General features: G+C 50.0%; 1 protein-coding gene across 2 annotated transcripts; it reads right to left on the bottom strand.

The window, feature by feature from the left end:
• Positions 1 to 106,432: 106,432 nt before the first annotated feature.
• On the bottom strand, positions 106,433 to 279,887 carry LOC147706641 (uncharacterized). 2 transcript variants are annotated; one of them, XM_086933128.1, is made up of 8 exons: positions 279,752 to 279,887; positions 260,998 to 261,117; positions 174,480 to 175,031; positions 152,383 to 152,463; positions 147,013 to 147,174; positions 125,553 to 125,638; positions 116,436 to 116,477; positions 106,433 to 108,147 (listed from the first exon to the last, which is right to left on the bottom strand). In XM_086933128.1, the coding sequence occupies exons 2-8, from the start codon at positions 261,065 to 261,067 to the stop codon at positions 108,100 to 108,102; spliced, it is 1,041 nt and encodes a 346-aa protein (XP_086789254.1). In that variant the 5' UTR covers positions 261,068 to 261,117; positions 279,752 to 279,887; the 3' UTR covers positions 106,433 to 108,099. The 2 variants fall into 2 exon arrangements, with proteins under 2 accessions (XP_086789254.1, XP_086789253.1); XM_086933127.1 differs by having other exon boundaries at positions 107,640 to 108,147; positions 147,013 to 147,177.
• Positions 279,888 to 288,358: the final 8,471 nt, after the last annotated feature.

Genomic DNA, 288,358 nt, shown 5'->3' with positions numbered 1-288,358 from the left:
GGAACCAGGACCTTACTAGGACCACCTGTACTAAGAAAGAAGAACCACCTAAGTATCACACAGCATTTAGGGGTCTAAGAAAGAATACATTACTCATGATGCAATAAACCTACATTCAGAGGAGTAGAAAAGACAACCACCTAAGTATCACTCAGCGTTTACGGGTCTAGGAAAAGAACACATTACCCATGATGCAATAACCTACATTCAGAGGAGTAATAAAGAGAAACACATGATGCCTAAAGCATTCAGAGGTGTTAAGAATAAAGCACATGATGCAATAAAATACATTCAGGGGTGCAGCGCAAGAAGACACATGATGACTAAACATTCAGAGGTGCAGCGCATGGAAAGAAAGACACATGATGCAGTAACACATTCAGAGGTGCATAATAAATCAATAGCGCAAAAACTCACATTAGCAATAACTATTAAAAAGCATAGAAATCACATTGCGCCAACCCTACATAAGCCACTACCTGTGGCAGTCCCTAGGCCAACTGGCCTTGTGGGGCAAAGATGCCCTGAGTCCAATGTCAGAGCGCGCTGCCATGCAGCGCCAGTCACAGTGTACAAAAAGCCTAAACGTGGCAGCTGCCCACAAAGTGCTGGACAGCTGGGAGATAACAAAACTGCGCCAAGGCCCTCACTGGCCCTTAGGCGCCAACTGCTGGAGCCACACAGGCTCTGGTACTGTAAATAGCCAAACGTTGGAGCTCTCAGGCTCTAAAAACAAGGGTGCCCCCATGAGCCTCACCGGACTTTAACCCTCACACTCTGAGGCAGGAAGGGGCGGGCACCGGCAATATGCCCCGACGCCCCCTCTATCTAAGGTGGCCCTCTCTGGAGCCAAACAGGCTCTCAAACAAATTAGGGCCCCTCTGAGCCTTTCTGGGCTCATACATGTTGGGGCGACCCACTGCCAGCTGGGGCCGCCCGGGAAGCCCTCATGGCTTCAAACAAACAAGTAGCGCGAACTCGCGCTATTGGGGGGGGGGCGGACACCGACAATGTGTCCCGGCGCCCCTCCCTTCTCCTCTGCCACTCGCTCACTGGTTCAGCTGACTCCTGCGCCGGCGGACAGTGCAGCACCTGCGGGGCTCCCTCCTTCCTTACGGGAGCTCCGCGCTGCTACCAGCGGGCTCAGCCGCTATTTCCCGCACTTCACCCGGGCCGGCAGGATCCCTGGTCTCCCTCGGCACACGGGAGACCGGGAGGACGATCTCCAATCAGGGCGCGGCGCTTCAAACGAGCCCCTCGTGACGCGGCAACTTCTTCCCGGGGCCTGCCAATCCCAGCGCGGCTCTCCGGGACCCGCCTCCAACAGCGGCCCAATCAGTGCACGGCCTAACAGGGCGAGCCTCCCAGGCGCGCCAATCACAGCGCGGCACCTTCGCTCAGCTTCCCTCAGCGGCCATGCACCACAGCTCGGGCCGCGGCGGTGAACAAAGAGGCATAACGAGGGGTAAGCACCCTCGAGGAGTATCTGACAGTCAGAAGCGAGGTGGGCACTCGCCAAACAATCCAATAAACGGGGTGGCACCCGCAAAGAAAGAAATTGCGTTATCGGGCATGAAGCAGGGTGGCACCTGCAAAACCTCACGCAAAATGCGTGATAGCGACACGCTCGCTACAGGTCCAAAAATAAAGCGCTCTCAAGCGCTATGGGACAAAAATAAAGCGCTTCCATCGCACTGGGGACACTGGCAGGACCCACAGGCCCCTGGAGAGGACCCCTATAACAAGAAGGGTCCCAGCATCACAGGTTAAGGTCTCCAGGGCAGAACAAAGTCCAGCAAAAGTCCTCAAAGATGCAGCCAGGCAGGGGGACAGCCAGGAAGAGTCCCCCAGCAGTCCATCAGATGTCCAGGAGCTGGGCAGGGCCCAGGGATTCCCCTGGGCCCCAGCAGCAGCATGCCCCTGGCAGATTCAAGTTGAAAACAAGAACATTTTGGAAGGGGACACAGCCCCTTCTTATACACAGAAAAGTCTTTGAAGCCTTTGAAGTCTCAGTGTGAGAACCAGCTGGACTGGTTTAGAGGGAAGTCCCCTTCAGTATTAGGGTCAGAGGTGCCAGTCGCCCAGCGGGAGGTGGAGCCAGCTTTGTAGTCAGGCAGGCACAGCCCTTCACTATCAGGTGCCATCTCCTCCCACTTCCCTGGCAGCAGATGCTGCCTTTCATCCATGGGCTGACTTCAGACAACCTCCTGGGCTCTCCAGCCCCTGTAATCCTTAAACCAGACAGTCAATCCGCAAGCAGGCCCAGGCACTCCTGACCAGGCTCACCAGCCAATCACACGCTAGCACCAACTTACACAAATATGCCAACTTCCAAAAGTAGTACTTCTAGACTAGACACAGTCATGCCGCATACATCATTTTGCAGCATTCATTCTCACGAGTTCATTCATACCAAACTCGCCCCTGCACTCCTCACACATCAGGAACTACCATGGCATACATATTCCCCATTCATTCCTATGGGAGGGCAGGTCACTCACCACACATACAGAGAGCTCAAGCACTTTACACTGTACCACAGTGAAAAAGTGCGCAGAGGCCTAAAATCACCAACACCAGGTTCCATAAACAGGCTAGGAAAAAGCAAAAGTCTAGGGGTGAACCTGCCCAACGGGCCGGGTCCAACATTAAGCAATCACATCCGGTCTACTACGTGATGTAGCAAGACATGTCTGGCGGAAATGCACAAAATTTCACTATTGTGCACGCTCATTTGACAAGATTTAAATCAAAACTTGGACATACCTCGAATTTAGTGAAAAACGTCAGTGCACCGGAACAGACCTATAAAAAAAAACGGCAAATCCGGGACATATGTTCACACTTTAGTGAAATACATAACTGTGTCGGGCTAAAACTAGTAATGTTGCACTAGCGCAGCAAATCTGGGACTTGAGAATTATTGGAGATTCCTATCGGGCGGCAGGCCGCACGCTCGTCCTTTGAGGGTCCCGCTGTTGGGGGGGGTCTCCTCGAGCACCCGCAGCGCGAGAATGCTGAAGTGACCCTTGATAACGGTGATTGCGAGATGGTAATCGCCGCGCCTTCTGTTGGGCTGTCAATGGGCGCCAACCCAGGCTGCGAGGAGCAAATACCGCCATCAGGGGGCAGCCTGATTGGGTTTATTCAAAATGCTGCTTTACTTGTAAAGTAGAGGTGCGGTTGGAGGTCTTTGTGAAAGGTCAGGGTGCTGACCGCGATGGACAGGGTCTTTCGGACCTCGACTGACTGACATGTGATAGGCGCAACCAGGAAAGGGGCAGAGGGAAATAGAGGAAGCCAGAGAGGGGGGCAGTCATAGGAGAGATGGGGCGAGGGATAGGACCGGGGAGAGAAAAGGAGAAATGACGTGCAAGGATGGAGAATGGGAGTGAGGCTTGGGTGGTAACACACATGCAACTTAGTTATAATAGAAAGAGCGAGGGGAAAAGTAGAAAATAGAGAAACCAAGGGAATTACATGGAGGTGACCAGAGAGAGGAAAATGTGGTGGATAAAGCCAAAGAAAAGGAAAGACGGAGAACATTAATTGTGGTGAGAGAACGAGAGATGAAGATGAAAGAGTGAGGAAATCAAATAAATGAAAATGGGGTTGGGGATATGAGTATGGAAGAGGGTAAAAGAACAAAAAAATAAAAGCAATAGTGGAGGGAAGAGGAAAGGATGATTGATAAGGAGCATCGTGGGACAGGCGGGGAGAAGAGATGCGGCGTAAAGGAAAGATAAGAAATGCAAAAAAAAGAAAATAGAGAAAAGCAAAGGAAATAAAAGATAAGACAAGAAACAAGACGGAGGGAAGGCAGAGAAGGGGAGGGGGGAGGAGAAATGCGACACGGTGTGAAGCAGCAGGGGCCTTTGAAGTGAAGCTAAGCTTCACTTCAAAGGTGTGGGAGGAGTGCTGCTACGGCCTGGGGGAAGCTGGCTGGGGAGGGGGAGGAGAAATGCAAGTTTATGGCCCAAAAGCGCGTGCCTGTGGCCACGTGAACTTAATGAAAACCGCAGCAAAAAGCCTGTGGTTTCACGAGGATTTTGAGCACTTGAATTCTCGCTCCCTCAATGCGGTTGCGCGCATTGTAGGTCACGAGACCTAAAAAAAACGAAAGGTAGAGAAAAGACCTGCTAATATAGCACTTTAAGCCAAGCGCATGTATAGTCTCAGCAATGTTTTCAGCAATATAATTCAGCAGAGTAATTCAGCTCCCAGTCTATTTTTGTTTACAGCCGGCTTGCCAGAAGTAGGAAGAAAATAAACGCGAACATGTACAGCTGCCGATTAGATACAAACGCGTTTGAAGCTGCTACAATGTTTTCAGCTCGTAATCCATTTTTTTTCCCCTCGGCAGACCTGTCGTGCCTCCAAACTGCAGACCAGCGGTTCAAACGCCCTGCGTCTCCAGCATCTCGGTGCACCTTGTTCTCCCGCTCTCTCACTCCCCTACAGCCTCTGACTCCACAGCTCCACAGCTCCCGTCTCAGCGGAGCTCAGCCGAGGGAAAGCCTCTTCTCCACAGGATCGCCGCGCTGAGACTGGCACGCATAGCAATGGAAGAGGATACGGTTCCCCAGAGCAGGGCAGCGAAACAGCAAAGCCGTCCCCGCGTAGACCGTGAGCCTGGTCCAGGTTCGGGTAGGGCGCCACGTAGCTCTTCACTCGGCTGCAGTAGCGGCCGCCATCTGGCTGAAATTATACGAGCTCATCGCTTTCCCTTTAATCTAAAACGTGCGCAGGGTGGGGAAAATAAGCACCCTAGAGCCATTCTTATTTGTCTGCAAAATTATTAGCTCCGCGAGATTTTGTACGACTTATCTAGACCCTCAAAGACCAGTAAGGGATTGGGGCATGAGATTTTTGTAAGGCCCGATTTCTGCTCGGTAACAGTGCAGCAACGCTGGAGGCTTAAACAGTTAATGGCTCCAATCCAGTCCAAAGGGGGACAAGTATTCTTGTTAAATCCTGCAAAACTCAAGGTGGTACACAAGGGGAAAACCACCTTTTTTGTGTCTGAGGTTAAAGCACAGCAATTTCTAGATGAAATGTAGCAGAGGACAGGACAATGATTACATACCCTAGTCAGGTTCTTTCTTTTTGAGTCTCTGGGGGTCTCTATATTTTTCTTTTTTTATGAATGTTGGGGGTAAGATATAATAAGAGCCTCGGTGGATCAGGTAGAACCGCTTAGCTCCTTTTCACTTTCCATCAATGAGGGCTATTGCCCTTAAGCATCTGGTGGTGGGGTTCTGGGAGGAGGGTGGGGTGGGTGGGGTGGTAAATGGGGGGACTGGAGGGAAAAGGGTGTTGGGCTGGGTGCAGGAAAATGCAGCTGTAGGATGTTTAGTTTTGGTGCTTATGTATTTTGTATGGCCGAGGTTAAATGTAGGCATGTTTCGATATTGTAAATGTAAGGTCAACTGCGGTATCATATTAATACAAGATAATGGTTAAATTCTCAATTTGTTCTATCAATGTGTGTGGCCTAAATGATAAAAGAAAAAGGGGTATAACAGCTAATGTTTTTAAAGCTATGCGGGCTGATTTAATATGTATACAGGAGACTCATGTCTCTTGGTCAAATAGGGGATGGCTTAAGGACCTAGGAATGGAGGTTGTCGGGTGTTCTCGCCAAACTTCTATGATAAGGGGGGTGGCCATCTTAAAGTGATTTGGGTTGAGGGAAGTTAAGAGAGTTAAAGAAGACTCGTTGGGACAATGGGTTATTGCTGAGCTTAAACTTGGGGGATTGATTATTACTATCTGCTCAGTTTATGCCTATACTGTTGATGATCCCACAGTCTTCCATCAATTAAGTGTGGAGCTGGCTTTATGGCCACCCAGGTTAATATTTTGTGGGGATTTTAATCTCCACCTGGATGAAAATTTTAATATCTGTGGAAACACTGCATATGTGGGGAGAAAAAAGAATGTATTTAAAGCAGTCAAGGGGATCGCTCTAGAACACCGTTTGATAGATGTGGGCTATGAGAAAAGGGGAGGAACTCATGGATATACTTTTTTCTCTGCCTCCCATCAAAAACACTTTAGGTTGGATTATTTTTTTGCTGCAAGGAATTTTTTTAATGAACTGACACAAATGAAATATAGAGTGCTACCGAAAATTGTATCGGATCATAACCCTATTATTCTCAGTTTTGAATCCACTATATCTCCTATCTACCAACCCTGGTCTTTCGACCGTAAGCTCTTGTTTGATACATCCTATGTTGATCATATGAATGCTTGGATTCCCGAGTTTTTTACTAACAACAAAGGTTCTGCCCCGTCAGAGGTAGTTTGGGACGCATTCAAATGTGGGGTTCGGGGAGAAACTTTGAGCTATTCAATAAAAAAACAGAGAGAGACTCGAAATAAAGAAGAATGTGAGATGAATAAATTGAGACTATTAGATATTTCCCTTATGCAGGCCTGCAATAAAGGCTCTGCTACAGATAATATTATTAAGGAGCTATTGGTTCACAAGCTCAAGATTCATCAGGGATTTGCTTCAAAGTTTGCCCAGCAACTTGCAGCTTTTCGAGCAGAGGTTTACGAGGTCGGAGAAAATTCAGGAAAGTATCTGGCTAAGAGGGCAAGAGAGAAAGCTGTATTTGCTTGTATTGATGAAATCAACGACATTGCAGGGGCGACTGTTAACAATCCTGCAGATATACTCAAAGTGTTTTGTGATTTTTATTTAAAACTTTATACTGAGGATATTGTAGGGGACTGCACAGATCGAATAACTCACTTTACTGATCAGGCCTTGAATGGTATTTTATCTATGCAGGAGAGGGAGGAGTTGGATATGCCCATTACTTGGGAAGAGATTGAGGTGTCATTATTGTCTTTAGCCTCTGGAAAAGCTGCAGGCCCCGACTTTATTCCCCTTGAGTTCTTCAAACATTTCTGAAGTATACTAAGAGTGGAAATGCTGGATTTATTTCAAAGAGCCCAACAATTCCTGGCACGATTCTATAATAACTGTTTTTCTTAAAAAGGGCAAACCTCCCCTACTACCGTCATCCTTTCGCCCCATTTCCCTTATAAATGCTGATAGCAAAATTTTCTCCAAGATTCTTGCCTCACGCTTATCTAATATCATATCTCCACTAGTTTCTAAATACCAACATGGTTTCATACCTTCCCGAGACACTGCGGACCATATCCGACGGGTGATCACGTTCCTGGATAGGCCCCAGGCAACCCGGTCTAGTGTTGGGCTCATATTTTTAGATGCTGAAAAAGCTTTCGACCGGGTTGCCTGGGGGTATCTATTGGATGTTTTAGCTAGGAAGGGAATAGGTCCAGGGTTCTTAACGGCACTAAAAACTATGTATATCGCCCCAAAAGCATGTATTCGAATTAATGGCCAGCTTTCTCCTTTTTTTTGATTACTAGGGGCACCCGTCAGGGATGCCCCTGTTCACCTTTACTTTTTGCACTTTATATCGATCCCCTAATCAACCGCTTTATCATGGAACAAAGGATTAGCCCTATTAGCTTAGCGAATACTAACTATCGCATATTGGCTTAAGCTGGTTGTCATAACAACCACCGACATACAGACTGCTCTTCTGACAATTAACGAACTTGCTAAACAATTTGGGTCATTTTCTGGGTATAAACTTAACATAGAGAAGACGCAGATTTTATGTTCTGGCGAGAATCCACCCTCAAATATTCCTACAATTTCAGAGGTTACATATTTTGGAATCAAGATATCATTGCCCATAGAGAAAATACCTGAAGTCAATATAAATCCTGTGATATCCCATATTAATAGTTTATTACAACGTTTAGACCACTTACACTTATCACTGCATGGCAGACTTAACATTTTAAAAATGTTGATCCTTCCGAAAGTGCACTATATGTATCGTACTATACCGCTGGAATTTCCTCCCTCTTGTTTTAAAAGTTTGGAAAGGACCACCTCTAGGTTCCTATGGGGCTACAAACGTCATCACAAAGCTCGAAAAAAGATGATATTGAGTAAGGAGTGTGGGGGATGGAACGTTCCTTATTTTTTTTTCTATTATTTAGCAGCAACGCTCCAATTTATCAGACCCCTTATAATTGGCGATAGAGCACATATCCCTGCTTATCAAATCCCATCTATTTTTGAACTTACCATGGGCGAGAAAGTGCAGGGTAGCTTTCTTAAGGTTGTTGAGCCAAGCTATCATAAAAAGACAAAATTTAAGATGCTGAAGTCAGCCTTTGGAGCTTGGCAAAAAGTACGGAAGCATTTGTCTATATCTAAATTAAACGTTTATACCCCTTTAGTGTCGCCTGGGCTCCTTCCAATTATTTTTAGTGATTTAACGACTTATAGATGGGAGCAGAAAGGATTACGATATTTGGGCGATTTATTTAGCAACGGCCAAATTGCATCTTTTCATGAATTACAGAATAAATTTCTGTTGGCAAGAAACAATTTTTTTTAAATTTCTTCAGATTAGAAAGTTTCTACAGAGTCATTTGTTTATTATTTCAGCTAGAATGACAAAAATGTCTTTATTGGAACTCCTTCATAAAAAAAACCCTATAGGGTCGCTTTATTTAAGTTTGATTGAAGAATGTGGGGATGAGATGGAACAATGCCAGTCGAAATGGGTTAGTAAATTAGGACTCCCTGGTATAGATGTTTTGTCATCTGTCAAATGTGCTTCTGAATGCTTAATTACAGGGATGATGAAATCTCAGCATTTTATGTGTATACACGATCTCTACTATACACCCAGTAAGGTTGTTAAGTGGAGCACTACTACTGGAACGAACTGTAGCCGCTGTGGCTGGTATGCAGCCAACGATTTGCATATGTTCTTTCAATGTCCCAAACTCAGGAGCTTTGTTTATCAAATTGAAAGCTTTCTGGCTGCTGTCCTCAATTGTGACATTGCAGTAAACACCGAGATGGTGTTATTAGGAATGGATTTTTCTACCTCTAGATCAAAGCCAGTGACTTATTTTTTGTTTATTTGTATGGCAGTGGCCAGAGCCTGTATTACTAGGGAGTGGGTCAATTCAGACCCCCCTTCTTTTTTTACTTGGCGTAAAAAATTATTGTTTATGTATAATATTGAGTCTGCCATTTATAAGCTAAAAGGTATCAAAAGAAGAGCTCTGGGGGAGAAAATTTGGGCTCCAATTACTGATTGGATTTAATTATTTTCTGTGACTATTAATTTCTTACTTTGTATGTATTCAAGATGGATCTTTTGTTTGTTATCTGTACTGTTGTATTCCCCTGCAATAAAACAATAAAACTTTTTAAAAAAAAGAACAGCTGTGTTCAGGGGGGTGTCTGGAGCATGGCAAGGAGCAGACCTAAGGAAAGAACTCCATAGCTTGTTGCAAGCATGGTCAGGCTGGGGAATCTTTGAAGATAATGAGCTTTTTTGGTATGTTTTAAAAGAAACCTGCTGAACTAAGTGCACAAAAGAGACACTTAACGAATGTAAAATGCAACTCTTAAACCAGGAGTGGTGAAATGTTATGTTTGCAACGTACTTATGAATGCAGAAATTGCACCAGTCCGGCTGAAGTTTAGGGTTAGAGCAGGATTTTGGTCATTCCAGGGATGGGCAGCTGGAAAAGGTAGGGGAACACCCCCAAACGCGTCCTTTTAGGGGTATTCAAATCAGTGGTTCATTTGTAAACAATATGACTGTCGGAGCTCTGGTCAGGAGTCAGCTAGCACCAGCCCATTCTCCTGTTAGCTCTGCCTAAAACAGAACCAAACGACTAACCATGAAAGTGGGGAGAGGATATGGCCTAATGGCCAGAGCTACTGACTTCGATAGCTAGGGAACCAGGTTCAAGTCTCAATGTCGGCTCAACATCCTGTGATTCTGAGCAAATCAGTTGATCGCTCCGTAATTGAGTGTGTCTTTAACTGGTGCACATAAAGGCAGCTAGTGTTGATGACTAAGGGCAATGCTGAGCCCCGAACAACACTGGCTCAAATTAAGCACTGATTCACATAACCCTTCCATCTAGTTTCCCGTTTTGAAAACACACACATTTGCTACTGTCATTAGCAGGAGTAAGTTCAGTTCCAGGCTGGAAATGGTAAAGGAGCAGCACATATTTCAGGTGAGAAAAAGAAACTTACATGTCCTGATGCATGTCTGCTACAGTGATTCATATATTAAGTTCAACGACAAGAGGAACATTATTTCTTTAGTACTTTAGGAATCCTTGTTCGAGTTACACAGACAATATCCGGGGGAGCAAAATTCGGACTGTTTTACCAAGCTCTTTGTATGTGAGGCTTCAGGAAGCATTCATGTCGGCCAACATCTGGCACCGGAGATCCTCTGTGGATGCCTGGCACACTGAAGCCGCAGGTGAATGCACGACGCGTGGAAAAGTAAGTTCTGTTCTTACTAGCATTCAAGCTAAAGTGTAATGTTCTGGTCACAGTCTGCGTTTTGTGTTGAATTACTACAGATGTAAACTGAAAGCTGTGCTTATGTATGTGTATCTTTTGCTTCGCTCAACCCGTCTGCAGTGCGCCTCATGCTGCCTATGAGAGGTGACACTGCTATCATCAATTGACTCAATCACCATTAGCTCCTTAGTTGTTTTTTCAAGTAAGTCATAGAGGGCCCGATTCACAGAACTAACTTAAGACAAAATCCTAAACTTACTACCATTTCGGTATTCACAGAAGGCACTCACTCATTTCGGTATTCACAGAAGGCACTTACTCATTTCAGTATTCACAGAAGGCACTTTCTCATTTCGGTATTCACAGAAGGCACTTACTCATTTCAGTATTCACAGAAGGCACTTTCTCATTTCGGTATTCACAGAAGGCACTTACTCATTTTGGTATTCACAGAAGGCACTCACTCATTTTGGTATTCACAGAAGGCACTTACTCATTTCAGTATTCACAGAAGGCACTTTCTCATTTCGGTATTCACAGAAGGCACTTTCTCATTTCGGTATTCACAGAAGGCACTTACTCATTTCAGTATTCACAGAAGGCACTTACTCATTTCGGTATTCACAGAAGGCACTTACTCATTTCAGTATTCACAGAAGGCACTTTCTCATTTCGGTATTCACAGAAGGCACTTACTCATTTTGGTATTCATAGAAATTAGGAGTCCTTACTTTAGGACTCCTAAATGCCTTCTTGAATACCGTAAGTCTTAAAGGTAGGATTTTTCTCAGTTTAGGAGTAGTAAAGTTGACTTCTGTGAATACCGAAAAGAGTAAGTGCCTTCTGTGAATACCAAAATGATAGTAAGTTTAGGATTTTGTCTTAAGTTAGTTCTGTGAATCAGGCCTTTATTTTTTAGGAAATTGCTTTAAATGCACACTCACACACACACACACACACACACACACACACACACAGTATGTCTGTCAGTTTGCTGTTCGATTAGGCTCAGTTTTCTGAGCTGAGCTTGTCCACATGTTTTTAGGTCAAGCCTACAACTCATACATTGTCTGCAAGAACTGTTGTGGTCAATAAAGGGCTTAACTCCTGCCTTACTCCTGCCTCCCGCTCCTGACTGATTCAGTCCAGTGTCACTCCTATTTGCTGTCACCTAACTGGTTCAGACAGCGATACGTCATTTCTGGTTTTCCTAAAAGGAGTACCAGCCAGGTGCTGGTTAGTTATGCTTCCATTGCCCTTCTGTTCTTTTGGCAGAACTCTTTTGCTTTTGCGCCCATTACTTTTTGCCCGTGGTCTTGCTCACTCCATCCCTCACACAGCAGTCCCTTCAGTGTTTAGATGGTGGCGGTCCAGGCACACATGCGTTTCTGCTGTTCTTTCAGAGCATGAGCGCTCAGCTATTGGGCGTTCAATGCAGACAGCATGTGAGGCGAGGGGGCACTGTGACCAGCTCCCACTCTCCAGCCTCTTAAGGTGTTTTTACGGGTAAACCTTAAGAGGCTGGGGAGTTAAGCCCTTTATTGACCACAACATAGGTTTGCCTAACACACCTTCAGTAATCCATCATGAAATGTGCCCTCATTGGCATACACTTCAAAGCATTAGCGGACCCGAGCTATCAGTGGAGAAGTGAGAACAATCTTCCATATCACTTCCTTAATTAGAAGCTTTCACAGTTGTCTCCCGAGTGGCACAGGTGATCCTATGACATATGCGGGAGGTCAGCCCCTGCTTCCCCACACGTTGAATTAGAGATTCTCATTTATAGGGGCCAAAAGCCCTACTAATAATCGAGATAGGTAATTGCAGACATTACACTAATTATTATTTTAGATCCTCATAATGCCTAATTTATATCTTGCCTGAAAATTCACTGGTAATGTACAATGAGCTTGAGTTGAGAGCTGGTGGAGGGTGCCTTTTTAGGTCGAGCCTGGGCAGCGCATGTGCTGCTCTGCGAGGCATGCTGTATCAAAGAATGTACTTAAAGCCCTGCTCATTCTCCGCCCATATTTGTGATTGGTTTGTGTCATTGACCTTCGTAAATATTGGCTTTTGATTCATTAATAGGCTTGTTAGTCCCTCCTTCCTACCGCCTTGTCATTTGTAACCTCCCATGAGGACTGGCCCTTTTACTTCGGTTGTTACACGGTACAGCTTACTTCCTCAGTAAGCCCTTTTTTCTTGAATACATTCCTCCTACTGCAGGCAGGACATGCTTTCCTGCAACATTCAATTTGCCATTCGGGCTTTCACTTTCCAAGTAGCCCGGAACAATGGCAGCCACTACTTTAAAATAAAATCGGTCTTGCATTTACAAGAGTTTGACTGATTGGCATTGTAAATAGCAATGCCTTTTGTTTGTGTGTTAATAAAAACATTGTCATCTACAATGCCAAAAGCTTAAACTCTCGTAGATGCGAGACCTATTGCATTGCAAATGCTTGTTTTAAATTGTAGTTGTCGCCCCAAACTAAATTTATGTTAACATAAACCATGTCCTTCAGGAATGATTTGCCCAAGATGGTTTATGAGCATTGGAAGGACACAATTGATTTATAGTCCACCTGTGGTACTAACGATTGGCAAGTGCAGGGCGCAGAAGCTTTGCATCGTGAGTGTCTGATACAGCCTCAGATCTTACTTTTAAATGACTCGGTACAACAGACTGCTTGTTTTGGTTTAGCCATGGCCCAAAAACCTAATATACCCTCCATTCCATTATTGACTCCATATGATACATGGCAAACACACACTAACTACGCGATTGAAGATGATTGAAGACTCAGCTGTCTTATTTTAAAATCGCACACTTAATTCATCTAATATTGACCCTTTAGGATGGTTAGTGTGACTGACAGCTTCAACTGCATGGCAATTAAGTTTTCTTAATCCTACAAAAGGTTTTACACAAAGTAGACCTTCTCCATGCTTCCCACATTCACATACAGTTACCACATACTTTGTGGGTAAATAATGTCAGCAATGGTTGGAACATTCCACACTGTCATCTGCCAAACAACCTCTCTCATTTGTCAGGTGACACCAATTTGGCTGATTTTCTTTTAGGTCCAAAGTCCCCTCGAACAAAACATTTAATTTATTCTGCATATAATGAATTTTGGAAACTGTCACAGATGGAAGCAGCGATGCGTCTGCACCAAACTGACCAGTCTAATTTAGTAAAAATTCCTTGCAGAAGTAGATAATAGCATTAATACACTGTTTTCCGGTGTATATATACTTTAGATAATATTGTATCTTCTGACATTGACATTGTTCAACATGAAGTGTATGTTTTTTGTATCATGGTCAAAATCAGTTACGTTCTGTAATGCAATTTGCTTGGACGTTGCAAACACTCGAAAATGGAAAAGTACTAAGGGATTATTTTAATGCTTCTGGACTGTTTTTGCCGTTTAATTTGATTATAAACAGAAATTCATATCCATGAAAGATGCTACATACACATTGTTACATATTGAACAATTAGAACGGTTCAGTTCCCAACTCTGATACGGAAACTGAACATGGAGGTCCAACTGAACTCACGGCGTTTGTGATGGAACTTATCATAGCTCCTGATAAATAATAAACGAGGATTACTGCTGTCATTGCTGGTGTTTGAATAGATTGGAATATACTTTGGGTGGAGCTTCTATTAAGAGTGATTTAAACTTTCAAGCTTTGACACATACAGTGCTGATTACATTGGAAATCTGCCTTGAGGAAGCCAGCAAAGGGCGAAACGCACGTCGGCTGTGAAGAACTTTGTTTTAAAAGAAATAAAAAACCCATTTTTCTACACAACACAACTCCCTTGGATTGAGAAGGAGGAGTGTCTGTGCAAGGATACAAATTGAGGAAAAGTGCTGAGTGCACAAGGATAAAAGTGATTTGATGTGATGTGCGCTGGTGTGTTTGTCTTCAGCTGTGTAGTTAGTACGTGGGGTTGTTTCACTGCCTATCTCACTTTTTCAGTTCAGAGCATGCATGAAAAATCCTCCTGTTGGGAGATATGAGCCCCTCGGCAATAATTGTATTCACAAAGTATGGTTGTTACCTTGGTATACACCCGTTACAACGCAACTTTTACTCCGCACTACCATTACAACGCAGGCATTACAACGCATGACATTACAACGCATTGCGCTGGGGGGCGCTCTAGGATAAGAGGTAAGTTTAATTTACTATCCAACACCTTCCCTAGGGTCCACGGGGACTGGAGTTAGAATAGTAAATTATACTTACCACTATCCAGCACCTCAAAGCGCTATGCGTTGTAATGGTATGCGTTGTAAAAACCGCGTTGTAATGGTATGCGGAGTAAAAGTATGCGTTGTAACGACATACATCCTGTTACCTTTCATTTACAGATGGTAACGCACAGAAAAGGGAGTTTTTCTTACCCGGGAGGGCTGTGATTCCACAGTAAGACATTCACTACTCTGTAAACAAGTTACGCTTCCGGAGCCTGTAACATTTTGACCCCTAATCTAGCTTGTTTTTTTAAAGGTACCCCTGAGCTGGCTATTATTCCAGTATTAACTTTGCGTTCTAATGGTAGTTATCTTATTTTGAATAACCACGGTTGCTGTGGCTTGAGAGCTGGCATCCTGTATAGAGTAACGGTTTCTCAATGAGTCACATGTTGCCGCAATGTCCTATTTCAACCCTGAATAGATCCCTTCAGGCTTCTACTTCAGCTGAGGCCAGAATCAAACCTCCTGCCAGAGATGTAGTCACAACCAATCAGGCTCCTCAAGACGATCTAGGAACCCATGGCAGGGGTAGAGAGAGCACCCACCCAAGTCCCATCCGCATCAGCAAAACGCACTCTCCAGAACTATCTCGAGTGGTACAGGGATGCAAAATCTACAAAAAACTTTCAAGCCAACTAACTGAAGGAGATGCTCCGCCAATAAAAATCCCAAACTCTAAACAACGGCGAAAACAGAGGAGGAAAGGGACGAACAACACTCCTCCAATCAACACTTTCTTCCAAGCGGCAAATGAAGGTCTGAGTGAACCGAAGTCAGAACAAAGAGCATGGAGTGACCCGCCAACTCCCCAGCCCAATGCCACCACCGTCTCAGCATCAGGCTCAATAGCTCAAGATAACACAGGAACCACACACCTAATGGAACTGAAACAATCTGCGAACTCTAACACTGCAGAACTTGCAGCAAACAACTCGGCATCACCAACTAAAGGGGAAACCACCACTGCCATAGAGGCAGCCTCAATGACCGCCCACAAGCTAGGAGGTCCGTCAAAGTAAAAATTAATAATGGAAACAGTAACAAGGGGAGCCTCAGGTGGCCCAACCGCGAGTAATACAGGGTGGTGGAAGAAAGGCATAAGCACTGATTCAGGACACAGAGAGGGCCCAGCAATACAGTCATCCTGTTCCCCAGAGGAGACGAAAGCACTCCCGAACCTTGTTACCTCCACAAATAGCCTCCGACGGGTCCCTACCCAGTCAATCCTGTTCATCCCTGAATACAAATCTAAAGGTCGGGGTGACACCCTCAACAGAGGGAACATTCTTCGAATACTAATCGCCTTTAGTAATCTGGCAGGGATTGGATCGCAAGACTTAGTATCTTTTCAATTTGAAACATTCAAAAACCTCAGGAAGTAACAAAAACTATGTGGCTTAACCAGGAAATAACAGCGAACATTCTTAAGGAGGAGTCCCAAATGCAAGCTTGGGGGATTCGATTATATGCTCATCATGAAGTGGGATATCCTGAACCCCTTCTCGGACAGTTTCAAGAATATAATGTTGACAAGAGAAAAAACAAAGCCAATCCCGGTCCCTGTACCTCCGTGCTCAAAGGAGCACGAAGTTCCTCTGTTGAGGTCACACAACACAGCGGAGTAACCATTTTGAAGGGTCAGGACGAAAGAGGAAGGGAACCTTCAATCGACTGGTCTTGGATATCAAGCAGCAGACCTGAGGCTCAATGACAGAGGGAAAAAAATACAATAAGCTCCTTGAAGCTAAAATGCTGCTCCTGGAACATAAACGGCTTTGGTGCAAAAACTTCCGATAAAGGATTATTACTGTATCTTCAGCAATGTGATATAATCCTATTACAGGAAACATGGCTGGAAGAGCCTTTTCACTTACAAGGCTTCAAAACATACCATCTATCAGGGACTAGAAACTCAAAATGTGGGAATCTGAAAGGCGGCACACAACCTACACTTCAATCAAATACATAAACTCGGTGTAGGAGCTAACAAGCATAAATACCGCAACAAATGGAATAAAAACAATACAGTTTGAAATATTAAGCCGCAGAACCAAAGACTTTTGAACAATTGTCAATTCCTATATTCATCCCCACAATAAATGAACCGGTGCAAATACTTTGGTAACTGAATTGACAAATCTCATCACCGTGGAACCATCTTCAACTTATATCGTCTCTGGGGACTTTAAAATGTTCCTCACAGGAGGGATTGACCTGGACAGTCCTGCAGCAGAATGCCACGCAGCATGGGGTATCCCAAAACAGGACGACTGCAGATGGGGCAGGTCATCCAAAATCTCAAGGGGCCTTCTGACCGAACTGACAAATCTGTCTTTGGTTGCATTAAATGGGTGTTTCGCAGGAGACTGCACACAGACCGCCACCTTCCACACTGCTCAATGTACCACCGCAATCGACTACACTTTCACGTCTCTATCGATTTTCAGCCTAATAAAAGGGTCTTGGATCGGAAATCAGGATTACAGCGACCACCAGCCCCAAGAGTTTATACTCGATGTTCACGGAACAGCAACTACTCACCCAATGGAGGATACAAATTTAATGATAACAGCAAACCATCGGCGAATCAAATGCAACACCCGCGATCCAGAACAACTCCAGACCCTCGCGGAAAAAAGATGGGAGGAAAGCAAGCAGTTAAGCACCAATCAATTAATGGCATGGGTGAACTTCATGGAAAGCTTCAGCCCAACAAAGTCAAAAAACAAGTCAACAGAAGGAATAGTAAGACCAAAAAATGTCAGGCCGCCTCATGCAAGCAGGCACGAAGCGAAAGAATCCACCTCTCACGACAAATAGGACGTCAAACTAAGGGAGTTAAAAACCAACAACAACAGGGCATTGTGCAGTCTTCGTATACACGGCCCAGTTAATAACATCCAGTCCGAATTAAGGAGGCTTACGGCACGCAGGAAAAAAATAATCTTGCTCGCCAAAGAAGAAAGGGATGAATCAATATGGGCTAAACTGACATACGACACAAAAAACAACAACAGTGCCAGGTTTTGCCAGACCATCAGAATTCTAGAGAATCCATCCGCTCTAGGAATCAACTGAGGACATCTGGGCAAAGTTCCTACTGAATCACTTCAACTCACAGGCTGGCGAATTCGCGGAAGTCTCACTGGAGCTCCAAAGCGACTAACAACAATCCCGATTTGAAGGACCGGACCTTCCCATCGTCTTTACAACTAAGCAGCTTGGGGGCAGAATCAAGAAAGGTCGGAAAGACGGAGCTCCAGGCCCCAACGGTCTTCCGCCAATCATATTTAAACAGGATTCAAACTACTAGGTTGAAGCTCTCTTTCCCCTTTACAATAACATCCTGGAAAGTGAGAGAATCCATGACTCCTGGAAAGGATCAATTATTTCACTGATCCACAAAAAGGGCGCCATGACAGACCCAAAAAACTATAGGCTCATTGCTTTAATCGACATTGAAGCCAAATTCTATGCAGGGCTCTTACTTAATGAACTTACCGTTTGGGCTCAGGAAGAAACCCTAATTCCCATCAATCAAACTGGCTTTCAGGAAGGTCTGGGGACTTCAACAAATATTCTCGCCCTTTCTCTTCTGTCTGGCGCCTCCAAAAAAATCAACAAACCGCTATTCATCTGCTTTATTGACTATAAAGCAGCTTTTGACAGCGTCGATAGGGGGATACTCTGGGCCAAACTAGCAAGGTGGGGAATTCCCACAAACCTTCTAAACCAGCTAAACTTGCTTCAGTCCGAAACGTGGGTCCAGATTAAAGTCGGAGCGGGAGACACCCTGTCTAGGAAAATACCAACTACCAAAGGGTTGAAGCAGGGCTGTGTCTTCGCCCCAACCCTGTTCAACCTTTTTGTCTCAGACCTCTCCACCGAGCTGGACAAGTGCAACAATCATGCCCCGAACCTGGGGGGCTTAACTCTAATGAACCTCTTGTACGCAGATGACCTGCTACTAATCAGCTGTACCCCAATCGGCCTCCAGCATCTGATAAACACCACAAGTACCTTCGCTGATAAAAATGGGCTGACCATAAACCTGGAAAAATCTAAAGTAATGGTATTAAACCAAGGACTCAACAAACCCTACCCGCGATGGTCAATGAATAACCGACTGCTAGTGCCAACAGAGGAGTACAAGTATTTGGGAGTCATATTTGAGAGAAATGGCTCATTTTCCAAACAGAAAGCATCCATCAAAGGCAGAGGGATCGCACTGGCAGTTGCTTTAAAAAATATCAAGCAAAAAATAACCGGCCCTAGCCTTCTCCCTTTGCTAGAAGTACTTCGAGCGTGGCTGCTACCCTCTATCACTTACGGAAGTGAAGCAATGAGAGGAAGAGACAAGGCTGCCTTGGACACAGTGGTCGCCAAGGCTCTAAGAATAATATTCAATCTTCCGCAATTCACCTCATCAGCTCAAATAAGATTAGAGTTCGGACTGCAAAAGCGGCAAATCTCACGGAAAGGGGCCTACGCCAAATGCTGGTTTAAAATAAAGAGAGCCGAGCCGGGCACATTGAATTCACACCTGTGGTTGGAAATCACAAGGAGAAATGATAGCCCAGCGATGAGTTACCTTCATTCAGCAATCAAGCTACTAGCTTTACAGGACGTATGGGACTTGTGCTCATCCCAGAAAAGCTTCAAGGTCCTGGTAAACAAATCAGTAAAGATTGTATCTCTCGCAGAAGATAAAGTTGCCCTCAGCAGGAGGGCCCACAACTGGTTCGTAATCCAGAGCTACATGTCAACAAAGCCTTAATTATACTTAGGAACTGGTTTTTCAAGAATTACAAAAGAACAGTTCCCACATCTGAGGCTGGGAATCCTACCAGTAAAGCCCCACCTTCCTACGTGGAAACGAACAAACTCCTCTAACCGCTGCAGACTGTGTGGAGATCAAAATGAAGACGTAATACATTTACTTTGCATCTGCATCGGCTTGGGAGCGGAAAGGAGACACTTTCCAAATCAGCTACTGATTGCAAGTCAGGTTCGATCATGCAGGGAGGCGGTAAAGGCCTGTTTTGAGGGCAGTAATATCCGCCTGTCTTGCAGCCTTGTTCCGTTTATGAGGAAAGCAAACGCAAAGTTAAGCCTGGAAGGTCCACAAGTTACCGGTCTTTATGCTATGCCAGCTGGTTTATGAGACAAGCATAACAGCCCCGACCATTAGGGCTTTGATTAGATCCACGAATATACTTCCTTGGTCGCTAAGCTGTCAGCAGTCAGCATGGGCCGTCTTAGAGTTCTTCGACCTTTATATTCTCCATAAACATTTCTTCACGGGGTGCAACTATCCACGAGAACAAGCCTTATGCTGAACTATCTTACCTACCAGTTTTTATTCCTCCTCAATTTTATAGAATTACAACACATTTGTAATCTTTTAGCATTATTTAATGGTGAAGCTACATCGTGTGAATTTATGTTTTACTGTTTGCGAAGGTTTTAATTAATCATGCAATAACGTCATTATTATTATTACTCACCCCTGCATGGGATTGTAGAAAGTTTCCATTGGCCTTCTATTCCAACTTTGAAAACAGATTTCAACAAGCGAAGCGGACTCAAAGCGCTATTGTTTCAACAAGAAGTCGCTCTCAAATCAGCTTGAGAGACCTTCAAATTGCAGGTAGCAAGAGCCGCAAGCGAGATACACTCGCTGCTAAACAAAAATCTCCCACTCCATTTTGGAAAATCAATACACCAATTATTTAATGCATCTGATATGGAGGGCCTTGCTCACTTTTTTAAGCCTGTGGGATCCGGCCTTATTTCTTCCTTTCAGACTATTTTTGGAGTAATTCCGGCCTTTATACATTCTGTTTTTTCCAGCACCCTCAGAGGGTTTCCCCTGATGCTACGTTTTGTTTACAGTGTGCTGGTACTCCTATTATTGCTTTACAATGGATGCTCGATCAGTGGAACCGTCAACCCTGGTCCAGTTGCAACTGTACCGTGATCGAATGCGAAAGCTCTTTGGTTCTCTGCGAGTGGAGTCTTTCACCATCGACTACTGGCTGACCTTCAGTTATGACTGCTTCACCTGTGTGCAACCTGTGTTTCACTGCCTCCAGTGCCCTTTTCAATGGGCTATGGGTGTTTGCCTGTCCAATACCACACACACTGCCCTGGATTTTAATCTGTTATTTGGTCCGTTAAAAGCCCATGACCAGATGTGTGCCAGGGGTAGGCGTTTGGTGTGTGATCCTCTACTCGGACCAACAGCAGACCTGAGTACCTGTGCTGAGCTGAAAAAACGATTGGGAATGTTCACTAACAGACGTGCTGCGCAGTTCTGCACAATCGGTAATTTTTTTGTAGTACAACGTGGAGCTCCTAAGTAGAGGGCATTGGTATAGTCAAGCTGGGAGAAAATCAATGCTTGCAAAAGCAATATTCTGGCTGCAAAAAGTAACAAAGGGAGGATTTTCCTTATCATTCTTAAGATCCCATAGCAACTGGCTGCTACCTTCCTTGCTTGTACCTTAAAATCAAGGCTCCGATCAAGCCAGATGCCCAGGGTCTTAATCTGATCTTTGGGAGAGGGGGCTGGGCCAGAATGGTCCTATATTGAGGGAGGGCGAATTGCAGAGGAACATCCAATCGTCTTTGCTCCGTTACGTTTCAAATACGAACATTCCATCCATAATAAAAACCTTCTCAAGGCACCTTGTTAGACCATGTCCAGTACTATCTGGATGATTGAATGAGACAACGAGTGGACAACCTTCTTCTTAGCAAGGGGAGGGAGGTAAGGCTCTGTTGTCTTTCTATGATGACATCTCCCATCATGATTTATGGACTGACTACTATACTGGCAATATATGTAGTATGCACTTTCCTGCTTGTTGTGGCACATATACCGCTTGTTAGGGCACGTTAGTTAAAATAAATATTTTAAACAGCTTGTGTCTCCCTCAGATCTTATTGTGGACAAGTACAAGAGTGCGAGCCAAAAGGAGTGTCTTTTTACCGCGATCCCTGAGAGAACTGGGAGTGTTGTATTTTGTGGTGTCGAATCATTTGTTTCTCTGTGAGTGAGTAGGCGAGCGAGTGTAATGCTATATCTAGTTGGTCCTGGGTTTGTGGGTACTCAGGTGGTAGGAAGAGTCAGTCCATATTCACCAAGATCCCATTTCCTGCGCATAGTTCTGTATTTGTGCAGAATCCCTGCAACAGATCTCCAAAGGAACCCGGATGTGAAAGCTTATGGAATTAAATCAAAAATCTAAAAATATAATATAGCCTGCTATCGAATAAAAAGCAACACGAGTTAATCAGTGGCTAAAAGGTAACCCTTGAAAAGTAGGGGGTACCAAATATTATAGCAATACAGAAGTGATATAATATGTAGTATCCCCATAGCAGAAGACACTGGAAAACAGAGGGAAGGGTGCTATTTGGCAGGAAAATACTGTGTCCGCCCAGGCAAATGAAGGCTATGTCAAATTGAATCTTGTAAGCTCTAACCCGAGAAACATAGAGGATACCCAATATTATAGTCCACATGAGGCATTATATTTGGCATCCCCAACGAACAGGATGTGAAAGCTTGTGGAATGAAATCAAAATGTTAAAAGATACTGTAGTCTTCTATCAAATAAAAGGCATCTTGAATTGGTCTGTGGCTAAAAGGTAACCCGTGAAAAGTAGGGATACCAGATAGTACAGCAATGCATGAGCCCTAATGTATGGTTTCTTCTTAGCAAAGATGTTGGAAAACTCAAGCAAGCATTCTATTAGGCGGAAAAAACAAATTACTTTATCCAGCAAACATAAGGCCATGTCTAAATGTTTCCTGATAGGTTCTTGCCCTCGCAAAATAGGGAAATTCAAATGTTATAGGACATGTGTGCCATCACATTTGGAAGAATCCAAAGGAACCAGATCTGAAAGCTTGAGGAATATATCAAAAATGCAAAAGGAGACTGTTATAATCTAACGTATAAAAGGACATTTAAACTGGTCAGTGGCTGAAGAGAAGCCTTTGAAAAGTGGGGACTAAGATATATCAATGCATGAGCAATTTTGTTTAGTATCCCCCGACAAAAAAAGATATTTGAGAGCACAGACATTGGTGCTTACCTATTTGTGAATGTTTTCAAAATGTGAAATGCAAAATACTATAGAAGAAGGGGAGCATGTGCTGTAACCAGGGCAACCCTAGATTGGATGCTGGCACCGGGCACACTAACCTAACCATACTGAATGGTGTATCTGTTGTGACTCATAAAAACAGATGTGAGTGACCTATACCCTCCAGAGACACGGTAACATGTTTCTTTCTTGGTGGGAGAGTAAATGTATTAAGTTAATTTCAATTGACTTCCTGTGTTACCCACATTCAAAGAGACTGTCCTGGTTAGAAAGAGAGCAAGGGGGGGTAATCTGCTGGTGTTAAGATGGCTATGCTTCCCAGGATCATGTACCAACTACAAAATTATGTATATACAATTATAGCAAGTTTCTTTGTGGAGACCCTCTTAAAGCTGAGGGACTTTCTTTAGGATGGGAGGGCAATGACTAGTTTTTACAAAGTGGCGTATGATGGGGGTTGGGGCGGTGTATCTGGAGTTATACTACTGTACTGCACACTTGGTAATTGTTATCGATTACCTCCATGAGCTGCAAACTGATTCGACATAAGCCACTGAGAGATGGATTATGGAAGGGGCACATGATCTACATTTCTTAAATGATGGTGGGGTGAATCTGATCCATTTTTCATACAATAGATCACACTTAACTACCTCAAGGTCCAGTCAGTGCTTTAGTTTATGAAAAGAAAAGAATGTTTATAAACATGCAAATACTACTCGTAAAATCACAACGACAAACAAAAACCAAAAACTGCTAGCACCTTGGGACCTGATTGCAACTCAAAATGTCTATGTAGCCCCACTGTGCCAGGTCCCAGGTTTTCCCTTAGCATTGAGCCAGGGGTCCAAAATGACCCCATGGGTAGGATGCTTGAGTGGACTGTTAACGTAAGAAATGTTCACGGTCTCTAATTCACAAGGACGTCTACTGATTGGATATAGCTGCTGATAATAAACAACAGCTTTACTTTGTTGCACAGACCTGGGACCCACAGGATGCTCAAAATCAAAAAGCATTAACAATGTAAAATACCTAAAAAAAAAATAAGAAAAAAAAACAACAACACGATTTCTAAGGGATCGATTTTTTTTACAATAGTGGTCTCCCTGTTGCTTCTGGAACGACTCCATACATCACTGCCTTAGTTGCTTAACAGCTCTATTGATCCTGGGTCGGTTCCCTGTAGCACACTCTTGGTTGCTTACCAGTGCTTGCAATCGTTTGGGTTTTGATGCCCTATACCATGGGTACTCACAAACATTTGCCCAGGGGCCACAAACTACGGGCTGTGGTGTGACCGAGGGCCGCACGCATTCCAGCAGGGTTGTGGCAGAGGGTCTGGGTGGGTCAGGTATTGTGTAAGGAAGTCTAACGAAAAATTAAATAAACGGGCAAGCATTTATTTGCAGGTTAATAAATGCCCATTTATTTAACATGTTCTTTCTGAATATTAGTGCACAGCAACTAGACAGTAGCTAGAGCTGCTGTTCACCAGGGTAAAGGTCTAGAGGGCCGCAAGCAGCCCTGGGACCATACGTTGAGTATCACTGCCCTATACCCTATTTACCCTCCTGGCACACATCAACAGTAAGTTCCACCTTGATATGGTTCACAGTAAGTACCTGCATGTGTGCATCTACACTCTCTGCTGACCCCCATGCTTATTCACAACATTAGGTGCACGATGCTTCCACCACGTTGTTCGATCCATATTCAATATGTCCCCTTTAGGACGATTACAAACCATGCAGTCTAACTGGCACGCTGGAATCCAATACACACCAGAGGACTGCACAACCTCACCAGAGGTATTGAAAGAGCAACAAAAATAATACAAAAAATAAGGTGCACTCATTACCATACTGACACCATACCTCAACAAATGAACCCAGAATCCAAAACTTGATGGGAATATCAGACCTGCTTAGAAACCAAATACCTGGACTTCCAGATCTGTTGTGATGCCATGCTAACTGCAACAGGGGGCTATAGGCCACAAGATAAATGCAGATTTGCCTACCAGAAGGGATTCTTTACTTCCACCACCGACACCACAATTTCCCAACCAGGTGTCCCACGGCTTTGGCAGAAAGGCAGTAGGTAGACCCCAAAATCACCGCCACTAAATTTGAACATAGTGTAGTGTGGGAAAGAGCTATGATCAAGAATGCGCCAACATAGAATTGTAACTGTCTGCAGAGAAGATGAAATGGAAGCTTGGCCTACACGCCAAAGTCCTGCACATGGAGGTATGGGGGCCATTTTACCTGCAGAAAGATGTTTTCTGGTAATTTCAACAGCCCAAAAGAGTTTTGTATTTTTTCTCTCCTACATGAGCAATATTGTGTGCAATTTTTTCTCATCTTTTTCACAAAGCTGGTGAAGCTAACAATTCTCACCTAAATGAAACTTTTTATAGGTCTTTCTTTTTTCAACAAGACAAATGCACCCTTGTCTGTCACTGAAGCAAGAATGCAGTTCAGATGCTGAGCATCTGATCAACTTACCTGCAATAATTCCAATAAGATGCATTTTTCACCGTTAATATTGCCAAACACCTTGGTGTGTAATGTACTTTGAAGACGACTTTGTGTTATAGGAGCATCCCAAAAAAACAAATTGTGTGTTCGCCAATAGGACTGGAGACACAAGCAGCAGTTAGTTAACAGATACACAATTAAAACTCATGTGTAGAACTTCAGACAAGGTGTATGACATGCAGTTATGTTATAGCCAGACATATATAACAAATCGGCTGCTTGAGTGAAGTCCATGGTATTTATTGTCGTTGGTGTGGGCTAGAGAAGTCAAGGCGGGGGGGGGGGGGGGGGGGGGGACTTATGCTTTCTGAAAAAATCTCAATTAATTGTGCCGATGTGATGCTGTGCACTTACCATGTAAAATGGTTATTTAGTTTACTTTAATATTTGAGAAAAGGGGGCGGTCTCCGAAAGCAGCAAATGCAAGAGTCGGGCAAGTCATGCAGCATGTACATTTAATAAGTGTATAGATTTGAAATGTGAGAAAATACGTGTTGAATCTTGCTTAATAGCGTATTTATGCGCATAACCTATACCTCACCGAATAGTCACAGAGGTGCCTTGGATACTGTGTTTTTTTAAAGGTGATATAATTCCAAAATACACGCACTATTTGAGAGCTCTTCCTCGCTCAGCTCGTTTCCCCTCGGTCCCAGCGTTACTGCAGCTCAAACAAGCACTGAGGGGCGAACTGCCACATTGTCCCGGCTGCTCTAAAGTGAAAGCAGGCGTGGCCCACTAACTGTAAGCACAGCACTTCGTCCTGCTTGAGGCGGTAGGAGAAACACGTACGTCACAGGCAGCACTTTATAAGCTAGCATTGAAAATGCAATAGGACTCGCATTTACGCAAGACCTATTGCATTAGAATGTTATGTTATGTTATGTTAAATTAATTTATTGAGCGCGCTAACACCATTAGGTTTCTTGGCGCTATGCAGAAGGAGCAGGGAGGAGAGACAAACAATAACCCAGCTGAAAATGAAGGCTAGTGATAGGCTATGGTAAACAGATACGTTTTAAGAGAAGATCTGAACATAGGATAAAGGGAGGACAACCTAAGAGAGAGGGGTAAAGAGTTCCAGAAAGACGGGGCTAAAAAGGAAAACCTAAGGCCACCGTGTTTGTTACGCTTGAATCTGGGGATGGAAAGTAAAGCCAATTGGGATGACCGAAGGGTGCGAGAGGGAACATAAGGATGAAGCAAAGAAGAAATGAAAGAGGGGCCCTGACCAGTGAGGGATTTGAAAATAATGCAACCAAGCTTAAAGTTACAACGGGCAGATACCGGAAGCCAGTGAAGACTTTTTAGGAGAAGTTGGACGTGCTGATCTCTAGGTTGATGGTAGATCAAGCGGGCAGCTTGATTTTGGATCAGCTGGAGTCTCCTAAGTTGGTATGCAGGAATGCCTACGTATAGTGCATTTGCGTAGTCAAGCCGAGACATGACTAACGCAAGCAAGGCCACGGTAAGGGCATCGGGGGTGAGTAGGCGGGAGATCTTACGTATTTTCCTGAGCTAGAAATGGCTGGAGGAAACTACCGCGCTGATCTGGGGTGTCATAGATAGGTCGTTACTTATGACAACTCCCAGACTTTTTGCTGAGTTGACAGGGCAAGGAGGGTTGCCAAGACTGACAGGCCAAAAAGATGAGTGCCAGGGATTGGAGGGCCCCCCGACAAGAACCAGCTCTGTCTTGTCGGGGTTGAGTTTCAGATGGTTTGTGCCCATCCAATCACTGATAAAACAGAGGGTATTTTGAAAAGTGGAAATGGATTGATCACCGGAGTCAATGGTGAAAACCAGTTGAATGTCATCTGCGTAGTTGAACGCAGAGACATTGAATCGACGGAGGGAGCGGATTAACGGGGCCAGGTATAAATTAAAAAGGAGGGGGGATAAAGAGGAGCCCTGCGGGACACCACAAGTCAGTTCGACTTGAGAGGCAGAGAACTGGGACAGCCTGACAGCTTGATGGCGATGGGTCAGGAAAGAGCGCACCCAGTCCAGAGCAGTGCCCTGGATGCCAGCCTCTCTGACACTGTCGACCAAAATAGCATGGTCGACCGTGTCAAAGGCGGCCGACAGATCCAGGAGAACCAGGGCCTGACAGATGTTGGAGTCGGCGCCCCTGCGAAGTTCGTCCATCACAGAGAGGATGACTGCTTCTGTGGAATGCGCAGGTCTGAACCCAGCCTGCTGGGGGTCCAAAACACAGGAGTCCTCTATAAAGGAAGTGAGGGTTTGAGTAACGTGAGACTCCAGAACTTTACTGAGGAAGGGAAGGAGGGAAATGGGACGATAGTTGCTCATGGTGGACGGGTCAGCCGTGGGTTTTTTCAAGATAGCCACCACCTCTGCCCGTTTGAAGGAAGCCGGGACCACCCCTGAGGTTAAGGAGTTGTTTAAGAGAGCCAAAGGGGGGTCCGGACAAGAAGTAAAAGCTCCTCGCAGGGCAGAGGGGGGGCAACAATCGCTAGGAGAACCAGAAGAGACTTTGAGCAGGAGGGAAAGAAAAATCTCTAATGAAATGGATGGGAACTGGGAGAGGGTGTGGGTGATGTGGTAAGGGAGAGTGTTGACGGGGGGAGGGTCGGATGGGGCAAGAGTGAGAATGCTGGTCTTGATTTTAACAATTTTATCCACGAAAAACTGGTTCAAGGAGTCACATAGGGGCTGGGAGGGAAGCGGGGCGATAGTGACTCTAGCTGGATTGGACAGTTCCTCAACAATTGCGAAAATATCCTTGGATTTATTGGTGGAATTCAAAATCTTGTTGGAAAAATAGCTAGATTTAGCCCGGGCTATAGCAAATTTATATTCCCTCATCTGAGAAGAAAAGACAGCCTTTGTCTCGGGGTATATCCTCGACGCCAGCGCCTTTCGGCCTGGCGGAGACTAAGTTTCAGTGCCTTAAGTTCCTCGGTGAACCACCTCTGGGCGTCGTGACTACGCCGTGTTTTAACAGGTTTTAAGGGTGCCACCGAGTCGGCAGCTGAAACAAGCCATTGAGTAAGATGATCAGACTGAGAGTCAATGGAAGTAATGGATCCCGTGATGGAAGGGGCTGACGAGCTCAGGAGGGAAGTACATTTGTTAAGATCAGCCTTGTTCCAGTTACGTGCCAGAAAGTTGGATTCTCGAGTGACATTGGCCAGGGGAGGCTTGGCAAGAGAGAAGGTGATAAGTAGATGGTCTGACCAGGAACAGGGAAGGACAAGGGGAGTGGAAATAACTAAAGAGGAGGTCCATACCTGGTCCAAAATATGACCTTTTATGTGGGTGGGTGTGTGTATATGTTGGGTACAATTGAGACCCAACATGAGGTCGGAGAAAGCAAGGGAATCAGGAGTTTCGTGGGGGTCAGAGGGCCAGTAATTAAAGTCGCCTAAAACTAAAACATTGGTGTTATTGATGGTTAGCTGGGAGATGAGTTCCCCAAAGTGGATTGAAAAGTTAGGCATGGGTTGGGGAGGGCGGTAAACTAAGACACATACAAGAGAGGACCCAGGTTGCTCTAGCCTAAGAGTGAGGCAGTCAGTCATGGGGATGCTGGGGGTAGAAACAGGGGAAAACCTAATAGAGTGACTAATGATGGCAGAATGGGTGGGAAGAAGGCACAAACGGGAGTGAAGGGAGGGGCTGGTGTGGTCTGAGAAGTCCCGGACTGTAGGAGGGGAGGGGGGAAGGCAGGGGAACAAAAATACTGTTATAAGTAAAGGGGCCGGTAGACGTGGAAGGATACAAATGATGAATGAGGAGGGACTAACAAGCCTCAAACCAATGGTAAGGCAGCATTTAAGGCAAAAGCCAATGGGCAGAGAGTGGGTGTAGCTTCCACAAAGCTTCCATGCTACAGTATATACTGCATGCCTCACATAGCGTTGTCAACGCATTCGCGCAGCAACGCTAGGCGAGACCTAAAAAGTGGACTCCAAGTGTCAGTTGGCTGCCCTGTGTAGCTACAGGGCCACTAAAAGCTGAACACTGCAAGAAGACTTTTCCTTGAAGTGCCCAGCTGACCAGTTAGAACTGGATCTGACTTGGAGTCTGCTGATGGCCTCTGCTGGAGTGAGTCTTGACTCCCAAGTGCTGTTTTCTTAATTCCTGGAAACCCGGGCTGTGTCTAATTGCACTTGGCATGCCCCCTCTGAAAATCTGTAACTTACAACCTTTTTTGATTTCAAGACTTCTGGAGTCCAGAACAAACAAAACCAGTCTATCTACCCGAGGCTCGGCCTCTCTTATTTGAAGAAGGACGTTTCTCCCAATCGTCACTTCCCCACAGCAGCAAATGGGTGGTGCCCGTGCAATAGGTGCCCCGCCTCACGGATGACGTCATCACATACAGCCTGGCCGCTCGACTCACTGAAGGATTTTGACTTCAGTTTTACAGACTGAGTCCCAAGGTGGAACTCTATTGTGCTCACTGACTATCATTGGCCGTAATCGTTTTTTGTGATATTATCAATATATTCTTTAAAAATTCATATGTTTAGTATCCCTTAATGGATTATTCTTGTTTTGGTTTTATTTTACGTACTTAATTTTACTCAATTTTTCGAATTCAGTTTGGTATTTTTATTGTCCAGGGTTTTGACTTCATCACTCTTCTGATACTGCACAACTATTTCACACACTGCCCTAGGTTAGGCTTATCTGCTCCGCCCCATTGCTATCAGGGGGTGGAGCTGAGGTTCATTTCATGACTCCGAGGGTTCACCCTGACTCTGGTTGTGATGGATGGATGACGTTACAACGCATACATTCACAACGCAAACCATTACAACAAAACTTTTACAACGCAGGATCCATTATAACGCATGCCATTACAACGCATGCCATTACACCGCTATTCCAATTTTAAAAAAAAATACTTACCCATACTTACGTTGTAATGTCATGCATTGTAATAGCAGCTGCATTGTAATGGCATGCGTTGTAATGGCATGCATTGTAATTAATCCTGCGTTTTAAAAGTTTAGTTTTAAATGGTAGTGCGTTGTTTTAGTTGCGTTGTAATGGCTGTTTCCCGTTGTGATTATTCCATGAGATGGGCAGTTGTCCACTCCAAAGAATAATCTAATTTCTTACAATCATTGAAAAAATTTACATTTTAAATGATTTTTTGTGTGTTTTGTGTATTAGGTGTATATGTCAATAGGAAAACACACATAATTGTATTGCTTTTTAGGTTGAGCATTCAAGACCTCTTGAATATATTTTAGTTGCCAGGAGCTGGCTGGGACCCCATACATTGTTGCAATGCCAGCCTGCCATTGCCTGCCCATAGGTAGAGTGGGGAAGCTCCTGGAACCTTCCAGAAGAAAGGCGGAGCCTATTTTTGCAGCCTTGAAGAGTGGTCACCTAACCTGGGCATATATAAGTAAGGGAGGGAACTTTTTTTAGTCAGTTGGGGCATCACTGACCTGGGGGACCCACGCAGGAGATTTAGGCAGTAGGGCCTAGTCAGGGACGTGTGCCACTGGGAGTGACAGGACTTAGGTGCTGCCTCTTAAGTTGAGTGAGGTATCCTAGGCTAGCCCACTGATCTGGCCCGGCGGTAGGGGAACCCAGGGACCATCTTCAGTGACCTGAGGAAACTTGCCAAGCCTCCAACTCAAGCCCCCCCCCTCTTCAAGAAACCATCTCATAAGGGCGCAGAACCAACTAAGCGCCGAGAAGACTACTTGCCCTACAACCAGAGACTACTGGGGGATCGACCAGGTACTGGACTGTGCTGCCCCTGCGCACTCCCTGCCTCCACCTGGGCCTATGCTGTCCTGCCTGCCTCCCCCTGACTGTATTTCTTTGATTCCTGTCCTGCCTGCATCCCCTGGCCGAATTGCCTGAGAAGCGCTGTAATCTGCTGTCCTGATAAGCGCTGTGACTTGAATCTCCTTAGCACACACTTTTTATAAGATAATGCACGTATATACATGTGTTTCCACCATACATTTGACACATAAAACTGAATTTCAGTCCTTTTATTCAGGGTGGTTGAAGTTTTATTTCAGGAGACGTCACAGCCGACACGTGTTTCGTCGTTGTGGGGAATGTAACCCCCGACTTTTTCAAGGCTGTTAAAAAAGGGGTGATGTTGTAATACAATACTTCCAGTTTTGACATTTTTTGACAACATTCTATAACTTTTTCAGGTCTAGGCTGGTGGTGTGCTTAGACTTACAACAATTAGTGCATGGTCGTATTTATAGTGCTTAGATTATTTTCATTCATTAGGAATTTTTATTTATTTTAACATTTTAAGAAGTATGAGCCCATTAAGAGAAATGGAGAGACCTGTGATCGTGTATTATTACCTTTATTTTACGGGGTGGCATGCAAGTGATTTAACCGCGATATCTGTGAATAATAACTGTGTTTCTGTGAGCGTTAACAGTATTTTTAGATTCGTGAGTTCATGCATATATATGAACCATGCTTTCGGTACCTATTCTCCAATGTGTCATATTGTTCTGTATAGAAGGAATGCGGAAACATAATTTAATTCCTTGTAGTCCTTGCATTAGTACTTAATTTGTATGATCCTTATTTTAGTTTAATAGCTACTTACATTTTCCGAGGTGATGTGGGGAAGAGCCAATGTGTGTGTAGTAGCTTACAGGTTTGCTAACAGTTTTGAGCATGGAGAGAAATGGGAAGAGACAGGGAAAGAAATCCAGCATTTTATAATGACATGCCAAGAAACATCATTACATTCAGAAATTCATACAGATACTTTGAAGAAGTACATAGATATGAGATATCAATTATAGGTAGATGGTAAGTCCTCATAAGAGTCATAGCTCATTCATGGTAAGTAAATCTTACACCATGGAAGGCAGAGTAACTGCCAGTCAAAGGCATGTGAGGGTTTATACATAAATAACATATCACATGCGAACGTTTTTCTATTAAAATATAACCTTTTGATCCAACTCACTGAAATTTCACATCGGATAACTAACTCTGCATAACTAACTCTGTTGTTTGTTTTGAGAAACGTATACATCTTGGGTTATGATAGCTCCCGTCTAATATCCCGTGAACACATCTACAACAGCTCCACTCTCTTTACAATTATCCATTCCCCACTTAAAAAGGTTAACTTAATCGATTTTAAAGAGGAAACAATTATATTCACCTTACTTAGGGTGAACATATATATATATAAATACCTCTGCAGTGTTGTGATTCCAGGTGAACACCTAGTCATGCATGGGGGCGTTGTCTGGGCAAGTGGATTTGGGCAGAAAGAGGTAAACAGAAAGTGGTACTTGTTCACCTTTCAATGCACGCTTACCTTTTTCATTTTGTTTTCTATGCCAATATTCTTTGCGAAGCCAGAGGGTGCTTCTCTCCTCTAAGGTGAGGCCAGGATCAGGGAGTGCCCCCAAACTTCTAAAACTTTTAAAACAAGCATTGGCATAACCAATAGGTCTCGCCTTTGGGACCTTATAAGTGTTTAGTTATCCAGCACAATATCCTTGGTGCAACAACATCAAGTGTTGCATTGCTAAACACTTATAAGGTCCCAAAGGCAAGACCCATTGGCTATGCCAAAGCTTGTTTGTGGTTGTTATTACCATGTGGTCAATGGGGTTGGACTCCAAATTTGCGGTCCAGTGCCTTTATTTGCTATTGCTGTAATGTTTTGAAAATAAACTAAATATATATTTTTTAGAAAAAGAAATTACAGAAGTGAGGTATAAAGCTGCAAATTATGAAGCTGCAAATAAAACACTGGTTATTATAATTATTATCTGTTACCGCTCTGCATCTTTGAGTACCCTAGGTTTTTCGAGACTTCTGAATGAACACAAAAAAGGTGCAACTTTACTCTATATGTCAGAATAAGCATATGGAAGTACATATGGCTAGGGATGTGTGTAACTCGCATAATTAATTGTCAGTAGCAAAATCATGCATATTAAGCAAGGGGTGTAACTCAGCATTTAGCGCTATTTTGGTACTGCAAAATGCACCCTCACATCCAAAATGAAAGGGTGCATTGTGCACGAAGACAGTAGCACTAAAAGCAACAAAACATGAACAGCAGCAGCCACTTGCTCTCTGTTCCTGTGCTCTTGTATTACACATTTTTGCTCCATATTACTCTAAATTAAGCACGCAGGTGTGATTTTCGGTAATTCCGAATCCCTTGGGTAACGCAAATTTACACGGATAATAAAACTTCGCTCCGGCATCCATACAACTTAAAAAAAGAAAAATAAAGTTTTGTTAGTCAGGTCCTGTGGCCTTATTCACTTACAGGTAAGGAAAAGATTTCTCCCAATTCCAAAATTTCTAGCACATGGAAATAGACTCACAACATAGGGCGAAGTGCTCAAGGTGCCTGTACTTATGCAAAAATACCAGAGCGCTTCAAGGCTGTGAAAGTGAATGTAGATGGTAATCTCTGATGCCTCTAATAGAAGGAAAGACAGAGGCAGCATTCAATGAGTGTCCAGCAGCAATATTTTTCTATGCAAGCTGCCCATTCTGCTAAGAGTCACAGGGTGAGATCTGCAGAAGCAAAGGTTAGAGGCGGACCCGCTCATTTATACGCAGCCATGTTCTTCAGACGTATGAATGGGACCTCTGTTGGGTTTTAGCAGGAAAAACAAGGATGTGGGAGATCATGTTTGTAAAAGGGAAACGCACGGCTGTCTCCTGAACTCTACCATTAGCAGGCCATTATTTAAAGTCCGACTCCATACTCTCTTAAGGCCGCATTTATCGAGGGACGCGGAGCACTTTGCAGGACGTCATCATTAACTTTGGTGAGTTTTCGGCATGGGACTGAGTAGGGATTTCTTTCCCCCCTTTTAACTTGGTCAGTTACTTAATAGGCATTGGGCTGTTTTTAACACCGTACGATGCCGCAACCAATAGTAAGCATGTTATTACTCTCTCTGTGTAACATTTTGTGACTGTCATGTGGCTTTTCCATAGGCCAGCAAGAGGCGGGTCAATTAATGATCTGATATGTCTTGCACACGAGATGGCATCAGCTCACAATTGCTTACAAACATATGGGTGGGAGAGAGGAGGGGGCCTGCGCGATTCATTTGCGGGAGCAGCGATAATTTATACCATATGGCGCCGCGCGCTCCCATAAGTGAATCGCCACACGTGCACGTGTTGCCATTGAAGGCAATGGAACGCGTGCACGTTTTTGGCTGAAAAGCCATGGCGATAGCAAAAGGTCTTTTTGCCTATGCTGCGCAAGCGTGCTGCGTATGCGAGACCTAAAAACCTTGGGCATATTAGCAAGGAGTAGTGATAATTATCGCTAAATGAGCTTAGCGCATTTTTTTTTTATCGCCGGATATTATCGCAGAGATAACGTGCTATTAGCAACGTTTATCTCCAAAGCAAAAAAATATCTGGCGATAGCGGCACAATGCGTGAATATCGCTGGAAATCCATAGATATTCAAGCATTATCGCTAATGGGGACTTAACCTGAATATCCACCTCCCATTGGATATACAGGTTAAGAAGTTGGCTGAGCAGGCGTTACTTTCTAACGATATTCGATCTTAGCGCAAAGTTTTTTATCGCTTCGCCTCTCTTGCTAATAGGCGATAGCTGTGTTAGCGACTGAAAGTCAGTCGCTAACAGGTTGGGTACGCCCACTTTGCATGTAATTAGCGTTAAATATCGCTGACATGCAAAGCGGGCCCCAAACCTGTAGCTATCGCCTACAAGCTGTCGCTAACTGCTGTTAGTCACAGCTTACTAATAGGGCGATGAAAATATCGCCGCTTTTGCGGGAAAAAGTCCAGCTAAAGTGGCGATATCGCCCTTGCTAATATGCGCCCTTGTCCTTGCAACCTCTCCTTTCATCTAACTCTGTAAGTTGGTGAAACAAAGGATATAACCCATCAGGCTACCTACTGCAAAATCACCAACAAGATTTAGATGTGTAGACCTCTTCTGTAAGCTAACTACATTCACATGCTACCACTAATCCGCACCCAGTGTGAACTTCTTGGAACCAGCAGGGCACTATCATCCTGTTCACAATTCAGCGGTAATGAGATCAATCTTTCCATGTACAGTTGGTGCTGTTGTATAAAGTTAATGAACTAATGCACTTAAATAATTGGCACAGATCTGAATCCATACATTACAGTCCTGTTCTTTCATTGTTGTGCCTAAATGTTGAACGCCTGCACCCTGATATTCAGGCGGTGGGGGTTGTCCCCCAGACTCCAACTACAAGAAGAGATTCACTGCAAACCCTCCAGTGCTCTTTAGTCTGGCTGCATACCACCACCTTCCCTGGAGAACAAAAGTCCAATTTTACAGGGGGTGAAGGGGCGCCCAAGGTATGGTATTTGCATTGATGCTCCATCCCTCGTATTTGATAACCCACTTGAGCTTTTGAGCTACGTCACTGGCTTGTTTCTAGAATGCTTTGAAGCGTTGGAGGGGGTATTGGACTGGCGATTTCTTTGCCCTTGTTTTTTTCTTTTTTTGCCACACCCGAAAACTCTTTGTACCATGAGTGGGAATGTATTTAAAAAGGGTGTTCTCACACGATAAATTAATCGTGGACAGCGATGGTGCCCCTTAAATATGTTCTACAACTTGTACCTGCACTGAAATACTTGGGAAAGTATAAAAAAGTTTGCGGTTCTTCTATGTTTAAGGGGGCTAGAAGGAGTTGTGTGGCGTAATGTATAACACTTAGAGACACAGGCCCTGTCCTTCTCCTGTACGGATGACCTTGGGCGGTGGAACCGAGGCCCGTGCGTCCTGCAGCAGTCCTTGTTGGATACAGCCCCCGCTTCTGGGTCGGGAAACCTCCAATGTGCACGTACGACTACATCAGGGAAACACCTCTCAAGATGGCGATTCTTTGTGTGGTTATTACCCCTTCTTTCCCTAGCTCCTTGAGGCACTTGCAGCGGTTTTATGCTACCTCACTTTTCATTCCTCGTGGGCGGACTTTCAATACAAAACACACACTTCTTTTTTTTGTTTTAAGTAAAATAAATGCAATCTCTTACACTTGGCATTACATTACACCATGTGAGCGTGCAATGTTGCCACAATGCCCCACCAGCCTATGTGGGGTGGGGTGTAAGAGTTGGGGACAGGTCCTTGGGTGAGGTGTGGAGGCTGTGGGTGAGGCCTTACATGTGGGGGTGGGTGGTCGTTCCCTTGACAATCAAAATTACTGGTCCTGTTTCGGAAAATGCAGCTTTCAAGGTTATTTAAAAAATGTATTCATTTTCTGCAGCTGAGGTTTGAGTGAAACATTAGCGCATCCTCGGTGGCTACCAAAGAAATGAGGAAACTGCAGAAAGAGGAGCTGCGCACGTGTGTGTGTTGACTCATTCGCATTGGGGTTAGTGGATAGTGCTGTAGCGCTTGAGGCTGCCTCAACGCGCACCAAGGCTCAGAAGAAATGGACGCGAGCAACCGGTAAGGCAGGGGTATTGACATGGGAAGGCTTTCCATGTGGGTAGGGGAGTCTTCGCTCAAAGCTAGTCTCACGGACCCGGCAGACATCAGTAGACTCCAGGCCACAGATTGTACAGGCTAAAGCCTCAGAAGCAGGTGACGCTATTTTTGGTAGCCCACGCCTTAGACTGCAGTGCTATCTCTCAGGTTGCAGACGGTGCAGCAAATCACAACAGTCGCTGATTCATGCGATTTGTATCTGCAAGACTTTAATTCCATTGAGGAAATGCAGGCTACGACCAATGTTCTGTATTTTAAACACTGGATCATACAGGAGCGGCATTATCTGCTCTCTAAGAGATAAATCGAGCCAGGCTCCAAGGCGCCTTGTTCGGTACATGAGAGCGGAGACAGAGGAGCAGAAGCACAAGCCTTGTGCGACAGCAGGGGGAGGGGGCCTGCGTGATTCCCTTGCGGGAGCGTGCAGCAGGCGCGATGATTGCGACCATATGGCATCACCATATGGCGCCACGCGCTCCCACAAGGGAATTGCCAGACGTGCACGCGTTTACCATTGCAAGCAATGCAACGCGTGCTTGTTTTTGCCCCCAAAGCTGTGCCGATGGCTAAAGGTCTCGCTCCTATGCAGCGCATGTGCGCTGCGTAGGCGAGACCTAAAAAAGATGAAAGTCCACCATCCCGGTTCACCAGTGCACCAGTGTTCTCCTGAAGCGTTGCTAAAGGTAAGCACAGCTCTCAGGGCATCTGCAGAACAGAGGGGATATCATCAAGGGGCCGCGATACAAATATCGCCGCTTTAGCATCCATTTTCAGGCAAAAAGCAGTGATAATTGTATTGCTCAATCAGCATGGACACGCTATTGCGTGTATCCATGCCTCTGCGCCCTTTCCCTTAACGCCCAGTTTTGCATCTCTAATGATATGCAAAGTGGGCGTTACTCACCAAAATAGCATGAGAAATGTCCCTAACCGACATTTCTCCTATCAGCAAGCTGCTCGCTAACATGTGTAGCGATATAAAAAGTAGCGCTTACCGCGCTTATCGCTCCTTTCCTACGCCTGCTTTCTTTTTGACTTCGCCATGATACCCTATGTGAGGTGGATTGTGTGGATAAATCCACCCTGCCCTATCATCAACGGATCGCCTATCGGTGTGCGAGTATCACTGGATTTCCAGCGATAATCGCACATTTTGCAACTATCGCTGGATTATATATCGCATTGGAGATAAGCGTTGCTGATAGCACGCTATCTCTGCGATATGAACCAGCGATAGCCGGCGATAATTATCCTTGCGCTAAGCGTGCTTAGCGATAATTATCGCTGGCTGATGCTGATATGCCCCCTGGCTTGTTTGTTGAGTTTAGCGCAACACTTAAAACTGGTTTTCAGACTGTTTCTACGGTTGCGGCAGACGAGGAAACTCCGCCACAGGGACGGGGAGTCAGTTGTCCAAGATCATACAATGCGACCAAGCGGGAAAACCGTGATTAAACCTCAATTCTCACCGCTTAACACTAATAATTCATAAAGTGCTTGCGCTCCGAACTCTTTTGTAGCAGATATTACTGTGATCCTACTCGGTGCTACTCATTGACTTAGATAGGGTTGTACCAGCTTGTGCGCCTCTGGATCTATTTTACAGGTAAGGTGCACTTCACAATAGGAAAAAAGTGGACTAATGCCAGATTTGCTTTTACACAATTTTGCATAATCTACAGATAATGAATTTTACGTAGTTACTCAAACAGAAATTAAAATTGTGCACGCCGCTTTTCAGAAGTGCATCGTCTTTAAAAAGTAAATACAGTTAAGGAATGGAAGAAGCCAAACTTGACATAAAGAGCAACTGAATCGCAGAGACGCATTGTCGTAAGGATTTTAAGTCATTGTTGGCAAACCCAACAGTGGGCCGTATTATCAAGAACCTTAAAAACACACAGTGCCCACACCACAGTTACTAAATCAATGCTTAGAAAGGGTAAGAAACCAATTTATTGTAACTTCCCTAAGACAACCTTATTTTGTGTCCATTATTTTTTACTTTTTGTCTTTTTCAAAAAAATCGTAACAGAACAAAGGACAATACATTCACAATATTTACAAGACTAAATGCACTTTGTACAAGCTTTAAACACAGACATTATTTACAAAATCTAAAACATTTTTGCATCAAACATTAATACACAGACAAGAAAATACAAAACATGAGAAAACAAATTTTGAGGGGGAATATAAACAACTTAAAGACTTGTAAGCATTTAAATACTGGACCAGCCGGTCCTAGTGTGTTTCGAGATGGCAATTTATTCCACCCAAACAAAACTGCCGACGCGTTTCTAGACCAGGCGTGGCGTCACTTCATCAGGTCTTTCATCAGGGCTGTGGATTCTTAATCTTAATTTCTTTTAAGGGAGGTCGAGGCGATAACTCTTCAAATAGTCCAGTTCACTATTTATTGTGGTGGCCCAATTAGGATGTCTTGATAATACTGAAGTGCCGAAGCACGGCGGGTCCGCTCGTACAACGTAACCATCAAGATCGGTTTCTTATTGGAATATCGTAGTCTTAAAGCTGTAGAATAGAGGGCCGAAGTCTCCGTCCTGCTCCTTTGCCACCGCACGCCGTTACTGGGATATGTTTCCTCTCAATGACTCAAAGTGCATTTAGTCTTGTAAATATTGTGAATGTATTGTCCTTTGTTCTGTTACGATTTTTTTGAAAAAGACAAAAAGTAAAAAATAATGGACACAAAATAAGGTTGTCTTAGGGAAGTTACAATAAATTTGTTTCTTACCCTTTCTAAGCATTGATTTAGTAACTGTGGTGTGGGCACTGTGTGTTTTTATGATTTAAAAGAAGGTCTAGCCCTCACTGCAAGTTCACGGACCTATCCCCTGTTGTTCTCACGTATTATCAAGAACAGCATTAAAATGATCGCCGCTTTGGCGGCAGGAAACTGCAGCTAAAGCGGCGATAAGGGGCTTGATATTATGCCCTTGAGAATTCCCATAGAAGCCCAGTTTCACACCAGAACCTGGGTTTCTATGGGAATTCACAAGGGCGTATTATCAAGCCCTTTATCGCCGCTTTAGCGGCAGTTTCCTGCCGATAAAGCGGCGATATTCTTATCATCGTTCTTGATATGGCCTAGTGTTTTTTGCCTGTGACGTTGAGGATGTAAATTACTGGGTACTTTGCTCGGGAGGGCCCCGTTTCGCAATCAGTTTGTAATCACTGCCAGGTGTGAGGCCTCAGCATGTCCTTTCGCCTCCGTTTGTTTATGAAGGGCGCTGCATTCACTTTAAGCGCACCTTTATTTATATATGAACGGCGCCACTTTTATTGTCATTTCTTTCAGACTGGCAAGGCAATGTATTTGTCACCCCTCCCCCAATCGCCCCCTCCTGTCCTGTCGGAGCCTCTCTTCTCCCACCCCTCCTCCATGAACCCATCCCCTTGTTGCCATCTCACTGTAAGCTGCCTTTAATTCTGTATGTAGGGCGCCGCTTTTACTTTTATTTCGTTCTAGACTTCCAGTCTAATGGTTTCTGAGGAGCTGCAGTTTTTGTGGTGAGTGGGCATCATACCATGTAAATAAAATGATTGCAGCAAGTGGCCACAGCTGACTGTTTCAAAGCGCTTTTTAAATTCATCCTGTTTGCGCCCCTCCGCGTTAGCCACCTCCACCCAAATGGCAGAAACCATTGACGAGACCTATTGGCTTTGCCAATGCTTGTTTCCCATGTATTCCTCTTTGTGGTTAGCGCTTTGTTTACGTTAATGCGCGGGAGTGTAGGGCAGGGTTTTCGGGGTGGTGGTCGTGGCCCCCCGAGTGTTGAGTCTGAGGAGGCTGGCAGGTGTGATCCACTTCGAGGCGCCCTCCAGTGTGCAGTGGGTGTGGCCCCCCCGAGTGTTGAGTCTGAGGAGGCTGGCAGGTGTGATCCACTTCGAGGCGCCCTCCAGTGTGCAGTGGGTGTGGGCCCCCCTAGAGTTGAGTCTGAGGAGGCTGGCAGGTGTGATCCACTTCGAGGCGCCCTCCAGTGGCCACGGGTGTGAATCATGGCCGCCTTGTTGTTGTGTTTCCATTCTTAATTGTACTGGGACAGTTGTTCCTGTTATGCTGAACTTATTCGATGACAAGTACTGAGCTCAATTAAAGGATTACTTCATTCCAATCTTGAATTTATTCTTCATTTCACTTGTGCGCATCTATTTCTGGATTCTGTTGGGCGCTGAGGCGCATTGCAAGGCGTGGATGGGTGAGGGTGGCTATAAGGACAGCCATGTGCAGCCTCCTGTACTCAGCAGTCCCAGCATGAGCTGTCTGCTTCACTTCCGGGTTGCTGATGACGCAATCCCGCTCAGATGCAGGGCAGGGTGTGACTGAGGTAAACAGGCCTCCATGCTTGCCACGTGGGCCTTTGGAGGTCAAACAAGGAACTCCTCAGGCGGAGGCGCAGCTGCAAAGCAGGAGAAGGGATTGCTTCATTTCAGTAACGAGGTTGAAATGGATGGGGTCCACGGACAATACAGGGGGCTTGAGAAAGCACAGCTCAAACCTGTCTGAAGCATGGAGCCCGAAGGCTGGGGCAGCTTGGGGCTGTCTGGAGTCCACTGCCTCTGACGGGCTGGCCACCGGAGTCGAAGAGCGGGCCGGGCTGGGGCAGCGGACCTCAAGGGCGGAGGCCAAAGCGCCAGAAAGGCTTGGAGCCAACGTGGACAGATCGCCGGGGTACCAAGGGACTCTGGATCTCAGGAGAGAACCAAGATGGAATCCTCCTTTTGCCCCCCTCCGTTCAACCGGGTTCTCACCAGAGGAAGGGGAGGCGGTCTTTGGATTTAGTCAGGAGGGCAGGCAGGGGAGCCTGCTTAGCCAAGGCAGACATCGAGTCTACATTTCGGTTATTACCAGTGCATCCAAGCAGCCAACACCTGCTAGGTTTCAAGCAAGAGGGCAGTTACTTCTATGACCAATGCATGCCCATGGGTTGTGCAGTTTCATGTGCGTACTTTGAGGCTTTCAGCAGCTTCCTGCAGTGGGCTCTTCAGTCGAGCTATGGGGTCAGAGGGGTGTCCCACTACCTGGACGATTTCCTTTTCATTGGGAGTGATGGGTCACAGGAATGTATTGATGCTCTTCCGGATTTCGAGTTGCTGGCCACGCCTCTAGGGGTCCCTCTGGTGCCTGGCAAGACTGAGGGTCCGGCGCAAGTGTTGATGTTTTTAGGGATTGAAATTGACACTTTGGCAGGAGAATCCAGACTCCCGGCAGACAAGGTTCAGGACCTTGCTCAGCACATCCAGGCAGCCATTGGTCAGGAGAAGGTGACACTAGGTTTCTTGCAAAGCTTACTCAGCAAACTTAACTTCGCCACCAGAATCATACCGGCAGGGAGGGTCTTTGCACGCAGAATTGCCAGGGCTACAGCGAAGGCCACCAGGAAGTACCACCTAGTCAGGCTAAGCAGGGGGATGAAGGAGGACTTAAGCATGTGGGCGAACTTCTTAGAAGACTTCAATGGTGCAGTGGTTTGGAGGGCGCCTTCGGTGGGGTCTCCGGAACTCGCTTCGTTCACGGATGCGTCAGGCAGAGAGGGTTTCGGGGTCATCTTGGACACAGAGTGGTGCGCACAGAGATGGCCCAATGTGTGGCATAAGAAGAAGATCACAGCAAACATTACTGTCCTGGAACTTTTCCCGATAGTAGTGGCGTTCCACCTGTGGCCCTCGGTGCTGCCGGCATGTAAGGTCCTTTTCTGGTCAGACAATCTGGCGGTGGTGCAAGCCATCAATTCACAGTCAGCGTCCTGCCCTCCTGTTTTGTGCCTACGTAGGGAGCTGGTGAGGGTGTGCCTAGTTAACAACTTTGAGTGTAGAGCGCGATATATACAAGGGGTACAAAACACGGCTTGCTTTCAGTGGCACAGTTTTCGGGAGACGTGGCCGAGAGCAAGGGAGGGGATGAACTCTTTTTCAGCGCATCTGTGGTTCCTACTAGTCTGAAAGGCGTTTGAGGGGGCTGGGTGAGCTGTCCTTGTCACCTAGGACCATCAAGTGGTACTGGGCGTGTGTGGAAAAGTTCTGCACAATAACCGGTGCTTGGGAACAAGTAATGTAAAATGTAATGTAAAAATTACTTGTAAAGCGCGGCATACACCGGACGGTTTCTTGGCGCTGTTCACTTTATTCGGTGAGAGGCAGGAGACAGGGAGAGAAGAGTGTTATGTGTAAATGCTGCGGAAGAGGTGGGTTTTTAGAAGAGACCTGAAGTGAAGGTGAGAGGAGGAGAGTCTTAGTTCCAGCGGCAGAGAGTTCCAGAATGAGGGTGCCAAGAAGGAGAATCTAAGACCTCCATGTTTTTTGCGCCTAAAACGGGGTGTCTGAAGGAGCGCAAGATGAGAGGAGCGGAGGTGCCTGGAGGGAGTATAAGGGTGCAGAAGAGAGGAAATAAAGGAAGGGCCGGTGCCGGCCAAAGATTTATGAGTCAGGCAGCCCAATTTGAACTTGCAGCGCTCCGAGATAGGAAGCCAGTGTAGGGCCCTAAGAAGAGGACGAACATGGTGATGTTTTGGTTGATGGTAGATGAGGCGGGCTGCCTGATTCAAGGGAGGCCATACCTGGAGAGCAGGACTCAGGACTCCATTATGTGGGCCAAGGACCAGGGGAAGACGCAACCGTGGATAGCAGGACACTTGTCAGCAATCAGCCACCATGCTAGATTAAGAGGGCAGTTAGATCCTACCAAGTCTTTCTTGATAAGGTCTGCGCTGAAGGGCTAGGCCAGGAGTGAGCCGCGAGCACCCGACACCAGGTCAGCCATAGACTTCGAAACACTACAGGAGATGCTGGATTGGGTGGACAGGGCCACTCACTCAGTTTTTGAAGCAGCTCTTTTTTCGGCAACTTTTGGGCTGGCATTTTTCGGGGCCTTTAGAATGGGGGAGCTGGTTGCAAAATCAAAGTAGGACACATCGGGGTGACATTGTCCAGACAGGATGCAGCGCTGACAGGGGAGGCCCTCGCCATAAGGCTACATAGATCTAAAACAGACCAGGCGGGGGCGGGGAAAGTGATTGTGCTGAACAAACTGGAGATCTCCAAGTATTGTCCAGTGCGCCTAGTCTCAACTTACCTGGCGCTGCGCCCCGCAACTGAAGGTTACCTCCTTATGCATGCAGACGGTACACCCGTAACTAAATATCAGGTACAGCGCATAATGGATGTGTGTTTAGAGCTATCAGGCAATAAGGTCCAAGGCGAGCGATTTTGCAGCCACTCCTTCAGAATAGGGGCAGCGACCACTGCTTTCCAGGCGGGCTTGCCAGTGGAACGCATCAAACAGGTGGGGCGTTGGGAGTCCAACTGTTACAAGAAATATATACGATCGTGAGGGACCTAGAGCAAACACGGGTCCAGGAACTAAAAGTAGTGGTGTAAAATATCGTGCAACATAAGAAGTCAGTGTATTGGTTTGATGTTAATTTTGTCTGAAGAATTGGGTTGTTGTGTAATGATAATAAACAGTGTTTCAAACTTCTGCATCCTTATTTACCAGGTAAAACGGTCTGGGTGATGGGACATTCTGGAGTCCAGAGGGTATCTCAGTGGGCGGTTAGCAGAAAATGGAAGCACAGGTTCATGTCAACGAGGATTATTTGTCTGGGGACACCCGACATGCGTTGGAATAGCTTGAAGAGGAAAGTTCTACAGAGACTGGGCGGGGGGGACTCGCCACCCGATGTATTGGTAATACACCTAGGAGGAAATTATCTAGTTCCCCTGGGGCGAATGGACCTGCTTCATGAGATGAGGGGTACCTTGTGCGAGTTGAGTAACATGCTAGGGACCTGCGAGTTATGGTGGTCCAAAATCACGCCAAGGCGAGTATGGCCGGGCGCACAGTCAGGGGAAGCCATGGAGACCTCATGCAGGAGGGTGGACAGCGCAATGCGTAAATTCACGGAGCAAAGAGGTTTTGGTTTTGTCAGGCATGGAATGCTACATGCGAAATGCACTGGGTGCTTTGATGACGATGGAATACACCTGTCCAAAGTGGGTATGGACTTATTTCTGCTGGACTTGGGTGAGGCATTGGAAGCAGCAGGGTGTAAGTGAAATAGTGGTATAAGGTGGGGGGCCCTGGGGTGGCTGGTGCCACACCCAGGGCTGTGGCGGAGTTACAGGGCCATCCAAAGGCTGTATGGTACAGAATTCTACCCTCTACAGGAGCACAGTAAGGGTGCTAAAGCCAATTATCCCCAGGGAGGTCCTCGTGTGGGATCCTGGAGGAGCGACAGCGCCCCGTAAGTCCTACGGCGGTTGTGGACTTGAGCAACCGGGGGTTGCCCACAACTCTCCACCCCCCGGAGCGGGGAGGGGCGTGAGTAAGGGGTGGACTGGCGGTCCGCTGGAGGGAGGGGAAATCCCTTCCCCCAAAATGACAACACCCCTTGGTTAATACCACCCGGCTTTTATGGCTCATCAGGTGGGCAGGTGGGCAGGCGGGGAGGGGCTGCCTGCCCGTGGATCGCCCGTAAGTTAACCCACCATGTTGGCATATTGTTATGCAAATAAACCTGCAGCTAATTTCTCCACCAAAATCGTGTTGTGTCTGTTATTTAGTTAATTGCTGTGGGAGGGCTGAGGAATGTGCCGATATTGGCACTATGCTTGTGACCAGCTCCTTCTGCGATCTGCAGTCCCTGCCAGTGTCTGTTTCCTGCACGCGGACATGCATTCTGTGAGTTCCCTCCAGCAAGACTGGCTGCTTTGTTCTGCAGAGTGATGCACACTAACATATTCTTGCACCCAGTCCCAGTGCCTATAAACACCCAAACCTTAACCCCCACATTCAGCTGGTTAGACACATTAAGAGCAGTTGTCAGGTTCGCATTCTGCAATATTCTTGTAGTTTTGTTCGCCCCTCTTCCTTAGAAGAATGTATGATGTTTCTAGTTTGTTGAATATGTGTGAGTCCAAAAACAAAGCACGTTACATGACATCATTCCAGTGAATATGTTTTTGTTTGGTTGGCTTGCCAAGGCGTGTGACATTAGGTTTACAAACTCAGATTAGAAACTTTTCTTCATGTCTTTTTATTGTTTCATAAAGTCACAGCGTGATTTTAGGAATGTGAGTCTGGAAATGGTTTGTCGGACTTCTTTACCTAGTTTCAGTTCAGTTGTTTTTGGTTTCATGTAACACTGCAATCCACAGGAATCATTGCAAATCACTGGTATTGGTATGTTACATTAGTAGGTGCCTTCTTGTCGGCAATTGTAGGCTCATTAAGCAAAAGCAGATTGAACATCTCCCTCCTTCTCATGTTTCCACATCACACACTATGGGGCCGATTCACAGAACTAACTTCCAACAAAATCCTAAACGTACTAATCTTGGTATTCACAGAAGGCATTTAGTAGTCTTAAGTTAGGATTTTGTCTTAAATTAGGATTTTGTCTTAAATTAGGATTTTGTCCTAAATTAGGATTTTGTCTTAAATTAGGATGTTGTCCTAAATTAGGATTTTGTCTTAAATTAGGATTTTGTCTTAAATTGGGATTTTGTCTTAAATTAAACTTAAGACAAACTTAAGTTAAACTTAAGTTTAATTTAAGACAAAATCCTAATTTAAGACAAAATCCTAATTTAGGACGAAATTCTTACTTAGGACAAAATCCGACCTTAAAACAAAATCCTAATTTAAGACAAAATCCTAATTTAAGACAAAATCCTAATTTAAGACTCCTAAATGCCTTCTGTGAATACCAAAAGTAGTACGTTTAGGCTTTTGTCGTAAGTTAGTTCTGTGAATCGGGCCCTATGTTGGGTATCTCAGATACTGGATTCACGCAATGTGCCCAATGCTGCAAGCCCTGGGGTTGCTCTAGGCCTTCTTTTTATTGCTTCACTGTTAGAAGGCGACCTCAGGGGAGGGCAGGAAGTGTACCTGACCACCCTGGGACCCACCTCCCTAGGTACGAAGACGAGCACTGGAGAGCGACTTCTCAGGGGGAGAGACTCGATTCTAGGATCGTACACACTACACAAGCACCACACGACAAAGAGACACCACACCGTAGCTTCTTAAGAACGTTTCTATATCTCGTAATTCAAGGGAACTTGATGATCAGAAAAGCTGGTAATTACAAGTAGAGCAGAGCTTCAAGAGTCTTGTTCAGGGTAGGGGTAGCGGACAGTCTTATAGGATCAGTGTCAATGTTGTTGCGTATCCGGCACACAGCTCTCAATCCTCGAGCCGGGGGATACGGGGCGATCTTTCAGGGTCCAGCCAGACCAGGAGAGTCAGGGAGCCGCGAGTCACTCAGCAGGGCTCAAGCAAGATGTCGGAGGTCTTACGATCTTCAGGGGAGCCGCGAGTCAACTCAGATGGTTCAAGGTTTCAGGGGAGCCGCGAACCAATGCCCTGCTCCGAGGCATCAGTTTGTACCACAAATTCCTTGGAAAAGTCAGGGGCCTGTATCACAGGGGCAGTACACATGGCAATTACCGCCTCATTGCACTCATAGATGTCGAGGCCAAAATCTATGCCTCGAATCTTCTGAGGGACCTGGAAGATTGGGTGAGTGCGAATAAGATTCTGCCGATCACACAGACAGGATTCAGGCCAGGAAGCAGTACATCATGCAACCTGCTGGCGCTAAATCTCATGCTGGAAAAAAGTAGGGAAAACTCAGCGAAACTGTACACATGCTTTGTAGACCTCAAAGCAGCGTTCGACACAGTTCCGAGGGAGGCATTATGGCGAAAGATGGCGAACTGGGGAATAACAACAAACCTGCTGTTGACCATTATAAACCTATACTCGAATACCTGGGTTAGAATAAAACTAGCCAACGGCGATAGAACGACAGGTAAAATCTTCACCCATGTTGGCCTCAAACAGGGCTGTGTATTGGCACTTTAATATTTTCACAGCAGACCTGGACAAGTGAATTGCGGAAACAGAAAGTGATCCACCAAAGCTAGCCAACCACAAAATCAGGAGCATGCAGTACGCAGATGACATCGTACTCTGCAGTCAGACCCCGTTGGGCCTTCAACGTTCTATCACAAAGCTCAACGATTACATCTGTGCACAAGGGATCCAAATTAATTATAAAAAATGAAGATTGTCTGTTTTGCCGCTCGGCCAGGGAGGAAATCCTTTAAATGGCAAATTGCAGGCAACACATTAGAGCAGACCTCCACGTACAAATACTTGGGAGTTGTAGTCAATGCTAGGTGGTCGCTGAAAGATCATCAGTCTTACAGAAAGGCACAGGCTATCAAACTACGCTTCGCCCTAAACTTGTTAAAAAGAAAAATGAATTGTCCATCCGAATCGCATTTGTTGAAGATAATATCTGCAAAATTTCTCCCATCTCTCACGTATGGATCGGAGTTGTACAATGGAAAAGGTGCTAACTTTTAAACACACAACAATCAGAGTTGTTCAAATACATCTTTCATATTCCAAAGTTCATATCTCAATCCCAGATCCGCTTGGAATTCGGTCTACTAAACCAGCACCAAATCAGACAAGCAGCCATAATAAAAACATGCTGGAAACTAAGAGCTGCTGAAGAGGACACCCTTATGGGCCATTGCTGGACTGAGATAAATAATCAGAAAAAGACAAAAAACTCATGGAAAATGGTATGGGAGAACGCTGTCTCAAACCTTAATATGGAAAAGGCATGGAACACAAATCAATCATTTGTGGCGTTTAAAAAAGAGACTAACGCAGCAGCAAAGCAAATATCATGGACAACAGATAAAGCTGCCACAGCTAATAAAAAACATGGATGGACTGTGTTGGCCACATATGGGAAGCCGGAGCCACAACCATATTTAGTCAACCATATATCCCCAGCTGCTCAAAAAATACTTTTAAAATTACTGCTGGGAACCACTATATTAAAAAATCACACACCTGCATGGAAGCAAACATGGCCGACACCCTTCTGTAGACTATGTGGGGAAATGGAAGAATCCTTGATGCACATATTGTGTATTTGCCCATATTTAACAAATTTGAGACGTTATTACCTACTTCATGTTTTTCGACTTTCTCAAATTAGATCATGCCGCCCGGCTGTCATGCTGGCCCTGAACAGCTACAAACTGCAGACAGCTTGTAGGGCCGCTAGATTTTGCCAAAAGGCACTTCAGCTAATCATGAACACCGAGGTAAAGGACGGCAAAGGTCCGAATCCGACTGTGCGAAGTGCAAGTACAACTGAAAAATCACAATGTACACAGACATTTTAGAAAGTTTCTCTATTTTAATGTATCTCTAGTTTGTACACTTTAATTTTAAAGTACAAGTTTTTTTTTAAAATGAACAATATTGTAAAGGTTTTAAATAACTATATACAATAAAAATGTACTTACTTACTTACATGGCTCTCTTGAGGGCGTCGAACGCCTCCTGGCAGGCGGGGGTCCACTGCACTTTCTGGGGATGCTTCTTGGATGTTAACTCCGTGAGGGCACCTATGAGGCTGCCGTACCCTCGGATGAACCTCCGGTAGTAACCGGTGAGGCCCAGGAAGGCCCGAATCTCTGTTTGGGTGGTGGGGGGTTCCCAGGCTTGGATGGCATCGATTTTAGGCTGCAGGGGGGCGACCTGCCCACTTCCGACCTGGCGCCCCAGATAGACCACCGATCCTTGCCCGATTTCGCATTTGCTGGCCTTTACCGTGAGGTCTGCCTGGCGCAGGTCCATTAGCACTCTCCCGAGTTGCCGGAGGTGCTCGCTCCATTCTGAGCTGAAAACCGCGATATCGTCCAGATATGCGGCACTGAACTCTTCCAGCCCGGCCAGGACCTTGTTTACTAGTCTCTGAGAAGTGGCGGGGGCATTTTTCATCCCGAAGGGTATCCCGCGAAAGCGATAATGCCCGTCCGGGGTGAAGGCGGACCGCTCCTTGGCTCCCTCTGTGAGCGCAATTTGCCAGTATCCGCAGGTCAAGTCAAAGGTGCTGAGGAAGCGAGCCGACCCAAGACGGTCAATGAGCTCGTCTGCATTAGGAATGGGTTGGGCGTCGGCTCGGGTGACTGCATTGAGCCCCCGGTAGTCCATGCAAAACCTCAGTTCAGGGGCGACACCAGGGACAGCGGCTTTCGGGACCAGCACCACTGGGCTGGCCCAGGGGCTGTCTGAGCGTTCAACCACGCCCAAGGACAACATCTTCGAGACCTCGGCCTGAATGCAGGACCGGACTCGATCGGGGGCTCGGTAGGCTCTGTGTCGCACCGGCGGGCTGTCTCCGGTGTCCACGTCGTGGACACACCAGTCGGTGACCTTGGGGACGAGAGAGAACAGGTCTGAGAACTGCCCCAGGAGCTGGCGGCAGTCCTTGCGTTGCAGGGGAGTTAGGGAGGGAGAGAGGTTCACTCCTTCCACGGAGCCATCTTTCTCTTTGGTGCACAGGAGGTCAGGGAGAGGCTCCGTCTCCTCTTCCGCCCCGTCATCTGTGGCCAGTAGCAGGCTCACGTTCGCACGAAGTGAGGCTTGAGGCGGTTCAAGTGCAGGACCCGCAGGGGATTCCTGGGGGACTGGACGTCCACCAAGTATGAGCTTTTCCGCTCGATCACCTTGAAGGGCCCTGTCCACTTATCTTGAAGGGTGCACGGTTTTACTGGGGCCATGACCCATATCTGCTGGCCCGGCTGGAACTCGACCAGAGTGGCATTCTGGTCGTACCAGTGCTTAATTTCTCCCTGACTCGCCTCCAGGTTGGCTTCGGCCAGTTCTCGGAACTTCCTAGTCTGATTTCGGAGGGTCAGAATGTACCAGAACACCTCCTGAGGAGGGTCGCGGGGGGCCGTCTCCCAACCCTCTCGGACCAGGCTGAGGGGCCCCCGGACAGGGTGTTCGTACAGGAGTTCGAACGGGCTAAACCCCAAGGATTTCTGGGGAACTTCCCGGTATGCGAACAAGAGGCAGGGGAGCAGGACGTCCCACTTACGCCGGAGGGGCTCTTCTAAGCCCATGATCATCCCCTTGAGAGTCCGGTTAAACCGCTCTACTAGGCCATTTCCTTGGGGGTGGTACGGAGTGGTGAACCGATATGACACTCCACATTGCTGCCAAAGGGACCTCATGTACCGGGAGATAAAGTTTGTCCCGCGGTCGCTCACGACTTTGCTGGAAAATCCTACACGGGAAAAGATTCCCATCAGCGCCCGGCCCACCATGGGGGCCATGACGGTGCGTAGGGGTATGGCTTCCGGGTATCGAGTGGCATGGTCCACTAGGATGAGGATGAAGCGGTGACCTTGAGAGGTCTTGGGGTCCAGTGGCCCCACAATTTCAATTTCAACCCGTTCAAAGGGTGTACTGACAACGGGGAAGGGTTGGAGGGGAGCCTTGCGCTTTCCTCCACTTTTCCCACTAGCCTGGCACGTGGGGCAGGACTTGCAGTGGGCTTCTACGTCTGTTTTCATCTTGGGCCAATAGAAGTGCGTAACCAGGCGGATGTAGGTTTTGTCGAGGCCCAGGTGGCCTGCTAGGGGTACATCGTGGGCCAAGTTCAGGAGGAAGTCGCGGAAGCGTAGGGGTACCACCAGCACTCGGGCTGACCCTGGCTCTGCTGACTTCTGTTCGCTGTAAAGGAGGTCATTTTCCCAGTACAGCCAGTGCGTACCCGATTGGTCGCCTGCCGCCTGGGCTGCGGCCTGTTGCCGTGGTCCGTCCAGGGAAGGACATGCAGCTTGTTCTTGGCAGAACTCCTCTTGGGAGGGGCCCCCCTCGTGGCGCCACTGCGCCAATTCGGGCAGATCACCCAGCTCGGTGATCTGTGCGGGATCTGGGTGTATGGCTTCGTCATTATTGTCCCCCTCTCCTCGTGGGGCGAGGTCGGAGGCCTCGGCTAGATCGGCATGGTCGCCATCCACAGGGGGAAGGCTGGCCGGGTCTTCCTCGATTTCTCTGTCGGGGGCAAGCTCCTGGCCCGTGATTGCTGCATCCAAAGCCACCCAAGCCCAGGGAGATATATGGGAAAGAGGAATCTCAGAGAAGAAATCCTGAGGAACCAGTGATGGGAGTGCATAGCGCCTTGAGACCGTCACGCGTGAGTAGCTGTGCTTTACAAGCCTTTGATTTTTGGATTGATTCATAGAGCGATATGTCATCGTCATAGAAAGCTGCTTTAATGGAATATGGAGTGTGGGCGCGCTCACCGGACCCGTGGCAGATAAGTAGTAGAGTAGATTCACAATAACAGGGAAAGATCCACTGGGCTTTTTAAAATGTCTTTTTATTTTTGAGAGTTTTATGTAGCACAAACTTGACTGGAAGGTATCAGAGAGCTTTACATGAACACCAGTTACCTTACACAAGGAGACATTCATTGTTGTTAAGCACCGGGAGATGAAGGGATTTGCCCAGAATCACAGGATGTTCAGCGTCATTATTGAGACTCGAACCTCGTTCCCCAGATTTGAGATCGACCGCCCTAGCCGTTAGTCCACATCCTCTCCCCAATAATAATATTAAGTAACTAGATTTGTACCTTTCTTTATGTGTTCTTGAAACATATGTGGCATGGTCATGACAGCAAAGCAATTCAAGTTGATGATAGGTATCAGCACTCTCCGCCTTAAAGGATCCAGTGACCCCACATCCGCAGCCCCCCCAGGGTAGTCTCCGCCTCCTGAACACCCTGTGCCAGAGCCCCGCACACTCCAACCGTGGTCTTATTACAAATAGGAACCACTTTAAGGGCCATATGTATGAAGCTCAAATGGGTTCACAAATGCCGAAATTCGCACTTGCGAACTCATTTTCGCTAAATGGTATGTATGAAAGAAATCTGCTTGCAAAATAAGGAATCACAAATCTTGTGATTCCTTATTTGGTGATTGCATTTAAGGAATCGCAAATTTTGCGATTCCTTAAATGCAATGTAAGAAGCATTAAAAAATGCAAATTGGCCTTAAGGAATCGCAAATTACCACCAACTTCAAGTTGGCGGTAATTTGAGAATTCCTTGAAAAAATCACTTTTTTGCATTTTTCAAAGTGCAATGTGAAGCACATACATGCCCTTAGGGCATGTATGTGCACCACATGTGCACCCATGCTTTTTTCAGGGGTGCCACCGGGTGTCCTTTGGACACCCCTGCACCCTTGAAAATATTCTCAATTTGCGATTCTTAAATTGCGAATCGCAAATTGAGGATAACTTCCCATTCATTCCTATGGGCCTCCTGGCTCATATAAATGAATGGGAAATTATTCCTTAATTGCGATTCGCAATTTGCCAATCGCAATTAAGGAATTTTGAGAAATCGCAAAAAAAATGCGATTTTCTACATACATACCAATTTGCAAATCTCAAATAGCGATTCCTAAAAAATCGCTATTTAAGATTCACAAATCTGGATGTTGATACATATAGCCCTAAATGCTTCCCAATCAATCAACATCGAAAAGGTATTCCCAGTATTATCCAAGAACAAGGAATCTAAATGCTTGAGTAGTGTATAACAGAAAAGCATGTCTTCCAACATCATGACTGACAGTCGCCCTGTAGGGATCAGAGAGGGGGGAACTCAAAGCCAATCCCATACCTAAGGGATGGTCAGAGGGAAGCCGGGCACGGTAACAGACGGACAGTACCACCACGGGGATGGACACCGAATACACAAAATGGTTGAGACGAGAATGTAATTTATGAAACAGAGAGTAGAAAGAAAATTCACAGTGTGTCTGGTATTTAATGCGTCAAATGTCAGGTAGGGACCAAGGATTTATTGGCGGACGGGAGGAGCGGTGACATTGAACAATCTACAGAGACAGGGCTGGTTCGAGGATTTTGGGGGCTTTGGGCAGAAAGCGAATGTGCGAGGCCCCTCTAAATTGCATAGACGAGTCACATTTAGGGCTGATTGCATCTCAATAGAAGCCCCTGCTCCTGAAGCTGCCGCCCCTCCCTCTCAGCCACCTACAAGCACCTCTTAACAGCTCGTCAAGGGCTGGAGGTGTGAGGGTTGCTTATCTCCAGAGAGAGTTAAGAGTGCCAGGGAGCTAACCAGCTGAGCAATAGTCTTCCCGCTGTGCCTCTGCGCGGGTGGAGGTTGGAGTCCTAAGGACAACTCTTCTTGCAACTGGCAATGGGGTCCCATCTCCTCGGGGTCCCCTTGCTATACTATAGCAGTGAGGCCAGCGGAGGGGCGCCTCCTAAGTTGGCGCACTTGCAAGGTGTCACCTTTCATGCCGTGGTCTGACTCTGTCGCATTGAAGCAGGGCCCCAAGTTGGAGGGCTGACTGCGGGGCGCTGGCCAGCGGCCCACACTGCGCATGCCTAGCACTGGCCCTGTTCAGAAACATCAAGAATCAAATTAAAGCCCCGCCCCCCCCATCCTCCACCTATGACCCAGGGCGCATTGGGACAGTCAGCCATAGCAAAGGTAACACAGAACCTAAAGGGCAGATGGTCTGAGTGAGGCGCATACACCGCCCTGCAGGTCACTGGCTGAAGGGCCCCTATTATCATAAACCATCCGCCATTGGCCACATGCATTCTGTCCACCTTAAATGGCATCGCCGCCCGGATCCAGACCAGCACTCCCTGGGGGAGGACGAGTAACCCGCGCCAAACCCTGACGCCTCCACTTGGACTGCAGCGTAACACCTCTGTTTCAAACAAAAGCGTTCGGGAGCAAGGCCGCATGAGCCTGTGCACAAAGAACAATCCCCGGATATTGCAAGTGAGGAACCTACAGGCATTAACAGTCATGTTGTGAGAAGGAATGCAGAGATGGTTGCACCTGCTGAGAGACAGGCAGCCCCTGAAACATGGAAAGTCCGGGAGGAAGGGAAAACCACAGGTGAATGATCAAAAGGGCACCACTTGTATGTACGTATGGGATTTGTAGAGCGCAGGAATCGCCCCCTTAGGGGTATCTCCGCGCTATCATAGCAGGAAAGTCAGATGAACATGGGCAGACAGGTTTAAGCTCTGTAGAATACTGTTTTCAGGAGTTTCCTGAAGCGGAGCAGATTGGAGCATTTGCCCAGGTCCTTGGGCAAGGTGTTCCAAAATTTCGAGGCTAGATGGACAACGGTTTTGCCTCCTGTTCTAAACTTCTTAAAGCGGGAAACCACCACCAACCCTTTACCTTCCGATCTAAGATGGCGATTCAGACAGTAAACTTTGAATTTATCTGCCAGGTAGCTGGGGCTTGCACCATAAAGAGCTTTATGGATGAGACAGCAAAGCTTAAAATTAAATCTCTGGCGGATGGGGAGCCATTGGAGTTTTTGTAGCAATGGTCCTGAAGAGGGGTGAGGTGTTTTTTTTTAGTGCCAGGCGTGGAGCCTCTTTTTGTACAATCTGCAGTCTGCTGAGAAGGGATTCATTTCCAGATGCCAGTAGAGCATTGCAATAGCATAAACGGCCAATAATCAAAGCCTGAATTGGGGTTCTACGTACCATGAGAGGTAACCACTGGAACACTTTGTACAAAAGGCTTAGGGTATGGTAGCAGGCCCATGCCGTAGTCAGCACTTGGTCCTTCCTAGATACCAATACGTCTAAGCGTACCCCCAAGTTGTTTGCCACTGTAGTAGGAGAGGGCGCCGGACCCAATTCTGCCGGCCACCACCTATGGGACCAGGAAGTCTGAGCTGAACCAAACAGCAAGATTTCTGTCTTAGACGCATTTAGCTGGAGACAGTGTTCCATCATCCACTCTGACATGGCTAACATACCTTTTGCAAAGCGCTGATCAATAAACTCAGTGTCCTTATCAAAGGACAAGAGTAGTTGGGTATCGTCAGCGAAGGAAAAAGGAGTAAAACCATACTCCCTAATGACCTTGGCAAGGGGGGTCACATAGATAGTAAACAAAGTTGGGCTCAGACAAGAGCCCTGGGGCACCCCCTTAGTAAGTTTCAAGGTTTGGGAACGGAATGGACCAAGGTTGATGGACTGAGTGCATTGGTCTAGGAAACTGACCAGCCAATTTAGTGCCTGTCCCTGCAGACTGACCTCACTCAGTTGAAAAATCAATTTCTGATGAGAGACCGTGTTGAAGGCTGCTGTCAGGTCCAATAAGACCAGTATCACTGCTTTATTAGCATCCAGTGCCATTTTAATATGATCTGTAACCCCGATAAGGGTTGTCTCTGTGGAGTGGTTGGGTCTAAACCCAGACTGGGAGGGATCAAGAATGGCGGGTTTGTCGAGGTAGTCCATTATCTGAGTGTTAATATAACTCTCCACCATTTTACTCATCAACAGGAGGAGTGAAATGGGGCAGTCATTTGAGAGCACATCAACAGGCAGTAAATCTTTCTTCTTAATAGGTAGTACTTGAGTGGACTTCCAGTCAAGCGGCAGAATACCTTCGCTAAAAGAGGTGTTCAAAATCTCAGTAATTTGGGCGGCTGGAAGAGGAGCAAGCGGAGCATATCTGTGTGCTGGCAACACACCCAGAGGAGACCCTGATTTCGCCGTAATAAGCATGGCTTCCACCTGAGAAATCTGAATACCTTTAAAACAATCCAGGCCTACAGCTAAGTCCTTATTTGTTTGAGAACTAGAGTTAGTGGGCTCACCGTGACAGGGGTTTTGTGGAAATTGATTATAAATCAAATTTATTTTATCCTCAAGGTGCACAGCTATGTTGCCACACAGTTCCTGAGAGGGGACAGTCTTTGAGCCCCAAATGGGTGTGAAAGGCACCCTTAGGACAGCTATCTTTGCAACTGTTCAAAAACATGGAACACCACTGTGGCCCCTAACAGGGGTCGCAGGAAGGGAAGGGGCACAAAAACTCTCATAACTCCACATCCAGAGGGATGACGCAGTAATCAAAGGGATGCGGCGGCTAAACCAATATGCCCCCTGCCGCATAGATGAAGACATAGAATAAGGGGAGGATAGAGACCCCATCAATGATCGACAGCTCAACAAGGGTCATAACACAGAGTACAAGTGGAAAGCCAAAATTACCAGCGGCAATGGGCTGAAAAAGAAAGCTTTGGTGGGGAGATACAGGTGAGGCCCTGCAGAGCCCAAGTCTGTGCCAGATCTTCAATGGATTGACCTGTGAAAACCGAGGGGATGTGTGTGTCTTATCCAGAGCCGTCGGGCAGCTTCTTGTCCTTTGAGTCAGCCTAGTCAGATATAAATAAACATGGTGTCAACAACGGACCCAGAGAGTCAGCCGAGTCACATATAAATAAACATGGTGTCAACAACGGAACCTGAGAGTCAGCAGTCAACTATGAGCAAACGTGGTGTCAACAAAAGCCCCAGAAAGGACGCCGCAACAGCATACGCTGCTCTCACCTTCATTGCCCCCGGATCACTTGCGGCGCAGCCGGTGTACAATGTCAATGATCTGAGCCAACCTTGGCCGCACACATACTTTACACATTCCTTCTAAATTAAGCCTGACTGCTCTGTGCCACGCTACTAGGGGGAGAGCACAGGTTAATTTGGAGGTTGCTTGTGCCCAGTGGCATCACTAGGGGGGTGCGGGGGGTGCGGCCCGCACCGGGTGACGCCATCAGATGGGGTGACACCAATCTGGTAACCAACTCGTTCCTACTGCGGCGCAGCCGCAGCCCTCTGAGCAGGCCTGAAATAACTCTACATAGATATGAAAACAAAAGTGCTGCACGCTTACGAGCGCCGGGCGGGGTCCCCCCTCTGTCTGAACGTCAAATCTATTGACGTCTGGACGTCACGTCTATTGACGTCCAGTGTTGCAGCAGCAGGGGGGCGGACTGTCTCTTCAGCACAACGAGGCCCTGTTCCCGCGCTCAGAGTCTCGTGACCCAGCTGTGTGAGTCGAGTTTTTGCTGATGTCCTCAGGTCAGTCGCCAGTGGCCCTGGGTGCGGAATTACAGGGAAGGTGGGAGGGAACTGCAGAGATTTTGATTTAAACATTCCCACACAGAGGAAGGCATGGGGGCGAGTGGTTTAGTCATTTGCACTGGTAGCACTTAACCAGAGCTTACTACTCCTGCTCAGATGTCAGATCCTGTCCAGTGATCTCTTGCACTCTAGCATTATAGATGCATTTTAACAGCATCTGACATATCGTAGCTCTATGTGCTAAGTATTTTTGATTGATGCCTACATCACATTCCTTGTACGGCAATAAGGTACTAACAGTGCAGTCCCCCTCGTAAATGTGTAGTAAGTAATCTTATGTATATTAGAAACTGCAGTTTTACATTGAAGTGGGATTTTATTTGCCCTCGAAGACGTTCAAAACCCACCCAGTCTGCTTTTCAAAAGTGTACATAGCGCGGAGGGTCTCCCTTTTAGGAACAGGGCATGGCATTGTTGATGTTGCCCTTTGCCTTTTGACCCTTCTGGGGGTTAGGAGGATGGATGGTCGCAGGGTGCAGTAGGGGCCGTTGGTAGTTGGTAGTTTGGCAGACGGCCCTGTCGATGCCAACAATGTCATTCTAGCTCAAGGGCTTTGTTTCACAAACTCCTATGAGCGTTTATTATTGCACACTGCTTTTAAAGCTTACATGGTATAGTAAGCGTTTTTATTATTGTTGTAGGGTTCTATCTTCATATAATGAACAGGTCATAGATGTATTAAAAGCGGACCCTCTAAACATGAGCTAGGCAAGGTGATAAAGTGCCTCATCCCAGCGAGTTAGGGCTCCCTCACAGAGGATAGGGTTGAAAGTCTGAGGTCTCTAGGAGCTAAGGATGTCCTAATCTGATGGAAATATACCTTTGCTCTTTCCCAGTCTTTGTGCCAGGAGGAATCTGTTACGGGGAGCATTTTTTCTGCTTGAAGGGCACCCATGCGAGTTGGCAATTTCTATTCACAATGTGCAAAGCAAAAGAGTGCACCTTTTGGCTGTTTGGTCGATGTGATCTTCACATTAAGCAATTAAGGTGCGCCACTAGAAAAACAAATGGGTGTAGCTTCCGTCTCACAATTTGCTTACTCACATTTCCATAATAGGTCACAAATGTGCCTCTAACAGAGTATGCACACTGCTATGATGATTAAGGCATATTATTATTGCATACCAGAACAGATCGGATATCTGGCATTTGCCAGTTAGAGAGTTCATTGTTTAGGAGTGGAAAATGCGTCTGCGGCTAGTATTATTCTCCACAGAGTCCTTCTCTACAGCCCACAGGGTGGAAAAAGATGGGTCTAAGGCTATACATTGTAAAGGACTTGGACCAGTTGCCAATTACTATCTCACTAATGGATGCTTGTGGGTGGCTTTGGGTTCTCGAACAAAGCCATTCTCAAAAAGTGTCTGTCTTCTAGCCAATAAGGGAGAGGGCCTAAGTTTTTAAGCACACTCAGGCACTGATGTATTCTTAAAAATTCAGTCCACTGTTCTGTAGAGGAGCCGTAATAATTTGTAAACACAAAAAAGACCTGCCCCAAGACAAAATTGTGTTAAGTGATTGAGTTGTGACAGGTGAAACTAACAGTGAGGCACAAGAATGAGATTGAATATATCGCACAAGTGTTTTTCTTAAGGTCTCAGGTTTTTTTAATTTTACCTCTTCATCAAATTATAAAGAATGAATGTACACTCGGATATTTCCACACAAATTCTCTTGGGGGATCCTATGGCAATGGCACAGTTAACGAACGCAAGTCAGACCTATAGACGCCATACTCCATAGGAACTGGGATTAATGTATTGAATCTCTCTCCTTTTGGACGGGGCCTCGTAAAATCAAGTTAAAAGGCCATTGGGAAGAGTTGCTGTAGACTTGTAGTAGTTCCAGCTCTGTTTTTCATCTTGCACTGCTAACTACGTTCTGTGATCTTAAAATAGGAAAAGATGAGCTACGCTGGGCTGGTAAATGCTGTTAAAAATACCTATAAAGCAGAGTGAAATTTGAAAGCATAAAAATGTCAATATTAGTGTTAATGGAGGAGCATTGCAAATGGTTTATCATGGACCTAAATTTACAAACTTTACTAAGGATTCTGTATGGTCCCGTTATTTGGCAACTGAGTCCACTGGGGGGAACAGCGTTTACACCGCAACTTTAACAACGCAGTACTTTTACGACGCAACCATTACAACGCAAGTCATTACAACGACTTGCGCTGGGGGGCGCTCTAGGATAGGGAATAGTTTTAATTTACTATCCAACACCTTCCCTACTATCCATGGGGACTGGAGTTGGAATAGTAAATTAAACTATTCACTATCCAGTGCGCCCCAAGGCAAGTCGTTGTAACGACTTGCGTTGTAAAAGTTGCGTCGGAAAGGCAAGCGTTAAAGCATGCGTTGTAACGACGTACATCCGTCCACTGGCGGACTCTGAGCAGAGGAGGACTATGCGGTAAGTCGTGAGGGGGTGACACCATGAGTTACCCGCACCGGGTGACACCAACCCTAGTGATGCCACTGCCAAACACACCCTTCTGCGCTGCAGGCGGAACTGACCGGGACCTGACCAATGTACCCGAACCCATGCAAAGTGTGTGACAGACCCTGCACAAGACCTTCTTCTTCCTCCTGTCTATCTTTCCTTTCTCACCACCGAGGAGGATACAGACAGCGGCTGCCATGTTTACAAAAAAAGCCCGCATGTAACCAAACCGGCCCAGGAGTTCTTGTTGTACTTCGCTATGCCAGCCTCCCCCTCCCCCCCCCCCGCCCCCCAAACCCCGGGGCTTTTGCTAACTGTACCCCTGTACGCTGTGCCCTGTATATATAAATCTCTTTTTCAATAAAATATTACTGAAATTAAAAAAAAGGAAACGCAAAACCATTGGTACCTAAGGGCCATTATCTCAATGGGAGAGAGAAGATTCTGTGACGGAGCTTTGCTACCCCCTGCTGCCCAATGCGCGTACTGTCCTATAAATTTTGCTAATTTTAGGAGCAACAAGCAGAACATTCATCCTACTGCCTTATAAATAGCAGATGCTGCTGTTACCTTACGTAGTCACGCTCATATTATCAACAGAAAAACATGAATGGCTCAGCAGGCCCGGCAAGGATGGACTGCAATCCTGTACCTTTCATCTAAACCTAGATTCTGAGGGTAATGTGCACATTCAAAAGTAAACACTTGCTCGGCTATCTTTTTAGCTTGCTTATAACTAGAGTCAGGGCTTTAAGTGGGCCGGGTCCTCCCAGTGCTGGGAGCTGACAGTTTTAAAAAGGGACAGGGAAACGGGTCGCATTCGGGCTCCATTTTTATGCCCTGACGTGGCAGTACAAACTGGTGGACAGGTGTTGCATGAAGGAACATTCTCTTACAATGAAATAACAAATAGAAGTACTACAAGGCCTTTCTAACTTGTTCTTATTAGGTGAGTCTCGTGTAAGACCTGTCAGTTCTACCTTCACCTCCGTCACAAAACGCGAGAATGAAATGTGACTGGAAGAGGGCAGGCACAATTATGGTGCGGTACATGGCCGGCTGATTACAAAGAGCCATATGTATCATTCCAAATTGCGATCGCAAACTCCGAAATTCACAGAATTTCGGCATTTGCCATCACAATTTGGCTCAGTGGTATGTATGAAAGAAAAACTGCCTCGCAAAATAAGGAATCGCAAAATCTCCCATTACTGAATCTGGATTAAGTGACTTAAGGACAGAGTTCCTCTTCTCCATCCGTGCTGACAATTGATCTCCTAATTTGGCAGACCCTTTGAGTCTTTGAAAAACCATGTGGTGCTCTTCTCCTGTTGTTAACATGATCGCTGGAACTGTTTTTGCAGCGCGGGCCACTGGCTGTAAGGTAGCGCGCAGGGGCCTGTGGTTGTAAGGTAGCGTGCAGGGGCCTGTGGTTTTAAGGTAGCGCGCAAGGGCCTGTGGTGGTAAGGAAGCGTGCAGAGGGCCTGTGGTTGTAAGGTAGAGCGCAGGGGGCCTGTTGGTGTCAGGTAGCGCGCAGGGGCCTGTGGTTGTAAGGTAGCACGCAGTGGACTGTGGTTGTGAGGCGATGCGCTTGGACCTGTGGTTGTAAGGTAGCGCGCAAGGGTACTGTAGTTGTAAGGTAGCGCGCAGAGGCCTGTGGTTGTAAGGTAGCGCACAGGGCCTGTGGTTGTAAGGTAGCACGCAAGGGTCTGTGGTTGTAAAGTAGCACACAGGGGTCTGTGGTTGTAAGGTAGCGCGCAGGGGCCTGTGATTTTAAGGTAGCGTGCAGAGGGCTGTGGTTGTAAGGTAGCGCGCAGGGGCCTGTGATTTTAAGGTAGCGCGCAGGGGCCTGTGGTTGTAAGGTAGCACGCAGATGCCTGTGGTTGTAAGGTAGGCTGCAGGGGTCTGTGGTTGTAAGGTAGCGCGCAGTGGCTTGTGGTTGTAAGGTAGAACTCAGGGGCCTGTGGTTGTAAGGTAGCGTGCAGGGGCTTGTGGTTGTAAGGTAGCGCACAGGGGTCTGTGGTTGTAAGGCGGCGCGTATGGGCCTGTGGTTGTAAGGCAGCGCGCATGGGCCTGTAGTTGTAAGGCGGCACGCATAGGCCTGTGGTTGTAAGGTGGCGCGCATGGGCCTGTGGTTGTAAGATAGCGCACAGAGGCCTGTGGTTGTAAGGTAGCGCACAGTGGCCTGTGATTGTAAGGTAGCGCGCAGAGGCCTGTGGTTGTAAGGTAGCACTCAGGGGCCTGTGGTTGTAAGGTAGCGCGCATTGGCCTGTGGTTGTAAGGTAGCGCTCAGGGGCCTGTGGTTGTAAGGTAGCGCACAGGGGCCTGTGGTTGCAAGGCAGTGCGCATGGGCCTGTGGTTGTAAGGTGGCGCACATGGGCCTGTGGTTGTAAGGTGGCGCGCATGGGCCTGTGGTTGTAAGGCGGCACGCATGGGCTTGTGGTTGTAGGATAGCGCGCAGAGGCCTGTGGTTGTAAGGTAGCGCACAGTGGCCTGTGGTTTTAAGGTAGCGCGCAGAGGCCTGTGGTTGTAAGGTAGCTCGCAGGGGTCTGTGGTTGAAAGGTAGCATGCAGAGGCCTGTGGTTGTAATGTAGTGCGCATATGCCTGTGGTTGTAAGGTAGCGCGCATGGGCCTGTGGTTGTAAGGTAGCGCACAGTGGCCTGTGGTTGTAAGGTAGCGCGCAGAGGCCTGTGGTTGTAAGGTAGCACTCAGGGGCCTGTGGTTGTAAGGTAGCGCGCATTAGCCTGTGGTTGTAAGGTAGCACTCAGGGGCCTGTGGTTGTAAGGCAGTGCATATGGGCCTGTGGTTGTAAGGCAGTGCGCATTGGCCTGTGGTTGTAAGGTAGCGCACAGGGGCCTGTGGTTGTAAGGCAGTGCGCATGGGCCTGTGGTTGTGAGGCGGCGCACATGGGCCTGTGGTTGTAAGTTGGCGCGCATGGGCCTGTGGTTGTAAGGCGGCACGCATGGGCTTGTGGTTGTAGGATAGCGCGCAGAGGCCTGTGGTTGTAAGGTAGCTCGCAGGGGTCTGTGGTTGTAAGGTAGCGTGCAGAGGCCTGTGGTTGTAATGTAGTGCGCATATGCCTGTGGTTGTAAGGTAGCTTGCAGGGGCTTTTGGTTGTAAGGCAGCGCACAGGGGCCTGTGGCTGTAAGGCAGCCCTGCTTGGGCCTGTGGTTGTAAGGCGGCGCACATGGGCCTGTGGTTGTAAGGTAGTGAGCAGGGGCTTGTGGTTGTAAAGTAGCGTGCAGGGGCCTGTGGTTGTATGGCGGCGCGCATGGGCCTGTGGTTGTAAGGCGGCGCGCATGGGCCTGTTGTTGTAAGGTGGTGCGCATGGGCCTGTGGTTGTAAGGTAGCGTGCAGAAGCATGTGGTTGTAAGGTAGCGTGCAGGGGCATGTGGTTGTAAGGCAGCGCGCATAAGCCTGCCGTTGTAAGGTAGCGCTCAGGGGCCTGTGGTTGTAAGGTAGCGTGCAGGGGCCTGTAGTTGTAAGGTGGCGCGCATGGGCCTGTAGTTGTAATGAGGCGCGCCTGGGCCTGTTGTTGTAAGGTAGCGCATAGGGGCCTGTGGTTGTAAGGTAGTGAAGAAATATAAAATCAATATCGTATAATATTGGCCTAATGTATCCAATATATTAGCATACCATTTTAGGTTAACCCCTCCATTAGGAATATACTCGAATCATGTATACATTAAGAATCGGGCCTTTTCTAAAGAAACACCATGTTTGTTTCATTGCCCCGTACCCCTTGCTCTTGCTAAGAAAACATGTGACCTGCTACTGTGTAGAGAGCGAGCCTGAAAGGTCGGCCTAAGTTATGAACAGACCATTGATTCTAACTTAGGAAACTCAAGGTCGCATCTGTCTTTATTGTAGGATGAGCACATTCTTGCAGGCGCCATGCCTGTACTCCCGTATACCAGAATAAAAGGGAGGCACCTTTACTGACCTACCCCCGGAATAACTTGAGCTGAATTTCGAATTAATCAGTATTGCCTTGTATGGGTTTTCCTGTTGGTTTCTTGAGAACTGGTACTTTTCCATGTACGGGGTTTCAATGAGGTATGCCGAAAGTATATATGCACTGCTTTCAATGTAATCCAGCAGTCTGCTCTGCACACCTTTGAGAGCTGTGGCAAGTGGGAGGCTCCCCTATATAGGGCGCTATTGCAAAATAAACGATTGATCCTTCTCCATTGCCGACTGACTTATTCTTGGTAAATAAGGTATATGGGCTATTGGTAAGTATAGCTCTATGGTATATTTTTTTAGTACTTCAGTTGGCGACTCCGCTAGGACTCTGCGAAAGGCTTGTCCCCCTCCTGTAAACAGGCGAAGAGGGACGGGGAGGGGTTCCGGTCGAGGGGGTGGACTGAAAAAGGATCCTAATTGAGAAACCAGTTTGTGGTAGAAAAGGAAAATTCCACTCTTCGACCCAGTGACTTTCCCAGCTGCTAAATAACCCTTCGCCGGAGTCCTTCGGGCTTAACCCGGGAACAGCTGACGGTGTTGGTCTATAAAAGAAGTTGGCAGTGGAGAATGGGCAATCAGACCTGAGTGCACCAGGTGAGTGAATTGTATTGTAAATCCTTTGTTGATTATGAGCACTTTGGAGACGTGGCTCAGAAGAACAGTTAACTGCGTATGGATTGGAATGTAGTGGTTAGTGAACAACAGGGAATCTGGGGGTCTGACGTGGCAGAGGTGTGACTGCATGGGCAGATGCCCCACAGACTTGCTTGGTGATTAGTTGGGACAACGTCGGAGGCCTTAGTGTTGCACGGTGGGTACTCACTCGGCCGAATCCTCTTCGGAAAAGCCCCCAGGAGCAACTGGTTAAGCGCAGGTACTGGGGTTTCGCCCATAACGCCCGGCCCAACCAGCACAGGACTGGGGGATAGTCTGTAAGAGGGTTCGTGGTGCGCCTGTCTGATGATCCCAGGGCAGTCTCTGGACTGTCTCTTTTGAGAATTTTTTTGTGGTCTGGAATCCAGGGTTATCGATTCCCCGATCAGGAGTCGACTGGCTCTTTCGAGTATGAGACATGTCGTATGAAATTGTAAAGTCATGACCGGAGTACTCTTACTGATCAAAATGTATGCACTTTCAGTATGGTATGTAAATTGACTTGTTGTGGGTTGAAAAGTGAAAGAAGTATGTTTTGAGTGGATGCGTTCATGAGTGTAACTGCAGTTGGAATGGTATGATTTGTTGAATACATAAAGATGTCTTTTTTTTTTTATCCTCATCCTGCGGATTTTTAGATAAGGAGGTTTCGGGAGTCTGATGGTTCTTCGTTCTAGTCCTTCACTGCCTCGCTGTTATCGGTTGTACTTGGGGAGGATACCCTTGTTTGTTATGACCAATCAATTTACTCCTCTTACCCTTTATCATACTCAATAATTTCGGAGTTTGGGGGAGGAGCTAGCCTGATAGGCTACTCAGCAAGAATCATTCCTGCCTAGAAATTATTGTCTCCGCATTAATCATTGGATTTTTTATTCCGATGTCTTAAAAAGGAGTTAATGATTTGTCTGGAAATGCTGTTCCCAAATTTCCCAGAATCTTGTTCTCTTGGAGTTTTTCCCTTTCCTGTCAAGTTTGTGAAATTTTATTATCGAGTTTAACCAATTATTATGTGTAGGCGGTGCTGGTTTAACCCAGTTAATGCAGATCTCCCTTCGTGCTAGCAAAATTAGCATGAACATCAAATTTTCCTGATTTTTGCTTAAATTACCCATGACAGTTTCACTGTTGTTATATATCCCAAAAATAATAAGAGGGGTACTTACAGTTATACCGGTTCCCATTAGCATGGTTAGTGTCTTACCAATCTCGATCCAGTAGAGAGAGAGTGCTGGGCATTTCTGGAACATGTGGATGTCATCTGCTTTTGCCTCTCCGCACTTAGGACATGATTTTACATTTGTATCTTTAAATTTAGACAGTCTTTTTGGGGTCCAATATGCTCCGTGTAATGAAAATAAGTGATTCCTTTTTAGAAAGGCTGGTTTTACACAGGACCAACATTTTTCCGTAGATTTCCTCCAGATAAATTAAGTCTAGATCTTGATCAGGCATATCTCTTCTCCATATTGATTCCGGTATTAAAAAGTTTTTTTCTCCTGATTCGATGAAGGTCCAGTACCATTTTGATATTTCTTTCTTTATTGGTGTTATTTTTGTCATTTCAAGTTGAAGATCTTCGTTGTCGTTTTTTCCTTTTGGTAGGGAATTAGCCCAGCTACTCAGTTGGTAGAAATTGAATTTTGATAGTTTGCCTTCGGTAATCGTGAATAAATCATTCCACGAAATTAGAGCGTTTTCTACCAGCAGTTGTCCCCATCTCTCAATTCCTGCTTTTTTGAGCGGTATCGCCAAAGAGTCTTTCAGGCAGTCTGGAGTCCCAGGAGAGTCCCATATTGGGGCTATGTTGCTATAATACGGCATATTTACTATGTTTCTGATTTGACTCCAGAGTTTTGCTGCATTATGTAGGATCTTTAGCTTTACTTTTTTGAAATATTTTGGATGGCCAAATTTGAAAAGATAATGGTCTATTCCATTCGTCATAATCTGTAGGAAATTTGGGTATGATTGATGTTTTCTTAGAAGGGATCTAAAGTTCTTAAATTGAAATGATCTGTAGTACTCGTGTACATCCGGGCTTGCTATTCCGCCTTGCTCTTACCTTCTTCTGCATTTATTCCAAGCTATCCTTGTACTTTTTGATGCCCAGATGAAGCTGGATATTTCTCCTTGGATCTTTTTCAGGGATTCTTTTCTAAATTCTAGCGGGATAGTGTTAAAAAGGTATGTAAATTTAGAAACAGTTGTCATTTTTACTGCATTGGATCTTCCCAAGAAGCTTAGTGGAATTCCTGACCAGACTTTAAGAAGTCTTCTCATTTCTTTGGCTACTATATTGAGATTCAGTTGAGGGATGTTTTCGAGATCTTTTACCAATGTGATTCCCAGATATTTTATTTTATCCCTTCTGAATGGGGTGTTAGGGCTCGTGTTCCAGCTCATCGACTCAGTTTTATCCTTATTTGTTAAATATCCTGAGACTTTACCAAACGTGTTCATCATATCTTCTATTGGTTGGTTGGAATTTTCATAGTTGTCTGTAAACACCATTAGGTCATCTGCGTATAATGCCACTTTATTTGACCAGTTTTGATGTTTGAAAGGTGTTATTGAAGGATGGTTTCTGATCGAGCAGGCCAGTGGCTCAATATATAGATTGAAGAGTAACGGCGACAGTGGGCAGCCTTGCCTGGTGTCCCTTTGTATTTTGATGTTGCCAGTCAAATTCCCATTGACTATTATTTTTGCTCTTGGGTTCTTATATACTTCCCTAACCATATGGCCAAAGCTTTCCCCTAGTTTGTTTTTCTCAATAATTTCATTTAGGAATGCCCAGTTGACTCGATCAAACGCCTTGGCCGCGTCATAGGTAATTATAGTTAGGGGGAGTTTTTCGCTAGTGGCAACATCCACTGCTGCGAACAATTCATGAGTTATCTCATGTATTTGTCGTCCTTTTATGAAGCCCTTTTGATCCGGATTGATCAGCTTTGGCATTACCTTGGCCAGCCTTTTAGAAATAACTTGCATGAATAGCTTGTAGTCACAGTTAAGTAACAAAATAGGTCTATATGATTCACATAGTTTTGGATTTTTTCCAGGTTTCAGAATAATACTAATTGTCGCATCGTTCCAGGAGTCTGGTATTTTTTTGTGATCTAGGTATACATTATTCATAATTTCTGCTAACTGATTAACTAAGGATTCTTTTAATGCCATGTAGAATTCATTTGGTAGGGCATCAGGGCCTGCCGCTTTTCCTTTTTTCAAATCCCTTATAGCCGCTCTGACTTCCTCGGGTTTTAATTCGCTGTTTAATAGTTCTTCTTCTGTTAAGGTGGGAAGTGATATGGCGTCAAGATATTTCCTGATCTCTTCTTTTGTTGGGTTTATGTCTTCTTTGTATATACTAGAGAAGAACTTTGTGAACTCCTGTCTTATAGTGGCATCGTTAGAACTTTGTGATATTTGGTCTTGGAACTGAGTCTGGATGCATGGTATGTTATTCCTTGATTGGTCCGTTTTAATTTTCCATGGCAACATTTTCCCGCACCCTTCCCCGTATTCATAGTTTGATAATTTTCTGTTTTCCCATTTTTCTTGTACTATGTTATCCAAATATCTGGCTAGGGACTCTTTAAGTTTGTGGCTCTTCTCAACTAGATCCTCCTTTGGTTCTAGAAGGTTTCCGGTCTCTTATTGTATCTCTATTGCCTTAATTTCTGTTTCCATATTCATAATGTCCTGTTTTTTGGTCTTTGTTTTATGAGCGCCTAAACTTAGTAGTTTCCCTCTGATCACGGCCTTGTAAGCATCCCATCTATTCCGTTTCGAGGTGCCGATTGCATTATCCTCAAAATAGTTTGTAGAGACAGTTTCAAGATGGTTCACACTTTGTGAGTCTTTAAATATAGATCGTTCTACAGTCCATCTGGGGAGGGTTTTGTTCTTTGATAGTGAGAGAATTCATTGTACTGCCGAGTGGTCTGAAAGGTGAGCTTGAAGATGTTCAATACTCTTAACTCTATCTTGGAGACTCCTGCTTGCTAGAAAGAACTCTATTCTTGACCTTTGGTCTAGTTTTTTATTATGGAATGTGTAAGGATGCGTTTTCTCTCCTTTTTGTTTCCACATGTCCTCCAGGTCTAGATTTTTTTTATAGTTTCCTAACCATTCTCTCATTTTGGCTAAGTTCATATGTTTGTTTGGAGGTAGTCTGTCAACTCTGGGATCGGGTATAATGTTATAATCTCCCCCTATTATTGTGGGGGCGTTGGTAGTAAGGAGTTCTAAGTAATGTTTTTGGAGAGGAGCAGAGTCATCCAAGTTCGGTCCCTAGTATCCAGCTATATTTAAGGTGTTGTCTTCTATCCTAATTTTAGCCACTACCCATCTGCCTTTGTTATCTACTACTTTAGACTCTACCTTGGCTTTTAGCGATTTTTTTAATGATAATTGCCACCCCCTTTATGTTACAGTTTTGCGTAGTGTATATGCAAGCATCTACCCAATTTAGCTTTTTTACTATTTGGTTCCACTCAGCGCTTACTAGATGAGTCTCTTGGAGGATAATAATCTCACTTTCCGCTTCCTTTATGTATTCCAAGATTCTTTGTCTTCTATTACGGGTTCTGAGCCCGTTAACATTCCATGAGAGGACTTTGATTTTTTTTTCCTTCATTTCTTTTAGTCTGGTACTATGTCTTCATGAACAGGGCTAAGGCAAATGTTATATAGTCTAGATGACTCCCTCTTACTCCTTTTTTTGTTTTGTTTTATGAGGACATTTTTTATAATTTTTTTCCCTAGTTTGCTCCCCACCCGTGTCTTATCATAACTTGCTGTATTAACCCCTTCGAGGCTATTGACGAGCTGGGCTCGTCATCGCGCTTACCTGTCCTGCGCGGATGACAAGGCCAGCTCGTCACGTAACGCAGTAATTTCGAATTTGCCGCGCACAGCGGGAAAAGCCGCCGCAGCGATGCGGTTAAGTGAATGTGTGGTTTGGTTTTCCCACCCTGAGGAAGCCTCCCTTTTTCTTCTTTTGGGTAGTATCTCCACCCAATTTGTGCTCCGATTTCACCAGTTCATTTAATTTGTCTGGTTATGTAATCACTTTCCTTCTTTGGATTCTATATTACAAATTCACTTTAGAGCCTCTTACGCTATCGTATCGTGTTTCAGTACCATTTTTTTTTCTTTTTATTTTAGCGTTTTTCTCTAATCAGATTTCTCAGTTTGGATCTGGTCTTTTATCAGTTGTATGAGGTTCTCTACCTCTTGTGGCTCCCTTATGTTGTGCATTTTATTGCGCCACATAATTTTCAGTGCTGCCGGGAACTTCATTTGCACAGTCGCCCCTAAGCTTTTCAGTTCTTGCATATGGTGTCCCAATTCCCATTGCCTGTCCTGCGTGGCTTTACATATATCTGACCTAATCCTAAATGACCAGTTATCTCCATTAGGGCCAGCTATAGCCACTCCTGCAGGGTCTGGGGGCTCGCTCTCCACGGGGGCCAGCTATAGCCACTCCTGCAGGGTCCGGGACTCGCTCTCCATGGGTACCAGCTATAGTCACTCCTGCGGGTCTGGGGGCTCGCTCTCCACGGGGGCCAGCTATAGCCGCCCCTGCAGGGTCCGGGGGCTCGCTCTCCACGGGGGCCAGCCTTAGCCACTCCTGCAGGGTCCGGGGGCTCGCTCTCCATTAGGGCCAGCTATAGCCACTCCTGCAGGGTCTGGGGGCTCGCTCTCCACGGGGGCCAGCTATAGCCACTCCTGCAGGGTCCGGGACTCGCTCTCCATGGGTACCAGCTATAGTCACTCCTGCGGGTCTGGGGGCTCGCTCTCCATGGGGGCCAGCTATAGCCACTCCTGCAGGGTCCTCGGGCTCCCTCTCCAAGGGGGCCAGCCTTAGCCACTCCTGCAGGGTCCGGGGGCTCGCTCTCCATTAGGGCCAGCTATAGCCACTCCTGCAGGGTCCGGGGGCTCGCTCTCCATTAGGGCCAGCTATAGCCACTCCTGCAGGGTCCAGCGGCTCGCTCTCCATGGGTACCAGCCTTAGCCACTCCTGCAGGGTCCGGGGGCTCGCTCTCCATTAGGGCCAGCTATAGCCACTCCTGCAGGGTCTGGGGGCTCGCTCTCCACGGGGGCCAGCTATAGCCACTCCGGCAGGGTCCGGGACTCGCTCTCCATCGGTACCAGCTATAGTCACTCCTGCGGGTCTGGGGGCTCGCTCTCCATGGGGGCCAGCTATAGCCACTCCTGCAGGGTCCTCGTGCTCCTTCTCCACGGGGGCCAGCTTTAGCCACTCCTGCAGGGTCTGGGGGCTCGCTCTCCATGGGGGCCAGCTATAGCCACTCCTGCAGGGTCCTCGGGCTCCCTCTCCACGGGGGCCAGCCTTAGCCACTCCTGCAGGGTCCGGGGGCTCGCTCTCCATTAGGGCCAGCTATAGCCACTCCTGCAGGGTCTGGGGGCTCGCTCTCCACGGGGGCCAGCTATAGCCACTCCTGCAGGGTCCGGGACTCGCTCTCCCTGGGTACCAGCTTTAGTCACTCCTGCGGGTCTGGGGGCTCGCTCTCCATGGGGGCCAGCTATAGCCACTCCTGCAGGGTCCTCGGGCTCCCTCTCCACGGGGGCCAGCCTTAGCCACTCCTGCAGGGTCCGGGGGCTCGCTCTCCATTAGGGCCAGCTATAGCCACTCCTGCAGGGTCTGGGGGCTCGCTCTCCACGGGGGCCAGCTTTAGCTGCTCCTGCAGGGTCCAGCGGCTCGCTCTCCATAGGGACCAGCTTTAGCTGCCCCTGCAGGGTCCGGGGGCTCGCTCTCCACGGGGGCCAGCTATAGCCACTCCTGCAGGGTCCGGGGGCTCGCTCTCCATTAGGGCCAGCTATAGCCACTCCTGCAGGGTCTGGGGGCTCGCTCTCCACGGGGGCCAGCTATAGCCACTCCTGCAGGGTCCTGGACTCGCTCTCCCTGGGTACCAGCTTTAGTCACTCCTGCGGGTCCGGGGGCTCGCTCTCCATTAGGGCCAGCTATAGCCACTCCTGCAGGGTCCGGGGTCTAGCTCTCCACGGGGGCCAGCTTTAGCTGCTCCTGCCGGGTCCGGGGTCTCGCTCTCCACGGGGGCCAGCTATAGCCACTCCTGAAGGGTCCGGGGGCTCGCTCTCCATTAGGGCCAGCTATAGCCATTCCTGCAGGGTCTGGGGTCTCGCTCTCCACGGGGGCCAGCTGTAGCCGCTCCTGCAGGGTTCGGGGGCTCGCTCTCCACGGGGGCCAGCTATATCCGGTCCTGCAGGGTCCAGGGACTTGCTCTCCACGTGGGCCAGCTTTAGCCACTGCAGTTGCTTCTACACTTGCTGTACTGAATGTCCTGAGCTCAGGAAACCCCGAGTCTAGTGGGATGGTTTTTGGCCTTCTGGGTTCTTCAGCTGTTCTTCAACTACTGCTGCTGTTTCGAGGCGTCTGTTGGAGAGGTCACCCCCTACCCCACTGACCCTAGAGCTTAAGGCATTTACTGCCAAGAAGGGGGGGGGTCAGAGGCATTGGGGGTTGGGTGGGGCACTCTCCAGCTTGACACTCTGTAGTTCCACCCTCGGCGGCACTTCCGGTTTCTCACTCCACTGGTGATTGGGTGAATTTCACTTATGTCCTATATTCATTTATTTGGCATGGAAGAGAGACAGGTCTGTGGGCATTCAATGTCAATTGTTCCTGTTCACTCATTGATTGGCTGGCACTGCCGATGCCGAAAGGAGGGCCTCGACATTCAACAATGAGATGGAGGCGAGCCTTCAGCACACCGACACATGACACATGTGCTATTTAAGCAGTTACTCAAGATGTAAAGTAAATATGCAGGTTTAAAGCACCACAGCTGGCTAAGCTTGCACCCCCCCTCCCCACCTCGTCATCTCAATGCGTGTATTGCGTCCTCCAAGGACGATGTACACTTGGGGGCAGATTTACAAGAAAGTGACTCAGTGTGAGCTGTAAGCCACTTTCAAAGCACAGGGATGAGACATATTTACAACAATATGTCATATTCCTGTGCTCTCTCCTGCACTGGCGCACACGCTGCTGCTATGCGCTGGGGCAGACACCCCTGCACCATGGTGCAAGGATGCCTTTGACGTGATGAGATTGTTTATGTAGAGAAAGGTGTCCCTTCCTGCACAAAAACAATCTAAAATGCTGTTTTTCAACTTCTGTGTGTGCTGCATTAGCACACTTAAAAGTTGAAAAACGTCATTGTTTCATTGATTGTTTATGTGCAGGAAAGGACACCTTCTTGCACATAAACAATCATTAAAGGTGATTTCCTCTTTCTATGTGTGGTGCAGAATGCAGCAGGCACAGAAAGAGGAAAAACAAGCATTTGCAATGCAATGGTCTCGGCATCATTAAAGGTAGAGCTATTGGCATTGCTCATGACATTTCTTTTTTTTTCTTTAAATCAAAAATAAATGGCCATTGTCATTAACATTGCCAATACACAGCACTCTGCACTCAACAGCACACAATGCTCTGCACACTCACTCTGCACTCACTGCTCTGCACACCTCACTCTGCACTCACTGCTCTGCACACTCACTCTGCACTCACTGCTCTGCACACTCACTCTGAACTCACTGCTCTGCACACTCACTCTGCACTCACTGCTCTGCACACTCACTCTGCACTCACTGCTCTGCACACTCACTCTGCACTCACTGCTCTGCACACTCACTCTGCACTCACTACTCTGCACACTCACTCTGCACTCACTACTCTGCACACTCTCTCTGCACTCACTACTCTGCACACTCACTACTCACTACTCACTACTCTGCACTCACTACTCAGCACTCACTACTCACTACTCTGCACTCACTACTCTGCACTCAGCACTCTGCACTCACTACTCACTACTCTGCACTCACTACTCTGCACTCAGTACTCTGCACTCAGTACTCTGCACTCAGTACTCTGCACTCACTACTCTGCACTCAGTACTCTGCACTCAGTACTCTGCACTCAGTACTCTGCACTCACTACTCACTACTCTGCACTCACTACTCACTACTCTGCACTCACTACTCTGCACTCACTACTCTGCACTCACTACTCTTCACTCACTACTCTGCACTCACTACTCACTACTCTGCACTCACCACTCTGCACTCACTACTCACTACTCTGCACACTCACTACTCTGCACTCACTACTCTGCACACTCTCTCTGCACTCACTACTCTGCACACTCACTACTCACTACTCTGCACTCACTACTCACTACTCTGCACTCACTACTCAGCACTCACTACTCACTACTCTGCACTCACTACTCTGCACTCAGCACTCTGCACTCACTACTCACTACTCTGCACTCACTACTCTGCACTCAGTACTCTGCACTCAGTACTCTGCACTCAGTACTCTGCACTCACTACTCTGCACTCAGTACTCTGCACTCAGTACTCTGCACTCAGTACTCTGCACTCACTACTCACTACTCTGCACTCACTACTCTGCACTCACTACTCTGCACTCAGCACTCACTACTCACTACTCTGCACTCACTACTCTGCACTCAGCACTCACTACTCACCACTCACTACTCTGCACTCACTACTCTGCACTCACTACTCTGCACTCACTACTCTGCACTCACTACTCACTACTCTGCATTACTACTCTGCACTCACTATGCACTCACTACTCTGCACTCACTACTCTGCATACTCACTACTCTGCATTACTACTCTGCACTCACTATGCACTCACTACTCTGCACTCACTACTCTGCACTCACTACTCACTACTCTGCACTCACTACTCACTACTCTGCATTACTACTCTGCACTCACTATGCACTCACTACTCTGCACTCACTACTCTGCACTCACTACTCTGCACTCACCACTCACTACTCAGCACTCACTACTCACTACTCTGCATTACTACTCTGCACTCACTATGCACTCACTACTCTGCACTCACTACTCTGCACTCACTACTCACTACTCTGCGTTACTACTCTGCACTCACTACTCTGCACTCACTACTCTGCACTCACTACTCTGCACTCACTACTCTGCACTCTGCACTCAGCACTCTGCACTCAGCACTCACTACTCAGCACTCACTACTCACTACTCTGCATTACTACTCTGCACTCACTACTCTGCACTCACTACTCTGCACTCACTACTCTGCACTCACTACTCTGCACTCAGCACTCACTACTCACTACTCTGCACTCACTACTCTGCACTCAGCACTCACTACTCACTACTCTGCACTCACTACTCTGCACTCACTACTCTGCACTCACTACTCTGCACTCACTACTCTGCACTCAGCACTCACTACTCTGCATTACTACTCTGCACTCACTACTCTGCACTCACTACTCTGCACTCACTACTCTGCACTCTGCACTCTGCACTCTGCACTCACTACTCTGCACTCACTACTCTGCACTCACTACTCTGCACTCACTACTCTGCACTCACCACTCACTACTCAGCACTCACTACTCACTACTCTGCATTACTACTCTGCACTCACTATGCACTCACTACTCTGCACTCACTACTCTGCACTCACTACTCACTACTCTGCATTACTACTCTGCACTCACTACTCTGCACTCACTACTCTGCACTCACTACTCTGCACTCACTACTCTGCACTCTGCACTCACTACTCTGCACTCACTACTCTGCACTCACTACTCTGCACTCACTACTCTGCACTCTGCACTCTGCACTCACTACTCTGCACTCACTACTCTGCACTCACTACTCTGCACTCACTACTCTGCACTCAGCACTCTGCACAATATTGTGGGATACAAAAGCTCATTTAGTTCTTGGCTAATATACGTACTCAACAAACAAAATGTATTTCTTTGCACTAATTCCATCGACTGTTTATAAGGTGGATATGAGCTTGATTAAGGGTTTAAAGTGCATAGAGCGTAATAAACGGCAGAAAGTCCATAAATGCATGACTCAGTATCACAGTTCGATTCGTGAATCATGTATCAGTGTATTCCTAACTTGATAAAAGGCAGCATTTGTATTCCTCAATCGATATAGAAACTATGCTGAACCAAGAAGCTGTTTATTAACAATTTTATCAGAAATAACAACTTCACTTGGATAATCATGAGATGCAATATACATATTTAAAAATAAGCATTCTTTGATAGTGTAGAACGCAAAGTTGCAAATAATTATAGGGAACCATTTGAATCAGTCATATTGTAAATTGCTTGGAAAACGAAATAACCAAAAGAGCATATCGGTTTTAAATCGATAGATTTAAAGACATTAGGCCCTTGAGGAAATTCGACGTGTAAAAACTAAAACAGTAATGCTCAAATTCCGCAATTCCGTGTTGGATGTCGTTTCAGTCTCGCTTCATGTGATCTCTGTGGCAGGGCATCCATTAAGTCGAACGGGTGGAATGTCTTTCGCACTATGCAGGCGATGTCAAAACACATCACTTGCACTTTCAACACGTGAGATTGCAGCTAATAACGTGGGAAGGGTTGACAATGCCCCCGGAATCCCGCTGCGGCCGCCCCGGAAGTCAGGCACGGTCGCCTGTGACAGGGGCGGGGCCACATCCAGACCGGAAGAGGAGGCAGGCGGAGTCAAATGCGTCTCGCGCCCGGGGCTCCTCTGAGAGGTGTGGAGCCCCGGGCCGCGCCAGCAGGAGGTTAGGCGCCGCGTGCTGAGAGCAGAGTCCCCGACATTGGCCAGGTAAGTTCCAAAAGGCTGGGGGGGCTTGGTGCACTTGTGTGTGTGCGTGTATGCTTGTGTGTGTATGCATGTGTGCGACGGCGGGGGAGGGAGGGAGGGAGGGGGGGCCTCGGTACACTTGTGTGTGTGCGCGTGTGTGTGTATGTGTCAGGGGGGTGTCTCTGTATGTATGTATGTGCGTGCGTGCATGGGCGCTTGTGTGTGTGTATGCGCATGCGTGTGTGGTGCTTGAGCTTCCCAGGAGACAGCGTCTGGCCACAGCGCGCGTTCCCGTTTCAAAACGGCTCCAAGGATGCGCGCGGCCAAAACTGTCTCCTGGGAAGCACACTCACTAACAAAAGATCTCGGCGAGACGCGCTTCCGCGCGTTTAGCCGAGACCTAAAAAGGAGGAGAAATTAATACATTTCTCCTTGTTGCGCCTCCCTACACCTCCCTGTAGCAGTCACACGTATTCCAGATTTATGATTTCTCTTTAATCTGGAAATGTGTCTGGTTTCATGGGTGTTGCGTGGGAACACCCGCAGCAACACCCATGGAATGCCCCTTTCACGCAAAGTGCTGTGTGCAAAGGGGCCATATTTACAAGGACAGTAAAAGTCACGTAAGGTGGGTTTTCCTGTCCTTGTAAATATGGAGCTGTAAAATGTGCCACGGGTACGTCACAAAAAGTGACACACCAGTGGCGCAGGGGGCTTGTAAATCTGCCCTTGGGTGTCTGCCCGTCCAGAGGTGTCAGGGAACAACACCCAAAGACCCCGGAGTTCCACCTGCCTTGGTGCGCGAATGAACAGAAACACGGGCTTCTCGATGGTGGCGTCAAAGACCAAAGGTTTATTACTGCAGGGACACAGAAGTCACAGAAACTACACATGGGCAGTGTCTAGGAGCCTGTTCGATTTGTACATAGAGGGTTGCTCCTTATATACTAAAAATTGTGCTCCAGGCAAATATTTCACATGTTAGTACATTCCCAAACCTTTGTGTCCTAAAACAATAAATATTTGGCGTTACACAGGAACTGTCGATAATATCTGATGCCAAACATCACGAAGAGGGGTTCCCACTAGTTCATCACAATCCCTTGTCAATATTGCATTCAAGAGCCGGACCGCCTCATCGTAAATTTCGTTACCTCCCCCTAATAAAGGCCCAGAAGGAAAGGAGCAGAGCCAGGTGCAGAAGATAGGAAAGCGGGATAAGAGATGTTTGTGGTTCGTAAATGGGCAAGGCTACCGGCTTCGGCCGCCTAATCATGATCGGGACAATGGACACGAGAACCAGTTCAGGTGGGCTGGCCTCGGGCAGAGGAGGCAGCCTTTGTCGAGTCATGCAGCTACAGCGTGATCTGGTTTAAGGTGCACGTGTCATGAAAGAGGTGAATCTCCGGCTAAGGCTACGTGTCCTTAATCGAAATGAAGTGATCAGAGGTTATTGCGTATGTGAGGGCAAGAAACACAAAATGGCGGCCATGATCTAAGATGGATGCCGTGGGTAGATCAGAAATGTGTTCATAACAGGAGTGCTCTTGCTCGTAGTATAGCGAAAACACCAGGATATGCTAAATGGATCATTTGCGGTTCGCTGATACCAATATTATGTATTTCCGACAATATTGAAAACACGGGTTCAAATCGTCACGGAACCTCAGACCCTCCTTTTGCCCTTACATAGGCAATTACTCAGTCTATGTCAGAGTCTAGTTCTATACTCATCAGATCAGTGACATGCTGTTGTATCATCATCCTTTCTCGCGCCTTTTCTCCAACTGCAGGTGGTTTTCTAAAACAGGTTGCAGCACAAAGGCTACACAAAGCGGGGCCACACTGGATAATCAGGCAGCATGAGAATAGGAATACTAAGATGACACCAATGACCATTAGAACCTTCCATCCCCACGCTGAGATCAGAGTCCAAAACCACTCCATAAAGGACCAGTTTCCCTTATCTACGTGTATAGAGTCGGAGATCTTGTGTAGCTTAGAGATCGCCTCATAGACTGTTGGAGCATTATTAGGAATAAAGACACAGCAGCTCGATTGAATCATTCTGCATACCCCACCTCGATCTGCAAGTATAACATCTAGAACCATACGGTTCTGCAACGTCATGAGTCTATCCGCCTGAAGCTCAGCTGTCAGATTGCTAAGGGCACCAGCAGTTTCGGTAATAGTAGATTCAACTACCCGTGTTAGCTGACGTATGTTTCTACTATTGGCCATAGGCCCCCAGAACGGAAGGAAGCCTTTGAAGAAGTCTCCAGCTTCCTGACCAGCTGTATCTTCCTTGCTGAAGACACCTCTCGCTACTCTGGTTCTGTGGTAATCAGATGAAGCAGTGTATGTTGGAGGCAACAATCGAGCAAAATAGCATGAACCTGAAAAGTCAGCAGGTAACCATGTATATGCCCGGTCTCGACAAATGAAGTAGGTACCCCTAGCAGTAAGGAAGGCAGGGGAAGAGTTAGCCGGAAACACATAAGTTTCAACGCACTTGCTCCTCCCTAGCTGAGCTCTCGGATTTCTCCCATTACCTTGCAAACAGACCTGACCTCGGTGTGGTACGACCCAGATTGGAGTTGAGCTTTTACGCTTGCTTTCTCCTAAACTAAGGCGATATTCTGAAGTATTCCAACTTAAATACACTCGCAGTTCGTCTCTAGGGTATGATGGAGTATTATTGACATCCTTGATCATGTCAATAATTCCCTGGACTAAGGCTTTGTTGGCAGAGTTATATTTAGTGGAACGTGGTGGACGTGGAGGATAGGTTTCAAGGGCCTAAGCAAAGATGGTTTGAAGGGCCTGAAATGATCCATTGTAGCTGAAAGGCAAAACCAGATAAGGAATACCTTTATCCATAGTGTGGGGTATCAAGCCACACACCCAGCAGTCTGTAGTGTTAACTACCAGTTGGTGTTGGTGCAAGAGCTGTACAAAAGTGTTGTTAATGAACTCTGAGCGTCGGGCTTGCTCATGTTCCGGAAACGAGTGAAAAGAGTGTATAGAAGAAACAGTAGAAATAGCAGGATCAAGGGGAGGTACTGTAGTAACTGGCACAAAAATCAAATTTATACTAAAAACAGTTCCACCCACCAATGTTGCTAAAATAATCAAGAAGGTAATGACACATTGCATCAAAAAGCATTTGTTATGAAAAATTCTATAAAGTCTGTTTCTGCGAACGTAAATCACATTTTCTCATTGCAGCGCAGGAAGCTCCATCTTCTACAATCCGCTCGCGACCACTGATGATGTGTACGTAGATGAAAATGCCTCTATCAGCCCTGGGAGTTCCCAGAACCAACAGAAAGATCGACCTTGTGTCAGACCCCTGCAAATCCAACTAGGCACACAGCCACGACCCTACGGCTACCCAGACGGCAAGGCAATTTTTAAAACAATAAAAACAAATAGCAAACTTCCTGGCTGAATGCAAAAGTTCAAAATTTCAAAACATCACAGTATGCAGTTGCCTGCTTTTATTTGTCCATATTACGGCTTCTCAAGTTATATCTCTGCTTCGCAGGTACTGTCTGATCAGCAAAAAGTGTTTCACTGGTAGTTGTTGCAGTGTTCAGGTTCGCAGATGACAGAGTTTCTTCTGATGCTGGAGATAAATGTTCAGTGTTTAAAAGAGTCTTTTCTGAAGGAGAATCAGAGCTTGGAGTGTCAGTTATTAATTCGGCATCGCTGAAAGGGATGAACTTCGGAGTGCTTTCAAATTCGGAGGAACCAATTCCCTTCTTCACCCAGTCGTCGTAAGGAAGAGGCAAAGGGACACGCTTAACATGGGACGCGTGCACCCAGTGCTTGCGTCCAGCCACACGAACTGCTGTCCTCGTTGAAAGTAGGACCTGGAAAGGACCGACGTAGCGTGGCTGAAGGTTCTTCGTCCTCGCGAAGTTCTTGATGACGAAGAGGTCTCCCGGTTTCAGCTGATGCCCTGGACTCTCCGGAGGTTTTGGCAAAGCATCGAAAACCTGTTGATGAATAAGACTCAATTTAGCAGTCAAGTCGTAAAGGTAGTCTATCAACATAGGATATTCTAGAGAACTAAACTCCTTAGGCCTTGGCACACCCCAGATATTTGCCGGGCGGCCAAAGACTATTTCATAAGGGCTAAGCCCCACTCTAGAATGTACAGTTGCTCTCGTTGATAACAAAGCCAAAGGGAGTGCGTCTGGCCAGGCTAAACCTGTGGATGCCTGTATTTTAGCTATCTTTAGCTTGAGGGTGCCATTGTAACCCTCTACTAAACCAGCAGACTGGGGATGGTTCGCACTGTGGAATTTTTGTTTCAGTCCTAGGCCGACACACACACTCTGCATAACTTTCCCTATAAACTCACTTCCGTTATCTGACCATACAATCCGTGGCATTCCAAATCTAGGGAAATATTCCTTGAGAAGAATTTTGGCAGTTGATAGGGCAGTATTGTCCTTCAGTGGGTATGCTTCTATCCACCTGGAAAAAGCACAAACCACCACTAGGACGTATTTTAAATTATTACATCGGTCCATGTGAATAAAGTCTAATTGAATCACTTCAAAAGGGCAGGAAGGAGGAGCAAAATGACCAGCAGGAGTTGGAGTTCCCTTGCCAGGATTATGCATCAGGCATACCATACAATTTTTCACCACTCTCTCTGCACACTTACTGATTCCATCATTCTTCCAGACTGGGGCCAACATCTTACAGATACCTTTAGAACTTATGTGCGCTACTCCATGCGCCATTGTCACCACTGCAAGCACATACGCATCAGGCAACATCCAACGCTGCTGTTCGGTCAAATCAATCCAACACCCATTTGAATCTAACTTGCCCGTACTCTCTCTCCATACTCGTTTCTCTTCCTCAGTTGCTTCTTTCTGAATCTCTTTCACACTTTCCATTGTGTCCTCACACATTCCAGACTCAGCGATCCATCTTGCAGACGTTGCAACATACATTCTGCTCATCATGTCTCTAGCTGTCTGTTTAGCAATTTCGATAGCAGAAGCATTTCCTCGACCAACATCATCCGTGATTGCTTTATGAGCACTGCACTTAATAATCGCAACTTTAGTCGGCAAGGTTAGAGATTCCAACAAGTCGTTAACTAGCTGACCATGTTGAATCTTAGTCCCATGGGACGTAATGAAACCTCTTTCTCTCCACAAACGGCCAAAACTATGGGCCACGCCAAATGCGTACTGACTGTCTGTGAAGACATTCACTCTCTTTCCCTTAGCTAAATCACACGCTCTCGTTAGAGCTATTAATTCTGCAGCTTGGGCAGAATTCTGACTCACTCTTGCAGTTTCCACAATCGTCTTCAAAGTCGTTACTGCATAGGCAGCAGTCACATCACCATTCTCCAATTTAAAACATGACCCGTCCACATACAGCGTACCATCTGGATCTGATAATGGAGTATCCCTCAAGTCAATGCGTCCTTTTGTCTCTTCCTCCGTTTTAAAACAGCAATCATGTGGCTCGGAATCACTCGACTCTTGATTAGCCGGCAACAACGTTGCTGGATTCAATACATTACATCTTTTAATCTGAATATGACTCGCTAGTAATGTCAGCTCGTAACCAGATAGTCTCGCAATAGTAAGGTGTTGTGTCTTCGTTCGGTTCATGAGTGTATCCACTGCATGAGGAACCATAACCACTAGCATGTTGTTCATCACCAGACCAGCAGATTGTCGAATGGAAGCCGCAGCTGCCGCTGTAGCTCTCAAACAACTGGGTAACGCTCTAGCTACCGGATCTAATGTTGATGAAAAATACGCACAAGGGCGTTGTTTATCACCAAATTTCTGTGTCAGGACACTCAACGCGCAACCTTCTCTCTCGTGAACGTAGAGCGTGAATGGCTTACTGTAATCGGGTGTGCCCAATACAGGAGCTGAACACAGTGCTTTTCGTAACTCAGAAAAACTCTCTTGACATTCATCAGACCATGGCACCGGACTCGGAACATTTTTCCCAGTCAAAGCTACCAATGGTTTCGCTAAAAGAGAAAAATTCGGAATCCACTGCCTACAGTAAGAGGTAATACCTAGAAAGGCACGTACTTCTCTCTGTGTGCGTGGAACACTCATTTGCGTAATTGCTTTTATTCTCTCTGGGGTCAACTTCCTTCCCTCCTTTGACAAGAGATGACCTAGGTAGGTAACTTCTTGGCAGCAGTATTGCATCTTGGAAGGTGATACCTTGTGATTCAGATTAGACAAATGATGCAATAACGAAACTGTAGCTGCTTTGCAAGTTTCCTTGTCATCGGCAGCCACTAGAAGATCATCTACGTACTGTACTAGGGCAGAACTTGGAGGAAGGACAAAAGAATCTAACTGGCTTTTTAATGCTTGACTATAAATAGATGGGCTCTCACAGTAGCCCTGTGGAGCGCGTTTAAATCTGAAACTTCGACCTCCTAGACAGAAGCCAAAAATATCTCTGCTTTCCTCAGCTATCGGAATGCTGAAAAAGGCATTCTTCAAGTCGATGACTGAGAACCAAGTGGCCGTAGCAGGAATCAATGTTAACAAGGCAGTAATGTCGGGAACCACAGGAAACTGCGGAACCACAATCTTATTAACTTCTCTAAGGTCAATGACAAACCTGTACACTGGAGGTTTTGTAGGATCAGTTCGTTTCAGAATCGGTAGTACAGGACTATTACAAACATTTCCTCTAGTTTCTTCAACCACACCTTTCTTGATCAAATCTTGCACAATCAATAAAAGTGCACGTTCTCCTTCACTAGATATTTTATATTGAGGAATTCTTGGAAATTTTACATTTGCTTTCAAAGTGACTACATATGGTGGTATTTCTAAAAGGCCTACATCATTAGGACCAGTCGCCCAAAGAGAATCAGGGAGTGAACGCAGCTCTGGCGGGAGTGCATCCATTGACAAGTACATCGGAGAAGTGATATTTTTACCCAACGTAAGCTGTACCCCTTCCGGAGAGCAGTACAATGTCGCATATAGTCGTTTTAACAAGTCTAAACCAAGCAGATTTTCATTACAACCCGTCGTCAAAATCAAGGGTGCTCTCAATTGACACGGTCCAACAGAAATAGACAAAGGGCCAGATATAGGGTTGTAAACAGGGGCGCCTGAAAAACCTACAGAAACATTTGTTGAGCCGGACAAAGGTGCGCCAGGGAGTTTCGCATGAATGATAGAACTTTTTGCGGCACCAGTATCCAACAGAAACGGTTCGACTACACCTGATGTTGCTACTGCGACATAAGGCCCACTCTGATCCACTGGAACTGATACTACTCCCTCTCTCTGTCCATGGCTGTCCTAGTACCCATTTTGCTGAAATCCCTCATCCGCTTCACAACAGTCTTCAACAAGATATTGCTGAGATCTATTTTTCTGGGCTGACTGTCCATTTCTCTGATCAAAGTGATTAGAAGGGCGATCATTCGTCTGTGGAGGCATAGCACCTCGCCCTCGACCTCTAGAATTCTGTACAAAACCACCACGACCTCTCTGAGCTGCTGCTGCATTATTTTGCGCTAAGATCGGACATTCATTTTTGTAGTGACCCTCTTTCTTACAGTACGCACATTGGTTCCACTGATATTGAGGCCTCGTTGAACTATAATCTGTCCTCTGATAGGAACCCTGTTGCATATTAGTCTGATTCGTGCGAGGCGGATACGCCTGCTGCAACAGAACTTTAGTCTTTAAATCTTTCGTTTTCTTCTCTGATTTCTCCTTTTCCTCTTTATCCCTATTTTCATAATATTGTGCAGTTGCAAGTATTTGCGCAGTTGTAGAAACAGCCCACGCACTCTCTGAATCTTTTAACTTATTGCATAATTCAGGTAACAAATTATGCACAAATTTATCGACAAACAGTCTCTGTCCTCCTTCTGTGCTCATGTCCTGACCACTATGATCTACAAAAGTCTCTTCGAACCTCGTAAAGAAGTCGGAGACACTTTCATCTTTCTTTTGCTTGCATGCGGATAATTTATCCCAATTAACACGCAATGCGGGCATCAGAGTCTTCATTAAGTCAATTATTCTACCTGGAAGATTAGCAATTAGGGGTTCGGGTTTTGCACCACCTACTTGCTGACCATCCGCTGCAGTGATGGCTGCCCAATCACCACCTAAGGCAATTTGATGATCTTCTCTACGAATTTTAGCCCACACTGGTTGAGGAACTACATTTCCAAATAACATATCGATGTCGGCTACATTCATTATACAAGCTTCAACCGTCTGTGTTAATTCCTTGTAATATCCAGCAGGATTTTTACGCGGATCTGGCAAGGCTTGTTTCACTGCTAGCACTTCAGCTCGCTTCCACGGAATGTGTATCCACACTCTCTGGAATTGCGCTGGAGCGGCCGCAATACCAGCAACAGCATCAGCTTGCACAGCATCGCGCCAAATCGGAGGAACCTCCCTCATTGGATATTGGCGACTCAGTTTCGTCTTACCTTTCTCTAAATCTCTCGGTGAACGAAGAGATGGATCATTCCTAAAACTTAAAACAAGTTCCATCGCTTCTTCTATATTTTCACCCACTATCATTCCAGCAGCAAACTCTTTCTGAACCGTAATTAAGTCTTCTAAATTCGATTCAACATCATCTTCCTCTATTTCATCACGTAACAACGAGCACATCTCGTCAAAGACGTACCGCTGCGTTGGTTCCTTCCACTGCATAAATGTTTCTAGTACATCTCTCGTACTATATCTTCTACTCTTCGAAATCCATCTGAGAGCCGTGGAATCTAAAATTCCCCGTTCCTCAGTACTTGGATGCTGACTCCGTCTCTGAACAGAGTCAGAAGTAGGAGTCTTAATTAAAGTTTTATAGAAAGGAGACAGTATATTAGTAACAGAATCAGTGATTCTTCGACGTACAGAAAGTGGAGTTAACACACTCGCAGACGTAGAAAACACAGTAGAAGTAGGAACAGATAGCGAAGCAGTAGGAGTATCGAGAAAAATAGTTTGTGAAGTAGTAGGTGTAAGCGAGACAGATACAGGTATAGGAGTCGGCAACCCAGGAAGAGGAGGAGCCGTAGGAACATTCACATTCACTACAGGAGGTACAGGAACTTGATTCTGAGGGGCAGGAGCAGGAATGCCAGGTTGTCCAGCAACCGGCAATTGAACATTCGGTACAGGTGGAGCCGTAGCACCTTGTGCATACGGTGGAGGTGACCGTAACAAATAAGACAACAGAGGATCATTTTCGGGATCCTCTAGTATCCTAGCTGTTTTCGATGGCAAGGCAGGATAGCACTTGTCGATCGCTAAATTATGCTCTCTAATGGCCACCTCTATAGCCTTCTCGCACTCGCTATCTTGCAGCTGTTTAGTTGCTTGCTCTAGAGTCAACTCTTCTTTCTCTTTCTGTTCTTTCTTAAATTTCTTCATTTCTCTCTGTTTGGATTCTTTTCGCCAGTAACGGAAAGAATCAAACATTGCCGGCCGGGCTTTCTTCCTAAACAATTTCGCTTCTAAATTATCAAGAATTTCGGGCTCAAAACTACCATGCAGTGGCCAACTAAGGACACCGTCTTTCTTGGTGTAGCGGACCCACACCTCATTATAGGATATAGGACCCACACCATGTTTACAATATAAGTCATAAAGGGGAGTCCCAATCGGAGGAACCAGACAGGAATCCTCCAACCGTGAGTCACTGTTGCAACTGAAGCACGACAACATACAATTTCTCCGACTTACCATTTTCAGTCCGGAACACGAAACAAACAAAACACAAAACAAATATGTGCACCTGAACCAAGAACTTAGGCCTACCAAAACCAAACTAATGTATCGATACCCAAACTGAACCAAATAGATTATCGTGACCAGAACAACTAGTGATAATCTTACGAAACCAAACCAAACTAAGAACCAATCAAGGATTTTTAACAATCCTCACAAAGTAACCAGCTAGCTATCACTAAATACTTAACTGAGGCACTGAAGACGTCACCAAGGAGAAACCCGTCACGTTTCGCTGTACTAAGGGCTGCACCTCGGGTCCAAGACAGGGCGACGGTCAAGGCAACGGCCCACTGCAGCCGTCCTGAACGGGAACCCTCGTGGAAGAGAACTTCGGGCCACTTTTGCGATATGCCGGGATCGATGAAGTGGGGCGCCTCCCTCAGGAATCTTCACACGAAGCTTCTCGAACTCTTCAGGCTTTTGGACCGGTACCGAATGACGTCGCCCCACGTTGGGCGCCAATTGGAGTTCTGGACTTTTTGGTTCCGTCCAGAGGTGTCAGGGAACAACACCCAAAGACCCCGGAGTTCCACCTGCCTTGGTGCGCGAATGAACAGAAACACGGGCTTCTCGATGGTGGCGTCAAAGACCAAAGGTTTATTACTGCAGGGACACAGAAGTCACAGAAACTACACATGGGCAGTGTCTAGGAGCCTGTTCGATTTGTACATAGAGGGTTGCTCCTTATATACTAAAAATTGTGCTCCAGGCAAATATTTCACATGTTAGTACATTCCCAAACCTTTGTGTCCTAAAACAATAAATATTTGGCGTTACACAGGAACTGTCGATAATATCTGATGCCAAACATCACGAAGAGGGGTTCCCACTAGTTCATCACAATCCCTTGTCAATATTGCATTCAAGAGCCGGACCGCCTCATCGTAAATTTCGTTACCTCCCCCTAATAAAGGCCCAGAAGGAAAGGAGCAGAGACAGGTGCAGAAGATAGGAAAGCGGGATAAGAGATGTTTGTGGGTCGTAAATGGGCAAGGCTACCGGCTTCGGCCGCCTAATCATGATCGGGACAATGGACACGAGAACCAGTTCAGGTGGGCTGGCCTCGGGCAGAGGAGGCAGCCTTTGTCGAGTCATGCAGCTACAGCGTGATCTGGTTTAAGGTGCACGTGTCATGAAAGAGGTGAATCTCCGGCTAAGGCTACGTGTCCTTAATCGAAATGAAGTGATCAGAGGTTATTGCGTATGTGAGGGCAAGAAACACAAAATGGCGGCCATGATTTAAGATGGATGCCGTGGGTAGATCAGAAATGTGTTCATAACAGGAGTGCTCTTGCTCGTAGTATAGCGAAAACACCAGGATATGCTAAATGGATCATTTGCGGTTCGCTGATACCAATATTATGTATTTCCGACAATATTGAAAACACGGGTTCAAATCGTCACGGAACCTCACACTACTCACTACTCTGCGTTACTACTCTGCACTCACTACTCTGCACTCACTACTCTGCACTCACTACTCTGCACTCACTACTCTGCACTCTGCACTCAGCACTCTGCACTCAGCACTCACTACTCAGCACTCACTACTCACTACTCTGCATTACTACTCTGCACTCACTACTCTGCACTCACTACTCTGCACTCACTACTCTGCACTCACTACTCTGCACTCAGCACTCACTACTCACTACTCTGCACTCACTACTCTGCACTCACTACTCTGCACTCAGCACTCACTACTCACTACTCTGCACTCACTACTCTGCACTCACTACTCTGCACTCACTACTCTGCACTCAGCACTCACTACTCTGCATTACTACTCTGCACTCACTACTCTGCACTCACTACTCTGCACTCACTACTCTGCACTCTGCACTCTGCACTCACTACTCTGCACTCACTACTCTGCACTCACTACTCTGCACTCACCACTCACTACTCAGCACTCACTACTCACTACTCTGCATTACTACTCTGCACTCACTATGCACTCACTACTCTGCACTCACTACTCTGCACTCACTACTCACTACTCTGCATTACTACTCTGCACTCACTACTCTGCACTCACTACTCTGCACTCACTACTCTGCACTCACTACTCTGCACTCTGCACTCACTACTCTGCACTCACTACTCTGCACTCACTACTCTGCACTCTGCACTCTGCACTCACTACTCTGCACTCACTACTCTGCACTCACTACTCTGCACTCTGCACTCTGCACTCACTACTCTGCACTCACTACTCTGCACTCACTACTCTGCACTCATTACTCTGCACTCACTACTCTGCACTCAGCACTCTGCACAATATTGTGGGATACAAAAGCTCATTTAGTTCTTGGCTAATATACGTACTCAACAAACAAAATGTATTTCTTTGCACTAATTCCATCGACTGTTTATAAGGTGGATATGAGCTTGATTAAGGGTTTAAAGTGCATAGAGCGTAATAAACGGCAGAAAGTCCATAAATGCATGACTCAATATCACAGTTCGATTCGTGAATCATGTATCAGTGTATTTCTAACTTGATAAAAGGCAGCATTTGTATTCCTCAATCGATATAGAAACTATGCTGAACCAAGAAGCTGTTTATTAACAATTTTATCAGAAATAACAACTTCACTTGGATAATCATGAGATGCAATATACATATTTAAAAATAAGCATTCTTTGATAGTGTAGAACGCAAAGTTGCAAATAATTATAGGGAACCATTTGAATCAGTCATATCGTAAATTGCTTGGAAAACGAAATAACCAAAAGAGCACATCGGTTTTAAATCGATAGATTTAAAGACATTAGGCCCTCGAGGAAATTCGACGTGTAAAAACTAAAACAGTAATGCTCAAATTCCGCAATTCCGTGTTGGATGTCGTTTCAGTCTCGCTTCATGTGATCTCTGTGGCAGGGCATCCATTAAGTCGAACGGGTGGAATGTCTTTCGCACTATGCAGGCGATGTCAAAACACATCACTTGCACTTTCAACACGTGAGATTGCAGCTAATAACGTGGGAAGGGTTGACAATGCCCCCGGAATCCCGCTGCGGCCGCCCCGGAAGTCAGGCACGGTCGCCTGTGACAGGGGCGGGGCCACATCCAGACCGGAAGAGGAGGCAGGCGGAGTCAAATGCGTCTCGCGCCCGGGGCTCCTCTGAGAGGTGTGGAGCCCCGGGCCGCGCCAGCAGGAGGTTAGGCGCCGCGTGCTGAGAGCAGAGTCCCCGACATTGGCCAGGTAAGTTCCAAAAGGCTGGGGGGGCTTGGTGCACTTGTGTGTGTGCGTGTATGCTTGTGTGTGTATGCATGTGTGCGACGGCGGGGGAGGGAGGGAGGGAGGGGGGGCCTCGGTACACTTGTGTGTGTGCGCGTGTGTGTGTATGTGTCAGGGGGGTGTCTCTGTATGTATGTATGTGCGTGCGTGCATGGGCGCTTGTGTGTGTGTATGCGCATGCGTGTGTGGTGCTTGAGCTTCCCAGGAGACAGCGTCTGGCCACAGCGCGCGTTCCCGTTTCAAAACGGCTCCAAGGATGCGCGCGGCCAAAACTGTCTCCTGGGAAGCACACTCACTAACAAAAGATCTCGGCGAGACGCGCTTCCGCGCGTTTAGCCGAGACCTAAAAAGGAGGAGAAATTAATACATTTCTCCTTGTTGCGCCTCCCTACACCTCCCTGTAGCAGTCACACGTATTCCAGATTTATGATTTCTCTTTAATCTGGAAATGTGTCTGGTTTCATGGGTGTTGCGTGGGAACACCCACAGCAACACCCATGGAATGCCCCTTTCACGCAAAGTGCTGTGTGCAAAGGGGCCATATTTACAAGGACAGTAAAAGTCACGTAAGGTGGGTTTTCCTGTCCTTGTAAATATGGAGCTGTAAAATGTGCCACGGGTACGTCACAAAAAGTGACGCACCAGTGGCGCAGGGGGCTTGTAAATCTGCCCTTGGGTGTCTGCCTGGCCTGTATCGGAATTTAGATCTACATAGTGAAACAACCATCATGTTTGAATTTGTTGCTTTCTCCAAAATGTTTAAAAAGTGTATTTCTTTCAGGCAGAGTAGCGTTCTACCTTAGTGCATCGCATTACATCACTGCATTGAGAGCTGTTTATGAAAAGTGAGAGTTTTCAAAGATGCACTGACAAACATTCCTACTCCGTCCTGATAACAGTAATGTCAGTGAACTAAGAGGCCTGTAAGTGTGCCTTATTTTAAGCATGTTATTACCAAGGAGCAACGTCATTGGCTTTGAAAACAAACACAAGAGGTTTTTGCACAGCGTGCACTCTGATGTAGGCCACGCCCATAATAGTGTAAGCCACGCCTCTGTAATGTTTGCCACACCCCTTATGGAGACCCCCAGGTTTTCCATCCCCCTAACGCCCTGGGTACTGCCCCCCTCTACCGATGCTGATATCGCTGTCACAAAATATAAAAAAATATTAAAGATATAAGTTTTACATCTCTGCCTGCATTTATTGAAGGGAGAAAGTGCAAAGCCATTGGGCACTAAGGATACTCGCCCGAGCACTCGAGATGGGGGAATCCAGTCTGGACCTCCCAGCCCCTGCCCGGAAGGGGGCGTGTCTTCAGGTCGACACAAAACGATTAGCTCCTCCTTGAACCGACTCCTTGGAAACACCTGAACAATGCAAGCCACGCCCCTCTCTGGCAGAGAGAGCCCTGGCCTGCTGCGGAAAGCAGCCATCCTCATCACAGACCGCGACAAACCCAGGGCTCCATCAATCCGCCAATACGGCCTCTTTCCCTTCTCGCCGCCTAAATATTGACCATGGTCAGATTGGGAGGTGGCCACTGAGGCAAAGGGCGATGGGCCGGTATCTGAGTTGCCGCTTTGGGATCCTTTTTGGCCAGCATGGATGCCGATATGGGCTGTACCTGTCCTGTCCAGATGTCGCCAGCGGCCCCTGGGGGACCGAGCGCCTGTTCCGGGGGCAGATGGGCCTCTATTACCTCCCTTTTACCAACAGGTGGAGGGGTCATTCCCAGTCTCTGGCTGGGCTGACCCATTAATGTATGCATTTTGAGCAGGGGGGAGGGGGTCGGGGCAAAAGTGTCCAAACTTATATTCAGGCGTGGTTCAGGTGTAGTTCAGGTGTGGTTCACCATTGTGCACAAAGAGTCTTGGCAACATTTGCATGTTTCTGCATCTCAGTCAAGTTAAGAAGCCTCAGGAGTCAATGGGGCATATTAGCAAGAACCTCGTTAAAATTATCGCCGTTTTAGTGGCAGTGTGCGATAACGGGCTTGCTAATATGCGTTCTAGAATTCCAATAGAAGACCAGGTTAGATGCCCTGCATATCTAACCTGGGCTTATGTTGGAATTTTATACAGCATATTGGCAAACCCATTATCGGCGTTTTAGCAGCAGTTTCCAGCCGCTAAAACGGCGATAATTTTAACAAGGTCATTGCTAATATGCCCCAATATTCCTGTCTAGCCAAACGACACAGACAGGAACCCACGGGAACCCCAAACAGGTTATGTCTCACCTCTTTAAAGGACTCCCCCAGAACCACTAGAACCTCAATCACAGAATAGCCATCGCTCGGCGTGACTTTAAATTCATAGAAAATCTAAAGACGGCCGAGAAGTGGCCCAATGCCTCCCGATGCCGCACTACCAAAGTCAGCCTGGAGGGGGTCGAGCCACTGAAGTGAAGGCTCGAGCCGGAAGCCGGGCTCTGGCTCAGCTTGAGGTCGAGTTGGAACCTCAAGCCCATAACAAGCTGAGCTTTCATGTGGCTTTTGCCTGCCTCCCTTCCGCGACCCAGGATGTGGCGTTATTGTCAGAGCTGCTGACTTGGGAAACAGGTTCGAATCTCGGTGTCGGCTCAAGATCTTGTGACTATGGACACATCACCTAATCTCCCCATGCCTGTAGGCTATAAACCAAGCATGCAACCGTACATAATGTAACTGGTGCTCAAGCGCAATGCTCAGCCTTTGGGTCGAGCTTGCGCTGTATTAAAAAATTGCAGAAAATGAACTAGGAGGTAAAAAAGCCTTAACATAAGGAATGACAAAAAAAATCCTGGCGGACTCGTACAAAGTGAAACCAGAAAACTTGAATAAATCATGGCTTTTTTTATTTCACTAAAACTCTTTTTTCCACATTATTGTGGTTGAAACCTCTGGTTTGGCTCTGGCTCGGCTCATGCACGGGCTCGAAGATCCGAGCCAGACCCATGGTTCGACTCCGGCTCGACTCATGCACGGGCTCGAAGATCCGAGGCTGACCCATGGTTCAGCTCAGGCTCGGCTCATGCACGGGCTCTAAGATCCGAGGCTGACCCATGGTTCGGCTCTGGCTGGGCTCATGCACGGGCTCGAAGATCCGAGGCAGAACCATGGTTCGACTCCGGCTCGACTCATGCACGGGCTCGAAGATCCGAGGCAGAACCATGGTTTGGCTCTGGCTCGGCTCATGCACGGGCTCTAAGATCCGAGACAGACCCATGGTTCGGCTCTGGCTGGGCTCATGCACGGGCTCGAAGATCCGAGGCTGACCCATGGTTCAGCTCAGGCTCAGCTAATGCACGGGCTCTAAGATCCGAGGCTGACCCATGGTTCGGCTCTGGCTGGGCTCATGCACAAACTCTAAGATCCGAGGCAGACCCATGGTTCGGCTATGGCTCGGCTCTCTAAGTTAATTTATTTTTCGCCCACCTCTAAGTCATTCACTACCTAGAAGCAGGTCTCTGTTCCTGAACCCGACCACCAACACAGTGACCAACGTCCTATAAGTCAAACCTGGCTCCCACCTGACTGAACCAGTAGCAACAAGTCTCTCCCCTGATGTTGAGCCTGGTCACCACAACAGAAACCACCACCTACAAGCAAATTTTCCAAAGCCAAGCCTAGCAAACACCAGAGTGGACCACTACCTACAACCATAACTCCCGATGATGAACCAGGCCACCAAAACAGTCACCCAGTACCCTTACCATTACTCCTGATGCCACGCCCAACCACCACCAGGGTGAATCACTAGCAACAAGCATGTCTCCCAATTGTGATCCTGGCCACCATTAGACTGAATCACTACCTAAAAAGCCCTCATCGCCAGCCACCTCAATTACAGCAATGCACTCTACCCCGGTACCACCAAACATCGACTCACACACCTCCAGACCACCCAGAACTCCGCTTCAAGACTCATCCTCAACCTCCCCAGAAGAACCTGCACCTCACCCAGCCTCCGAACCCTCCACTGGCTCCCTGTACACAAAGTCTGCTCAAGCTCCTCACCTCCACCTTCAAAGCGCTCCACAACATCGGTACTGCATACATCAACCACAGCCTGACCTTACACGTCCCAACAGAGAGATCCGTTCCACCTCCCTCGCCCTGGCCCACAGCCCCGCAACCACCGAACCCGCTGTGGAGGTCGCTCCTTCTCCTAGATAGCCGCCAAGTTCTGGATTGACCTCCACCTGCACACTTGCCCTCCCTCACGGAATTCAGGAAAAGGCTCAAGATATGGCAGATAACCCAGCACCTGGAGACCCCCGGGGTGAATAGTCACGCCTTACTAGAACCACATGATTGATTGATTTGTTGATTGATAAGCGCGTCTCCCGATGCCATGCCCGGATACCTCTAGAATAAACAACTACCTACAAACAGTCCTTATAAAATGCCCCTCTGCCTCTGCTCACCATACTCAACTCCAAAATCTGCATAATTCACCCAGAGAAAAGGCCATAGTCTGTACCCAAACATAGCAGACAAGAAAATGTGATCAGTGTTCACAGACCACTGCTCAATGACAGGTCTGACCAGAATAGGATCTCTTTCTCCGTAAACTGTAAGTTGTCAACTTCTCCACCAAGAAATGAAGAACTTTGGACCAGGAAGGTCAACCAATTTACGCAGAAAAGGTGAGGATCTTAAACACTGTCCCATAAACTCCGACGAATGGCAAACCTACCTTGATTGCTAAATACTGTGGGGCAGATTTACAAGCCCCTTGTGCCTCTTTCACGCCGCCGTTGCGTCACTTTTGTGACACAGCGGTGGTGCAAAAGATGCGCCATGGTGTGGGGTATTTACAACGTGACGCATCTCGTCACGTTGAAAAGCCATAAGGAGGCGTTCCGGCGCAGGGAGGGGCGTTCCGGTGCAGGAACGCCTCCTAAAAGTGGCTGAGTGAAATCTACAAGATTTCACTCAGTGACTTTAAGGCCAATGCTGCGTCAGAACCCTGCGCCTGCTTGAAGCAGGCGTAAGGATTGACGCAACATTGGACAGATAGGGCCCCCCAGAGCATTGCTGGAGTTGCGTCACGCTTGCGACGCAACTCCAGCAATGCGCCACTTTTACGGCACAGATGTGTCACGCATCTGTGCCGTTTTTGCCCCATGGTGCGCCGCATTGCAAATGCGGCGCACCATGGGTGGCGGAGCTGCGGTGCACAGTAACTGGCCCATTCCTGGGGATGCGCCAGTTATTGTAAATCTGCCCCTGTGAGACAAAATGGGACTTTGGAGATATAAATAGGTAAAAAGGCCATAGGTACGAATGTTTTTGCATTTCAAAATCTGCGATTTTCTATTAGGAAATTGCAACTTTTGAATTGCAAAACCCTTTGTACCTACGGGCCTAATGCCCTCCTTAAATGTCCTGAAAAATCAAGTGGCGCTCTTGTACAGCGCTCTGAAGCCCTCTGGGCGAGTGTGCGCTCCATGGCACTGCAAAAACTGCATTTATCGTGCCTTTTCAAATTTTGACCCTGGTAACCTTCAGATTGGATTAGATGGTAATAGCATTTCCTGAATGCCCAATTCGCATTTAGGAAAAGGTATGTACATGTAGTTAGGAAATCGGAAATAGGAAATCCCGACTTGCGATTTTGTAATTTGGGATTTGCAAAATGCGATCTCTACTGTTTCGAAATTGCATTTTGCGGCAGCATATATGCCTTTGTACATTAGAAAAGGCTATTTTGCATTACTTAACAGCCCAAAATTGCAATACAGTTCATTAAGAAATGCTATTTACTTTTGTACATATGGCCTTAAATCACTTACCTTACTACAATGGAGCCTTGTTCGTACCTACAAAATCCATGAAAGAAAAGCTCTATATGTCAAGATCATATATTATTGTCCACTGGCTGGACTTAAAGGAATCCATAAAACTACAGATCTAAATAAACATGACTTCTGAGGGATACATGTGCATATTCAGCATTATGGAACAAAGTGTGAAATCTCTGCTGGAGGAAAGCCCAGTATACATCCCCCTCAAGTGCGCCTACACCCTTTGCCGTTAGCCCCTCACCCATGGCAGACCGTATCGATGGCCTTTACCAAAGACATAGCACAGTGGTGGATCAGTCAAATTAAATCAAATCAAAAAGAGCTTTATTTCATTTAATATTTTAAAATCACAAAAGCATACACATAAAAACATTATCACCTAGGATTCCAGTAACAATAACAGATCACGGGGACCCTGCATATTTACCATATCAAGCAATACAGGTATAAAGTGCAAGTGCCATTTGTAGGAAGGTGGATATCTGACTATGGATACCCCCAAACTTTTTGCCTGGTGTTTAGCTGGTTTTTGACATAGTTGGCCTGGGATCCTGCTATTCAGGGCCCCAGGCTGATTGCTCTCTCCTTAAAATGGACTCCATGTACCTTAGGTGCATACACAATTGGAACTGTAACAGTGTACCATAGGTACCCAGGGCATAGGTGTTTCCAAGGCCTACCTTGGCCTACTCGTCGATGCGAGCTGGAATGGGCAGCCCATTCCAGGCCGCATCGACGAGTAGGAGACAATACCGACTGACCCGGTACCCCCTGGTGACAGCATAACCGGCCCATTCCAGCTCGCATCGACGAGTAGGAGACAATACCGACTGACCTGGTACCCCCTGGTGACAGCATAACCGGACTCTCGATTCCCGCCCATCGGTCCCCACTTGGGTGACCCCCGCCTACCTACCCCATCGCCCGGAACCAAGCCATGCTTACTACATGGTTTGAGAGGCTTGTTATTATTAGGCATTTATGAAGTGTCCTGATGATGATCCCTGAGAATTAAATGTGGGATCGAAACGTCGTCGACCATATTCATGTGCCATATACAGTCTGTATACTTTGTGCGATGTTTATGTAATGGCGCATCTGATAATATTTGTTCAATCTGTGATTTAAAAGAACAATTTAGCTTTTTGCCTAGAAGCCCTTTCTGTTCACTTTGAGTGTACTAAAGTGTCAATGTGGATTTGAGGTACAGGCTTGTGCCCCACACTGTGATTCTGTTGAAGGATAATCTTTCAAATATTCTGTTATGAAAAATACATGCTGACCACTGTCCGGCTGGACAAGTCACCAAAATCGGAATCCATTGTGTCTGTATTTATTTACCTGGTTTATCTTGTGTTGCATGGGACCACTGTTGTTTTCATAAGATTGTTCCCTGAGGTCCTTTGCTGATTGACTTGGGGCCCCTTGTTGTTTTGAAACAACACAGTTTAAGACAGAGCAAGACTACCCGTGACTGTTCTATGTTGTAAAACAGAACTTAAGTCACCACCCACATAATAGAAGATCAAAAGACAAGGCAGTGCTTGTAAAAACAGGTACGCAGGACGACATTGCTTAAAATTCAGATCCCGCAAGATCAGTAATAAAAAATGTTTTCCTAAACCCTTAAAATAGATACAGAAAAACAAGGCATGAGCCATGAGCAGGTACATTATCAGACGGGCACCAAGAAATATTGTCTGACCAGTTATTAACAGTAGGGAAAGTTTCCAAATGATGAAATCTGTTAAACCAAAAGCATGTCAGAATGAGCTTGTGGTAGCGGTTGTAAACAAACTTTAGATAGGGTTGGACAAACTTTAGGGAGGGTTGTTCAGTCAACACAAAGTTAGAGCTCATGGTATTCCACGCATGGTTATTTCTGATAGAGGATTCCAGTTAGTTCCTTTTACATTTTTGGAGGGCTTTCATGCTGCAATTGGGAATTAAATTAGACATTCAAACAGCATCCTAAAATAGTCAAAACCAGAACTAGAACAATATTTAAGATTGTTTCTGTTAGATCAGGAAGATTTTTTGTCAGAACTATTATGTGCCACAGGGTTTGTACAGAACAATGTGAAACATGTTTCCATGGGTTTCTTGCCCTTCATCCTAAATTATGGGAGACGCCCTATCCTATTCCCTTTATTGGTCAAAGGAGTTTGGACGTTTCAGCAGTTTAAAATTTGATGCAACATGTAAATGTTACCCATCAATCAGCTGAGAAGAACTTAGAAAAGGTTAAGGAAGTTTTAAGAACACAGGCAGGCGGAAAAAGAAAAGAACCCCTAGAGTACAGGGTAAGAGATAGAGTTTGGATGTTCTCTTATAATTTACATTTAAAGGAAACAAAACATTTCAACCATGATTTGAAGGACTTTACCCAGTAGAGAAACTGATGGGCCCAGAGACTGTGCATTTGAAATTGCCTCCCAACTTTAGAATTCACAAGTTTATCATGTTTTCTTTTTTAAATAATGTTCGCCCAAAATCAGATTGATAAAACCACCCCTCCTATGTATTGATGGTAATACTGCGTATGAAGCTGTAAGAATTTTTGACTCTTGAAAGTCAAAGGAGGAGCTTTTCACCCTAACAAATTGGAAAGGTTTTGGGCCAGAGGAGATATCCTGGGAACCTTCTGAAAATGTCCATGCACCTAGAGTGAAACTGTCTTTTTATCAGCTGGATCCATCAACACCAAGGCCGGTCGACCGGCTGTGGGAAACTGTACTGTCAGGAAAAAGGTTTGCATAGCAGTAGTTCTTGCTAAAAGAAGAGTCATTGTCTAAGTTACAAGTTAAGATTCAACTATCCAGCTGCAAACCAATGGAAACATCTTTGGGGACCTTCAAAGATGGTCCCTGAGCGCTCTGTAGAGACCGCGGGCTTCAGGAGTAACGTCTCACGGTTCTTGAGAGGAATGTCTTGGAGGTGCAAGTCTTTCTGTGCTCACTTCAATTGACTGAGTTTCCTGAGTGAGCAGTGTCTCACTCTTTGCTCAATCTTCTCAGAATTGAAGAGGTTGTTCCTCATGTTCCTCATTTCTCCAGTAAGTAGATCATCATTTAAGGCTCCCTCCCCTTTTTTTCCTCAGTGTCTTGCTCAGAGTTCATGTTTTCATTCATCCTCTGAGCTCAAGTGTGGGAGAAGCAGAGCTGGTGTCTGGCTTCAAGATCCCGTCTCAGGGCTACCTTGTCTCACTTCTCTTCAACCTTAGGCAAAGGTGACCCTCCTTGTGATGTCTCTAGGAGCAGCGTCTGGCTCCTCTGGGACATTGTTCAAGGAACTATATCCAGTGAACTTGTTAAGATTTTCTTTTTCAATTGACGATTGACTACAACATTGAAGAGGGGATAATGGCTCCTGATTATAAAATATGTGTTTTAATTGTTAAATTTTTACTTTGAAACAGCATGTGATGAATGTATAGAGATTAGAATAAGTAATGATATATGTTAGAATTGTTTTAACCTAAAAAAGAATATAAGCAAGTAACAGAGATAAACTGAAAATTGAAGAAAAGTATAGAGCCAAGATGAGCAAACATTAAGTCAGATGAGAGAAGCCCAACTGAAGAGAAGATCAATTTCTTGTGGAGCCCCTCCCCCTTCGCTTCCCCCATGGAGGCTCATGTTGATTGGTTCAGATTAGAAAAGCGGAGCGGTGCCCTTGAGTAGGGATGGCACAAGGAGCTGGCATCAACCTGCTCCTGGGGAAATCATTGGCACCTTCGACAGTCCTACGCAGTGTATGGGGGTGCAAGGTATAGTTCGCTTGCGGAATCTTAACTGGCACATTTCAGTGCTTTTTGGGGTGGTTACAATTTTAGGTTATGACTGACCATCTAACCATATAACGTCCCTTTAAACCTTTCATTTAAATACTTAATCATAATGCCTCTTTAGCCTTTGTCTTTGTCTTTTAGAGAGAATGTCAGAGAATTTTTTAACGTAAAGTGAGATATTATTAGCAAACCTGATTTTAAAGCCACTTTAACATTGAACTTTTTCAGTGAATTTCTTTTTATACATAACTGTGAGGAAAAGAGGTGTATTATATGGTGTGGTAGTGCTACCTCAACATGTAATACATTTGCCAACCCTGTTAGGATCTTCAGGTTGTGTGTGCGAAACCCTTACGGCAACCCTGTATAGATGTGGCTCTGAGCAGTGACGCTCACACAAAGGGACACATGTTAAGCATTCACTCAGCACTAAAACAATTGCAGAAGAAATAGAAGAGACACTCAAGAATTCTGACAATAATTGATAAAAAAGACTGCATTTCTATATATTTTTAAACATCAGAAAAAAAAGATTCACCAGAGTGATACAACAATTATAAAGTATAGTGAATATTCACGTTTTCACTTAACCACAAATAAGCACTGGCAAACTGAACACATTTGGCACATAGAAAAGTTTTCAAGGCAAATGTAGGAAATTATGTGTTTACTTTTAATTACTTTAGGTGGGACCAACTCCAGCAGGGAACCAGTCAGAGGACCACAAAGGTCTTCAGAAACAGGAAACAACCTTTACAACACAGTCACTACACCGCAATACCTTTACAATGCGGGTATTACGATGACCGCGTTGTTACAACGCAGTACCATTGCAATGCAAGTCGTTACAACTTGCTCTAGATGGCGCTCTAAACTAAGGAATAGTATAATTTACTTTTCCAACACCTTCCCTACTGTTGCACACACTGGAGTTGGGATAGTAAATTATACTATTCCTAAGTCCAGCGCGCCATCTAGAGCAAGTTGTTGAAACGACTTGCATTGTAAAGGTAATGAGTTGTAACAACGTGGTTGTTGTAACAACCGCGTTGTAAAAGCACTCCATGTAATGACTCACGTTGTAAAGAGACATATTCCTCAGAAACAGTAACCTCAGAGTGAGATGCAGTCTGCAGTGAGTTCCAGGCACTGTTATCCTCTTGCTGTAGTTTTCTATGGAAGTGGTCCTGATGTGAGGGATAAACGATACTGAAGATGTTAAAGGATACTGTGGATGTGCTGCAGTCGATGAGGGTCTCTGTGAGACTACTCCTTGGTCCACGAACTTGGTAAGACTGTCCTCTCCACAGGGGTAGACATCCCTCAAAGTCCTCTTGGTCCCAGCAGAAGTCCTGTTGCCACTGAACCTCCAGTCACCCGGTATAAGGGTTGCAGCAAGATCCCTTTCCTAGTCACTTGCTGTAGGAAAGTGCCTCTTTTTGCATGGTTAGCCCTCACTTTTTGCCTGATACCTGATGTAATTTAGAACTATAAGTTTGATAACCTCCTGCTAATCAGGTTCGCAGTGCCCGATCTCTTTCCCCAAAACTGTGCCACGACTTTCAGAACTTCAGATACCCCTGGAAGTCCTTGGTAAACGGTACTCCTGGTCTCTGGTCACGGGTACTGAAGAGGGTCCATGGAGGCTGTAGCACTATCAAGTCATCATCTCTATGCACTCTGCCACTGCTGGCTGCGTGTCTTGGTGCAGGAAAACCAAAGAGTCGAAATGGCACCTGCCCTGTGTGCCATGACACCCTCACACTGTATAAGATATGGGAAAGCCACCCCTACTGCAGACCTTCAGCCCTAAGCAGGGCGAACTGTAGTCTACGTGAGGGCACATGAGCATGAGCAGATGTGCCTCTACAATGTCCACTCCATCCTGTGTTGTTGTAAGTGAACAGGGAAGCCATAAAGAGCTCAGGGGTTGGATACTTGTCAACACGCATTTCCTACCTCCAAGATAGATTCACTGATTTCTAAGATGTTTAGTACCAAACATCTTCTCTTAATAAATCCTTGCAGATGCCAGTTTTGGATTTATTAATAAATTCACATATGATACCCTGCTAGATGGTCCCCTGAAACCTACCAAACACTGCTGTGGTCCCTGTCTAGTTTTAGCCAGCCTACCATCACCAGACATGTTTCTGGACCCATGAGGTTGGGGTTGGAGCCAGAGCTCTCCGGATCCAGAGACAATGGCTGCTCGGGCGGAGGAGGCCCTGCAGGATCTGCCTAGCAGAAATGGGAAGCTTCAAAGGTCATGCCGCCTTCGAACCCTGCTCCCAGCCCTCTGGTGTTAGAAGCAGATGGCGGCCCCTGAGTCCTGCTCCACTTCTGGCATGAGGGCTGGCGGTAAACTTAGGTAAAGTAGCAGGTGACTCTACCTTCACGCTACCCCACCTCTAAGGTGGAGCAGACGAGGTAGACCCCACTTCTCACTATCTGCCATCTTGAGGATGGGGATAATAGACTTTTAAAAGTCAAGGTACGCCCACCTCATGTGAGATGAGCATGTAGAGCGTGTAGGCACCCTACAGGTCAGGAGCCCATTAGCTACTGTCTGACCTCCCCTCTAACACCCTAAATTCAGTATTTAGGGGGCCTCCCAAAAACCTGACAACAGATTCTATGAACCTAAAAGAAGATGAAGGAAGAAGACCACTGGCAGACCAGGAACTGAGCTCTGCTGCAGAAGAATCCAGCACAAAACCTGCCAACTGCAAACAGGACTCGACAACTGTGACCTGCTGTCCTTCCTGAAACCTGCAAAACCTCCAAGAATCCCGGGAGCCCTTGCAGCTTTCGCAAAGTGCCAAGAACCCCCCTTTGGGCTAGAGGCTTTAGTCCTCGGCCTCTGTGGGTAAAGAAACTCATTAAGGTGAGGACCGGATTGGACCGTAACGACGCGACTCTCCACCCAGAGTGCATCCATCAGCTCTGAGGACTCCTCACAACCTGGAACAGAAAAAAGAATCCTCAGACTGGTTTCAGGGTGTCACCGCTCAACAGCCAGACCAGCTTGACTAGAGTGGCATGGTGAGCATGGGACCCACATCTGGGCATACCAGTCCCACTCAGGGTGACAAATGCAAAAAAATCATTCCTGCTAGCCTGACTGATGAGGGGTGATATTCCAAAAGCGGCCCCAGGAAGCTTGTTTCCATTCCATGGAGGACCTGGATAAGCAGATGGCGCTGGACTGTTCCCCTGAGGAGCAGGGTCAAGACTGATCTTCATATAGCTGGGACTAAACTGGGGTGGCGATGGGAGCTAAAGAATGATGATTGATTCAACTCCCATCTGTGACAGGGGGTGAATGTTTGATTTGTTCCGCATTCTGTTCATCATTTGTGTGTCTTTTACCATCTCTGTGCTGGCTGCGAATCCTAATGGGAAGCAAATTGTGATATTCCTGAGGTAGGTCGATTTGCGACCCAATAGGAATCGATAATGAAACTCACAAGAGGTTCAGACATTAGGACATCAGTATTCCTAATGTTTGTACATCGGTCCCTAGCTGAGGTAAACCAATCTATGTATTTCAAGCCTGTCTCTGCAAATTAAGATAATCGTAAGTAGCTGACGTCACAACCTGTGCGCAAAACACTGTTGTGGTTTCTCAAAACGATCAGGCAAGGGAACTTTGAAAAGGTCTTGAAAGAATTGTTGAGATCAGTAACTCCACAAAGGTAAACAGAACATTGGATTTAGAAAGACTGATGAATCCTGTATGCAATGAAAGGAAACCTGCACACCCTGATGGAGGTGCAACGGAAGCCTACTGTTTACTGTGGCATACCAGATCATGTCCGTCTGTCTGGAATTGTTCAGACTAATTCAAGCCAAAGATTTCAAACGGGGCCTTAAATAAGTACCACATTGCAGCAGAGACCGGTGCAGGTAAGCGCGGCGGGGTGGTTGCAGCGGTGATTGGTGCAGGTAAGCGTGGCGGGGTGGTTGCAGCAGTGACCGGTGTAGGTAAGCGTGGCGGGGTGGTTGCAGCAGTGACCGGTGCAGGTAAGCGCAGCGGGGTGGTTGCAGCAGTGACCGGCGTAGGTAAGCGCGGCGGGGTGGTTGCAGTAGTGACCAGCGCAGGTAAGCGCGGCGGGGTGGTTGCAGCAGTGACCGGCGCAGGTAAGCGCGGCGGGGTGGTTGCAGCAGTGACCAGTGCAGGTAAGCGTGGCGGGGTGGTTGCAGCAGTGACCGGTGCAGGTAAGCGCGGCGGGGTGGTTGCAGCAGTGACCGGCGCAGGTAAGCGCGGCGGGGTGGTTGCAGCAGTGACCGGCACAGGTAAGCGCGGCGGGGTGGTTGCAGTAGTGACCGGTGCAGGTAAGCGCGGTGGGGTGGTGGGCGGAGCGCTGCGGGGAGGTGATGTCAACAGACGACAGGATAGGAGTGTGTTGTAATTTGCTTGCCCTTTCATCTACATGTCCTATTGAAGGAATGCTGTCAAGTCAGCATCGGAACACACCGACCTCATTAGATGAGAGTCAGCCGCAGCGTTTGGTATCTGGCATGGACTTTCCGGTGGGTGTACAATAAACCGATCTTGAAGTTCCCAGGGAGTTATTTATTTATTTGCCCTATTCCGTCGTCTGTCAACATCCTCCCCGCTCCTCCCGGACCTCCCCCCATCCCCTCCCCCCTCCACTCCACCGTGCATACCTGCACCGGCGGGTGCTGCCACATTGAGATTACTCTCTGTCTTTTAAGAGAACCCAAACTTGTCAATAGTTGGTTCCTATACATGGTATATTCTAATCGAATATTTTAGGAGCACTGGAGTGCCAAGTGAGTGGTGGTTTTATCCCGTATGAGCCTCATGTCTTTGAAGACCACCCCATATGCAAAGAGGCATCATATTCAATGAATGAATGAATGAATGACTCAATCAATCAATCAATCAATCAATCAATTAATCAATGGATCAGGATTTATAAAGCGCGGCTAATCACCCAATAGGGTATCCAGGCGCTAGCCGGCCCCGGACGCCTGGATTTGATCCGTGTTTGCTGCTCACAGAGCTGCTGTTTGTTCCCATGTGTGAGCTGCTCATCTGAGGATGCCTGTGAAGGGGATGCGAGGATCACACAGTGCGCAGGGGGGTTATTTCCTGCCACCAGCTCTCGGCTCCGAGCAGCCCCTGTGCCCTCAAGAGGGTGCCCAAGACATGCTTCTCGAGCACTATGGAGCCCAGCATGGACGTACCCCTCACACCCCCTCTTACACACATCCACAGCAAGTTAGGTGAGGCAAATACAACCCATGAGAGGGATCTGGTTACAAGCCAACTCGGAGAATACAGTTTAAAAAACGTGCAACACAGTCTATGGAATGTGTGGAGAAAAGACAGCGGGAAAGAAGAAAAGAAAGGAGGCCATGGGGCTTCAGAATAACAGATTTACAACCCAGAGGCTCTGCTGCCGCAGGGACACAAGAAGGCAAACAAAATGTCACCCAAATCTTGGTCCTTGAAACAAACATGCCTTCTCACCACACGTAAGCAGCTCTTAACACCCCCCTTCAGTGGCGTGCACCGGGAGGCCCTTCGGTTGGCACAGCAGTGCCTTCATCACCCATTCCTAACTTATCCTGAAACAACACACATTTGTCTTTAGGCACAATGGAACTTTTATTTTTGTACCAGACCTTCCACTCCTCCAGAATCTCCGCCCCATCTCTCACTCTCTGACCTGCACTGGTGCAGAGAGCCCTGGCTCTCCCTTCCTCACACGTACAGGGTTTTTGTTACCCCAGCCCAGCCCCTTCCTTTCACCTTAACTTCCCTGTAGGTGCCAGCCCCCCATGCCTAACACGCTCAAGGCACGCCCCCCCTGGGAGTCTACTGCAGCTCAGGATCCATCCATTCACGGTTCAAATCGAATGAGCAGGCCTGGATCTCAGTTGAGTGACCCCCACCACTCTCCACATCTCATCTGTCTGCAGTGAGGGGCTCCCACTGCCTCCTTAATTTCACAACACACAATTTAGGCCCAGATACTGGGGTGAATGTATGCCATTGTTCTGCATTCTGTTCATCAACTGTTCTTTTTGCATTTGTCACCCCGAGTGGGACGGGTTTGCCAGACGTGGCTCCCGTGCTCTCCATGTCGGATCACTGAAATAATATCGAGGGACAAAATATCTACTTGCAAAAATATCGTGGACAAAATATCGACAGTCAAAATATCGAGTTTGTATCTACAAACAGGTAAGTACAAAAATATCGAGTACAAAATATCGTTTACAATAATATAGTTGTAAAAAATATCGACTTTATTAAAAACAGTGTTAAATTAAATTAATATTAAAATTTAATTAATAAAATATACTTAAAAATACTTACATTAACTTATAATAATTAAATAATAAATGAAAATAATAAAAAAATTACAATCTTATTTGTTAAAACATATATATATAGTAACATACTATAATTAAATAAGATACTGAAAACTGACCCTGAACCCTAAAAATACCCCTTTACCCAAAAACCCAAAACTGACCCTGAACCTTAAAAATACCCCTTTACCCAAAAACTGAAAACTGACCCTGAACCCTAAAAATACCCCTTTACCCAAAAACTGAAAACTGACCCTGAACCCTAAAAATACCCCTTTACCCAAAAACTGAAAACTGACCCTGAACCCTAAAAATACCCCTTTACCCAAAAACTGAAAACTGACCCTGAACCCTAAAAATACCCCTTTACCCAAAAACTGAAAACTGACCCTGAATACTAAAAATACTCCTTTACCCAAAAACTGAAAACTGACCCTGAACCCTAAAAATACCCCTTTACCCAAAAACTGAAAACCGACCCTGAACCCTAAAAATACCCCTTTACCCAAAAACTGAAAACTGACCCTGAACCCTAAAAATACCCCTTTACCCAAAAACTGAAAACTGACCCTGAACCCTAAAAATACTCCTTTACCCAAAATTAATTAATATTATTTAATTACCAATTCATTATTAATTAACAATAACAATAAAGTAAATATATTAGCACATTAGCTGTAATTAATTTAATTTAATAATTAATATTATTTTCCCCAAATAATTAATTAACAATAACTAAAAATTATATATAAATAAATTACTCTAATTAATGTAATTAACTAATTCATATTATTTAATTACCAATTAATTACTAATTATAAATATGTACAAAATTATATTAATTAATTTACTAATTAATATTAATTAATTACCAATTAATTATTAATTAAAAATATTTATAAACATATATTAATTAATTAATTATTATTAAATTACTCCTCACCCATATCCCCTATTAACCCAACATCCTGCTCCTAAACATTAACTACAATTTATATTACTATTAATAATTTTTTTAAATTTTTTTAACCTTTTTTCTACATATTATTGAAATTTTTGACTTTGATTATTTATATATATTTTGTCGATATTTTTGTACTCGATATTTTTTTATCATTATTTTAATTGATATTTTGACAAACAATATTTTTTTTATCGATATTTTATTATTATCAATATTTTTAACTCGATATTTTGTCCATTCGATATTTTGGAGTCGATATTTTTTCTGTGCACCCTCCATGTCACTGGAATCAAGCTATCCAGGCTGATGAGGGCTGATAGTCCGAAAGCTTTCCTAGGATGCTTGTTTCCAGTCCAGGGAGGACCTGGCCTGGCAGTTAGGGCTGGACTGTTCCCATGAGGCACAGAGTCAAGACTCATTTGCAGATAACTGGGTTCAAACTGGAATGGCATGGTGAGCAAAAAAACGATTGATTTAGGCCCAGATCTCTGTACTGGCGTGAATGTATGACATTGTTCTGCATTCTGTCCATCAATTGTTGTTTTTGCATCCTTCATTTCATGGTCACACAGCTGTGTCTTATTCAAAGCGCTTGGGGGGGATGTTTTTGGTGCTCACAGGGTACGGCCAGATGGCCTCAGAGGTTACTTAAGCTGCTCGTGAGAAGAGACAGAGAGAGAAAGAAGAGAGGGGGGAAAGGGAGAGAGAGAAAGAGGAAAGAGAGAGATAGAAAGATAGAAAGATAAAGAGAGTGAGGAGAAAGAGAGAGTGACAGAGAGAGAAAGAGAGAGAGTGTGTGTGTATACATGAATGTGTGGGTGTGTGCATGTTAGGAACTGTAATCGATCCATGCATACCTTATTTTGTGTCTGTCGAGTGCATGTTATAAGTTAGTTATCTGTCGGGTCTTAGTTTTTGGATTCCCGTAAGTGGACGTGAAACAAATGGCTCAGCTGTAGTCTGAGGGTCATTTGCACACCTCCGTAGAGCACAAGATTACTTTTGGTGGCGAGGAACAGACAAGTCTCGGGAGCATCATGTGAAGGCCTGTGACACGTGTGTCCTGCATGACAAAATGCAAATGGCTGTACCATCATGTATAACCCAGTAGAAGTCTGCACATACCGCGGAGGAAGCTTTCCTTGGACATTTTACATCTTTTGATGTGTTGAGGGTACACCAGTTTCTCTGTGGTCTTAGATGATTATTTATGCAAAAGGCTGCAGGTCAAAAGTTTAGAAAATATGTGCATACGGACTGTTCTTAATTTAATACAATGCATTTTCATTACAAGGGTATGTCAATGAGATCGTGACAGCCAATGGGACACAGCCTGTGTCAGCTAAGGCCATGAATGTCCTTGAATTCATCCCTTAAAGACTTCTCTGTACCATCCCCGAAGTAACAGTCTAGTTGAAAGAGTTAACTGAGTGCTGAAAGATCAAATGCAACCAGCCTTGGCCAATGGCATCGATTGGCGGTCTTTTATGAAGGACATGTGCGTGATAGGAATCGCTCCACAAAGTATTAAGGTTGTGACATCTTTCTCTCTTATGAGCCCATAGGACTACTACAGCACACTTAAGCAATAATATGCTCTGTACACAACATAGCATTTGCTGATTCTGTAGCTGTAGCATCCACTCTTTTGTTGATGGGGTGCACTGGTCATGCTTCCCCGGTGGCCTGCATCCCGTGGACCGATTCCCCTCCTCATACGCGAAGGTCATTGTAGACGTTTCCATCTGCGTACTCCAACTCCTGGGAGAGAGAAAAGACACCTTTACTACACATCAGTCCACTGACATACCTTTACATCTGGTTGATACATGATGCATGCCATACATGTGCTGCTGGAGTTACTATCACTTGAGCCTCATAACCAAGATATAAATACATTGACATCATGCTACCGAGCAGCATTCTCTGTGTGATCTCTGGCCCCATATCTGCTATGTGACTCTGATTCCTCCATTTCCCTCTTTTTCATTTTTGGACTCTGTTTCTGGCCCTTACCCCCTCTCTTCACTTGAATGGAGGGTCTGTGTATTGATAATTCCTTCTGTTTAGTGCTTTTGTGTCTTACTCCTGATACCCCCTACCCCTAACTCTCCTACCCAGCATTCCCAACTGACTCTGTCTATAGGTTCACCCGCTGGGGTGTTAGTCATGTTTATGTTCCTCACAAACCCAAAAAGAGAGATACTCTTAGACCCAATTGGGACAGGGTGAAGAGTTAACAAAGCAATAACAGTCCCTATTACAATCTCACAATGTAGCTAGTCATATTAATATGATTCTTAGTTAAAAAACAAAATACAGCAAAACACGCATGCAATAAACAACAATATAGTTCTAAGTACGTCGGTAGAGCACTGCACCAAAACAGAAGTTTCTTAAAAACAAACGGCTCGTAAGCCGTTTGTGTGCTTGGATTCTCTGCTCTTTGGATTTTTGGGAACTTGCCGCTGATATTTGAAGGTCTGCCACAGAGTACTCCGGGGGTGAGCTGCTGTGCAAGCTGACTAAGGGCGAAGTATTAACATCTGCAGGGGCCCGGACTGCGAGACCCAACATTCCCAGTGCTTAGCCAACGCAGCTCAGCTGGTTTCTCTTCCCGCCCCCTGTTCTCCCCGCAGGCTATTTACGGCTCGCGGCCCCCGCTCTGCGGGCGCCGCTCGTAAGCTGTTTGTGTGCGTGGACTCTCTGTTCTTTGGATTATTGGGAAATTGCCGCTGATATTTGAAGGTCTGCCACAGAGTACTGCGGGGGTGAGCTGCTGTGCAAGCTGACTAAAGGCGAAGTATTAACATCTGCAGGGGCCGGGACTGCGAGACCCAGCATTCCCAGCGCTTAGCCAACGCAGCTCAGCTGGTGTCTCTTTCCGCCCCCTGTTCTCCCCGCAGGCTATTTACGGCTCGCGGCCCCCGCTCTGCGGGAGCCGCTCGTAAGCCGTTTGTGTGCGTGGACTCTCTGCTCTTTGGATTATTGGGAAATTGCCGCTGATATTTGAAGGTCTGCCACAGAGTACTCTGGGGGTGAGATGCTGTGCAAGCTGACTAAGGGCGAAGTATTAACATCTGCAGGGGCCCGGACTGCGAGACCCAGCATTCCCAGCGCTTAGCCAACGCAGCTCAGCTGGTTTCTCTTCCCGCCCCCTGTTCTCCCCGCAGGCTATTTACGGCTCGCGGCCCCCGCTCTGCGGGAGCCGCTCGTAAGCCGTTTGTGTGCGTGGACTCTCTGTTCTTTGGATTATTGGGAAATTGCCGCTGATATTTGAAGGTCTGCCACAGAGTACTCCGGGGGTGAGCTGCTGTGCAAGCTGACTAAAGGCGAAGTATTAACATCTGCAGGGGCCGGGACTGCAAGACCCAGCATCCCCAGCGCTTAGCCAACGCAGCTCAGCTGGTGTCTCTTCCAGCCCCCTGTTCTCCTCTACATAAACTCGCCCACTACCGCGGCTCGCAGGAAGCGCACGGGACGGAGCACGGGGCGAAGCCCGGGCAAAGGGAGGGCCCTCTTAGGCCCTCAGAGGATGAAGTAGGCTGGGCTGGGCCCATTCGCTTTAAAAAAGCTTTACATAGTATAATTGTAATTGTGATTGTGTCCATCTAATTATATCTCTTGTATAGTTTATAGCTGTTGTCTAGCTTTGGAATTCTAGCATAGGAGCAAAAGCCAATATTGTAATTTATAACATCTTATTGAGTTCTGAAATGACTGCTAAGAAATTAAGGTCGGGGAGATTGTTAATAGGAAGAACCTGCTCTAAGACCAAATCTAATCCTTTACGGAATAAGGACGGTCATGCCATGCAGTTAAAAGGAAATTGTCAGTTATTTAGTCTTTGGGAAAGGGGTAAGAATAAAGTTGTTACAGTAGGGTCTAAGACCGAAGACCATATCGAAAGAGGTGATATTGTTAAGGATCACACTATGAGGGGGATTAGAAATTCTGTGGGAGCAATTGAACAAGGTAATAAGGAAGAGGGTGTTAATTCCCCCTTCAAAGAGAGAGAAGGTCTTCCTAATTCTATGGAAATGTTGGTACCTTCTCCTCTAGTCCTTGGGGATAAAAATAGATATGCTACTAAATTCCCCCATGGTCCGTCAGAGCCCAGTTATAAAACAGTGGGTGTTACAGTGCATAATCATCCTCCTAATTCCGGTGACTTTCTTTTAAAAGATGCTCTTGGCTCATCGTTGCCGAGGGAAGTGCGAAGTAATGATTTTATTTCTTCAGATTTAGATATGGAGCTTTGTAGGAGGTACATTGTTGAAGAATCCAGTAAGACTCTTGATCCTATAAAGACCCCGGCAGCTTTTGCCCCCCCTGGGCTTCAACTATACAGTAGCACTCCTTCTAATAAATCTTTATTTAACATTTCTCAGTCAAACACTTCCATGAGTCCCGACCTTAATTTAACAGGTATTGGCCCTATTCAACCAATTAGGACAGATAAACCCGTCTCTGACTCTTTATCCTCATTAGAATATTTACTTTCTTCGATTTTAAAATTACTGGAAAAATTTGTCGGTGGATCAGATTGTGTTCTGGAAACAGTAACTCAAATACTGAAGGTTTTATTGAACAACAAGCAGGGGAAGGAATCTAGCCCTAACTTTGGATCAAGTTCTCTAAAGCCCAAAGAAATAAATCATACGGTGATAGAGAATGAGCCCTTGAATGTTCTTCAAGTCATAGCCCAAACTGGATTGGATGAAGATCTTCTTTTTATGGATAAAAAGAAGTTAGAATCTCCTTTTGGAGTCCCCGTATCTAAATGTGTAACAGAGTTTGATCAAGTAATCGAAGTTATGGATGATCCCGACATAAGAGTAGATAAAGAGTTATTTCCCATTTTTAATCCGCAAAAAAATGATGGAGATGAGGTTGTACAGGACCCAGATGATAAGAGAAAAAAGGGAAAAAAGTGAACTCTAAAAAAAATGGGGGAAAAAAGAGGAAACCAATTCGCAGATTTGGAAAAAAGAGGCGCAGGAAAATCTATTTTGATGAGCAGTTGGAAACTTCTACTCAAAAAGTGCCTATTCAAGTATCCTTAATTAATCCCCCTCAAGATGATATCCAGGAAGTAAAATTAGTTCCAGAAATTGTAACATCTACAGAACAAGAGGTAGTCTCAACATTGAATCAAATTAATTGTCACACTAACATTATTCCCCTCCTATCTGGTGTCCCAAATATAGAAATGGGGGGCCTCTCAATTTGTTTCCATTTGGGGAACTGAGGAAACCAGCTGGCCTCGATTTAACAGCTCTTAACCCTCTAGCTAAATCTTACTCGGATATGGTGGGAAGAGAAGGGGTTCCCAACAGATCTGCTGAGATCCTTAAAGAAGAAAGCACTGACACACTTACTTTAGATTTTTTCCCCTTGTTTGATCATGATTGTATATTAACCCCTTTGCTGCTCATGACGAGCTCAGCTCATCATGCAGTACACTGGTCGTGTGCTTATGACGAGCGGAGCTCGTCATGAAACAATAGAATTCAAAGGATGTCAGCACCCAGCGGGAATTGCCTTAGCAGTCAAGGTGTTAAATAGATCCCTGCTTCTCAAATGTTTTCAGGAGACCGCAAGTCTGAAATTAATACAATCCTCAGATATAGATATAGTAACGATCCTGAAAACAGAGGTTGGGACTTTAACAAGGGTAAAATTCTATTCTAAACTTATTGTGAATCACATCCTTCAACGGTCTGAAGGCTTTCAAGGTAAAGGAATTTATGTTATGCCTTTTCTGGAGAATTTCCGTTTTGGTATACTTATTAATAAGTTTTCACGCCTCCAGGCAGCCTCTGGTAGTACTATCCGGCCAGGCGGTTATGATGACCTAAAAATATGCATCTCTAAAGATATGCGTCATGTGTCACATATTAATACTCATCTTTCTTCTCTCCAAGGAAATGCGGTTGAAGAAAGTCTCCAATGGAATTGGCTGCCTGGAGTTCTTTCGAGAAAACCTATAAATAATTCTGAAATCTATCCCCGCCTTTAGCAATGACCTAAAAATATTATCCTGGAATGCCGCTGGTATGAAGAACAATTCTGAAAAACTTCAATTCCTTCAAAGATTTGAGGCCAGTGTGATCTGTCTCCAAGAGAAGTGGTGCGCTGAGAAAATTTCGGCAGGAAGGCATTACTTTGTACTGGAGGGTAGAGCATCTCCCTCAAGGAGAGGTCGTGCAAGAGGGGGTATTGCTTGTTTACTGTCTAACCGGATAAATTGGAATCTCTCCCATTACTTAGATCCTAGCAATCTTTTCCAGGTAGTAACGCTATTTAACTCTGATAATGCTGAAGCTTGTAATCCTATTGTTTTGATAAATGTTTACATTCCCCCAGATGCCTGCTTTAATATACTCCTAAAGAACGTCTTTTCCTATGTAAAGAAAATTGCTGAGAAAGTACCTGCTCCTCATATAATCTTGGTAGGGGATTTCAATTGTACAATCTCTAACTTTAGTTTGTCTTTATTTAGAAACAAGTATAAAGAGGAAGCTCTGCAGATTCCCCAAGCCCTCTTTCCTGTGAATAATAAGACAAATAGGAGAGGGAAAATGGTCCATGAAGAATTGGTTGAAATCGATGGGATTATTGTGAATGGAAGGCTCCCTCAAAATCTAAACAGAGTGAATCAATCTTAGATTATGTAATGGAGGAAAACTCTGCCTCTTCCCTATTGAAAGATCTTAAGGTCTACCATACACCTTATAGCGACCATAAAGTATTAGCCATTTCTGTAAATGTAAATCCTCCTAAAACTGATTGCTGGTCCCTAAATAGTGACTCGGTCAGTTTTGGAGATAAATCAGGGAGATGTTATTGGAATGCCAGGACCATGAGGGGTCTGGAGAGCACCCTTGATGCCACAGTAAACGACTTGGATAATTGGAAAGGCTCTGAAATAGTGTGTTTCTCTGAATTCATGAAGGTGGTGATTTCTGTTGCCAAAAAATGTAATCGGAAAAGAATTACTAAAATACTTCCCTGCTCTCTCCGATTACTTAATAAAGAAATAAACAAGGTAGTAAGGGAACAATATTTGAATAATTCTCCTGAGAGATCTCGCAGAATAGTTCTATTAAAAAGAAGGAGGAGAAGGTTGAAGGCTAAACTGAAAAAAGACAGGGAGGATTCTTTATGGATTAAACTAAGGGAGGCTGCCTCCAAAGGCCAAGTAAGACTATTTTGGTCCTTCATAGGGGAGGGATGTGGTGTCAGGTTAAGCCGCGTCCAATTCCTATTGAAGAGCAAATTTGGGTGGACCACATTACAAACTTATATGCAAGTAATGGAATGGTGATCCCCAGTAGAAGAATTAATGTGGATAGTCCTGCTCTAGGTCCTCCCTCTGAAAAAGACATTGAATTGGCTATCAAGGAAATGCGATCCTATGGGGCAATGGGACCGGATGAGCTTCCTATTCTGGTCTTAAAGCAAAATAGCGAATTGTGGAGCAAAATTCTTTACCCGGTGTTCAAACTTTGTTTTCTGAGTAGAACTGTTCTCCCATCTTGGAAAGGGAGTATATTGGTTCCCCTTTTTAAGAAGGGAGACCGGATGGCCCCACAAAATTACCGCCAAATCGCCCTTTTAGACGCAATTGGAAAAGTCTTTGCAAAGTGTCTCCTGAAGTTAATTCAGGATTGGGTGGATAAGAGTAATGTACTACCCTTTGAGTAGACGGGTTTTCGCAAAGGGCATGGTACTGTGGACAATTTAACGGCCCTTCAAGTAATATCTGATAAATACATCAAGGTCCGAGGTGGGAGAGACTATGCAGCCTTTATAGATTTCTCCACGGCTTTTGACAAAGTTGATTGACCTCTGCTGTGGAGGAAACTATTGGACCTTGGCATGCCATCATTGTTACTGGATCTAGTCCAGGATCTCCATTCGGATACCTGGTGCAGAGTTCTTTAGGGTGGGGAAAGAGGCCTATCTCAAGCCATTTCTTCGGCCAATGGACTAAAGCAAGGTTGTTTATTGGCTCCTTTACTATTTTCCCTATATATATATCCGATCTTCCCCAGACTTTATCTTTGAGTGAAGGTATTGCCCCTGTTCTGGGGGATAAACCAATTATTTGTTTGTTGTATGCAGAGGACATATTAATATTGGACCTAACGCCGAAAGGATTAAATAAGCGTCTGCATGCACTTCATGTATATACAGAGATTCACCATTTAAAGATAAATGTCTCTAAAAGTAAGGTCATGTATATGACAGGAAAGAAAAAACAGATGCATGGGAATTTTAGGTGGTCGGTAGGTGGGCATGAGCTAGAAGTTGTAAAAATGTATGTCTTCCTAGGGAAAATAGTATCTGGTAACTTGAGTGTTAAGGCCCATATAGATAATAACATCCGGAAGGCAATGGCACAACGCAAGGGTTTAAGCGCGCTTTATAAATCCACAGGCAAAAGACATTTTGTCTATTTGTTAGAGGCCTTTCGTGCTAAAATCCCGGCCTCCTTACTTTATGGTATTGAATTGCTCGAATTGGGGCAATGGGGTTTTTTACATACAACTGAGGGCAGACTCTTACGGCACATATCTTCGGTTAACACTGCTTGTACTGTGGCTTCCCTTAGGTTAGAATTTGGATTGCGCAGCATAGGGCCCAGGGCCTGCTGGGATAGTACGATTGGTCTCTTGTCTGGCAAAGGGAAACCGGATACTTTACGATTCCTTATTCAAAAAGAACTATTGGGATCCCTAAATGAGCATTCTCTAATCGTAAAGAATTTTAGAAGGGCTATTGCTCTATTGCAATTGGAAGAATCAACTCTTTTTACGCTATCTACACATCAGTTGAAGTCCACCCTAAAACTGGCAACATGGAATCTAAGTTTTGGGATGGATAGGGATACTCTTATTCTGAAGAAAGGTGTCTCTCCGGTTATCGACTCTTATCTAATTAAAAACATGCAACCTTATGTTTCCTGGAACCTTCCTCATGGTATACGGCGTTTTTGGTTCCTTATGAGGCAGGACCTTCTCCCTTTGAATAATTTATTATCCAGATAGCATGGTTCCTCAGCAATGTGCAATCAATGTAACAAATCGATCCAGGACTTTGCTCACGTTCTTTTTGTATGTCCGGCCCTTTTGTTATACCGACGAAAGTGGTTGAGACCTATTTGCCTAAAATTAAGTATTTTGACAGCTAGCTCTTTAATGGATGCCATTTATAATCCGCCCAATGAAATGTTTTGCCACAAAATGTTTAACTTTTTAAAAAGTTTTCTAGATATATATTAGTGGACATGAAATTGCTTTTTTTTTACTCTTTTATATCTGCATGTAACTGTATTTTTCTTTTATGTTTTTCTTTTATGTGGATCTCTTGTGAGTTCCAAAATCATAAATAAATAAATATTGAATATTGAATTTGTTGTTTATTGCATGTGTGTTTTGCTGTATTTAGTTTTCAACTATGAATCATATGAATAGGACTAGCTACATTGTGTGTTTGTAATAGGGACTGTTATTGCTTTGTTGATGTTTATGTTCCTACAGCATTGTCTTTAACAATATGCAGTTTACAGACAGTGCAGATTCCACCATGAGCTTGGAATAAAACAGAATTTTCCCCTTTGGGGTTGTCACGCAGGGACTAGCACCCTACGTTTGGACTGAACCTCGTTCCCAGCTCGGGTCTCACTTTGGTCATGTGCTGTGCTTTGAGCCGCAGACCTCAATCCTTTGTGGCCTCTTTGTGGTCCCTGCAGTGTTAGCACTTTATTAGGCATCTTGTAAAGTGCACTGCAACCCGTAAGGGCATCTTCTAGCGCTAGACACTGGGGCTTGCTATGGTGCGACCTTGATCTGGGCTTACAGTCCACAAACCCATGACGAGGGGTGGTGGGGATGGAAGTCGGAAGACTGCTTTGGGGGAAGCGCCCATTGAAATCTCAGGGGTTGAGGTTAGGTCTCAACATGTGTCTACACCATGTGTTGTGGACTGGTGTCCTCCTCTAGATGAGGTGTGAAAGAGATCTTCATTATTATCTCACTTACCGCGTACACATGCTCCTCTTCTTGGGTTGGTGACACCTGATCCTGTGAAAAAAGAAGAGTTGATACACCAGTCACTAAGCGAGTTAATGGGCCCAAAAAACCGATCATGGTGTACCCAACCTCTCGCAAGCCACTGCAATCCTTTTTCTTGAAATAGGGTGAAGATTAGGGCAACTTCAGATCATAGTAGACAGGAACAGATGAATACTGGTCCCTTATGATGGACACCAGCCAGATGATCATTCACTGAAGGAACAGCATGGTCATTTGGGAAGGCAGTATACAGGGGACCAGGGTCTTAAAAATCTGGATCTCGATTATTAGGACTACGAAGTCGATCCACTGGTGTACATCTCAAGGACGGCTGGTGTGGATGGCAGAGTATTCCTGGATGGAATGAACATTGATCTCATACATGTTCGATGCACTCTCACAACCATGGATCCCATACAAGTTTGATGCACTCTCAAGACGATGGATGGCATACATTTTTGATGCACTGTCACGACCATAGATTTCATACGTTTGATGCACTCTCACGACCATGGATTCCATACGTTTGATGCACTCTCACGAGCATTGATCCCATACATATTTGATGCACTCTCACAAGCATGGATCCCATACATGTCCGATGCACTCTCACAACCATGGATTCCATACGTTTGATGCACTCTTACGATCATGGATCCCATACATATTTGATGCACTCTCACAGGCATGGATCCCATACATGTTCGATGCACTCTCACGACCATGGATTCCATATGTTTGATGCACTCTTACGATCATGGATCCCATACATATTTGATGCACTCTCACAAGTATGGATCCCATACATGTTCGATGCACTCTCACGAACATGGATTCCATACGTTTGATGCACTCTTACTATCATGGATCCCATACATATTTGATGCACTCTCACAAGCATGGATCCCATACATGTTCGATGCACTCTCACGAACATGGATTCCATACGTTTGATGCACTCTTACGATCATGGATCCCATACATATTTGATGCACTCTCACAGGCATGGATCCCATACATGTTCGATGCACTCTCACGACCATGGATTCCATATGTTTGATGCACTCTTACGATCATGGATCCCATACATATTTGATGCACTCTCACAAGCATGGATCCCATACATGTTCGATGCACTCTCACGAACATGGATTCCATACGTTTGATGCACTCTTACGATCATGGATCCCATACATGTTCGATGCACTCTCACGACCATGGATTCCATACATGTTTAATGCGCTCTCATACAGAAAGAGACTTGAAAGCCTGTGTTGCCTGAGTAAACTTAATAAGAAGCCGTGGTGAACATGTGTGTGTGAAAGATGAGGAGGTATTTAGTATTTTCACATCTAATACCTATATAACCTGAGGAGCTATAAACCTAGTAAATAAAAATCAACACAAAGAAAAAGCAGGACTTCCAAGCCTTCTCCTAAACCCTCTCTGTGGACAGATAAATGCCAAATTTAGAAGCTTGCAATACCATGGAAAACATCTGGTGAGAGCCCACACGTCTCAGCTGTGCACAGCAAGATGACAGGGGCCAGTATGCAGGGTAGGGGATGGTTCTCAAAGCATTAAATGTAACATTATATGTAGACCTAGAAGACAAACTCTATTTGGCAATGTAGTGCACTTATAAATAAATGTAAGTATGACTACTATTAGCACTAAACAGTCTTCAGTGACACGGTCTGATGAAGTAAATACCACTAGAGGTTTATCTTCTTGGAATACTACAGGAATTTCTGCCCCTCCCTCATACTCTCACCCATGTATGTGCACATGTGTGTGACACTGGTATGGTGTAAATATAGCGGCAGTGCTGCAGTTACCAATACTAACCAATAAATGTATTGTACATCCACTGGGTATAGATGTGATATGCAACGCATCACCCCATATAAAGAAGAAAACAGCAGATGCCACATGCCATCCTCCACTGCCGCCTTCCAACTCTCTCCTGTCCATCCCCAAATACAACCAACAGATCCCAGAGGTTAGGGCTCCTTCCTCCGGAGCTGCACCTCTAACCCTACAGCACAAAGAGAAACACCAAGTGTTCCCCAGCAGAGTTTCCTATCTGGACCTCTAACTCTCAAGCACAAACAGAAATAACACACATTTCCTGGCAGTGTTTCCCTCCCCCACCTCTAACCATCAAGCACAAAGAGAAACACCAAGCGTTTCCTGGCAGTGTTTTCCTCCCCCACCTTTACCTCTCAAGCACAAAGAGAAACAACAAGTATTCCCTGGCAGTGTTTCTCCTCCCCACCTCTACCCCTCAACCACAAACTGAAACAACAAGAATTCCCTGGCAGTGTTTCCTATATGGACCCCTAGCCTTCATGCACAAACAGAAACAACAAGCATTCCCTGGCAGTGTTTCTCATCACTACCCCTCAAGCCCATAGAGAAACAACAAGCATTCCCTGTTAGGGGTTCTCTTCCCCACCTCTACCCTTTAAGCACAAACAGAAACAACAAGAATTCCCTGGCAGTGTTTCCTGTCCTACCCTTCAAGCACAAACAGAAACAACAAGAATTCCCTGGCAGTGTTTCTCCTCCCCACCTCTACCCTTCAAGCACAAACAGAAACAACAAGAATTCCCTGGCAGTGTTTCCTATCTGCACCCCTAGCCTTCAAGCACAAACAGAAACAACAAGCATTCCCTGGCAGGGTTTGCCACAACTGGCTTGCTTTACCGTCTCATAAAAACAATAAAGCAGTCAGGACTCTCCTGCCTCCTCCACCCAAAAATGAGCAAGTGTCATTATCCTCTCCCCTTTCAGCTGCCACATGAGTCCTTCCCATCCACCACCCAAATCACATAAAGTCCTGTCTGTTTCCACCATTCCTCTGCCTACAAACCACATTATTAACCTTGATTTAAGGTCAGACCTTGGCAGACCAGGTTCATTGTGCACAGTAAAAGGACCTCTCAGCAGCGGACAACCAGATGCACTTATGTCCATAACACAGGATAGGAGGGTCATATATACCATGATTAATATTCAGTTCAGTTCACAATCATGCTTATTGTCAGGATTCGTCTCATCTGCCTGAAAGATTGTGACATAATAGACATGGGATCTTGGATGTGAGCCCTGTTGCTTACCTTGGGCGGTTAAGGTTCCTGGCTGTGTGTTTTCTCACTAACTTTGGGTGGGTAAGGCTCCTGGCTATGTGTTTTGTCACATTACTTGGGTGGGTAAGGCTCTTGGCTGTGTGTTTTGTCATTTACTTTGGGTGGGTAAGGCTCTTGGCTGTGTGTTTTGTCACTTTGGGTGGGTAAGGCTCTTGGCTGTGTGTTTTGTCGCTTACTTTGGGTGGGTAAGGCTCTTGGCTGTGTGTTTTGTCACTTTACTTAGGTGGGTAAGGCTCTTGGCTGTGTGTTTTGTCACTTACTTTGGGTGGGTAAGGCTCTTGGCTGTGTGTTTTGTCACTTACTTTGGGTGGGTAAGGCTCTTGGCTGTGTGTTTTGTCACTTACTTTGGGTGGGTAAGGCTCTTGGCTTTGTGTTTTGTCACTTTTGGTGGGTAAGGTTCTTGGCTGTGTTTTTTGTCGCTTACTTTGGGTGGGTAAGGCTCTTGGCTGTGTGTTTTGTCACTTTACTTGGGTGGTTAAGGCCCTTGGCTGTGTGTTTTGACACTTACTTTGGGTGGGTAAGGCTCTTCTTGGCTGTGTGGTTGGTCACTTACTTTTGGTGGGTAAGGCTCTTGGCTGTGTGCTTTGCCGCTAACCTTGGGTGGGTAAGGCTCTTGGCTGTGAGTTTTGTCACTTACCGTGGGTGGGTAAGGCTCTTGGCTGTGAGATTTTCACTTACCTTGGGTGGGTAAGGCTCTCGGCTGTGAGGTTTGTCACTTACTGTGGGTGGGTAAGGCTCCTGACTGTGTGTTTTGTCACTTACTTTAGGTGGGTAGGGCTCTTCTTGGCTGTGTTTTGTTGCTTAACTTGGGTGGGCAAGGCTCTTGGCTGTGAGTTTTGTCACTTACTTTGGGTGGGTAAGCCTTTTGGCTGTGAGCTTTACTGCGAACCATGGGTGGGTAAGGATCTTGGCTCTGACTTTTCTCGCTTCCTTTGGGTGGGTAAGGCTCTTGGCTTTGTGTTTTTTCACTTACTTTGGGTGGGTAAGGCTCTTCTTGGCTCTGTATTTTGTCACTTACTTTGGGTGGGTATTGCTCTTGGCTGTGTGTTTTGTCACTTACTGTGGGTGGGTAAGGCTCTTGGCTGTGAGGTTTGTCACTTACTGTGGGTGGGTAAGGCTCCTGACTGTGTGTATCGTCACTTACTTTACGTGGGTAGGGCTCTTCTTGGCTGTGTGTTTTGTTGCTTAACTTGGGTGGGTAAGGCTCTTGGCTGTGAGTTTTGTCACTTACTTTGGGTGGGTAAGTCTTTTGGCTGTGAGCTTTACTGCGAACCATGGGTGGGTAAGGCTCTTGGCTCTGACTTTTCCCGCTTCCTTTGGATGGGTAAGGCTCTTGGCTTTGTGTTTTTTCACTTACTTTGGGTGGGTAAGGCTCTTCTTGGCTGTGTATTGTGTCACTTACTTTGGGTGGGTATTGCTCTTGGCTGTGTGTTTTGTCACTTACCTTGGGTGGGTAAGGCTCTTGGCTGTGAGTTTTGTCACTTACCTAGGTTGGGTAAGGCTCCTGGCTGTGTGTTTTGTCACTTACTTTGGGTGGGTAAGGCTCCTGGCTGTGTGTTTTCTCACTCACCTTGGTGGGTAAGGCTCTTGGCTATGAACTTTACTGCTAACCTTGGGTGGGTAAGTCTCTTGGCTGTGAGTTTTGTCACTTACCTTGGGTGGGTAAGGCTCTTGGCTGTGTGTTTTACCACTAACCTTGGATTTGTAAGGTTCCTGGCTGTGTTTTTTATCACTAATCTTGGGAGGGTAAGACTCTTGGCTGTGTGTTTTGTCGCTAACCTTGGGTTTGTAAGGTTCCTGACTGTGTTTTTTGTCGCTAACCTTGGGTGGGTGCGGCTCTCCTTGGTTGTGTGTTTTCTCACTTACCTAGGGTGGTTAAGGCTCTTGGCTGTGAGTTTTGTCACTCACTTTGGGTGGGTAAGGCTCTTGACTGTGAGTTTTGTCACTTACTTTGGCTGGGTAAGGCTCTTGGCTGTGTGTTTTGTCACTTACTTTGGGTGGGGAAGGCTCTTGGCTGTATGTTTTGTCACTTACTTTTTGGTGGATAAGGCTCTTGGCAGTGTGTTTTGTCACTTACTTTCGGTGGGGAAGGCTCTTGGCTGTGTGTTTGACACTTTCTTTGGGCGGGTAAGGCTCTTGGCTGTGTGTTTTGTCACTTACCTTGGGTGGGTAAGGCTCTTGGCTGTGAGTTCTGTCACTTACTTTGGGTGGGGAAGGCTCTTGGCTGTGTGTTTTGTCACTTACTTTGGGTGGGGAAGGCTCTTGGCTGTGTTTTTTGTCACTTACTTTGGGTGGGGAAGGCTCTTGGGTGTGTTTTTGACACTTACTTTCGGTGGGTAAGGCTCTTGGCTATGAGCTTTGTCACTTACTTTGGGTGGGTACGGCTCTTGGCTGTGTGTTTTGTCACTTACTTTGGGTGGGGAAGGCTCTTGGCTGTATGTTTTGTCACTTACTTTGGGTAGGGAATGCTCGTGGCTGTGTGTTTTGACACTTACTTTGGGTGGCTAAGGCTCTTGGCTGTGAGTTTTGTCACTTAATTTGGGTGGGTATGGTTCCTGGCTGTGTGTTTTGCCACTTACATTGGGTGGGTAAGGTTCTTGGCTGTGTGTTTTGTCACTTACTTTGGGTGGGTATAGCTCTTGGCCGTGAGCTTTGTCACTTACTTTGGGTGGGTAAGGTTCCTGGCTGTGTGTTTTGTCACTTACTTTGGGTGGGCAGGCTCTTGGCTGTTAGCGTTGCCACTTACTTTGGGTGGGTAAGACTCTTGGCTGTGTGTTTTGTCACTAACCTTGGGTTTGTAAGGTTCCTGGCTGTGTTTTTTGTTGCTAACCTTGGGTGGGTAAGGCTCTTGGCTGTGGGCTTTACTGCTAACATTTGGTGGATACGGCTCTTCTTGGCTGTTTGTTTTGTCACTTACTTTGGGTGGGGAAGGCTCTTGGCTATGAGCTTTGCCACTTACCTTGGGTGGGTAAGGCTCTTGGCTGTGTGTTTTGTCACTTACTTTGGGTGGGGAAGGCTCTTGGCTGTGTGTTTTGTCACTTACTTTGGGTGGGGAAGGCTCTTGGCTGTGTGTTTTGTCACTTACATTGGCTGGGGAAGGCTCTTGGCTGTGTGTTTTGACACTTTGGGTGGCTAAGGCTCTTGGATGTGAGCTTTGGCACTTACTTTGGGTGGGTAAGGCTCTTGGCTGTGAGTTTTGTCACTTACTTTGGGTGGGTAAGGCTCTTGGCTGTGAGTTCTGTCACTTACTTTGGGTGGGGAAGGCTCTTGGCTGTGTGTTTTGTCACTTACTTTGGGTGGGGAAGGCTCTTGGCTGTGTTTTTTGTCACTTACTTTGGGTGGGGAAGGCTCTTGGGTGTGTTTTTGACACTTACTTTCGGTGGGTAAGGCTCTTGGCTATGAGCTTTGTCACTTACTTTGGGTGGGTACGGCTCTTGGCTGTGTGTTTTGTCACTTACTTTGGGTGGGGAAGGCTCTTGGCTGTATGTTTTGTCACTTACTTTGGGTAGGGAATGCTCGTGGCTGTGTGTTTTGACACTTACTTTGGGTGGCTAAGGCTCTTGGCTGTGAGTTTTGTCACTTAATTTGGGTGGGTATGGTTCCTGGCTGTGTGTTTTGCCACTTACATTGGGTGGGTAAGGTTCTTGGCTGTGTGTTTTGTCACTTACTTTGGGTGGGTATAGCTCTTGGCCGTGAGCTTTGTCACTTACTTTGGGTGGGTAAGGCTCTTGGCTGTGAGGTTTGTCACTTACTTTGGGTGGGTAAGGTTCCTGGCTGTGTGTTTTGTCACTTACTTTGGGTGGGCAGGCTCTTGGCTGTTAGCGTTGCCACTTACTTTGGGTGGGTAAGACTCTTGGCTGTGTGTTTTGTCACTAACCTTGGGTTTGTAAGGTTCCTGGCTGTGTTTTTTGTTGCTAACCTTGGGTGGGTAAGGCTCTTGGCTGTGGGCTTTACTGCTAACATTTGGTGGATACGGCTCTTCTTGGCTGTTTGTTTTGTCACTTACTTTGGGTGGGGAAGGCTCTTGGCTATGAGCTTTGCCACTTACCTTGGGTGGGTAAGGCTCTTGGCTGTGTGTTTTGTCACTTACTTTGGGTGGGGAAGGCTCTTGGCTGTGTGTTTTGTCACTTACTTTGGGTGGGGAAGGCTCTTGGCTGTGTGTTTTGTCACTTACATTGGCTGGGGAAGGCTCTTGGCTGTGTGTTTTGACACTTTGGGTGGCTAAGGCTCTTGGATGTGAGCTTTGGCACTTACTTTGGGTGGGTAAGGCTCTTGGCTGTGAGTTTTGTCACTTACTTTGGGTGGGTAAGGCTCTTGGCTGTGTGTTTTGACACTTACTTTGGGTGGGTAAGGCTCTTGGCTGTGTGTTTTGTCACCTATTTTGGGTGGGGAAGGCTCTTGGCTGTGTGTTTTGTCACCTACTTTGGGTGGGTAAGGCTCTTGTCTGTGAGTTTTGTCACTTACTTTGGGTGGGTAAGGTTCCTGGCTGTGTGTTTTGTCACTTACTTTGGTGGGTATGGCTCTTGGCCGTGAGCTTTGTCACTTACTTTAGGTGGGTAATGCTCTTGGCTGTGAGGTTTGTCACTTACTTTGGGTGGGTTAGGTTCCTGGCTGTGTGTTTTGTCACTTAATTTGGGTGGGTAAGGCTCTTGGCTGTGAGGTCTGTCACTTACTTTGGGTGGGTAAGGCTCTTGGCTGTGAGTTTTGTCACTTACCTTGGGTGGGTAAGGCTCTTGGCTGTGTGTTTTGATACTTACTTTGGGTGGGTAAGGCTCTTGGCTGTATATTTTGTCACTTATTTTGGGTGGGGAAGGCTCTTGGCTGTGTGTTTTGACACCTACTTTGGGTGGGTAAGGCTCTTGGCTGTAGGTTTTGTCACTTACTTTGGGTGGGTAAGGTTCCTGGCTGTGTGTTATGTCACTGACTTTGGTGGGTATGGCTCTTGGCTGTGAGCTTTGTCACTTACTTTAGGTGGGTAAGGCCCTTGGCTGTGAGGTTTGTCACTTACTTGGGGTGGGTAAGGCTGTTGGCTGTGAGGTTTGTCACTTACTTTGGGTGGGTAAGGTTCCTGGCTGTGTGTGTTGTCACTTGACTTGGGTGGGGAAGGCTCTTGGCCGTTAGCTTTGTCACTTACTTTGGGTGGGTATGGCTCTTGGCTGTGAATGTTGTCACTTACTTTGGGTGGGGAAGGCTCTTGGCTGTGTGTTTTGACACTTACTTTGGGTGGGTAAGGCTCTTGGCTGTGTGTTTTGACACTTACTTTGGGTGTGTAAGGCTCTTGGCTGTGTGTTTTGTCACTTAGTTTGGGTGGGGAAGGCTCTTGGCTGTGTGTTTTGACATCTACTTTGGGTGGGTAAGGCTCTTGGCTGTGAGTTTTGCCACTTATTTTTAGTGGGTAAGGCTCTTGGCTGTGTGTTTTGTCACTTACTTTGGGTGGGGAAGGCACTTGGCTGTGATGTGTGTCACTTAATTTGGGTGGTTAAGGTTCCTGGCTGTGTGTTTTGTCACTTACTTTGGGTGGGTAAGGTTCCTGGCTGTGTGTTTTGTCGCTAAGCTTGGGTTTTAGAAGGTTCTTGGGTGTGAACTGTGTCTCTTATTTTGGGTGGGTATGGCTCTTAGCTGTGAGCTTTGTCACTTACTTTGGTGGGTAAGGCCCTTGGCTGTGAGCTTTGTCACTTACTTTGGGTGGGTAAGGCTCTTGGCTGTGTGTTTTGTCACTTACCTTGGGTGGGTAAGCCACTTGGCTGGGAACATTGTCGCGTACCTTGGGTGGGTAAGGCTCTTGGCTGTGTGTTTTGACACCTACTTTGGGTGGGGAATGCTCTTGGCTGTGAGGTTTGTCACTTACCTTGGGAGGGTAGGGCTATTTGCTGTGAACATTGTCGCTCACCTTGGGTGGGTAAGGCTCTTGGCTGTGAGCTTTGTCACTTACTTTTGGTGGATAAGCTGGCATGGTCTCATATTGACGTAGAGGGGCATGGATCTCGCTTGGATCGACGTACCCATCCGTTCCAACACCTGGAAAATGAGAAGAGGAGGGGGGGATTAAATAAACCCTACTAAGAGTCCACACTGCAAGAGGTCCAGCTGTACACCCTGCCCCCCTCTCCTTTATTCCCAAGAAAGCAGCATTTTGGATTTAATTTAGGATTTGAGGAAGCCTAGGCCAGAATGTTGTAGAAGGAGTTTCTAGAGGTTGTCGCATCAATAGCATTTTAGCCAAGGTGCCTCCAGATCCAGGAAGAGCTGGGGACCCATGCTGCCCACCCCTGTTTTACACCCCAAAATCAAGGTACATATGACTAAAAAAGGCAGAGGGTTTAGTTGGTAGTTTCAGCTTGCACATAAGGTGCTTGGAAAGAGCTCACTGTTCACCTACTGAGGCAGGAGGTCTAGGGTCACTCTGCACGTGCTCAACATGTGTCACTGCAGAACTCTGCACAATGTGTGTCCACAGATCTCTGCGAGTGCTGCTCTGTGCACAAGGGTGACGGCAGAACTCTGCATAATGTGCGTGCAGGGATCTCTGTGAGTGCTGCTCTGTGCACAAGGGTGACGGCAGAACTCTGCACAATGTGTGTCCACAGATCTCTGCGAGTGCTGCTCTGTGCACAAGGGTGACGGCAGGACTCTGCACAATGGGTCTCCACAGATCTCTGTGAGTGCTGCTCTTTGCACAAGGGTGAAGGCAGAACTCTGCACAATGTGTGTGCGGAGATTTCTGTGAGTGCTGCTCTGTGCACAAGGGTGACGGCAGAACTCTGCACAATGTGTGTGCACAGATCGCTGTGAGTGCTGCTCTGTGCACAAGGGTGACGGCAGAACTCTGCACAATGTGTGTCCACAGATATCTGTGAGTGCTGCTCTGTGCACAAGGGTGACGGCAGAACTCTACACAATGTGTGTGCGGAGATTTCTGTGAGTGCTGCTCTGTGCACAAGGGTGACGGCAGAACTCTGCACAATGTGTGTGCACAGATCGCTGTGAGTGCTGCTCTTTGCACAAGGGTGACGGCAGAACTCTGCACAATGTGTGTCCAGAGATCTCTGTGAGTGCTGCTCTGTACACAAGGGTGACGGCAGAACTCTGCACAATGTGTGTCCAGAGATCTCTGTGAGTGCTGCTCAGTACACAAGGGTGACGGCAGAACTCTGCACAATGTGTGTCCAGAGATCTCTGTGAGTGCTGCTCTGTGCACAAGGGTGACAGCAGAGCTCTGCACAATGTGTGTGCAGAGATCTCTGTGAGTGCTGCTCTGTCCACAAGGGTGACGGCAGAACTCTGCACAATGTGTGTGCGGAGATTTCTGTGAGTGCTGCTCTGCACACAAGGGTGACGGCAGAGCTCTGCACAATGTGTGTCCAGAGATCTCTGTGAGTGCTGCTCTGTGCACAAGGGTGACGGCAGAACTCTGCACAATGTGTGTGCGGAGATTTCTGTGAGTGCTGCTCTGCACACAAGGGTGACGGCAGAGCTCTGCACAATGTGTGTCCAGAGATCTCTGTGAGTGCTGCTCTGTCCACAAGGGTGACGGCAGAACTCTGCACAATGTGTGTCCACAGATCTCTGTGAGTGCTGCTCTGTGCACAAGGGTGACGGCAGAACTCTGCACAATGTGTGTCCAGAGATCTCTATGAGTGCTGCTCTGTGCACAGGGGTGACGGCAGAACTCTGCACAATGTGTGTGCGGAGATTTCTGTGAGTGCTGCTCTGCACACAAGGGTGACGGCAGAGCTCTGCACAATGTGTGTCCACAGATCTCTGTGAGTGCTGCTCTTTGCACAAGGGTGACGGCAGAGCTCTGCACAATGTGTGTCCACAGATTTCTGTGAGTGCTGCTCTGTGCACAAGGGTGACGGCAGAACTCTGCACAATGTGTGTCCACAGATCTCTGTGAGTGCTGCTCTGTGCACAAGGGTGACGGCAGAACTCTGCACAATGTGTGTCCACAGATCTCTGCGAGTGCTGCTCTGTACACAAGGGTGACGGCAGAACTCTGCACAATGTGTGTCCACAGATCTCTGTGAGTGCTGCTCTTTGCACAAGGGTGACGGCAGAGCTCTGCACAATGTGTGTCCACAGATCTCTGTGAGTGCTGCTCTGTGCACAAGGGTGACGGCAGAACTCTGCACAATGTGTGTCCACAGATCTCTGTGAGTGCTGCTCTTTGCACAAGGGTGACGGCAGAACTCTGCACAATGTGTGTCCACAGATCTCTGTGAGTGCTGCTCTTTGCACAAGGGTGACGGCAGAGCTCTGCACAATGTGTGTCCACAGATCTCTGTGAGTGCTGCTCTGTGCACAAGGGTGACAGCAGAGCTCTGCACAATGTGTGTCCACAGATCTCTGTGAGTGCTGCTCTTTGCACAAGGGTGACGGCAGAGCTCTGCACAATGTGTGTCCACAGATCTCTGTGAGTGTTGCTCTGTGCACAAGGGTGACAGCAGAGCTCTGCACAATGTGTGTCCACAGATCTCTGTGAGTGCTGCTCTTTGCACAAGGGTGACGGCAGAGCTCTGCACAATGTGTGTCCACAGATCTCTGTGAGTGCTGCTCTGTGCACAAGGGTGACGGCAGAACTCTGCACAATGTGTGTCCACAGATCTCTGCGAATGCTGCTCTGTGCACAAGGGTGACGGCAGAGCTCTGCACAATGTGTGTCCACAGATCTCTGTGAGTGCTGCTCTTTGCACAAGGGTGACGGCAGAGCTCTGCACAATGTGTGTCCACAGATCTCTGTGAGTGCTGCTCTGTGCACAAGGGTGACAGCAGAGCTCTGCACAATGTGTGTCCAGAGATCTCTGCGAGTGCTGCCTGTACACAAGGGTGACGACAGAACTCTACACAATGTGTGTGCAGGGATCTCTGTGAGTGCTGCTCTTTGCACAAGGGTGACGGCAGAGCTCTGCACAATGTGTGTCCACAGATCTCTGTGAGTGTTGCTCTGTGCACAAGGGTGACAGCAGAGCTCTGCACAATGTGTGTCCACAGATCTCTGTGAGTGCTGCTCTTTGCACAAGGGTGACGGCAGAGCTCTGCACAATGTGTGTCCACAGATCTCTGTGAGTGCTGCTCTGTGCACAAGGGTGACGGCAGAACTCTGCACAATGTGTGTGCACAGATCTCTGTGAGTGCTGCTCTGAGCACAAGGGTGAAGGCAGAACCCTGCACAATGTGTGTCCAGAGATCTCTGCGAGTGTTGCTCTGTGCAAAAGGGTGACGGCAGAACTCTGCACAATGTGTGTGCACGGATCTCTGTGAGTGTTGCTCTGTGCAAAAGGGTGACGGCAGAACTCTGCACAATGTGTGTGCACGGATCTCTGCGAGTGCTGCTCTGTGCAAAAGGGTGACGGCAGAACTCTGCACAATGTGTGTGCACGGATCTCTGTGAGTGTTGCTCTGTGCAAAAGGGTGACGGCAGAACTCTGCACAATGTGTGTGCACGGATCTCTGCGAGTGCTGCTCTGTGCAAAAGGGTGACGGCAGAACTCTGCACAATGTGTGTGCACGGATCTCTGTGAGTGCTGCTCTGTGCAAAAGGGTGACGGCAGAACTCTGCACAATGTGTGTGCACAGATCTCTGTGAGTGCTGCTCTGTGCACAAGATCGACGGCAGAACTCTGCACAATGTGTGTGCAGGGATCTCTGCGAGTGCTGCTCTGTACACAAGGGTGACGGCAGAACTCTGCACAATGTGTGCCCAGAGATCTCTGCGAGTGCTGCTCTGTGCACAAGGGTGACGGCAGAACTCTACACAATGTGTGTGCGGAGATTTCTGTGAGTGCTGCTCTGCACACAAGGGTGACGGCAGAACTCTGCACAATGTGTGTCCACAGATCTCTGTGAATGCTGCTCTGTGCACAAGGGTGACGGCAGAACTCTGCACAATGTGTGCCCAGAGATCTCTGCGAGTGCTGCTCTGTGCACAAGGGTGACGGCAGAACTCTACACAATGTGTGTGCGGAGATTTCTGTGAGTGCTGCTCTGCACACAAGGGTGACGGCAGAACTCTGCACAATGTGTGTCCAGAGATCTCTGTGAGTGCTGCTCTGTGCACAAGGGTGACGGCAGAACTCTGCACATTGCATTGTTGCAAAGTTCTTCTGCAGAAATATAACCTCAGAGCTGTGAACAATGTTTATCCAGAGATCCCTATGAGTGCTGCTCTGTGCACCAGTGTGACTGTAGAACTCTGCATAGTGCCTCGCTGCAAAGCAAGGAGTGCCCTTTTGTAATAACTGTTATTTTGAGAATAGTACAGTGTTTAATTTGAGCCAGTGCTTTCCGGTGCTCGGCACCGGCACTTGGACCAGCTGCTCATTTAAAGATGAGCAAGAAAACATTTATTTAATTATTCAATACAAGTCTAAAACAACTAATACCAGCCACCCAGACCATTTTTAAAGCTTGGGGGCCTTGAACAGTCTGAATTCTCACACTTGCAGCAGTGTGATGGTGAGTAGTTGTGTAAGTTCTGTTATTGGCAGCCTGGCAGGGGAAATATGTGGTGCAAACTGCGGTGACCGCATCACGAAGGCCCCAGCACTTATTTGTTTAGAAATTAAGCTAGCATGATTTTGTGTGAATAATGAATTCAAATATTTTCATGACTCAGAGAAAACTCTCCACCCTCTCTCTCTGAGTCATATTTACATTTTAGAACACCTTGAGCCGTTCATGGTTGCGGGTGTACATGTTCACCTATTCAGTACAAGAACCAACAGCCAAGAGATGCCCAGATAACGTTCAAACTGTTGGGTACCACAGCGCACCGCATTTGCACTCTCTGCAGCATCCCTGGATCCATCTCAGACGACATTTGTTGCAGAATCCTGTAGATTACGCAGCAGATGGTGGACTGCGTGCACAGAGCTGTGAACCCAGAATCATGCGGAAAACACCACAGATGCTGAAACACATAGGGCATTATTTATGAGAGCCCGGAGTCACTTTTGCACCACGGAAAGTTGTACATGTGTGATGCAGGGCTCTCAAAAAGTTTTTTGAAACCGCGCAAAGCCATGACGCAAAGCCACGCTGCGCGGTTTTAAGTGGCCTCATAAATCATGAGTAAGGTACCGCCGCGCACAGCGCTGTCGCCTTACTCTGCACTCAGGAGGCGTTCCATGGGCGTTCCTGTGGGTTTTATCATGCAACAACCAAGGATGTTCCCTCTGCCCCAGATTTACAAAGTCATGTAATCCTGGGGAAGTGTCAAATTTGTACGGTTCCCGAGGCATAATGAGGAGAAATGTGTTAATTTCTCCTTGTTTTTTCCACTCTCCATATGTCCTTTATTCTGCAGCACTCATGGAAAGATTGAAACATCTCTTAGGATTGCTTTTCCTTCCTGCACAACAACAATCCTTCATGCAATGGAGTGACCCTTGCAACATGCTGGAAGGGTGCCTAAATTGGCGCTAGGCTTTCAAAACGGCACAAGCGCAGGCAGAAAGGACAGGAAAGCACCGTAGTGCTTAAATATCTTGCCCTTTCACCTTGGTGTAGGGGAGCCCAGCTAGTTGCATTGTTGCTCTTTCACCTCAGTGTAGTGGAGCTCAGCTAGCTGCATTGCTGCCTTTTCACCTCGGAATAGGGGAGTGCAGCTAGGTGCATTGTTGCCTTTACACCTCGGAATAGGGGAGTGCAGCTAGGTGCATTGTTGCCTTTACACCTCAGAATAGGGGAGTGCAGCTAGCTGCATTGCTGCCCTTTCACCTCAGCGTAGGGGAGCGCCGCTAGCTGCATTGCCGCCCTTTCACCTCAGTGTAGGGGAGCGCAGCAAGGTGTATTGTTGCCTTTCCTCCTCGGAATAGGGGAGTGCAGCTAGGTGCATTGTTGCCTTTTCACCTTGGTGTTGGGGAGCGCAGCTAGCTGCATTGCTGCCCTTTCACCTCAGCGTTGGGGAGCGCAGCTAGCTGCATTGCCGCCCTTTCACCTCAGTGTAGGGGAGTGCAGCTAGGTGCATTGTTGCCTTTACACCTCGGAATAGGGGAGTGCAGCTAGGTGCATTGTTGCCTTTACACCTCAGAATAGGGGAGTGCAGATAGGTGCATTGTTGCCTTTACACCTCGGAACAGGGGAGTGCAGCTAGGTGCATTGTTGCCTTTACACCTCGGAATAGGGGAGTGCAGCTAGGTGCATTGCTGCCTTTACACCTCGGAATAGGGGAGTGCAGCTAGGTGCATTGTTGCCTTTACACCTCGGAATAAGGGAGTGCAGCTAGCTGCATTGCTGCCCTTTCACCTCAGCGTAGGGGAGCGCAGCTAGCTGCATTGCTGCCTTTTCACCTCGGAATAGGGGAGTGCAGCTAGGTGCATTGTTGCCTTTACACCTCGGAATAGGGGAGTGCAGCTAGCTGCATTGCTGCCTTTTCACCTCGGAATAGGGGAGTGCAGCTAGGTGCATTGTTGCCTTTACACCTCGGAATAGGGGAGTGCAGCTAGGTGCATTGTTGCCTTTACACCTCGGAATAGGGGAGTGCAGCTAGGTGCATTGTTGCCTTTACACCTCAGAATAGGGGAGTGCAGCTAGCTGCATTGCTGCCCTTTCACCTCAGCATAGGGGAGCGCAGCTAGCTGCATTGCCGCCCTTTACCTCAGTGTAGGGGAGCGCAGCTAGGTGTATTGTTGCCTTTCCTCCTCGGAATAGGGGAGTGCAGCTAGGTGCATTGTTGCCTTTTCACCTTGGTGTTGGGGAGTGCAGCTAGCTGCATTGCTGCCCTTTCACCTCAGTGTAGGGGAGCGCAGCTAGCTGCATTGCTGCCCTTTCACCTCGGTGTAGGGGAGCGCAGTTAGCTGCATTGCTGCCCTTTCACCTCAGTGTAGGGAAGCGCAGCTAGCTGCATTGCTGCCCTATCACCTCAGCGTAGGGGAGCGCAGCTAGCTGCATTGCTGCCCTTTCACCTGGGCGTAGGGGAGCGCAGCTAGCTGCATTGCTGCCCTTTCACCTCGGTGTAGGGGAGCGCAGCTAGCTGCATTGCTGCCCTTTCACCTCAGTGTAGGGGAGCGCAGCTAGCTGCATGGCTGCCCTTTCACCTCGGAATAGGGGAGTGGAGCTAGGTGCATTGCTGCCCTTTCACCTCAGCATAGGGGAGCGCAGCTAGCTGCATTGCTGCCCTTTCACCTCGGCGTAGGGGAGCGCAGCTAGCTGCATTGCTGCACTTTCTCCTCGGTGTAGGGGAGCGCAGCTAGCTGCATTGCTGCCCTTTCACCTCGGTGTAGGGGAGCGCAGCTAGCTGCATTGCTGCCCTTTCACCCCAGCGTAGGGGAGACCAGCTAGCTGCATTGCTGCCCTTTCACCTCGGCGTAGGGGAGCGCAGCTAGCTGCATTGCTGCCCTTTCACCTCGGTGTAGGGGAGCGCAGCTAGCTGCATTGCTGCACTTTCTCCTCGGTGTAGGGGAGCGCAGCTAGCTGCATTGCTGCCCTTTCACCTCGGTGTAGGGGAGCGCAGCTAGCTGCATTGCTGCCCTTTCACCTCAGCGTAGGGGAGCGCAGCTAGCTGCATTGATGCCCTTTCACCTCGGTGTCAAGGACACAGCTAGCTGCATTGCTGCCCTTTCACCTTGGTGTAGGGGACCTCAGCTAGCTGCATTGCTGCCCTTTCACCTCGGCGTAGGGGAGTGCAGCCAGCTCCATTGCTGCCCTTTCACCTCGGTGTAGGGGAGCGCAGCTAGCTGCATTGCTGCCCTTTCATCTCGGCGTAGGGGAGCTCAACTAGCTGCATTGCTGCCCTTTCACCACAGCGTAGGGGAGCGCAGCTAGCTTCATTGCTGCCCTTTCACCTCAGCGTAGGGGTGCGCAGCTAGCTGTAATGCTGCCCTTTCACCTCAGTGTAGGGGAGCGCAGCTAGCTGCATTGCTGTCCTTTCACCTCGGAGTAGGGGAGCGCAGCTAGCTGCATTGCTGCCCTTTCACCTCAGCGTAGGGGAGCGCAGCTAGCTGCATTGCTGCCCTTTCACCTCAGCGTAGGGGAGCGCAGCTACCTGCATTGCTGCACTTTCACCTTGGTGTAGGGGAGCGCAGCTAGCTGCATAGCTGCACTTTCACCTTGGTGTAGGGGAGCGCAGCTAGCTGCATTGCTGTCCTTTCACCTCGGAGTAGGGGAGCGCAGCTAGCTACATTGCTGCCCTTTCACCTCAGCGTAGGGGAGCACAGCTAGCTGCATTGCTGCCCTTTCACCTCAGCGTAGGGGAGCGCAGCTACCTGCATTGCTGCACTTTCACCTTGGTGTAGGGGAGCGCAGCTAGCTGCATTGCTGCCCTTTCACCTCGGTGTAGGGAAGCGCAGCTAGCTGCATTGCTGCCCTTTCACCTCGGCATAGGGGAGCTCAACTAGCTGCATTGCTGCCCTTTCACCTCAGTGTAGGGGAGCGCAGCTAGCTTCATTGCTGCCCTTTCACCTCAGCGTAGGGGAGCGCAGCTAGCTGCATTGCTGTCCTTTCACCTCGGAGTAGGGGAGCGCAGCTAGCTGCATTGCTGCCCTTTCACCTCGGTGTAGGGGAGCGCAGCTAGCTGCATTGCTGCCCTTTCACCTCGGTGTAGGGGAGCGCAGCTAGCTGCATTGCTGCCCTTTCACCTCGGTGTAGGGGAGTGCAGCTAGTTGCATTGCTGCCCTTTCACCTCGGAATAGGGGAGTGCAGCTAGGTGCATTGATGCCTTTTCACCTTGGTGTAGGGTAGCGCATTTAGCTGCATTGCTGCCCTTTCACCTCGGTGTAGGGAAGCGCAGCTAGCTGCATTGCTGCCCTTTTGCCTCAGCGTAGGGGAGCGCAGCTAGCTGCATTGCTGCCCTTTCACCTCGGTGTAGGGGAGCGCAGATAGCTGCATTGCTGCCCTTTCACCGCAGCGTAGGGGAGCACAGCTAGCTGCATTGCTGCCCTTTCACCTCAGCGTAGCGGAGCGCAGCTAGCTGCATTGATGCCCTTTCACCTCGGTGTCAAGGACACAGCTAGGTGCATTGCTGCCCTTTCACCTTGGTGTAGGGTACCTCAGCTAGCTGCATTGCTGCCCTTTCACCTCGGCGTAGGGGAGTGCAGCTAGCTCCATTGCTGCCCTTTCACCTCGGTGTAGGGGAGCGCAGCTAGCTGCATTGCTGCCCTTTCACCTTGGTGTAGGGGAGCTCAACTAGCTGCATTGCTGTCCTTTCACCTCGGAGTAGGGGAGCGCAGCTAGCTGCATTGCTGCCCATTCACCTCAGCGTAGGGGAGCGCAGCTAGCTGCATTGTTGCCTTTTCACCTTGGTGTAGGGTAGCGCAGCTAGCTGCATTGCTGCCCTTTCACCTCAGCGTAGGGGAGCGCAGCTAGCTGCATTGCTGCACTTTCTCCTCGGTGTAGGGGAGCGCAGCTAGCTGCATTGCTGCCCTTTCACCTCGGTGTAGAGGAGCGCAGCTAGCTGCATTGCTGCCCTTTCACCTCAGCGTAGGGGAGCGCAGCTAGCTGCATTGCTGCCCTTTCACCTCGGTGTAGGGGAGCGCATCCAGCTGCATTGCTGCCCTTTCACCTCGGAATAGGGGAGAGCAGTTAGGTGCATTGTTGTCTTTTCACCTCGGTGTAGGGGAGTGCAGCTAGCTGCATTGCTGCCCTTTCACCTTGGCGTAGGGAGTGCAGCTAGCTCCATTGCTGCCCTTTTACCTCGGTGTAGGGGAGCACAGCTAGCTGCATTGCTGCCCTTTCACCTCAGCATAGGGGAGCTCAACTAGCTGCATTGCTGCCCTTTCACCTCAGCGTAGGGGAGCGCAGCTAGCTTCATTGCTGCCCTTTCACCTCAGCGTAGGGGAGTGCAGCTAGCTGAATTGCTGCCCATTCACCTCGGAATAGGGGAGTGCAGCTAGGTGCATTGTTGCCTTTTCACCTTGGTGTAGGAGAGCGCAGCTAGCTGCATTGCTGCCCTTTCACCTCGGTGTAGGGGAGCGCAGCTAGCTGCATTGCTGCCCTTTCACCTCGGTGTAGGGGAGCGCAGCTAGCTGCATTGCTGCCCTTTCACCTCGGTGTAGGGGAGCGCATCCAGCTGCATTGCTGCCCTTTCACCTCGGAATAGGGGAGAGCAGTTAGGTGCATTGTTGTCTTTTCACCTCGGTGTAGGGGAGTGCAGCTAGCTGCATTGCTGCCCTTTCACCTTGGCGTAGGGAGTGCAGCTAGCTCCATTGCTGCCCTTTTACCTCGGTGTAGGGGAGCGCAGCTAGCTGCATTGCTGCCCTTTCACCTCAGCATAGGGGAGCTCAACTAGCTGCATTGCTGCCCTTTCACCTCAGCGTAGGGGAGCGCAGCTAGCTTCATTGCTGCCCTTTCACCTCAGCGTAGGGGAGTGCAGCTAGCTGAATTGCTGCCCATTCACCTCGGAATAGGGGAGTGCAGCTAGGTGCATTGTTGCCTTTTCACCTTGGTGTAGGAGAGCGCAGCTAGCTGCATTGCTGCCCTTTCACCTCGGTGTAGGGGAGCGCAGCTAGCTGCATTGCTGCCCTTTCACCTCGGTGTAGGGGAGCGCAGCTAGCTGCATTGCTGCCCTTTCACCTTGGTGTAGGGGAGCGCAGCTAGCTGCATTGCTGCCCTTTCACCTTGGTGTAGGGGAGCGCAGCTAGCTGCATTGCTGCCCTTTCACCTCAGCGTAGGGGAGCGCAGCTAGCTGCATTGCTGCCCTTTCACCTCGGTCTAGGGGAGCGCAGCTAGCTGCATTGCTGCCCTTTCACCTCAGTGTAGGGGAGCGCAGTTAGCTGCATTGCTGCCCTTTCACCTCGGTGTAGGGGAGCAAAGCTAGCTGCATTGCTGCCCTTTCACCTCGGTGTAGGGGAGCGCAGCTAGCTGCATTGCTGCTCTTTCACCTCAGCGTAGGGGAGCACAGCTAGCTGCAGTGTTGCCCTTTCACCTTGGCGTAGGGGAGCTCAGCTAGCTGCATTGCTGCCCTTTCACCTTGGTGTAGGGGAGTGCAGCTAGCTGAATTGCTGCCCTTTCACCTCGGAATAGGGGAGTTCAGCTAGGTGCATTGTTGCCTTTTCACCTTGGTGTAGGGGAGCGCAGCTAGCTGCATTGCTGCCCTTTCACCTCAGCGTAGGGGAGCACTGCTAGCTGCATTGCTGCCCTTTCACCTTGGTGTAGGGGAGCTCAGCTAGCTGCATTGCTGCCCTTTCACCTTGGCGTAGGGGAGCTCAGCTAGCTGCATTGCTGCCCTTTCACCTTGGTGTAGGGGAGTGCAGCTAGCTGAATTGCTGCCCTTTCACCTCGGAATAGGGGAGTTCAGCTAGGTGCATTGTTGCCTTTTCACCTTGGTGTAGGGGAGCGCAGCTAGCTGCATTGCTGCCCTTTCACCTCGGTGTAGGGGAGCGCAGCTAGCTGCATTGCTGCCCTTTCACCTCGGTGTAGGGGAGCGCAGCTAGCTGCATTGCTGCCCTTTCACCTCGGTGTAGGGGAGTGCAGCTAGCTGCATTGCTGCCCTTTCACCTCGGAATAGGGGAGTGCAGCTAGGTGCATAGTTGCCTTTTCACCTTTGTGTAGGGGAGCGCAGCTAGCTGCATTGCTGCCCTTTCACCTCAGCGTAGGGGAGCGCAGCTAGCTGCATTGCTGCCCTTTCACTTCGGTGTAGGGGAGCGCAGCTAGCTGCATTGCTGCCCTTTCACCTCAGTGTAGGGGAGCGCAGCTAGCTGCATTGCTGCCCTTTCACCTCAGCATAGGGGAGCGCAGCTAGCTGCATTGCTGCCCTTTCACCTCAGCGTAGGGGAGCACAGCTAGCTGCATTGCTGCCCTTTCAACTCGGCGTAGGGGAGAGCAGCTAGCTGCATTGCTGCCCTTTCACCTCGGTGTAGGGGAGCGCAGCTAGCTGCATTGCTGCCCTTTCACCTCAGCGTAGGGGAGCACTGCTAGCTGCATTGCTGACCTTTCACCTCGGTGTAGGGGAGCACAGCTAGCTGCATTGCTGCCCTTTCACCTCAGCGTAGGGGAGCACAGCTAGTTGCATTGCTGCACTTTCACCACGGTGCAGGGCAGCCCAGCTACCTGCATTGCTGCCCTTTCACCTCGGTGTAGGGGAGCGCAGCTAGCTGCATTGCTGCCCTTTCACCTCAGCGTAGGGGAGCGCAGCTAGCTGCATTGTTGCCTTTTCACCTTGGTGTAGGGTAGCGCAGCTAGCTGCATTGCTGCCCTTTCACCTCAGCGTAGGGGAGCGCAGCTAGCTGCATTGCTGCACTTTCTCCTCGGTGTAGGGGAGCGCAGCTAGCTGCATTGCTGCCCTTTCACCTCAGTGTAGAGGAGCGCAGCTAGCTGCATTGCTGCCCTTTCACCTCAGCGTAGGGGAGCGCAGCTAGCTGCATTGCTGCCCTTTCACCTCGGTGTAGGGGAGCGCATCCAGCTGCATTGCTGCCCTTTCACCTCGGAATAGGGGAGAGCAGTTAGGTGCATTGTTGTCTTTTCACCTCGGTGTAGGGGAGTGCAGCTAGCTGCATTGCTGCCCTTTCACCTTGGCGTAGGGAGTGCAGCTAGCTCCATTGCTGCCCTTTTACCTCGGTGTAGGGGAGCGCAGCTAGCTGCATTGCTGCCCTTTCACCTCAGCATAGGGGAGCTCAACTAGCTGCATTGCTGCCCTTTCACCTCAGCGTAGGGGAGCGCAGCTAGCTTCATTGCTGCCCTTTCACCTCAGCGTAGGGGAGTGCAGCTAGCTGAATTGCTGCCCATTCACCTCGGAATAGGGGAGTGCAGCTAGGTGCATTGTTGCCTTTTCACCTTGGTGTAGGAGAGCGCAGCTAGCTGCATTGCTGCCCTTTCACCTCGGTGTAGGGGAGCGCAGCTAGCTGCATTGCTGCCCTTTCACCTCGGTGTAGGGGAGCGCAGCTAGCTGCATTGCTGCCCTTTCACCTTGGTGTAGGGGAGCGCAGCTAGCTGCATTGCTGCCCTTTCACCTTGGTGTAGGGGAGTGCAGCTAGCTGCATTGCTGTCCTTTCACCTCGGAATAGGGGAGTGCAGCTAGATGCATTGTTGCCTTTTCACCTTGGTGTAGGGGAGCGCAGCTAGCTGCATTGCTGCCCTTTCACCTCAGCGTAGGGGAGCGCAGCTAGCTGCATTGCTGCCCTTTCACCTCGGTCTAGGGGAGCGCAGCTAGCTGCATTGCTGCCCTTTCACCTCAGTGTAGGGGAGCGCAGTTAGCTGCATTGCTGCCATTTCACCTCGGTGTAGGGGAGCAAAGCTAGCTGCATTGCTGCCCTTTCACCTCGGTGTAGGGGACCGCAGCTAGCTGCATTGCTGCTCTTTCACCTCAGCGTAGGGGAGCGCAGCTAGCTGCAGTGTTGCCCTTTCACCTTGGCGTAGGGGAGCTCAGCTAGCTGCATTGCTGCCCTTTCACCTTGGTGTAGGGGAGTGCAGCTAGCTGAATTGCTGCCCTTTCACCTCGGAATAGGGGAGTTCAGCTAGGTGCATTGTTGCCTTTTCACCTTGGTGTAGGGGAGCGCAGCTAGCTGCATTGCTGCCCTTTCACCTCAGCGTAGGGGAGCACTGCTAGCTGCATTGCTGCCCTTTCACCTTGGTGTAGGGGAGCTTAGCTAGCTGCATTGCTGCCCTTTCACCTTGGCGTAGGGGAGCTCAGCTAGCTGCATTGCTGCCCTTTCACCTTGGTGTAGGGGAGTGCAGCTAGCTGAATTGCTGCCCTTTCACCTCGGAATAGGGGAGTTCAGCTAGGTGCATTGTTGCCTTTTCACCTTGGTGTAGGGGAGCGCAGCTAGCTGCATTGCTGCCCTTTCACCTCGGTGTAGGGGAGCGCAGCTAGCTGCATTGCTGCCCTTTCACCTCGGTGTAGGGGAGCGCAGCTAGCTGCATTGCTGCCCTTTCACCTCGGTGTAGGGGAGTGCAGCTAGCTGCATTGCTGCCCTTTCACCTCGGAATAGGGGAGTGCAGCTAGGTGCATAGTTGCCTTTTCACCTTTGTGTAGGGGAGCGCAGCTAGCTGCATTGCTGCCCTTTCACCTCAGCGTAGGGGAGCGCAGCTAGCTGCATTGCTGCCCTTTCACTTCGGTGTAGGGGAGCGCAGCTAGCTGCATTGCTGCCCTTTAACCTCAGTGTAGGGGAGCGCAGCTAGCTGCATTGCTGCCCTTTCACCTCGGTGTAGGGGAGCAAAGCTAGCTGCATTGCTGCCCTTTCACCTCGGTGTAGGGGAGCGCAGCTAGCTGCATTGCTGCCCTTTCACCTCAGCATAGGGGAGCGCAGCTAGCTGCATTGCTGCCCTTTCACCTCAGCTTAGGGGAGCACAGCTAGCTGCATTGCTGCCCTTTCAACTCGGCGTAGGGGAGCGCAGCTAGCTGCATTGCTGCCCTTTCACCTCGGTGTAGGGGAGCGCAGCTAGCTGCATTGCTGCCCTTTCACCTCAGCGTAGGGGAGCACTGCTAGCTGCATTGCTGACCTTTCACCTCGGTGTAGGGGAGCACAGCTAGCTGCATTGCTGCCCTTTCACCTCAGCGTAGGGGAGCACAGCTAGTTGCATTGCTGCACTTTCACCACGGTGCAGGGCAGCCCAGCTACCTGCATTGCTGCCCTTTCACCTCGGTGTAGGGGAGCGCAGCTAGCTGCATTGCTGCCCTTTCACCTCAGCGTAGGGGAGCACTGCTAGCTGCATTGCTGCCCTTTCACCTTGGCGTAGGGGAGCTCAGCTAGCTGAATTGCTGCCCTTTCACCTCGGTGTAGGGGAGCGCAGCTAGCTGCATTGCTGCCCTTTCACCTCGGTGTAGGGGAGCGCAGCTAGCTGCATTGCTGCCCTTTCACCTCGGTGTAGGGGAGCGCAGCTAGCTGCATTGCTGCCCTTTCACCTCAGCATAGGGGAGCCCAGCTAGTTGCATTGCTGCACTTTCACCACGGTGCAGGGCAGCCCAGCTACCTGCATTGCTGCCCTTTCACCTCGGTGTAGGGGAGCGCAGCTAGCTGCATTGCTGCCCTTTCACCTTGCTGTAGGGGAGCTCAGCTAGCTGCATTGCTTCCCTTTCACCTTGACGTAGGGGAGCTCAGCTAGCTGAGTTGCTGCCCTTTCACCTCGGAATAGGGGAGTTCAGCTAGGTGCATTGTTGCCTTTTCACCTTGGTGTAGGGGAGCGCAGCTAGCTGCATTGCTGCCCTTTCACCTCGGTGTAGGGGAGCGCAGCTAGCTGCATTGCTGCCCTTTCACCTCGGTGTAGGGGAGCGCAGCTAGCTGCATTGCTGCCCTTTCACCTCGGCGTAGGGGAGTGCAGCTAGCTGCATTGCTGCCCTTTCACCTCGGAATAGGGGAGTGCAGCTAGGTGCATTGTTGCCTTTTCACCTTTGTGTAGGAGAGCGCAGCTAGCTGCATTGCTGCCCTTTCACCTCAGCGTAGGGGAGCGCAGCTAGCTGCATTGCTGCCCTTTCACTTCGGTGTAGGGGAGCAAAGCTAGCTGCATTGCTGCCCTTTCACCTCAGCGTAGGGGAGTGCAGCTAGCTGCATTGCTGCCCTTTCACCTCGGAATAGGGGAGTGCAGCTAGGTGCATTGTTGCCTTTTCACCTTTGTGTAGGAGAGCGCAGCTAGCTGCATTGCTGCCCTTTCACCTCAGCGTAGGGGAGCGCAGCTAGCTGCATTGCTGCCCTTTCACCTCGGTGTAGGGGAGCAAAGCTAGCTGCATTGCTGCCCTTTCACCTCGGTGTAGGGGAGCGCAGCTAGCTGCATTGCTGCCCTTTCACCTCAGCGTAGGAGAGCGCAGCTAGCTGCATTGCTGCCCTTTCACCTCGGTGTAGGGGAGCGCAGCTAGCTGCATTGCTGTCCTTTCACCTCAGCGTAGGGGAGCACTGCTAGCTGCATTGCTGCCCTTTCACCTCGGTGTAGGGGAGAGCAGCTAGCTGCATTGCTGCCCTTTCACCTCAGCGTAGGGGAGCACAGCTAGTTGCATTGCTGCACTTTCACCACGGTGCAGGGCAGCCCAGCTACCTGCATTGCTGCCCTTTCACCTCGGTGTAGGGGAGCGCAGCTAGCTGCATTGCTGCCCTTTCACCTCAGCGTAGGGGAGCACTGCTAGCTGCATTGCTGCCCTTTCACCTTGGCGTAGGGGAGCTCAGCTAGCTGAATTGCTGCCCTTTCACCTCGGTGTAGGGGAGCGCAGCTAGCTGCATTGCTGCCCTTTCACCTCGGTGTAGGGGAGCGCAGCTAGCTGCATTGCTGCCCTTTCACCTCGCTGTAGGGGAGCGCAGCTAGCTGCATTGCTGCCCTTTCACCTCAGCATAGGGGAGCCCAGCTTGTTGCATTGCTGCACTTTCACCACGGTGCAGGGCAGCCCAGCTACCTGCATTGCTGCCCTTTCACCTCTGTTTAGTGGAGCGCAGCTAGCTGCATTGCTGCCCTTTCACCTCGGTGTAGGGGAGCGCAGCTAGCTGCATTGCTGCCCTTTCACCTTGCTGTAGAGGAGCTCAGCTAGCTGCATTGCTTCCCTTTCACCTTGACGTTGGGGAGCTCAGCTAGCTGAGTTGCTGCCCTTTCACCTCGGTGGTGTACAGACAAAATATCGACTCCAAAATATCGACTGGACATAATATCGAGTTTTAAATATAGACTGGACAAAATATCGACTGGACCTAATATCGACTACAAAAATATCGTTTTTCAGGTAAGTGAAGTAATATCGACTGTATAAAATATAGATAGCAAAAATATCGAATTTTTAATAATATATAATATTTTATAGTGTATTTTTATGTAATAATATGTGTGAAAAGTGTGTCTTAATGTTATAAAATATTTTATTAAATGAATTTTGTTTTTATAATAATTGCGTAATGTAATTCTGTAGCGGGTTGTGGGTTTATAGGGGAATAGGGTGGGAAGTAATTTAATAATAATTAATTAATTAATATATGTTTGTTAATATTTTTAATTAATAATTAATTGATAATTAATTAATATTAATTAGTTAATTAATTAATATAATTTTGAACATATTTTGTATTAGTAATTAATTGGTAATTAATTAATTGTAATTAGTTAATTACATTAATTAGAGTAAATTTTTAATATATATAATTTTGTGTTATTTGTAAGTAATTAATTTGGAAAAAATAATATTAATTATTAAAATAATTACAGCTAATGTGCTAATATATTTACTTTATTGTTATTGTTAATTAATAATTAATTGGCAATTAAATAATATTGATACATTTTGGGTAAAGGAGCATTTTTAGGGTTCAGGGTCAGTTTTCAGTTTTAGGGTAAAGGGGTATTTTTGGGGTTCAGGGTCAGTTTTCAGTTTTTGGGTAAAGGGGCATTTTTAGGGTTCAGGGTCAGTTTTCAGTTTTAGGGTAAAGGGGTATTTTTAGGGTTCAGGGTCAGTTTTCAGTTCATGGGTAAAGGGGTATTTTTAGGGTTCAGGGTCAGTTTTCAGTTCATGGGTAAAGGGCTATTTTTAGGGTTCAGGGTCAGTTTTCAGTTCTTGGGTAAAGGGGTATTTTTAGGGTTCAGGGTCAGTTTTCAATTTTTGGGTAAAGGGGCATTTTTAGGGTTCAGGGTCAGTTTTCAGTTTTTGGGTAAAGGGGTATTTTTAGGGTTCAGGGTCAGTTTTGGGTTTTGGGGTAAAGGGGTATTTTTAGGGTTCAGGGTCAACAAATAAGATTGTAAAAAATTATTTTTATTATTTTCATTTATTATTTAATTATTATAATTTAATTTAAGTATTTTTAAGTATATTTTAGTAATTAAAATTTAATATTAATTTAATTTAACACTGTTTTTAATAAAGTCGATATTTTTTACATCTATATTATTGTTAACGATATTTTGTACTCGATATTTTTGTACTTACCTGTTTGTAGATACAAACTCGATATTTTGACTGTCGATATTTTGTCCACGATATTTTGGCAAGTCGATATTTTGTCCCTCGATATTATTTCAGTGATCCCACCTCGGTGTAGGGGAGAGCAGCTAGCTGCATTACTGCCCTTTCACCTCGGCGTAGGGGAGCGCAGCTACCTGCATTTCTGCTCTTTCACCTCGGCGTAGGGGAGCGCAGCTACCTGCATTGCTGCCCTTTCACCTCGGTGTAGGGGAGCAAAGCTAGCTGCATGGCTGCCCTTTCACCTCGGTGTAGGGGAGTGCAGCTAGCTGCATTGCTGCCCTTTCACCTCAGCGTAGGGGAGCGCAGCTAGCTGCATTGCTGCCCTTTCACCTCGGTGTAGGGGAGCGCAGCTAGCTGCATTGCTGTCCTTTCACCTGGGAGTAGGGGAGCGCAGCTAGCTGCATTGCTGCCCTTTCACCTCGGTGTAGGGGAGGGCAGCTAGCTGCATTGCTGCCCTTTCACCTCAGCGTAGGGGAGCGCAGCTAGCTGCATTGCTGCCCTTTCACCTCGGTGTAGGGGAGCGCAGCTAGCTGCATTGCTGCCCTTTCACCTCGGTGTAGGGGAGCGCAGCTAGCTGCATTGCTGCCCTTTCACCTCAGCGTAGGGGAGCACTGCTAGCTGCATTGCTGCCCTTTCACCTCGGTGTAGGGGAGCACAGCTAGCTGCATTACTGCCCTTTCACCTCAGCGTAGGGGAGCACAGCTAGTTGCATTGCTGCACTTTCACCACGGTGCAGGGCAGCCCAGCTACCTGCATTGCTGCCCTTTCACCTCTGTTTAGTGGAGTGCAGCTAGCTGCATTGCTTCCCTTTCACCTTGGCGTAGGGGAGCTCAGCTAGCTGAATTGCTGCCCTTTCACCTCGGTGTAGGGGAGCGCAGCTAGCTGCATTGCTGCCCTTTCACCTCGGTGTAGGGGAGCGCAGCTAGCTGCATTGCTGCCCTTTCACCTCGGTGTAGGGGAGCGCAGCTAGCTGCATTGCTGCCCTTTCACCTCAGCGTAGGGGAGCCCAGCTAGTTGCATTGCTGCACTTTCACCACGGTGCAGGGCAGCCCAGCTACCTGCATTGCTGCCCTTTCACCTCTGTTTAGTGGAGCGCAGCTAGCTGCATTGCTGCCCTTTCACCTCGGTGTAGGCGAGCGCAGCTAGCTGCATTGCTGCACTTTCACCTTGCTGTAGGGGAGCTCAGCTAGCTGCATTGCTTCCCTTTCACCTTGGCGTAGGGGAGCTCAGCTAGCTGAATTGCTGCCCTTTCACCTCGGTGTAGAAAGCGCAGCTAGCTGCATTACTGCCCTTTCACCTCGGCGTAGGGGAGCCCATCTAGCTGCATTGCTGGGCTTTCACCACGGCGTAGGGGAGCGCAGCTACCTGCATTTCTGCTCTTTCACCTCGGCGTAGGGGAGCGCAGCTACCTGCATTGCTGCTCTTTTACCTCGGTATAGGGGAGCGCAGCTAGGTGCATTGCTGCCCTTTCACCTCGGTGTAGGGGAGCGCCGCTATCTGCATTGCTGCCTTTTTACCTCGGTGTAGGGGAGCGCAGCTAGCTGCATTGCTGCCCTTTCACTTCGGTGTAGGGGAGTGCAGCTAGCTGCATTGCTGCCCTTTCACCTCGGTGTAGGGGAGCGCAGCTAGCTGCATTGCTGCCCTTTCACCTCGGTGTAGGGGAGCGCAGCTAGCTGCATTGCTGCCCTTTCACCTCGGTGTAGGGGAGCGCAGCTAGCTGCATTGCTGCCCTTTCACTTCGGTGTAGGGGAGTGCAGCTAGCTGCATTGCTGCCCTTTCACCTCAGTGTAGGGGAGCGCAGCTAGCTGCATTGCTGCCTTTTCACTTCGGTGTAGGGGAGCGCAGCTAGCTGCATTGCTGGGCTTTCACCTCGGCGTAGGGGAGTGCAGCTACCTGCATTGCTGCTCTTTCACCTCGGCGTAGGGGAGCGCAGCTACCTGCATTGCTGCTCTTTCACCTCGGCGTAGGGGAGCGCAGCTACCTGCATTGCTACCCTTTCACCTCAGCGTAGGGGAGCCCAGCTAGTTGCATTGCTGCACTTTCACCACGGTGCAGGGCAGCCCAGCTACCTGCATTGCTGCCCTTTCACCTCTGTTTAGTGGAGCGCAGCTAGCTGCATTGCTGCCCTTTCACCTCGGTGTAGGGGAGCGCAGCTAGCTGCATTGCTGCCCTTTCACCTTGCTGTAGGGGAGCTCAGCTAGCTGCATTGCTTCCATTTCACCTTGGCGTAGGGGAGCTCAGCTAGCTGAATTGCTGCCCTTTCACCTCGGTGTAGGGGAGCGCAGCTAGCTGCATTACTGCCCTTTCACCTCGGCGTAGGGGAGCCCATCTAGCTGCATTGCTGGGCTTTCACCACGGCGTAGGGGAGCGCAGCTACCTGCATTTCTGCTCTTTCACCTCGGCGTAGGGGAGCGCAGCTACCTGCATTGCTGCTCTTTCACCTCGGTATAGGGGAGCGCAGCTAGGTGCATTGCTGCCCTTTCACCTCGGTGTAGGGGAGCGCAGCTATCTGCATTGCTGCCTTTTTATCTCGGTGTAGGGGAGCGCAGCTAGCTGCATTGCTGCCCTTTCACTTCGGTGTAGGGGAGTGCAGCTAGCTGCATTGCTGCCCTTTCACCTCGGTGTAGGGGAGCGCAGCTAGCTGCATTGCTGCCCTTTCACCTCGGTGTAGGGGAGCGCAGCTAGCTGCATTGCTGCCCTTTCACCTCGGTGTAGGGGAGCGCAGCTAGCTGCATTGCTGCCGTTTCACTTCGGTGTAGGGGAGTGCAGCTAGCTGCATTGCTGCCCTTTCACCTCGGTGTAGGGGAGCGCAGCTAGCTCCATTGCTGCCTTTTCACTTCGGTGTAGGGGAGTGCAGCTAGCTGCATTGCTGGGCTTTCACCTCGGCGTAGGGGAGCGCAGCTACCTGCATTGCTGCTCTTTCACCTCGGCGTAGGGGAGCGCAGCTACCTGCATTGCTGCTCTTTCACCTCAGTATAGGGGAGCGCAGCTAGGTGCATTGCTTCTCTTTCACCTCAGCATAGGGGAGTGCAGCTAGCTGAATTGCTGCCCATTCACCTCGGAATAGGGGAGTGCAGCTAGCTGCATTGCTGCGCTGCCCTACACCACAATGCCATAAATGGGGCCCAGAGTCTAGATATGAAATGCACCGAGCAGATTGCGGTGAGGCGCATGACAGGACATGACATTTGGAAGTAGTGAAAACTTTCATTGATGCTTGAAAACAAAGCTGCAGTGAATAATAAAACATAGATTTCTTAGGCTCGTGTGTTGGCGTGGTACGGGCAACATGCAGACTCACGTCGTATAACAACAATCGGGTTCGATGCTCCACAACTATTTTCATACAATTAAATTCCAGCAGGTCCATTCAGCGTTATATCATTATGAAGCTGATTAAATATGTGCCATTAAGTTGGTTAACAATAAATAACTTCTAGCACTACCAAAATACTTTGTTGAATGTGCTTTACATACACATGTACATTACATTTTCTGAACCAGCTGGCTATGAGTGCGTAGTTACTGTGCACACTAATGGGATTTTAAAAAGCTATTATTTTTTAAATCAAGATAAATCTGTTTTCCTTACTTGGTCTGTGGTTGGGGATTTTCAGATCCCTTCTTGGCGGTGGAAGAGGCTGGTTTCGGCGTCTCTTCAGCGACTTGCGATGTTTGTTGTAAAGGAGAATAGCAGCTGTGGTTAGCAGCGCTGTTCCGATGACTGCTCCAACGACTGCTCCCGCAAGGACCCCTGCTGGTGAAAAGAGAGACCGCTCATCTGCTAGAGAAGAATAACTGACAGGGGGCGCTGTCTGTAAGGAGTGTGCATGGGGGAGCACAGTGACAAGAGGCAGAGTTCACAAATATATTCATAAACCGGCGCCTGCAGGCTCACTTGGGAGCAGAGGACCTGATTAAAAATCGGCGGACAGGGTTACTTCCTCACAATGGTGACGGATATCCCGCCCTCCGAAAAATAAATCCCATTTAACTGCATCACGACGGTGACGGATCTATCCTAGCCGCCAAGATATAAATCCCAGGATATCCTACAGGATTTATATTTCTGCGAACCGGAAATCCGTCACCGTTGTAATGGAGTAACCCATCCACCGATATCTGAATGAGACCCAGAGTCACAAATGTCAATATTTTCAACAGGGCTCCTGGCCGCCGGCTGTACTACTGAATATGGAGCAGATCATGGTCAGAATACCAAGCACAACATATACATTTATATTCCTAAATCCATATCTATGCACCATGAAGCTATGTGGACTAGCACCATTCATACTTGAGGGGTGAGGTACACACTTTTTTACCTATGTCCTCGATATTAGGCATACTTCGATCTCTGAATTCAATATTTAAGGTGCACACAGAGAATTCATAATTATGACAACACACATGTGTGCAATAAAAAAAAATAATCCTTTTATCCTGGAGCTGAAAGAGAATTACTCATGTTAACAAGGGGATAACTCAGGGTGGTAATGGCTCACTACACAGACAACTGTAACACTGCACAGAGCCAGCAGAGGGAACACAACAACGGCAAACAGAACTGTAACACTGCGCATAGCCAGCAGAGGGAGCACGAACACTGCAAACAGAACTGTAACACTGCACAGAGCCATCAGAGGGAACACCAACACTACACAGACAACTGTAACTCTGCACAGAGCCAGCAGAGGGAACACAACAACGGCAAACAGAACTGTAACACTGCGCATAGCCAGCAGAGGGAGCACGAACACTGCAAACAGAACTGTAACACTGCACAGAGCCAGCAGAGGGAACACCAACACTACACAGACAACTGTAACTCTGCACAGAGCCAGCAGAGGGAACACGAACACTACACAGACAACTGTAACACTGCACAGAGCCAGCAGAGGGAACACGAACACTACACAGAGAACTGTAACACTGCGCAGAGTCAGCAGAGGGAACACTAACACTACACAGAGAACTGTAACACTGCGCAGAGTCAGCAGAGGGAACACTAACACTACACAGAGAACTGTAACACTGCGCAGAGCCAGCAGAGGGAACACGAACACTACACAGACAACTGTAACACTGTGCAGAGCCAGCAGAGGGAACACGAACACTACACAGAGAACTGTAACACTGCGCAGAGTCAGCAGAGGGAACACGAACACTACACAGAGAACTGTAACACTGCGCAGAGTCAGCAGAGGGAACACTAACACTACACAGAGAACTGTAACACTGCGCAGAGTCAGCAGAGGGAACACGAACACTACACAGACAACTGTAACACTGTGCAGAGCCAGCAGAGGGAACACGAACACTACACAGACAACTGTAACACTGTGCAGAGCCAGCAGAGGGAACAAGAACACTACACAGACAACTGTAACTCTGCACAGAGCCAGCAGAGGGAACACGAACACTACACAGAGAACTGTAACACTGCGCAGAGTCAGCAGAGGGAACACTAACACTACACAGACAACTGTAATACTGCACAGAGAAAGCAGAGGGAACACGAACATTACACAGAGAACTGTAATACTGCACAGAGCCAGCAGAGGGAACACAACAACTGCAAACAGAACTGTAACACTATGCAGAGCCAAGAACAAAACTCAGACAACTGTAACACTGCGCAGAGCCAGCAGAGGGAGCACGAACACTACACAGAGAACTGTAAAACTGCACAGACCCAGCAGAGGGGACAAAGCAACTGCGAACAGACCTGTACCACTGTGCAGAGCCAAGTACAAAACTCAGACAACTGTGACACTGCACTGAGCCAGCAGATGGAGAACAAATTCTACACTGAGAACTATAACACTGCAGAGAGCCCACAGAGGGAGCACAAACACTAAAAGCAGAACTGTAACACTGCACTTAGCCAGCAGAGGAAACACAAACACTACACAGACAACTGTAACACTGCACAGAGCCAGCAGAGGGAACACGAACACTACACAGAGAACTGTAACACTGCGCAGAGCCAGCAGAGGGAACACGAACACTACACAAAGAACTGTAACACTGCGCAGAGCCAGCAGAGGGAACACGAACACTACACAGAGAACTGTAACACTGCGCAGAGCCAGCAGAGGGAACACGAACACTACACAGAGAACTGTAACACTGCGCAGAGCCAGCAGAGGGAACACGAACACTACACAGAGAACTGTAACACTGCGCAGAGCCAGCAGAGGGAACACGGACACTACACAAAGAACTGTAACACTGCGCAGAGCCAGCAGAGGGAACACGAACACTACACAGAGAACTGTAACACTGCGCAGAACCAGCAGAGGGAACACGAACACTACACAGAGAACTGTAACACTGCGCAGAGCCAGCAGAGGGAACACGAACACTACACAGAGAACTGTAACACTGCGCAGAGCCAGCAGAGGGAACACGAACACTACACAGAGAACTGTAACACTGCGCAGAGCCAGCAGAGGGAACACGAACACTACACAGAAAACTGTAACACTGCGCAGAGCCAGCAGAGGGAACACGAACACTACACAGAGAACTGTAACACTGCGCAGAGCCAGCAGAGGGAACACGAACACTACACAGAGAACTGTAACACTGCGCAGAGCCAGCAGAGGGAACACGAACACTACACAAAGAACTGTAACACTGTGCAGAGCCAGCAGAGGGAACACGAACACTACACAGAGAACTGTATCACTACACTGAGCCAGCAGAGGGAACACGAACACTACACAGAGAACTGTAACACTGCGCAGTGCCAGCAGATGGAGCACAAACACTACACAAAGAACTGTAATACTGCACAGAGCCAGCAGAGGGAACATGAACACTACACAGAGAACTGTAACACTGCGCAGTGCCAGCAGATGGAGCACAAACACTACACAGAGAACTGTAACACTGCGCAGAGCCAGCAGAGGGAACATGAACACTACACAGAGAACTGTAACACTGCACAGAGCCAGCAGAAGGAACACAACAACTGCTAACAGAACTGTAACACTGTGCAGAGCCAAGAACAAAACTCAGACAACTGTGACACTGCACTGAGCCAGCAGATGGAGAACAAATTCAACACTGAGAACTATAACACTGCAGAGAGCCCACAGAGGGAGCACAAACACTAAAAGCAGAACTGTAACACTGCACTGAGCCACAAACACTGAACCCCAAATTGTAAAACTGCCCAGAGCCAGCAGAGGGAGCATGGACACTGCACACAGAACTGAAACACTGCGCAGAGCCAGCAGAGAGAGAGCACAAACACTACCCAGAGTAGTGAAGGAGGGGCTCTTTGTCGAGATTAGAGCTCAGCCCACTGGCTACCTTGCCCAGGTGTTGAGTGGCCCCTGCTCTGAGACGAGGGAGTTCAACTACCACAAGGCCCTTATTTGGAGGCTGATCACCAGGCATGGGCCCTAACAGCTCCCAGCGGGTCCGCGCCCCACTGCTGTGCCACTGGGCTAAATAAAAGTCATTGCAGACCGTAGAGATTCAGTCTGGACTTTTCAGGACTTGCAAGGTTATTGTCTGGTTCCTAGCACCACACGGTTGTTGTCGGGTCCAAGGGGGCTGCTCTCAGGGGCAGGAGACTCCATTCTGAGGAGGGAGCTGCTTCAGCCCCTGGGACTTCAGCAGAAGCTGGATCGGTGGCAGGAAGCTCAAATCAGTATGTCCACCATCTTGGTCTCCCAGGCCATGCCCCCCTATCATGGGTTTTTAGGCACTATAAATGAAGATTGGGCTAAAAAGTGCACAATTGCACCCTCTATTTTCCTTACCTTAGCCCAACTGATCCCTCCCTTCAGAATAGTGGGCTTGTTAATTAGGGGACAGATTCTCAATAGTAAACTTAGGGCCAGATGTACAAACCCTATCCATTTTAAGTCGCACATTGCATCATTTTCCGACTCGCAATGAGTGACTTTTTCAACAGGGTCTCAGGCACTGTTCGTGATTCCTGAGGGGTTGCAAATTGCGTGCCTCATTAATATTCATTGGGCAGGTGCAAATTGTGACCTCATTAGGAATGTCTAGCACTCCCAGGGATGGAGACCTGCTGGGGTTAGCAGACCACCATGTCTGTGACTGCTTTTTAAATAAAGCTGTTTTTTTAATAGTCTGTTTTCCTCAAAGGAAGCGGGATGCATTTAAAAAAGAAAAATGAAATGTTTCAGTTTCATTTTTAAGAGTAGACAGTGGTCCGTGGGACCGCAGCCTGCTCTTAAAAAAAAACCAAACACACTCACAAGGGTAAGGGCTCCCCTGGGGACCCCTTCACATTTGCGAGTTGCTTATCACCCACTTGCAGTAGGTGATAAACTGCAAGTGTTCTGCGATCACAATCGCTGTCGCAAAACAATCATACATTTAAGTGAGACTCGCTATTGGGAATGGACGCCCTTGGCACGTCCCTTCCTAATAACAAGTTGCAAAATAGGGTTTGTACATGGGGCAGACCGCTTTTTCAGTCACAAATGGGCTGCTTTCCCGTTTGTAACCGCAAAATATGGTGGTACATCTGGCCATGTACGTTTATAGTTTTTATTTGTATTCACAAACTACCTGTGCGATTTTTATTCTGTGTGGAGTTTTCTTCCCCGACTGCGGAGTCTTCGCGGTTGTAAATTTACTATTAGCTCATAGTTTGTGAATGCACATTTTTTTTTAATATACGTAAAAGATTAAATGTTTCCTTTTTCAATCAGGCCCTAAGTGTGCGCCACCAGTAAGAGGAGTGGGCAGTGTCAGCTGAGGCAGTGGGCATTCCACTAGGAAGGTGGGTATTTCAGGAGGAAAGTGAGCAGCAGCCTGCTGAAAAATATTCTGGGCAGCTGCACTTATTTTAAACAAAATTAAGGACTGATTATACTGGTATGTCAAGTTATTTGAAAAGATCTCTGCTGGCCATGTTGTCCATTCATGCTCTTAAATCAAAAAAGTAAAAATAAATCATTAAAAATACCTTTGTCCCTGGTGTGCAGAGCACTCGGTGATATTGTCCGGTCAAGTCTTGGTCGACTCGTTGATTTTGAAGGGCGCTTGTCTGTTAAAAAGGAACCAGACGTTAGTGGAGAATGGATTCAGGATCCAGAGAGGACAAGGAGCAGGTGTGTATATATACAAGGGATTATCGCCACTCGAAAAACACCTATTTTGACGTTTTAGTGGCAATAGCCCCATTGCTTTATATACAAGGCAGCGTTAAGCTACTTAAAATGGCTTAACACGCCTTGTAAATAATGCCCCTATTCAGGCAGCATTTAGTGTGAAAGGGGTGGGCAATATGAGTTGCAGTGGGCGTCCCATCACAACATCCATTGATTTTTTACGTTGCCCCCTATTTACAAGACTGGCATAAATATGGGCCAGCGCAAAAAATAGGACCAGAAAAAACCTGGTCTCAAACTGTTGTAACGAGGAGAAATTATTAATTTCTCCTCAATGTTGCTGTTTCTATGTTTGCTACAGAATGCAGCACACATAGAAAGAGCACATTGCCATTAGTTATTGTTCATGTATAGGAAAGTGCCTCTTTCTGCACATACACAATCATTAAATGATGATGAGTTACAACTTCTATGTGTGCCGCATCCTGCAGCAGACATAGAAGTTATACATCGTCATTAGTGATTGTTTATGTGCAGGAAGGGACACTTTCCTGCACATGAACAATCATTCCCTGCAACGCAGGCGCCCTTGCACTCTGGTGCAAGGGCGCCTGCGTTGGCGCTGGGCAGCTAAATTTAGCACCAGCGCTAGGGGAAATACAGGGCTATGCCGTATTATTGTGAATGTGGCACATCCCTGCGTTTTTTTAATGTCGGAGCGCGGCATTACCAATTGTCGCTTAACACCGCACTCCACCATTTTGTTGAAAATATGCCCCTTAGTGTAGGTGGGAAAGAGTAGGAGGAGCAGAGGTGTGTCAAGGTGCATCACAGAGGAGCAGGTGAGTAGAGTTTTAAGTGTGGGAGAGGTGTGTCATTGTCCACCTCAGATAAGCAGTTGTGTAGACTTGTGAGAGTTAGAGAGCAGGGGTGTGTCAATGTCCATTACAGAGAAGCAGGTGTGTACATTTATGAGTGTGAGAGGACTAAAGGTGTGTCAAGGTGCATCACAGAGGAGCAGGTGTGTAGATTTTTTCAGAGTGGGAGAGGGAGAGGTGTATCATTTTCCATCTCAGATAAGCAGTTGTGTAGTCTTGTGAGAGTTAAAGAGCAGTAGTGTGCCAATATCCATTACAGAGAATCAGGTGTGTACATTTATGAGTGTGAGAGAACTAAAGGTGTGTCAAGTTGCATCAAAGAGGAGCAGGTGTGCAGATGTGTGAGAGGAACAGAAGTGTGTCAAGGTTTATCACAGAGAATCAGTTGTGTAGACTTGTGAGTGTGGGAGAATGAGAGGTGTGTCACAGTGTATATCAGTGGTGCAGGTGTGTACATTTGTGAGTATGGGAGGACCAGAGGTATGTTAAGGCGCAAGTGTGTAGACTTGGGAAAGGGCCAGAGATGTGTCAAGGCACATTACAGAGACACAGGTGTGTAGACTTGTAAATGTGAGAGAATGAGAGGTGTGTCACGGTACATCACAGAGGAACAAATGTGTAGACTAGTGAGTGTGAAAGGAGCAGAGGTGAGTCAAGGTGCATCACAGCGGAGCAGGCATGTAGGCTTGTGAGTGTGAAAGTAGCAGAAGTGTGTCAATGTCCATCACAGAGAAGCAGGTGTGTAGACTTGTGAGGGGATGCCCGTTTTGCTTTTTTTTTTATATAGCTCTAGACCCTAGACCCGAGACATCAGGTATCAGAGCGCTTTACATGAGCACGAGTTTTGTTACCTGAGGACACATTCATTTTTGTTAGGGATGGCGAGATTATGTGATTTGCCCAGAATCACAGGATGTTGAGCGTCGCTGCCGAGACTCAAACCCTGTTCTCCAGTTTCGAGGTCAACCGCTCTAGCCGTAAGGCCTGCTGTTGCCTGCTCTGGGGGTCTCAAGACCACAAGGACCAGGGTCCTAAGCAGCTTGTTGCCGCCAACGCCACGCCACTGCGCCAGGAGGCGCTACAAAATCACTGAGGGTCCCGCAGCACGGGACGCACGTGGGCAAAGGGCGTGTCCACCTGTGCTTGTCAAAACCCGGAAAAGGCTGGGCTGGGCCACACCTCTAAGGTCTGTTGCTGTTCTCTACTGTAGCCACTATGGACCACGGACCAAGGTACTGTTTTTTCTCCTCATACGGACGCCTTGAGAGCTGTGGCTGAATGTGCTTGCCCGGTTTAGCCTATGCTTGCCTATTTGGCCTACTTTGTTCCTGTTTTTTGGTCAACGTCCTTTCTTTTTTCTTAACTAGGCTCCAGAATGGGCAAGAGAAAGGGTGCCCCAAGCGTCCCCAGTATGATACCTCCTCCCGCACACACTCAACAATTGACAACTACCGAACCCGGGCTGTGGACATGGTTTCAAATGAGATTCGGCTGGTAGAGCGTTGTCTTTCCCTCACAACTGAAAAGATCACTCCTATACCTACTGACCAAAGCTGTTGTGAGCTGCTCTCACCACAGGGTGTACCGGTGGTAAGAAGCCCAACTGTAGCTCCATGGGGCCAGGTTTGTTCTGTAGCACTGGTTCATAATGTGGGTGACAACCTAGATTACGTAGGGTTTACACCAGGCAGGAAGTCTGTGCCCGGTCCAACAAGCATAGACGTTGGCGACCAGTTTTGTGACTCTGAAGGGGAGAGTGGCCCAAGAGCTAAGCGCAGGCGGAAAATTACCAAATCGACGAGCCTAGAAACTCTGCCACTACCAGCAAAATTGTCTCGCGTAATAAGGCTGCAGATGAAGACTGTTAGACGGACCGGGAGGGTCGGCCGAGGATAAGGGGAGAGGTCTCCGGGGAGAGCCGTCTCCAGCGATCGTACAGACAAGTAACTTCCCCCCCACAGACGGACACCACACAAGAGTAAGGTTCAACGATACTTTATAGGCAATTCTTTAAGTACGATGGATTTGTACAAGGAGGTCTGGACTCAGGGGTCCCCTTGATTCTGGTCTCTGGTTTGGGAAAAGGGTAGCGGGACAGTCTTGTTACCAGAAAGTGGAAATAGCTCTCAATCCTCGAGCTCGGCGTTCTAGATGATCGGGCCGCGGCGGAGCCAGCAGGTCCCGAGATGGACGAAGGAAACGACGGTCCGCGGCGGAGCCAGCAGGTCCCGATGAGATGATGGTTGCAAACGGTCCACGGCCACGCCAGCAGGTCCCGACGACGATGAAGGATTTGGAAGGTTACGAAGGTTGCGGCAGCGCCGGCAGGCAAGACGAAGGTGCACGAGGCAGAGCTACGGCAGCGCCAGTAGTCCGTCAAGGATGAGTTCTTCTTTGCGTCTCTCGACTCCAAGATACAACTGCCCTCCTGCTCTGGGCTGCCCCAGTTATAGGGCTGATGTTCTTTGATGTCCGGACCCTCGCACCTGGAGGTCGGGAGGTCCGGGATGAGGGTGTCCCGACACCCAGCAGGGGGGTGGAGCCAGCGCCCGAGGAGGCGATGGCCGAGCGGCACTTGGCGGGGGAGAGCCATCGACACCTCTTTCTCCCATTGACTTACCAAGTAGCCCGCTCACCTCCTGGGTGGATGGTGGTGCCGGGATGTTTGAGGCCTGGCTAGGCCCAGGGTTGAGGTCGATCGGGGGCCAGGCGGCCTCGTGGTGGAGTGTCCAAGATGGCGTCCCGGAGGCGCGCGGGCCAGCAGTGGATCGGGCCCACGAGGTCGATATGTTCGAAGGCAGAGGTCCCTGAGGGGACGGAGGACGTGCAGTGGTGGTGGGTGGTACTTGTGTGACTGGGCTCGGGCCTGGTCGGGCCGGGGGAGAGCGGCCCTTCATGTGGCCTGTCCAACATGCGTCCCCCCCAGCTGAAGGCGGGGAGAGTTACCCATCCTCTTGGGGACTCTCCTCGTCGAGGTGGAAAAACCGGGACAGGCCATCTGCGTTGGCGTGATCTGGCCCAGGCCGGTGTTCAACGGTGAAGTCCATCCCTTGTAGGGAGATGGACCAACGTAGTAACTTCGGGTTTTCTCCCCGCATCTGCATCAGCCACTGCAGGGGTCGGTGGTCGGTCTGTACCCGAAAGTGTGTGCCAAAGAGGTAGGGCCGGAGCTTCTTGAGGGCCCATACCACTGCGAAGGCCTCCCGCTCTATGGTGCTCCAGCGTTGTTCTCGTGGTAGGAGTCGTCTGCTGATGAAGGCCACTGGCTGATCAAGGCCCTCGGTGTTTACTTGAGACAGGACTGCCCCAATGCCATGGTCGGAGGCATCCGTCTGGACGACGAACTCCCTGCTGTAGTCGGGGGCCTGGAGCACAGGGGCGGAACACATGGCGGCTTTCAATTGCTCGAATGCTGTTTGACAATCGGCGGTCCAGTTGACTTTCTTGGGTTGATTTTTGGACGTAAGTTCTGTGAGGGGGCCCACTATAGTACCATAGTCTTTCACAAACCTTCGGTAATAGCCCGTGAGGCCCAGGAAGGCTCGTACCTCGGTCTGGGTGATGGGGGGCTGCCAGGACTGGATGGCGGCAATTTTGAGCTGCAGAGGGGCCACCAGGCCGCTTCCCACCTGGTGTCCGAGGTAGGTTACAGACCCTTGACCAATTTGACATTTGCTGGCCTTGATCGTGAGGCCAGCCTGCTGAAGGGCTTGTAGCACGGCTCGGAGGTGGTGGAGGTGCTCGGGCCACTGGTGGCTGTATACAGCGATGTCGTCTAGGTAGGCAGCGCTGAACCCTTCGAGCCCCGCCAGGACCTGATTGACGAGCCGCTGAAAGGTTGCGGGGGCATTCTTCATGCCGAAGGGCATGACTTTGAAATGGTAATGGCCATCGGGGGTGGAAAAGGCAGAACGTTCTTGGGCCCGGGGTGTGAGGCCGATTTGCCAGTAGCCCGCCGTCAGGTCGAAAATACTGAGGTAGCGGGCAGCTCCCATGCGGTCAATCAGTTCATCTGCCCGGGGGATGGGATGTGCGTCTGTTCGGGTGACCGCATTCAAGCCCCGGTAGTCAACGCAGAACCGGAGTTCCGGTGTGGTGCCTGGTGCGGCCGCTTTGGGGACCAGTACTACAGGGCTGGCCCAGGGGCTGTCTGAGGGCTCGATGACCCCGAGCGTGAGCATTTTTGTTACCTCTTCCTGGACGCAGGCTCGTACCCGATCTGGCACGCGGTAGGCCCGGTGGCGGATAGGGGGGCTGTCCCCCGTGTCCACATCGTGCACACACCAGGAAGTGACACCGGGGGTGAGGGAGAACAGGCTGGCGAACTGCGATAGGAGGGCCCGACACTCCTGGCGTTGCTCTTGGGTGAGGGCCTCTGAGAGTCGGACCCCGTCCACGGAGCCGTCTTTCTCCCGAGTCCGTAGGAGGTCAGGGAGGGGCTCGGAGTCTTCTTCAGCCCCATTGTCTGTGGCCATCAGGAGGCTGAGTTCGGAACGCACAAAGTGGAGTTTCAGTCTGTTAGCGTGGAGGACCCGGAGGGGGTTCCGGGAAGATTCCATGTCGATGAGATAGGTGGCAGGACCCTTGCGCTCGACTACTTTGAAGGGCCCCGTCCACTTGTCTTGCAGGGCGCAGGGTTCGATGGGGGACATCACCCATACCTGTTGCCCAGGTTCAAATTCGATGGAGGAGGCATTCCGGTCATACCATTTTTTCATGTCCTCTTGACTGGCCTCTAGGTTGGCTTTTGCCAGCTCTCTGAACCGCCGGGTCTGGTTGCGGAGGGTTAGGAGGTACCGGAAGACATCTGGTGGGTTCTTGAGAGGGGGCATCTCCCAGCCTTCCTTGACGAGGCTGAGCTGCCCCCGTACTGGGTGTCCATACAGCAGTTCAAACGGGCTGAAGCCCAGGGACTTCTGGGGGACCTCTCGATATGCGAAGAGGAGGCATGGCAGCAGCACATCCCACTGGCGACGGAGGGGCTCTTCCAACCCCCCGATCATCCCTTTGAGCGTGCGGTTGAACCGCTCAACGAGTCCGTTTCCTTGAGGGTGATAGGGGGTCGTGAATCGGTAGGTAACCCCGCATTGTTGCCAGAGGGACTTCATATATTTAGAAATAAAGTTCGTGCCTCTGTCGCTGACGACTTCTCGGGGGAAGCCCACACGGGAGAAGATCCCCATTAGGGCCCGGCCGACTACCGGGGCTGTCACAGTTCGCAGGGGAACAGCCTCGGGGTAGCGGGTGGCGTGGTCCACTAGCACCAGGATGAATCGATGGCCTTGTTTTGTACGTGGGTCCAGGGGCCCCACGATGTCGATCCCGACTCTCTCGAACGGGGTGGTGACCATGGGAAACGGTTGCAGGGGGGCTTTTAGTTTGCGGCCGCTCTTTCCACTGGCTTGGCATGTGGGGCAAGATCGGCAATGCTGGTGTACATCGTTCCTCATTTTGGGCCAGTAGAAGTGGGTCACCAGACGATTGTAGGTTTTATCTTGACCCAGGTGTCCCGCCAGGGGGACATCGTGGGCCAGGTTTAGTAGAAAGTCTCTAAAACGGAGGGGCACCACTAGTACTCGGCTGGCTCCCAGCTCCGCGATTCTTTGCTCACTGTAAAGCAGATCATTGTCCCAGTAGATCCGGTGTGTTCCGGAGGTATCCCCTGCGCTTTGGGCGAGCGCTTGCTGGCGGAGTCCCTCGAGGGAGGGACAGGTCTTCTGCTCTTGGCGAAATTGTTCTTGCGTGGGCCCCCCCTCTTGGGGCCACTGGTCGAGGTTAGCGAGGTCTGGAGAGTGAGCTGGTTCTGGGGGGGCGTCACGGTCAGTGGTTTCGGCCGGGGCGACCGGAGGCGGCGGCGCCGGCCATTCGGGTTCCTCTGGGCGGGGGTTGGCACGGGCGGCCATGGACCGGGTGGTGACACACGCCCAGTCCGGGACGCCCAACATCCCCAGGTGTTCTCTTCGTTCTACGGCTGCCCACGGAGAGCTTTCAAGGTCATTCCCCAGGAGGCAGTCTACGGGGGCATCGTCTCGGACCGTTACCTTCAACATGCCGGAGACCCCTCCCCACTCAAAGGGGACGCAGGCCATTCGACACAGGCTTTCTGAGTTATCGGCTGAACGTACAGGGCAGAGAATGTTCGGCAGATACTGTTCTTGGGTCACCAGGTGACAGCGGACGGCTGTTACACTGGCCCCGGTGTCACGAAGGGCTTCGGCCCGGCGTCCATTGATGCTCACCCATTGGCTGTACTTCTGGGTGTTAGCGGGTAGGGGGACCCGCGGGACCATGTCCTTCCCCCCTAGGCAGGCTAGAGCCATGGCGGCTGGCTCCCATTCCTGATGCTCTTGCTCATATTCTTCTTGCTCCTCGGAGATCTGTTCTTCCCCCAGGGCAGCAGCAGCCACCTGGCGGGGTCTTGGGCTCTGGTACTGTGGGCAATTTGGGTCGTTTGCATAGTGGCCGACTCGTTGGCATCGATGGCTGTACTCGTCCAATTTCTCCATCTGGAATTTCTCGGTTGCTCCGCTTTCTTTAGTCGTCATCGCGATTTCGTCGTGGGGTGAGCTACTCTCTGTACGATTATGCGGTGATTCGGATCGCGCCGCTGGCCACCAATGTTAGACGGACCGGGAGGGTCGGCCGAGGATAAGGGGAGAGGTCTCCGGGGAGAGCCGTCTCCAGCGATCGTACAGACAAGTAACTTCCCCCCCACAGACGGACACCACACAAGAGTAAGGTTCAACGATACTTTATAGGCAATTCTTTAAGTACGATGGATTTGTACAAGGAGGTCTGGACTCAGGGGTCCCCTCGATTCTGGTCTCTGGTTTGGGAAAAGGGTAGCGGGACAGTCTTGTTACCAGAAAGTGGAAATAGCTCTCAATCCTCGAGCTCGGCGTTCTAGATGATCGGGCCGCGGCGGAGCCAGCAGGTCCCGAGATGGACGAAGGAAACGACGGTCCGCGGCGGAGCCAGCAGTTCCCGATGAGATGATGGTTGCAAACGGTCCGCGGCCACGCCAGCAGGTCCCGACGACGATGAAGGATTTGGAAGGTTACGAAGGTTGCGGCAGCGCCGGCAGGCAAGACGAAGGTGCACGAGGCAGAGCTACGGCAGCGCCAGTAGTCCGTCAAGGATGAGTTCTTCTTTGCGTCTCTCGACTCCAAGATACAACTGCCCTCCTGCTCTGGGCTGCCCCAGTTATAGGGCTGATGTTCTTTGATGTCCGGACCCTCGCACCTGGAGGTCGGGAGGTCCGGGATGAGGGTGTCCCGACACCCAGCAGGGCGGTGGAGCCAGCGCCCGAGGAGGCGATGGCCGAGCGGCACTTGGCGGGGGAGAGCCATCGACACCTCTTTCTCCCATTGACTTACCAAGTAGCCCGCTCACCTCCTGGGTGGATGGTGGTGCCGGGATGTCTGAGGCCTGGCTAGGCCCAGGGTTGAGGTCGATCGGGGGCCAGGCGGCCTCGTGGTGGAGTGTCCAAGATGGCGTCCCGGAGGCGCGCGGGCCAGCAGTGGATCGGGCCCACGAGGTCGATATGTTCGAAGGCAGAGGTCCCTGAGGGGACGGAGGACGTGCAGTGGTGGTGGGTGGTACTTGTGTGACTGGGCTCGGGCCTGGTCGGGCCGGGGGAGAGCGGCCCTTCATGTGGCCTGTCCAACAAAGACCTGTTTGGGGGTTTGGTTGCGGTTAATGAAAATACCTTGTGCAAACTGGTCAAATGTTTAGGTGACCTCTTGGATTCAACTATTCTCCCTATCCTTGAAAGTTTAGCAATACTTGAAACCAAACCGGTGAAGCCGCTAGATTCCTGGACTTCCATTTGAACTTGGTATTTGGCCTCTGATTTTTCCCCTACTATCCCCATTAAGAGCAAGGTTGTATTACATCCACATGACAATTTACCAGTAACCCATCCTGCTAAACAACGGGTAGCCTGTGCCCCAAACCAGGCCTCTGTACCCGTGATAGACCTTCCCCCAGCATCTACCCCGTACGTCGTTGCATTGACAAACGTCCCTAGGCTCACAGAAGACAATATGGAAACCACCAGGGGCCTAATGAACAAATCCATCCAATGGCTGGATAACAACGTCTCAGGCAACTGGGACTAAAGAGATCTTGATGGCAAGACGGGTGGGCGGCACTGGGGGCAGGGGCAGTGGAAACAGCAGAGACGTCATTATGGTTAACTTCCGTAACCCGACGGTTGTCCAGGGAATACTGTATAAAGCAAGCATTGGAATGGTTAAAACCAGCCCGATTAAGATAGTCCCACTTGTTTTTTTATCAGCACCTTGCGAAAGAATCCTCTACTCCTGGTAGTTTTGTTCCCCATGTCTCTGTGTCATCCAGGCCCCTCCCCCCATATCATTACTCCAATTGACCAATGGATTTGCCCCGCTGGTTGGGCTGGAAGATATTGATTGACGGTTTAGGCAGGACCTTGTCTGCTCCGGTTCCCAGGAGGTGGACAGGAAATGTAATAATTCGGTGTCTGTTGCCCAAATGCCATCCACTTCCCGACAGGATGGTCCGCCCACTGTTCTAGGATCAATGGAGAAGGGTGGGACTCCTTATAGCCTCAGTTCTGCGCACTAACAAAGATTACCTTCTCCCAAGTGTGAGTAGGATCCTGTACTGCGAATGTCGAGGAGGCGCCAGTGAGTTCAACTTCGGTTGTCCAGTCGCCCATTGGTCCTTCACAGACCCCTTCCCCTTTAGGGGCGTGTGCGAGCACATGTCATGCATGACGAAGGTTCAATTGATAATGCATGCTTGACATTTTTGAGTTGGAACATAGCGGGTCTAGCTTCAAAGATCTCATTGGATGAATGGCGATCCTTCATCATGACTTACGATATGGGCTATATGCAAGAAACTTGGGAGAGCAAATATATTGGGGCAGATTTATGTTAACTGGCGCATCCCCAGGGATGCGCCAGTTAACATGTGCCACAGTGCGCCACAGCTCCGCCAGCCATGGTGCGCCGCATTTATAATGCGGCGCACCATGGTGCAAAAACGGCACAGATGAGTGACGCATCTGTGCCGGAAATGTGTCGCATTGCTGGAGTTGCGTCGCAAGCGCGACGCAGCTCCAGCAAGGCTCGGGGGTGCCCCATTTTAACAATGCTGCGTCAAGCCCTACGCCTGCTTCAAGCAGGCGCAGGCTTTTGACGCAGCATTGGCTTAAAAGTGACTGAGTGAAATCTCATAGATTTCACTCAGCCACTTTTGCGAGGCGCACCTGCCCCGGAACTTCCACCCTGCGCCGGAACGCCCACAAGCGGTGCAGGGCTTTACAACGTAACGCATCTGCTTAGATGCGTCACGTTGTAAATCGTTCGTAGGATGTGCCACGTTTACGCCGCCTTGCGTGACTCAACAGCGGCGTAAACGTGGCGCAAGGGCCTCATAAATCTGCCCCATTGTATTTGACGGGTTAATGTGTTTAGCCTGCCCGCTATTCCATCATATCGGGCAGAGCTAAAGGGGGTCTGTCGGCCTGGTTTAAAGCGGACATCGATTCCTCTCTTGACTGTGGAGATACATGGATCCGCAGACACACTACAATTTTGATGGTTGCAATGTACTATGGTTGCATCTTAAGGGTCGCGGTAGAAGGAACTTACAAGAGGAGACTGTCGAAGAAATTATTGTGTATATGGTGACAGATCACACACAGTAGGATCGCAAATGAAGATCCACTGACTAGTTACGACTCAGTTATAATGTGGACAGTCGGATTTGGAAAAGATTGGGTGTTATAGGAACAGACTGTGTTATCAATACTTAGAGGCACAGCGTTGACCCATTTCAGTGGCCCGATGGTTGGGGTATACAACTGTTACAATGAAGTTTTTACCACGCACTACCATTACAACGCAGGCATTACCACCCATACCATTACAACGCATTGCGCTGAGGGGCGCTCTAGGATAGGGAATAAGTCTAATTTTATATCCAACACCTTCCCTAGTGTCCACGGGGACTGGAGTTGGAATATAAAATTATACTTACCACTATCCAGCACCTCTAAGCGCTATGCGTTGTAACGGTATTCGTTGTAAATGCCGCGTTGTAATGGTATGCGTGGTAAAAGTATGCGTTGTAACGTCATACATCCGATGGTTGGCTACATCCAGCTCTGAAATACATTGGACCTGCCAGAGCCAGTGTCGGATATTAACATCTTGCTTGTGACGTTTTGGGACACTTTGAGCCGAGCTGGTTATACAAATATCCTGACTGGGGTTCTTGCACATATTTTGTTACGCAAGAACAGACACGACCTGTTTTCGATTCTGGCCTGTTGATTCCGACGTTTAAGCCTTGAGAAAGTCTAGCAAAAGATGAAACACGTGTCGGCTATCGTGTGCTGGGAATGTTTTAAAACATTTTTTTCACAACATGAATAAAGACTGCTGAACAGCATGAACAAGGAGCTTTCTGGATTTCTGTTTCAGATCAATATTGTTGTGTCTTATCCACTCTTAGCACAGGGATATATACCGAAGGATCTATTAATCTGATCTTTACTGTTTATGGATCAATAATTGACGTAATGGTGTGCTGCCAGAGCCTCCGTTTTTTTGTATAACTAGTTTAAAGCGGACATTGTAGGTCGGATGTACAGTTATTTCAGGAACAGGGGAAGGCGCGGGCCTTTTGTCTTCTTTGGAAAGATACTCGTCAGTTATATTTGATACTCTTTTATAATAATAATTTTTCGTCCAAAGGTGACTTTCAAGGCCTCATTGGGCTGATTGATTTGCGTGTGGAGAGAGAGGCTCGAGTGGATTGGCCCCTTAAGTTGCTCGTGGCGGGGGATTTTAATGCAAAATTGGGGCACCCTCCACCTCTTTCCCCAACTGCCTTTGATCCAATTTCCCACAAGCTGGACCGTACCGTGATGGGTGCAAGGGGGCGGGTTTTATTCTCTTATTTGACAGAATGGGGTCTGGTTAATAAAGTTCCCAGATTTACTGATCAACATATTCCTGCCTTTGTAGGATGAGGTGCAGGAAGCATTATTGATTATATATTTGCCACCTGGAGCATGTCTCCCCTCATTAAGGACTGTGAGGTCCTTGTTCATTCCTACAGTGGCCACAATCCGATCTTTGTAAAAATAGTGCTGCCATAGATGGGACAAATGCCCACGCCTTTACCTGCTCGCGTATTAACTCCTAAGGATGCAGGAGCAGGGTGGTATGGCGTTCAGCGAGCATGAACAGCATCCCAGGTGATGTCTGATAGTTCTGCCCTGGTGCATAGCTGCGATTGCACGCCACGTGTCCCGGCCTGCATCTTATCTAGTTTCGCAACTCTTTTAGATAAGATCAGAATTCTGCTTTCTAGACCAGAGTCCCAGTCACGTCAACAAGTACATTCATGGTTTGATAATGACTGCAGAGAAGACAATAAGACCCTACGCAGGGCCTTGACGCATAACCCCAGAGACCCGACTATGAGCAAGGAAAGCAGGAAACTGCATAAGCAGCCATGAAAACAAGAAAGTCGGCCCTGAAGGAGGAGAAGTGGGGAATCCATAGTGGGTGCTTGCCGTTCTCTACCCTACCACGCCTTCTGGGGAGCAGTGCGGTCTGTCGTATCTCCCATCCTTCCAGCCGATAAAGTGACCGTCCATATTTCAGCTGAGACTTGGGTGACGCGTTATGCTGGCCTGTGCTCCACCCACTTTAGTGCTGTTGATGCCTCGGCGCAGTTGAATCCGGTATGCCATACCCTTACCTTCATTGAAGGGGAGGTCCGAAAAGCCATCGTTAATAGTAAAGGTAGGAGGGCTCCTGGGCCAGTTGGTATTCCATTGGATTTATTCAATGAAGGCCCGTATTCCGGACCCCGGTGCTCGCTTCAGTGTTTGATTCGGCTTGTAGTGTCGGAGAGCCAAAGTTGTGGTGTTCATCCGTTATAGCGCCTGAGTTTAAAAACAGGAAACGTGCCTGATTCTGTAGTGCCTCCTGGTGCGGTGGAGTGACGTTGGCGACTGCAAACTGCTTAGGACTCTGGTATTTGTGGTCTTGGGCCCCCCACAGCACGCAACAGCAAAACGGGCATCCCCGCACAAATCTACACACCTGCTCCTCTGTGATGGACAGTGACACACCCCTGCTCCTCTCACAAGTCTACACACCTGCTTCTCTGTGATGGACATTGACACACCTCTGCTCCTCTCACAAGTCTACACACCTGCTCCTCTGTGATGGACATTGACACACCTCTGCTCCTCTCACAAGTCTACACACCTGCTCCTCTGTGATGGACATTGACACACCTCTGCTCCTCTCACAAGTCTACACACCTGCTCCTCTGTGATGGACATTGACACACCTCTGCTCCTCTCACAAGTCTACACACCTGCTTCTCTGTGATGGACATTGACACACCTCTGCTCCTCTCACAAGTCTACACACCTGCTCCTCTGTGATGGACATTGACACACCTCTGCTCCTCTCACAAGTCTACACACCTGCTCCTCTGTGATGGACATTGACACACCTCTGCTCCTCTCACAAGTCTACACACCTGCTCCTCTGTGATGGACATTGACACACCTCTGCTCCTCTCACAAGTCTACACACCTGCTCCTCTGTGATGGACATTGACACACCTCTGCTCCTCTCACAAGTCTACACACCTGCTCCTCTGTGATGGACATTGACACACCTCTGCTCCTCTCACAAGTCTACACACCTGCTCCTCTGTGATGGACATTGACACACCTCTGCTCCTCTCACAAGTCTACACACCTGCTCCTCTGTGATGGACATTGACACACCTCTGCTCCTCTCACAAGTCTACACACCTGCTCCTCTGTGATGGACATTGACACACCTCTGCTCCTCTCACAAGTCTACACACCTGCTCCTCTGTGATGGACAGTGACACACCTGTTGCACAGCAGTTGGGATCTCTGTGACAAAGCAGTAACTCACTGACCTATTTACATCATATGCATTTTGTGATCTGCATCATGTACATGTTTTTTGCAGCAGGCACATTAACCTTCTGTGCTGCCGCCTGCTGCTATTTCACTACTGGGACCACAAACATAGGCTAGCTCTGCCGGACTATTCTTCAGATTCCACTACTATTCTGTTTATGCAGAGTCTAAGTACATGCTGCAGAGCTGTGCCTCAGATTTCAAACATTTTACAGACTATAGAGCCATTTTAAATGGCTTATTCCTGGATGAGCTGAATGTGAGAGGGCTCTCTGTCAATCTGACTGACTTCATTAAGGAAAACAACTCCACTTAATCTCTCCTTTCAGGCCATCCAGGTAACAGGTGGAGAGGTTAATGATGTCTTCCTGTAGCATCATTCCTGTTTGCGGCTGTAGGGTCATAGGATGGGAAGGGCCTTTGTCCAAACCCCCCGCCTTACTCTTGCCACCATGCCTTACCTTCGCCACCTTAAATCCAAGCACCATTTCCTTCCCAGAACTACTTCCACACACTCCATGTTCCAGTACTGTGGTGCATGAGGCACTCATTTGTAATCAGCCTCTGCCACCTCTGGGTGGACCTATCCCTCTTCTGCGGTATCTCCAATGTGCCCTGGGTTGTACCATTACAGCTCCTGAATTGCCCCGCAGAGCTACTACTGTGGTGTCTCTAGTTATTCATGGGATGTTTTGCCCAAAACCTCTGCCTTCCTCTTCCTCTCCCCCTCCTCACTAGCTTCTCTTGAGCCTCCAATGAGGAGGGGAGGCCACATGTTTAGCCTCTTTTTTAAGCGTATCTGTGTCTCACATGTCAGCACCTCTGTCCTTCCTGGCCGGGCTGTATTTAGTAATCCTGTGGTGGCTCTCCACTGGTTAGGATTTTTGATGCAACTGAGTGGACTCCATGTACTCAGGGGCACCAACACTTTTAGCAAATGACAAGTTCCCTACTTTGGTACTGTTCATACTAAAGTTGGTAAGCCCCTGCATGCCTCGTGGTATTTATTTTCACACTTTCTGCTACACCCCAGGAATATGCACAGAAAAATGAGGCTCCTCATGATCCCACCATATTGTTCAAACCAGACACATCTAACCTAACACGTTCTGTACAGGCCAAAGTATAAACAACACCCCTCCAACTACTCCAAAGGGCCTTCAGGAAAGTGATCCAAATCAGGGCACTTCATGACCTTGCCCAGGGTATGAAGTGGTAAATAAATAGTGTACCCAGAAAGTGTTTCAGGCCTTGCAAGGAGTATGGAAAGTGCTATTTAAATATGAATACAATACATGCAAAAGTTAATCAGGCTTAATCAAATTAACCACTGGATATTACTCACTAAAAACATATTCTGTGTAACTTGTTCTATATTTCTCAGTGCAATAGACCCAATAAACTTTGTTCACATTGCCAAAAGACATTTGCTTTTAAAGGCCAGAATGCAAGATGTTGACAAAAATGATGTTGTCTGCATAGGTCAACTTGCTGACCTGAACCATGCTCAATTCATGGGGAAAGCAAAGTATCTTCTTTAACTTAGACAGCAAATGCATACATTAAAAAAGGTGGAGGCAAGTCAGATATACAGGCTTTTAATTTATCAAAGGATATAGCAATATGACTCAGCTGCATTTTAACTGATGTCTGAAGACCCCAAATAAGGTAGAGCAATTTCCTGTCAAATTTATAACTTGAGGGGACACTTTTGTAACGTGGAGACCCCGAATCAAAGCAAAAGCAGTCAGTGTAGGGGCACTGGGCCCAGTGCAGTGCGCGGCCCACTTCACTTAAGAAGCTTCTGCTGTTTACTACAGCACAATGGGGGCAACGTCCTAGCTTGAATTAGGGCTCATGGGGCCCTTGCCACACCACTGCTTCTGTGTCATAATGTATGAGATGTGGACTAGTGTCTGAAGCTGGTGATATTGGAACATGGGGAACCAGGTTCAATCCTTGCCTGGGATCAACATCCTGCGGTTCTTGGCAAATCACTCAGTGCCCCTGTGTGTAAAAGTGAAATAAAACGTGGTTCCATTGTAAAGACCTCTAACATGTTTGTGCTATAAAAAAACTGAAAAGAAATGTTCAGGATTTTTACCCAACTGTAATCCTGATTTAGATACAGGGTAAACAGCAGAGGTCTAAAATACTCCTCCAATATTCAGTGCTGCAAAAGAAATGCATTTAGATCCCAGGGCGACTTATTACCTTTAAAGAGGTACATTGTGGCACATAAAGAAATATTCAAATGACCAGGCTACCTTAAGAGCGAACAAAGTCATTGCAGACATTCCCATGCCATATCGTTCCAGTAGGTTTCTCAGACAGAATTCATGATGGTAATATACGGAACATAGCCCATAATTTAATTACCCATCATCTAATCGCACCTTAGAACAATAGGCAAACACTATATCTCTCTCATTTTAGAAGTAATCAATTAATTTGAACCATATTTTCTAGATTCTCTAGATTAATCCCTAATAACAATATTGAGCACAAAGCTCTGAAATGAGCATTGAACCAATGATGTTCTGGTAGGCAACCTCAGTTACAAGTGGACTTGGGAGCCAAGTACACACATTTATTGGTGGAGCTCAGTTCACATTATCCAATATGGAGTATACATTGGGAAACCCTGCATGTGTGTCAGGCTTATGGATTGTGATCTGTGAAATTTGATCTATTTTTAAGACTGAACTTCCCTTTAATTGTATTTCCAAATCTCTGCTTCTACCCCCTATACACCTACATGTACACTCACTCGCCTCTGCTCATCCACTTTCCTCCCTGTGCTCTCACACCAAGCCCCTCCACTACCTACAACTTTTGAATGATTAATGCACCCTTTTACCTGCCCCTCCAGCTCACAAACCGCCCCCTTTGCACATATTCTATTCTCCTTGTGCCCCCACACTAACACCTCGACCGCCTGCATCCTCTTAACACTGCCATCTCTGCTCCCTGCCCGTCCAGCTCACAAGCTGTCCCCTTTGCGCATAAGGCTGCCTGCTCTGAGCAGGCAGTCCACTATTGCCTTAGTAGGAAGACTTCCAATTTATTTTTAAATTATGTTTAAAAATGATGCCCTATTTCATGAATGATACACCTGTCAGCGGTCAGACATACAGCTTTCTCTGCTTTTTCCCCCACTCGCGTCAAAGCAGCAGCACACACGTTTGCCACGCCCACCCTCCTCTGCTGGTATATGTCACCTGTCAAAAGTACGACCCTTCGCGCTCTTTCTTACCCAGGAGCTTCCACCTACTTACCACCCTGCCCACTGAAACATTATAGTTCTTTTCCCCCGCGTCACCCCTGTTATTTTTCTTGGGTGCTCCCCTGTTTGCTTCATCACACACGCCGAGCAACAACAATTTCGCCTCCCCCTTCCGGCCTCCGCCTTGGCATGCATTTTTTCCCTTTCCACTCCTTGATTACGTCTGCCTGAGTGGGTCTGAATTAAGACGCTTTGAGAGAAAATTTCCCATGCCCTCCTCCCTCGCCCCCTAGTTGTATGTTTTTTTTTCTCTAGTTTTCGTTGTTTTCCTGGGTTGTCACCCCTACCATGAAACGCTGAACATGCGGCACTGAACAACAGCACTATGCGAGTCTCGGGAATGTCAAGGGGAAATGCGCTGTTTTCAGTAAATCTCACCGACACAGCGCCTTGATGCAGTTGTAAGAGTATCGCTGAGTATGTGTCACTTTTCATTGCATGGAGCTCCCATTTAAATGTACACATTTTCCTACCTTGTGGTGGAGGCCGGCGTGCTCGAGGGCTGCCAGTGGGGTGTGTGTGGCAGCTTTCCCTCCACCCATGCCTCTTTCTGACTAACCTCCGCTTCTCTTTCCTGCCGCCTCCTCGCTGGGGGTTGATGCCAGTCTGAAGAAAGCAGACCCACGAGGAGAAATGGAGGCGTCGCACCCGGGTGCAGCGTGACGTGAGCCAGGTGTGCCACCCCCACGCGCGGCATCCAATGATGGATGCTGCGCGGTGGACCAGCCAATCCTGGCGCAGCATGCAGAGCCAGGATTGGCTAGGGGGGCACATTTGCTGCTCGCCCGGTTGCCCCTTGCAAACCCGGGCTACGGCAGGCAGAGAAGTCCCCGCAGGGTCCCACTGGGGTACTGTAGTGCGCATGCTTGCGAAAGTTGGAACCCAACTTACACTTGCGCACTGCGGTCTGTCTGCTGCAGCCTGAGTGTACTGTCACTCAAGCGGCAGCAGGCCACCCCCCTTGCGCATTCTGAAATCGCCGAGTGTGTCCCGGCGGCTGACTCGCAATCTATTGTAAGGATTGCAGCGGCGGCCGCGATGGGGGTCCATGTGGCTGGTGGGGCTACGCCCCTACGCCCCAATGTGGTGACCTGTCTCTGACAGTCAAGGCACTTCTGAAGCAGTGACTGGTGAGCTGAGCCCCCGCTGAACTCTTTGGCGTGGGCTCATTTACATAACGTCCGGTGTTCACCATCCTGATGTGTTGCAAACACAGAAATCCAGGCAGCCCCATGATGCTGCAATTAAGAAAGCCAAGGAAGGTAACGAGGTTAAAATGGATTTAATCATACCTGATTGTTTTGTCTGCTTAGGTTTGCCTGTGTGCCTGATGCTTTTTGTGCACACGCCTGTTTGTTTCTTTCTCTGTGTGTGCACGCTCGAGAATATATACTATTGTGCGAAGCAACAGCATATAACTGTATGGAAACTGTAAATATCATAAAACAAACAAATGTTAAAACATCACCGCAATTAGCTTTCCTTTTGTGTAATGAGTTAACCCTTTCTGTTTATAGAAACGCATTTCTCATCAGTTTTGGTAGCTGCTGCCACTAGTACTGAAGTTAATAGGTATAAGCATGTCTTGCTCTTAACCCCGGCCCTAGCCCCGCCCATTCGCCGCATTTTAATGAGTACCTGTACTATTTTATTCCCATTTAAAGCACTGGAGCAGAGGTGTGTCAATGTCCATCACAGAGGAGCAGGTGTGTAGCCTTGTCAGAGGAGCAGAGGTGTGTCAATGTCGGAAGGATATATGAAGTTACAACGCATATAATTCACAAAGCATACCATTACAACAAAACTTTTACAAAGAAGGATCAATTATAACGCATGCTATTACAACGCAGCTGCTGTTACAACGCATGCCTTTACAACGTAAGTATGGGTATGTATTTTTTTTTAATTAATGAGAATGTAATTGTAGTGTAAGTGTGGGATACTGTAGGGGTTACAATTACTATTCTAATTCCTGGGGGGCGTAATAGTAGGGCAAGTGTTGGATAGCTCAGGGGTTAAAATTACTATTCTAACTCCAGGTGGGTGTAATAGTAGGGTAAGTGTTGGATAGTGTAGGGGTTAAAATTACTATTCTAACTCCAGCCGGGTGTAATAGTAGGGTAAGTGTTGGAAGGTGCAGGGGTTAAAATTTAATTAAATACCTACCCATACTTACGTTGTAATGGCATGCGTTTTAATGGATCCTGCGTTGTAAAAGTTTTGTTGTAATGGTAGTGCGTTGTTTTAGTTGCGTTGTAATGGCTGTTTCCCATGTCCGAGCAGAGGAGCAGGTGTGTAGACTTGTGACAGAAGCAGGGTTGTGTCAATGTGCATCACAGAGAAGCAGGTGTGTAGACTTGTGAGAGGAGCAGAGGTGTGTCAACGTCCGAACAGAGGAGCAGGTGTGTAGACTTTTGAGAGGAGCAGAGGTGTGTCAATGTCCGAACAGAGGGCCGGTGTGTAGACTCTGACAGAAGCAGAGTTGTGTCAATGTCCATCACAGAGGAGCAGGTGTGTAGACTTGTGACAGAAGCAGAGTTGTGTCAATGTGCATCACAGAGAAGCAGGTGTGTAGACTTGTGAGAGGAGCAGAGGTGTGTCAATGTTCGATCAGAGGGCCGGTGTGTAGACTCTGACAGAAGCAGAGTTGTGTCAATGTCCATCACAGAGGAGCAGGTGTGTAGACTTGTGACAGAAGCAGAGTTGTGTCAATGTCCATCACAGAGGAGCAGGTGTGTAGACTTGTGAGAGAAGCAGAGGTGTGTCAATGTCCATCATAGAGGAACAGGTGTGTAGACTTTTGAGAGGAGCAGAGGTGTGTCAATGTCCGAACAGAGGAGCAGGTGTGTAGACTTTTGAGAGGAGCAGAGGTGTGTCAATGTCCGAACAGAGGGCAGGTGTGTAGACTCGTGACAGAAGCAGAGTTGTGTCAATGCTCATCACAGAGCAGCAGGTGTGTAGACTTGTGACAGAAGCAGAGGTGTGTCAATGTCCATCACAGAGGAGCAAGTGTGTAGACTTGTGACAGAAGGAGAGGTGTGTCAATGTCCATCACAGAAGGACAGGTGTGTAGACTTGAGTGTGAGAGAAGCAGAGGTGTGTCAATGTCCATCACAGAGGAGCAGGTGTGTAGACTTGTGAGTGGAGCAGAGATGTGTCAATGTCCGAACATAGGAGCAGGTGTGTAGACTTGTGAGAGGAACAAAGGTGTGTCAATGTCCATCACAGAGGTGCAAGTGTGTAGACTTGTGAGGGAGCAGAGGTTTGTCAATGTCCACCACAGAGGAGCAGTTGTGTAGATTTGTGAGGGAGCAGAGGTGTGTCAATGTCCATCACAGAGGTGCAAGTGTGTAGACTTGTGAGGGAGCAGAGGTTTGTCAATGTCCATCACAGAGGAGCAGAGGTGTGTCAATGTCCCTCACAGAGGAGCACTTGTGTAGACTTGTGAGAGGAGCAGAGGTGTGTCAATGTCCACCACAGAGGAGCAGTTGTGTAGATTTGTGAGGGAGCAGAGGTGTGTCAATGTCCACCACAGAGAAGCAGTTGTGTAGACTTGTGAGAGGAGCAGAGGTTTGTCAATGTCCATTACAGAGGAGCAGAGGTGTGTCAATGTCCCTCACAGAGGAGCACTTGTGTAGACTTGTGAGAGGAGCAGAGGTGTGTCAATGTCCACTACAGAGAAGCAGGTGTGTAGACTTGTGAGAGGAGCAGAGGTGTGTCATTGTCCATCACAGAGGTGCAGGTGTCTAGACTTGTGAGGCAGCAGAGGTGTGTCAATGTCCACCACAGAGAATCAGTTGTGTAGGCTTGTGAGGGAGCAGAGGTGTGTCAATGTCCACCACAGAGAAGCAGTTGTGTAGACTTGTGAGAGGAGCAGAGGTGTGTCAGTTTGCATGTCAGAGGAGCAGGTGTGTAGACTTTTGTGAGGAGCAGAGGTGTGACAATGCCCATCACAGAGGTGCAAGTTTGTAGACTTGTGACAGGAGCAGAAGTGTGTCAATGTCCATCACAGAGGAGAAGGTGTGTAGACTTGTGAGTGTGAGGGAGGAGAAGTGTGTCAATGTCCACCACAGAGGAGCAGGGTGTAGACTTTTGAGAGTGAGGGAGCAGAGGTGTGATAATGTCCCCAACAGAGGAGCAGTTGTGTAGACTTGTGAGAGGAGCAGAAGTGTGTTCGTTTGTGCATCAGAGCAGCAGTTGTCTAGACTTGTGACTGGAGCAGAGGTGTGACAATGTCCATCACAGAGGAACACGTGTGTAGACTTGAGTGTATGAGGAGCAGAGGTGTGTCAAAGTCCATCACAGAGGTGCAGGTGTGTATACTTGAGCGAGGAGCAGAGGTGTGTCAATGTCCATCACAGAGGAGCAGGTGTGTAGACTTGAGTGAGGAGCAGAGGTGTGTCAATGTCCATCACAGAGGAGCAGGTGTTTAGACTTGAGTGAGGAGCAGAGGTGTGTCAATGTCCATCACAGAGGTGCAGGTGTGTAGACTTGAGTGAGGAGCAGAGGTGTGTCAATGTCCATCACAGAGGAGCAGGTGTTTAGACTTATGAGTGTGAGGGAGCAGTGGTGTGTCAATGTCCATCACAGAGGAACACGTGTGTAGACTTGAGTGTATGAGGAGCAGAGGTGTGTCAATGCCCATCACAGAGGAGCAGGTGTTTAGTCTTATGAGTGTGAGGGAGCAGTGGTGTGTCAATGTGTATCAAAGACTGTGACAGGGTGAATATGTGAGTATAATAAAGTACAGTATTCATGTAGAAACAGCTCAGAAGCAGGAGCCGGGTTGGTAAAGCTTCCATAAACACTAACCAAAGAGCATCAGGCGCATGGTGCTCTGCAGTGGACCTGCCGGCGTCATCATCTGCACCGTGTAATCTCCTATGTCACTTGGCCTGAGGTTGGTAATCCGCAGGGATCCATTCTGCAGCATCATTTCTCTGCCAGTGTACTTTGGTCCAGGTGTTGCATTTTTTATAGGTCCATGATTTGGCTTATGTATAGTTCCTTGGTCTGGCTTATATATAGGTCCATAGTTTGGCTTATGTATAGGTCCTAACTCTGGCTTATATATAGGGCCATTGTTTGGGTTATGTATAGGTCTAATATTTGTCTTATTTAAAGGTCCAAAGGATGAAGTATTCATTGGTCCAATGGTTGGCTTTTTTGAAGCTTCTAGTTTGTACGTCAGGATCACGTTGACTGGAAATGTGGCATGTGCTGGCGCTCTGTACCAGGTCAATCTCTGAAAAGGCTCATGAAAAGAAACAGACAAGAGAACCTCTCCTCCCACAACGGGTGTCTGCGGGACCAGGGTGATGTGCACATGGGCTGCAGATTCTCGAATCCCAAAACTCAGTAGAGCTAGAAAGAGGAAAGAAAAGTTAGCAAATCTAAGAGAACTGTGTGAGGTCAAAGGAGAGCAAAACATCTATGACCAACTTGCAGAGGCAGTTTCTCAAAAGGCCAAGGTTATTCAAAGAGCATTGCATTGGCTAAGATTGCGTAGGTAGGAATAGGTTGCAGAGAGGCATGTGAGGTGGTGTGCATGTTTTGTGGTCCACCTGTATCTATAGCGTACTCTGTAGGGTCAGCAGCAGCCAGAGCTTTCTCTCTCCACTTCTACTTGTGTCCCACATGAACTGCTCCTTGCAGTGAAGAGAAGCTGTCCACCCCTTCCCACATCCAGTGCTTGTCCTGTGGTCTTTGACCCTCAGATCTGACATACAGAAACCAAGAGTAGATTCCCCCTGAAACCAGCTGCTATGGAGATGTAGCACCTTGAAAAGAAAAACACTTTGAATTCATTCACACCCACCCAAAAGGTATTCGGTGTCTTTACATTTGAGGGATCAGATGAAGATCATTTACTCCAACTTGGATGCAAGCTGCCATTGCAGCATATCCAGCCTTCACATTTTCATGCTTGGATCTCTGCACCTGCCCACAAATGTAGAGACTGGCGAGGACCAGAGGCAGCAGCCTTGTCTGACTCTCTTCTAAGACGATGGACCATACACGCTGTTGGAGAACTGATAAGACCCAGGAGCACCAGACCTATTTCTTCCACCAACAGAAGGACCCCCATGGCCTGATTGGCTCTTCCTTGTGAGTGGCTGCCCAACCCCCATTCCACACACTGTCATTGGTTGCTTCAGTCTACTGATCCCACTTCACCTGGGGAAGACATTTGTGATAAAGTTCTGGAACAACACAAACAAATGGATAAACTATTGGGCAAAAGAGGCCGCACTGCGGGATGGCTGCCTTCTGAGACAGCTCCGCCGGGCAGGTGCTAATTATATGAAAATCAGCATCTAGCGGACATGTGAACATCAGCAAACAACTGATATTATCATCGGAAGGCACCAGGCATGAGATGAGACCGCCGGAACTGTGCAGAAATGCGGAGGCGGCTGTTGAACGGGAAAAATTACGATCCAGAAGAGATTCATGGTCTTGACAAGATGGCAGCGCCCTAGCAGGAAGAAAACCAATATGTGCTTGGGGAGAAAGTAAGACTGCACTTAAATGCAGGAAACAAGCCAGTGAGTACCCCAAACGACTCATGTTCTTTAAAATCCGGAAGTCTCACGCATGAATGTACAGCCCCGGTGTGCGGACTAGGAGACTCGAGTGCAGCGCGATTATCTGTGACGCATTATATGAGGCTTGAAATGGCGGGCGGACAAACAAAACAACACTGTTGAGCACTGCTGAAGGTGTTCCCTGTGGACACCACTGCCGTCTGATACAACATTACTTGCGGACTTGACATATAGGCATGTGGAGCCTGTAAATATTGTGTAAAACACGCATAGATGGCAAGAGCAAGATAAAACTAAGACCCAGGGACCGTTCTGGATCGCAACCAAGATGGCCGTGCCCTAGTAGTGAGAAGAACACTGTTCCGCGCTTAGAGAAAGCACAAAGCGGCACTCAGACATTAAATACATGACAGTGTGTACTCAAAGTATCTCCTGATTCTTAAAAATCGGGAAGCTCCACCACTGTAAGAACATTTCCTAATGTCAGAACTGGGTGTCACAAGTAAAGCGCGGCCACAGGGGGCATATTGCCTGGAGATTAAAATGGCGGGAGGACAAGCATAAAGAAACCCTTGGACATTTCATGGCGCATTTCCGGGACGCAGCGCGGCCGCCTCCGGACACAATGCCTGGGAACTAGACAGATGGACATAAAGAGCTTCCATTCTGTGAGTAAACGGAGCCCCGACACAATCGTTATCACTATCATTGCCAGACATGCGAAAATTGAATTGTCGGTGCTCTGGTAATAGTGCTCAGCGGCTGCATATCTATTGATCATAAAGTGGTAAGTGTGGAAGCTGTGGAAATAGGGGGCGGCGCTTGTGTATTCAAGCCACGCTACGGGGCGGGTATATGCCTTGGAATTAGACACTAAACTGCATCAAAACGTCTGGTGTGCAGCCTGGTGGGCAATTGGGTGAGACCATAATGCTGGGATTTAGATACACCTTCGACTTGTTGTGCTTGTCACTGCGGGGGATTCTGGAGTAAAACCGCGCTTCCCATTTGAACATGCTGGAGTTGTGAAGCATAATAGAGTGATGGTGCCCATTGCGCTGTTACAATAACGTATGCGGAGCACTTCAACGAGTCATCTGCGAGGTTCTGACATTGAGCTTCTCCGAAAAACAGTGTGCATTGGTGGCCTGCTAGAGCGTTTAGAAATCCGACGGAGTGCAGGGCCGGGGTTACAGCAAACCTCACAGCGAAGAAAACTTTGTTGAACATCAATGCCCAGTATATGGGCGGTGTCCTCACCCTATTTCTCGAGCAATGTGGTAAGCCAACATGGGTAAACCGGACAAGCAGCAATCTAAATTGCCCTTTGAATCGAAAAAAACCACGAAAAACCCGACAGCTACATCGGATGCAGAGCCGGATACTGATGGGGGACTAAATGCTGGCATGGAAGGAGTATTGCAGGCTATCCAACAAAGTCTACAAGACATTAATGGTAAGCTGGACACCATCACCCTACGGGTTGATAATATGGCTGCAAAGCTGGTCAAACACGGAGAACGATTGGTTGAAGCTGAAATGCGCATATCTGCAGTAGAGGACGAATCACATGGCACGACCACGGAATGCAGAGAAATGGAAAAGGTGTTGGACACTATAAAAAACAAGGCGGAAGATTTAGAACCGCGCTCTCGCAGAAACAACATTAGAATAGCGGGAATTCCGGAGCCCACCAACACGGGCTGAATGGAACCGTATATAGAGGAACTCATCCGCAACGTGTTTGGCATGGAGCAACTCTCATCTGTTTTCCTAATTGACCGCGCGCACAGATCCCTGGCCCCAAGACCGAAGCCAGGTGCCGCCCCATGACCTATAATAGCTCGAGTTCTCAACTACAGAGATCGGGATACAATATTGCGGTTGGCTCGTGAAAAACAGAAGATAAACTATCAAGGCAATAACTTAGAATTTTATCAGGATTTCACGATGACTGTCCAGCTGGCGAGAAAGGAGTTCAGCCCCATGAAAAAGAAACTGTGAGACATGGGAATAGAATGCGCCATGCTATACCCGGCCACACTGAGGGTTACCCATGACGGTCAAGCCACAATTCTACAAACACCGAAGGCTGTGCAGGACTATCTTAAGAAACTCAACACCAGGCGGAAGGAACAGCACAGAGAAGAGTGACATCAAGATACAGAGTAATAGACTGCATAATGTCAGCACTATTTCAACATGAGTATGACTGTAACTGTGTACGTCAATGCTGCAAAGGAGTAATGACCTCCGGCACAGATCATCATGAACAGCACTGTTGCTCAGTGAGGGCTAGCGGCACGTGGAATGACTGCGGAGAAAACACTGAATGCAGGGCATCGCTACCTGACTGCCGCATGTCGGGACAAAGGACATGTGGTTGCACCAGGTGGTCATTCATAAATTCCGGACTAAGGAGTTGGCGGAGTCTGCATTGCCGGGACGGATAGGTATATGCTGCCACACAGTAACAGCTTGCTAAACATCTTTGTGGGTTGCGTATGTTTTATTGTGGGTCTTCAATTCTTTATATGATGCACATCGAATGCCTAAACTGAACGATACAACTTAGTTGTTAAAACATATATAGGTTGGATAATAGAAAAATGTCCGCAGTTATGTATTATACCTGGCCACATCCATTAAATTGGATGGAGTTGTGTGACCTAGGTGGACCCCCTAGGCAGGTGTACCTCATCTAAAGTTAAGTTATGTTATCTATTTTTAGGGGATCGTGTCTTTGGCATAGTTGGGTTGCTGAAGTGGGCTGGGGGTGGAGGGTGAGGTATTGGACAGGTTTTTGTAGACCAATGCACTTGAGAGACATCGCTGTGTTACAAACTCATGCTATGCAATGCTGCATCATTAGATTTACTCTGGATGTTACAATTGTAGTGTACTATAAGCTTCATACCCCATCATGTTTAATTACACTGTTTGAAAATGTCTACTGAATTACTATACTCAAAAAAATTGTCTTTGTTAACTTGGAATGTAGGGAGACTGAACACTCCAAAAAAGATACGACAGGTATTTGCATATCTAGATCGTCATCAGATAAATGTTGCTCTCCTGCAGGAGACACATCTGACGCCAACAGGTACTAGCAATGTGGGGCGGCGCTGGGTGGAATCAATACATATGTCATCATATTCCTCTTATACTAGGGGTGTTATCATATTGGTAAAAAAAGGTATACAATTCCATATAGATACTACTGACTCTGATGCAATGGGGCGCTATGTAATAATAACAGGTACATTAAGAGGCTGCAAACTTGCCATAATTAATACGTACGGACCAAACATTGATCATCCTGATTTCTATATAACTCTAGAGAGGAAAATATGTGCCTTACTTGACATTCCACTAATTTGGGGGGGAGACTTTAACATTGCATTGCAAGGTGACAAGGTCCGGTCAGGGAAGACAAATGAACCACATAAGCGAGCTCTGTGTAAATTGAAAGATATTATGTCTGTAAACCAACTTACTGATATTTGGAGAGACCGTCATCCTGAGACAATAGAATCTATGCATATATCAGTGGCAAATAATAGTTGGTCACGTATTGACTACTGGTTGGTTTCTGATGATGTCATGTTGTGGGCAAACTCTGTGAAGTACTTGGCCCGGACATTGTCGGATCAGAATCCGGTCATGCTAAACATAACAATATCACATTACACCCTGCCACCGTACAGTTGGCGGTTTAATGCGAAAGCACTGCTAGACCCAGTATACACAGACACGATTAGTCAGGCTATAACAGACTACTTTGAGTTTAACCAGCCGAGCACGGAGGACCCTGGGCTTTTGTGGGAAGCATTCAAAGCCAACATTAGAGGTACATGCATAAGCACTGCTGAAGGTATACTCAGAGATATCAGGAGGCAACTAGCACTACGAGAAGAATAACTGCGAGCGTTGGAACTAGACTATGGGCGTACGGGCTCAACTAAAGTATTCGGTGATATAAGAGTTCTCCTGACAGAATACCAGACGTATGCTGCTGACGAGCTTTAATATATAATGAAAACCTATGGGGAAGGTGGGAGACCAGGCAAAGCACTGGCTAACAAAATCTGTTCTGGACCTGCACCCCAGATAGTGAAAGCGATTAGAGACGCGAACGGTAACCTAAAATACGACACACAGGAAATACTGCTGGAATTTATGACTACACACGGTAATTTGTACACTACACAGCACTCCGTAACTACAGAGGAAATATGAGCGTATCTGGCGGATGTAACCATAGCGTGGTTATCTGCCGCGCAGAGAGAATATTTGGCATTACCAATTACTGTAGAAGAGGTAACTGAAGTCATAAAGCCAATGCCCAATGGTAAGGCACCGGGCCCTGACGGATTCAGCTGCGAATTCTATAAAACATTTGTGGATAAATTAGCGCCTCACTTGGTGGAATTATATGGGGATGCACATAAAAAAAAGATATTACCGTTGACACTGAAGGAGGCTCTGTTGATCACACTATTAAAACCCAACAAAGATCCGGAATATTGCGAATCGTATTGACCGCTATCTTTAATAAATGTGGATACTAAAATTTTAGCCAAAATATTGGCCTCTAGACTTCAGCCCCTATTAACTGGCCTGATTCTAAGCATGGGCGGAAAATCCGTTACGCTCGCAGATTTTGCGGATTTTCGGTAAATTCGCAATCCGCGAGATTCGCGAATTCCCCGCAAAATCCGCAAATCCGCGAGCAGCGGATTTTATGGCTTGCTCGCACTGTTCGCGTGAGTTCGCGGCTTCCCAGTTCAACTTCGCGCCCCGCGAATAAGCGCTAAATTGCAGAAATACGATCTTAGCAAAACTGAAACTACTTACCAGGTTCAAAAGTTCAAGCTCATCATTAGTAGCATTTCCTGTAGTGCTTCCTGAGAGGCCCCTCCAGAGTTCAGTTGCCTACTTGCAACTATTATGTGACCCTGCTCTGACCCTCAGAATAGTTACACAAAGGTCCTGAATTACAGCTAAGGCAGACAAGCAGGAGCCAGGCTGGAAGTTCAAATCCAGTGACACATTAATCAGCCCCTAATTCATTATTGTCCGTTGGGGCAGGGCAGGTGTTGTAACTAATTTTGCAACAATGAAAGCACTTAGCAAGTGCAAAATATCACTAATCAGAAAGCACTAAGGAAGCAGGTGCCAGCTAAAAAAATATTCTGTGACACATTAATCAGCCCCAAATTAATTCAGGTCACTTGAGGCAGGGAAGGTGTGCTTTGCTTTGCCACAATAATGTACACTGGACAACCAGAGGGTGCTGTGATGAAACAGAGGGTGGCATGGGTGGGCCAGAGGGTGGCATGAGTAGTCAGAGAGTGGCAGTGGTGACAGAGAGTGGCAGTGATGAAGAAGAGTGTCCCAAACAGGCTGGACACGTAGAAACAACAAGTTCGCAAAACTTGCGACCCGACAGGTAAGTTCGCGTTTGCGAAATTGTACAAAACCCTCGCGAACTGGCAGAAACCCGCGCGAACACAAAAAAAAATCCGCAAATTCGCGAGAATTCGCGGATTTTGCGGATTGCGAGTTCGCAAATCCGCAAAATTCACGAACACGAGATTCGCAAAATTCGCCCATGCTTACCTGATTCTAACAGACCAATCCGGAGTTATCCCTGCCTGATCCACAGCCCATAACACTAGAACGCTATTTGCTCTATCACACTACCTGCTCCCGAATACCAAAGCGGCTGCGATTCTTTTAGATGCTGCTAAAGCATTTGATTCCATAGAATGGGGTTATCTGCATGCAGTACTGATCAGGATGGGTTTCCCCTCAATATTTCTGCAATGGGTGAAATTACTATACACAGCTCTGTTGGCTCGTATTAAAGTAAACAAATATATATATGGACCCATATCAATAACTAGGGGGACAAGGCCAGGATGTCCACTATCACCCTTATTATTTGCAATAGCACTTGAACCACTAGCCTGCAAAATCAGACAGAAAAATAAATTTTACAAAATAAACAAATTTATAAACTATAGCTTATTAGGGTTTAGAAGCAGAGCAACCAGCATGAGCACAGACAGGAGGTCAGCTAAATCATTTGTCAGTCTCCACAGTGAAATATTTGAACCTTCACATTCTTTAAAATACTTGGTGTGGTAGGCCTGTGGGCTCACACAGAGGATGACACTCAAACTAGAGATATTGCTCATAAATGTCTTCCTTTAACAAATAAATGTTCCCCCATGCAAAGGAAGTGGGACACAGAGGAAGATGAATAAGAGACCGATTACAATAGAAAACAACAACAGAAAATATAAAAACAAGAGCAAAGACCAGGAAGGTCAGTCACAGCCCTTGACCAGATACATGCCCAGCACACTCTTCTGAAGATGTCTCCTTGGCTGAATATAGAATTTCCCTATGAACAGCATTGTCTGGGTTCAGTTTCACAGCCTTACAAGAAGTCCAGTAATGCCCACCACTCACTCTAACAGCACTACCTCAAACCTTTTCTAACATACAGGCTCATCAAACGTCTCCTCCACATTTTTGACATAAAAGTTTTTTTTATATATGAACAAGACCACCATTCGTGAGAACCACAATATTTGTCTTCTTCCTTGCATCATACCCAAATTTCTTTTGTTTTGGCATTTGCCACATGTTTTCTGGTTAATAAAGTACAGCCAACTATGCTTCAATCTTGACCCACTTCAACATCCCCGCTGGATGTAACTCAGCTGTGGCCTCAACACTTCAAAAGGAAACACATTGGTGGAAGAGTGAGGTGTAGTTCTATAAACCACAATACAGCCCTGGTTGCATGAATGGCAGCAAAATTATTACTCAAAGCCCATCATATGAAAGCACTCATAACTGCACTCTATGTGACCATTAGTCTGAGGATGATACAATGAGCTCTTGCGAAAACTCTCCACCTCAGTGCTCACAAATTAAACTCCATTGTCAGAGACCAGAGTATCAGTTCCCCGAGGAACTCAATTTCCATAAACATTTTTGGAATAAGGCTCACAATTAAACCTTATTTGGGGTCAATTAGAATAGTAATCAACCATGACTTAGGCAAAGGATGTGTGATGAGAGAGGGAGTTGAATGCACCCATCTGGTCAATGTCAATATTTCTCTAAGGCCCAGCCTGTAAATCGATAGATTCCAGGGGGAAGAGGATACTTTGAAAGAGTTATCACTGCTGGCACAAATTAAACAGCCCTTCTCCCCTGTTTTATGTCAACTCTTGTAACCTGTGCTTGGTTAGAGTTAACCCTAATTACCTTCATGTGACTTATTGATTAACTGAAGTCTAAGACAAGTTAAGGGAACTAACTTGTCCAATCTATCCACCAGCCCATCCTCTACAGACAGTTCTTCAGCAACCCTAGAAAGAGGTTGAAGCTCACAGTCAAGGTTTTTCTCTTTTGGCGACCAGGTACCACTAGAGGCAGAACTTCTCTATTCTGCTTCAGAACACGTACACACATTTTTTTTACCTCAATAGAAGCAAACAATTCTCAAGATCCTCATCTGGATCAACATCTTCAGCTTCATTTTCCTCAGTGTCACCTTTGGTAGGTAAATTCGACAAAACGTCTTCTCTGATATCTCTACCACCCGAAATATGTAAAATATCAAACTGATATTGAGGTGCTGAGGTAGTTCTTCACTATTGTTCCTTTCAGAATGAGGCTAAATGGTTTGTGATCAGTTTGGAGGACAAAACGCTTACCCCACACATAGCTGCAGAATCATTCTGTAGCCTAGTGTGGTCCGGTGGCTGCACATTCTGACACCTCCATCATGGTCCTGAAGGAGACGCAGGCAGAGAACTACGTTAGGGTTCTAGTGGAATGCGCTGACTTCATCACACCCATAGGAAGCCTGGACGCCATAAAATCAAATGACAAACAACCTGGTGGTGATTCTATAGACACAGAGGAGGGAAGAGTAACGAGGCCAGCATGTAAGAGAGAGAGGAAGAAGCAGGAAGGTGGAAAGAAGTGGAGACCGAGGTCGGGCAGGCAGATCCAGCGAGGTGGAGGGAGAAACAAGCCAGGAGCAGAGAAGACACGGAGATGGAGGACAGAACTAGGATGGCAGTCAGAACAAGAAAGGACAGATGCATGCATACGTCCAGCTGTGGAGGTGAGTTGTTGGTTGTTGTGGCACCTACCGCTGCGGTGTTTCGTCCATGAGAGAGCAGCAGCGAGCAGTGAGCAGTGAGCAAGCAGCAAGCAGGCAAGCAAGCCGTGTGCCGCGAGCCGTGAGCCGTGAGAGGTGGTAGGAGACCGCAAGCGTCCCTACGGTAGCGGCATAAAAATCTTGAAAACCCTACGGTTTTGCAGTGGTACCGGTGAGAGGCAAGCTAGGAGACTGTGGTGCCTCTCCTGTGGTGATAGAATTCGCAAAAATCCTTTGGCAGCAAGAGGCACCAGGCAGTAGGAGACCGCGAGAGCCTCTCGCCAGTGGCAGCGGAAAGCAAAAACCTCGGCAGCGGCAGGAGCAAAAAGCAGCAAGAAGCGGTGGGAGCCACGGCAACCCTTTAGTAGCAGCGGGTGCTACGAGGTTCTTGCCCTGCACACGGAGGAATATTGGGAAACATTGGCGGTAGAGGGAGTAGTGGCGGTGAAGATTCGCGGGGACGTCAGAGACCTTCGAACCGGAAGCAGGACACAAGATACGGTGAGAGTGCCGAGGCTGCGGTGGGTGTTAGCAGCCCCCGAATAGTTGAGCATTGTGGAGGGGGGGCTGCAATTATAGAACACAGCGCGCACCTCAGCTCAGACAAACGAGAAGTGCAAAGTGCAAAAGTGCCGAAAATAGAGCTTCACATAACAGCGGTTGAAACAAGAATAGTGAGAGCCTCAGTTGGTGCTGCAGGGTGTTCAAGCGTGTTCAAATCCGTAGCAAGGCCCCCTGAACTCTTGACTCGCAGTGCTGCACTTTGGAACTCCTTTTTTTTTTTTTGAATAGCAAACTGCTAGCGAAGAACAGCCAAAGCACTAACTAAACACAAACACATGTGATTTAATAGAGCACAGGCTAATAAGCCAACAATTTGCATGACTATCCCCATAAGGAGATATACCCTGCAAGAGAACTGTGGGCGATCGGTTCTGTTGCGGCTTTGATATTGAATAGATGCTAAAAAAGACTCTGTAACCACGGAGAATCTGTGCTTTGGTGCTATAATACCATTAAGGAGCATTTAAGAACCATATAAGAACCTCGATTTGCGAATTGCGAGAAGCGGGAAAGCGAGAAAGGAGAAGCGGGATTCTGCAGAGGGGTATTGTGGTCGCACCACAATACCAATGCACAGCGACAAGTGAAAGAACTGTGCACCTGGAGCACCGGGTCACCGGGTTGCAATCCATTCTCAGAATAGCAGGCACCATGAGATCGGGCAAAGAAAGACGGAGCCTTTCATCATTAGTGAACAACCAGGGGAAAAAAAACAAAATTCTTAAGGTGTCCTCTTTCAGCCAGGAGACACTAACAAGCCAACCGAGATCTGGCTCTGAGGATGATACCCTAGTTACTCTGGTCAGGGACGCCGAACTAGAGGGATTAGTCTCAGATCAATCTAACCCACATCAAACAAAAACTAAAAAGATCTCTTTCCCAACCAAAAATCTATTCCAAATTTGCCTTTGTAAAAGATGCTGGACCAGTGCTAAACTACATGAACTCCTCGCAGAGGGACCTTCCCTTCCCTCTGCTTCCGGAGAAAACTGTCTCGACAATACCAGAAGGCATAGTGCCAGGGAGATGCTCTCCACCGGCAACGACATTGGCAACTCTCCCGGATAATGAAAGTCCTCCACAGGCCCGCCGGGCCCCTACCTCCAATTCGTCTATGTCTATGTCTATGCTCAATTCAATTACAGCAGCTATCATTCACCAACACACTGAAAAAGACGGAGCAAGCCCCATAAGGCAACCCAAACGATCAGAAGCCAATAAGGAAGTGAGAGCAAAAAGAGGCCTTGGAGCAGGCGAGCATGACGACCAAGGCAAAGAGACATCCTTCTATGAGCATCTAAAACAACTCCCACTACAAAATCAATCGCACCACTCAACACCAGTTAAAAAATCATAGTCGGAGCCCCTCGAGCTAGCTCTGGAGAAAATAACTCCACCTCGATCTAGACTCCTTGGCACAATTCTAACTGAGCAGGCCGCAAACTGGCAACAAACCAAAATTGCTACTCCACCGAATAATGTTTTCAACAAACAGCAGACTCGATCCCCGGGGACAGTTGGAACCTATTCATTCTCCCTGACAACTGAAAAATGGGAGAAGATGGTGGACACATACTCCCAGGGAAAAGGGGTGACGCTAACTCAAGACAAAGAAAGCAAACCTTACGACTCAGCAAAGATTTAAAGGATAGAAGAGAGTGGTCTATGGGCGTCACTTCTAAATACCATGACCCTCGTGACAAAAGCAATGGAATACCATTCGGACAAAATGGACATTCAATTAAACCTGCTAACTAGACTAACCACTCATGTCATTAAAATTGACACTAAGTTACTAGATTTGAATGAGCTGATTAAAAGAGTTCAATCACAAACTACAATCAGCCCGCCCAGCTGCACATGTTACTCTATCATCCACAAGTTATCCACCTTACCAAATGCAATGAGCGAACTTTTAACAGACCTCAAGTCCGTAAACAACTTGCAAAGAGAGGTGTGGGTAGCAGCAAGTAACGAGAGAAACAATCCAGTCAATGAAATGAGGGACATAACTGAGGTTGTGACCATCTCCAACTCTATCATGGACCTAAATAAATTAAACGATCAGCCAAAGGACTCGAACGAACCGAGATTCCAACAAGCAGGATGCTTATCCGTTCACCGGCCAGAAGAACATTAGCAGGCCAAGACAATTGTCGAAAGCCAGGATCAACCGGGCAATAGACAACTGACGGCTAAACAAAGAAGGAAAATGAAGAGAAAAGGGAGAAATAAGACAGGTTCCATCAAAACTTATTTCCTAGAAGTAAAAAAATCCCTGGCAGAAATAAAGGAGGATCAAGGGAGTACAAAGGAGGAATTAAGCCCCAGGTCTGGTGAGAACACCCTCCCTGCTCCCGATCTCAAGGGTTCAGAGACAACTTCTCCCAAGATCAATCATACAGAAGAACAGCCCACGAAGGGGACAGACGAAGAAGGGCTAAAATGTGACGAGCTGGTGGCGACAAACAAAAGTGTGAAAAAAACCCAGATGGTGGACCCACTTACAGTACACAACCCGGTCGCCCAAACAACTGGAGGCACTAATCCCTGGAGTCCCGCCACCTGTATCTTTTCAACAGCCAGTAAAAAATAACTTAATGTAAAGCTTGACATGGATTCTCGGACCCGGAGAGTCCAAGTCTCTGGACCAGCTGAAAATACTGCACCCGAGATTAAATCTGGTCCATTGCCGGAGAACAACGAACATGACCCCTGTGATCCTATAGTCAACTCGTGTCCCTTGACCGAGAGAGAGCAAGGTTCACAAGCCCAGAGAGTGCGGGGCTTACAAGCCTACGATATACATCAAAGTATGGGACGGGCAACAAATCATGAACTACCACAGGAGGCTACCACTGACGATGAGCATAAAACAATACTCTTCATTCCTGACTGTAGATCTAAAGGCCATGATGATATTCTAAACCAAAGCAACATCCTTCGAGTGTTGAACTCGATCATATCCTTAAGCGCACTTACTAGCAAAAACTTGGAATCTATTGAATTTATTACTATGAAACACCTATCCGAGCAGGAAATAACAAAAACAACCTGGAACACAGGAGAAACGGGGAAGAAAATTTTAAAAGAAGAAAAACAACTGAAAGAATGGGGGATTCGAATCAAAACATACCTCATCCCCGGCTACCCGGTTCCTCTACTCCGTAACCCCCAAGAAAAGATTATATCGACCTTGAGTAAACCCCAGCCAGGGACATTCAAAATATCTATACTAAGAGGAGCACATGGAAGCTCAGCCGAAAGAAAGGCCGGGGCATACCTCCAGCAAAAAAACAGGAGCCCACATCAAGAATGGGACTGGATTGCAAAAACAATCAACACCAGACAGCCCGATCAATGACAATTTAACGAAAGAAACAGTACCATTCCAAACATAAGGCCGCCACTAAAACTATGTTCCTGGAACATAAATGGACTAGGAGCAAAGACCCTTAACAAAGACTTACTGTCATACTTTCAGCAATATGACTTAATTTTGTTGCAGGAAACCTGGTTAGCAGAACCATTCCATCTTCAGGGTTATAAAACATTCTACCTCCCAGCAAGGAGAACTTCAAAATTTGGTCACGAGAAAGGCGGCTTAATCATATACACCTCGATACAAACAATAAACCACGCAAAAGAACTCCTTAACAAAAATACTTCGGGGATCGAAAACGGGGTCATTGCAGTCCAGCTGGAAATATCAACATCGGGAACCATCAGGCAGGAATTAATCCTGGTTACCACTTATTTGCACCCAAAAGCCAAAAAAAGCGGGGCTAAACACCTAGTAACAGAATTGACTAAATTAATAACGGAAGCCGAAAACTCGAACCTTATTGTCTCAGGAGACTTTAACTTGTTCCTTTCGAAGTCATCTGGCAAGAATCTGCCAATGGAAGATCATCTGCTTGTCAGGAGGATTCCCCCACTGGAAGCATGTCCATGGGGCACTTCGAGAAACCTATCAAAAAGGTTAATGGAAGATTTATCAAACCTGGGCCTGATTTAAATAAATGGCCGGTCCCTGGGGGACAGACCCCAGGCGGCAACTTTCCACAACTCCGTGGCGAACTCGGCGATCGACTACACCTTTCTATCTTTCTCAATGTTCACATTAGTACAAGCCTTCAGAATTGGCACATTCGAGTGCAGCGACCATCTCCCGCAAGAACTGACACTATGGGCTCAAGGAACAGCTCTGACATTTCCCACCAATGGCCCTAAGTTATCGACAACTACAAAATGTAAAAGAATCAAGTGCAACATCAATGACCCGAAGCGACTAGCGGAAGATGCGAACATGCGCTGGGAAAGTGCTGCAGACCAGAATGCTGATAACATTGTTGCCTGGGAGTCCGTCTTGAAATATTTTGCCCTCTCGAATTCCAAGTCCAAATTGCCTCAAGAAATTGATGTACAGATAGGCCAAAAAACACCTTTCCGGCCCATCAGCGTCTCAAAAAAACACCCTCATACTCTTTTATCTCTCGATTTAGGGGCAATAAAAACGGCCATAAATAGAACACTCCGCGAGCTGCGTAAAGCCGGGAGTGATAACGACCTAATTACCAAACTGAGAGCTGAGGAGGCACAACGCTACGCCGCCACCGAGCACCGAGCGCCGAGACACGACCCAGGAGCTCCCTTGCTGGGAGAACGCCGCCACCGAGCCAGGAGTCACTCACCTGACAGCTCCCTTGCTGGGAGAACGCCGCCACCGGAGCCAAGAGTCAAAGCCTGGGGTAATCGCGCCGCCGCTCCGGGACTACAGTTCCCGGCAGGCAACGCAGCGGACGCGCAACAGTGACGTCGCGCCAGGAGGCGCTTCTTAACTGGGACAGAGCCGGCGGAGCGGGGGAGAGCTGAGGAGGCACAACGCTACGCCGCCACCGAGCACCGAGCGCCGAGACACGACCCAGGAGCTCCCTTGCTGGGAGAACGCCGCCACCGAGCCAGGAGTCACTCACCTGACAGCTCCCTTGCTGGGAGAACGCCGCCACCGGAGCCAAGAGTCAAAGCCTGGGGTAATCGCGCCGCCGCTCCGGGACTACAGTTCCCGGCAGGCAACGCGGCGGCGCGCAACAGTGACGTCGCGCCAGGAGGCGCTTCTTAACTGGGACAGAGCCGGCGGAGCGGGGGAGAGCTGAGGAGGCACAACGCTACGCCGCCACCGAGCACCGAGCGCCGAGACACGACCCAGGAGCTCCCTTGCTGGGAGAACGCCGCCACCGAGCCAGGAGTCACTCACCTGACAGCTCCCTTGCTGGGAGAACGCCGCCACCGGAGCCAAGAGTCAAAGCCTGGGGTAATCGCGCCGCCGCTCCGGGACTACAGTTCCCGGCAGGCAACGCGGCGGCGCGCAACAGTGACGTCGCGCCAGGAGGCGCTTCTTAACTGGGACAGAGCCGGCTACGCGGGACGCGAGCGGGACGCCCGGGGCTAAGCCCGGGCAAAGGGCGGGCCCTCTTAGGCCCTCAGAGGCCCGAGGAGCCTGGCCTGTGCCAGGTACCCTGTTCGGTTGCGATCAGCCAAAGGACATCGAGACTGTATAACTGTAAGTTGGCTGTCATTCATTACTGAATCTTTTGCTATACGGGGTTTGGCCCGGTAACTGATTATAAGTCGTTATATATTAGTTTTACTTGCCATATATTGGACCTACCATGTCTCACCCAGAGACTAGAAGTATGGCTTTAGCTGGGGCAAAGAAACTTACGGGCACCCTTGATGATTTCATAGTGCGCACGCATGCCCTTATCGATGAAGGGATCACACTGATGGACAGAAGGGTGTCACAAGACCTAGCCATGGCAAAGCGTTCTTCTCTGGGTCACATTGCACAAGCTTGTACACCTAATAATGTATCTGTCCCAAAGTCACTTGTAATCGTTCATAAAGATCAGGGCAGTGATTTACCTGCCACACAGGATGGTCTGGAGGCAACCCCAAATCTCTCTTTGCTACTGGAAAATGGTCCGGTGGCAATAGAAAATGAAACCATAGATAGTACCCTAATAGAAAGGGGAAGGAAGGAGGGGGCTATTCCCAAATTAAAGAGTAGTAAACAAAAGTCGACTAAAACGGCTACTCGTAAAGGGAAAAAAGCCCAGACTGATAAGATTCATGACCCAATCCAGTTGGATCCCACCCTATCAAATGTATGCACAAACCCAGATGCTCACACTAATACTAACGGTGCTACGGGTGGTCCCCGGGTAAGTGTGGGCATAACATTAAGCTTGCCAGATGAAACCATCCTGGATAGCAGTTTGGAGGGGATATTGGAACTAAGCGGGGTAGTTGATAATCAAGCTAGAGGGAACGAAGACAGCAGTACCCTAAGCATGGCTAATAATAACATCTTCGCTATGCTAAAAATTCTATTGGAACCCATTGAGGTTAGGCTACGATGTCTGGAAACAATATTGACTAATATCCATAAAGATATTAGTGCCCCTAGCTTCAATTCGAACAATAAAGTTTCTGAAAAGAAATCCACTACGAATAGACCACCCACAGCTGCTAAAAGCATTGGTAATACCAACCCATCTCTAAAAACTACCTCTATTCCACCTCCAAAACCCACCACTAACCCACCTCTGAAAGCTATACCAACACCTAAAAATTCCACCATCATTGACCAAACAGCCCCACCTACGCAAATTCCTAAGGATAGAGTTACTGAAGAAAAGAGGGAGACACGTAGAAACATACATTTACCACCAGAAGCCTCAACATATGTTGTGGTCCTTACTGGAGTACCCCAACCTGCTGATAAATCATATGAAAATAATGGGGGACTAGTAAATAAAACAATACATTGGTTAAATGATAACTACCCCCTCCCCCCGGCCTTCAAAAGCAATATCCTTATGGTTGAAAGGACTCCTTGGGTGGGGTACAATAATAATAATAAAAAAAGGATACAAGGTGACTGTGTAGTAATAACATTTGAGAATCCCCGCACCGCAGAATTTATTACATCAAGGCCCCCAAGAAACCATGGTCTGTCAGTCGTGGCTAGGCCATTGTCCTATTTTTACCCGGAGGGTGAACAACCGGACAATAGGTGGAGTTGGACCAGGGAAAACCGCCGACATGGTGGTAATACTGGCCAGTTCCCTGATAACAACTACCACAATATACCGTGGAATGGGAGGCATGACGATGGCTGGAACATTGTGAATCACAAAGTCAGGCCTCCTTATTTCCACCCACAGGGCTTTGATTCAGGATGGATAGGCAATGTTCAAATTCCCCCGTTTTTCCCATGCTACAATCGGTTTGACTGCTTGGAAGCAGTGGATTGACTCCCCAAGATTAAGGAAGACAACTGGCTACCAATTAATCCCGTAGTCCAGGATTCTACAAGTTGTCTGGGGGAGGAGGAAACCACAGAAATACAGGGGGGAAATGAGCACATACAAGAGAGCCAGGCCAACAGCTCAGGGGATATTGTAGATACGTCTCCCGTAGATAGAGATTCCTGTACGGTACTATTTTGGAATGTGGCGGGGTTAAAACAAAAGATTACAAATCCAAGCTGGGATGAGGCCATTACCGACGTGGGAATATTAGCCCTTCAAGAAACTTGGGCTACCACGCCAATACACCTTAATGGCTATAAAACATACTTTACCCCTGCGGTGGGCGGTGTGCACGGAAGACCTAAGGGGGGGTTGATTGTATACATATCAAATCTTTTAGCATATGATAAAATTGTTTTTTCCCCTGGATCCAGCTATTACCAAAAAATCGTGATACATACTAGGAAGGGTCCAAAGATGGTTCTTTTTAATTTCTATAATAACTGTTCAGATAGCATGATTAAGGATGTACTCGATACACTAGCCCTAGAAATGCAAAATGAATTCGATAAGAGTAAGAGGGCGGAAGTTATGATATTATGGGGGGGTGATTTTAACTGTACTCTCTGCAAAAAGGGCCAAAAGGGCATCTGTGGTCTAATGTTGGAACAAGACGTCAATTTGACGCATTTTGAACACACCCTACTAGGCGACTTACTGAATGAAATGATTTTTAATTTTAATCTTGGCTTTGTCAATGAATTAGCACACCACACAACGAAGTTTGCCCCAACCTTTGTCGGGCGAGGTGCTTCAACTATTATTGATTTTAGCTTATGCACACTTAGCTCTGCAAATAGATTGATTAAAGCAAACATCATGGATCTACCATTGAGTGATCACCTGCCACAGGTATTAAAAATGGAAAACTTATTTACCGTAGCTGACACTAGAGAATGTCAGAACCAAATGGTCCAGGACATAAGGGTAGGTTCTCAAAATGGTTATAACCTTAAATGGAGCAGATTGGTCCCAGATGATTTTCTGCACAAAATACTGACGAACTGCATGAGTAGCTTTTCTATCTGTTTAGATGAACATGCAGAGAATTGTGAAGTAATAACCCATTTTAGCATTATCTCTAGTAAAATTAAAGAAGCACTGTGGGTCAATAGGAAAAATTCCCTAAAGTCCAATAGGAAATGGTTTGATAGGAAGTGTACTAAGGCCTTAACAAAGCTTAGATATGCAATACATAATAGACCAAAGGATGTAAACCAAATTAGAATTGCAAGGAAGGACTACAACCTAGCATTAAGGGATAGGAAGACCTTGATAAAAAGGGAGGCATGGGATAACCTATGCGATGCATCAAAATCAAAGGATCCGGCGGCTTTCTGGAGGGTTATTAACACCCCCCTCCTATATGAACAAAAAGCACGCATGGAAATCGCCATCTCAGAAGATGAGTGGGTGTCCCATTTTTCCTCCCTTTATATGGCTGTGGAACTAACCTCTGAAGCAGGTCAGGAGACGGGGTTGTTAAATCTAGATACATCTAGAACCTTGACTGTGACCCTCCCTGAAGTTACAGCAAGCCTAAAGGCGACCAAGGGGGGCAAAGCAGCTGGCCCAGACGGCATACCAGCTGACCTCTATAAGGCTAACATCGATTTATGGGGGCCACTGCTGGTTCAGCTATTTAATGCCGTTCTGGCAAATAGCCCAATACCTACCTGGTTTACATCAACAATAGTCCCAATATTTAAGAAAGGGAACAGGCTAAGTTGTACATGCTACAGGCCAATTTCCCTATTGGACTCTTCTATAAAAATTTTGGGAAGAGTGATTTTAGCTAAACTGCAAAGCTGGGCTGATGAAACTGGGGTGTTAAGTGACTTCCAATTTGGGTTTCAAAAGGGCCTAGGGACTATAGAGCAAGGTTTGAATCTCTTCACCTTGCAGCAGAAGTATATAAAGGTCAAAAAACAACGTCTATACCTCACATTCGTTGATCTATCATCAGCCTTTGACTGCGTGTCGCACACTAAGTTATGGTCAATTATGGCTGATTTGGGGGTAGACAATGCCATTATATGTTTTCTAAGAGAGCTGTATTCTGGGGCCACTGCTAGTGTCAGATTCGGGAAAAACGGTGAATGTAGTAGACAATTTGGGATCGGCCGGGGTGTGCGCCAAGGGTGCGTTCTAGCCCCCTTCCTATTTCTGTTGTACATAAACGGAATGGAAAGGCATCTCGTGCAGGAGGGCAGGGACATGCCCATGGTGAGAGGCAGGCCTGTCCCTGCACTGATGTACGCTGATGATGCTGTTTTGATGGCACGCTCCCCAATGGCTTTACAAAGTTTGGTTACAGCCTTTAATACCTTCATGCTTGACTTAGATCTGAAAATTAATTGTTCCAAAACTTTATCTATGTACTGTGGGTCCAGAACAAACAAGCATGTGAAGCAAATCTTTGTAAACTCCAATCCCTTAGAAAGGACCCCCACCTTCCCTTATCTAGGGATACTGTTCCATGAAAGTGGCTCATGGACTACAGCTATTCACGCTAGATCTCTGTTATTCTCTAAGACTATTATGGCCCTAAAATGTTTTATTAAAAAACTAGGTAAAAAACCCATAAAAGAGATTTTAACTGTTTATAATGCGACCTGTATATCGGTAGCCATCTATGGGGCAGGATTATGGGGTTACTCAAATATTACCTCAATTCAAACCCTGGAAAACAAGTTGTTATGTCACATCCTGTCTGTACCCCAAAGTACTGCAACAATGATATGTCATGCTGAATTGGGAATATCTTATGTCACTGACATTATTAGAATTCAGCCAGTTCTTCTTTGGCATAGGGTCTGGACAAATGAAGAATGTGTTGTTAATCGGGCTATTCTTAAGGACATCATGGTATTGGACAATATCAGGGACTACAAATGGATAGGTTATGTCAGAGACTTTCTTGAAAAAATAAGTTGCCCCCAATACTTTGAGGATCCGCAATCAATGGAATACATAACCAGAAGAGACTTGAAACATTTGTGTATGACCTACCTCAAGGAAAAGAGAAATATAGAGGAGGCAAGAAAAAAGACTGTCTCTGCCCACCAGGATATTATATGTGGAGAGCATTTGCAGCCATATCTTTCACTGTATATGTCTAATCATGAACGGTACCTTTTGACCCGATTTAGATTGAACATAGTTTTCAGGACACTATCATTCCCCGTGATGAATTGTTGGTTAAAGGACTTATGTTTTTGTCCATGTGATGATGTTTCCCAACAATCGGATATACATATTTTATTTTTTTGTAAATTTTATACCTTTCCCCGAAAGAAACTTATCATCCCTATTCTTAAAGATCTAAATGTTTACAGATGCCGCCTAGCGTTTACAGAGTGCCAGAAAATGGATACTGTTTTTATGGTCGCCTCTATTGCAGAATTTTTAAAATTGGTTTTTAAATGTCGTAAATCAATGCAAATGGATTGATCTTTTTTATTGTATACATGAAATTTAAGACGGTTCGTATGGATTTAATTTTGTTGTTTTTCGTATTTCGTAATTTTAAATGGAAATATACTTACTCTATTTTTTGTAAATTGCACCTTACATGCTACTTTTATGGTTATCCTGTATTTTTAACCGAATAAAGTACTTTTGAATCTTGAATCTTGAGAGCATTAAAGTGTCAAAAGAACAAAATCCTGTGGCGAATCAAGCAGGAGTCCACTGAACAAATCTGGGCGAAACTGCTCTATGATTCAAAAAACAACAACAGCGCAAGATTCTGGAAAACCATCAATAAAATAGAGAATCTGAATGCTCATGGTGTGAACTCTCACATCACTGAGGACACCTGGGCAAATTTTCTGTTTAGACACTTTAACGATGATGGTCCATGCAGAAACCTACAAAGCCCTGAATTTCGTCAAGCGATAAGGAGTCCGACTTCCCAGGTTCAACAGTCCAGCTGAAGGGCCGAATTGCGAAAGGCCGGAAGGAGGGAGCTCCAGGCCCAAATGGAATTCCACCCATCCTCTACAAGCAAGAGCCAACTTATTGGGCCGATCAATTGCTCCCTCTTTTTGTAGAAATCTGGAGGGCCGAACAACTCCCATCCTCTTGGAGGGGTTGAATAATTGCCCCAATTTATAAAAAGGGCAACAAGAACAAGGCGAAGAACTATAGGCTCATAGCCCTTATAGATATAGACGCTAAATACTTTTCGGGGCTTCTCTTAGAAGAATTAACTGCATGGGCATCACGCAAAAAATTAATCCCCATTAATCAAACCGGTTTTCAAAAAAATATGGGGACCACGACAAATAACTTAGCCCTTTCCCTGATGACAGATGCTATAATCAAGCACAAAAAACAACTATATGTGTGTTACATCGATTTTTCCGCTGCATTTGACAGTGTTGACAGAGGAAAACTGTGGGCAAAACTTTCACGGTGGGGAATCGACCCCAAATTGCTGAAACATCTAATGTTACTACATACAGATACCTGGATCCAAGTAAAACTGGGGGCCGGCAACTGTCTGTCAAAAAAAATACCAACCACAAAAGGGTTGAAAGAGGGGTGCGTCCTCGCACCGACCCTGTTCAACCTTTTTATGTCCGACCTCTCCAAAGATCTCGATAACTGTAACCACCATGCCCCAAAGATAGGGGTTTTACGCTGTACAACCTACTATATGCAGACAATCTGCTACTAATCAGTCAAACACCAGTCGGCCTGCAACACCTCATTAACATCACAAGCAAATTTGCCGAAAAGAATGGGCTAAGCGTAAACACTGAAAAATCAAAGGTGATGGTACTAAATCAAAAATCAAAAAGGCATGCTTTCCAATGGTCTTTCCAAGACAAAAAAATGGAAATAGTTCAAGAATACAAGTATCTGGGCATACATTTTGACTCAAAAGGATCCTTCAAGCAGCAACAAACATCAATAAGTTAACAGAGGGATCTCATTGGCCATTGCATTAAAAAACATCAAAAATAAAATAGCGGGCCCAAATTTAATCCCCTTGCTAGACATATTTCGTGCGAAATTGCTGCCGTCAATTACATATGGCAGTGAATGTATGAGAGGGAAGGATGAGACCATCTTAGACAACGTGGTCAGTAAAACATTGCGAATAGTATCCGCGCTTCCTCCATACACTTCCCCAGCACAGCTAAGGCTTGAGTTTGGCCTACAGAAGCAGCAAATCGCATGCAAAGGTACATATGCAAAATGCTGGCACAAAGTAAAGAATGCGGAAACAGACTCTCTGAATGCCCATCTTTGGAAAGAATTGGAAACAAACAAGGTCTCCCCTGCAATGGTTTACCTCCAAGCAGCCATAAATTCCCTTGCGCTAAGAGATCTTTGGGACTCGAGTTGCACACACAATTGCTTTAAGCGTCTGGTCAAAAAATGTGTGAAAATAATTTCCTTGGAAGAGGACAAAACAGCACTAACCAAGAGGTCTCATGGGTGGTTTGTGATTCAAGGCTACACCAGCTCCTCACCACAGCCATACCTTAGCACCGGCTTTTCAAGGAAGGCGAAGGAAGACTTTTTGCGGTTGAGGATGGGGGTAATACCATCCCAGCCACATCTTGCCCCCTGGATGCGCCTGGACTGCAACCCCAAGTGTAGGCTTTGCGAAAAGGCTAAGGACAACGTTCTGCATCTGCTGTGTAGTTGCAAAGCTCGAGATAGTATCCGAAAGAGCTTACTAACACAGCTTTGGAATCAGAGACTTTTGGGAACTCGTAGACAAGCTCTGTTGATGAGCTTTAAGGGAGAAGACATCCAACTAGCATGCAGGCTAGTGCGCTTTATGAAATCAGTCAACACGGCCCTAAACGCAGCAGTTATTAATTAAATTTGTCGTATTGTGAATGGCTTCTGCTCTTCAAGACTATTTTCCTTTGATAATCAAAGTCACAATCGTTCGTGAAAGACCTTTTTTTCTAACGTATAGTACTGTACTTCCCGCAGGGTTCTTCTCTCACCTTTTTAACTTTTTCTAAATGTTTTTTAAAAAATTGCTTTTTAAAGGCTTTATTCATGTACTTTTCTCTTTCTTGTTTTTACTGCCTAATTGCAAAGATTTTAATTAATCATGCAATAAAGATTATTATTATTACCGCTGCGACCCATGAGGGTCATAGCTTCAGGAAAGTCCTGGCGACTGATGTGTGTGTACTATAGAGCTGGTGGGCGGGGATTTGGAACAACAAAACTTAAAGAAAACAAAATTCACCCCATATTATGAAGTCTACTTATATGGGTGTTATCAACTCACCTACATTCTGGACATGACATGTTTTTCTTTAAATCATCTTCGGCACAGACAGGGCCAGCACTTGGGAGGGATCACTCCAATCACTGAACACCCTACTCATCCTTGCCTGTTTTCTATTTGAGGTCCACAAGACACTTACTCCCCAGAGAAGACAAGAGGAAGACCAGGGAAGAGGCAAAGAAAGCAGAACCCAGTGGAGGCCTGGATGAATGGACACAATTCAGGATGCCTTGAGAGGATAGGAAAGAGGGAACCAGCAAAGACCTGTGTGTTACTACAAATACAATAAAACATAATAAACCTATTATTGGCTGCTTGTGTTTCCATTGTGGTGGGGTCCAGAGACTAAACCCACCGACAAGCCAATAGTTATCCTGAGTAGTGAACTTCTGTACTTCTGAGAACTCTAGACGTAAAACTCGCTGTGAATTCTTCAACCCTGTTTTTCTGATAAAGCATGGCATCTAAACCAGAACCCCCAGCATCAACAATCAAACAAGTTGTAAGAAGATCAAATGATTTCAAAGCTTTAACACTCACAACTTCTAGTTTGATCTACTTGAAAAGCATGTTGTGACTCCTCAAACCAAGTAAAGGTCACATTTTTCTTCAAGACCTTTACTGATTGACCTGATTCTAGACGCAGAATCTGGGATATAATGTAAATAACATTCACTCAAACCTAAGAAAGACTTAACGCCAGTCTTGTCTGTAGTTGGTGACACTTCAGGGATAACGTTGATTTAATGTAAATGTATTGCGATTTATATAGCGCACGTATCACCCGAAGGCATCGGAACGAGAATTATCGAGTCCGTGGAATTTTTGAGCCCAAGACCCGCCGAGGCGGGGAATTGAACCCTGGTCCAGGACCGATCCCAGCTTCCGGGTCTGCTGCCTCTAACCCCTGAGCCACACTTCTCCAAGGTATTGGCCCATAGGAATGAAAGGGAGGTCATTCCTTAATTGCGACTCGCAATTTGCAAGTCGCAATTAAGGAAAGTTTAGGAATCGCTACTTTAATAGCGATTCCTACATGCAAAGGCTTTTGAGAGTCCTTAATTGCGATTGCTTAATAATCACAATTAAGAATTCATAAAAGCGCTTTTTGATGCCTGTGTCTGTAAGTGTTCTTCCCAAAATAACTCCTGAACCTTGAGGGCTGCTACAGACTCAGGCGGCGACATCGCTCCCTTGATGTGCTGCAGTCGAGAGCTGAGGAAAGGATTTTTACAAGATTGGTAAACCCAACTTACCGCGTCTTCGCGATCTGGGCGCAGCGCCAGCAACTTAGAGACATCCAGCAGGGCTGCTCAGAAGAGGACCTGTTCTGCCAGGTGTTGAAGCGCGGGGTGTGGAAAGCACAACTTCTCCAAGCAGAGCAGGGCCGGCAGGTGCTAATGCAGAGGGTGCCCGCTGCACTGCTGAACTCGCCTGTGCTGTGAGAGCAGGTAAGACGTAAACTTGAGCGCTTGGACCCCAGGGGACTCGCTGCTTACGGTGCTGAAGCACCATCGACGCGTTTGAATCAATCCTGAGGAGTCAAAGGGGTGCTGTTCACTAAGGCTTAATAGTGAGGTACCCTGGACGCAGCCACTAGTGAATGGGAAATAACTCTGAGCACATTACATAAAGGAGGGTGGGACAGGGATTTGTCTGACAACTATGAGAACCCGACCTCGAGGAGATTGTGTTTTTGCATTTGAATGTCGTATTCCTTTGCATGTGTACAATTTGAAAAAAATACTTGGGGCATATTACCAAGCAATAGCGATAATTATCGCTATTGCTTGGTTAGAGACAAAAATTTACAGCTGAGCTGCGGCGATTTTTACCGCAAATAAACCTTGGTATTACCAAGGTTTATCGCAAATGCGATAAAAATCGCCGCAATGCATGAATATCGCTGAAAAGTCAGCGATATTCATGCATTACCGAGCTAATGCTCTTAGCCATGTTATCCACCTTCCATTGGATAACATGGCTAAGAACTGCTCAGGGCAGGTGATAGGTTTTGGAGATATTCGCGCTTAGCGCGAATATCTTCAAAAGTTGGTAATAGGAGATAGCGATGTTAGCAACTGTTTTCAGTCGCTAACATCTTGGCACGCCCACTTTGCATGTCATTAGTGATAAATATCACTGAAATGCAAAGTGGGGCCCAAGATGGTCGCTATATCCTACTAGCTGTCGCTAACTGGTGTTAGCGACAGCTAGGTAATAGGGAGATAATTTTATCTCCGCTTTCTTGGCTTTTAAAGCCAAAAAGCGGAGATAAACCCCCTTGATTATATGCCCCCTTATTTTTTGTTACAAAAGCAAGTATTTGGCTGGACGTTGATTATTGTTCGTACTGTTTGCACTTTGATTTATGAGTCATGTAGAGTGACCTGTATTTACACTCCCCCCCAGGAGCCTTTACCGCTCGCCCGCAGCTCCCACTGGGAGTCAGGCCCAGTGGCCCCTCGGGTGCCTGCGCTCCCTGCGCACAGCTCCATAGCTCAGGCTGGGCTCTGCCCATGCTTCTGTCGCCTTAGACCGAGGTGCTCGCCCAGCCTTCGCCCGCTGCTGTCTTCAATTCTTCATTTTTTATTTCTCTGTTGCCTTCAAATCCTGCTGTACCCTTCTCCCTCCTTCGCGTTCCTTTGTTTTTACCCCTGTTCTATTCTGTGCGCTTCCCTCGCTGCTGCCCCCGCGGCCTCTCCTGCTCCTGTGACCAGCACCAGGAGCCCCGACCCTTCGAGCCTCCCACGCCACAGCTCAGCCGATCCCCACGCACTCCAGGGCAGCAAGAAGAAGAACTATAAGACCGGATCCAGTGAGGCGCGAGGACATCCCCTCTGACCCCACCCAAAGCCCGGAAGAGCAGAGAAGAGAAGAGTCCTCTTGGGTTTGTAACGGGGGCACCCGTGGTGAGGCCCCATCAATGAACGGGGGTCACCCGTGGCCCCAACAATGAACGGGGGCACCCGTGTTGAGGCCCCATCAATGAACCGGGGCACCCGTGGTGAGGCCCCATCAATGAACCGGGGCACCCGTGGTGAGGCCCCAACAATGAACGGGGGCACCCGTGGTGAGGCCCCAACAATGAACGGGGGCACCCGTGTTGAGGCCCCATCAATGAACGGGGCACCCGTGTGGAGGCCCCATCAATCAATGGGGCACCAATGGTGAGGCCCCATCAATGAACAGGGCACCCGTGGTGAGGCCCAATCAATGAACGGGGGCACCCGTGGTGAGGCCCAATCAATGAACAGGGCACCCAAGGTGAGGCCCAATCAATGAACGGGGGCACCCGCGGTGAGGCCCCATCAATGAACAGGGCACCCGTGGTGAGGCCCAATCAATGAACGGGGGCACCCGTGGTGAGGCCCCATCAATGAACGGGGGCACCAGTGGTGAGGCCCCATCAATGAACGGGGGCACCCGTGGTGAGGCCCCATCAATGAACGAGGGCACCCGTGGTGAGACCCCATCAATGAATGGGGGCACCCGTGGTGAGGCCCCATCAATGAACGGGGCACCTGTGGTGAGGCCCCATCAATGAACAGGGGCACCCGTGGTGAGGCCCCATCAATGAACGGGGCACCCGTGGTGAGGCCCCATCAATGAACGGGGCACCTGTGGTGAGGCCCCAACAATGGACGGGGGGCCCGTGTTGAGGCCCCATCAATGAACGGGGCACCCTGGTGAGGCCCCATCAATGAACGGGGCACCCGTGGTGAGGCCCCAACAATGAACGGGGCACCTGTGGTGAGGCCCAATCAATGAACGGGGCACTTGTGGTGAGGCCCCATCAATGAACGGGGCACCTGTGGTGAGACCCCAACAATGAAAGGGGACACCCGTGGTAAGGCTCCATCAATGAACGGGGCACCCGTGGTGAGGCCCCATCAATGAACAGGGGCACCCGTGGTGAGGCCCCATCAATGAACGGGGCACCCGTGGTGAGGTCCCATCAATGAACAGGGGCACCTATGGTGAGGCCCCATCAATGAACGGGGGCACCGTTAGTGAGGCCACAACAATGAACGGGGGCACCCGCGGTGAGGCCCCAACAATGAACGGGGGCACCTGTGGTGAGGCCCCATCAATGAACGGGGCACCCATGGTGAGGCCCCAACAATGAACGGGGGCACCCGTGGTGAGGCCACAACAATGAACGGGGGCACCCGTGGTGAGGCCCCAACAATGAACGGGGGCACCTGTGGTGAGGCCCCATCAATGAACGGGGCACCCGTGGTGAGGCCCCAACAATGAACGGGGCACCCGTGGTGAGGCCCCATCAATGAACGGGGGCACCCGTGGTGAGGCCCCATCAATGAACAGGGCACCCATGCTGAGGCCCCAACAATGAACGGGGGCACCCCGGGTGAGGCCCCATCAATGAACGGGGCATCCGTAGTGAGGCCCCATCAATGAACGGGGCACCTGTGGTGAGGCCCCATCAATGAACGGGGCACCCGTGGTGAGGCCCCAACAATGAACGGGGGCACCCGTGGTGAGGCCCCAATAATGAACGGGACACCCGTGGTGAGTCCCCAACAATGAATGGGGCACCTGTGGTGATGCCCCAACAATGAATGGGACACCCGTGGTGAGGCCCCAACAATGAACGGGGCACCTGTGGTGAGGCCCCAACAATGAACGGGGCACCCGTGGTGAGGCCCCATGAATGAACAGGGGCACCCATGGTGAGGCCCCATCAATGAACGGGGGCACCCATGGTGAGGCTCCATCAATGAACGGGGGCACCCGTTTTGAGGCTACAACAATGAACGGGGGCACCCGTGGTGAGGCCTCAACAATGAACGGGGGCACCCGTGGTGAGGCCCCAACAATGAACGGGGCACCTGTGGTGAGGCCCCAACAATGAACGGGGCACCTGTGGTGAGGCCCCATCAATGAATGGGGCACTTGTGGTGAGGCCCCATCAGTGAACAGGGCACCCGTGGTGAGGCCCCATCAATGAACGGGGCACTTTTGGTGAGGCCCCATCAGTGAACAGGGCACCCGTGGTGAGGCCCCAGCATGGGCCTGCCGGCACGGGGTGAGCCAATGATCTCGGAGGCAAAAGGAGAAGTTTAAGGGGGATACTGTAAGACCTTTAGTAAAATTGGAAGAAACTTCAGAAACAAACCCAGCAGTGAGGCAAATGTAAAACAAGCATTTGCAATGCAATAGGTCTCGCATTAGGAAATTTTGAGCTATTGGTATTGTAAATGACAATTCTTTTATTTATGTGTTGGTTTTGAAAATAGCTAAATTAATAGCTTTGTCATTTACAATGCCAATAGTTTCAACTTTCGCAAATGTGACACCTATAGCATTTGTAATGCGATATGTGTTGTATTTACGTGGCTTAGATGTATTGATATTACAAATAACAATGGCTTTTCATTTTTTAAATAATTAATACTTAAATAAAAGTTTTTGTAATTCATAATGGCAATAGCTTAAACTTTTGTAAATAACTTTTGTGAAGATTATGTTAATTGTATTTTATTGTGACGAAAATCCAAGCACAGAAGTGAAATAACATCTTTTTGTGACATTTGTAATAAAGCTTGAAACATTGAGCGAACATATTTGAACCAGTTGTTGTTGAACGGTTGCAAAGATTGATGCTGTGGTGCTGCTGAGTGATGCTGTGGTGGCGACGAGTGATGCTGTGGCGTTCAGTGATGCTGTGGTAGCGCATAGTGATGTTGTAGTGCTCCTGAGTGATGCTGTGGTGATGGGATAGATAGATAGAGTGAGTGCGATAGATAGATAGATAGATAGATAGATAGATAGATAGATAGATAGATAGATAGATAGATAGATAGATAGATAGATAGATAGATAGATAGATAGATAGATAGATAGATAGATAGATAGATAGATAGATAGATAGATAGATAGATAGATAGATAGATAGATAGATAGATAGATAGAGTGGGGGCGAGATAGATAGATAGAGGGAGGGCGATAGATAGATAGAGGGAGTATTTGGAGTGTATGTTTCATTGAGTGCAGTGTAATTATGTGGCGTGTAATTAAGTGGTACAAAAGGAGGTGGTGATGGACGGAGCATCTGAATCAATCAAACACTCACACCCAGTCAAAAGATCTGAGTTTAATCCATCACCGTTCTTTAGCCCACTCTGCCACCCCAGTTCAGACATGGCTATATGCAAATCAGTCTGACCCTGTGCTTCATGGGAACAGTCCAGCCCGAACTGCCAAGCCATGTCTTCCCTGGACCGGAAAGAAGCTTCAGAGGTCCGGTTTCTGGCATTCCAGCCGAGTGCAGTGCAATTATGTGGCACTGAGTGGGATTTGGAGTGTATGTTGCATTGAGTACAGTGTAATTATGTGGCATGTAATTATGTGGCATTGAGTGGGATTTGGAGTGTATGTTGCATTGAGTGCAATGTAATTATGTGGCACTGAGTGGTATTTGGAGTGTATCTTCCATTGAGTGCAATGAAATTATGTGGCGTGTAATTAAGTGGCACTGAGTGGTATTTGGATTGTATGTTGCCTTGAGCGCAGTGTAAATATGTGGCGTGTAATTATGTGGCACTGAGTGGTATTTGGAGTGTATGTTGCATTGAGTGCAGTGTAATTATGTGGCACTGAGTGGTATTTGGAGTGTATGTTGCATTGAGTGCACTGTAATTATGTGAGTGTAATTATGTGGCACTGAGTGGTTTTTGGAGTGTATGTTGCATTGAGTGTAGTTATGTGGTGTGTAATTATGTGGCACTGAGTGGTATTTGGAGTGTATGTTGCGTTGAGTGCAGTGTAATTATGTGAGTGTAATTATGTGGCACTGAGTGGTATTTGGAGTGTACGTTGCATTGAGTGTAGTTATGTGGTGTGTAGTTATGTGGCACTGAGTGGTATTTGGAGTGTATGTTGCGTTGAGCGCAGTGTAAAAACCAAACATGTGATGTGTTACAAAGTTGCCTACAGACAGGCATTCCAAAATTGTCTCTGGATTTTGTTTAAAAAAATCACACAATGTCTGGGCACATTTACATTTCGTGTTAAGTTTCCTTTAAAAATAATATAAATGCAAGTGCAGATTTTCTAACTGTTTGTCTTTAAACAACATGCAATCCCCAATTGTACGATTTCTGTGATCTTTCTTAGGCAGGCTGACATGAAAAAATATTTTTTAAAAGCTGCCGCCTAATAATAGCCTTGGCGCCTCTTTTGTCACAAATTAAGCACTGGAAAAGCGGCTGAAAGTAACCAGCACTGCGCGAAGCAGCTGTAGTTAAGCCACAAACAACAAGGAACGGCAGCTGGCTGTGTGTACGTGCATTGGGTGATAATTTGCTTTTGAAAATAATATAGCAAGTGTTTATTTTCTAACGTTTTTATATACATTAACACACAGTCAACAAGCACTGGCGTTGCCAATAGGTCTCTCAGTAGGAAAGTTGGAGCTATTACAATTGCAAATAACAATGCCTTTTATTTTTGTTTTCATTTTAAATACATAAAGGGCTTTGTCATTTATAAAACCAATAGCTCCAACTTTCCTACTGCGAGACCTATTGGCGGTGGTGGATGCGGTGGATGTGGATGTGGTGGATGTGGTGGTGGATGTCGTGGTGGATGTGGAGGTGATGGTGGATGTGGTGGTGGATGCGGTGGTGATGGTGGATGTGGTGGTGGATGCGGTGGTGTTGGTGGATGCAGTGGTGGTGGTGGATGGGGTGGTGGTGGTGGATGGGGTGATGGATGTAGTGGTGTTGGGTGTGGTCACACACACACACATATAGATGTGGTGGTGGTGGATCTGGGGGATATGGTGGTGGTGGATGTGGTGGTGGATGTGGTGGTGGTGGTGATGGTGGATGTGGTGGTGATGGTGGTGGATGTGGCGGTGGATGTGGAGGTGGTGGATGTGGTGGTGGTGGATGTTGTGGAGGTGGTGGATGTGGTGGTGGTGGATGTGGTGAAAGTGGTGGTGGATGTGGTGGTGGATGTGGTGGTGGATGTGGTGGTGGTGGATGCGGTGGTGGATGAGGTGGTGGTGGTTGATCAATCAATCAATCAATCAGTGACACTTATAGAGCGCGCTACATACCCGTAGGGTCTCAAGGCGCTGGGGAGGGGTGGTGCCGCTACTGCTCGAACAGCCAGGTCTTCAGCTTCTTCCTGAAGGAGAGGTGGTCTTGGGTCAGGCGCAGGTCGGACGGGAGGGAGTTCCAGGTCTTGGCGGCCAGGTAGGAGAAGGATCTTCCTCCTGTAGTCGCTCTTCGGATGCGGGGGACAGCGGCGAGGGCGTGGTTAGCTGATCGGAGGTGGCGTTTGGGAGCGTAGAAGTTGACTCGGCTGTTGAGGTAGCTCGGGCCTTGGTCGTGTAGGGCTTTGTGTGCGTGGGTGAGGAGGCGGAAGGTGATTCTCTTGTTGATGGGGAGCCAGTGAAGGCCTCTCAGATGTCCGGAGATGTGGCTGGATCGTGGGATGTCGAGGATGAGTCTGGCTGAGGCGTTTTGGATCCGCTGGAGTCTCTTCTGGAGCTTGGCGGTGGTCCCGGCGTAGAGGGCGTTGCCGTAGTCCAGTCGGCTGGTGACGAGGGCCTGGGTGACGGTCTTCCTGGTCTCTGTGGGGATCCACCAGAAGATCTTCCGTAGCATGCGTAGGATGTTGAAGCACGCCGAGGAGACGCTGTTGACTTGTCTGGTCATGGAGAGGGAGGAGTCCAGGATGAAGCCCAGGTTTCGTGCATGGTCAGTTGGTTTGGGTGCGGTGCCCAGGGCGGGGGGCCACCAGGAGTCGTCCCAGGCGGAGGGTGAAGGGCCCAGGATGAGGACTTCCGTCTTGTCCGAGTTCAGTTTTAGGCGGCTGGTCGTCATCCACTCGGCTACCTCTTTCATCCCTTCGTGCAGGTTGGCTCTGGCGGCGGCGGGGTCGTTGGTCAGGGAGAGGATCAGCTGTGTGTCGTCGGCGTAGGAGATGATGCTGAGGTGGTGTTTGCGTACGATGGCCGCGAGGGGGCTCATGTAGACGTTGAAGAGGGTGGGGCTCAGGGATGATCCTTGGGGGACGCCGCAGATGACTTCGGAGGCCTCTGACTTGTACGGTGGTAGGCGGACTCGCTGTGTTCTTCCGTTGAGGAAGGAGATGATCCATTCCAGCGCCTTGTCCTGGATTCCGATGTTGCTGAGGCGCCGTATTAGGGTGCGGTGGCAGACCGTGTCGAATGCCGCGGAGAGGTCTAGGAGGATGAGGGCCGCTGTTTCTCCGTTGTCCATCAGGGCTCGGATGTCATCTGTGGCGGCGATGAGGGCGGTCTCGGTGCTGTGTTTGGCTCGGAAGCCGGACTGTGAGGGGTCGAGGGATCCGTTCGTCTCGAGGAAGGCGGCCATCTGCTTGTTGACGGTCTTCTCGATGACTTTGGCTGGAAACGGGAGAAGCGAGATGGGGCGGTAGTTCTTGAGGTCGGTGGGGTCCGCTGTTGGTTTCTTGAGTAGAGCGCTGAGTTCGGCGTGTTTCCAGCTTTCAGGGAAGATGGCGGTGTCGAAGGATGTGTTGATGATGTCTCTCAGGTGGGGTGCGATGACAGCGTCGGCCTTGTTGAAGACGTGGTGAGGGCAGGGGTCGGTTGGTGATCCGGAGTGGATGGAGTTCATCGTGCGGATGGTGTCTTCTGTGCTGATCGGGGTCCAGGCGTGGAGGGTGGTGGTGGGGGGGGGTGGCTGGTCGGCCGTGGTGTGCGTTGGTTGGTTGTTGAAACTGCTGTGTATGTCCGTGATCTTGTTGTGGAAGTATGAGGCGAGGGAGTTGCAGAGGTCTTGTGATGGGGTGATGTCGTTGTTTCCTGCGCTGGGGTTGGAGAGCTCTTTCACGATGCTGAAGAGTTCCTTGCTGTTGTGTGCGTTGTTGTCCAGCCGGTCGTGGTGGTGGTGGATGCGGTGGTGGTGGTGAATGTGGTGGTGGTGGATGCGGTGGTGGATGTGGTGGTGGTGGATGCGGTGGTGGTGGAAGTGGTGGTGGATGTGTTGGATGTGGTGGTGGATGTGGTGGTGGATGTGGTGGTGGTGGGTGTGGTGGTGGATGTGGTTGTGGTGGATGCGGTGGATGTGGATGTGTTGGATGTGGTGGTGGATGTGGCGGTGGATGTCATGGTGGATGTGGAGGTGATGGTGAATGTGGTGGTGGATGTGGTGGTGATGGTGGATATGGTGGTGGATGCGGTGGTGGTGGTGGATGCGGTGGTGGTGGTGGATGCAGTGGTGGTGGTGGATGGGGTGGTGGTGGTGGATGGGGTGGTGGTGGTGGTGGATGGGGTGATGGATGTAGTGGTGGTGGGTGTGGTGGATGTGGTGGTGGTGGGTGTGGTGGATGTGGTGGTGGTGGGTGTGGGGGATGTGGTAGTGGTGGGTGTGGTGGATGTGGTCGTGGATGTGGCTGTGGATGTGGCTGTGGATGTGGCGGTGGATGTGGCGGTGGATGTGGTGGTGCTTGTGGAGGTGAATTTGGAGGTGGTGGTGGTGGTGGATGTGGTGGTGTTGGTGGATGTGGTGGTGGATGCGGTGGATGTGGTGGTGGTGGATGCTGTGGATGTGGTGATGGTGGATGTGGTGGTGGATGCAGTGGTGGTGGTGCAGGGGTCGCCTCTGGCCCAGGGCGGCTCATGAGGCAGGTGCTGGCCGAGTGCCTGGGGACCCTCATCCTCAGGGTGAGTGTGCAGGGGGCGCCTCTGGCCCAGGGCGGCTGATGAGGCAGACGCTGGCCTAGTGCAACGCTGTTTAGAAGAACTGGAAATGTTCGGCAACTGCGTAGTCAGGATCTTCACATGACGCTCGCTAAACATGAAAGCAGAGTCACCAACTAGCCGAGCATATAGGCATTGCTTTGGGTAATTGGGGAGGGGGTGGAAACTGCAGGTCATTGGGAGAAGGCAGTGATTAGCATGGCCTCCTGTTAATCAAGCGGCTTAATATAGTGGAAGAGTCAAACATGGCTACCGCAATGGTGGAAGGTTTGCTGTTAGAGGAAGCCACAGTAAGAGGAAGGTGAGTGTGGGTGGGGTAGATCGATATCATCGTGACTCCCGAGTTTTGCTCTCACTAAACCAAGATAATCCCAATGCAGGCTTACAGCGCGACTTCGATACGCTGTCTCCAACACCGCGGAGGACGCCGAACTACTGTCCTACGCGGCGGAATTGAAACAATAGAGGCGTGCCACACGGAGAAGGTTAAAATACGATCTCCGCAGTAAAAGAAAGCAATACAGGTACGTCCTGTTTTTTTGAGGAATATGCCCATTAGAATGCCAATAACAAAAAGAATGGGCTTTCAGTAGCACTATTCTTTGTACTTTGCAGAGTAATTTGGAATCTCCGTGTGTGTGCGAAGAGCGAAATCAAAACAAACGAACCCCCTCACGCTGACTACACCATTATAGGTACGGATTTATTGCCTTTTTGTCTGAGAAACAGGCTGGCTTTGTTGTTCCTTGATGAAACAGTAAAATATTCCTTACTCCGTACATTAGGTCCACAGTTGCATTAAAAGACCCAGGAATTCGCTAGCTTTGTTACAATAATTGGACCTGCGGGACCGCGTCGCCCACAGCTGAAGGTAACACGCTTAGTGACATCCAACTCTTAAAAGGTGAATAAGTAATTTTTACCTAGATCTAGTTACTGAATGATCTTCTTTTGCATTCTTTGTTCAGATTACCCACAATGAAAGAGCCCTGATGAGAATCTGTAATTTAACTCCAGATTCGAAACATGTCGGCAGGCACTAAAAGAAAGCGAACAAGAATTTATTGTTTATCACTTTGACTATATCTCCAAAGTTGGTATTGACCTTTCCCAAAGTAACTTGGTTGCCTTTTCTGTTACTATTTCATTTTGTGGTAATTATAGTTGAGAAATATTTCGCAAAGAGTTATTATTTGTGAAAAAAATCGTTGCTTTTGAAAAAGAAGATTGTACATAAACTGTCTATATTTGTATATATGTTTGTTGTATAATAGTTGTATATATGTATAAATGTTGTATATAAGTATCTTTCTCACTCATGAAAATATATAAAAAAAACTTGATAAAATTCTAAAGGGTTTAAATAAAATATCCCTACAAGCAGAAGATAATTTCTTTGTTTGTGCGTTCTTAAAATTTGAGACAAAAAAATTTGAGTGTGGGTCAGCAAATTCTTTATTGTTCACATATCAATTGGTCCAGCTACCCCTTCGCCCCAGGACCAAACTCCTTTTCTTTACATACTCTATCCTGAAGCATGCCTCAAGTTTTAACAAGAAGTCAGCGGCAGAGAAAGCGTTCACTTTTACAAAGGGTCACTAGGAAGACAGTGGGTGAGGGGGGAGGCAGGAGCGTTGCAGGGGGCGAGAGGAGGCTGCGTATGAAAGAAAAGGCATAGGGGAGGAGAAGCCGCAGAGCGCACGCTGGTCGAAGCCCTTTGATGTGCTGTGAGCGGCCGGGAAAGTGAAAGTACGGCCGGCCTGCGGCCGGCCATGAATAATTACGGGAGGAGAAACTGAAAGTAGGCCATGAATGCGCGTGCTTGTTTTGTCACGTGAATCACGTGAACTTCAAGAAGACCGCAGCAGAAAGCCCTTGGTTTGACGAGGATTTTGGCTACTTGAATTCTCGCTCCCTCAATGCGCTTGCGCGCATTGTAGGTCACGAGACCTACAGAGCAGGACGAGATCGTCTGCAATACGAAAATAAATGGTGTCAATAATTACTGGATCTTTGTGTTAGATGATTGCATCATTTTATGACTATTCAGGTTTTTTCCTATAAATGTACGTTCTTTTGACAAAGATCTTCCAGGTGAAACGGAAGGTCTCAGGTGATGGTGCGGATTGTCCGTGCCTGGCCCTCTGCCCTCTGCCCTCTGCCCTCTAGAGGGCCCTCCATCCAAGGACGAGCCCCTCTCGTGGCCGATGGCGCAGGGGCTTCAGAGCTGGACTTACAAATGCGCCCCATTTAGGGTCGATAGTCTGAATAGTTTTTCTGACTGAAACAGACACACAAAAAGACCTTCAAACTCTCGAATAAAATGGACCGGGTGCGTATATAATTCGTTTTTTATTTTACAATAATAAATTCCCACTTTGGGAGTTTGTTTTCGAGAAACAAAAACCGTTTGAGTAGTGTGATGGCCAGCTGACAGCTGACACGTACACTCCGTCAGACCTTCCATACAATGCCAGGGTTGGAGGCCCCTGTCTGGACAGGCGTCTGCACGTCTGGCTCGGCTCGCGGTGTCTCGGCGGGAGGTTGCTCGGGGTGGTGGAGGCGATGCAGTGGGGTGTGAGGAGGGCTCGGGCACCTGCTGCTGCAGCTGTTTCCAGCTATCAATCCTGTTACTTCCATGGATGGATAGACCCATCAGGGTTGGGTCTTGTGTCTGTGCTGCAGTTGGTTCACCTTTAAATCTGGGTTGTTGTAACCATCGCTCTGTGATGTACCAATGCTTCATCGGCTGGGATTGAGCAGAAAGGATCTTTCGTGGTGTGTGGATTCCAGTTTGTATTAATTAAAGATCAGAGGACGCCTGATCTCAGCCTGCACCCCTCCAAAGGCAGGCACACCCTTCGAACTGTGGAGGGGGCAGGGAGGCACCCCGAGCTGTCACTCAAGATGCCCTTCTGATCCGTAGTAACTGACTCTGCTTTGCTCAGAGCCCTGGGAGGGCGTCAGACGACGCTGCATGACTCTCTGCACAGGATCACACGTGAGCTCAGACTCCGGACGCCGAGCACCGCCGCGGTTTCCTCTAAAACACCAGCTGTTTCCTGTGAAGGAAATAAGTGTCAGACGCCGGGCGGGGCGCGCTGAGGCGCTGGGGTCGCTCGGTGCCTCCAGCATAGGGCAGGAGCTCCAGGGAGGGGGCTGCACTGGATGGGATAGCAAGGGTGGGCATGGAGGACTCGGTGGCTGCAGCACAGGGCAGGAGCTCCAGGGAGGGGGGCTGCACTGGGCGGGGGCATCAAGGGTGGGCTTGGAACACTCAGTGGCTGCAGAACAGGGCAGGAGCTCTGGAGGGGGCTGCACTGGAGGGGGCAGCAAGAGTGGGCATGGAGCACTCAGTACCTGCAGCACAGGGCAGGAGCTCTGCAGGGGGCTGCACTGGGCGGGGGCATCAAGGGTGGGCTTGGAACACTCAGTGGCTGCAGAACAGGGCAGGAGCTCTGGAGGGGGCTGCACTGGAGGGGGCAGCAAGGGTGGGCATGGAACACTCAGTGACCGCAGCACAGGGCAGGAGCTCTGGAGGGGGCTGCACTGGAGGGGGCAGCAAGGGTGGGCATAGAGCACTCAGTGACCGCAGCACAGGGCAGGAGCTCTGGAGGGGGCTGCACTGGAGGGGGCAGCAAGGGTGGGCATGGAACACTCAGTGACCGCAGCACAGGGCAGGAGCTCTGGAGGGGGCTGCACTGGAGGGGGCAGCAAGGGTGGGCATGGAACACTCAGTGGCTGCAGCACAGGGCAGGAGCTCTGGAGGGGGGGGGGCTGCACTGGAGGGGGTAGCAAGGGCGGGCTTGGAACACTCAGTGACCGCAGCACAGGGCAGGAGCTCTGGAGGGGGGGGGGCTGCACTGGAGGGGGTAGCAAGGGTGGGCTTGGAACACTCAGTGACCGCAGCACAGGGCAGAAGCTCTAGAGGGGGCTACACTGGAGGGGTAGCAAGAGTGGGCATGGAACACTCAGTGTCTGCAGCACAGGGCAGGAGCTCTGGAGGGGGCTACACTGGAGGGGTAGCAAGAGTGGGCATGGAACACTCAGTGTCTGCAGCACAGGGCAGGAGCTCCAGGGAGGGGGGCTGCACTGGAGGGGGCAGCAAGGGTGGGCATGGAACACTCAGTGCCTGCAGCACGGGGCAGGAGCTCTGAAGGGGGGCTGCACTGGAGGGGGTAGCAAGAGTGAGCATGGAACACTCAGTGCCTGCAGCACGGGGCAGGAGCTCTGAAGGGGGGCTGCACTGGAGGGGGTAGCAAGAGTGGGCATGGAACACTCAGTGCCTGCAGCACAGGGCAGGAGCTCTGAAGGGGGGCCGCACTGGAGGGGGTAGCAAGGGTGGGCATGGAGCACTCAGTGGCTGCAGCACAGGGCAGGAGCTCTGAAGGGGGGCTGCACTGGAGGGGGTAGCAAGAGTGGGCATGGAACACTCAGTGCCTGCAGCACAGGGCAGGAGCTCTGGAGGGGGCTGCACTGAAGGGGGTAGCAAGGGTGGGCTTGGAACACTCAGTGGCTGCAGCACAGGGCAGGAGCTCCAGGGAGGGGGGCCGCACTGGAGGGGGCAGCAAGGGTGGGCATGGAACACTCAGTACCTGCAGCACAGGGCAGGAGCTCTGGAGGGGGCTGCACTGGAGGGGGTAGCAAGAGTGGGCATAGAGCACTCAGTGACCGCAGCACAGGGCAGGAGCTCTGGAGGGGGCTGCACTGGAGGGGGCAGCAAGAGTGGGCATGGAGCACTCAGTACCTGCAGCACAGGGCAGGAGCTCTGGAGGGGGCTACACTGGAGGGGGCAGCAAGGGTGGGCTTGGAACACTCAGTGGCTGCAGCACAGGGCAGGAGCTCTGGAGGGGGCTACACTGGAGGGGGTAGCAAGGGTGGGCTTGGAACACTCAGTGGCTGCAGCACAGGGCAGGAGCTCTAGAGGGGGCAGCACTGGAGGGGGCAGCAAGAGTGGGCATAGAGCACTCAGTACCTGCAGCACAGGGCAGGAGCTCTGGAGGGGGCTACACTGGAGGGGCAGCAAGGGTGGGCTTGGAACACTCAGTGGCTGCAGCACAGGGCAGGAGCTCTGGAGGGGGCTACACTGGAGGGGGCAGCAAGGGTGGGCATGGAGCACTCAGTACCTGCAGCACAGGGCAGGAGCTCTGGAGGGGGCTACACTGGAGGGGCAGCAAGGGTGGGCTTGGAACACTCAGTGACCGCAGCACAGGGCAGGAGCTCTGGAGGGGGCTACACTGGAGGGGCAGCAAGGGTGGGCTTGGAACACTCAGTGGCTGCAGCACAGGGCAGGAGCTCTGGAGGGGGCTGCACTGGAGGGGTAGCAAGGGTGGGCATGGAACACTCAGTGGCTGCAGCACAGGGCAGGAGCTCTGCAGGGGGCTGCACTGGAGGGGGCAGCAAGAGTGGGCATGGAACACTCAGTGCCCGCAGCACAGGGCAGGAGCTCTGCAGGGGGCTGCACTGGAGGGGGTAGCAAGGGTGGGCATAGAGCACTCAGTGACCGCAGCACAGGGCAGGAGCTCTGCAGGGGGGCTGCACTGGAGGGGGTAGCAAGGGTGGTGTTAGACGGACCGGGAGGGTCGGCCGAGGATAAGGGGAGAGGTCTCCGGGGAGAGCCGCCTCCAGCGATCGTACAGACAAGTAACTTCCCCCCCACAGACGTACGCCACACAAGGTTAAGGTTCAACGATACTTTATAGGCAATTCTTCAAGTACGGTAAAATGATACAAGGAGGTCTGGACTCAGGGGTCCCCTCGATTCTGGTCTCTGGATTGGGAAAAGGGTAGCGGGACAGTCTTGTTACCAATGGATGAAATAGCTCTCAATCCTCGAGCTCGGCGTTCTAGATGGTCGGGCCGCGGCGGAGCCAGCAGGTCCCGAGGTGGATGAAGGAAGCGACGGTCCGCGGCGGAGCCAGCAGGTCCCGATGAAGATGGTAGTTACAAACGGTCCGCGGCCACGCCAGCAGGTCCCGACGACGATGAAGGTTACGAAGGTTGCGGCAGCGCCAGCAGGCAGGACGATAGTTCGCAAGGCAGGGCTACGGCAGCGCCAGTAGTCCGTCAAGGATCAGTTCTTCTCTGCGTCTCTCGACTCCAGGATACAACTGCCTTCCTGCTCTGGAGCTGCCCCAGTTATAGGGCTGAGGCCCTTTGATGTCCGGACCCTCGCACTTGGAGGTCGGGAGGTCCGGGATGAGGGAGTTCAGACACCCAGCAGGGGGGTGGAGCCAGCGCCCGGGGAGGTTGGGGCTGAGCGCTACCTGGCGGGGGAGAGCCATCGACACCTCTTTCTCCCATTGACCTGCCAAGTAGTCCGCTCACCTCCTGGGTGGATGGTGGTGCCGGGATGTCGGAGGCCTGGCCAGGCCCAGGGTTAGGGTCGATCGGAGGCCACGCGGCCTCGTGGTGTAGTGTCCAAGATGGCGCCCAGGTTGGGTGTGCGGGCCAGTAGTGGATCAGGCCCACGAGGTCGATATGTTCAGAGGCAGGGGTCCCGGAGGGGACGGAAAACGTGAAGTGGTGGTGTGTGACACTTGAGGGACCGGGCTCGGGCCTGGTCGGGCAGAGGGGGAGCGGGCCCTTTGTGTGGCCTGTCCAACATGCGTCCCCCCCAGCTGAAGGCGGGGAGAGTCACCCATCCTCTTGGGGACTCTCCTCGTCGAGGCGGAAAAAGCGGGACAGGCCATCCGCGTTGGCGTGATCTGGCCCAGGCCGATGTTCTACAGTGAAGTCCATCCCTTGTAGGGAGATGGACCAACGTAGTAGTTTTGGGTTCTCCCCCCGCATCTGCATCAGCCACTGCAGGGGTCGATGATCGGTCTGTACCCGGAAGTGTGTGCCAAAGAGATAGGGCCGGAGCTTTTTGAGGGCCCATACCACGGCGAAGGCCTCCCTCTCGATGGTGCTCCAGCGTTGTTCTCGAGGTAGGAGTCGCCTGCTGATGAAGGCCACTGGCTGATCAAGGCCTTCGGGGTTCAATTGAGACAGGACCGCCCCAATGCCGTGGTCGGAGGCATCCGTCTGGACGACGAATTCCCGGCTGTAGTCGGGGGCCTGGAGCACAGGGGCGGAGCACATGGCGGCCTTCAGTTGTTCGAAGGCTGTTTGACAATCGGGGGTCCAGTTGACCTTCTTTGGTTGATTTTTGGACGTGAGTTCTGTGAGGGGCCCCACTATGGTACCATAGTCCTTCACAAACCGTCGGTAATAGCCCGTGAGTCCCAGAAAGGCGCGTACCTCGGTCTGGGTGATGGGGGGCTGCCAGGACTGGATGGCGGCGATCTTGAGCTGCAGAGGGGCCACCAGGCCGCTTCCCACCTGGTGTCCGAGGTAGGTTACGGACCCCTGCCCAATCTGGCATTTGCTGGCCTTGACCGTGAGGCCAGCTCGCTGAAGGGCCTGTAGCACCGCTCGGAGGTGGTGGAGGTGGTCGGACCAGTGGTGGCTGTACACAGCGATGTCGTCTAGGTAGGCGGCGCTGAATCCTTCGAGCCCGGCCAAGACCTGATTAACGAGTCGCTGAAACGTTGCTGGGGCATTCTTCATGCCGAAGGGCATGACCTTGAAATGATAATGGCCGTCAGGAGTGGAAAATGCAGATCGTTCTTGGGCCCGGGGTGTGAGGCCGATCTGCCAGTAGCCCGCCGTCAGGTCGAAAATGCTGAGGTAGCGGGCAGCTCCCATGCGGTCGATTAGTTCGTCTGCTCGGGGGATGGGGTGTGCGTCTGTTCTGGTGACCGCATTCAAGCCCCGGTATTCGACGCAGAACCGGAGTTCCGGTGTGGTGCCGGGGGCGGCCGCTTTGGGGACCAGTACTACTGGGCTGGCCCAGGGGCTGTCTGAGGGCTCAATGACCCCGAGCGTGAGCATCTTGGTTACTTCTTCCTGGATGCAGGCCCGTACCCGATCTGGTACGCGGTAGGCCCGGTGGCGGATAGGGGGGCTGTCCCCCGTGTCCACGTCGTGCACACACCAGGAGGTGACACCTGGGGTGAGGGAAAACAGGCTGGTGAACTGCAACAGAAGGTCTCGACATTCTTGGCGTTGTCCCAGGGTGAGGGCCTCCGAGAGTCGGACCCCGTCCGCGGAGCCGTCTTTCTCCCGAGTCCGTAGGAGGTCAGGGAGGGGTTCGGAGTCTTCTTCGGCTCCATTGTCTGTGGCCATCAGGAGGCTGAGTTCTGAACGCACGAAATGGGGTTTCAGCCTGTTAGCGTGGAGGACCCGGAGGGGGTTCCGTGAAGATTCCATGTCGATGAGATAGGTGACAGGGCCCTTGCGCTCGACTACTTTGAAGGGCCCCGTCCACTTGTCTTGCAGGGCGCAGGGTTCGGTGGGGGACATCACCCATACTTGTTGGCCGGGTTCGAATTCGATGGAGGAGGCATTTTGGTCATACCACTTTTTCATGTCCTCTTGACTGGCCTCCAAGTTTGCTTTTGCCAGCTCTCTGAACCGTCGGGTCTGGTTGCGGAGGGTTAGGAGGTATTTGAAGACATCTGGAGGGTTTTTTAGAGGGGGCATTTCCCAGCCTTCCTTGACTAGACTGAGCGGCCCCCGTACTGGGTGTCCATACAATAGTTCAAACGGGCTGAAGCCGAGGGACTTCTGGGGGACCTCTCGATATGCGAAGAGGAGGCACGGCAGCAGCACATCCCACTGGCGACGGAGGGGCTCTTCCAACCCCCCAATCATCCCTTTGAGCGTGCGGTTGAACCGCTCAACGAGTCCGTTTCCTTGAGGGTGATAGGGGGTCGTGAATCGGTAGGTGACCCCACACTGTTGCCAGAGGGACTTCATATATTTGGAAATAAAGTTTGTGCCTCTGTCGCTGACGACTTCTCGGGGGAAGCCCACACGGGAGAAGATCCCCATCAGGGCCCGGCCGACTACCGGGTCTGTCACAGTTCGCAGGGGGACAGCCTCGGGGTAGCGGGTGGCGTGGTCCACCAGTACCAGGATGAACCGATGTCCTTGTGCTGTACGGGGGTCCAGGGGCCCCACAATGTCTATCCCGACCCTCTCGAACGGGGTGGTGACCACTGGAAATGGTTGCAGGGGGGCTTTTAGTTTGCGGCCGCTCTTTCCACTGGCTTGGCACGTGGGGCAAGATCGGCAATGCTGGAGCACATCATTCCTCATTTTAGGCCAGAAGAAGTGGGTCACTAGGCGGCTGTAAGTTTTATCCTGACCCAGGTGTCCAGCCAGGGGGACATCGTGGGCCAGATTTAGCAAGAAGTCTCTAAAACAGAGGGGCACCGCTAGCACTCGACTGGCCCCCAACTCCGCGATCCTTTGTTCACTGTATAGCAGATCATTGTCCCAATAGATCCAATGTGTTCCGGAGGTATCCCCTGCGCTCTGGGCGAGGGCTTGTTGGCGGAGTCCCTCGAGGGAGGGACAGGTCTTCTGCTCTTGGCGAAACTGCTCCTGTGTGGGCCCCCCCTCTTGATGCCACTGGTCGAGGCCAGCGAGGTCCGGAGGTTGAGCTGGTTCTGGGGGGACGGCACGGTCGGTGTCTTCGACTGGAGCGACCGGGGGAGGAGGCGCCGGCCATTCGGGTTCCTCGGGTCGGAGATTGGCACGGGCGGCCATGGACCGGGTGGTGACGCACGCCCAGTCCGGGATGCCTAACATCCCTAGGTGTTCTCTTCGTTCTACGGCTGCCCACGGAGAGCTTTCAAGGTCATTTCCCAGGAGGCAGTCTACGGGGGCATCATCTCGGACCGTCACCTTCAACATGCCGGAGACCCCTCCCCATTCGAAAGGGACGCAGGCCATCCGGCACAGACTCTCCGAGTTATCGGCTGAACGGACAGGGCAGAGAATGTTTGGTAGGAACTGTTCTGGGGTCACCAGGTGACAGCGGACGGCTGTTACACTGGCCCCGGTGTCACGAAGGGCTTCGGCCTGGCGTCCATTGATGCTCACCCATTGGCTGTACTTCCGGGTGTTAGCGGGTAGGGGGACCCGCGGGACCATGTCCTTCCCCCCTAAGCATGCTAGAGCCATGGCGGCTGGCTCCCATTCTTGATGCTCTTGCTCATATTCTTCCTGCTCTTCGGAGATCTGTTCTTCCCCCAGGGCAGCAGCAGCCACCTGGCGGGGTCTTGGGCTCTGGTACTGTGGGCAATTTGGGTCGTTTGCATAGTGGCCGACTCGTTGGCATCGGTGACACGTGACATTGGCTCTGTATCCCGGTCGTGCCGGGGCGCTGCCCCGGTTGGCCGGGGGGGTGGTGCTGGTAGCGGGGGCGGCCGGAGCGTTGTCTCTTCCTCGCCCTTGGCCCCCTCCTCCTCCTCGGGGACGGTGCTGACCGTGGTTGTTCCGGTTCTGTTCATAGGATCCATTTCGGCCCACTCTAGTGATTTCCCACCGGTCAGCCTCGGCTGCAAGCTGCCGTGGATCAGTCAATTTGCTGTCGAGGAGGTGCTGCCGGAGCTCAATGAAGCAATTGTTTGATAGATGCTCCCACACCATGAGATTGAAGAGTTGTTCGTAAGTTGTGACATTGCTTCCTTTGATCCAGCCTTCGAAGGCTCGGCTAAAATAGTTCACGTAGTCCACCCAAGTGGTACCCGGGATGCGGGTGCAGTCTCGGAACCTCTGACGGTACATCTCTGGTGTGAGCCCATAGCGGGTGAGGAGGGCAGCTTTCATGTGGTCATAGGAGGTCATCAGATGGTCCGGGAGCTGTAGCAGGGCATCGCGGCCCTCATTGAGGAATCTCCCCCATAGACCGGCTCCCCAGTCGCTTCGATCGATCCGGTGAGCGGTCATAGCGATTTCGTAGGCCTTGAACCATTGCTGGATGTCGTCCTCTCGGAAGTACTCTCGTACGACATCCTTGGGGATGTGTACCTTCTTATCGGTTGTCCCTGGGGTGCGGGGTTGCTCGGGCACCCCTAATTCTTTGTTCTGTTTGCGTAAGTCTATCTCAGCTAATTTGCGCTCGTGTTCATATGCCAGTCTTTTTTCCTCAAGCTCCCTTTGTCTCTGTTTTTCCTCTCTTTCTTCTCGGAGACGCATATGTTCTAAGCTCAGTTTTTGTTCGGCCAACTTAAGTTCACCATCCATTTTGAGCCGGGCCATTTCTAGTTCATGTAGTCGTGTTCTTTCTCGTTCCTGGATCTCGTTTTGCGAGAGACCCGTTCTTCGCTCTTCGGGGGCCGTGGTGTCTTTTTCTACTGCTGCGGTATTTTGGTCCGGGGGTCTGACGGCCCCGGTTTCTGCCCAGGACTCCAGGGCATGCTTGAAATCATCTTTGGTACTTAGACCGGTGGTAGCGATACCTAGTTCGATGCAGAATTGTTTTAATTCACGATGGCTGTATTCTTCCAATTTCTCCATCTGAAATTTCTCGGTGGGTCCGCTTTCTTTGGTTGTCATCGTGATTTCGTCGTGGGGTGAGCTACTCTCTGTACGATTATGCGGTGATTCGGATCGCGCCGCTGGCCACCAATGTTAGACGGACCGGGAGGGTCGGCCGAGGATAAGGGGAGAGGTCTCCGGGGAGAGCCGCCTCCAGCGATCGTACAGACAAGTAACTTCCCCCCCACAGACGTACGCCACACAAGGTTAAGGTTCAACGATACTTTATAGGCAATTCTTCAAGTACGGTAAAATGATACAAGGAGGTCTGGACTCAGGGGTCCCCTCGATTCTGGTCTCTGGATTGGGAAAAGGGTAGCGGGACAGTCTTGTTACCAATGGATGAAATAGCTCTCAATCCTCGAGCTCGGCGTTCTAGATGGTCGGGCCGCGGCGGAGCCAGCAGGTCCCGAGGTGGATGAAGGAAGCGACGGTCCGCGGCGGAGCCAGCAGGTCCCGATGAAGATGGTAGTTACAAACGGTCCGCGGCCACGCCAGCAGGTCCCGACGACGATGAAGGTTACGAAGGTTGCGGCAGCGCCAGCAGGCAGGACGATAGTTCGCAAGGCAGGGCTACGGCAGCGCCAGTAGTCCGTCAAGGATGAGTTCTTCTCTGCGTCTCTCGACTCCAGGATACAACTGCCTTCCTGCTCTGGAGCTGCCCCAGTTATAGGGCTGAGGCCCTTTGATGTCCGGACCCTCGCACTTGGAGGTCGGGAGGTCCGGGATGAGGGAGTTCAGACACCCAGCAGGGGGGTGGAGCCAGCGCCCGGGGAGGTTGGGGCCGAGCGCTACCTGGCGGGGGAGAGCCATCGACACCTCTTTCTCCCATTGACCTGCCAAGTAGTCCGCTCACCTCCTGGGTGGATGGTGGTGCCGGGATGTCGGAGGCCTGGCCAGGCCCAGGGTTAGGGTCGATCGGGGGCCACGCGGCCTCGTGGTGTAGTGTTCAAGATGGCGCCCAGGTTGGGTGTGCGGGCCAGTAGTGGATCAGGCCCACGAGGTCGATATGTTCAGAGGCAGGGGTCCCGGAGGGGACGGAAAACGTGAAGTGGTGGTGTGTGACACTTGAGGGACCGGGCTCGGGCCTGGTCGGGCAGAGGGGGAGCGGGCCCTTTGTGTGGCCTGTCCAACAGGTGGGCATGGAGCACTCAGTACCTGCAGCACAGGGCAGGAGCTCTGGAGGGGGCTGCACTGGAGGGGGTAGCAAGGGTGGGCATGGAACACTCAGTGGCTGCAGCACAGGGCAGGAGCTCTGGAGGGGGCTGCACTGGAGGGGGCAGCAAGAGTGGGCATGGAGCACTCAGTACCTGCAGCACAGGGCAGGAGCTCTGGAGGGGGCTGCACTGAAGGGGGCAGCAAGAGTGGGCATGGAGCACTCAGTACCTGCAGCACAGGGCAGGAGCTCTGGAGGGGGCTACACTGGAGGGGTAGCAAGGGTGGGCATGGAGCACTCAGTACCTGCAGCACAGGGCAGGAGCTCTGGAGGGGGCTGCACTGGAGGGGGTAGCAAGGGTGGGCTTGGAACACTGAGTGCCTGCAGCACAGGGCAGGAGCTCTGCAGGGGGCTGCACTGGAGGGGGCAGCAAGGGTGGGCTTGGAACACTCAGTGGCTGCAGCACAGGGCAGGAGCTCTGGAGGGGGGCTACACTGGAGGGGGCAGCAAGGGTGGGCTTGAAACACTCAGTGCCTGCAGCACAGGGCAGGAGCTCTGGAGGGGGGGCTGCACTGGAGGGGGTAGCAAGGGTGGGCTTGGAACACTCAGTGACCGCAGCACAGGGCAGAAGCTCTAGAGGGGGCTACACTGGAGGGGTAGCAAGAGTGGGCATGGAACACTCAGTGTCTGCATGTTAGACGGACCGGGAGGGTCGGCCGAGATTACGGGGAGAGGTCTCCAGGGAGAGCCGTCTCCAACGACTGTACAGATAAGTAACTTCCCCCCCCACAGACGGACACCACACAAGATTGAAGGTTAACGAGACTTTATATGCACTTCTTAGGTTACGTTGATATAATACAAGGAGGTCTGGACTCAGGGGTCCCCTCGGTTCTGATCTCTGGTTGAGGAAAAGGGTAGCGGGACAGTCTTAGTTACCAATGAGTTAAATAGCTCTCAATCCTCGAGCTCGGCGTGTTTGCTGATCGGGTCGTGGAGGAGCCAAGCCGGTCCCGAGATGGACGAAGGATGATCGACGGGCCGTGGAGAAGCCAAGCAGGTCCCGGGATGGATGACGGATGGTCGACGGGCCGTGGAGAAGCCAAGCAGGTCCCGATGCAGATGACGGTTACAACGGTCCGCGGCCTCGCCAGCAGATCCGGACGACGATGAAGGATGAAGGTTACGACGGCTGTGGCAGCGCCAACAGGCAGGACGATGGTGCACAGGACAGAGCTACGGCAGCGCCAGTAGTCCGTCCAGGATGAGTTCCTCTTTACGTCTCTCGACTCCAAGATACAACTGCCTTCCTGTTCTGGAGCTGCCCCAGTTATAGGGCTGGCGTGCTTTGATGTCCGGACCCTCGCACTCGGAGGTCGGGAGGTCCGGGATGAGGGAGTCCAGACACCCAGCAGGGGGGTGGAGCCAGCGCCCGGGGAGGCGATGGGCGAGCGGCACTGGCCGGGGGAGAACCATCGACACCTCTTTCTCCCATTGACTGGCCAAGTAGCTCGCTCACCTCCTGGGTGGAGGGTGGTGCCGGAATGTCTGAGGCCGGGCTAGGCCCAGGGTTGAGGTCGATCGGGGGCCAGGCGGCCTCGTGGCGAAGTGTCCAAGATGGCGGCCCGGGCTGGGCGCGTGGGTCGGTCGTGGATCGGACCCACGAGGTTATCATGCTCGGGGGCAGGTGTCCCTGAGGGGACGTAGGACGTGCAATGGTGGTGTGTGGTGCTTGTATGACTGGCTCGGGCTTGGTCGAGCCGGGGGAGAGCGGCTCGTCACGTGGCCTGTCCAACATGCGTCCCCCCCAGCTGAAGGCGGGGAGAGTTACCCATCCTCTTGGGGACTCTCTTCGTCGAGGCGGAAAAACCGGGACAGGCCATCCGCGTTGGCGTGGTCAGACCCAGGCCGGTGTTCAACGGTAAAGTCCATACCTTGCAAGGAGATGGACCAGCGTAGCAGTTTTGGGTTTTCCCCCCGCATATGCATCAACCACTGCAGGGGTCGGTGGTCAGTCTGCACCCGGAAGTGGGTGCCAAAAAGGTAGGGTCGGAGCTTCTTGAGGGCCCATACCACAGCGAAGGCTTCCCTCTCTATGGTGCTCCAGCGTTGCTCCCGTGGTAGGAGTCTCCGGCTGATGAAGGCCACCGGTTGATCAAGGCCTTCGGTGTTCACCTGGGACAGGACCGCCCCAATGCCCTGGTCGGAGGCGTCCGTCTGGACGAGGAACTCCCGGCTGTAGTCTGGGGCCTGGAGTACAGGAGCGGAACACATGGCGGCCTTTAGCTGTTCGAAGGCCGCTTGACACTCTGGGGTCCAGTTCACCTTCTTGGGCTGATTTTTCGACGTGAGTTCGGTGAGAGGCCCCACGATGGTACCATAGTCTTTCACGAACCTTCGGTAGTAGCCCGTGAGGCCCAGGAAGGCTCGCACCTCAGTTTGAGTGTTAGGGGGTTGCCAGTTCTGGATGGCGGCAATTTTCAGTTGGAGAGGGGCCACTAGACCGCTTCCCACTTGGTGTCCGAGGTAGGTCACTGACCCTTGTCCAATTTGACATTTGCTGGCCTTGATCGTGAGGCCAGCTCGCTGAAGGGCTTGCAACACTGCTTGGAGGTGGTGGAGGTGCTCGGTCCAGTGGTGGCTGTACACCGCGATGTCGTCCAGGTAGGCGGCGCTGAACTCTTCGAGCCCCGCCAGGACCTGATTGACGAGCCGTTGGAAAGTCGCTGGGGCATTTTTCATGCCGAAGGGCATGACCGTGAAGTGATAGTGGCCATCGGGGGTGGAGAAGGCAGAACGTTCTTGTGCTCGGGGTGTGAGGCCGATCTGCCAATAGCCTGCCGTTAGATCAAAGATGCTGAGGTAGCGGGCAGCGCCCATTCGGTCGACCAGTTCATCTGCCCGGGGGATGGGGTGTGCGTCCGTTCTGGTGACTTCATTCAGGCCCCGGTAGTCGACACAGAACCGGAGTTCGGGTGTGGTTCCGGGGGCGGCTGCTTTGGGGACCAGTACGACCGGGCTGGCCCATGGACTGTCGGAGGGCTCGATGACCCCGAGCGTGAGCATCTTAGTTACTTCCGCCTGGATGCAGGCCCGTACCCGATCAGGTACGCGGTAGGCCCGGTGGCGGATAGGAGGGCTGTCTCCGGTGTCCACATCGTGCACACACCAGGAAGTGACACCTGGGGTGAGGGAGAACAGGCTGGCAAATCGTGATAGGAGGGCTTGGCACTCTTGGCGTTGTTCCTGGGTGAGGGTCTCCGAGAGTCGGACCCCATCCACGGAGCCGTCTTGCTCCTGGGTCCGCAAGAGGTCAGGGAGAGGCTCGGAGTCGTCCTCAACCCCGTTGTCTGTGGCCATCAAGAGGCTGAGTTCTGTTCGTGCAAAGTGGGGTTTCAGTCTGTTGGTGTGGAGGACTCGGAGCGGATTCCGGGCGGACTCCATCTCGATCAGATAGGTGGCGGGTCCCTTGCGCTCGATTACCTTGAAGGGTCCCGTCCATTTGTCTTGGAGAGCGCACGGTTCTGTGGGGGACATTACCCAGACCTGTTGCCCCGGCTCGAATTCAATAGATGAGGCGTTCTGGTCATACCATCTCTTCATGTCCTCTTGACTGGCCTCTAGGTTGGCTTTCGCTAGGTCTCTGAACCGCTGGGACTGGTTGCGGAGGGTGAGGAGGTACCGGAAGACATCTGGAGGACTCTTGGCCGGAGGCAACTCCCAGCCTTCTTTGATCAGGCTGAGTGGCCCCCGTACTGGGTGCCCATAGAGCAGCTCGAATGGGCTGAAGCCTAGGGACTTCTGTGGGACCTCCCGGTAGGCGAAGAGGAGGCACGGCAGCAGCACGTCCCACTGGCGACGGAGGGGTTCTTCCAATCCCCCGATCATCCCTTTTAGTGTGCGATTGAACCGCTCAACAAGTCCGTTTCCTTGGGGGTGATAGGGGGTCGTGAAGCGGTAGGTGACCCCACACTGTTGCCAGAGGGACTTCATGTATTTGGAAATAAAGTTCGTGCCTCTGTCACTGACGACTTCTCGGGGGAACCCCACACGGGAGAAGATCCCCATCAGGGCCCTGCCGACCACTGGGGCTGTGACGGTCCGGAGAGGAATAGCCTCAGGGTAGCGGGTGGCGTGGTCCACTAGTACTAGGATGAAGCGATGGCCTTGTCTTGTACGTGGGTCTAGGGGTCCCACAATGTCTATTCCGACCCTCTCAAATGGGGTCGTGACTACGGGAAAGGGTTGCAGGGGGGCCTTTAATTTGCGGCCGCTCTTCCCACTGGCTTGGCACGTGGGGCAAGATCGGCAATGCTGGTGCACATCGTTTCTCATTTTTGGCCAGAAGAAGTGGGTCACTAGGCGGCTGTAGGTTTTATCTTGTCCCAGGTGCCCTGCCAGGGGGACATCGTGGGCCAGATTTAACAGGAAGTCTCTAAAGCGGAGTGGCACCACTAGTACTCGGTTGGCCCCCAGCTCGGCGATTCGTTGCTCGCTGTACAGTAGGTCATTGTCCCAGTAGACCCAATGAGTTCCGGAGGTATCCCCTGCGCTTTGGGCGAGCGCTTGTTGTCGGAGTCCCTCAAGGGAGGGACAGGTCTTCTGCTCCTGACGAAATTGTTCTTGTGTGGGCCCCCCTTCTTGAGCCCACTGGTCGAGATTAGCAAGGTCGGAAGGTTGAGCAGGTTCGAGGGGGATGCCCTGGTCGGGGGTCTCGGCGGGGGCGACCGGAGGCGGAGGCGCCGGCCATTCTGGTTCTTCCGGGTGATGGTTGGCACGGGCGGCCATAGACCGGGTGGTGACGCACGCCCAGTCTGGGACGCCCAACATCCCCAAGTGTTCTTTTCGCTCCACGGCTGCCCACGGGGAGCTTTCCAGGTCATTTCCGAGGAGGCAGTCCACGGGGGCGTCGTCTCGGACCGTTACTTTCAACATGCCGGAGACCCCTCCCCACTCAAAGGGGACGCAGGCCATCCGACACAGACTCTCCGAGTTGTCGGCTGATCGTACAGGGCAGAGAATGTTCGGTAGATATTGCTCTGGGGTCACCAGATGACAGCGGACGGCTGTCACACTGGCCCCGGTGTCTCGAAGGGCTTCGGCCCGTTGTCCATTGATGCTCACCCATTGGCCGTACTTTCGGGTGTTAGCGGGTAGGGGGGCCCGCGGGACCATGTCTCTTCCCCCTAAGCACGCGAGAGTCATGGCGGCTGGCTCCCACCCTTGATACTCTTGCTCGTCTGTTTCTTGTTCCTCGGAGATCTGTTCTTCCCCTAGTGCCGCGGCGGCCACCTGGCGGGGTCTTGGGCTCTGATACTGCGGGCAGCTTGGGTCATTTGCATAGTGGCCGACTCGTTGGCATCGGTGACATGTAACATTGGTCCTGTATCCCGGTCGCGCCGGGGTGCTGCCCCGGTTGGCCGGGGGGGTGGTGCTGGTAGTGGGGGCGGCCGGGGTGTTGTCTCTTCCTCGTCCTTGGCCCCCTCCTCCTCCTCTGGATCGGTGGTGACCATTGTTGTTCCTGTTCTGCTCGTAGGACCCATTCCGGCCCACTCGGGTGATCTCCCACCGGTCAGCTTCGGCTGCGAGCTGCCGGGGATCGGTTAACTTGCTGTCGAGGAGGTGTTGGCGTAGTTCAATGAAGCAGTTGTTGGACAGATGCTCCCATACCATCAGATTGAACAACTGCTCGTAGGTCGTGACGTTGTTCCCTCTGATCCAGCCTTCGAAGGCTCGGCTAAAGTACGTTACATAGTCCACCCAAGTTGTACCTGGAATGCGTGTGCAGTCTCGGAACCTCTGACGGTACATCTCGGGCGTGAGGCCATAGCGAGTGAGGAGGGCCGCTTTCATATGGTCGTAGGAGGTCATCTGGTGGTCTGGGAGCTGTAACAGCGTATCGCGGCCCTCATTGAGGAATTTGCCCCATAGGCCGGCTCCCCAGTCGGCTCTATCGATCCGGTGCGCAGTCATCGCGATTTCATATGCTTTAAACCATTGCTGGATGTCGTCTTCTCGAAAATATTCTCGGACCACATCCTTGGGGATGTGCACTTTTTTGTCCGTGGTCCCGGGGGTGGACGGTCTGTCGGGCACCCCTAATTCTTTATTCTGTTTGCGCAGGTTGATCTCGGCTAGGTTCCGCTCGTGCTCGTACGTTAGTCTTTTTTCCTCGAGCTCCCTTTGCCTCTGTTTCTCCTCTCTTTCTTCTCGGAGGCGAAGGTGCTCTAAGTTTATTTTTTGCTCGGCCAATTTGAGTTCTATGTCCATCTTGAGTCGGGCCATTTCAAGTTCGTGTAGTCGGGCTTTTTCTCTTTCTTGGATCTCGTCTTGCGAGAGACCCGTTCTTTGCTCTTCAGGGGCCGTGTTGGTCTTTTTCGCGGTGCTTTGCTCCGGGGCTTCGACATCCCCGGTCTCTGCCCAAGATTCTAGGGCATGCTTAAAATCGTCCTTGGTACTTAGTCCGGTGGTAGCGATACCTAGTTCGATGCAGAACTGCTTTAGTTCACGATGGCTGTATTCCTCTAGCTTTTCCATTTGGAACTTCTCAGTTGATCCGCTCTCTTTAGTCGACATTGTTGTTCGTTGTGGGGTGAGCTACTCTCTGTACGTTATGCGGTGATTCGGATCGCGCCGCTGGCCACCAATGTTAGACGGACCGGGAGGGTCGGCCGAGATTACGGGGAGAGGTCTCCAGGGAGAGCCGTCTCCAACGACTGTACAGATAAGTAACTTCCCCCCCCACAGACGGACACCACACAAGATTGAAGGTTAACGAGACTTTATATGCACTTCTTAGGTTACGTTGATATAATACAAGGAGGTCTGGACTCAGGGGTCCCCTCGGTTCTGATCTCTGGTTGAGGAAAAGGGTAGCGGGACAGTCTTAGTTACCAATGAGTTAAATAGCTCTCAATCCTCGAGCTCGGCGTGTTTGCTGATCGGGTCGTGGAGGAGCCAAGCCGGTCCCGAGATGGACGAAGGATGATCGACGGGCCGTGGAGAAGCCAAGCAGGTCCCGGGATGGATGACGGATGGTCGACGGGCCGTGGAGAAGCCAAGCAGGTCCCGATGCAGATGACGGTTACAACGGTCCGCGGCCTCGCCAGCAGATCCGGACGACGATGAAGGATGAAGGTTACGACGGCTGTGGCAGCGCCAACAGGCAGGACGATGGTGCACAGGACAGAGCTACGGCAGCGCCAGTAGTCCGTCCAGGATGAGTTCCTCTTTACGTCTCTCGACTCCAAGATACAACTGCCTTCCTGTTCTGGAGCTGCCCCAGTTATAGGGCTGGCGTGCTTTGATGTCCGGACCCTCGCACTCGGAGGTCGGGAGGTCCGGGATGAGGGAGTCCAGACACCCAGCAGGGGGGTGGAGCCAGCGCCCGGGGAGGCGATGGGCGAGCGGCACTGGCCGGGGGAGAACCATCGACACCTCTTTCTCCCATTGACTGGCCAAGTAGCTCGCTCACCTCCTGGGTGGAGGGTGGTGCCGGAATGTCTGAGGCCGGGCTAGGCCCAGGGTTGAGGTCGATCGGGGGCCAGGCGGCCTCGTGGCGAAGTGTCCAAGATGGCGGCCCGGGCTGGGCGCGTGGGTCGGTCGTGGATCGGACCCACGAGGTTATCATGCTCGGGGGCAGGTGTCCCTGAGGGGACGTAGGACGTGCAATGGTGGTGTGTGGTGCTTGTATGACTGGCTCGGGCTTGGTCGAGCCGGGGGAGAGCGGCTCGTCACGTGGCCTGTCCAACACTGCAGCACAGGGCAGGAGCTCTGGAGGGGGCTACACTGGAGGGGTAGCAAGAGTGGGCATGGAACACTCAGTGTCTGCAGCACAGGGCAGGAGCTCCAGGGAGGGGGGCTGCACTGGAGGGGGCAGCAAGGGTGGGCATGGAACACTCAGTGCCTGCAGCACGGGGCAGGAGCTCTGAAGGGGGGGGGCTGCACTGGAGGGGGTAGCAAGGGTGGGCTTGGAACACTCAGTGACTGCAGCACAGGGCAGAAGCTCTAGAGGGGGCTACACTGGAGGGGTAGCAAGAGTGGGCATGGAACACTCAGTGTCTGCAGCACAGGGCAGGAGCTCTGGAGGGGGCTACACTGGAGGGGTAGCAAGAGTGGGCATGGAACACTCAGTGGCTGCAGCACAGGGCAGGAGCTCTGGAGGGGGGGGGCTGCACTGGAGGGGGTAGCAAGGGTGGGCATGGAACACTCAGTGACTGCAGCACAGGGCAGGAGCTCTGGAGGGGGGGGGGGCTGCACTGGAGGGGGTAGCAAGGGTGGGCTTGGAACACTCAGTGACCGCAGCACAGGGCAGAAGCTCTAGAGGGGGCTACACTGGAGGGGTAGCAAGAGTGGGCATGGAACACTCAGTGTCTGCAGCACAGGGCAGGAGCTCTGGAGGGGGCTACACTGGAGGGGTAGCAAGAGTGGGCATGGAACACTCAGTGTCTGCAGCACAGGGCAGGAGCTCTAGGGAGGGGGGCTGCACTGGAGGGGGCAGCAAGGGTGGGCATGGAACACTCAGTGCCTGCAGCACGGGGCAGGAGCTCTGAAGGGGGGCTGCACTGGAGGGGGTAGCAAGAGTGGGCATGGAACACTCAGTGCCTGCAGCACAGGGCAGGAGCTCTGAAGGGGGCCGCACTGGAGGGGGTAGCAAGGGTGGGCATGGAGCACTCAGTGGCTGCAGCACAGGGCAGGAGCTCTGAAGGGGGGCTGCACTGGAGGGGGTAGCAAGAGTGGGCATGGAACACTCAGTGCCTGCAGCACAGGGCAGGAGCTCTGGAGGGGGCTGCACTGAAGGGGGTAGCAAGGGTGGGCTTGGAACACTCAGTGGCTGCAGCACAGGGCAGGAGCTCCAGGGAGGGGGGCCGCACTGGAGGGGGCAGCAAGGGTGGGCATGGAACACTCAGTACCTGCAGCACAGGGCAGGAGCTCTGGAGGGGGCTGCACTGGAGGGGGTAGCAAGAGTGGGCATAGAGCACTCAGTGGCTGCAGCACAGGGCAGGAGCTCTGGAGGGGGGGGGGCTGCACTGGAGGGGGTAGCAAGGGCGGGCTTGGAACACTCAGTGACCGCAGCACAGGGCAGGAGCTCTGGAGGGGGGGGGGCTGCACTGGAGGGGGTAGCAAGGGTGGGCTTGGAACACTCAGTGACCGCAGCACAGGGCAGAAGCTCTAGAGGGGGCTACACTGGAGGGGTAGCAAGAGTGGGCATGGAACACTCAGTGTCTGCAGCACAGGGCAGGAGCTCTGGAGGGGGCTACACTGGAGGGGTAGCAAGAGTGGGCATGGAACACTCAGTGTCTGCAGCACAGGGCAGGAGCTCTAGGGAGGGGGGCTGCACTGGAGGGGGCAGCAAGGGTGGGCATGGAACACTCAGTGCCTGCAGCACGGGGCAGGAGCTCTGAAGGGGGGCTGCACTGGAGGGGGTAGCAAGAGTGGGCATGGAACACTCAGTGCCTGCAGCACAGGGCAGGAGCTCTGAAGGGGGCCGCACTGGAGGGGGTAGCAAGGGTGGGCATGGAGCACTCAGTGGCTGCAGCACAGGGCAGGAGCTCTGAAGGGGGGCTGCACTGGAGGGGGTAGCAAGAGTGGGCATGGAACACTCAGTGCCTGCAGCACAGGGCAGGAGCTCTGGAGGGGGCTGCACTGAAGGGGGTAGCAAGGGTGGGCTTGGAACACTCAGTGGCTGCAGCACAGGGCAGGAGCTCCAGGGAGGGGGGCCGCACTGGAGGGGGCAGCAAGGGTGGGCATGGAACACTCAGTACCTGCAGCACAGGGCAGGAGCTCTGGAGGGGGCTGCACTGGAGGGGGTAGCAAGAGTGGGCATAGAGCACTCAGTGACCGCAGCACAGGGCAGGAGCTCTGGAGGGGGCTGCACTGGAGGGGGCAGCAAGAGTGGGCATAGAGCACTCAGTGACCGCAGCACAGGGCAGGAGCTCTGGAGGGGGCTGCACTGGAGGGGGCAGCAAGAGTGGGCATGGAGCACTCAGTACCTGCAGCACAGGGCAGGAGCTCTGGAGGGGGCTACACTGGAGGGGGCAGCAAGGGTGGGCTTGGAACACTCAGTGGCTGCAGCACAGGGCAGGAGCTCTGGAGGGGGCTACACTGGAGGGGGTAGCAAGGGTGGGCTTGGAACACTCAGTGGCTGCAGCACATGTTGGACAGGCCACGTGACGGGCCGCTCTCCCCCGGCTCGACCAAGCCCGAGCCAGTCATACAAGCACCACACACCACCATTGCACGTCCTACGTCCCCTCAGGGACACCTGCCCCCGAGCATGATAACCTCGTGGGTCCGATCCACGACCGACCCACGCGCCCAGCCCGGGCCGCCATCTTGGACACTTCGCCACGAGGCCGCCTGGCCCCCGATCGACCTCAACCCTGGGCCTAGCCCGGCCTCAGACATTCCGGCACCACCCTCCACCCAGGAGGTGAGCGAGCTACTTGGCCAGTCAATGGGAGAAAGAGGTGTCGATGGTTCTCCCCCGGCCAGTGCCGCTCGCCCATCGCCTCCCCGGGCGCTGGCTCCACCCCCCTGCTGGGTGTCTGGACTCCCTCATCCCGGACCTCCCGACCTCCAAGTGCGAGGGTCCGGACATCAAAGCACGCCAGCCCTATAACTGGGGCAGCTCCAGAACAGGAAGGCAGTTGTATCTTGGAGTCGAGAGACGTAAGAGGAACTCATCCTGGACGGACTACTGGCGCTGCCGTAGCTCTGTCCTGTGCACCATCGTCCTGCCTGTTGGCGCTGCCACAGCCGTCGTAACCTTCATTCTTCACCGTCGTCCGGATCTGCTGGCGAGGCCGCGGACCGTTGTAACCATCATCTTCATCGGGACCTGCTTGGCTTCTCCACGGCCCGTCGACCATCCTTCATCCATCTCGGGACCTGCTTGGCTTCTCCACGGCCCGTCGACCATCCTTCATCCATCTCGGGACCTGCTTGGCTCCTCCACGGCCCGATCAGCAACCACGCCGAGCTCGAGGATTGAGAGCTATTTAACTCCCTGGTAACTAAGACTGTCCCGCTACCCTTTTCCTCAACCAGAGATCAGAACCGAGGGGACCCCTGAGTCCAGACCTCCTTGTATTATATCAACGTAACCTAAGAAGTGCATATAAAGTCTCGTTAACCTTCAATCTTGTGTGGTGTCCGTCTGTGGGGGGGGGAAGTTACTTATCTGTACAGTCGTTGGAGACGGCTCTCCCTGGAGACCTCTCCCCGTAATCTCGGCCGACCCTCCCGGTCCGTCTAACGTTGGTGGCCAGCGGCGCGATCCGAATCACCGCATAACGTACAGAGAGTAGCTCACCCCACAACGAACAACAATGTCGACTAAAGAGAGCGGATCAACTGAGAAGTTCCAAATGGAAAAGCTAGAGGAATACAGCCATCGTGAACTAAAGCAGTTCTGCATCGAACTAGGTATCGCTACCACCGGACTAAGTACCAAGGACGATTTTAAGCATGCCCTAGAATCTTGGGCAGAGACCGGGGATGTCGAAGCCCCGGAGCAAAGCACCGCGAAAAAGACCAACACGGCCCCTGAAGAGCAAAGAACGGGTCTCTCGCAAGACGAGATCCAAGAAAGAGAAAAAGCCCGACTACACGAACTTGAAATGGCCCGACTCAAGATGGACATAGAACTCAAATTGGCCGAGCAAAAAATAAACTTAGAGCACCTTCGCCTCCGAGAAGAAAGAGAGGAGAAACAGAGGCAAAGGGAGCTCGAGGAAAAAAGACTAACGTACGAGCACGAGCGGAACCTAGCCGAGATCAACCTGCGCAAACAGAATAAAGAATTAGGGGTGCCCGACAGACCGTCCACCCCCGGGACCACGGACAAAAAAGTGCACATCCCCAAGGATGTGGTCCGAGAATATTTTCGAGAAGACGACATCCAGCAATGGTTTAAAGCATATGAAATCGCGATGACTGCGCACCGGATCGATAGAGCCGACTGGGGAGCCGGCCTATGGGGCAAATTCCTCAATGAGGGCCGCGATACTCTGTTACAACTCCCAGACCACCAGATGACCTCCTACGACCATATGAAAGCGGCCCTCCTCACTCGCTATGGCCTCACGCCCGAGATGTACCGTCAGAGGTTCCGAGACTGCACACGCATTCCAGGTACAACTTGGGTGGACTATGTAACGTACTTTAGCCGAGCCTTCGAAGGCTGGATCAGAGGGAACAACGTCACGACCTACGAGCAGTTGTTCAATCTGATGGTATGGGAGCATCTGTCCAACAACTGCTTCATTGAACTACGCCAACACCTCCTCGACAGCAAGTTAACCGATCCCCGGCAGCTCGCAGCCGAAGCTGACCGGTGGGAGATCACCCGAGTGGGCCGGAATGGGTCCTACGAGCAGAACAGGAACAACAATGGTCACCACCGATCCAGAGGAGGAGGAGGGGGCCAAGGACGAGGAAGAGACAACACTCCGGCCGCCCCCACTACCAGCACCACCCCCCCGGCCAACCGGGGCAGCACCCCGGCGCGACCGGGATACAGGACCAATGTTACATGTCACCGATGCCAACGAGTCGGCCACTATGCAAATGACCCAAGCTGCCCGCAGTATCAGAGCCCAAGACCCCGCCAGGTGGCCGCCGCGGCACTAGGGGAAGAACAGATCTCCGAGGAACAAGAAACAGACGAGCAAGAGTATCAAGGGTGGGAGCCAGCCGCCATGACTCTCGCGTGCTTAGGGGGAAGAGACATGGTCCCGCGGGTCCCCCTACCCGCTAACACCCGAAAGTACGGCCAATGGGTGAGCATCAATGGACAACGGGCCGAAGCCCTTCGAGACACCGGGGCCAGTGTGACAGCCGTCCGCTGTCATCTGGTGACCCCAGAGCAATATCTACCAAACATTCTCTGCCCTGTACGATCAGCCGACAACTCGGAGAGTCTGTGTCGGATGGCCTGCGTCCCCTTTGAGTGGGGAGGGGTCTCCGGCATGTTGAAAGTAACGGTCCGAGACGACGCCCCCGTGGACTGCCTCCTCGGAAATGACCTGGAAAGCTCCCCGTGGGCAGCCGTGGAGCGAAAAGAACACTTGGGGATGTTGGGCGTCCCAGACTGGGCGTGCGTCACCACCCGGTCTATGGCCGCCCGTGCCAACCATCACCCGGAAGAACCAGAATGGCCGGCGCCTCCGCCTCCGGTCGCCCCCGCCGAGACCCCCGACCAGGGCATCCCCCTCGAACCTGCTCAACCTTCCGACCTTGCTAATCTCGACCAGTGGGCTCAAGAAGGGGGGCCCACACAAGAACAATTTCGTCAGGAGCAGAAGACCTGTCCCTCCCTTGAGGGACTCCGACAACAAGCGCTCGCCCAAAGCGCAGGGGATACCTCCGGAACTCATTGGGTCTACTGGGACAATGACCTACTGTACAGCGAGCAACGAATCGCCGAGCTGGGGGCCAACCGAGTACTAGTGGTGCCACTCCGCTTTAGAGACTTCCTGTTAAATCTGGCCCACGATGTCCCCCTGGCAGGGCACCTGGGACAAGATAAAACCTACAGCCGCCTAGTGACCCACTTCTTCTGGCCAAAAATGAGAAACGATGTGCACCAGCATTGCCGATCTTGCCCCACGTGCCAAGCCAGTGGGAAGAGCGGCCGCAAATTAAAGGCCCCCCTGCAACCCTTTCCCGTAGTCACGACCCCATTTGAGAGGGTCGGAATAGACATTGTGGGACCCCTAGACCCACGTACAAGACAAGGCCATCGCTTCATCCTAGTACTAGTGGACCACGCCACCCGCTACCCTGAGGCTATTCCTCTCCGGACCGTCACAGCCCCAGTGGTCGGCAGGGCCCTGATGGGGATCTTCTCCCGTGTGGGGTTCCCCCGAGAAGTCGTCAGTGACAGAGGCACGAACTTTATTTCCAAATACATGAAGTCCCTCTGGCAACAGTGTGGGGTCACCTACCGCTTCACGACCCCCTATCACCCCCAAGGAAACGGACTTGTTGAGCGGTTCAATCGCACACTAAAAGGGATGATCGGGGGATTGGAAGAACCCCTCCGTCGCCAGTGGGACGTGCTGCTGCCGTGCCTCCTCTTCGCCTACCGGGAGGTCCCACAGAAGTCCCTAGGCTTCAGCCCATTCGAGCTGCTCTATGGGCACCCAGTACGGGGGCCACTCAGCCTGATCAAAGAAGGCTGGGAGTTGCCTCCGGCCAAGAGTCCTCCAGATGTCTTCCGGTACCTCCTCACCCTCCGCAACCAGTCCCAGCGGTTCAGAGACCTAGCGAAAGCCAACCTAGAGGCCAGTCAAGAGGACATGAAGAGATGGTATGACCAGAACGCCTCATCTATTGAATTCGAGCCGGGGCAACAGGTCTGGGTAATGTCCCCCACAGAACCGTGCGCTCTCCAAGACAAATGGACGGGACCCTTCAAGGTAATCGAGCGCAAGGGACCCGCCACCTATCTGATCGATATGGAGTCCGCCCGGAATCCGCTCCGAGTCCTCCACACCAACAGACTGAAACCCCACTTTGCACGAACAGAACTCAGCCTCTTGATGGCCACAGACAACGGGGTTGAGGACGACTCCGAGCCTCTCCCTGACCTCTTGCGGACCCAGGAGCAAGACGGCTCCGTGGATGGGGTCCGACTCTCGGAGACCCTCACCCAGGAACAACGCCAAGAGTGCCAAGCCCTCCTATCACGATTTGCCAGCCTGTTCTCCCTCACCCCAGGTGTCACTTCCTGGTGTGTGCACGATGTGGACACCGGAGACAGCCCTCCTATCCGCCACCGGGCCTACCGCGTACCTGATCGGGTACGGGCCTGCATCCAGGCGGAAGTAACTAAGATGCTCACGCTCGGGGTCATCGAGCCCTCCGACAGTCCATGGGCCAGCCCGGTCGTACTGGTCCCCAAAGCAGCCGCCCCCGGAACCACACCCGAACTCCGGTTCTGTGTCGACTACCGGGGCCTGAATGAAGTCACCAGAACGGACGCACACCCCATCCCCCGGGCAGATGAACTGGTCGACCGAATGGGCGCTGCCCGCTACCTCAGCATCTTTGATCTAACGGCAGGCTATTGGCAGATCGGCCTCACACCCCGAGCACAAGAACGTTCTGCCTTCTCCACCCCCGATGGCCACTATCACTTCACGGTCATGCCCTTCGGCATGAAAAATGCCCCAGCGACTTTCCAACGGCTCGTCAATCAGGTCCTGGCGGGGCTCGAAGAGTTCAGCGCCGCCTACCTGGACGACATCGCGGTGTACAGCCACCACTGGACCGAGCACCTCCACCACCTCCAAGCAGTGTTGCAAGCCCTTCAGCGAGCTGGCCTCACGATCAAGGCCAGCAAATGTCAAATTGGACAAGGGTCAGTGACCTACCTCGGACACCAAGTGGGAAGCGGTCTAGTGGCCCCTCTCCAACTGAAAATTGCCGCCATCCAGAACTGGCAACCCCCTAACACTCAAACTGAGGTGCGAGCCTTCCTGGGCCTCACGGGCTACTACCGAAGGTTCGTGAAAGACTATGGTACCATCGTGGGGCCTCTCACCGAACTCACGTCGAAAAATCAGCCCAAGAAGGTGAACTGGACCCCAGAGTGTCAAGCGGCCTTCGAACAGCTAAAGGCCGCCATGTGTTCCGCTCCTGTACTCCAGGCCCCAGACTACAGCCGGGAGTTCATCGTCCAGACGGACGCCTCCGACCAGGGCATTGGGGCGGTCCTGTCCCAGGTGAACACCGAAGGCCTTGATCAACCGGTGGCCTTCATCAGCCGGAGACTCCTACCACGGGAGCAACGCTGGAGCACCATAGAGAGGGAAGCCTTCGCTGTGGTATGGGCCCTCAAGAAGCTCCGACCCTACCTTTTTGGCACCCACTTCCGGGTGCAGACTGACCACCGACCCCTGCAGTGGTTGATGCATATGCGGGGGGAAAACCCAAAACTGCTACGCTGGTCCATCTCCTTGCAAGGTATGGACTTTACCGTTGAACACCGGCCTGGGTCTGACCACGCCAACGCGGATGGCCTGTCCCGGTTTTTCCGCCTCGACGAAGAGAGTCCCCAAGAGGATGGGTAACTCTCCCCGCCTTCAGCTGGGGGGGACGCATGTTGGACAGGCCACGTGACGGGCCGCTCTCCCCCGGCTCGACCAAGCCCGAGCCAGTCATACAAGCACCACACACCACCATTGCACGTCCTACGTCCCCTCAGGGACACCTGCCCCCGAGCATGATAACCTCGTGGGTCCGATCCACGACCGACCCACGCGCCCAGCCCGGGCCGCCATCTTGGACACTTCGCCACGAGGCCGCCTGGCCCCCGATCGACCTCAACCCTGGGCCTAGCCCGGCCTCAGACATTCCGGCACCACCCTCCACCCAGGAGGTGAGCGAGCTACTTGGCCAGTCAATGGGAGAAAGAGGTGTCGATGGTTCTCCCCCGGCCAGTGCCGCTCGCCCATCGCCTCCCCGGGCGCTGGCTCCACCCCCCTGCTGGGTGTCTGGACTCCCTCATCCCGGACCTCCCGACCTCCAAGTGCGAGGGTCCGGACATCAAAGCACGCCAGCCCTATAACTGGGGCAGCTCCAGAACAGGAAGGCAGTTGTATCTTGGAGTCGAGAGACGTAAGAGGAACTCATCCTGGACGGACTACTGGCGCTGCCGTAGCTCTGTCCTGTGCACCATCGTCCTGCCTGTTGGCGCTGCCACAGCCGTCGTAACCTTCATTCTTCACCGTCGTCCGGATCTGCTGGCGAGGCCGCGGACCGTTGTAACCATCATCTTCATCGGGACCTGCTTGGCTTCTCCACGGCCCGTCGACCATCCTTCATCCATCTCGGGACCTGCTTGGCTTCTCCACGGCCCGTCGACCATCCTTCATCCATCTCGGGACCTGCTTGGCTCCTCCACGGCCCGATCAGCAACCACGCCGAGCTCGAGGATTGAGAGCTATTTAACTCCCTGGTAACTAAGACTGTCCCGCTACCCTTTTCCTCAACCAGAGATCAGAACCGAGGGGACCCCTGAGTCCAGACCTCCTTGTATTATATCAACGTAACCTAAGAAGTGCATATAAAGTCTCGTTAACCTTCAATCTTGTGTGGTGTCCGTCTGTGGGGGGGGGAAGTTACTTATCTGTACAGTCGTTGGAGACGGCTCTCCCTGGAGACCTCTCCCCGTAATCTCGGCCGACCCTCCCGGTCCGTCTAACAGCACAGGGCAGGAGCTCTAGAGGGGGCAGCACTGGAGGGGGCAGCAAGAGTGGGCATGGAGCACTCAGTACCTGCAGCACAGGGCAGGAGCTCTGGAGGGGGCTACACTGGAGGGGCAGCAAGGGTGGGCTTGGAACACTCAGTGGCTGCAGCACAGGGCAGGAGCTCTGGAGGGGGCTACACTGGAGGGGGCAGCAAGGGTGGGCATGGAGCACTCAGTACCTGCAGCACAGGGCAGGAGCTCTGGAGGGGGCTACACTGGAGGGGCAGCAAGGGTGGGCTTGGAACACTCAGTGGCTGCAGCACAGGGCAGGAGCTCTGGAGGGGGGCTACACAGGAGGGGGCAGCAAGGGTGGGCTTGGAACACTCAGTGGCTGCAGCACAGGGCAGGAGCTCTGGAGGGGGCTGCACTGGAGGGGTAGCAAGGGTGGGCATGGAACACTCAGTGGCTGCAGCACAGGGCAGGAGCTCTGCAGGGGGCTGCACTGGAGGGGGCAGCAAGAGTGGGCATGGAACACTCAGTGCCCGCAGCACAGGGCAGGAGCTCTGCAGGGGGCTGCACTGGAGGGGGTAGCAAGGGTGGGCATAGAGCACTCAGTGACCGCAGCACAGGGCAGGAGCTCTGCAGGGGGGCTGCACTGGAGGGGGTAGCAAGGGTGGGCATGGAGCACTCAGTACCTGCAGCACAGGGCAGGAGCTCTGGAGGGGGCTGCACTGGAGGGGGTAGCAAGGGTGGGCATGGAACACTCAGTGGCTGCAGCACAGGGCAGGAGCTCTGGAGGGGGCTGCACTGGAGGGGGCAGCAAGAGTGGGCATGGAGCACTCAGTACCTGCAGCACAGGGCAGGAGCTCTGGAGGGGGCTGCACTGAAGGGGGCAGCAAGAGTGGGCATGGAGCACTCAGTACCTGCAGCACAGGGCAGGAGCTCTGGAGGGGGCTACACTGGAGGGGTAGCAAGGGTGGGCATGGAGCACTCAGTACCTGCAGCACAGGGCAGGAGCTCTGGAGGGGGCTGCACTGGAGGGGGTAGCAAGGGTGGGCTTGGAACACTGAGTGCCTGCAGCACAGGGCAGGAGCTCTGCAGGGGGCTGCACTGGAGGGGGCAGCAAGGGTGGGCTTGGAACACTCAGTGGCTGCAGCACAGGGCAGGAGCTCTGGAGGGGGGCTACACTGGAGGGGGCAGCAAGGGTGGGCTTGAAACACTCAGTGCCTGCAGCACAGGGCAGGAGCTCTGGAGGGGGGCTGCACTGGAGGGGTAGCAAGGGTGGGCATGGAACACTCAATGGCTGCAGCACAGGGCAGGAGCTCTGCAGGGGGCTGCACTGGAGGGGGCAGCAAGGGTGGGCATAGAGCACTCAGTGACCGCAGCACAGGGCATGAGCTCTGGAGGGTGCTGCACTGGAGGGGGTAGCAAGGGTGGGCAGGGAGCACTCAGTACCTGCAGCACAGGGCAGAAGCTCTAGAGGGGGCTACACTGGAGGGGGTAGCAAGGGTGGGCTTGGAACACTCAGTGGCTGCAGCACAGGGCAGGAGCTCTGGAGGGGGCTGCACTGGAGGGGGCAGCAAGGGTGGGCTTGGAACACTCAGTGGCTGCAGCACAGGGCAGGAGCTCTGGAGGGGGGCTACACTGGAGGGGGCAGCAAGGGTGGGCATGGAACACTCAATGGCTGCAGCACAGGGCAGGAGCTCTGCAGGGGGCTGCACTGGAGGGGGCAGCAAGGGTGGGCATAGAGCACTCAGTGACCGCAGCACAGGGCAGGAGCTCTGCAGGGGGGCTGCACTGGAGGGGGTAGCAAGGGTGGGCTTGGAACACTCAGTGGCTGCAGAACAGGGCAGGAGCTCTGGAGGGGGGCTACACTGGAGGGGGCAGCAAGGGTGGGCATGGAACACTCAATGGCTGCAGCACAGGGCAGGAGCTCTGCAGGGGGCTGCACTGGAGGGGGCAGCAAGGGTGGGCATAGAGCACTCAGTGACCGCAGCACAGGGCAGGAGCTCTGCAGGGGGGCTGCACTGGAGGGGGTAGCAAGGGTGGGCTTGGAACACTCAGTGGCTGCAGAACAGGGCAGGAGCTCTGGAGGGGGCTGCACTGGAGGGGGTAGCAAGGGTGGGCTTGGAACACTCGGTGGCTGCAGCACAGGGCAGGAGCTCTGGAGGGGGCTGCACTGGAGGGGGTAGCAAGAGTGGGCATGGAGCACTCAGTACCTGCAGCACAGGGCAGGAGCTCTGCAGGGGGGCTGCGCTGGAGGGGGTAGCAAGAGTGGGCATGGAGCACTCAGTACCTGCAGCACAGGGCAGGAGCTCTGGAGGGGGCTGCACTGAAGGGGGCAGCAAGAGTGGGCATGGAGCACTCAGTACCTGCAGCACAGGGCAGGAGCTCTGGAGGGGGCTACACTGGAGGGGCAGCATGGGTGGGCTTGGAACACTCAATGGCTGCAGCACAGGGCAGGAGCTCTGGAGGGGGGCTACACTGGAGGGGGCAGCAAGGGTGGGCTTGGAACACTAAGTGCCTGCAGCACAGGGCAGGAGCTCTGGAGGGGGGCTGCACTGGAGGGGTAGCAAGGGTGGGCATGGAACACTCAGTGGCTGCAGCACAGGGCAGGAGCTCTGGAGGGGGCTGCACTGGAGGGGGTAGCAAGGGTGGGCTTGGAACACTCGGTGGCTGCAGCACAGGGCAGGAGCTCTGGAGGGGGCTGCACTGGAGGGGGTAGCAAGAGTGGGCATGGAGCACTCAGTACCTGCAGCACAGGGCAGGAGCTCTGCAGGGGGGCTGCGCTGGAGGGGGTAGCAAGAGTGGGCATGGAGCACTCAGTACCTGCAGCACAGGGCAGGAGCTCTGGAGGGGGCTGCACTGAAGGGGGCAGCAAGAGTGGGCATGGAGCACTCAGTACCTGCAGCACAGGGCAGGAGCTCTGGAGGGGGCTACACTGGAGGGGCAGCATGGGTGGGCTTGGAACACTCAATGGCTGCAGCACAGGGCAGGAGCTCTGGAGGGGGGCTACACTGGAGGGGGCAGCAAGGGTGGGCTTGGAACACTAAGTGCCTGCAGCACAGGGCAGGAGCTCTGGAGGGGGGCTGCACTGGAGGGGTAGCAAGGGTGGGCATGGAACACTCAGTGGCTGCAGCACAGGGCAGGAGCTCTGGAGGGGGGCTGCACTGGAGGGGGTAGCAAGAGTGGGCATGGAACACTCAGTGGCTGCAGCACAAGGCAGGAGCTCTGGAGGGGGGCTGCACTGGAGGGGGTAGCAAGGGTGGGCTTGGAACACTCAGTGGCTGCAGCACAGGGCAGGAGCTCTGCAGGGGGCTGCACTGGAGGGGGCAGCAAGGGTGGGCTTGGAACACTCAGTGGCTGCAGCACAGGGCAGGAGCTCTGCAGGGGGGCTGCACTGGAGGGGGCAGCAATGGTGGGCTTGGAACACTCAGTGGCTGCAGCACAGGGCAGGGGCTCTGGAGGGGGGCTGCACTGGAGGGGGCAGCAAGGGTGGGCATGGAAAACTCAGTGCCTGCAGCACAGGGCAGGAGCTCTGGAAGGGGGCTGCACTGGAGGGGGTAGCAAGGGTGGGCTTGGAACACTCAGTGGCTGCAGCACAGGGCAGGAGCTCTGCAGGGGGCTGCACTGGAGGGGGCAGCAAGGGTGGGCTTGGAACACTCAGTGGCTGCAGCACAGGGCAGGAGCTCTGCAGGGGGGCTGCACTGGAGGGGGCAGCAATGGTGGGCTTGGAACACTCAGTGGCTGCAGCACAGGGCAGGAGCTCTGCAGGGGGGCTGCACTGGAGGGGGTAGCAAGAGTGGGCATGGAACACTCAGTGTCTGCAGCACAAGGCAGGAGCTCTGGAGGGGGCTGCACTGGAGGGGGTAGCAAGGGTGGGCTTGGAACACTCAGTGGCTGCAGCACAGGGCAGGAGCTCTGCAGGGGGCTGCACTGGAGGGGGCAGCAAGGGTGGGCTTGGAACACTCAGTGGCTGCAGCACAGGGCAGGAGCTCTGCAAGGGGGCTGCACTGGAGGGGGCAGCAAGGGTGGGCATGGAACACTCAGTGCCTGCAGCACAGGGCAGGAGCTCTGCAGGGGGCTGCACTGGAGGGGGTAGCAAGGGTGGGCATGGAACACTCAGTGTCTGCAGCACAGGGCAGGAGCTCTGGAGGGGGCTGCACTGGAGGGGGCAGCAAGGGTGGGCATGGAGCACTCGGTGCCTGCAGCACAGGGCAGGAGCTCTGGAGGGGGCTGCACTGGAGGGGGCAGCAAGAGTGGGCATGGAGCACTCAGTACCTGCAGCACAGGGCAGGAGCTCTGGAGGGGGCTGCACTGGAGGGGGTAGTGTTGGACAGGCCACGTGAAGGGCTTGCCCCCTCCCCACATGACAGGACCCGGGCCCCGGTCCCCCAGATGTTACCCACAAAAGCAACCCGCACCCCGTCCCATGCGGGACTCATGCCGCGGACATCTCTGTATCATGGGGCCGAATCCCTTCCCGCTCCCTCGGCCGGCCCGGCCGCCATCTTGGACACTGCACCACGAGGCCGCGTGGCCTCAGATCGACCCTAACCCTGGGCCTGGCCAGGCCCCGACATCCCGGCACCACCATCCACCCAGGAGGTGAACGGCCCACTTGGCAGGTTAATGGGAGAAAGAAGTATCGATGGCTCTCCCCCGCCAGGTGCCGATCGCACCCAGCTCCCCCGGGCGCTGGCTCCACCCCCCTGCTGGGTGTCTGGACTCCCTCATCCCGGACCTCCCGACCTCCAAGTGCGAGGGTCCGGACATCAAAGGGCACCAGACCTATAACTGGGGCAGCTCCAGAGCAGGAAGGCAGTTGTATCCTGGAGTCGAGAGACACCGTGACGAACTCATCCTTGACGGACTACTGGCGCTGCCGTAGCCCTGCCTTGCGAACTATTGTCCTGCCTGCTGGCGCTGCCGCAACCTTCTGAATCCTTCGACCTCGCCGGGACCTGCTGGCACTGCCGCGGACCGTTGTAACTACCATCTTCACCGGGACCTGCTGGCGCCGCCGCGGACCGTCGTCTCCTTCGATCATCTCGAGACCTGCTGGCTCTGCCGCGGCCCGACCACCTAGAACGCCGAGCTCGAGGATTGTGAGCTATCCATCATATCATCGCATCTACCAGATTGGTAACAAGACTGTCCCGCTACCCCCTTCCCATCCTAGAGACTAAACTCGAGGGGACCCCTGAGTCCAGACCTCCTTGTACCATTCTACCGTACCTAAAGATTGCATATAAAGAACGTTAAACCTTATCTTTGTGTGGTGCCCATCTGTGGGGGGGAAGTTACTTGTCTGTACGATCGCTGGAGACGGCTCTCCCCGGAGACCTCTCCCCTTGTCCTCGGCCGACCCTCCCGGTCCGTCTAACATTGGTGGCCAGCGGCGCGATCCGAATCAACGCATAATCGTACAGAGAGTAGCTCACCTCACGACGAAACCACAATGACAACCAAAGAAAGCGGATCCACCGAGAAATTCCAGATGGAGAAATTGGAAGAATATAACCATTGTGAGCTGAAACAATTCTGCATTGAACTAGGCATTGCTACCACCGGTCTGAGTACTAAAGACGATTTTAAACACGCCATTGAGTCGTGGGCAGAAACCGGGGCCGTCAGACCCCCGGACCAAAATGTCGCAGCATCAGAGAGGAACACCACGACTCCCGAGGAGCGAAGAACGGGTCTCTCGCAGGAAGAGATCGAAGAGAGGGAAAAAAATAGACTACATGAGTTGGAAATGTCCCGGCTAAAAATGGAAGGTGAACTCAAATTAGCCGAACAAAAACTGAACCTAGAACATATGCGGCTCCGAGAAGAACGGGAAGAAAAGCAGAGACAAAGAGAACTCGAAGAAAAAAGACTAGCTTATGACCACGAGCGCAAACTAGCAGAAATAGACTTACGGAAACAGAACAAAGAACTGGGGGTGCCCGAGCAACCGCGCACCCCAGGAGCGACAGAAAAAAAAGTACACATCCCCAAGGATGTCGAGCGAGAGTATTTCCGAGATGACGACATACAACAGTGGTTCAAGGCCTACGAGGTCGCCATGACCTCCCACCGAATAGATCGAAGTGACTGGGGAGCCGGTCTATGGGGAAGGTTCGTCAATGAAGGCCGCGATGCCCTGTTACAGCTCCCCGACCATCTGATGACATCCTATTATTATTATTATTATTATATCTGATTTTGTAGAGCGCACAGCTACCCGTGGGTTTCCCGGCGCTAGGAGAACAGAAGTAGTAGAAGGCAAACGGAATTGTAGAGAACAGATTATAGGGAAAACAGCCAGGTTTTCACTCCTTTGCGGAACTTGAAATAACATGTTTCAGACCGCAAAGGAATGGGGAGCGAGTTCCAAAGCATGGGTGCCAGGTAAGAAAAAGAGCGCCCTCCAACTCTAGCACGCTTGAAACGGGGGACAGAGAATCTGCAGTGGGTGGACGATCTATGACCACATGAAGGCTGCCCTCCTCACTCGATATGGGCTCACACCCGAAATGTATCGCCAGAGGTTTCGAGACTGCACCCGGATCCCGGGTACAACTTGGGTGGAGTATGTAAACTATTTTAGCCGAGCCTTCGAGGGATGGATCAAGGGAAGCCAGGTAACGACCTACGAGCAACTTTTTTATCTCATGGTGTGGGAGCACCTCTCCAACAACTGCTTCGTCGAGCTCAGGCAGCACCTCCTCGACAGCAAATTGACAGACCCACGGCAGCTCGCCGCCGAGGCTGACCGGTGGGAGATCACCCGAGTAGGCCGGAGCGGGCCGCACGAACAGCATCGAAACAACCAAGGTCAGCACCGTCCCCGAGGAGGAGGAGGAGGCCAGGGACGAGGAAGAGACACCGCCCCGGCCGCCCCCACTGCCAACACACCGCCCCCGGCCAACCGGGGCAACACCCCAGTGCGCCCGGGGTACCGAGCCAATGTCACGTGTCACCGATGCCAGCGAGTCGGCCACTACGCAAATGACCCGAACTGTCCACAGAACCAGGCTCCGAGACCCCGCCAGGTAGCTGCCGCCGCCCTGGGGGGAGAACAAATCTCCGAAGAACAGGAGGAATGCGAGCAAGAACAACAAGAATGGGAACCAGCCGCCATGGTTCGAGCGTGCCTAGGGGGAAGAGACATGGTTCCGCGGGCTCCCCTACCCGCCAACACCAGGAAATATAGTCAATGGGTGAACATTAACGGGCGCCGGGCCGAAGCCCTACGTGACACCGGGGCCAGTGTGACGGCCGTCCGCTGTCACCTGGTGACCCCAGAACAGATCCTACCGAACATTCTCTGCCCCGTCCGTTCAGCCGACAATTCAGAGAGTCTCTGTCGGATGGCCTGCGTCCCCTTCGAATGGGGAGGAGTCTCCGGCATGTTGAAGGTGACGGTCCGAGATGATGCCCCCGTGGACTGCCTCCTGGGGAATGATCTTGAGAGTTCCCCGTGGGCCACCGTAGAGAGAAGATAGCATCTAGGGATGTTGGGCCTCCCGGACTGGGCGTGCATAACCACCCGGGCCATGGCTGCCCGTACCGTCCCCCAAGCCGAAGAACCCGAATGGCCAGCACCTCCGCCCCCGGTCGCTCCAGTAGAAGACACCGACCAGACCAACCCCCCAGGGCCAACTCCCGAAGGGCTCGCTCAGCCCCAGGACCTTCCCGGCCTAGCTCAGTGGCAGCAGGAAGGGGGGCCCACCCAGGAACAGTTCCGTCAAGAGCAGAAGACCTGCCCCTCCCTCGAGGGACTCCGCCAGCAAGCCCTCGCCCAGAGCGCAGGGAACACCTCCGGGGCCCATTGGATCTATTGGGACAACGACCTGCTATACAGTGAACAGAGAATCGCGGAGTTAGGGGCCAGTCGAGTGCTAGTGGTGCCCCTCCGTTTTAGAGACTTCTTGTTAAACTTGGCCCACGATGTCCCCCTGGCTGGACACCTGGGTCAAGACAAAACCTACAGTCGCCTGGTGACCCACTTTTTCTGGCCCAAGATGAGAAACGACGTCCTTAACCACTGCCGTTCCTGCCCCACGTGCCAGGCCAGCGGGAAGAGCGGCCGCAAACTTAAAGCACCTCTGCAACCCTTCCCAGTGGCCACCACCCCGTTCGAGAGGGTGGGAATAGACATTGTGGGGCCCCTGGACCCCCGTACAGCCCAAGGACATCGGTTCATCCTGGTACTGGTGGACCACGCCACCCGCTACCCCAAGGCTGTGCCCCTGCGAACTGTGACAGCCCCGGTTGTCGGCCGGGCCTTGATGGGGATTTTCTCCCGGGTGGGCTTCCCCCGAGAAGTCGTCAGCGACCGAGGCACAAACTTTATTTCAAAGTATATGAAATCCCTCTGGCAACAGTGCGGGGTCACCTACCGATTCACGACCCCCTATCACCCTCAAGGAAACGGACTAGTCGAGCGGTTCAATCGCACGCTCAAAGGGATGATTGGGGGGTTGGAAGAGCCCCTCCATCGCCAATGGGACGTGCTCCTGCCGTGCCTCCTCTTCGCATATCGAGAAGTCCCCCAGAAGTCCCTCGGCTTCAGCCCGTTCGAGCTCTTATACGGACACCCTGTGCGGGGGCCCCTCAGCCTAGTCAAAGAAGGTTGGGAGATGCCCCCACTAAAAACCCCTCCAGATGTCTTCAAGAACCTCCTGACCCTACGCAATCAGACCAGGCGATTCAGAGAACTGGCGAAGGCGAACCTGGAGGCCAGTCAGGAGGACATGAAGAAGTGGTACGATCAAAATGCCTCCTCCATCGAATTCGAACCTGGCCAACAAGTATGGGTGATGTCCCCCACTGAACCGTGTGCCTTACAGGACAAGTGGATGGGGCCCTTCAAAGTGGTCGAGCGCAAGAGCCCCGTCACCTATCTCATCGATATGGAATATGCACGGAACCCCCTCCGGGTCCTCCACGCCAATAGACTTAAACCCCACTTTGTGCGCTCGGAGCTCAGCCTCCTGATGGCCACAGACAGCGGAACGGAAGAAGAGTCCGAGCCTCTCCCTGATCTCCTAAAGACCCGTGAGAAGGATGGATCCGTAGACGGGGTCCGACTCTCCGAAGCCCTCACCCCGGAACAGCGCCAAGGCTGCCGGGATCTCCTGCTGCAGTTTGCGACCCTGTTTTCCCTCACCCCAGGGGTCACCCCTTGGTGCTTGCACGACGTGGACACTGGGGACAGTCCCCCTATCCGACATCGGGCGTACCGCGTACCAGATCGGGTACGGGCCTGCATCCAAGAGGAGGTGTCCAAGATGCTCACGCTCTGGGTCATCGAGCCCTCAGACAGCCCCTGGGCCAGCCCAGTGGTACTGGTCCCCAAAGCTGCCGCCCCCGGCACCACCCCTGAGCTCCGGTTCTGCGTCGACTACCGGGGCCTGAACGCTGTCACCAGAACCGACGCTCATCCCATCCCCCGAGCGGATGAACTGATCGACCGCATGGGAGCTGCCCGCTACCTCAGCATCTTCGACCTGACAGCGGGCTACTGGCAGATCGGCCTCACACCCCGGGCTCAAGAACGATCTGCCTTCTCCACCCCTGATGGCCACTACCACTTCAAGGTCATGCCATTCGGCATGAAGAATGCCCCAGCTACGTTTCAGCGACTGGTGAACCAGGTCTTGGCGGGACTCGAGGAGTTCAGCGCCGCCTACCTGGACGATATCGCTGTGTACAGCCGCCACTGGTCCGACCACCCCCACCACCTCCGAGAGGTCCTACGGGCTCTCCAACGGGCTGGCCTCACGATTAAGGCCAGCAAATGCCAAATTGGTCAGGGGTCCGTGACCTACCTCGGACACCAGGTGGGAAGCGGTCTGGTAGCCCCCCTTCAACTCAAGATCGCTGCCATCCAGTCCTGGCAGCCCCCCATCACGCAGACCGAGGTCCGCGCCTTCTTGGGGCTCACAAGCTACTACAGGCGGTTCGTGAGGGACTAAGGCAGCATTGTGGGGCCCCTCACGGAGCTCACCTCCAAAAACCACCCAAAGAAGGTCAACTGGACCCCAGACTGTCAAGCGGCCTTCGAGAAGCTGAAGGCCGCCATGTGCACTGCCCCTGTGCTCCAGGCCCCCGACTACAGTCGGGAATTCATCGTCCAAACGGATGCCTCCGACCATGGCATTGGGGCAGTCCTCTCCCAGTTGAACCCCGAAGGACTTGACCAACCAGTGGCCTTCATCAGCAGACGTCTCCTGGCCCGAGAACAACGCTGGAGCACCATCGAGAGGGAGGCCTTCGCAGTGGTGTGGGCTCTCAAAAAGCTCCGACCCTATCTCTTCGGTACCCACTTCCGGGTGAAAACAGATCATCGGCCCCTGCAGTGGCTAATGCAGATGCGGGGGGAAAACCCAAAACTATTGCGTTGGTCCATCTCCCTGCAGGGGATGGACTTCACCGTGGAACATCGACCTGGCCAAGACCACGCCAACGCAGATGGCCTGTCAAGATTTTTCCGCCTCGACGAGGAGAGTCCCCAAGAGGATGGGTGACTCTCCCTGCCTTCAGCTGGGGGGGACGCATGTTGGACAGGCCACGTGAAGGGCTTGCCCCCTCCCCACATGACAGGACCCGGGCCCCGGTCCCCCAGATATTACCCACAAAAGCAACCCGCACCCCGTCCCATGCGGGACTCCTGCCGCGGACATCTCTGTATCATGGGGCCGAATCCCTTCCCGCTCCCTCGGCCGGCCCGGCCGCCATCTTGGACACTGCACCACGAGGCCGCGTGGCCTCAGATCGAACCTAACCCTGGGCCTGGCCAGGCCCCGACATCCCGGCACCACCATCCACCCAGGAGGTGAACGGCCCACTTGGCAGGTTAATGGGAGAAAGAAGTATCAATGGCTCTCCCCCGCCAGGTGCCGATCGCACCCAGCTCCCCCGGGCGCTGGCTCCACCCCCCTGCTGGGTGTCTGGACTCCCTCATCTCGGACCTCCCGACCTCCAAGTGCGAGGGTCCGGACATCAAAGGGCACCAGACCTATAACTGGGGCAGCTCCAGAGCAGGAAGGCAGTTGTATCCTGGAGTCGAGAGACACCGTGACGAACTCATCCTTGACGGACTACTGGCGCTGCCGTAGCCCTGCCTTGCGAACTATTGTCCTGCCTGCTGGCGCTGCCGCAACCTTCTGAATCCTTCGACCTCGCCGGGACCTGCTGGCACTGCCGCGGACCGTTGTAACTACCATCTTCACCGGGACCTGCTGGCGCCGCCGCGGACCGTCGTCTCCTTTGATCATCTCGGGACCTGCTGGCTCTGCCGCGGCCCGACCACCTAGAACGCCGAGCTCGAGGATTGTGAGCTATCCATCATATCATCGCATCTACCAGATTGGAACAAGACTGTCCCGCTACCCCCTTCCCATCCTAGAGACTAAACTCAAGGGGACCCCTGAGTCCAGACCTCCTTGTACCATTCTACCGTACCTAAAGATTGCATATAAAGAACGTTAAACCTTATCTTTGTGTGGTGCCCATCTGTGGGGGGGAAGTTACTTGTCTGTACGATCGCTGGAGACGGCTCTCCCCGGAGACCTCTCCCCTTGTCCTCGGCCGACCCTCCCGGTCTGTCTAACAGGTAGCAAGAGTGGGCATGGAACACTCAGTGGCTGCAGCACAGGGCAGGAGCTCTGGAGGGGGCTGCACTGGAGGGGGTAGCAAGAGTGGGCATGGAGAACTCAGTACCTGCAGCACAGGGCAGGAGCTCTGGAGGGGGCTGCACTGGAGGGGGCAGCAAGAGTGGGCATGGAGCACTCAGTACCTGCAGCACAGGGCAGGAGCTCTGGAGGGGGCTGCACTGGAGGGGGCAGCAAGAGTGGGCATGGAGCACTCAGTACCTGCAGCACAGGGCATTAGCTCTGGAGGGGGCTGCACTGGAGGGGGCAGCAAGAGTGGGCTTGGAGCACTCAGTACCTGCAGCACAGGGCAGGAGCTCTGCAGGGGGGCTGCACTGGAGGGGGCAGCAAGGGTGGGCATGGAGCACTCAGTACCTGCAGCACAGGGCAGGAGCTCTGGAGGGGGGCTGCACTGGAAGGGGCAGCAAGAGTGGGCTTGGAGCACTCAGTACCTGCAGCACAGGGCAGGAGCTCTGCAGGGGGGCTGCACTGGAGGGGGCAGCAAGGGTGGGCATGGAGCACTCAGTACCTGCAGCACAGGGCAGGAGCTCTGGAAGGGGGGCTACACTGGAGGGGGTAGCAAGAGTGGGCATGGAGCACTCAGTGGCTGCAGCACAGGGCAGGAGCTCTGGAGGGGGGGCTACACTGGAGGGGGCAGCAAGGGTGGGCTTGGAACACTCAGTGGCTGCAGCACAGGGCAGGAGCTCTGGAGGGGGGCTGCACTGGAGGGGTAGCAAGGGTGGGCATGGAACACTCAGTGGCTGCAGCACAGGGCAGGAGCTCTGGAGTGGGGCTACACTGGAGGGGGCGGGAAGGGTGGGCATGGAACACTCAGTGGCTGCAGCACAGGGCAGGAACTCTGGAGGGGGGCTGCACTGGAGGGGTAGCAAGGGTGGGCTTGGAACACTCAGTGGCTGCAGCACAGGGCAGGAGCTCTGTAGGGGGTCTGCACTGGAGGGGACAGCAAGGGTGGGCATGGAACACTCAGTGGCTGCAGCACAGGGCATGAGCTCTGGAGGGGGGCTGCACTGGAGGGGGCAGCAAGGGTGGGCTTGGAACACTCAGTGGCTGCAGCACAGGGCAGGAGCTCTGCAGGGGGGCTGCACTGGAGGGGTAGCAGGGGTGGGCTTGGAACACTCAGTGGCTGCAGCACAGGGCAGGAGCTCTGCAGGGGGGCTGCACTGGAGGGGGCAGCAAGGGTGGGCTTGGAACACTCAGTGGCTGCAGCACAGGGCAGGAGCTCTGCAGGGGGGCTGCACTGGATGGGGCAGCAAGGGTGGGCTTGGAACACTCAGTGGCTGCAGCACAGGGCAGGAGCTCTGCAGGGGGGCTGCACTGGAGGGGGCAGCAAGGGTGGGCTTGGAACACTCAGTGGCTGCAGCTCATGGCAGGAGCTCTGCAGGGGGCTGCACTGGAGGGGGTAGCAAGGGTGGGCATGGAACACTCAGTGTCTGCAGCAAAGGGCAGGAGCTCTGGAGGGGGCTGCACTGGAGGGGGCAGCAAGGGTGGGCATGGAGCACTCGGTGCCTGCAGCACAGGGCAGGAGCTCTGGAGGGGGCTGCACTGGAGGGGGTAGCAAGGGTGGGCTTGGAACACTCGGTGCCTGCAGCACATGGCAGGAGCTCTGCAGGGGGGCTGCACTGGAGGGGGTAGCAAGAGTGGGCATGGAACACTCAGTGTCTGCAGCACAAGGCAGGAGCTCTGGAGGGGGGCTGCACTGGAGGGGGTAGCAAGGGTGGGCTTGGAACACTCAGTGGCTGCAGCACAGGGCAGGAGCTCTGGAGGGGGCTACACTGGAGGGGTAGCAAGGGTGGGCTTGGAACACTCAGTGGCTGCAGCACAGGGCAGGAGCTCTGCAGAGGGGCTGCACTGGAGGGGGCAGCAAGGGTGGACTTGGAACACTCAGTGTCTGCAGCACGGGGCAGGAGCTCTGGAGGGGGGCTGCACTGGAGGGGGTAGCAAGGGTGGGCATGGAACACTCAGTGCCTGCAGCACGGGGCAGGAGCTCTGAAGGGGGGCTGCACTGGAGGGGTAGCAAGAGTGGGCATGGAACACTCAGTGCCTGCAGCACAGGGCAGGAGCTCTGGAGGGGGGCCGCACTGGAGGGGGTAGCAAGGGTGGGCATGGAGCACTCAGTGGCTGCAGCACGGGGCAGGAGCTCTGAAGGGGGGCTGCACTGGAAGGGTAGCAAGAGTGGGCATGGAACACTCAGTGCCTGCAGCACAGGGCAGGAGCTCTGGAGGGGGCTACACTGGAGGGGGCAGCAAGGGTGGGCTTGGAACACTCAGTGTCTGCAGCACAGGGCAGGAGCTCCAGGGAGGGGGGCCGCACTGGAGGGGGCAGCAAGAGTGGGCATGGAGCACTCAGTGTCTGCAGCACAAGGCAGGAGCTCTGGAGGGGGGCTGCACTGGAGGGGGTAGCAAGGGTGGGCATGGAGCACTCAGTACCTGCAGCACAGGGCAGGAGCTCTGGAGGGGGCTACACTGGAGGGGGTAGCAAGGGTGGGCAGGGAGCACTCAGTGACCGCAGCACAGGACAGGGGCTCTGGAGGGGGGGGGGCTGCACTGGAGGGGGTAGCAAGGGTGGGCATGGAGGACTCAGTACCTGCAGCACAGGGCAGGAGCTCCAGGGAGGGGCTGCACTAGAGCGGGTTGCCACATACATTCCTGCCCTGATGCCAGCTGGAAGAGCTCTCACTGCAGCCAGTGTCTCTCTGAGGTAACTGGGTGGGTTCTCCCATGAACCACTGGTGTGCCAGGGAGCAAGACGAATGCACTCCAGACATGAGAGCAAAGCTGCTCTTCCAGACCCGGGGCTCTCAGGGGTGCGAGCAGGAGCAGTTACAGCTCACTCCAAGATGGGCGGGAGAGGGTCGCGACCTCAGAGTCACTCAGGATGAAATACGAAATAACAAGGGATGTAGCTTGCAGTGGTGCAGGCAGTGCAGTGGCACCGGAGCCCAGAGTTGTGAAGGGCCCACTGAACCCTGATTGTTGCTGAATTTCACATTTCAAACAGCATCCGGAGGCCCCATTCCTTCCATGCACAAGAGCCCCGTGGCGCCCTGGCTGCGCCCCTGTAAATACCCCTCAAAGACAGTGATCTCCAGTCGGTGCTTGTCTTTAACAGAAAAGGACCTTATTAACAGGAAAGAAAAATTCAACTGTTAATACAGTGAAATACACAAAGAACAAAATGTGCTGCCAGTTTAGGGGGCTCTGGCACAACCCCAAACAGGGCCTGGATACAACCCCACACAGGGCCTGGATACAACCCCAAACAGGGCCTGGATACAACCCCACACAGGGCCTGGATACAACCCCAAACAGGGCCTGGATACAACCCCAAACAGGGCCTGGATACAACCCCACACAGGGCCTGGATACAACCCCAAACAGGGCCTGGATACAACCCCAAACAGGGCCTGGATACAACCCCACACAGGGCCTGGATACAACCCCAAGCAGGGACTGGACATCACCCCCAACAGGGCCTGGATACAACCCCAAACAGAGCCTGGATACAACCCCAAACAGGGCCTGGATACAACCCCACACAGGGCCTGGATACAACCCCAAACAGGGCCTGGATACAACCCCACACAGGGCCTGGATACAACCCCAAACAGGGCCTGGATACAACCCCACACAGGGCCTGGATACAACCCCAAACAGGGCCTGGATACAACCCCAAACAGGGCCTGGATACAACCCCACACAGGGCCTGGATACAACCCCAAACAGGGCCTGGATACAACCCCACACAGGGCCTGGATACAACCCCAAGCAGGGACTGGACATCACCCCCAACAGGGCCTGGATACAACCCCAAACAGAGCCTTGATACAATCCCAAACAGAGCCTGGATACAACCCCAAACAGGGCCTGGATACAACCCCAAACAGGGCCTGGATACAACCCCAAACAGAGCCTGGATACAACCCCAAACAGGGCCTGGATACAACCCCAAACAGGACCTGGATACAACCCCCAAACAGGGCTCGGATACAAACCCAAACAGGGCCTGGATACAACCCCAAACAGGGCCTGGATACAACCCCAAACAGGGCCTGGATACAACCCCACACAGGGCCTGGATACAACCCCAAACAGGGCCTAGATACAACCCCAAACAGAGCCTGGATACAACCCCAAACAGAGCCTGGATACAACCCCAAACAGGGCCTGGATACAACCCCAAACAGGGCCTGGATACAACCCCAAACAGAGCCTGGATACAACCCAAACAGGGCCTGGATACAACCCCAAACAGGGCCTGGATACAACCCCAAACAGGGCCTGGATACAACCCCAAACAGGGCCTGGATACAACCCCAAACAGGGCCTGGATACAACCCCAAACAGGGCCTGGATACAACCCCAAACAGGGCCCGGATACAACCCCAAATAGGATCTGGATACAACCCCAAACAGGGCCTGGATACAACCCCAAACAGGGCCTGGATACAACCCCAAACAGGGCCTGGATACAGCCCCACACAGGGCCTGGATAAAACCCCAAACAGGGCCCGGATACAACCCCAAATAGGATCTGGATACAACCCCAAACAGAGCCTGGATACAACCCCAAACAGGGCCTGGATACAACCCCAAACAGAGCCTGGATACAACCCCAAACAGGGCCTGGATACAACCCCAAACAGAGCCTGGATACAACCCCAAGCAGGGACTGGATACAATGCCAAACAGGGCCTGGATACAACCCCAAACAGGGCCTGGATACAACCCCAAACAGGGCCTGGATACAGCCCCACACAGGGCCTGGATAAAACCCCAAACAGGGCCCGGATACAACCCCAAATAGGATCTGGATACAACCCCAAACAGAGCCTGGATAAAACCCCAAACAGGGCCCGGATACAACCCCAAACAGGATCTGGATACAACCCCAAACAGGGCTCGGATACAAACCCAAACAGGGCCTGGATAAAACCCCAAACAGGGCCCGGATACAACCCCAAACAGGGCCTACATACAATCCCAAACAGGGACTGGATACAACCCCAAACAGGATCTGGATACAACCCCAAACAGGGCCTGGATAAAACCCCAAACAGAGCCTGGATAATACCCCAAACAGAGCCTGGATAAAACCCCAAACAGGGCACGTATACAACCCCAAACAGGATCTGGATACAACCCCAAACAGAGCCTGGATAAAACCTTAAACAGGGCCCGGATACAACCCCAAACAGGATCTGGATACAACCCCAAACAGGGCTCGGATACAAACCCAAACAGGGCCTGGATAAAACCCCAAACAGGGCCTGGATACAACCCCAAACAGGGCCTACATACAATCCCAAACAGGGCCTGGATACAACCCCAAACAGGGCCTGGATACAACCCCAAACAGGACCAGCAGACAATCCCAAACAGGGCCTGGATACAACCCTGAAATAGGACTCGGATACAAACCCAAACAGGGCCTGGATACAACCCCACACAGGGCCTGTATACAACCCCACGCAGGGCCTGGATACAACCCCACACAGGGCCTGGATACAACTGCAAACAGGGCCTGGATACAACCCCACACAGGGCCTGGATACAACCCCAAGCAGGGCCTGGATACAACTGCAAACAGGGCCTGGATACAGCCCCACACAGGGCCTGGATACAACCCCACACAGGGCGTGGATACAACCCCACACAGGGCCTGGATACAACCCCACACAGGGCGTGGATACAACCCCAAACAGGATCTGGATACAGCCCCACACAGGGCCTGGATACAACCCCAAGCAGGGCCTGGATACAACGCCACACAGGGGCTGGATACAACGCCACACAGGGGCTGAATACAACCCCAAACAGAGCCTGGATACAACCCCAAACAGGGCCTGGATACAACCCCACACAGGGCCTGGATACAACCCCAAACATCTACAGAGCTCCCTAGCGCTGGACACAAAGTTTCTGGTATCAGTTCCCACATAGAGTCTATTCTCCGATGAGGTTTTATTTGATCTGAGTGTGGAATCTGCAGATGATGGGATTCTGAATCAAAGGTACAGAGGAGGTCAAATGAGTGGTGCCTTTTTTTAAAAAAAAAAGCCTTTGGGCTGAAGCCCATTATTCAAGGAACCAGGATGTTTACCCAAAGTCACAGGTGCCCCCGGTGGGTAATGATGTCCTGGTGTCTAGACACTGGTGGTCACTTGGGGACCATGTCCAGTCGAATGACATCCAGGATCTAATTAAGGCTCCACTGGGTAAACTATGACATTTAATGTCACAGTTTAAACTAGTAGGCCATCACCCTCCAGAGGCTTAAAGGCATCTTTAAATTTAGGGGCTGATATCTCAGGATGGCAAGCTCTAAATCTAGGACCCGATGTAGAGTTTGACTGACAGCGAAATCTATCACAACGGCGACTGAGTAGCCTGTGCGTCAAACTCTCTGTCCACCTGCCCAACTTTGAGTCAAACAGAGCACTGCGTTTGCCTCAATGGAGTAAAGTGTACTACCTCAGCATAAATTCTGCTCCGAAGGCCGAAGGGAGTGTGGGTCATTAAAGACAAGCCACCCAACCATCTGCCCCATTTAGTGTGGGTAGTTGGATGTTTGTTTTTTCTTTGATTCTATCAGGAATATCCTGTCAGTGTGGCACAGCAAAGGTTTTTTTTTTTAAATAACCCCCAACACCATGGGAGACAACCCCAATGGTGTTGCGGGCATTAGAGTTTACTTCTCCAACAAGTAATCCCTGCTGTGGTGTAAAATCTTTTAACCCCTTCCACGCGGCGCCGCGGTGCTCGTGACGAGCCCTGCTCATCATGCAGCACAGTGGAGCTGTGCTCATGACGAGCTGAGCTCGTTACGACTCCGCCCACTCCCATGGAACGCCCGCGCAGGAGGGGAATTAGCCCTTCGTGGGTGTTCTGCGTCAGTTATGATGAGCTCAGCTCGTCATGAGCACAGCTCCATTGTTCCTCAAGACGAGCTGAGCTCATCACGACTCCGCCCACTCCCATGGAACGCCCGCACAGGAGGGGAATTAGCCCTTCGTGGGCGTTCTGCTGCAGTTATGGCGAGCTCAGCTCGTCATGAGCACAGCTCCACTGTGCCTCATGACGAGCTGAGCTCATCATAAGCATTAAAGAGGTTAAATGTTTGTGGGAAGTGTCCATCATTGGTGGCACACACACACCAAACTTCCAAATGGCTTTCTTTGAACCACCATAATGGCAGTTCAAACAAGCCCATAGCATTAAAGGCATGGTCAGCAGTGAACATTACATTTGGTGGGCAGAGTAAAGACCTGTTTACTCCGTCCATGAACTCAACTCCTCAATCAGGCCCTATTCCTTAATATCCTCCTGTCATCTGTATCAGTGTCCAGCTTCCTACCACCTGCTCCTTGTCTCTTAATCCGCTCTCGGACACCTGCTCACTACCTCCTACTCTCTACCACCTGCTGCTTGTCTCCTACTCCACTGTCGGCCACCTGCTTCCTATCTCCTGCTCTCTACATCCTCTTTTGCCTTAAGGTGTCTGTTGTAGTTTCTAATGTGTCTTGACATTCATTTTTGTTGTATCTTGAAGCTTTTCTTGAAGTGTCTGAAGTGTACTTAAGTTTCTGATATCTTGAATTTTCTGTGGAAGTTTATGATGTGGATTGAACCCTAGGTTGAGGTTTCTAATGTCTTAACAGTTTTGAAGTTTCTGATGTATCTTGAAACTTTTGTTGAAGTTTCTGATGTGATTTAAAGTTTCTGCCGAAGTTTCTGAAGTGTATTGAAATTTCTGTTGATGTATCTTATCTTGCTCATAAACTAGTGTTATCTGGAGGAAGCAGAAACTCCCGTTCCACCAATAACCTCTAGCACCAACCTGCCCATTTTTGAAAGAAAAAAACCTACACTCGGGCTTTCTCAGGGGCCGCACCAAGAATTTGGAACTCTCTCCCACCCGCCATCAGAAAAATAACTTCTTTAGCACGCTTCAAAAAGGAGGCCTAAACTTACCTCATGAGAAAATTCCTCTCCTAATCTCTGCCTTCAGCCACCACAGAGAGCCCGACTAAGCTAAGACAACCGCCTGGTCCTCAGATCACCTACTCACCCCACCAAAAAGCTGTGGGGTTTTATACTGTTTAACTGCATCTGTAGCCACACACATGTGTCCAGGCCCGGACTGGCCATAGCGGGCACCGGGCAATCCCCCGGTGCACCGCATGGGTGGGGGCCAGTTTTGGGACCCTGGGGGCCGTTTTTGTTACAGGGCCGTTTTTGCAGCATAGTGCAAAATCAGCCCTGTAACAAAATCGGCCGAAAACCAACCCCGGCAAAGAGCTTGGCGGCACCTCCAACCCCCCCGAGTGGGGAGGGGGGCCGGCCGAGCACTTTGCCAGGGCCGGTTGTGGTTCCTAGTCCGGCCCTGCACGTGTCCCTCTTTCCCTATGTGCCCAGCACCCCTGCCCCTTCCAATCGTTCCATATACTTCTGTATGTCTATGCCTTTTTGTTCACTTCAGTAAAAAAAAATTTTGTAAACCTTGTAAAGCGCTCTGATACCCTCACGTGTCAAGTTTGCACTCTATAAAACACTAAAATAAAATAAAATAAAATAAAAAATAAAATTCTGAAGTGTGCTGAATTTTCTGTTAAAGTTTCGGATGTCTTGAATTTTCTGATGAGCCTTGAAGCTTTTTTTGTTGACATTTATGATGTGTGTTGTACATTATGTTCATGTTTCTGAAGTGTGCTGAAGTTTCTATTGAAATTCTGAATTTTGTTTATCTTTCTGTTGAAGTTTAGGAAGTGGTACAAAAGGGGGTGGTGATAAACGGAGCATCTGAATCAATCAAACACTCAGTTTGATTGATTCAGATGCTCCGTCCATCACCACCCCCTTTTGTACCGCTTTTGGCCACCATAAGTGTGGCAGGGGATGCTCAGACGTGAGTCCCTTGCTCACTTTGCCACTGGATTCAAGCAAGCCGGGCTGAAGACGGCTGGAATGCCAGAAACCTGTCCTCGGAAGCTTGTTTCCGGTCCAGGGAAGACATGGCTTTGCAGTTCGGGCTGGAGTGTTCCCATGAGGCACAGGGTCAGACTGATTTGCATATAGCCATGTCTGAACTGGGGTGGCAGAGTGGGCTAAAGAACGGTGATGGATTAAACCCAGATCTTTTGACTGGGTGTGAGTGTATGATTGATTCAGATGCTCCATCCATCACCACCCCCTTTTGTACCGCTGAAGTTTAGGAAGTGTGCTGAAGTTTCTGTTGAAGTTTCTGATGTCTTGAATTCTGATGTATATTGCAGCTTCTGTTGACGTTTCCGATGCTTGTTGAGCTTTTGGGTAAAGTTTCTAAAGTTTTCTGACATTTCTGTTGAAGTTTCTGAATTGTGCTGAATGTTCTGTTGAAGTTTGTAAAGTATGTTGAACTTTCTGTTGAAATTTCTAAAGTGTGTTGGGAATGTTTTGTTGAAGTATCCCTCCACAACACCGGACCCCAATACCTCAACGCAAGAGTCTCCTTAAACACACCAAAGAGAAGCCTCCGCTCCGCCAACCAAGGAACATCTCCAAACACCTGCATGGAGGGCTTCTGTGGCCCTCTCAGAGACATTCAACTAGGAGGAAGGGTGAGGGGGAGAGAAGCTATTGTTGGAGAAATGCACTGGAGACAGTGGCCCTGAGCAGCCCAAGTCTTTGGGGGGCAGTAATCACACATGGTCATGTGGCCAAAGATGCTCATGTAGGAATCTCCCCACCTTATATTTGTTACAATGAGCTGTATATATGGTAAAAAACATAGAAGCTACACAATGCAAGGCACATTACATTCCACCTAAGGTCTCCTGGCATGGGCTAACAAGATCCTGGAATACGAAGGAGGGAGCAGAGATAAGAGGTGCAGATGGAGGGTGGGTGAGGACAAGTTTGGCCTCTGCTTGGTCGGTGCAACAGTAAAGATTGGTGCTAAGAAAGTCAGGCTCTAGAAGGGGAGGGGGAGGGGGCGTGCCTACACCCTCAAACAAGAGCACGTGAGAATGCATGTGTATGGTACATTATGAAGAAAGCAGAGTTAGCTCAGTGGGTGAAGGAAATCGCAACTGAGAATGTCATTTCTCCCACAGCTTTGACAGAATGACAGGCACTAATCCCCGCTGCCACCCCATGGGTGGAGAGGAGTGACGCGCTGTATGATCCCCTTGGGTGCTCCAGGGCTCATCTTTTGTGCGGTTTGTGCAATCCATCAGATGTGCTGACCCCTGACCCTTATCACCCATCTCCACACCTGGTCCTCAGCTCTCTTACCTGTGAGGAGGAGGGCCCAGATTCTGAGACCCTTCGCTGGAGGCAGCGGGCTTCGGAAGACCCTCTCCATCTCGGATGCGATTGGTCAGGAATGGGACCAACTTCAGGAACCGAACATCTCTGTAAATCAAAGGACAGAGGTGAGCCCAGCTCAAAATACTAAAGTAATTCCAGAAAATCACCCAGCTAACACCCGCTGCCAGGCAGCGCTTCATTCATGCAGCTACATACAGCACCTACTTTTGGGCAGTGGAACTTATGTTTCATTATCAGTATGTGTCACAAAACAAGTAAGGAGGTAGTAAAAAGGAGCAAAAAGCAGTAATTGAAATATAGGCAACAGCTAGAAAGGGAAAAGCTAGGGATGAAAAAGGATTGGCAAGAGGGAGATAGAGAAATGACTGGCATTGTGGTGGAAGAATGAAGCATGAGGTGGAATCGCCAGCAGGCAGCACTGGTCGAGCTCCGAAAGCACAATTTGTGCCATTGCACTTATTTTGTAACAAATTATTATTATTTATTTAATTTATTTAAGACACTTATTAAGCGCACTGTCACCTTGCAGGCATCCTGGCGCTGACTAGTTCAGAAAAAAGCGGAAGTGACCGAGGGGAGCGTGAGCTTTCAGGCGGTTACCCTGGGAAATAACCAGGTTTTAATCCTTCTCCTGAACGGGAGAAGTTCCGTAATTTGCCTAATCTCTACCGGGAGCGTATTCCAGAGTTTGTCAGCTGCCACCTCGAAGGATCTACCTCCGGCTCTGACTTTCCTGAATCTGGGTACCACAACCAGCTTGGCCGCAGAAGATCGAAGCTGCCTAGTTGGAATATACCAGGCAAATTTCGATTGTAAGGAGGCCGGGCCAGTTCCATGGAGAGCCCTAAAAACTAAGCATAGGGCCTTAAATTGTATCCTCTGTCTCACCGGCAACCAATGCAGTTTGCCCAGAGAGGACGGCCCGTGTGATCTTCTCGGAAGCCCCAAGGCCAGCTTGGCAGCCGCTAATTGGACCCTTTGGAGCCTATCCAGCAGGAACCCAGGGGACCCTAGCAAAAGGGCATTACAATAATCCAACCTGCTGAGGATAGTACACCTTACCACTTGGGCACGAGCATGGGCTGGTAAAGAGGCAGGACTTTCCTCAAGGAGCGTAGGATGGCAAAACAACAGGCAGTCGTCTTTTGTACATGCGTCTCCATACTGAGCCTTTGATCTAACATGACCCCTAGATTGCGGACTGATTCCCCTGGCCGTACTTTGGTCCCTGTTTCCGGGGGCCAAAAGTTGTCTGGGAACGGCCGGGAGATCTTAGTCCCGGCGCTGAAGAGCACCTCCGTCTTCCCCGCATTAAAATGGAGGGAGTTGTCCTTTAGCCACCGAGAGGTATCACGCAGACAGTTGTGGAGAACCTCCACAGATGTTGAATCCTTCCCCTCCAAGGAGAGGATCATCTGCGTGTCGTCAGCATAGTTGACAATCCTGATATTAAAGCTTTTAATGAGTGAAATCAGAGGTCTAAGATACAGGTTAAAAAGAATTGGGCTAATTGCTGAGCCCTGAGGAACCCCATGCGATATCAAGGTAAAAGCTGACTGAAAAGGGGGCATGGACACCGCCTGCTGTCTATCCTGCAAGAATGATTGGAACCACAGCAGAGGAGTACCTCTCACCCCCGCCTCAAACAGCCGCTTCAGCAAGATCTTTTTTTTTTCTTTAAATATTTTTATTAAATTTTCGTAGGCACGCATATGGCAATACACAGAGTACTAATACATAGATAAGCTACCTAAGTACATATAGTAATCAAATGTTAAACAAGAACAGTACATTAACTACGATACAATTTACGGAAACACAAAGAAAAGAAGAAAAACAAAGAAAACCCTATACATCAGATTGTCCCAGCCTACCAAAGCAAAACCTATCTTAGGGGGATAAATCAATTATGACTTTCACTTGTCCTCTCTTTCCATTGGTGAACTGGTTCCCATATTTTCCTTCCCAACCTCCTTGCCCTTCTACCCTTCCTATCATAAATGCCTTTTTCAAATTAAAAATCCCCAACAGCAGGGCAATCCACTGTTGCAGTACTGGAGGTATTTTGTCTAATCAAGCTCTGGCAATCAGCAATCTATAAACCGCCATTGCTATAAACAAAAATTCACGATGTACCTCACCATCGATCCCCCTAACCCCTAACATAATTACTGTTGGTGTTAGCGTCACATCCAACCCAAGTGTACGACCCAGAAAGTCTTCCATACCTTTCAGCAGAATTCGTAATTGAGGGCACGCAGCAAATATGTGTATGCTATCCGCTGCTGGTTCACTACAGCGTGGACAAGTGATCCCTGTAGTTCCTCCCCACTGTGCGATACGAGCCGGGGTGTAGTAGAGTTGGTATAGTGTTTTGTAATGTTGGGATTGAAGCGGGGCTGAGCAGAGGACTGTGTATCCTAGTTCCAGTGAATCAAAGAAGTGTCGGCCCTGTATTCCTAACTTTGCTGCCCATTTATTTTCGTACTTTTCTATATCATCCACCTTCAACTCTACCAGAATAGCATAAAAACTGCTGTCTATCCTGCAAGAATGATTGGAACCACAGCAGAGCAGTACCTCTCACCCCCGCCTCAAACAGCCGCTTCAGCAAGATCTTATGATTCACTGTATCAAAAGCGGCAGACATATCTAGCAGGATCAGGAGCACTGCCTGCCTTCTGTCTGCACGCCTCTGAAGCTCGTCCATAGCGGTGATTAGGGCTGTTTCGGTTCCATGGGCAGGCCGGAAGCCAAATTGATCAACATCTAGTAATTGGTGACATTCCAGATGATTGGAAAGAGTGTTACTAACCCAACGCTCGACAATCTTGGCTGGAAAAGGTAGCAGGGAGATGGGTCTATAGTTTTATGAACAATCCGGATCCAGAGAGTGCTTTTTCAGCAGAGGAGAAACTAACGCCCGTTTCCATTGAGCTGGGACGGTACCAGTCACTAGAGATTGGTTACATATTAGGTGGAGTGAAGGAAATAGTTCTTCCTCATATTCCTTCCAAATTTTATGAGGCACAGGGTCTAGAGGAGACCCAGAGGATATCCCTCTGGCTAGCTTCCTTAAAGCCTCGTACGTAAGAAGTGGGAACTCAAGTAAAAGTTCTTTCGGAGCCAAGGCTGGCACAGCCAACCGGTCCACTGGAGACCCAAGTCTTAAGTCAGAGGGAGGAACATATTCCGGAGAAACATCCAAATCCCTAATGATGTGTTCTATTTTTTCCTTAAAAAATTCAGCAAGGTTCTCGCAGAGTTCTTGGGACGGGACAATAGCGTTCTTGGAACACTCAGGGTTAGTAACACTATTCAATATATTAAAAATGGTCCTGGAATTGTTGGTGGAGTTACAAATCAGAGAGGAATAATATTCTGCCTTGGATTTCTTAATCAGGTTCTTATATTCTAGAACCTTGTTTTTCCACACCTCCTTAAAGGTTTCCTTATAGTCACGTCTTCACCTTCTCTCAGCTTGTTTGCATCCTTGCTTTAGGTATTTCAGTGTGTCATTAAACCAGGGGGCAGAGTCATTACCCTTGCAGCTATGTTTTTTTGAGGAGCGTGAGCATCTAGGACAGCTGTGATTGCAGTGCATAGTGAGGCATAATTTTCCTCTACTTGCTTTTCCCCATTAAAGAGCTGCTCCACATGGAACACCTCACCTAAGGAATGCAAACGTGCAAGAGTCCTCCAGTCTCTGCACCGAAATTCCCTATTATAGACCGCTGATACGGGAAAAGAAAAGGATCTTCTAACTTTTTAACAAAATACCCATTTCAAGTCTTAGGGCCTGATTTTGATGTCGATCAGGCCACCACCAACAGGTCATCAGTAGCCGTGCAACCGACTGACAGGCCATCAGTGCAACCGCTGCATTCGGCGGTCGGAGAAAAAGACCACCACCTCAGACAGGATCATCTGATCCCAACGGGGCAGCGGTCGGAATAAGATTGCGAACAGAGGCCATGCTGAAGCAGGCACCGACTTTGGGGTTACGATTGCCATTTTTGAAAAGGCTTTTCATGTTGAAAAGACCGACATGGAAAGACTGTCAGAAACTGACTTTGGGGGGCTCAAACCGGGCTCCCGTCCATCGTGGGACACCTTAAAGTGGTCTTCTGAGAGCATCAAGGGGCGCTCGGATGGAGGCTGTGTGAATTCTCAATTGTTGGGGTACAGACTTTTCTTGCATTCCCTGTGGGAGAGCGGAAATATGCTGAACTTGTCTCGGTGTAATTTTCAGAGAACGTGACACGTTCAGCAGCGCGTGGTTCAGAATTGCATGAACTTTCCCTTCTTGTCCACATGGACCTAACCCGCCACATCTGTATGTGACCGGGGATTTATAGTGTTTTTAAATCACATACCTTGTTCCAGGAGTTATTGGCTTCAACGTGGGTCAGAATTGCATGAACTTTCACTTCTTGTCCGCGTGGCCCTAACTCGCCACATGGTTTTGCCACATGTGAGCGCCGGTAGTTTGATTCGCCCCACGTAGTTGGCAGGAGTCTTCCAAATTGATTCCACACCACATGGTCCTTTCACATACTCCCAACACTTGGGCTATGCATGGATTTTTAAACATCATCCACGGTGTCTCGCCCTCGCCACATGAGCCAATTCATCTCTGAGCGTCGTGACAGTCCTAAACGCTCACCCACTTGTGATAGGCGCATATCAGCGGTGCCACACTGCTGACCATGACCCCACTCCCTTCTTCTGGCAGCAATTGAACAGTGCCGTTCCCGTCCCTGTTTGGATTCATCACGAGCCTTGATCTGGTAAATATCCGTCCTTATCCACTCATTCTCACCAGGTGTCACCACATCGGCTGGCTCTCAGTTTTCCTTACCTCACCCATATTCCAAATTAGCACATGAAAACAAACGTTGTTTTCATGCGCTAATGTGTGTCTTGATAATATGGGGGGGTGGATTCAGTATTATGATCCACACCCCCATGTTATCAATGCCTAACGCCTGGTCAGAGCAGGCGTTGGGAGACCTGCGATAAACAAGTTTATCGCAGGTCTGCCTCTCCCAACGCCTGCCTTGGTAATAGGGTGCCCATTTTACATGTGGTTGGACGTGGGAACGCCCACTTTGCATGTCATTAGCGATGTTTGACGCCAACATGCAAAGTGGGCTTGAGCCAGGCGTTAAAATGCCCTTGTGGATAGGGCTCTAGAAGTATCGCCGCTTTCTCGGCACAATTCGCCGAAAAAGCAGCGATACTTCTCCTTGCTAATATGCCCCTTGGTTCTTCCTAAACATTTGCAACACACCAACTAAATATTCCTCATTTTCAATTGCGCAGGCTGTCCTTTGTTTTATTCGCCCTAAGGAAGACCCGCTGTGACCACCTTCAACTTACGCACTCTTCTGGGTCGAAACGTCACCGTGCTTGTCTAAATCCAAACCCTACTCTTTCACTCCATGCGAAACAGACTAAGTCCTAGTTCGATTGGAGATTCATGTACTTAGGGATGGATTACTTTTGAATAACCATTTTAAACTAGTTCAGCAGTGCTGTATATATTGTACTCACATTCAGCACTTTTTTGCACTTTTTTCCCTCATTCACCATTTTCAAAATACATTTGTTTATTGCCTGTGCCAGCCATACTGTGTCATTTATATGCCAAAAAATGTAAACAGCTTAAAAAGTGATCCATTGTTTAATACAGTCTTATGATTTATTCATGATTGGTGTGTTTTCCATGTTTTTTACTGTTCTTTTCTCTTTTTTTCCCATTGAGTAAGTGTAGGATCAATGGCTTTTCCCTGCACTGTCTATTATTTAACAAGTGTTAAAGCAAGTCTGTACCCAACAGAACCACAAAGGTAGGCAGATATATGGTTCAACAATACCATTAGTGCACATGCATGTAGTCAGGACTGCAGTGGCCACCTGCCCCAGCACCATCCATGTTGCCCGTTTGGGTCTGGCGTGCAAGAGCAGGTCAAACACTGGCATGCCCAACTTTGGAGCCAGCAAGCACACCGCCCTGCAGTACCAGGCTGTTGACCTAAGTCTCAAGATCACTATTGGTGTCTGGGCGGCAACGGGCGTGCAGTGACAGTCCTGGCACACGTTAAGCACATCATTAGTGCCAGTGCACACTCCAGCCCGCCATGGCTGACCAGTGATAGGGGTCTAGAAACATCATTGGCTCCAGTGCGCACTCCAGTCCACCATGGCTGGCCGGTGATAGGGGTCTAGAAACATCATTGGCGCGAGTGCGCCGGCCAGCTCGCAATAGTAGGATGGACACATGCTCAGTACACCCTTGGTGCCAGCGCAAACCCAGCTTGTAATGGCAGGCGGCGATTTGTTTCCCCGCATCAGTTAAGCATCGCTTCCTTCCACGGGTAGAAAGGGTGCACACACTTCCACGTTACCCCCAACAGTGGGAACTGCCCTGGGCCTTTCAGCCACAACAGGGTCCTCAGCCACCCTGGAAGGTGTCCGATCGGAGGGAGCAGACCACCGAGGTAGGGAGAAACCACCTGGGGATTCCTCCCTTCGTGACAGGGGACTTGATGGTGTCCCTACCTGGCCACTCACCTACCTTGAGCTCTCTCCTCGAAGCATATCCTGGGACTGCTCTGGCAGTAAGGTAGGCCCCACCTTGGTGTTAGCTCACTAGTATGGGAAGCCAGCCTGAGCAGGTTACATGACTGGCAGGCGAGTCCAGTGGGGAGACAGACAGTGCCGCGTCCCACTACTACACTCAAGATGATGGACGGAATGTTGTACAATGGCAAAACATTCACCCCCAGTCACAGATCTGGGTTTTATCCATCGTTATTTTGCTCAATAAACCACCTCAGTTCAGACATGGCCATATATGCAAATCAGTCTTGACCCTGTGCCTCATGGGAACAGTCTAGCCCGAAGATATCCTGGCTGATGACGGCTTATAGCCAGAAACCGGTCCCAGGATGCTTGATTCCGGTCCAGGAAAGACATGGCTTGGCAGTTCGGGCTGGACTGTTACCATGTTTACATGCTTGTACGGGCTGTCACTCACAAGGACTGTCTCTTAATGGAGCTGCATGGGCTGCCAATAACAGGGACCTGTCTCTTATCGAGCTCTACAGACAGTCACACATAGGGACTGTACCTTTATGGGCCACTATGGACCATCAATCACGAGAATTGCATTTTCAGACGGTCGGTCACCATTATCACATCTTTATAGACCTGTGTGGGCTGTTAGTCATGCCAACTCCATATTCATAGAGCTGTGCAGACCGTCAGTCCTGGGACTGCATCTTTACAGACCTGCATGGACGGTTGCTAGTATTGGAAAAGTCGATGTCAATGTATACAATGATACATGTATGTATAAGACCAAGATTGCATCATAAATATCAAATGTGCCCTTCATGAACTCTCCATCAATCCCGATTCAGAAATACGTGGATAAGCGGCTCTGGGACCTAGGCCCGAGGTTACTGATTGACAGGTCACAGGTGGGGTGACATGTAATTGGCAGACAAACATGCAAACAGGAAACTCAAATCAATCCCACAGATAAGCGCAGCGACACCACAATGATGCAGAGAGATTGGCCCCAATAAAGCACACACGGCCAGAGGGGTGCACGCATTCCCAAAAACATCATACATTCAGATGCCACACAACGTTAGGAACACACAGCCAATCAGAACACAACACATGCAATATATGCAGCGACCGTGCACCCCGCATGCCGGGCTTCTGTAGACTATACCCACTGGCCCTCATTGTGTCCATGCAAGGTCGAGACCCACCTGCATTTATCAGGGGCCTTATTTATGACTCTTCGACAGACCCCCCTTGATGGACTGGAGCCTGCTAAACCACCCCCCACCCCCACCTGCCTTGAGACCCTTAAGGGTGAGTACTCACGCTTAACAAATGCCTGATTGATTGATTGAAATCTGCATTTATTTACCAAACAAGCATTTTCAATGCAATAGGTCTCCCAATTGCGAGATTTTAATCTTTTGACATTGTAAACCGTCATGCCTTTTATTAATGTGGTTTTCAAAGCAACACATATATAAAAGCCTTTGTTATTTCTAATGCTAGTAGCTCAAACTCTTGCAAATGCAAAACCACTTTAATGGTGGTTGCGCCCCTTTCTTTAGGCGCTGCTCGCCGTATTCTGGTGGTTGCGCCCCTTTCTTTAGACACTGCTCGCCGTATTCTGGTGGTTGCGCCCCTTTCTTTAGGCGCTGCTCGCCGTATTCTGGTGGTCGCGCCCCTTTTTTTAGACGCTGCTCGCTGTATTCAGGTTACAGTGAGCAGCATCTAAAGAAAGGAGAGCAGCCAACGTTAAAGTGAAAGCACATATTGAGGGCTTTTACACAGAATATTAAAAAAAAGAAAGCTTTTGTAGCGCTGTCACTAAAGTAAAAGCGGTCTAGCTGTAATTTAAATAAATAAGCAAGGCTGCTAAAGTGAAAGCGCCCTGCGCTGTGAATTAAATGAATAAACTCGGATGCAAAATGTAAATTAAATAATTAAAGAAGAGCAAGCGCTATAGTTAGCGGACTGCACTGGGAATCAAAAATACATGCCTAATAACAATATAAAAGGTGGCGGTGTGTTGCGAGGTCGTCGGTGGAGTAGGAAAGATCATCAAAGTAAGTAGTGCTCACTGACTAGATAAAGCAGACCGTGTAACAACGCAAGTAAAAAGTCCAGTTGTTATGGGAGATTACAAATGCAGATAAAGAGGTACCAAGAAGGGACTACTACGCCGATTCACGAATGAAAAGCAACAATTTCGAAAGAACAGTAACAGGAGCCAATTGAAAAGATGGGCGGGACATGGGCAGAGCTTTTATGCCATACCTCAATACAGCATGCCTTGCAGAGCAGCGCGTGTGCTGCCAAGGCTCGACCGAAATAGGATCAACCAAAAATTTTTATGATACCCAAAGTAATATATAAAACCTTATTCAGATTGATTCTACTTTGAGACAGAGTTCAGATCTACATCTATAACTGCGCTCCCGGCTGAAGCGTTTAATTAACCCCTTCGCTGCGGGGGTTATTCCCCCGCTGTGCTGGGGGAGAGGGGATGCACAGCGCCCGCATGCTCATGACGAGCTCAGCTCGTCATGATGCACGCCGCTCCTGTGCTCATGACGAGCTGAGCTCGTCACAGGTGCATTGGCTCCCGTGGCACGTTCAGCACAGCAGGGGAATTCTCCCCGCACCTGAGCGTTCCACGGGCCATGACTAGCTGAGCTCGTCCTGAGCACCGGAGCGCCGTGGCTCATGACGAGCTCAGCTCGTCATGAGCATGGGAGGGGTTAAACTAACTGTTCCTGTTTTGCTGAAATGCCTCTTGTCTTTTGTTTCTTCAAGGAAAAGTTATATTCGAAGAACACTGTCAGTCACAGGAACTGCACCACTTACCGTTCAGATTACCGCCAGGGGTAGTAAGCGCTATATAAATGCAATTACAATTACACTTCTACGTCCACCGAAAAAACACATCTGGGAAGACGCTTTTGTACATGTAGGGTTACCACATTTCCAAGAGAAGAATACAGGCCACTTGTAGTTGTTTTAAGAGTCTTTAAAAGGTCTAAACATGATACTAAATTGGGCTTTAAACAAAATTGTATGTATTCATTTGTAACATGTCGTCTCTGCCTTTGTTTACTTTATTTGTCAGGGATCGTTAACACCTTTGGTGCTTAGGATGGCCCCCGACCATCCTACTTCAGGGTAGGCGTGTGCGGAGGACGGCCGGGGGCTGTCCAAACCCCACCCGCTTATTAATTCTCCCACACAGCCGGAGATTATTGCAGCACACAAGGGGTCAATGCAGCGCTAGAACACAATTACATGTGCTTTCTGTTTATATTTGATGTTTGAACTATGGACAGATGCGGGCAAACAACTCCAGCTTTAGGGGATTTTGCTAATTTCTTTACCTCCGGGCTGGGACAGGTAGAAAACCGGTCTTGTGGCAAACATGCACACAAGCCAACAAACTCATCTGTGGAGTGCCTCAAGGCACATCACTCAGCCCCACTGTCTTCAACACATATATGATACCTGTTGGAAATTGTGTGATTGGCTGAGAGTGGGTGAACCCCTACTCAATCAGCAGCCACAGTTTCTGTCAGGGTGAAGTAACAAGCAAGCCCAAATTAACCCACACTTAGCCCTCCGGTAGGTTGGCACAAAGCAGTCCGGCTTACCGTAGAGGCAATGAGTAAAGTATTTATGAAGAACGTAAAACAGTAATAAAGTGATATCACAACACAAAAAAAACCCACACGAAATTAGAACAAGCATTGGCAAAACCAAATATGTCTCAGATATACAAGAGCTATTGGCTTTGGCAATATGTTTTTCCATGTTGTACATCAGCGTGGCTGCTGTTCAGCACAGCTAAAGGTTAGTGGCGTAGAGTGGAGTGGGGATAGTAGAGTGTCACAGACTGGATTTGTGAAGTAGAGGGTGGTAGAGTGGAGTAGGCGAGTAGAGTGGGACAGACTGTTTTGGATTGGAGTTGGGCAGATTGGAGTAGGATGGATTGGAGTGGGGTGGGGCAGATTGTTTTGAATTGGAGTGGGGCAGATTGAAGTGGGGCAGATTGTTTTGGATTTAAGTGCAGCAGGTTGTAGTGGGACAGATTAGAGTGGGGCAAATCGGAGTGGGGCATATTGTTTTAGATTGGAGTGGGGCATATTGGGATGGGGCAAATTGGAGTGGGACAGGTTGTTTTGGATTGGAGTTTGGCAGATTGAAGTGTGGTAGATTGTTTAAGACTGGAGTGGGGTAGATCATTTGGAGGGGCAGATTGAAGTGGAGCAGATTGGAGTGGGCATATTGTTTTGAATTGCACTGGGGCAAGTTGGAGTGGGGTAGATTAGAGTGGGGCATATTGGAGAAGGCCAGATTTTTTTGGATTGGAGTGGGGCAGACTAGATTGGTGCAGATTGAATGAGGCAGATTGTTTTAGATTGTAGTGGGGCAGATTGGAGTGTGGTAAACTGTTTTGGATTGGAGTGGAGCCGATTGCTTTAGATTGAAGTAGGGAAGTTTGTAGTGGGACACATAGTTTTTCAATGGAGTGAGGCAGATTGTTTTGGATTGGAGTGGGGCAAATTGTTTTGGAGTGGGGCAGATTGTCCCAGTGTGGGGTTGGCAGGCAATGTACGTTGAACATTGTAATGTTTTCTTTTTTTGTTGCAGGCGGAGTTACAGGGCAATCTGGAAGCAGATGGGTACAGTAAAGGTACCTCTGCGGCAGACGGGTACAGTAAGGGTACCTCTGCGAGGCACTGCAGGGGTGTCAGAGCCAAAGACCAGGAGCCACAAGGCAGGTTCCTGGAAAACTGAGACAGTGCCCGGTTATTCCTTTGGGCGGCTGGGGGCCTGACCAACCGGGGGTTTGCCCTGCTACGCTCCGCCCTGAAAAGGTGTGACTAATAAGGGACCAACGTATCACGTGATCCGGAGGAGGATCACCAAGGGGGAAGCACAGTCCGGGTGGCGTCCCACAGTGCTGGCTCAGCAGGTGGGCGGGATGTCTGCCCTTGGATCGCCTGTAAGATAACCCACCATATTGATTAAACCCAGTCAACTGATCTGGGTTTAATCCATCATCTTCCTTTAGCTCACTCCACCACCCCTTTTCAGACATGGCCATATGCAAATCAGTCTGACCCTGTGCCTCATGGGAACAGTCCAGCCCAAACTGCCAAGCCAGGTCTTCCTTGGACTGGAACAAGCATCCTGGGACCGGTTTATGGCTACCAGCCGTCTTTAGGCAGGATAGCTTGACTCCAGTGGCGTAGTGAGCACGGGACCCACGTCTGGGCATACCCTGCCAACTTAGTGCGAACAGAGCGATACCAAAGGGGGATGATGGACGCTGGCTGACAGCAGGAGAGTAGAGGCGAAGTAGAGGCGAGGCCTGGTGGGGGGGGGGGGGGGGCAATCACCTGTCACCTCTCTGTTGTAGTGTAGCGCTGCCTGTCTGAAGATGGAGCCAAGGCGCTGGCTGACAGTAGGAGAGTAGAGGTGATCCTTGGGAGGCAATCACTCTGCCTAGTGAAGCGCTCCCTGCCAAATAGCGCTGTCTGTGGGCGCTGGGCCAGGAGAGGGCGTTGGCTGCCTCCCTCGGCCGCCATCAGCCGATTGCTAAATGTGTTTATTTCCACTCTTGCAAGTGAAATTCAACTGAACCACCAATGCTGCTGCGGCGTGGGCGCGGGTTTGCCCCGCCCTGTCACACCTCACACTTGGACAAAGTACAGGCTATGTAAAAATGAAAAAAAAGCAACAGCATGTCCCATCCCTCCTCACGTGAATATCAAAGTGATGACGTCACCAATGTAATGTCCGTAATGAAAGGAGTTTGCACTCCTCACTGTAAGGCCGATTTACAAACAACTTGCGTGGGTTTGTATCACAAAAGTGACACAAAACGAGAAAAAATATTTATTTTGAATTTACTTTTTAAACCAAAACTTGTTTTTCAATGGAAAATTGCCAGTTGGCAATGCAAAGCAAGGCTTGGTGCTGCTTCGCGTTACACTGTGTCCTTTCATTGGGGCGGTCCCATGAACACGCATGGATTGGGCAGGGTTTTGCACCAAAAAATGACATCTCTTGAGGTAGGCATAACAATTAGAAATGCTTTTATTTTGTCTAACACTTCCCACTTTGCATGTGTGCTGCACTGGACATCACACCTCCAAATTGGGAGAAGGTCTAACACTGCTCTAAGTATGGTATTTCCTACTAGACGGGGAACCTCCATGTACTAAACCTGTGCTAGATATGAAGCAGATACCCTTGCACTATGGTACAAATGTTGGCGTAGACACCCTTGCACTATGGCACAAACGTTGACGCAGACACCCTTGCACTATGGTACAAACGTTGACACAGACACCCTTGCACTATAGTACAAACGTTGGCCCAGACACCCTTGCACTATGGTACTAACTTTGACGCAGACACCCTTGCACTATGGTACAAACGTTGGCGTAGACAACCTTGAACTAGGGTACAAACGTTGGCGCAGACACCCTTGGACTAGGGTACAAACGTTGGTGCAGACACGCTTGCACTATGGTACAAACGTTGGCGCAGACACCCCTGCACTATGGTACAAACGTTGGCGCAGACACCCTTGGACTAGGGTACAAACGCTGGCGCAGACACGCTTGCACTATGGTACAAACGTTGGCGCAGACACCCTTGCACTATAGTACAAACGTTGCCGCAGGAACCCTTGCAGTATGGTACAAACGTTGACGCAGAAACCCTTGCACTATGGTACAAAGGTTGACGCAGACACCCTTGCACTATGGTACAAACGTTGATGCAAACACCCTTGCACTATGGTACAAATGTTGACACAGACACCCTTGCACTATGGTACAAACGTTGGCGCAGACACCCTCGGACTAGGGTACAAACGTTGGCACAGACACCCTTGCACTATGGTACAAACGTTGATGCAAACACCCTTGCACTATGGTACAAATGTTGACACAGACACCCTTGCACTATGGTACAAACCGTGTGCAGACACCCTTTCGCTATGGTACAAACGTTGATGCAAACACCCTTGCACTATGGTACAAATGTTGACACAGACACCCTTGCACTATGGTACAAACCGTGTGCAGACACCCTTTCGCTATGGTACAAAGGTTGACGCAGACACCCTTGCACTATGGTACAAACGTTGATGCAAACACCCTTGCACTATGGTACAAATGTTGACACAGACACCCTTGCACTATGGTACAAACGTTGGCGCAGACACCCTCGGACTAGGGTACAAACGTTGGCACAGACACCCTTGCACTATGGTACAAACGTTGATGCAAACACCCTTGCACTATGGTACAAATGTTGACACAGACACCCTTGCACTATGGTACAAACCGTGTGCAGACACCCTTTCGCTATGGTACAAATGTTGACACAGACACCCTTGCACTGTGGTACAAACTTTTATTCAGACACCCTTGCACAATGGTACAAACATTGACACAGACACCCTTGCACTATGGTACAAATGTTGACGCAGACACCCTTGCACTGTGGTACAAACGACGCAGACACTCTTGCCCACTGGTACAAATGTTGACGCAGACACCCTTGCATTATTCTACAAAAGTGTGTGTGGTGCTCGACAGTCTGATTATGCGCTGCAAAGAGAGCAGGACACTAGATTCAACGCTTTCCTGCTCTCCATCTCTCAAACAAGGCTGCTGCACGGCACTGAGAGACACCTTTGTACATCTGGATCCAAGGAGAATGAGACACTCCACCCTGTAGCCAACATTCAGACACCGCAGGACTCATCTTCACTCTGACAATTTGAGCTCTCCATCTCTTGTCAATACTCTGACAAAGCATGACTCTGCAACACTCCTCTTTACTATAGGAAACAGGACTTTCTGTCCTTCAGCCTTACCCTCAGAAACAGGACTCTCCACCGTTCTTCAACACCCTGACATAGCAGGATCCTCCACTCGTATCTTTACTCTCAGAATCAGGTCTCTCGGCACCCGTCTGCACCCTGACATAGCAGGATCCTCAACCCCTCATCTTCCACCTGAGAAACATGACTTTCCACCCTCTCTTTACATCTCTAACATAGGAGGACTCTCCACCCTCATCTTCACCCTGACAAACAGGACTCTCCACCCCTTGTCAGCATTCTGACATAGAAAGACCCTTCACCCCTCATTGTCACCCTGGGAAACAGAACTCACTACCCCTCAGTAACACTCTGACATAGGAGGACTCCCCAATCCTCATCTTTCCCCTTAGTAAGAAGGACTATCATCTCCTCATCAACACTGACATAGGAGGATTCTCTACCCCTCAAAATCACTCCGAGAAACAGGAGTCTCCGCCCCTCGACAGCACTCATATAAAAATACTCTCCACCCTTCAAGGTCAACCTCAGAAACAGGTCACATAATAAAACTACCACACAGCACTACAGATCACAACCCTGGAACCACACAGCAGATCACAACCCTGGACCACAAAGCACCATACATCACAACCCTGGAACCACACAACACTTCACACCCTGAAAACACACAGCACTGTAGACCACAACCCTGGAACCACACAGCACCACAGATCACAACCCTAGAACTACACAGCACATCACAACCCTGAAACCACACAGCACAACAGATCGCAACACTGGAAACAAACAGCACTACAAATCACAACCCTGGAACCACACAGCAGACCACAGCCCTGGAACCACACAGCTCTACAGATAACAACCCTGGAACCACACAGCAGATCAAAACCCGGGAGCCAAACAGCACTACAGATCACAACCCTAAAACCACCAGTGGATCACAACCCTGGAACCACACAGCACGACAGATCACAACCCTGGAACCACACAGCACTACAGATCACAACCCTGGAACCACACAGCAGATAACAACCCTGAAACCACACAGCACTACAGATCACAACCCTGGAACCACACATCAGATCACAACCCTGGAACCACAAAGCACTATAGATCACAACCCTGGAACCACACAGCAGATCACAACCCTGGAACCACACAGCAGATCACAACCCTGGAACCATATAGCACTACAGATCACAACACTGGAACCACAAATCGGATCACAACCCTGGCACCACAAAGCAGATCACAACCCTGGAACCACACAGCAGATTATAGCCCTGGAACCACAAAGCACTACAGATCACAGCCCTTGAACCACACAGCAGATTACAACCCTGGAACCACAAAGCACTAGAGATCACAACCCTGGAACCACACAGCATATCACAACCCTGGAACCACACAGCAGATCACAACCCTGGAATCACAAAGCAGATCACAACCCAGGAACCACACAGGAGATCACAACCCTGGAACCACACAGCACCACAGATCACAACCCTAAAACCACACCGCAGATCACAACCCTGGAACCACAAAGCACTACAGATCAAAACCCTGGAACCACAAAGCAGATCACAACCCTGGAACCACATTAGCACTACAGATCAAAACCCTGGAACCACACTTCAGATCACAACCATGGAACCACACAGCATATCACAACCCTGGAACCACACAGCAGATCACAACCCTGGAACCACACTTCAGATTACAACCCTGGAACCACACTTCAGATCACAACCCTGGAACCACACAGCAGATCACAACCCTGGAACCACACAGCAGATCACAACTCTGGAACCACACAGCAGATCACAACCCTGGAACACAAAGCACTACAGATCACAACCCTGGAACGACACAGCAGATCACAACCCTAGAATGACATAGCACAACAGACCACAACCCTGGAACCACACAGCAGATCACAACCCTGGAACCACACAGCAGATCACAACCCTGGAACCACAAAGCACTACAGATCACAACCCTAGAACCACATAGCACTACAGATCACAGCCCTGGAACCACACTTCAGATCACAACGCTGGAACCACACAGCAAATCACAACTCTAAAACCACACAGCAGATCACAACCCTGGAACCACAAAGCACTACCAATTAACAACCCAGGAACCACAAAGCAGATCACAACCCTGGAACCACAAAGCACTACAGATCACAACCCTGGAACCACACTTCAGATCACAACCCTGGAACCACACTTCAGATCACAACCCTGGAACCACACAGCAGATCACAACCCTGGAACCACACAGCAGATTACAACCCTGGAACCACACTTCAGATCACAACCCTGGAACCACACAACAGATCACAACCCTGGAACCACAAAGCACTACAGATCACAACCCTGGAACCACACTTCAGATCACAACCCTGGAACGACACAGCAGATCACAACCCTGGAATGACATAGCACAACAGATCACAACCCTGGACTCAAACAGAAGATCACAAGCCTGGACCCACACAGAAGATCACAACCCTGGAACCACACAACACTAAAGATCACAACCCTGGAACCACACAGCAGATCACAACCCTGGAACCACACAGCACAACAGATCACAACCCTGGAACCACTTAGCAGATCACAATCCTGGAACCACACAGCAGATCACAACCCTTGAACCACACAGCACCACTACATATCACAACCCGGGAGCCACACAGCAGATCACAACCCAGGAACCACACAGCACTACAGATCACAACCCTGGAACCACACAGCAGATCACAACCCTGGCACCACACAGCAGATCACAACCCTGGAACCACACAGCACAACAGATCACAACCCGGGAGCCACAAAGCAGATCACAAACTTGGAACCAGACAGCACAACAGATCACAACCCGGGAGCCACAAAGCAGATCACAACCCTGGAACCACACAGCAGATCACAACCCAGGAGCCACACAGCATTACAGATCACAACCCTAGAACCACGCAGCACAACAGATCGTAACACTAGAAACATTAAGTACTACAGATCACAACCCTGGAACCACAAATCAGATCACAACCCTGGAACCACAAAGCAGATCACAACCCTGGAACCACACTGCAGATTATAACACTGGAACCACAAAGCACTACAGATCTCAGCCCTTGAACCACACAGCAGATTACAACCCTGGAACCACAAATCACTACAGATCACAACCCTGGAACCACACAGCAGATCACAACCCTGGAACCACACAGCAGATTACAACCCTGGAACGACAAAGCACTACAGATCACAACCCTGAAACCACAAAGCAGATCACAACCCTGGAACCACATAGCACTACAGATCACAACCCTGGAACCACACAGCAGATCACAAACCTGGAACCACACTGCAGATCACAACCCTGGAACCACAAAGCAGATCACAACCCAGGAACCATACAGCATATCACAACCCTGGAACCTCACAGCATCACAGATCACAACCCTAAAACCACACAGCAGATCACAACCCTGGAACCACAAAGCACTACAGATCAAAACCCTGGAACCACAAAGCAGATCACAATCCTGGAACCACAAAGCACTACAGATCATAACCCTGGAACCACACTTCAGATCACAACCCTGGAACCACACAGCAGATCACAACCCTGGAACCACACAGCAGATCACAACCCTGGAACCACAAAGCACTACAGATCACAACCCTGGAACGACGCAGCAGATCACAACCCTGGAATGACATAGCACAACAGATCACAACCCTGGACCCACACAGAAGATCCCAACCCTGGACCCACACAGCAGATCACAACCCTGGAACCAAACAACACTAAAGATCACAACCCTGGAACCACACAGCAGATCACAACCCTGGAACCACACAGCACTACAGATCACAACCCTTGAACCACATAGCATATCACAACAACCCTGGAACCACACAACAGATCACAACCCTGGAACCCCACAGCACTACATATCACAACCCGGGAGCCACACAGCAGATCACAACCCTGGAACCACACAGCACTACATTGATTAACTGCTAACCATGGGTCCTAGAGTTGCGCACTTCTGGCCGAAAAGGTCTTCAGTGCCTCGTCAGGGGTAGTAAGCGCTATTTAAATACAATTGCAGGGTGTGGTGAGTGTTGTGATGATCATGGTGGTCACACTGTGCCCTCAGGTAAGTGTATCAGTGATAGTGAGAGTGGCACTTGCTGTGCCCTCACTCTGCCCTCAGCGTATTACACGGTTGAACAGTTGTGACTATAGGAAAGGACTCACCTGCCTGCCCTTGCCGATCCGACATCTCAGTGCACCAGTGAATGTGGTAATGCACACATGCCAGGTTCTTCTCAGTGCTCCATTGAATGTGGGAATGCACATGCGCAAGGGTCTCCTCAGTGCATTTGTGAATGTGGGAGTGCACACGCGCAAGGGTCTCCTCAGTGCACTTGTGAATGGGGAGTGCACACACGCCTGGCTCTCCTCAGTGCACTTGTGAATGTGGGAGTGCACACACGCCAGGTTCTCCTCAGTGCACCAGTGAATGTGGGAGTGCACACCCGCCAGGTTCTCCTCAGTGCACTTGTGAATGTGGGAGTGCACACGCGCAAGGGTCTCCTCAGTGCACTTGTGAATGGGGAGTGCACACACGCCTGGCTCTCCTCAGTGCACTTGTGAATGTGGGAGTGCACACACGCCAGGTTCTCCTCAGTGGACTTGTGAATGTGGGAGTGCACACGCGCCAGGTTCTCCTCAGTGCACTTGTGAATGTGGGAGTGCACACGCGCAAGGGTCTCCTCAATGCACTTGTGAATGGGGAGTGCACACACGCCTGGCTCTCCTCAGTGCACTTGTGAATGTGGGAGTGCACACACGCCAGGTTCTCCTCAGTGCACCAGTGAATGTGGGAGTGCACACGCGCCAGGTTCTCCTCAGTGCACTTGTGAAAAGGGAGTGCACACACGCCAGGTTCTCCTCAGTGCACCAGTGAATGTGGGAGTCCAAGCGCGCCAGGTTCTCCTCAGTGGATCTGTGAATGTGGGAATGCACACGTGCCAGGTTCTCCTCAGTGCACTTGTGAATGTGGGAGTGGACACGCGCCTGGCTCTCCTCAGTGCACTTGTGAATGTGGGAGTGCACACACGCCAGGTTCTCCTCAGTGCACCAGTGAATGTGGGAGTGCACACGTGCCAGGTTCTCCTCAGTGGCCTTGTGAAAAGGGAGTGCACACACGCCAGGTTCTCCTCAGTGCACCAGTGAATGTGGGAGTGCACAGGTGCCTGGTTCTCCTCAGTGCACTTGTGAAAAGGGAGTGCACATGTGCCAGGTTCTCCACAGTGCACCAGTGAATGTGGGAGTGCACACGTGCCTGGTTCTCCTCAGTGCACTTGTGAAAAGGGAGTGCACACACGCCAGGCTCTCCTCAGTGCACCAGTGAATGTGGGAGTGCACACGTGCCAGGTTCTCCTCAGTGCACTTGTGAAAAGGGAGTGCACACACGCCAGGCTCTCCTCAGTGCACTTGTGAATGAGGGAGTGCACATGCGCCAGGTTCGTCTTGTGCCCTCAGCAGGGCTCCAGAGATCCGTGCCAGTGATGGTGGGTGTGCTGACACCAGCCTGTCCTTGGTGTGCCCTTACAGCGCCCTCACCATGCCCTAGAATGGAGTCATCTGTGTGCCTGTTCCAGTGGTACCCTCTCTCTTGCAGCACCTCTACAGAGACTGACACCCCGTGTCCTCTCCTCATAGACTGAGCTCCTGTGGCCTCTCTTCAGAAACTGACACCTCCTGGCCTCTCTGCATAGACTGAGCTTTCGTGGCCTCTCTGCAGAGAATGACACCCTGTGGCCTCTCCGCATTCAGTGGGCTATTGGCCTCTCCACAGAGGCTGAGCTCCTGGCCTCTCTGCAGAGACTGAGCTCCTGGCCTCTCTGCAGAGACTGACACCTCCTGGCCTCTCTGCAGAGACTGACACCTCCTGGCCTCTCTGCAGAGACTGACACCTCCTGGCCTCTCCGCACAGACTGAGCTCCTGGCCTCTCTGCATAGACTGAGCTTTCGTGGCCTCTCTGCCCAGACTGAGCTCCTGGCCTCTCCGCACAGACTGAGCTCCTGGCCTCTCCGCACAGACTGAGCTCCTGGCCTCTCCGCACAGACTGAGCTCCTGGCCTCTCTGCCCAGACTGAGCTCCTGGCCTCTCCGCACAGACTGGGCTCCTGGCCTCTCTGCCCAGACTGAGCTCCTGGCCTCTCTGCCCAGACTGAGCTCCTGGCCTCTCCGCACAGACTGAGCTCCTGGCCTCTCCGCACAGACTGAGCTCCTGGCCTCTCGCCGCCCAGACTGAGCTCCTGGCCTCTCTGCCCCTCCCTCAATTCCCGTCCCGGTGCCTCCGCCCTGCTTCCCGCTCAGGAGGGGCCCTTGGCTCGGATCCAGCCCCTCTGGCACCTCACACATGTTCCTTCCTGCCCTCGGAGCGGTCCCACCCTCTGCTCTCCATACGAGACACACACGGGACCGCGGTTGGGGGTCGAATCCACAGAGGTCGCAAAGGACCTCAACTAAAAAAGGAGTTGAGCAGGACTGGGCAGCCCCCAATCAGGAGTGTGCAGTTGGGGGCCCCCAGTCAGGAGTGTGAAGTTGGGAGGGCCCCCAGTCAGGAGGGTGCAGTTTTGGGGCAGTCAGGAGTGTGCAGTTGGGGGGCCCCCAGTCAGGAGTGTGCAGTTGGGAGGGCCCCCAGTCAGGAGTGTGCAGTTGGGGGGGGCAGTCAGGAGTGTGCAGTTGGGGGGCCCCCAGTCAGGAGTGTGCAGTTGGGAGGGCCCCCAGTCAGGAGTGTGCAGTTGGGGGAGGGCAGTCAGGAGTGTGCAGTTGGGGGGGCCCAGTCAGGAGTGTGCAGTTGGGAGGGCCCCCAGTCAGGAGTGTGCAGTTGGGGGGCCCCCAGTCAGGAGTGTGCAGTTGGGGGAGGGCAGTCAGGAGTGTGCAGTTGGGGGGCCCAGTCAGGAGTGTGCAGTTGGGGGGGGCCCAGTCAGGAGTGTGCAGTTGGGAGGGCCCCCAGTCAGGAGTGTGCAGTTGGGGGGCCCCCAGTCAGGAGTGTGCAGTTGGGAGGGCCCCCAGTCAGGAGTGTGCAGTTGGGGGGCCCCCAGTCAGGAGTGTGCAGTTGGGGGGCCCCCAGTCACGAGTGTGCAGTTGGGGGAGGGCAGTCAGGAGTGTGCAGTTGGGGGGGCCCAGTCAGGAGTGTGCAGTTGGGAAGGCCCCCAGTCAGGATTGTCAGGAGTGTGCAGTTGGGGGGGGCCCAGTCAGGAGTGTGCAGTTGGGAGGGCCCCCAGTCAGGAGTGTGCAGTTGGGAGGGCCCCCAGTCAGGAGTGTGCAGTTGGGGGCCCCCAGTCAGGAGTGTGCAGTTGGGAGGGCCCCCAGTCAGGAGTGTGCAGTTGGGGGGCCCCAGTCAGGAGTGTGCAGTTGGGAGGGTCCCCAGTCAGGAGTGTGCAGTTGGGAGGGCCCCCAGTCAGGAGTGTGCAGTTGGGGGGCCCCAGTCAGGAGTGTGCAGTTGGGGGGCCCAGTCAGGAGTGTGCAGTTGGGAGGGGCAGTCAGGAGTGTGCAGTTGGGGGGCCCCCAGCCAGGAGTGTGCAGTTGGGGGGGGGGGGCACGCACGCCCCTCCAGCCAGGAATGTCCTCGGGGCAGGAGGGGCAGGTCGGATGCAGCCTCTTGCGGAATGATACAGTGCAAACGGTGATGTTTCAGAGCCCGAACTCTTTTTGTTTGGGTGTTTTTCGTGCAGAGGCATCTTACATCAGAGGCACCGGCGCCCTGACGCCACCCGTGGTCAGGGGACTTCCCAGAGTTTCAGCCGGGGGTGAAACCAGCCAGAGCTTGGAAACAACCCTGCATGGGAGCCGGAAGTCCTCTTGCAACCGTCTGACGTCACATGCCGGGGCAACCGGAGCGTTACGGTGGACGGCAGAGTTGCCACAACTCACACATGCAACATGGGATCAAAGAGAGCCTGCTGGCTGGAGGATTCCCCCCTCCCCGTTTAAGTGCAAAGGGCCAGTAACACGGATGATTCCTCAACATTAAAAGATAAATCCATAGCTTCGGCTTCGGGTTCAGTTGGTTCGTACTTCGAAGAGTCAGAGTCAAATACAAGCCCCCTGAGGATTGTAAGCAATGTTGTGGTCGTGCACCAACACACACTGGTTATAATAATAGGCAGGCAAAAGCTCAAAAAACATGTTGCATGTACCATTGGCTCGATATATATATCATTTCTTTATTCGGTATTTCAAGATAGAAAACCATAAAAGCAGCATTATCCACATCAATACAAATTAGAAAATCAGTTACACAATAAAATTATGTTCCCATAAAAGATGATTAAAAGTGAATCTCTGCATGTTGGACAGGCCACATGAAGGGCCGCTCTCCCCCGGCTCAACCAGGCCCGAGGCCAGTCACGCAAGAACCACACACCACCATTGCACGTCCTCCGTCCCCTCAGGGACCCCTGCCCTCGAACATGTTAACCTCGTGGGTCCGATCCTCTGCCGGCCCACGCGCCCAGCCCGGGCCGCCATCTTGGACACTTCACCACGAGGCCGCCTGGCCCCCGATCGACCTCAACCCTGGGCCTAGCCCGGCCTCAGACATTCCGGCACCACCCTCCACCCAGGAGGTGAGCGGGCTACTTGGCAAGTCAATGGGAGAAAGAGGTGCCGATGGCTCTCCCCCGCCCAGTGCCGCTCGCCCATCGCCTCCCCGGTCGCTGGCTCCACCCCCCTGCTGGGTGTCTGGACTCCCTCATCCCGGACCTCCCGACCTCCAAGTGCGAGGGTCCGGACATCAAAGCACACCAGCCCTATAACTGGGGCAGCTCCAGAGCAGGAAGGCAGTTGTATCTTGGAGTCGAGAGACGTAAAGAGGAACTCATCCTGGACGGACTACTGGCGCTGCCGTAGCTCTGTCCTGTGCACCATCGTCCTGCCTGTTGGCGCTGCCACAGCCGTCGTAACCTTCATCTTTCATCGTCGTTGGGATCTGCTGGCGTGGCCGCGGACCGTTGTAACCGTCATCTTTCACCGGGACCTTCAGGCTCCGCCGCGGACCGTCGTCCTTTCTTCATCCATCTCGGGACCTGCTTGGCTCCTCCACGGCCCGATCATCTACCACGCCGAGCTCGAGGATTGAGAGCTATTTTGTACTCATTGGTAACTAAGACTGTCCCGCTACCCTTTTCCCCAGCCCGAAATCAGAACCGAGGGGACCCCTGAGTCCAGACCTCCTTGTATCCTACTATCGTAACCTAAGAATTGCATATAAAGTCTCGTTAACCTTCAACCTTGTGTGGTGTCCGTCTGTGGGGGGGAAGTTACTTGTCTGTACAGTCGTTGGAGACGGCTCTCCCTGGAGACCTCTCCCCGTAATCTCGGCCGACCCTCCCGGTCCGTCTAACATTGGTGGCCAGCGGCGCGATCCGAATCACCGCATAACGTACAGAGAGTAGCTCACCCCACAACGATCCACAATGACAACTAAAGAAAGCGGATCAACTGAGAAGTTCCAAATGGAAAAACTAGAGGAGTACAGCCATCGTGAACTAAAGCAGTTCTGCATCGAACTAGGTATCACTACCACCGGACTAAGCACCAAGGACGATTTTAAGCATGCCCTAGAATCTTGGGCAGAGACCGGGGATGTCGAAGCCCCCGAGCAAAGCACCGCGAAAAATACCAACACGGCCCCGGAGGGGCAAAGAACCAGTCTCTCGCAAGACGAGATCCAAGAGAGAGAAAAAACCCGACTACACGAACTAGAAATGGCCCGACTCAAGATGGACGTAGAACTCAAGTTGGCCGAACAAAAAATAAACTTAGAGCACCTGCGTCTCCGAGAAGAAAGAGAGGAGAAACAGAGGCAAAGGGAGCTCGAGGAAAAGAAACTGGCGTACGAGCACGAACGGAACCTAGCCGAGATCAACCTGCGCAAGCAGAATAAAGAGTTAGGGGTGCCCGACAGACCACACACCCCAGGGACCACGGAGAAAAAAGTACACATCCCCAAGGATGTGGTCCGAGAATATTTTCGAGAAGACGACATCCAGCAATGGTTTAAAGCCTATGAAATCGCAATGACTGCGCACCGGATCGATAGAAATGATTGGGGAGCCGGCCTATGGGGCAAATTCCTCAATGAGGGTCGCGATACCCTGTTACAGCTCCCAGACCACCAGATGACCTCCTACGACCATATGAAAGCGGCCCTCCTCACCCGCTATGGCCTCACGCCCGAGATGTACCGTCAGAGGTTCCGAGACTGCACACGCATCCCGGGTACAACTTGGGTGGACTATGTAACGTACTTTAGCCGAGCCTTCGAAGGCTGGATCAGAGGGAACAACGTCACGACCTACGAGCAGCTGTTCAATCTGATGGTATGGGAGCACCTGTCCAACAATTGCTTCATTGAACTTCGCCAACACCTCCTCGACAGCAAGTTAACCGATCCCCGGCAGCTCGCAGCCGAAGCTGACCGGTGGGAGATCACCAGAGTGGGCCGGAATGGGTCCTACGAGCAGAACCGGAACAACAATGGTCACCACCGACCCAGAGGAGGAGGAGGGGGCCAAGGACGAGGAAGAGACAACACTCCGGCCGCCCCCGCTACCAGCACCACCCCCCCGGCCAACCGGGGCAGCACCCCGGCGCGACCGGGGTACAGGGCCAATGTTACATGTCACCGATGCCAACGAGTCGGCCACTATGCAAACGACCCAAGCTGCCCAAAGTATCAGAGTCCGAAACCCCGCCATGTGGCCGCCGCGGCACTAGGGGAAGAACAGATCTCCGAGGAACAAGAAACAGACGAGCAAGAGTATCAAGAGTGGGAGCCAGCCGCCATGTCTCTCGCGTGCTTAGGGGGAAGGGACATGGTCCCGCGGGTCCCCCTACCCGCTAACACCCAGAAGTACAGCCAATGGGTGAGCATCAATGGACAACGGGCTGAAGCCCTTCGGGACACCGGGGCCAGCGTGACAGCCGTCCGCTGTCATCTGGTGACCCCAGAACAATATCTACCGAACATTCTCTGCCCTGTGCGATCAGCCGACAACTCGGAAAGTCTGTGTCGGATGGCCTGCGTCCCCTTTGAGTGGGGAGGGGTCTCCGGCATGTTGAAAGTGACGGTCCGAGACGACGCCCCCGTGGACTGCCTCCTCGGAAATGACCTGGAAAGCTCCCCGTGGGCAGCCGTGGAGCGAAAAGAACACTTGGGGATGTTGGGCGTCCCAGACTGGGCGTGCGTCACCACCCGGTCCATGGCCGCCCGTGCCAACCATCACCCGGAAGAACCAGAATGGCCGGCGCCACCGCCTCCGGTCGCCCCAGCCGAGACCTCCGACCATGACATCCCCCTCGAACTTGCTCAACCTTCCGACCTCGCTAACCTTGACCAGTGGGCTCAAGAAGGGGGACCCACACAAGAACAATTTCGTCAGGAACAGAAGACCTGTCCCTCCCTCGAGGGACTCCGACAACAAGCGCTCGCCCAAAGCACAGGGGATACCTCCGGAACTCATTGGGTCTACTGGGACAATGATCTGTTGTACAGCGAGCAACGAATCGCCGAGCTGGGGGCCAACCGAGTACTAGTAGTGCCCCTCCGCTTCAGAGACTTCCTGCTGAATCTGGCCCACGATGTCCCCCTGGCAGGACACCTGGGACAGGATAAAACCTACAGCCGCCTAGTGACCCACTTCTTCTGGCCCAAAATGAGAAACGATGTGCACCAGCATTGCCGATCTTGCCCCACGTGCCAAGCCAGTGGAAAGAGCGGCCGCAAACTAAAGGCTCCCCTGCAACCCTTTCCAGTAGTCACGACCCCATTTGAGAGGGTCGGAATAGACATTGTGGGACCCCTGGACCCGCGTACAAGACAAGGCCATCGCTTCATCCTGGTACTAGTGGACCACGCCACCCGCTACCCTGAGGCTATTCCTCTCCGGACCGTGACAGCCCCAGTGGTCGGCCGGGCCTTGATGGGGATCTTCTCCCGTGTGGGGTTCCCCCGAGAAGTCGTCAGCGACAGAGGCACGAACTTTATCTCTAAATACATGAAGTCCCTCTGGCAACAGTGTGGGGTCACCTACCGCTTCACGACCCCCTATCACCCCCAAGGAAACGGACTTGTTGAGCGGTTCAATCGCACGCTAAAAGGGATGATCGGGGGGTTGGAAGAGCCCCTCCGTCGCCAGTGGGACGTGCTGCTGCCGTGCCTCCTCTTCGCCTACCGGGAGGTCCCACAGAAATCCCTAGGCTTCAGCCCCTTCGAACTGCTATATGGGCACCCAGTGCGGGGGCCGCTCAGCCTGATCAAAGAAGGCTGGGAGATGCCTCCGGCCAAGAGTCCTCCAGATGTCTTCCGGTACCTCCTCACCCTCCGCAACCAGTCCCGGCGGTTCAGAGACCTAGCAAAAGCCAACCTAGAGGCCAGTCAAGAGGACATGAAGAAATGGTATGACCAGAACGCCTCATCCATTGAATTCGAGCCGGGGCAACAGGTGTGGGTAATGTCCCCCACAGAGCCATGCGCTCTCCAAGACAAATGGACGGGACCCTTCAAAGTAATCGAGCGCAAGGGTCCTGCCACCTATCTGATCGATATGGAGTCCTCCCGGAATCCACTCCGAGTCCTCCACACCAACAGACTGAAGCCCCACTTTGCACGAACAGAACTCAGCCTACTGATGGCCACAGACAATGGGGTTGAAGACGACTCCGAGCCTCTCCCTGACCTCTTGCGGGCCCAAGAGCAAGACGGCTCCGTGGATGGGGTCCGACTCTCGGAGACCCTCACCAGAGAACAACGCCAAGAGTGCCAAGCCCTCCTGTCACGGTTCG

Source organism: Lissotriton vulgaris, chromosome 7 (genome assembly GCF_964263255.1).
Source record: "Lissotriton vulgaris chromosome 7, aLisVul1.2, whole genome shotgun sequence".
In the NCBI taxonomy this organism is placed as follows: domain Eukaryota; kingdom Metazoa; phylum Chordata; class Amphibia; order Caudata; family Salamandridae; genus Lissotriton; species Lissotriton vulgaris.
Note: the sequence above shows the minus strand (reverse complement) of the source record. Positions and strands in the feature narration are given on the sequence as shown.

Coding starts and splice junctions, on each gene's coding strand:
- LOC147706641 (XM_086933127.1), bottom strand. CDS start 261,067: ATGGAGAGGGTCTTCCGAAGCCCGCTGCCTCCAGCGAAGGGTCTCAGA. Junction 147,178..152,382: donor TCTGCACACCAGGGACAAAG/GTATTTTTAATG, acceptor TCTTTTCACCAG/CAGGGGTCCTTGCGGGAGCA. Junction 108,148..116,435: donor AAGAGGAGCATGTGTACGCG/GTAAGTGAGATA, acceptor TCTCTCTCCCAG/GAGTTGGAGTACGCAGATGG.